The 278,623-nt window shown below is 36.8% G+C and overlaps 14 protein-coding genes and 1 long non-coding RNA gene across 21 annotated transcripts; 11 read left to right on the top strand and 4 right to left on the bottom strand.

Annotated features, from left to right (window-relative positions):
• Window positions 1-817: 817 nt before the first annotated feature.
• On the top strand, window positions 818-8,148 carry LOC108991476 (E3 ubiquitin-protein ligase SIS3). Of its 2 annotated transcripts, none has more exons than XM_018965731.2 (10): window positions 818-1,076; window positions 1,229-1,267; window positions 1,882-1,948; window positions 2,040-2,113; window positions 3,326-3,464; window positions 3,573-3,665; window positions 4,036-4,104; window positions 4,589-4,708; window positions 6,461-6,574; window positions 7,452-8,148. In XM_018965731.2, the coding sequence occupies exons 1-10, from the start codon at window positions 1,048-1,050 to the stop codon at window positions 7,851-7,853; spliced, it is 1,146 nt and encodes a 381-aa protein (XP_018821276.1). In that variant the 5' UTR covers window positions 818-1,047; the 3' UTR covers window positions 7,854-8,148. The 2 variants fall into 2 exon arrangements, with proteins under 2 accessions (XP_018821276.1, XP_018821275.1); XM_018965730.2 differs by having other exon boundaries at window positions 6,422-6,574.
• Window positions 8,149-9,991: 1,843 nt separating this feature from the next.
• On the top strand, window positions 9,992-16,228 carry LOC108991473 (protein EXECUTER 2, chloroplastic). The gene is made up of 11 exons (XM_018965725.2): window positions 9,992-10,380; window positions 11,865-11,981; window positions 12,067-12,132; window positions 12,947-13,053; window positions 13,132-13,213; window positions 13,658-14,356; window positions 14,784-14,910; window positions 15,013-15,182; window positions 15,292-15,366; window positions 15,622-15,714; window positions 15,814-16,228. Exons 1-11 carry the CDS (start codon window positions 10,063-10,065, stop codon window positions 15,913-15,915), a joined length of 1,956 nt encoding a protein of 651 aa, XP_018821270.1. The 5' UTR covers window positions 9,992-10,062; the 3' UTR covers window positions 15,916-16,228.
• Window positions 16,229-17,308: 1,080 nt separating this feature from the next.
• On the top strand, window positions 17,309-20,169 carry LOC108991478 (CASP-like protein 4A3). The gene is made up of 3 exons (XM_018965733.2): window positions 17,309-18,195; window positions 18,990-19,125; window positions 19,783-20,169. The coding sequence occupies exons 1-3, from the start codon at window positions 17,570-17,572 to the stop codon at window positions 19,975-19,977; spliced, it is 957 nt and encodes a 318-aa protein (XP_018821278.2). The 5' UTR covers window positions 17,309-17,569; the 3' UTR covers window positions 19,978-20,169.
• A 12,628-nt stretch (window positions 20,170-32,797) lies between these two features.
• On the top strand, window positions 32,798-37,672 carry LOC108991477 (serine/threonine/tyrosine-protein kinase HT1-like). Its single transcript, XM_018965732.2, has 3 exons — window positions 32,798-33,884; window positions 34,816-35,271; window positions 37,295-37,672. The coding sequence occupies exons 1-3, from the start codon at window positions 33,525-33,527 to the stop codon at window positions 37,541-37,543; spliced, it is 1,065 nt and encodes a 354-aa protein (XP_018821277.1). The 5' UTR covers window positions 32,798-33,524; the 3' UTR covers window positions 37,544-37,672.
• Window positions 37,673-40,984: 3,312 nt separating this feature from the next.
• On the top strand, window positions 40,985-44,778 carry LOC108991469 (protein KINESIN LIGHT CHAIN-RELATED 3). 3 transcript variants are annotated; one of them, XM_035687416.1, is made up of 4 exons: window positions 40,985-41,293; window positions 41,539-41,578; window positions 41,810-43,975; window positions 44,343-44,778. In XM_035687416.1, exons 3-4 carry the CDS (start codon window positions 41,874-41,876, stop codon window positions 44,554-44,556), a joined length of 2,316 nt encoding a protein of 771 aa, XP_035543309.1. In that variant the 5' UTR covers window positions 40,985-41,293; window positions 41,539-41,578; window positions 41,810-41,873; the 3' UTR covers window positions 44,557-44,778. The 3 variants fall into 3 exon arrangements, with proteins under 3 accessions (XP_035543309.1, XP_018821266.1, XP_035543310.1); XM_018965721.2 differs by lacking the exon at window positions 41,539-41,578; XM_035687417.1 differs by lacking the exons at window positions 40,985-41,293; window positions 41,539-41,578 and having other exon boundaries at window positions 41,600-43,975.
• Window positions 44,779-48,494: 3,716 nt separating this feature from the next.
• Window positions 48,495-59,836, top strand: LOC108991484 (putative exosome complex component rrp40). Its single transcript, XM_018965741.2, has 10 exons — window positions 48,495-48,656; window positions 48,807-48,881; window positions 49,146-49,232; window positions 49,983-50,039; window positions 51,049-51,141; window positions 52,375-52,447; window positions 52,598-52,673; window positions 52,913-53,003; window positions 53,198-53,321; window positions 59,409-59,836. The coding sequence occupies exons 1-10, from the start codon at window positions 48,606-48,608 to the stop codon at window positions 59,411-59,413; spliced, it is 732 nt and encodes a 243-aa protein (XP_018821286.1). The 5' UTR covers window positions 48,495-48,605; the 3' UTR covers window positions 59,414-59,836.
• Window positions 59,837-72,611: 12,775 nt separating this feature from the next.
• LOC108991457 (transcription factor WER-like) lies at window positions 72,612-73,650 on the top strand. Of its 2 annotated transcripts, none has more exons than XM_018965703.2 (3): window positions 72,612-72,825; window positions 72,915-73,044; window positions 73,166-73,650. In XM_018965703.2, exons 1-3 carry the CDS (start codon window positions 72,699-72,701, stop codon window positions 73,578-73,580), a joined length of 672 nt encoding a protein of 223 aa, XP_018821248.1. In that variant the 5' UTR covers window positions 72,612-72,698; the 3' UTR covers window positions 73,581-73,650. The 2 variants fall into 2 exon arrangements, with proteins under 2 accessions (XP_018821248.1, XP_018821247.1); XM_018965702.2 differs by having other exon boundaries at window positions 72,909-73,044.
• A 5,952-nt stretch (window positions 73,651-79,602) lies between these two features.
• Window positions 79,603-82,627, bottom strand: LOC108991463 (carbonic anhydrase 2-like). Its single transcript, XM_035687849.1, has 9 exons — window positions 82,469-82,627; window positions 82,017-82,088; window positions 81,408-81,548; window positions 81,169-81,208; window positions 80,959-81,075; window positions 80,762-80,815; window positions 80,575-80,660; window positions 80,321-80,426; window positions 79,603-79,873 (listed from the first exon to the last, which is right to left on the bottom strand). The coding sequence occupies exons 2-9, from the start codon at window positions 82,070-82,072 to the stop codon at window positions 79,709-79,711; spliced, it is 765 nt and encodes a 254-aa protein (XP_035543742.1). The 5' UTR covers window positions 82,073-82,088; window positions 82,469-82,627; the 3' UTR covers window positions 79,603-79,708.
• A 15,842-nt stretch (window positions 82,628-98,469) lies between these two features.
• Window positions 98,470-105,296, top strand: LOC108991475 (peroxisomal membrane protein PEX14). 2 transcript variants are annotated; one of them, XM_018965729.2, is made up of 13 exons: window positions 98,470-98,574; window positions 98,713-98,793; window positions 99,119-99,357; window positions 99,492-99,531; window positions 99,643-99,827; window positions 100,081-100,270; window positions 100,435-100,524; window positions 102,284-102,357; window positions 102,476-102,518; window positions 102,612-102,679; window positions 103,682-103,726; window positions 103,808-103,876; window positions 104,419-105,296. In XM_018965729.2, the coding sequence occupies exons 2-13, from the start codon at window positions 98,736-98,738 to the stop codon at window positions 104,926-104,928; spliced, it is 1,611 nt and encodes a 536-aa protein (XP_018821274.1). In that variant the 5' UTR covers window positions 98,470-98,574; window positions 98,713-98,735; the 3' UTR covers window positions 104,929-105,296. The 2 variants fall into 2 exon arrangements, with proteins under 2 accessions (XP_018821274.1, XP_018821273.1); XM_018965728.2 differs by having other exon boundaries at window positions 98,488-98,612; window positions 104,419-105,107.
• A 9,795-nt stretch (window positions 105,297-115,091) lies between these two features.
• Window positions 115,092-119,869, top strand: LOC108991479 (1-deoxy-D-xylulose 5-phosphate reductoisomerase, chloroplastic). Its single transcript, XM_018965735.2, has 12 exons — window positions 115,092-115,329; window positions 115,636-115,814; window positions 116,307-116,393; window positions 116,572-116,697; window positions 116,784-116,846; window positions 116,949-117,098; window positions 117,296-117,363; window positions 117,791-117,902; window positions 118,022-118,126; window positions 118,325-118,446; window positions 119,003-119,149; window positions 119,350-119,869. The coding sequence occupies exons 1-12, from the start codon at window positions 115,242-115,244 to the stop codon at window positions 119,516-119,518; spliced, it is 1,416 nt and encodes a 471-aa protein (XP_018821280.1). The 5' UTR covers window positions 115,092-115,241; the 3' UTR covers window positions 119,519-119,869.
• Window positions 119,870-127,014: 7,145 nt separating this feature from the next.
• LOC108991490 lies at window positions 127,015-128,323 on the bottom strand. Its single transcript, XM_018965751.2, has one exon. It carries the CDS (start codon window positions 128,125-128,127, stop codon window positions 127,252-127,254), a length of 876 nt encoding a protein of 291 aa, XP_018821296.2. The 5' UTR covers window positions 128,128-128,323; the 3' UTR covers window positions 127,015-127,251.
• A 10,133-nt stretch (window positions 128,324-138,456) lies between these two features.
• LOC108991466 (probable inactive poly [ADP-ribose] polymerase SRO5) lies at window positions 138,457-142,042 on the bottom strand. Of its 2 annotated transcripts, XR_004800881.1 has the most exons (6): window positions 140,869-142,026; window positions 140,535-140,776; window positions 140,309-140,445; window positions 140,098-140,193; window positions 138,877-139,206; window positions 138,457-138,797 (listed from the first exon to the last, which is right to left on the bottom strand). XR_004800881.1 is itself a non-coding variant. In XM_018965715.2 (5 exons), exons 1-5 carry the CDS (start codon window positions 141,465-141,467, stop codon window positions 139,177-139,179), a joined length of 1,104 nt encoding a protein of 367 aa, XP_018821260.1. In that variant the 5' UTR covers window positions 141,468-142,042; the 3' UTR covers window positions 138,860-139,176. The 2 variants fall into 2 exon arrangements, 1 of the variants encoding a protein (XP_018821260.1); XM_018965715.2 differs by lacking the exon at window positions 138,457-138,797 and having other exon boundaries at window positions 138,860-139,206; window positions 140,869-142,042.
• A 652-nt stretch (window positions 142,043-142,694) lies between these two features.
• LOC108991465 (serine/threonine-protein kinase ATM) lies at window positions 142,695-256,264 on the bottom strand. Its single transcript, XM_018965714.2, has 79 exons — window positions 256,017-256,264; window positions 255,232-255,340; window positions 254,990-255,133; window positions 253,690-253,851; window positions 253,398-253,590; window positions 253,092-253,248; window positions 251,692-251,831; window positions 251,510-251,597; window positions 250,986-251,089; window positions 244,632-244,730; window positions 243,760-243,816; window positions 243,310-243,394; window positions 242,929-243,003; window positions 242,588-242,629; window positions 242,326-242,396; window positions 240,141-240,189; window positions 239,269-239,340; window positions 227,128-227,283; window positions 226,944-227,033; window positions 226,647-226,834; window positions 224,542-225,151; window positions 224,368-224,439; window positions 224,075-224,239; window positions 223,563-223,688; window positions 222,050-222,177; window positions 215,971-216,127; window positions 215,323-215,369; window positions 215,174-215,237; window positions 213,192-213,266; window positions 212,175-212,294; window positions 211,733-211,918; window positions 211,068-211,189; window positions 210,911-210,980; window positions 210,642-210,769; window positions 209,854-209,995; window positions 209,610-209,750; window positions 209,410-209,508; window positions 209,259-209,305; window positions 208,793-208,985; window positions 208,481-208,702; window positions 201,922-201,993; window positions 201,276-201,345; window positions 197,120-197,237; window positions 196,887-197,010; window positions 193,907-194,044; window positions 193,016-193,126; window positions 192,791-192,838; window positions 192,584-192,688; window positions 192,269-192,355; window positions 189,426-189,743; window positions 189,169-189,284; window positions 180,828-180,894; window positions 180,631-180,705; window positions 180,076-180,198; window positions 179,364-179,528; window positions 179,195-179,293; window positions 178,070-178,221; window positions 177,771-177,972; window positions 177,632-177,679; window positions 177,434-177,517; window positions 173,249-173,332; window positions 172,900-172,980; window positions 172,715-172,804; window positions 172,572-172,634; window positions 172,177-172,317; window positions 172,018-172,074; window positions 171,812-171,871; window positions 170,884-170,978; window positions 170,650-170,758; window positions 152,646-152,735; window positions 152,071-152,150; window positions 151,834-151,912; window positions 146,496-146,542; window positions 146,264-146,363; window positions 145,500-145,631; window positions 145,263-145,397; window positions 145,115-145,180; window positions 143,658-143,798; window positions 142,695-143,055 (listed from the first exon to the last, which is right to left on the bottom strand). The coding sequence occupies exons 1-79, from the start codon at window positions 256,083-256,085 to the stop codon at window positions 142,978-142,980; spliced, it is 9,114 nt and encodes a 3,037-aa protein (XP_018821259.2). The 5' UTR covers window positions 256,086-256,264; the 3' UTR covers window positions 142,695-142,977.
• Window positions 143,035-144,734, top strand: LOC108991467. The gene is made up of 2 exons (XR_001996149.2): window positions 143,035-143,145; window positions 144,116-144,734. It is a non-coding gene; the product is annotated as an uncharacterized LOC108991467 (long non-coding RNA).
• Window positions 256,265-274,673: 18,409 nt separating the features above from the next.
• LOC108991451 (dof zinc finger protein DOF5.6) lies at window positions 274,674-277,159 on the top strand. Its single transcript, XM_018965693.2, has 2 exons — window positions 274,674-275,057; window positions 275,675-277,159. The coding sequence occupies exons 1-2, from the start codon at window positions 275,007-275,009 to the stop codon at window positions 276,584-276,586; spliced, it is 963 nt and encodes a 320-aa protein (XP_018821238.2). The 5' UTR covers window positions 274,674-275,006; the 3' UTR covers window positions 276,587-277,159.
• The last annotated feature ends 1,464 nt before the right edge of the window (window positions 277,160-278,623 follow it).

Here is a 278,623-nt window from a genome sequence, read left to right as displayed (position 1 = left end):
TCTAGAGGTTGGATCCGTCATAGACCTGGCCCTTGATGACCATGGCCCTTGGCAAATCTCCCTCGCTCTTTCAGCCCCTTGGCCCTCTGTACATGTTCTTCCTTGTTTTCTAAGCCTTATCACTCCAAATTGTAATATTTCCTTGTTTAATTCAAGACATTTCCCTTCTCATATATGTTTTGGACTAAAGCATGAAATGGTAGCATTTATTTATGCCACGTGGGTGGAGATTACCCCACGGTTTCACCAGTTGGTTGCCTTTAGCATTTTTTTCTAAAGGGTATACATGTTGAAATGAGAAATTTTATCCAAATTATATATATAGGGTGGGGATTCGAACCAATTTTCTCATTTTAAAACTCTTGAGACTTGAAGAGTTGATACTTATGATTGGTTTGGATTCATAGATGAGACGATATGATTTTAGATGAAAGATGAAAGCTGAAAAAAAATATTATTAGAATATTACTTTTTAATATTATTATTGTTTAAAAATTTAAAAAAATTGAATTAAAATTTAAAAAAGTTGAATTGTTTATTATATTTTATGTGAAAATTTTAAAAAATTATAAAAATAAAATAAGATAAAATAAGATGATAAAACACTTTCTGAATACAAAACCATCTTAATAACTTCTTTTTATTAGCTTATGATAATTATTGACTACTCCATCTGATAACTGCCACTCGCAACTGTTCTAACCGAAGAGTTTTTTTTTTTTTTCTCAAATAAAAAATAAAACAAAGAGGTCAGTTGACGTCGTGAAGTAACGGCGTTATAAAAACCGTCCCATCCTCGGGAGTTATTCTAATTTCACCTCACTCCCTCAGCTTCCTCTCGCTTGAGACGGAACTTCGTTCTCTCCGTACGCTCCCTTTCTTTGATCTTTCTTAGCTGAGTTTCTGCTTGATGGTTCGAGCTGATTTGAGCAGGTTTATGAGAGATCGGATCTCGATTTCGCTCTCGGATTCAAGCATTTCCATCCTCAAATGACGATAGCTGAATCTTGTGAGTCACTTTAGGGCTTTCGCTTCTGTTCCCACTCCATGGCCATGAGAGGCGTCGATTTCAAGTGGTTAGTTTCGGCCTCGCTCCCAACATAAACATTCATACGTATAATATATATATATATATATATATGTTGAATGTTTGTATGTATACGTGTGTGCACCTATCCGGATCGATTTGATTTTTAACTTATTTTGATGTGAAATTGGGGTTTTGCAGGTATGACGGGTTCTTCTTGTCCATGCTCGCGACTAGTGTGTATCCCTTTATGTTCGTGATTAGGATTTAAGTTCGGTTTGATCGCGTCTGAGTCAGAGCAATTGGTTTTTTATCTTTTAAATACTGAGAAATAGATAGTCTCGTAGATATTAATGTCTTTATGTTCTTTATTTCAGTATATTTAACGTTTTCTGCGAACCAAAAAACGTGAAAAAGTTGGGGTTTACTTATCAAAAAAAAAAAACGTGAAAAAGTTAAAAGGGCTTGTTTGGAAAGAGATCTCATTTCAAAATTCTCACGTCATCACATCTCATCTCATTCCCAGACATAATTCAAATATAAAATTTTCAAACTAATTATTACAAATTTTTCAAATTTTTAAACAAAAAATAAAAAATAATTCAACTTTTTCAAATCTCCAAACAAAAATAATTTTATAAAACTTTATTCTAACAATATTTTAACTTTATAATATTTTTTTTCCAATTTTTTCTCTCCCCTTTTCCAAAACCCGAAAAATACTTAACTCAAAATATCTCACTACTATTTATAAACTGTCTTGCTACTATTCACAAAATTCTAATCTCATCTCTCTCCAAATGAGCCAAGATGCCCTTTTTTCAATAAGTTCTCTTTAACATTATTGCTTATAGAGTAATTGTTGCGATTAATTGGAAGCGGTACCATTCTTGTACATTCCCGTTGCACATATGGATTGTGGTAGGTTTTCTGAATTTTAAGCAATTTGATTCTAATAACATGCTTTTATTCCCTTTTATCTTCTGAGCTATGTGTTTTCTCATTGCTTCAGGTTGATTACACCACAGTGTTTGTTTTTCGTCTGTTGATGTTTGTAGATAATGGATTTGCTGCTGGAATGGGTTTGTAAGTCCTCTCTTTTACTCTTGAGGTTGCTGTTGATGTCATTATGATCTTATGATAATCTATTAAATTTGTGACCTTCTAATTTTAATTTTATCATGATGGGTGGTTGACATGGATATGCAGTGATTGGTGTGTACATTCATATGCGCAATTTTTTATGTGTGCTACTGAGTGCTAGTTGGGATATTATTATTTAGTAATAGGATGAAAGAAAGGTGAAGATAGTTGACATGGGCGGAGGTTGAGCCTGCTATAAGCATAAGGGAAAGACTAAGGCTATGTTTGGGTGTCAAATCCATCTCAAACCAATCATCGATGGGACCTAGTACTTTTTCAACTTCTCGTAAAACGTTAAACATATCTCAACCTACTTCATACATTCGAACATATCTCAATGAGACCCGCAAAACATTACTATTCACAGATCATTTAAGATCACCTCAGCACCCAAATGCAGCCTAAAAAGTACATTGCTGGAGGTTGTGGTAGGAAAGGCATTTTGGCCTGTGCTGCAACAAAAATGTTATCCTGGATGTTTTCAACTTGGAATGAAAGATTGGTGTTGTTGATGTGATATGGTTGAAAGGGGGCTTTGTTAGGTCAGTATCAGTCAAGTGTTTTCCTGTGGCTGCATTTGGGCCTACTGTTGTGTCATTCTGCATTTAAGAAAAATTTTGAGTTTAAATCTGCACTAAAAGGGATTGAATACTCCATGACATGGACTAATCGAATACATATGAATGCAAAATTGCATTGTCTACTCCAGATATTTGCATTCTCTTGAAATCTTTGCACTCACAGTTTTCCATTTGGAAGAATGCGAGGATTAATCTTTGCACTCATGGTTGCATTTTGCTGCCTTGTTGTTGTGTGTCGGTAATCATAAGGGGAGTGCTGCTATGTAGAGCATGCAGTTAGCCGATTTAGGTTTCGGTTATTAGTGGGTTCATAAATTGTAACCATTGACAGAAGTTTTATTAATATTATGTTTAATAATCTAGAAACCTATGGTACTCTATTTTTGCATAAACATATTTCCCTTTCTGAAAGCTCAGATCTCATCACTCCATTGTTTTATGTTGTTCTCAAGTTTTCTTTTAGAGTGCCTCTATGGTGGTTCTTTGTATTTCTTTGTCAGTTTTCTGACAGTGCTTTGTATAGTTAGATCTTAAATAAGACATTTTTTCCCTTGTCAAATTTATGTGCTTTTAGGGACTTTGGGTGGCAACAGAGATATGCTCGTTTCTGTGGAAGAGTAGTGGTGCTTTCAATTCTGTCTCTGCTACTTTATCCATTCCTCTGGGCTTGGACTGTAATCGGTACCCTATGGTTCAGAAGTGCAAAAGATTGTGTAAGCTATTTTATAACCTCATGCTTCATGCCATTGAATTCCGCTGTTATCAAAGGTATCATCCTATAATGGCTTGATCATGGAGCTAATACGTTAAAATGCTTGCAGTTGCCTGAAGAAGGTCAGAAATGGGGTTTCCTTATTTGGTTGCTTTTTAGCTACTGTGGACTTTTTTGCATTGCTTGCATGTCATTGGGGAAGGTTAGTGTTGTTCTTTCAACTTGCGCATTTTTCAGACATAAATATGATTTGGCTCTATATTATTTGTGAGACCTCAGACAAAACATGATTTGGATAGTGAAAGTGTTTCGTTTCGTTTTATATCACCTCATCTCATCATTACAACTTTTCTAAATTTCCACACAAAATATAATAAACAATTCAACTCTTTCAAATCCCAAAACAATAATAATATTAAAAAATAATATTCTAAAAATATTTTATTCAACTTTCAACTTTCATCTCATTTCAACTCACTATCCAATGGGCACCTTAGTCATATAGTCACTGATTTTTCTTACTTTCAGCTTGTGCTGTTCTGATCCTTGTTTATTGAACATCACTATTGCAGTGGTTGACACGAAGACAGGCGCAGCACCTACTACATGCTCAACAGGGGATTCCTCTATCTGAATATGGGGTAAACTCTTGAATTTCTTGGATCTTGAACTCTTAGCATGGAATCCTGATTTCCTTTTACTATTAAAAGTAGTATTAGAATAGAATTTTTTACTGAAGTAATGGAACGACTTAGAAATAATGATTAGTTTGATGTGAAAGGAAAAGAGAAAAAAGATAAAATTTAAACCTTTTATCCGGTAGTAATTTATTTGGGCATGAAGTATAACCATTATCATGTGCCTAAGCCTGGTATTTCCTTAGAAACCTCTATTAAACTCCTTCAAGGAAGTCCAATGCAGTGCAGCCCATTTGGGATGCCTGGTTAATATTTGATATGAACACATACGGTTGATAAGTTCGGTTCAGTCTATTAAACCAATATACCATGCCTGCAGTTGATATAGAGTCTAGTTCGTAGTTCATTTATTTGTATGTTGCTTATGTTTCTTGGACCCTTAAATAAGACTAAGCAAATATAAAGAGGATATCCATCCTTGTCCTAGGTTCTGGTGGACATGATCCGTGTACCAGATTGGGCATTTGAAGCTGCTGGTCAGGAAACAAGAGGCATGGGCCAAGATGCTGCTCCATACCATCCTGGACTTTACTTGACTCCAGCACAGGTAAGCATTCAGTTGCCTCTAACTTTTATCCTTTTAACCGATACCCTTCTATTCCACATTCCCTGGCTAGTATGAGGTTAAAACTTTTCAGGACCCTGACAGCTATTTAGATGAGTTCAAGGCTTAAACTGACATTCAAATTAGGGCTGTTCAGAAAATTAAGGAAGCATTTAGGCAGTGTTTGTGACACATAAAATGAGGAAAATATATTTTTGGTAAAAAAAAAAATTAGATTTTCTTTTTTCAATTGCTTGGTGGAGATTCTACAAAATGTCTTGAAAATCTTTTTGACTGCTGTTTTTATGCAAAGTATTTGCAAACCCAAAACCATCCAAAACGATGGTGTCACCAATTTTTTGGCTTTACAATCTTCACCAAAAGTCAAAATTGGCTCCAATCCTAACTGTAACCATTAAGGCCTTGTTTGGTTTCACAAATGAGATGAGATGAGATGAAAGTCAAATATAATTTTTAAATATTATTTTTATTTTGGGATTTGAAAAAGTTGAATTGTTTATTGTATTTTGTGTGAAAGTTTGGAAAAGTTATAATGATTAAATGGGATGAGATGAGATGTTTATTGTATTTCATCTTATCTCATCTCATCATTACAACTTTTTCAAATTCCCACACAAAATATAATAAACAATTCAAAATTTTCAAAACCAAAAATAATAATAATATTAAAAAATAATATTCTAATAATATTTTATTCAACTTCCAACTTTTATATCAACTTATCTCATCTCAACTCATTATCCAAAAGGCACATAAGGGAAGTTTTGAATAGTAAGTTGAGATGAAAGTTGAATAAAATATTGTTAGAATATTATTTTTTTATTTTTTTGTGATTTGAAAAAGTTGAATTGTTTATTGTATTTTGTGTAGGAATTTGGGAAAGTTGTAATGATTGGATGAGATGAGATGAGTTAAAAGGCTTTTTGTATCCAAACCTCCCCCAAGTCGCAAGCCCTATCTTGACAAAGTCGGAAGTGTTTTCAATGGGTGAGGTGGAACTTGATGGAGCGCATAGAGTTAGAGAAGTGAGAGAGAAAAAAGGAGGACGGGGATGAGTTGCATGATTCCAAAGCAGGGTTGTTGCAATAAGTGAGAGGGATGGCAGGCAGTAGTGAGTTGTGGTGGCTGGTAGGGTGTAGTTTAGGTGGAGTGCTGGGTGGTGGGCAAATGGAGGTGGTTGTTGGGTTGCTGTGCATAGGTCGACAAGCCTAGTTGTGGGATTCAAGCTCCAGGAGAGAGGTCTGGAAAATGGCCTTGCGTTTCTTGAGACGGATAAGCCATTTTCCGTCTCAAAGCTTAAATGTCCTGTTCAACAACGTAAAATTTTCCTTTGACCTTGAATCTCCGCCCCCACCAACACATAAAAGAAAATGTCCTCCCCCCAAAAAATGTTTACTGCCACAACAACACAGCCTCAAGTCCGTTACTGATGCTGTATGTGTTTTGCTTATACATATTCATAATAATGCAGTATGTGCATGTGGTCATAGGTATTTTATGCACAAACAATGCTGGGGATTTGGTGGACTTGTATTCGATTTATTCAAGAATGCATTGGTTACTACTCTCTATTGGTCTCTTTTTAGTCTGTTCTGTTTATAATGCTCTCATAATATTTCTATTTATCTTTTGATGTGAAAGCCATTTGCATCTACCAACTCTATTACTAATATTATCCAGTTCTGAATCCTGAAGTTTGGGCTCTTTTTTTTAATGGGGTGCGGGGTGTCACAGAGAGAAGCAGTGGAAGCACTTATTCAGGAACTTCCAAAGTTCAGGCTAAAGGCTGTTCCAACAGATTGCAGTGAATGTCCCATTTGCTTAGAAGAGTTCCATGTAGGGAATGAGGTAATTTTGTGTTCCTGTCTGCTTTTTATTCATCCTTTCAAACAAATCAGTTGCACTACTGTATTTATCATGGTGAGGCAAAATAGTTCGTCATTTTCTCAAGATTTATTGCACAATCCATTCATGATGTATCATGGACACCCTTTTTGTCACAGTTGTCGAAACTGTACGTGATTCTCAAACTCAATGGTGGAGATGATAAATTGTGAAAGAAACCTTGTGAAAAGAGCATTACTCGTAGGAAAACCTATCTATTCAAATTAATGAATTTGTATTCAAACTATATGGATATGGTTGGTTGGAGTTCCTTTCTCGTCAATTGGCTCTATGTGGGACCATATGAAGGTTACTTGAGATAGGTTTTTTAGTCATTTAGGTTTATTTTTGTGCAATCAGATTTTTTAATGCTGATGATTCCTGAGCTATGTAAACTATCGTTTTTTGGGCATGTTCTGGATTTTTACAATGAAGGTGTCCTAACATTCTTTAATACCTTCTTTTCCTATAAAAAAACATAATTCAATACCTTTTCAGTTCCAAAAAAGCAAAAATTGTTTGACAAAGACAATTTTCACCCTCTAACTATCAGACGTTTTACACTTAACTACCAACATTGACACATTGCACCCTCTATAACTATGAAAAATTAACAAATAGCATCTTTGTTCAGTTATGATCATTTAGATGGATGAAACTAGGTGATGTGACACAATCTTAATGGTCAAATCTTAACCTATGATGCAAATTGCAACTTTTTGGTTGTTTGAGGGTGTTAAATGTCTGGTGGTGCGAAGTGTACTTTTGCAAATATCTGTCTATTGGTGGTCTGATTATAACAAGTGCAGTTGAACACAAGTTTCTACTAAAATTGTTGCAGGTTCGTGGCCTGCCGTGTGCTCACAATTTCCATGTAGAATGTATTGACGAGTGGCTTCGACTGAATGTGAAATGTCCTCGGTGCCGTTGCTCAGTTTTCCCTAATCTTGACCTTAGTGCTTTATCCAATCTTCGTGCTGATACTGAACGGACATCTGCCAGTGTCGTGACAACTAATAGATATGTAAGAGAACCTTCCAGCCAGAGCTATCTGTTGAGATTGCAGGGTCTTCTCCGTCCAGTGCGTACAGGAAATGCAGGGGCAGCTTATGATGATGATACTTCTTTGGAAACTGTAGAGAATGGGGGATTGGCTGTAGCGACTCTGGACCCATCAAGCCCCGAGCCAGCCTCCTCAGTGGAAGGAACGGTTGTTGGTCAGTCCACCCCACCACAGCACTAAGACCGTTCCTTTATTCTTCTATTTTTCCCAAATTTTTACTGAATTTCCTAACCCTGTGCTAAGACAAGCTAAATGATACTTGTCCATATGTGGCCATCACTTAGTAAGGTCTAGTAATGGTTTGTCATTGTAATGAAGAACGTTTTTTGATTGATCCAAGTATATGGACTCAATGGACATGAAAACTGTATACAATACTTTTTTTTTTTTTTTTCTAACTTTTTTTTTTCTCTTAACTTCTTTGTTTACGGATGGAGATTAGAATTGCAGTTGTGGTGCATATTAGTTTCCTTTTAATAAGGTCTCTATTTACTTTCTGACTACAACTGACAGGAAAATGCTATCCAACCATTACACATTTGATTGCACTATGCATTGCAAATTTGCAAGTGATGTTTCAGCCTTTACACTTTGAATTGGTGCTGGCTCTCAGTATAGATAAAAGATATATGCAATTGTGAATTATGTAAATATCTCGTAATCATTTTAAAAAAAATAAATAAAATATAAAATTTACAAGAAAATAATTAATTTTTTATTATTCAAGAATTGGAATATAGCATCCTGTGCCACCAGAATAACGTGTGTATCCTTAAAATCCCCAAGCAATATTTTTTATGGTCCAAATACCAAGTACTTGTTTTTAGCATATCCTAATGGAATTCTTCATGAGTGGTGATAGATGGACCGAAGGTATGTGGGACCAGCCGTCAAATCGAAAGCCAGGTTGCTTAGAAGACTTGCGGGGAGAGGATCTGATCAGAAAGATGATACATAAACTCGCGCTGGCCATCTCATCCAATCCAAAACACACAGTTTATTGTAATTAACTTTCAACCACTCGTTGAGTGAAGCAAAAGAGATCATCATGAGTTTCTTATCATCACTTTGCCTGCGCTTGGAAGTCAAGTTTCTCCACCTTTACATGCCCAAATAGCCACTGATTATAAGGAGCGAGGTCAAATATCATGCAAGTTTGCAACTCTCTGAATGTCAATAATTCCAAACCCCACTTCCAAAGTTTAGTTAAAGCGATTTATATGGGACAAAAACACTAATATATGAGTCTAATGTAAGGTGAATAATTATTTAATGATAAATAATTAATACAAATTCTAAATAAACAAGTTCCGTATAAATCTTTATAAAAAAAATAGACTCTATCTTAAAAAAGTATATAAAAATAATAACTTTTTTAATGGAATAATTTTTTCTTTTTTTTATAGAGAGCCCACACAATACGCCGAACTTATCTATTTTAAATTTGTAACTAATGTTACTCCTATAATCATATTTGTAACAAATAAGAGATTAAAATTAAAAACTCAGACGCCTTATGCAATAAACTCACTAAAACCATTATATTCTTTGTTGAGATATAAAATAAATAATAAAATCTATATTTTCCTTTCAGTTTAAAATTTTTAGACAAGTAGTGATTTCACATATATCAGAGCAAATATCTTGAATTCGAATCTTGACTCTATACTATATTCTATTTAATTCAATATTCTACATATTGGACTATCCATTGAGAGAGAGTCTAGCCCATACGTAAGAGAGAGTGTTAATATATAAAATAAATAATAAAATCTATATCTTCTTCTTAACTTAATACTTAATAGTTAGTTTTGAAATGTGATGCTTAGTTTATTTGGTTCTTGAAAAAAACAAAAACAAAAAGAAAAAAATCAGAAGAAAAAGAAGAAATTTCCTTTATCCCTGGATTATTTCTTATGCTGGTGGCTGTTTCAAAAGATACTAAAAGTTTGAGATGAAGTTGTATAAATTTTTTATTGGACAAAAATCAAAAAGCTGATTAACTTTTGGCATGGATCAATTGATGAGGAAAAATGATAAATTTATAATATTTTATACAACAATATCTTAAAACGAGAGAGATTTTTATAAAATATTTTATAAAATTAACATCATTTTATAAAAATACTCTTATCTTATAACAATGCTTTAAAAATATAAAACAGAGGTGGGCACAGGAGTAAGAAGCTGTAGTAGAGGAACCCAGCCCAATTCTAAATGTCAATCCACCCGAACATATGTGAAGTAGACCCCACAGATCCAACGGATCTGAATATACTATTTGGGCTCTCAACTTATCCCCCGTTCCTATCCGTAAAAGAAATCAACAAAGCCCCTTCACTTCGAAACAGATTTGCAGAGATAGATAGAGAGATAGAGAAAGAGAGAGATGGTGGCGCTGGGTAATGCATTGGGGGTGGGACAAGCAATCCCAATTCCCCAATTGAGACCACCCTTATTCTACTGTTGCTCGGATTTTTTATCCAAGAAATCCAAAGCCAATCTGAATTTTGTTCTGGGTTGGGGCTGTTGCTCTTTCCAGGCCAGGAATGGTGTTTCTTCCAACAAGAGCCGCAAAACCCCCGGCCCCCGTTGCCTTTGCTCGAATAACAGCAACAGAAATTCTTCCTTGGAATGGGATTGGAACCGCTGGAACCGCCATTTCTCTGAGATTGAACAGGCCGAGAGCTTTGCCTCTGTTCTCAAGGTACCACCCCTTTTCTCTTCTTGTGTGACTCTGTTTTAGTGAGACTGTGAGAGACTCGTGGATTACTTTTTTTTTTATTTTTTTCTCCATTTTTGTGAAGCGGGTTCCTGATATGGTGCGCCCATTCAGCCAATTTACGGATAATTCCCTGCTTAAGATTGAATAGCAAGCTCATGTAAGCATGACCTAATAAGATAGGGGATCGGAAAGTTTTTTTGTTTGGTTTTTTTTAGCACGAGAAACTTGGTAACTAATAATTTGAAGACTTTAATGTTGTTCAAGTGTCTTGAAAATTGTGGCCGACATAATTTGTGGAACCTTACAGGGTTGGCTCGTTTTGGCCGACCCTCCAAAAAAATAAAAAAAAAGTGTCTTGAAAATTGTAATATTGCCCAAAAGTTGCTACTTTCCTTCACTTTTGCACAAAACAGGACAAAAATTGCTTGTTTTTCTTCTTTCTTTCCTTTTTCTTCCTGTTTTCAGTAGTCAAAAGTGTAAGGATATGTAGCTGAGTTTTATGCGGTGTGACTTTTTCTGAGGCCCAAAGGGTGCAAACAATTTGTGGACATGGGAACCAATAACCTGGAAATTATTGGACACTAGTCCTGTCCAATCAGTTTTAGAAACATCTTGGCAGCAGGGTCCTCCCCCAGTTCCAAAATTCTGTAACTAGGATTCGTGTTTATAGTTATATTTTTTCTCCATAGACTAACTTGAACCCGTATATAATTTAGTAGAATGTCTTTTTTCCTGGCTTTCTATAGCCTTCAGAACTGTTCTTTAGTTTTTTTTCATAGTTGGTTTTTTGTGAAAAAAAAAGGAATTGAACTTCATTTATGGAATTTAAAGTGATTCTGACATATTGCTTTGCTTGGTTCCCATGGAATAGAAAGAAAAGAGAAAAAGAGGGGACTGGAGAAATTTCCATCCCTCCATTTTGGAAGCTCAAAACTAAGATGGAATAGATGGTTTTGTAATTATGTTTTTCTGTATCAGAAAATTTTTTGAGTCACCACCAACTAGTGGCTGGCATCTTGGAATATTTTGCCACATAATGACCTGAATACCTGTCTCTAATGATGCTGAGATTCATTTTGGAGAACTACAGAGCCTATGGTTCATGTCTACACTGTCAAAAAGGCTCTTAATCCTGATCTTATTTGCCAACTAAATTTTATATGTACTTCTTATATTAAAGATATAATTTAAGTGATAAATCGTATTTTGAAATTGAGCTCAACTCAGATGATGAACCTATATGCGGTATTTTTTTTTAATAATTTTTTTTGAGAAAGAACAGTATTTAGAGCTGACACATCTAGAAACATGAGAGTACATTGCTTGCTGGAACTACTGGCCTAAGGTTGAAATCTTTGCCATAACAATTTTTTTTTTAAAAAAAAAGAAGAAAGTGCTGAGTGTCAGACTGGCACATACAAGTTACTGTCTTTGTATGGTTCTGAAGGGATTTCCATGTTTGGCAGTTTCAACTTGAAGATGCAATTGAGAACGAAGACTTCCAAGAAGCTGCAAAGTTGAAAATGGCTATTGCAGAAGCTACATCAAAGGACTGTGTTGCTGAAATCATGTCTCAGTTAAAGGTCAGAGCAAAATGTGACTTGCTAGATGTGCGGACTGGCACACATTTTAATTTGGCCATTGATCTGATCCGTTGTATGTTTACAGAATGCAATTGAAGAAGAGCGTTACCTGGATGCTTCGAGGTTGTGTAGGTACACAGGAAGTGGACTGGTAATTTTAACACATCTAATACATATTAAATTCAATAGTCACCCTAGTCCACTTCTACCATGCCAGTTTGCACTTTTGTTCAGCTACTGTTATTATCTTCCTTGGCCTCAGTAGGCATCTTCTTTCATCTTTTGTTCTTTCTTTTTTTTTTTTAATTTTAGTTTCAAGTGACAGGTTGAAAATGTAGCAGAATCTGAAACAGAGACTATTATTGGGAAGAAATTTTCTTATTTTGCATGAAATTAATTTTAATGTGGGCTATGGGCATGTTGTGTTAGTTGAATTCTTTGTACTCTACATTTATTAATGTTGATGGCTGACAACGTAGCATTGATGGGACTTTCAACCATTTTAGAACAAGGGGATGGCGTTTTTTAGTGATCAAACTATGTTTGTGATAATTTTGGGCAAAATTATCATGAACTGTTGCTAGATGTGTGAAAAACCTAGTGAACTGTCATAAAATGTATGGCGAACACTTTTATCTTTTTTAGTTAATGTAGAATATGCATTAGTATCCATCTGAGATTTCTGTACTAATGGAGTTGTGTGATTCTCCGACTTTCTGCAATAATTATTTCTTAAAAAAGAGGGGCTCTAACATTGAGCAGTTTGCCGAGCACGTCCTTTAAATAAAGATATTTTAACTTTTTATAATTAAATAATTTTGAATTAATTTAATAGCTGTCTAATATCAAGGTCCTTGTTCTGTTTAATTTATCTTATTAGAATACTAGCAGCAGCCTTACAATGAGACATGTTTCTGTGGATAAAGTGTTTATTTGTCACTAAGCCATCGTCTCTATATATGTAGGTCGGTTGGTGGGTGGGCTACCCAAAAGAATCAGATGATCCCTTTGGCAGATTAGTGCGCATAACTCCTGGTGTGGGCAGGTTCGTAGGTAGGAGTTACAGTCCAAGGTAAGGTTTTTCCTTCTTTTCCTTCTTATTTTCCTTTATTTATTTATTTTTGTAAATGTCGTCTATTGATTGTTGCAGACAGTTGGTAACTTCAGCTCCGGGAACTCCTTTATTTGAAATATTTGTGGTCAAAGACACTGATGAGACATATGTCATGCAGGTTATTTACTGATGCTTCTTTTAGATTATTGTTCGTTGATGTATGACCTGGGTTGATTGGATTTTTGTGTTATAGTTTAATTTGGCTCCAATAGTTTCAAGTTTTGACCTGGACCAGGTAGTTCAATTTGACATTGCATTGTTTAAATACTGTTAATTATGAATTATCATATGTAGCCACAGTATTCCTCCAATATGAGTGTATTATAAAACCTGAGGTACAGTCCTATTAAAAAACAAATGTATTAAATTAAATTAAAAGAAGACAAGTTTTTATGTGGAGGAACTATGCATAGCATCTGTGCAGACTGTTCTTCATCCCACGAACTGTCTGTTAGTCTCTTGATATGGCTTAGGTAGGGGTCTTGTTCCTTGGGATTTGTCAGATTTCCAAGTTTCTATTACAGTTTATATGAAATGATTGTGGTACATTATCTGTTGACAGGTAGTATGCTTGCAACGAACCAAAGGCAATTCAGCAAATTCCAGTTTGCCATCCAAGCTCACAAAAGACCATCACCCTTCGACTTCCGAAGTTGAGGATGAATCTGTAGTGGAAATACAGGAAAATGAAGGAAAGGCAGAGAGACCTGAGGAGATGGGAACTAACATTGAGGGAGTGACTGAGGAGGGGATTAAAAGTGTGATAAATTTTCTTAAAGAAAAAATTCCAGGATTGAAAGTTAAAGTCATGAATGTCAATGTCACCGAAGAAGTTGTAAAGGATAGTGACTCTGTGAAGCAGTTGATGCAAGAAGACAGTGAGAAGATGGGATCTACTGAGAATTCTGAAGAAGGAGTTGGCAATTTGGACGAGATTCAGCCTGATGGGGTCACCCTAGGAGGAGGTAGTGATGCCTCTGAAGATGAAAAGGATTTGGATATGAAGCTTTTTATTGGCGGGATTGTACATAATGAGGATACTCCTATCAAGGACGAGTATGTGCGTCTTCCTGCTGAAATTAGAGATATGGAGAGAGATTCTTTTGTGCTACATATTCCTGGGAGAAGCTTAGATCATGATGCAGGTGAAAGTAAAGCATCCAGAGTCAAAGTGGCAGCTCTAGCAGCTCAAGGTGTATCTGAGCTTATGCCTCCTGATGTTGCCAAGGCTTTTTGGGGTGCAGACAAAGTTTCTTCAAAGGTGAGGTTAAGATTTAGAGTATTGCCACTAAGGTGTGGGCATTATCTGTAGTCGATTACTCTTTTGTTTTACTACTAATAAATATCGGAATGACTTCATTTGCATGCTTTTCTTTTTACTTGGCAAGCATTGTTGTTTTCAACATTAAGAACTTCCCTTCATGTTTATAATTGAGGTTTTGAAATCCAAAGGAAAAACTGAAACTCCATTGATTTAATAGAAATCACATACTTTTCTTTCTAGGGGTTTAACTATTAAAATGTCAGTTTTTAGTATTTAGAGCTGAATATTTATTTTTATTTTTTTGTGTCAATGTTAAAATTTGGATATCATCACCTCCCCCTTGTTTTTTTCTCTCCATTAATTTTGGTTGCAATGGCATGCTATTTTTGATAAATAAGCATGTTTATTCTTAACTTAATCTTAGGTTTCTAGAAATGTCCGTGAAATTGTCAAGCTTGCTGTTCGTCAAGCACAAAAGCGCAGCAGATTATCTGAGTATACAACTTTTAGTCGGATTACCACTTCCAAAGGAGATTTAGATCCTTTTTCAGGTGAGTTTGCCCATCCATCCATTTTCTTTCTTTATTAGCTAGCCCTTAAAATTCAATGTAAGGATGTCTGTTAGATGGTGTAACCTTTTGATTGATGGATAGGCCTGTATGTTGGTGCATTTGGCCCTTATGGCACTGAGGTGGTACAATTGCGGCGTAAATTTGGCCACTGGAATGCTGGGGATGATGAAGACAAGTCTTCAGATGTGGAGTTTTTTGAATATGTAGAGGCAGTGAAGCTGACTGGGGATCTAAACGTTCCTGCTGGCCAGGTTTGTGGCTTTTTTTTACTCCTTGATAGTGCTGGTTTACGTTCTTGTATGCAAATGCACGAATAAACACACTTTTGCAATACTAAGCCATGTAGTTTGGGGCATCCAGGTGACATTTCGTGCTAAAATTGGGAGAGGAAATCACTTGTCCAGCCGTGCAATGTATCCAGATGAATTAGGAGTGGTAATCGTAATTGCAATTATTCCATCATGTATTTAGTTTTCATTGTTTCTGACACTAAGCACATGAGATCCTCAACAATGTATTTCGTGCTTTGGGAACTAGTAGGTTTATGTAAACGTATTTCATATTTCATCACCCATAAAATTGTTACTCTGCTTGAAGAAACTTGTAGTGCATAGCATTGCTTACACTCTCGTTTAAGCTGCCTCAAATTTCAGTCTCCCTGGACTTCTCAAACAGTGCGTATTTAACCAGGTTGCAAGTTACAAAGGTCAAGGGAGAATTGCAGAATTTGGGTTCCGAAATCCAAAATGGGTTGATGGAGAACTTCTCCAACTAAATGGAAGGGTAATGAGACTGTTAACTATTTGTACCAGCATGTCTTCTCAGTACAGCCTGATTACTAATTTTGACTAGAATATTCAGCTGTAATTTTCTTTATTACAGGGCATCGGTCCGTATGTCAAAGGCGCAGATCTTGGTTTCCTCTATGTTGTACCTGAGCAGAGTTTTCTTGTGCTGTTCAACAGATTAAAGCTACCAGACTGACCATTGGATCCAGCATTTGAGGCTGAGATTGATTCCTATCTGTGCCATATTTGAGCAAAGAAGGTAGATTTACCTTCTTCTTTTTTGGGGGGTAATTTTTCCTGTTTAAGCCTTCTTTTTTAGCTTGTATGTCAATTTTGCTGACCGACCAAGTTATGGTAAAACACTCCCCTCGTGTTGTAGATGAAGATTTCTTAAATGATGTCTGAGTTGTGTAAGCATTAGCATAATCCCTATTGTAAGCTATGAAAGGCTTTTGTATTTTCTGAAGGAGTCCTACTAAAATCGTATGACATGCGCTTTTGTTCTTGAACTTGTGTATTAACTATTAAATTAGTCACAAGTTTAAAGATGTCAGTTGTTTATTCCATATGAAAAGGTAGATTATGATATTATCATGGGAGTCCTTAAAAGTAAAAGAGAAGGGTGTGGGGATTTTCTTTCTGTTAGTTAAAACACAAAGGCTGGTGATAAATTGGGAGAGATGCTTTTCCTGTTCCTTTTAGGTATATCCTATTTAAATCTATAGGTAGGGAGGCATTGTTGAAAGTAATGTCTTTGTGGGCAAAGGGCAAGGTCCATTATTTGTGTAGGATGATGCTTCCTATGATTGTTCTTCCATTCACACCAGAGTGGTAGAATCTGTCTACTAGAAGAAAACTCTAACAAGGGAACAAAAAAAAAAAGAAGATTGTGAAGGAATTTGTGCTCTCTAGGGCTTTATGTCACAAAAGAATGCCCCACTCTTAAAGCAACCAATAGAACTTTAGTAACTTTCTTTTTGTATTGGCCATTTCATTTTGTGTCATAGACCACACACATATAAAAAGTCTCTCACTCAAAGCTTCCCCTGTCTAGTTGTGCTTGGATTTTATCTCTGCATTGTCCACTTTGATTCTTCTTCCTTTTCTCCAATTGTACATCTTGGTTTCAGAGAAAATAATTATAAATAAAAATTCTCCAAATTGGATTAGTGGAAATTCCTTCCAAGCAATCTATTAAATTGAGGTTCCTTTTTTTAAATATGAGTTCAAAATTATAAAGTTAATAATCTAATACCATTTATCATATTCATTTTTCTTATAAATATTAAAATTATAACAATCCAAATAAGAGGAAATATTTGTTTAAATTATCCCCTTTTCACAGAGAATTCATCTTAATTATTAATTTTAGACAAGGATTGGTTATTATTATGTAAGGAGAGATGCAAAATTGGTTAAAGAGTAATATTAACTATAGTTTATAGGTATGCAAGTCTTGCGTGCAGTTTTTTTATAAAAATAAAATAAAAAAGTAGATCACATTAGAAAAAATAATTTTTTTTATTTTATAGTATGGTTTACCTTTTAAAAATAACGTGGATGAGACTGATATTTAAGATTTATAAATTAGTTAAATAACAAATTATTTCTTAGTTCCAAATATTTTTGGGAAAGAAAATGAGACCTGCAACAGGTAGACCGTAGAAATACAATTTTACTGGGAAGGTAGGGGGGACACGTGGCGTGGACCCACAGCGGAACATGAAAAGAAATGGTAACCACAGCGGGACATGAAAGTTTTAAAAAGTGACGTAGTTTCTTTTCCGAGTCCCCAAACAGAGAGATCTTTCTACCCCGTTTAAATTCGAGAAAGTGTAAGGAAATTCGAAATGGAAGCTGAAGCCAAAGCCCAAACTCAAACGGAAAACCAGCAGCAGCAGCAGCAACACAAATCGACCATGAAGAAATCATCGTCGAAGAACTCTGACTTGTCGTCCACTCACATGGACTCGCCGCATTCTCCACTCCGCTTCCACACCCCGATGCCATCCGACTCCGGCGACCCGCACGATACTCCACCCTACGAGTCACCGGAAAACTCTCCAGGGAAACCTCCGGACAACTCCATGGCTATGGTTATCTTCGACAAGTTCACGCGGAATTCGCCGCTGACGTCTCCCTCGGACGGCCAGAAACCGCCGGAGAGCGCGAGCAAGAACAGAAACGCACTGGCGGTGGACTCTCCGTCTCCGGGGATTGTTGTGAATCGGGCGATCAGGGAAGAGCCGCCACCGTCGGTGTCGAAGGTGGGACCGGTCGGCAGTGGGGATGGTCGGAGATCGGGAACGGTGGCGTCGATTCTCAAGAGGTCGAAGAGGGAGGTGATGCTTAGGAGGGCTGCGCTAGGGTTTCGGCTGAGCGAGTTTGTGCTCTGCTTAATTTCCTTTGCAGTTATGGCCGCCGATAAAACCCAGGGTTGGAGCGGCGACTCCTTCGACCGCTACAAGGAATACAGGTCTCTCTCTCTCTCTCTCTCTCATACATACATAGATGTCTTATATATAGAGGTTTCTCGTAATCTTATTTTTGCAGTGAAACTTGATACTAATTCACTCTGAATAGGCACTCTTTATGGTTTCCTTAATGGTTTTGGTTTAAATTTGGAGACTTTGATCTTAATGTATGTTATCAACTTCTCAGTATATATGATCGGTTTCATCGGGTCACCTTTTTTCTTCAGTGTTAGTTTGTCTATTAATGGAGGAGTTTCGAAAGCATCCTTAGAAATTGGTTTGTCTGTTCCTCAGCTTAGCAAATGCTAACATTCTCGTGCGCTTGCTGTGAGTCAGCCTGTGACCCACTGATACCCTCTTCATTTGGTTTCTGTCGTAGTAAATTTCTCCTCAAGGGAATTAATTAAACAATGCTTTCGAGCTTAGGTAAAATCAATGACACGTGTCATAATGCTGAACTTTCTGATAAATTGTTCCTCAAAAAATAATGCCAAGAGGCTAAAGGACTGATTGATGATTATAGCAATATAAATGCGCTGTATCCTGATAATTTTCTTGAACATTGCTTGTACACAGGGCTATGCCTATTTCATTCATATCAATAAATTTACTCTTACTTATTAAAAATAAATAAAAAATTATTGAACATTCTCTAATATTTATTCTTTTTTAATCTATATAAAAATAAATAAAAGATTATGATTATTTTTGGTCCTTGTTCTCCCCTTTTGAGTTCTCTCCTTAATTTTATTCTTTTTAGAGATTTGATCTGATGATAAAGTTCATGCATTGGCAGGGATTGTTTATCTATTAATGTCATCGCATTTGTATATTCGAGTTTCCAAGTATACGATTTAACCTACCATCTGGTGACCGGAAATTATGTGATTCGCCACTACCTACGGCGTCATTTTGTTTTCTTTATGGATCAGGCAAGTTCTGCAACTTTCGTATCTTTTAGTCTTCTTACCTTTATTATGCAGATAATTTCCATGTCAATTCTGTCATGTTTTCTACAAAATGGAAACCCCTGGAGTATTGTGCGTTAGTTCACCCTATGGGTTTCAGGTTTTCCAAGTCCATTCTCATTGTTTCAGGATGCCACAATGGGCTATAGGGTATCAAGCTCATTCTAGAAACAGTACTTTCTATGGTAATGATGTAGGCATGAGCCTTGGACGTTATACGGGTCACAGATAATATCCTTGACTTGTTGGGGGATTGTTGCGGTTAGCTTTGCATTTTGTCATATTTTAGTTTGTTTATTACTGGTTCTTTGCAAGTTTTGAGTTGACTAAGGCAGTAGGTGGTGTCACTGGTGTGCAGATTAAGTCAACTGCTGAAACCATTAGGAAGTGTGCTACAGGTGTTCAGACCAGTCAGCCCCAAGCTAAGTGATATTACCTCTGAAATATAACTTAGCTTGGGTCTGTTCTCTATGTTAGTTTCCAAACGTTCTCATCCCTTGGCATGCCAAATTTATGATTAATATTGAGGGTCTTAACCTCTAATTGTCATTTGCTTGAGCACCTTCTGTGTTTACATCCTGAGCCAAATGGTACTTGTTGCTTTGTTAATTTGATTGACAGGTACTAGCATATCTTCTCATATCATCATCCTCCTCAGCAGCCACCCGGGTTGACGATTGGCAATCAAACTGGGGGAAAGACGAGTTCACAGAGATGGCTACTGCATCTGTCAGTATGGCCTTCCTAGCTTTTGCTGCTTTCGCCATTAGTTCCCTTATATCTGGTTACAACCTTTGTACCCGTGAATCCACTTAATCTTGGAACCGGTTTCATGTTCCTTCAATCTCTCTGTGTTGGGGATTTTTGAAGAATATATCACATATAGGCTATGTTGTACAGACAGATTCAATAGATTTTAGTTCCCTTTAAAATTAGACAAAAAAGAAAAACGTTTTGATTTCATTTGAATGTTCAATGGTAATGAAACCATTCTAGTTTTGCCTTAAAGCATTTTACCCAAGAAACCATTTTTGTTCAAAAGTCGTGTTGAAAAACAAATGTCTTGGTCGAACTTCCTAGTTTCTGCAAGAAAAGATTAAAACAAGGGTAACCAATTTTCAAGGTCCAAGTGGGTTTCCAACAGAATGGATGAAGCCCCAAAGCTTACCGAAACTTTTACTGGACTTCATTTTTTAGTTTGTAACCTATGATTGCTTGTTTGTGTGAAGCATGTAAAAATTGTTCGAGTTGTATAAATATTGTAATAAATGGTAGGTAGGTAAGCAGTGTAGGTGGAGCCGCTTTTTAACGTGTTTAGTGTCTAATATATTTATTATTTATTGAAGTTGACATGTCTTTTTAGACTGATATAATATTATAAAAAAAATTCTACTCATCATTCTTATACACTACACTTTTTTTTTCTTATTAAATATGTGGTATATAGATGATAAGTAGAAGAATTTAATTAGTTTAAAAATAATAAAACAAAAAAATAAAAATAAGTGTGGTGCGTGGTGTGTGAGGATGATTAGTAGCAAAACTCAATTTTTAAAGGTCGTATTGAATTTTATGTTTAATTAATAATTAGGTAATTATTAGATGAAAAAATTGAAAATTGAAAAATACTTTATATTTTGAGTGATGTTTATAAAAAAAAAATATGAATTTTTTTTAAAATATCTCATTAATCAAACAAGGCCGTGAACTTTTCTAAAATGGTACGCATACCCCCAAATTATTCCCGATCAAACTTATTTCTATCATAATTCAATAATAAATTTAAGAAATTACAGAATAATTCAGGGGTGGCTAGGGTGAGCTCATGGTTGGCCGAACACCCATGAGCGTGGCGGGAGTCACGCCTGACAGTTTTTTTTATTTATTATTATTATAAATTTATTTTGCTTCTAAAAAAAAAAAGATTGAAATGATTGACAGCTAGGATGTAAATGACTTTGATTTATTTCATGTTCACTACTGCTGATGTGTCATGGTTGGTGATTGTCGATTGATTATCTTTCCGCGTCTGGAATATTGGGCCCTTTGTACACACCACAGACAACCAATAAATTCATTGTAATAATACACAAATGTATTATTGGTCGTAGCATGGTAGACTAATTGATCAAATCAAATTATCAAATTGATGTGGAAAAAAACATTTAATTTTAATTTTTTATTTCGAATGAAAAAAATTAAAAAAAAAAAAAAGGGTTCACGTGATGTCCTTAATCAGTCATCTCATCAACCATATAAAAATATTAAGGAAATGCTCAAAACGTGAACTACAGGACAAACATTCTCAACCAGCTGACTCATCTTTTCTTAAGCCTAACAAACATAAGATTTTAATCCTTCTGCTTTTACTTTCAGACAAAACAGAAAACATTTGTCACTGAATAAATTTTGTCCTTGGGCATACATATATATATATATATATATCAATGTCTTCTTGTTTAAGCTAAAATCAAAGTAAAAAACAGAAAACAAATTGATTTGAAAAAAGCTGAAAAAATATTTTTCACAAAAAAAGAAAATACATCAGAAAAAGAAAGAAGAAGAATCTTATGATTGTTATCAAGTGGGTAACAATCTGGCAAGGCAACCCAGTTATGATTGTTATCCACTTGTTACCATAGGCTGGCTTTGTAGATTTTTATTTTTTTTAACTGGTTGGCAGGTGACAGGTGGGATATAATATATATACTCACTTGGATACCTTGAATATATACTGGTTAATCCTGCTAATCACTTTTTTAATCATTAAATAAAATAAATATTAAAAATATATATATATATATATAAGTGGTCAAATTGAGGAGACAAACTTAAGAGATATAGTATCATTTTCCATATATATTTTCATATCGAGTCTACTATGTTGCCCGATAGAAGTGATCGATAAAGTGACCGATGTTTTATTTCTTTTTTTATATTAAAAAAATAAAAAATAAAGTATCAGTCACGTTTGTCTATCAATGCTATAAGATGAGGTACGTATATTGAGTTAAATTGAGATAATAGTTGAAAGTTGAATAAATAATGTTAAAATATAAATTTTTTTAATATTATTTTTGTTTTGAGATTTGAAAATTTTGAATTTTTTATTATATTTTATTTGAAAATTTGAAAAAGTTATAATGATTAGATGAGATGAGATATGATGGTTTTTGAATCCAAACAAGATTAGTCATACAAGCATTTTCTATATCTAAAATATATGAGTACTGCTACAGGCAGGCATAATGTTGTGCCTGCCTACAGACGCCACTAAGGTGGCATTTTGCCACATCATCAATTGTGTAGTAAAAAAAAAAAAAACTTGATTAAAATTAGAAGCTTGAAGAGAGAGAGAGAGAGAGAGAGCAAAAATCAAAAGCTACACTCCGCCATTTTTGTGCAACCCATTGTTTCACTTTTACATGCCTTTCGTTTAGTTTACCACACTACCATTTTGTGTCGCACACACCAGAGGCGTTTCGTCACACTCACTCTCTCTCTAGTGCTCTCTTGCTCAGTTTCACTCTACTTATTCCGGCATTGAGGCTTAATCTAGGGTTTTAGTTTAAACCCCCTAATTTAAAGGATTGTGGGAGTGGAAATTTGCGGTAAGTATTTGTGTTCTGCCTTACATTTTACCATTTTAGTGTTTGGTTGCTGAGAAAGTGAGGAGACTTAGATGAAAACGAGGGAAAACCGGGGCATTGTGTTGTGGGTTGGTTGTAATTAGTAAACGAAGAAATGAAAGTATAAAAATGTAGTTTTTTTTCCTCTCCTTTGTTTGTTTTGGCGATTGGAAGAATTTGAAATTGCAGGGGCAAAGAGAGCATAGAGTTCTTGGGAGAGAGAGATCGAAGTATCAATGCAAAACGATGTATTTTGTTTCAAGAAGGTAGGCATATCAGTGGACTCAAATCGCATCGTTTTATTTATTCCAAAATGGTGCGTTTTGTTTCCATGTAAGAAGTCGTCCGCGGGGAGACACGAATCATGTTTGCGTTTAGAATTTCTCAAAATATATACAATACTAATTCAAAAACTCTATGTGAAGTTGCGTACTTTTTGAACACTCAACTAATGTAATTGGCAATGTAGTTGGCTACGTCATTTTTTTTAATATAAAATAACTGATTTGGCCAATCACATTCACATCAGTGGAGTACGCAAGCAGTACGCAAATATGACTGTATGTAGTAAAACTCATACCAATTAATCTAGATTCTTCTCCAACTTCTCTCTTCTCCTTCTTCAACCATGCAACCCTCAATCCTCAACCACCATGCAGTGCTTCGCCTCAACCCTCAACCATCGCCTCTTCGAGATCTTTCCTCCATCTCATTTTGTACTTCACGCGCAGTTTAAGCTGTCTTTTTATCTCTCTATTTCTCTCTTCTCTATCTCCCTTTATTTTTTTCTCTCCTCTCTCTCACCATGGTCTCCATCTTTCTTGGTCTCTTCTTTGTGTCTCCTTTGTGATTGTGATGGCTCATTTTCCTCTATTACTATCTTCGTTTCTCTCTCTCCCTCTCTCGCCAAAACCAACGACTCTGTATCTATGCCTCTTAATACTCAATTTCTATTTCATTGTGGATTACAAGATCTCTTAGTACAAATTCTCTTAACTCTCAGTACGATTGCACAAATTTTCAAAGTTAGAGTCAAGTGGTTTAGCTGGAATTGAGTTTGTATGTTGATTTGGAGTTTGAATTGAAGTTTTGTTGATAATGGGATTTGGATTTGTCGTGAAATTGGAATTAGAAAGTAGAAACCATAATTTCAAAAAAAGATTATATTCTCAAGCCAATGTAACGAATATACATAATAAAGTGTTTATATGGTATAATTTAATTTGAAAAATAAATTTAAAATTTGAATTTTATAAATTAGATTTTACCATTTAAGTGATGTGGATAGTATGCTCTACATATCGACTTGAAAATAAAATAAATCTAATTTCAATTTAGACGTTTAGTCCTCGAGAGGTAGGGAAAAGAGCAAACGGCCTCCGAATTCACCCGATCAATCTATAGATATGGTTGAGTAGGTTGAATATAGGTGAGTGGGAGGTTGCTACCAGCTGGTTTAAAAGAAAGACCATTTAGGCCCTGTTTGGAATTTGGATTGAACTGAAATCAACTCAATTCAGTTTAATTTTAAGTTGAGTCTAACATCCAAACATTCAATTATCAAATCACTAAACTCATCTCAACTCAAAACATATTTACACGTGAGACGTTCCACAACCTTTTTCAATTTAACACTTCTTTACATACGTGACCCACAACCTTTTTCAACTTCTCATAAATACATTTAAACGCATATTAACATCCAAACATATCTAAACTCATCTTAGGTGGGTCATACAAAACTCACTCAACTATCTCAACTTACTACTATTCATAAAGAATTCGACTCATCCCAACTCAACTCAACATCCAAATAGGGCGAGAAATTCTATATTGAAATCTTACATCACACACATCCACCTAAGCAACATTTTATTTATCATTTTTGTTATTCTATTTTAATGCTTAAATATATGTGTGTTTAAATATAAATACAAAAATAACAAATCACATATTGGTTAGATGGAAGCGTGTGATATAAGACTTCTTTATAGCATTTGTATTTATATATATATAGATAAATTACTTTATGATCTCGTTTGTTTACACAAACTATATTATCTCATTTAATCTAATCATTATAATTTTTTCAAACTCATACACAAAATATAATAAATAATTCGAAATAAAATAAAATAAAATACAGTTGAGCATCATATATATCCGATTCGTTCACAATGTTCTAACTATATATATACACTCACAAATATACAAAGATTTGGATTTTTTATCATTTTTCTTTTCCTAACTCTTGAATTTCGAGTGTGAGAAATATAAATGTTACATAATTCATTTTATATTTCTATCTGTCTCATACTTTAAGTCTTAGAATTCGATAAAAACTCTAATAAATCTCCATCTTATATATATTCTTTATTGGATTTGTCGTAATCGTATATACTTTTTCACAAAACTACTCGACGATATATAGGTTGGAGTCGGACCCATGACAAGGAGTCATCACCTAAAATACTATGATCGATCATTGGTTCCCGATTAGTTTTTCGAAGCTTGCTTATAATAATAAAAGGAAAAAATGTGTAAGCTTCACCCTTGACCAGATCTGTTTTGTTCTTAATTAATTTCAGCAGCCCTTTTATTTTAGTGAGCCCAACCTACTCAGATGATCACTAAATTGTTATCGGAGTCATCATATCCAGATATATAGAAATTAAGCTATAAAGCTAATATATATATATAACCTTATACTTAAAAGTGTCTATCGCCCCGTGAACAGTGAGATGAAAAGTAACTTATTTTACGTTTTCTTCCTCCCCTCACGTCCCTCTCTACCTCACAGCAAAATCACTATTTCCCCTTCGTCCCTCTCTGCAAATTCACCACAAAATAACCACACAAATCACAAAATTACCAAATAAATTTTCACACAAATCACAATTCACCACAAAATTACCGCACAAATTTTCATTCAAATCACAAAATTAACACACAAATCACAAACCAATAGATCTGTGAGAAGGGAGAAGGCAGTAGCTGGGGTTTCAGCTGGAGGAAAAGAGGAAGATAAGGGGTCGTCGGCGAAGGACGAGGCTGCTGGTGGTGGTGTGGTGGCATAGGGGTGGCCAACGGCGGTGCTACAGGGAGAAACCCGTGCATCGAGATCCATTTCGGGTTGGTCGTGTGCGGCTAAGGGAAGAGCTGCCAAGGGGTTTCGACGGTAGGGTTTCCTTGTTGGCGTGAGGGGAAGCCGGTGAGGTGGTCAGTTACGCCGCAGGGTGGCGCACAGCGGCGTTGGGCTGCTTGAGGGAGGAGATCTGGTGAGAGAGAGAGGGAAGACGCGCAGGGAAGGGAGGAGCTGCCAAGGGACTTCAACGGTGGGTTTTGGTCACCGGCGTGAGGGGAAGCCGGTGATGTGGTCGGTGACACCGCACGGTGGCACAAGGCTGCTTGAGGGAGCAGATCGCGTGAGAGAGAGGGAGGACGCGATGACGCAACTGACCGGAAGGAGAGAGAGGGAGAAATAGAAAGTGAGGAGAAAATGAAGGTTTTTGGATTTAAATCCAGCCATTCATCATAATCTCCAAATTTTATCCAATGGTGAAAATTTAAATACTGATTAAATTAATTTAAAATAATTAATTAATATATAAATATCATATCATAAATAAATTATCAAATTTAATTTATAAAATATTAAAGTTTTTTAGATTTAAATCCAACCCTTCATTATAAATCTCTAAACTTGATCTAATAATAAAAATTTAAATATTGATTTAAATTAATTTAAAATAATTAATTAACATATAAATATCATATCATAAATAAATTATAAAATTTAATTTATAAAATATTAAAGTTTTTAAGATTTAAATCCAACGTCCCTTCATCATAAGTCTCTAAATTTAATTCAATAATGAAAATTTAAATACTGATTTAAATTAATTTAAAATAGATAATTAACATATAAATATCATATTATAAATAAATTATCAAATTTAATTTATAATGCTCATCAACATCAAGCCCATTCGAGCTGTGCACAACCGAGAGAGAGGAAGAGAGAACATGAGAGAGGGAGACCAGTGTGGGGGGACTCGCCGGAGTCAGGTGGTGCCGGTGGAAGGGGCAGCGAGGCTCTCCGGCGCACGACGGCTCCGGGCTGGGTAGAGGAAGAATCGGCTTGGAAAGGGGTAGCGTACTGCGTACGTGTGAGCTGAGGGACGAGAGAGAGAGGGGAGAAGGAAGAGTGTCTGGGTATTTAACTCAGTCCCTTCGTCTTGAAGTCTTCAAAACGATATAACAGTATAAGATTAAAATATTAATTTAAAAATACTTAAACATTAATTTAATTAAAAATGCTAAAAAAAATTAAGGTAAAATATTATTTAAACTAATAATAAGGTCACCATCGACCTTATTATTAACACACATGAAGATTTGGATTTGATATAATATTTTTGGAGTTTTCAAAATAGAAGAGACTTATTTTAATGATGAAAAAATGTGAGAACAATATAGAAATAAAAGACTGTATTTTTTTAGTGCTCCATGGGTCATTGAGTTGTATGTTTGAATTCTACAATTCATATTACTGTAACATTTATTTTTGCAATTTCCGTAGGAATTTTTGTGGCTTTATGTATAGACTGCTACTTTGGAGGAATTGACTCAGAATTTTACGATTGGGTTTTTTTTTATTTCCTAACTATAATGTATTTTTCTCTATTGATACATATTCTTTTGCACTCCAATAAAATTGATTTATAATTTTATATTCTGTGACCAAGACTATGCTTTGGTTTTACTAATTTTAAATTTCATTTTACCACTTCTCATTTTTTTTCTTCGGTTGGATTGTTTCGATTTATGCAGTGAAATATTGTCATCATCATATAGATTCTTCGCATCTCTTTTCATTTGTTAGGTATAGAAATTGAGTTCATAAAAGGTTCTCCATATACCACTTATTTTTCTTATGGTACGTTGTTTTTTTTTTTTTCCTTCTTTTAACACAAAACATGTTTATATTTTGCAAAATAACTTATTTTTCATTCTACCAGACAAATGTGCCTCGCACATTGCCCAACTGCTAGTGTGTATATATATATATATATATACACGTGTGTGTGTTTGTACTGTGTGTATATATATTGAGTTTATAGGTAATTAGGTGGCACTTCAATGATTTTGTGATGACCATCAACAGGAAACTTCTTTTTCTCAAATACCTACTTACATTAAATTATAAAATTATTTTTATTATAAAATAAATCTAAAATATTATAAAAAGTTATGTCATTTTTGTGTAGTTATTTTTATAAAATCTTTTTATTATTGTAACACTTCTAAAAAGATACACGAAAATACAAACGTAAAAAATATGCAAAAATAATAGCACTTAATTGTTGTCCTATATATGAAAAATATATATACTGTCCATACCTTGTTTTATCTCATATTTTTAGTTAAAGTTTTACTATTCATCATCTTCACACATCACATTTTTTTATTATATTTTTTAGATTTATTATGCATCAACTACTATTTACTCTCACATCTCACACCTATAACTTTTTTTATAGGGTGTATGAATATTTTTTATAAAGTATGAGAGTGTTTTTTATAGAGTGTGAAATGTGCATGAGGTGGTAAATTGTAGCTGATAAGAATAATTTTTTATTTATTTTTTATTTTTTCTAAAAAAATAGTAATGATATTTATCATCTCAATTTTTATCATTCCATGTTGTGATAGTAGATAATTGAAGACTATTTATTATATTTTATTTATAAATCTATCATCTAATACTACATCATGAGATGATGAGAAAACTAATGATGGATATATATATATTTTTTTAAAAATCTTGATTTTATTATTTTTAAATTAATTAATTTTTTTTACTCATAATCTATATATCACATATTTAATAAAAAAAAATATAATATTTAGTATATAAAAATAATGAATATAATTTTTTTTTTAAAATTATTTAAAAAAAAATGGACAAAGTATGCCTGCATGTACGGAAGATATTAGGAAATGCCAAAAGGGTGTACCTTCTGTTGGGGTGCACGAGGGACACTCCACCTTTTAATGTTGTTGGCACATCTACCTTTCATTCTATCTATCCAGCTGGCCTTTCTATTAGGTAAATCATTATGGGTTTTAGCGTACCATCATCTCACTCATTTTAATTAGAATAATATTATATATAATTGTAAAATATATAAATATTATATAATTATTTAAAAAAATAAAATTTATTATTAAAAAATTAATTTCTTTTTATGTGGGTCTTATATTTATTTACTTTTTTCAAAATGACTACACGGCACTTACACACTCACGACTGTAAATATCATTTCTCTTTTAATTATTGTGTCCTTAAAATTGCATATATCTTCCCTCAAAATCAAACCTACAACTCATAGTTTTCGTCATTTCTACATGCATATCAAATATGATTATCACCTATATTGCATTAATTGTTGTCAATTCAATCGTCCTATGTATTTATTTGAAATTAAACAGTGTTTATATTTTACTGATATCTAAAAATAAAATTATAAGAAATATTAAGATGAGATGAAATAAGATAATCTCTACTCCCGAACACGTCCTAATTCTTAACTTATAATCATCACTTGATTGGAATCAAAACCATATACAAAATATGATGTCGATTTGATTTGTTTTTAAATGGAAATTACACTTAGACCTTTCAAACCACCATTTTATATTATAGCATGATTTTTAAATTATTAAAATCGTCATTTAATTTTTAAATCAATTCAAAATAATATATTTTTTTAAAATATCAATTCAAAACATAGGTCCCTCTAAAAAAAAATAATCAAAACATAAGTCAGAATTCAAACCACCTAACTCTAGTTTTTATTAGCAAAATATACGTGGACAAATCGAAGAAAATCATCAAATAATTACAAAACATATTACGTACCTTTTCTTATTTATTAATTATATGTCATTATTTCTTATTTTCTAATCATAGATGGTCGGTGGGCAGTGGGCTCATAATAAATATGGTATCCAGAGCCTGTTGGTGAGGCGAGACTACGTAGAAATAAATAAGGCAAAGTAAGATAAAAGTAAAAAACTTTATAAAATGATTGTTAAAAAAAATAAGATTTATAAATTAATATGATTTAAAATGGTGCGTGAGATTTTAGAACATATTTTATTATAAAATAAATTTAACCCATCACCTAAAATTATATTATTTGATAAGTTTACTTTTGAAAATTTTATGCGGGGACGAATTATTTTAAATAATAATAATAATAATAAGAAAATAACTTATTTATAATTCAAATTTATAATATTATTGGCTTCATCAAAATTATTTTTAAAATTTAATAAAAAGTATATATTTTTTCATAAATCTAAAACCATTATAGCCATAACTTCATATTGAATTAATCAAAATAATAATATAATATTATTTTTTAATAATATTTTTACTTTTTTTCATATTTTCAATTACACTAATTATATGTTAATTAATAATAATATTTATTCATTCACATATTTCAAAACTGAACATAAAAATGAAAGTGAAATGTGCGTTCAGGAAAGTGAAAATTATGAGAAATAAAAATTGAAAAACAAAATAGTTAAGATAATTTTTATAATAAATTATTACTTTTAAAGATGAACAATATATTTTTAAATTTAAAAATATACTTAAAATTATTATAATTCAAACTTTTACTTTTTGAAAAAATCAGGTTGAAGTTGACTTCTATAGCTCATAGCTCATAGTTCAAGTTGAAAAAAAAAATTATTTTTTAATATTAAATGTATTTTAAAATTTGAAAATATTAAATTATTTATTATATTTAACTTAAAATTTTAAAAAAATTATAATAATTATATAAGATAAGACAAGTTAAGATGATTTTATTATGAAAAATTTTATTTACTATCTCTACTTGAAGATTATATTTATATCTCTTTTATTAAATAAAAAAAAATATTATTTTAAGAAGAATATTTTTAAAATTTTTAAAATAAAAATTATCTAAATTTATATAATATAGTCTCGGAAATTGTACGGAATATTATTCTTTTACTATATAATCTACGGAATTACATTCTCATGGACGAGAGAGAGAGGGGAATGGAAAAGTGGAATGGAAAAGTGGTGACCGTAATACGGAAGAGGACCATACGGCAAATGTACCGACACATGCAGGTACAGTACCGTCCGTGCTTATGGGCCCCACGTTTGTGTCCTTTTATTTTTTATTTTTTGTTTTTATATATATATATATATATATTTTTTTTTACCACCTACCCTTACAAGACAACACCAACAACAGCAACCGCAACCTCAACCTCAACCAACGCCCTCCTTCCCACCGCATGTTTCTGTTGTAACGTTTCAAAACCAGATACCTCCCTCCCGTTGGACCTTATTACCCTTTTTCTGAGGTCGCCTTAGATTAAGGCTTCGTTTGGTTATCAAATTCCTTTCAATTCATCTCAACTCATTATTATAATTTTTTTAAATTTTAACATAAAATATAATAAACAATTCAATTTTTTCAAATCTCAAAATAATAATAATATTAAAAAATAATATTCTAATAATATTTTATTATCTCAATTCAATTCACTTCAACATCCAAACACAACCTAAAAAGAATTTAAGAGATGAGTTATTCGGTCAAATCGATGGGTTTAATATATTATTCATATATATATATAATTTTTTTTTTTTATAAAGGAGTGGAGAGTTCGAAATCTGATTTTTCATTTGAAAATTCAGATTAAATGTCATCAGACTATTAAATTTTTGATATATTATATATATAGTTAAATGTTAAGATTTGATTTGTAAAATTTAATTTTTAAATTAAATCATATCATGTAAATATTTTATTAAGTGGACTTTGTACACTGGCTTAAAAAATGTTTTAAATATTTTTAAATTTTAGACTTTTTAAAAATATATAGCCAATTATATTAGTAGAGTATGTAAAAATGATTGTATATAAAAAATTTTATTTTATATTAGAGTTTGTGAAATTTAGTTTTCTTATTGAGATTGTAAGATATTTATATTGAAATTGATTTTTTATTTTTAAGTTTGAAGATAAAGAAAGCTAACAAAACATGTCAAATCTTGGAATTATAAAAATATAAAAAATTTACGGACAAGATTTATTTATTTATTTATTTATAGAATTAAATATATTTAATGTTTTTGCCAAATTCTTCCATGAAATTGCCAGCATGGAAGATCTGTTTTTATGTAACTCCACTCCTCCAAAGTGGTTGGAACCATTGAAGACCCATTTTGGATTTGCATTACAAGGACCAAATTTTGAGTAGCAATCCTTATTTATAATATGTGAGTTTTATTATTGTTGGATAATTAATAGGATGCTATTTATGTCTTTAATTTATATTGCTTGCTAAGTAAGGTATACCCATTTAATTAAATCTCCAATTATTTCATACCAAAGAAAACTTTTTATGGGACTCATCAAACATTTTATAGCATTAGAATTATTAAACATTTAAGTTATCATGAAAAATTGCTGACAGAAAAAAAAAAAAAGCTTGTTAAATGGAAAAGAGTTGTATATTTTTATTTAAATTCGAAATGGAGACTGTACCTAATATTGTTCAATAAAAAATGAGTAGTGTTATGAACATATAATTTTACTTATTTTATGCATAAAATTAATTAATTTTTTTAATTTTAATTTTATAGTCTTTAACGTATCAATACGTTAGCACGTATTATTATATAAGTAAAAATTACAAGTATAAATAATATTTGTTAATTAAAAAATATACTTCAAATCATTTTTCGGATTTATAGAATTTCTCTTTTTAATTTTATCTATTCCTTGACGAGTTTGGGAGGATATTTAGGTTAAAGCACTGAAAAAAAGTGGATGACAATTCGGATAATGGCAATGAACAAAAGGGCAAACCGGGAAAGAAAGAGGTAGCGGTCATTATCAAACAAGACCCGGTTTGTCTGCTCAGGAGTGGATCTTCGCACGTTATGAAATGTAGAGTTTTTCAGTTTTAACGCAGAGAGAGAGAGGAGGCGCCAGTTCTTCTGCATATGCTTTCACTGCACACCAGAAACCACACCAACTACACCATCCCAACCCAACCGTCTCTCTCTCTCGCACACATTTGTTTTCATTCTTACCTTCAAGCTCTAAACTTTGGGTGTAACTGCGTTTATGGGTGTGTGCAATCATCATATGTTATAGCTTTGGCTTTGGAAGATCAGAAACCGTGTGTTTCCAGCTATGTTTCGTTCGAAGTGGTGGTTTCTCGGTCCATTGTGCCCCCTTTTAGTTTGCCTCAGACTTATCCTTTCGTTTGCTTTAGAAACAAGTTGTCGTACTTGTAAATGAAAGTTATTGGCCGTAGATTTTTTTCATTCTCTTTCATTTTTCTTCTTATGTTTTTTAAAAATCTGCCGAAAAATTGTTTCTACTTTTATTTTTTGTGGTCATATATCTGAGAAAATCAAGAGTTTTTGAATTTCATGGATGATTTGCTGGCTCGAGTTCTGTTCATCGGTGCTTGAATGCTGGAAACTCCGCAATGTAGTGGGATATGGAACTGTTCGAAGCGCAAGTTCAGTTTTTTCACTTCTGGGTCTTCTTCAACTTAAGCATTTAGAAGGGATTTGCTTCGTTTTGGAATGTACATTTGGTTCAAGACGCTAAGGGGGGACTTGATTTAAGTGGTTTTGATGAGTTTTAGCTCAGACCCATGAAGAACTTATCCTGGTTTAAGCAGATGTCCACCAACGGGAAGTCTGGGAGGAGGCTTTCGCTCGGAGAGTACCAGCGGGCTGTATCGTGGTCCAAGTACTTGGTGTCGTCGGGGGCGGAGATAAAGGGGGAGGGAGAGGAGGAATGGAGTGCAGATATGTCGCAGTTATTCATCGGCAGCAAGTTTGCATCAGGGAGGCATAGTAGGATTTATAGGGGTTTATATAATCAGACGGATGTGGCCATTAAGCTGATAAGCCAACCGGAGGAGGACGAGGACTTGGCTGCCATGCTTGAGAAGCAGTTCATTTCGGAGGTTGCTTTGCTATTTCGGTTGCGACATCCGAATATCATCGCTGTAAGCTCTGTTTTCTTCAATGGGTTTGTACTTACTTACCTGTATTTTGGATTGTTTGGAATCTTTAAGGCTGCGGTCCTGCAATAATGAAATATTTTATATGAACTTTTTCGTTTTTGCTATATATATATTCTCTTTTGTTGCTATTCTGTTTGGCCTTGGAATTGAATATTGCGTTATATATCCATTTCACTTGAAATGGAGAGATCCTTGTCCAATCACTCCCTCCCCCGCTCCCCTTTTAGCTTGAACCAAACGCCATTGGACTTACACTTCATCTAATTATGTCAAGATTTTCATTTTCGCGAAGATTTTGGACACAATCCAGCTTTCAGAGGGGCAGGTCGGGAAATGCAAGCTTAATTCTATACCCCCCAGTTTATCTATTCTTCCTTACGTGCTCTTTCATTTATATTTTGTCAGTTCTTTCCTCAGCAGCAGGGATGTTGAGCTAAAATCACTATTTGCTTGAATCACTTCAAACTTATTCCATTATGGGGAAGGAGGTATTACCAGAGCTCATTACGGCAAGTGGCGGCATCCTTTATATTTTTTGCCATCAGCAACGAGGAAGGCAAATAAGGTGGAATTGTTAGGAGTAGTCTTTGAGTTTTCAATTAAATGGCTATGCGCTTATTGAGGTTGGGGATTTGGAGAAGGGGTGGGGAGCCTATCAAAGTGCAGTGAAATGGATCACAATTACTGCAGTGAGGCTAGAGATTTGAAATGCTGATTCCCTGTGAAAGGAGTTATTCATTATTTAATGAAATATTATAGTGGATTGGGGATATCTTAATGATTTTTGGGTTCAGTTTATTTTAGGAGGTGAAGCTATATATATATATTTTTGACATAGATGATATTGTCAACTAGTATTCGATCTGATCAGTCTTTCTGACCACTCTGTATCTTTTCTACTGTCTTCATGCAGTTTGTTGCAGCTTGTAAGAAACCTCCGGTGTTTTGTATCATCACTGAGTATTTAGCTGGAGGTTCATTGAGGAAGTACCTCCATCACCAGGAGCCACATTCTGTTCCGGTCAACCTAGTTCTGAAATTAGCCCTTGACATTGCACGTGGGATGCAATATCTTCATTCTCAGGGGATACTTCACAGAGATCTGAAATCAGAAAATCTGCTGCTAGATGAAGATATGTGTGTGAAGGTAGCAGATTTTGGTATTTCATGCTTAGAGACGCAGTGTGGCAGTGTAAAGGGTTTCACAGGCACTTACCGTTGGATGGCTCCTGAAATTATCAAAGAAAAACACCACACTAAGAAGGTCGATGTTTACAGTTTTGGCATTGTTCTGTGGGAGCTTTTAACTGCATTGACTCCATTTGATAACATGACTCCAGAACAGGCAGCATTTGCGGTCTCCCATAAGGTATGTAACTGATGACCTGAAATATATCCAATGTAGCTTTTTAAATGTCTCAAATGAAAGGCTTTCAAACATTTGTATCAATGATAAGAAGTTAGAAACCAAGGTCCTGAAAACTGAGGCTGTTTTTTTTTTTTTTTTTTGGGTTTCTCTGAAAGTAAATAATAATTCATGTAGAAGAAGAAATTTAGGAGGGAGAGAGAGAGAGAGAAGTAGATACCAGCAAGAAAATCACCCATCCTCCACTGCAGCTTATGTCCTTTGTCCAGTGAGTAAATCATACACATAAATTTTATACCTTTTGCACTTAAATCATTATTAACATGTCATTTTGTAAAAGAAAATTTCTAAACATAAGCTCAACACCCTACGCAACACTTAAGTAGCTAGCTAGCCTCCCTCTCTAAAAATTCCAATGAGTTATTTAGAGTTCAATTTCTTCAGCAGCTAGCCTCCCTCTCTCTCTCTCTCTCTCTCTCTCTCTCTCTCTCTCTCTCTCACTCTCTCTCTCTGTCTGTATGTGCGTGTGTTGTAAGAATAGATTTTATTTGTTGTGTTTTTATGTTGTGCATATGTTCATTATAGTTCCCTTTTAATATTTGTTTAATTGAAAGTGTCCTCCTAAATAAGTTATTATTCCGATATTTTTCTTTCTTGACTTTTCGGTTGCCCCGCCCCCTTGGGTTTCATTTCTTAGTGGTTTTGGCCGGTAACTGAGCATCAAATTTAATTATATACATGTTACACTGTTTAGCCTACTTAGTGTTGACTGTTGAGGATTTGAACTGTGAAGAAGATGAATAAGAACAAAGGGCTTCTAAAAGCAATTAATGTCGGATGTCCTATGCACCTTTGAGTTATAGTCCGCTTACACAAAAGCATGAAGACAGAGTTATAGACTTTGCTTCTAGTTTACCAACGGTGTCTGCAAAAAGGAACCACATTTTGAAGCTGCAAATTATGGGACAGCAATTATTCAATGGACACTTAGTTAAGATAGTGCCACATTCATTTTAGCTACACATCATTAATACGATACTATTTTCTGTGTGCTTTTTTTTTTTTCCACGGTCATGGCTCATCAACCAGACAATTTTCTGTGTGCTTACAGCTGATTTTTTACCTAAACAAACATGTAAAACCTTGGTTTGGGGAGTATATAAGAAACTCATAAAATACTGAGGAATCATTATGATGGGTTACATCCTTTGCAAGCTTTTGTCTTCAAGATGCATCCCAAAACAATGTCTTCCTCACATGCAAGGTGGGGTGTCACATGCTTTCCCTCGAGTTTTTTTTCCAGTTCTGTGGGACTGGCTGTTTTGGTCATTCTTATCCATCCAGGACATGCCATCTCAAATTACAGTACTAGTATAAAATAAGATATAGCCTTATCCACATTTTTCTAGAAGCACCAATGAGCTTGATCCCTTCACTTTTAATTTTGAAGGTCTGAACACATTTTTACATAGAAATTACCGACTATGACTCCAAAAAGACCAAGAAAGTAGAAAAATCCACATTTGCAGCCATAAAGTCTGGTAATGGTGCTGTGGTTGCAAATACTGTCTATCATAATCCAAAGAGTTTTCTAGGTCCGTAGCCGCTCCTGGTTTTGGACCATTAGCCATGTGGTCCAGTGGTATCTGTGCTGAGTGCTCACATTTATGAGGATATTTAGCCCCATACGCTGGTTATATTTACCTGAGCAGTAATTTTGGGGGGCCATGTAAGGCAAACCTATATTTGCCTGGGAATTTTTATCAATTACAGGGAAAATGTATCTTTCTTACTATCTGAAAAAATCAGGCTCTTTTCTGGCTTCAAAATTAAAAGTTTCATAGTTGAGCTAAAGATAAACACTTTGTTTGAACATCACGAAAACTGTTTGCTAGTTTTAAAATGAAGAATTGCAAAGATAAACTTATCAAGATGAAAAATTGCAGAGATTTAGCTTTTGACCTTTCATTTTAGTATGAAAGCTTCATTAGTTTCTTATGAATTGAATCTGCTTGGCATTGTGCAGAATGCAAGACCACCGTTGCCACCCACATGTCCTACTGCATTTAGTCATCTCGTCAGCAGATGCTGGTCAAGCAATCCAGATAAACGACCACATTTTAATGAGATAGTTTCTACCTTAGAAAGTTACGGGGAATCCCTCGAGCAAGATCCCGAGTTTTTCTCATCCTTCAAACCTTCCTCTGATCACACCCTTTTTCGATGTTTGCCAAGATGCATTGCTCGTGATAGATCTGCTTCTTTAAAAGCTTAAAGCCTCTTCCTTAGCTACCTATGATGCAAGAAGTGTATCATATCATTGTCTGGCTTATCTGTTCAATTATGATTATGAACTTTGTAAAAGATTTTGCTTTTTATATAAATATATAGACTGGAACTTAAAGCATTTCCTTCCAGCGGTATTAGATTGCTTTTCAATATGTGCAATATTCCTTCTCACCTGTCACCAAAGATCATGTTCAATCTTGATGATTAGATCTTAATAGAGAATGCAAAGTTTCAGGTTGTCGTAGTTTGAAGGTACCTAACCTGTCAATTCTTATGGTTTGGAGTGAAAAATGTAACTTCTTTATAGGTATACAAAGACTCTATTATGTCTCGGTTCCGACCCGAGTTTCGGACAAAATTGGTTAGTGCATAAAAGTATGGAAAATTTTTCTTATCAGTCGCTATTCATTACTCCATACTGTATAAAAAAAAAAATCGTAAATATGAAATGTGAAAATAAATAGCAGCCTAGGAGAAATATTTCTAAAAGTATTGGGCACTCAGTTTCGTCTCTTTCCTTTCCATTCGGCTCAACATGAAGTGTCGGACCTTATCCTAAATGATTGAAGCCCATGACTCCTTTGACTTTTGTTTTTTACTTTAATGTCGGGACTGTTTCAATTTAGAATCCAGATTGGAGACTTCACAGGAATGAATTCGTGAAAACCATAATCACGTTTGGTAAAAAGATAGTTTACAATAAATAATTCGAAATATTCCCCAAAATTATGAACATAGAATCGATTTGGACCATTGGTACAATTGTTTTTTCTCCATTGGCTGCCATTAGGGGTGTACAGGAACCGACCAAACCGGCCGCAACCGACTGGAACCGACCGCCGGAGTCAGGAACCGGTGAAGAACCGGCCGGCGTGCGATAGATATTTGCTGAAATCGAAGTTTTCCGGTTCGGTCTCGGTTCGACCCAGGGAAAAATCGATGAACCGGCCGACCGATTCTATTTTTTTTTTTCATTTTATACCTATAAGAAACGATGCCGTTTCACTTAAATGAGTGAAACGACATCGTTTTAATCCACCTAGTTGAAAAAAAAAAACAAAACAAACGGCGTCGTTTGGTCGCCGTTTCATGATTAGGTTAAAATCCCCCTTCCCCTTTCTCGTTCTCATCTCCTTGCGCCGTTCTGCGTCTCAGCTCCCTCTCTCAGATTCTCTCGTCTCTGTCTCAGCTCCCTCTCTCTCCGATGCCGTCCCTCTCTCCCTCCATCCATTTGCGCCGTTTCATCCATTTGTTTTGTTTCAAGCTTTCATCTCCGATTTGTTGAGGTTTGTTGATGGGGACCACGGTTCTTTTATTTTTCTCAGAGAGGGTACCGATAGTGTTGTGATAATATGATATTTGTTGTGAATCATTTGATATTTGTTGTATATCTTGTAATTTTGTGAATCTGTGATGATGGAGTTCGAGTTTACGTGTAACTTTCCTCAAACCGAAGTTTTCCGGTTCGGTTTCTGTGTTTCTCGTTCCTCTCTCTCTCTCTCTTCACGCCGCCGACGACACCGACGAACCGACCGGTAGAAAACCGAGACCGACGTCAACGGTTTTCTTCCCCTTCACCGGCCGGTTTCGATCGAGATTTTTTTTTTTCCAGTGTATCGGTGCGGTCTCGGTTTCGACTCTAAACCGAACCGATAAGTCGGTTTTTCACCCCTAGCTGCCATATCAGTCCAAGCTTGAGAACTCACTCGATTCAATAATATTATTTTATTTTATTTTATAGGTTACTTACTTCAATCCTATATTATATTAGTTGGACGTGATATATGGCTGCCTAATGGCACACCCTAAGGAATACATATGTTTAACTATTTTCTGCTTTTTGTATTTATCTAAGGTTATTTTTTTTTAGTATTTGTGTTTTTTTTATATATATTTTTTTAAAATACATAAAAAAAAAGCTGTAAAAAAGACAAAATACTTTAACACTCTCGATACAAAATCTCGACAGCTTCTCTCAGGCATCCTTTATCTAAAGTATACAAAGAAGTATTGTTCATCATTCTTTTCAAGGAAAATATTCTAATCATAAAAAGATTACATGAAAATAATCTTATAAATTGATGTGTCTTGATGTAGTTCGTTAGATTATAAATTTTTTTTTACTGTAAAATAGATCTAACGGATCAGATGAAGTCACGTCAGTTTGTGAGATTATTTTTTTATAATTCTTTTATAGATGTAGTAGTACTCATTCGTATTAAACTTGCAGATTAAAAAATTATCAATCATAACTAAAAGCATCATTCTTGCTTGAATGAATGAAAAATCAACTCAATCAATATTTAAGAGGAAATAACAATTGCTTTGAGAGGCAGAGAGTGATGTATGAACTACTCTTGAGTATATAGTGTCTATGTTTAGTGCATATATTGCATAAAACAAAACAATTAGTCTTGATTTTAATAAGTACTAACATTGACCCAAAAAATGGTACCATATAAACTATGTTTCCATTTATTTTGACATAATTATATCTATATAAATAACCATGAGATGAAACATAACATTCTAACATTTGAGATATTCTCAAGACACGATAGTATTTGTCGTCTCAAATATATCATTCTCAATTGATCGATGTGTATGAAAAATTTAAATAATAAAAACAAAAACACATTATTTTCTAATAAAAATGAGTCACATTGCGAGATGATTGCAAGATAATACAACAAATGTTATATAGTAGTACTCCTTGAGACATCATTTTTCACAAAAGAATATAAATCCTTAAAAATCCATTAGAAAATTGTTTAACTAGGGAAAATAAATTAAATTCATTAGGAAAAGTATTCTTGCAAGTGAGTTTATGCATCAAATCGCGTATCGATGCTGACATGTAAGATATTTTTTCATTTAATGAAACGTTACAAATTGAAAACAAAAATGATTTTTGTGAAACAGAAGACATTTTTCTTCTCTCAAAATTTTTTCTTTTATTTTTATTTTTAATAAAAAAAGCCATGTCAATGTAGGTATGCTGTTTGGCGCACCAAACTGCTTGTACCTAGCTAGACTCAATTTATTATATTAAATTTTTTATGTGATTAGTTTTGTTGTAAATAAAAAAGAAGTTGAATGCTTTGTCATGTGTTTACTGTTTAAAAACAGGAGAAAGGAAAGAAAAATCTTGATAAAGAAGATTAGCAGAAGGCAAGTTAACTTCATGAGTTGGACCTTTTGTCCACAAAACCTAACATTCCCACCCAAAAAATGAAGAAAAAAAAAAAAAAACCATTTTCTTCCTTTTACAGATATTTTGATACTTATTTTAACAAAGTTAATAATTTATTACTATTATTATTATTCATTAAAATATCTCAGGGGTAGAATTGTACTTTAAATCGACAGCCATATTCTTGCAATGCCAGGTGGGAGGGAAGTTACAGTGAAACACAGAACAAAAGAAAGAAGGTAATAGGCAAATGGACAGATTGCAGGCGCGAACGCAGATAGGATGTGGGCAGAGAAGTGAGAAGTCGCCTTCTGACCTCTCTCTTCCCTCTGACGCTCCATCTCTGTAAAATACCCACTTTTGCCCCTATCCTTTGGTCAAAATCCTTCCTTCCTGACTCCTTCAACATCCTGGCTCATATATATTCAACCACCAAAAGGAGAACTTTCTTTTATTTTCATTATTTGTATTTCTGTTTCTGTTTTTGTATGACACCCAGAGAACAGAATCCCTTTGCTGTGAAATTCGGTTCCGGGTTTTAAGGTATGGCTTTCCATTTCCTATTCAGGTGTTTCTTCATTTATGGTTGAACCCAATTTTTTCTCCTTTCTATTTCTCATGTGATTCTGTTTATGCTTTGTGATATTGTTTATGGGCTTGCGTTATTAACTCATCTTGTTTTTTGGGTTTTTATGATTGTTATGTGTCAATTTGTTATGAGTTAATACTCAGTTAAGTTTCTACTGGTTATATGAAGATCTGATGACAAACTCTATTGGATTCTACAGATGTATGAGGAAAGTCCGAATTTTGTTACACTTGATTGCGGTAAACACAGGCAGTTTGTTCACGAGTTGAAATCTTTTACATTATCTTGCATTTGCGCTTTAATCTTTTCCTAACATAGGTTAAATTAACTACTGATCTGTGCCCTGCATATGTCATTGGAAGTTTTCTTAAGCGGGCTGTGTGTGTGTGTGAAAATGGAAATTTTTATAAATGTAGTGCTTTGTTGGTTGGATCTGATATGACAGTTGTTTGATTGAACGTGTTCTATAGGTGGACCATTTGTTGTAGATTATTTATTCATTATCAACCTTCTTCTCCCTTTGGGTGCATAAAGATGCCTGGCATTGTTATGGAAGAAATTAATGAAGAAAAGGTCGTGAATGAAGTGAATGGAAATTCTACACCTATTAAGGAAAATTTAGTTGAAATGCCTGGCATTGTTATGGAAGAAGTTAATGAAGAAGAGGTCGTGAATGAACCGAATGGAAATTCTACACCTGTCAAGGAAAACTTAGTTGAAAATAAGTTGCTGGAGAGTACTACGAGTCAAAGCCCTCAGAATGCGGTTACCGATCTCCCTGTTGACGGGGTTGTTGAGACCTCGATTGAGCAGCTTTATGAAAATGTATGTGACATGCAAAGTTCTGATCAATCACCCTCCAGGCGAAGCCTTAGATCTGATGGTGAAGAGTCTAGGATTGATTCAGAGTTACGTCATCTAGTAGGAGGGGAGATGAAGGAGGTGGAGATAATCGAAGAAGAGGTAGTTGATAAGCCAGGCAATGATTCTCGGAGCAATTCTTCCCCTAAGAAGGGAAGTTCATCTACTGGTAAGAAGTCAGGGAAGATGGAGGAGATCCAGTCTGCGAGTACGAAGTCTGTTTCTCCAGGGCATTCCAAGAAATCCTCTCGCTTGCAGTTGAAATCTGAAACATCATCAAAATCTAATACTAAGGGAAAAAGTCCCGAGAAACCGCCTACTGAGAAGCGGAACAATAAGAGTTTGAAAAAACAAAACACAGGTGTCACTCCCCTGAAGAAGCAGCAAACCTCGACTTTGGGAGGGTCTAAGTTACAGAATGGACCTCAGGATTCTACTGAATCAGAATTAGCAAATCCAGATCTGGGACCCTTCTTGCTTAAGCAAGCAAGGGAGTTGATTTCTTCAGGGGATAATCCCCAGAAAGCCCTTGAATTAGCACTTCGGGCAGCAAAATCATTTGAAATATGTGGAAACGGGAAACCCAGTTTAGAATTGGTCATGTGTTTGCATGTTACCGCTGCAATATACTGCAGCTTAGGCCAGTACAGTGAGGCAATTCCAGTTCTTGAGCGTTCAATTGAGATTCCAGCAATTGAGGAAGGTCAAGAGCATGCTCTTGCTAAATTTGCGGGTCAGATGCAACTCGGTGATACTTATGCAATGCTTGGCCAGCTGGAGAATTCAATAATGTGTTACACAACGGGATTGGAAGTCCAGAGACAGGTTCTGGGAGAAATTGACCCAAGAGTTGGTGAGACTTGTAGGTATTTGGCTGAGGCTCACGTTCAAGCATTGCACTTTGATGAGGCTGAGAGGCTTTGTCAAATGGCACTAGACATTCATAAAGACAATGGTTCGCCTGTTTCTCTTGAAGAGGCAGCGGACAGGAGGCTCATGGGTCTTATATGTGAAACAAAAGGAGATCATGAGGCTGCACTCGAGCACCTTGTTTTAGCCAGCATGGCTATGGTGGCAAATGGCCAGGAAGCGGAAGTGGCTTCTGTCGATTGCAGCATTGGGGATAGCTACTTATCTTTGTCTCGGTATGATGAAGCTGTTTTTGCTTATCAGAAAGCACTCACAGTTTTCAAGACCACCAAAGGAGAGAATCATCCAGCTGTTGGTTCAGTCTTTGTCCGTCTGGCTGACTTGTATAACAAGACAGGTAAACTAAAGGAATCAAAATCATACTGTGAAAATGCCCTCCGGATTTATGAAAAGCCCATCCTTGAGGTCCCTCCAGAGGAGATTGCAAGTGGACTCACTGATGTTTCTGCTATCTATGAATCAATGGATGAGCTTGAGCAGGCACTCAAATTGCTACAGAAGGCATTGAAGATATATAATGATGCCCCTGGTCAGCAAAGTACAATCGCCAGCATTGAAGCCCAGATGGGGGTCATGTACTACATGTTGGGGAATTATTCTGATTCTTACAACTCCTTCAAGAATGCCATCTCAAAGCTTCGTGCAAGTGGCGAGAAGAAATCTGCCTTATTTGGAATTGCTCTCAACCAAATGGGCCTTGCTTGTGTGCAGCGTTATGCTATAAATGAGGCTGCAGAGTTATTTGAAGAAGCCAGGAGTGTTTTGGAACAAGAGTGCGGACCATATCATCCTGACACGCTTGGGGTTTATAGCAATCTTGCTGGCACGTATGATGCTGTTGGCAGGTATGCACTTTATATCGTCCTTGAGTCTTCCTTTCCACGCACTCATCATGCAAGGCCTAGTCCATCTTTGGTGGTACTAAAACCAAAATCAATGAAATGTCCGATATTTGCTTTAATTTCTTCCTTCTATTGTAACTTATCAAAAAAAAAAAAAAAGAGTCTTCCTTCTATTGTAATGAACAATAGGTGATTGTTAGATTTGAATGGTTAACTCTTCTGATATTATGAGAAAATGGAAATATATTTAGTTATGAACTGCATTAAAACAATAATTATTTATCAGGATCTTGATTTGGTTTGTAGTTTTGAATGCCGAGCGTACATTATCAATTTTTATCAGTAGTGCCTTCCGTTATATCACACGCAGGTTGGATGATGCGATTGAAATTTTGGAGCATGTTGTTGGAACAAGGGAGGAAAAGCTTGGGACAGCAAATCCTGATGTAGATGATGAGAAGAGGAGGTTGGCTGAGTTATTAAAAGAAGCAGGCAGAGCTCGGAACAGAAAGGCCAGATCACTAGAGACCCTTCTTGATTCCAATCCTCCTCATAATATAAACAATGATTGCATCGAGGTATGATGAAGATGTTTATGGCTTCAGGTACGACTATGGTGTATTATATGGCTTACTTATGTTCTAAGAAAAGAAGAAAACGAAGGGTGGGGGTATCAATCAGATTCCTGTTGTGGGTTGAATCTAATAATTTTGGGGGCATGGTTGTATTATTGGTCCATACTCCACAGATTATACTGGTTGAACGTAATATTATTTGTAATACACCGTTGAGGTAATTATGGTAAACCTTCTGTAACAATCATTTCTTCATTGCATAAAATTCTAGATTTGCTTACATCGATATAGCATGAGCATTCTTCTACCATGTCTGTACTATAATTTTCAAGGAAATCTGATGAATAACAATTTCTTTATTGTACCGAACTCAGTTTTTGAGATCTGAATCAAGTTTCAAATTTTTTTATCACTTGTACTAAGTTAACGAGATTATGAGACGAGAGTTAAAGTAGCAGCATACGCTCTTGGTTTCTTTGTTGAGATTCATAATGGAGCAATAAATTTTGGTGGCGCCAGTTGCATAACAATAATACAACAACGATAATGATAGGTTCAGGTCGATGGTTTCCGCCAATACTAATAATTTCTCTGCTCTGCCAAAATCAGATCGATGCCAGACAATAATATGCAGAGATTATGCGATGCGCACGAATTACTGGAATGACAAATACTCTATGTAACTAAGCATGCATGGTTTGAGATATTATATAATTAATAAAACCCCAGAAAGGGATGCTTCTGAGGCAGATTTGCGGGTATCTCCTTATGGCCCTCCTCATGGAATGTCCTTTTCAACCAGGCTCTTCATGATTGAGAATTACCCCCTGTTTCAAATTTTTTCAGCTTGATATATGCCACGGGAAACACCATGGCACAGGGGGATAAGATGCAGTGGGGTTAATGGCAGCAAGAAATGTATGGTCACGGCGTATTACAAAATATTGATATCACAGGCTGATGCACATTTTCCTTGTAAGACTATCTAGAGGTCTCGTGTGCCTTCTAAAGTGGCTTTCTTAGCATGGACAATTGCTCATAGGAAGATATTGACCATGGACAACTTGAGAAAGAGGGGCTGCGTTGTGATGAATTGGTGCTATTTGTGTAAAAAGAATGGAGAATCAGTGAACAACTTATTATTGCATTGTGAGATGACAAGAGTATTGCGGGATGAGATCTTTAAAAGAGTCGACATCGCATGGATCATGCCTTTGAGGGTGGTGGATTTATTGGCTTGTTGGAAGGAGATTCAAGTCTGTCCTCAAGTGGTAACAGTGTGGAAGATGATTCAGTTGTGCATTATGTGGTGTATTTAGTCGGAAAGAAATGAGTATTGTTTTGAAGATAGGGAGCGTAAAATGACAGAGTTATGGAATTTTTTTGTACACACTTTAATGCTTTGGTTTTCAGCCATTGTACTTAATGGAAAACAATGTGCATGACTTCTTGTCTTTAATCTCTTGATCTTAGAATGTATTTAGGTGTTCTTTTGTATACTTTCTATGTATACGGGCTATATCTATTTCATTCGTATAAATAAAATTACTCTTATAAAAAATAAAATAAAATAAAACCCCCAAAAAAATTTATGCTTTGAAAATTATATAGTATAAAGATATAGATTAGGAAAATCTCAACTCACGCCAACTTGTACCTGTAGAATATCCAAATCTAATGCTTATCATTATTCTACTCGCAATCTTGCTGTGAGCCACTTCTTCCAGTTTTTATTAGGTAGCTTTTGGGTGGTTTTAGTTTGGTAGATCACTTGTTGATGTTAAAAAATTCAGAGTCTTTATAATTGTGGGTCTTAGGTATTATGTTCAAATCAATGTCACAATGCAATTCTAATGTCAACTATTTATTAACAGTGTTAGAACTTAGGTGGAAATAGGAACAATGGTTCCCTTTTTTTTCTTTTTCTTTTTTCGGGATCATTTACATACCATTTTTTTTTACAAATAATGCTCATGAACATAATAATTTGAATAATGAGATATTTGAATTGAATAAATACTATTTATCACCATTTTTAACTCTCAGTATATGTGTTGAAGACTGATAGTTACTCTATGGGAGAGGTTGAGGACCAACTGCAACTCAATAGCTCGAGAGAGCAGCCTTGTATTTGAACATTGTGATATTTTTCCCCTTTACCAATCTGGTTTATTCATGAGAGGCATGTGTCACCAAATGCATAGCTTGTATTGTTGGCTCAAAAACCACAACTGGAAGCGAAAAGGAAACAACCTAGTTCTTTAAGAATGCAGCAGGGTCCCAGAGAGTAGCTCAAATGTCTTAAACATGATTTTGCTCTGTCTGCAGCAGCAATGTAGACACTCTTGCTGCCCACCACAGTTGCAGTAACAGTAGTCTGAGTGTCCAAATACTACTAACATGTTTACGAGGGCATATGGCCGGCCGACTGTCAGGATCAGATCAGAGGTCATCATAAAGCCATTCAAAATATTAAAACATAGGCGCATAAAAAATATTACATGCATGTTCATGTGAGAGAGTGCATGTAAATCTTGTGTAATGCCCCCAACATTCTCAGTTGAGAAAACATCATGAACCAACCCACAGTACACAGAGGTGATCTCAGGTGCTTGTAAACACAGCCCTCATTAAACAACAACAAATTTCGACAGACTACTCTCCTCGTTATCCCCCATTTCTGTTTAGACAAGGGTTGGAAGCCCCTTCCACAGTTATTATAATGCATGTTGGAGAAATTGCTGAGACTGTAAAAGAAAGAGAGAAAAGGGTACTTATATCAGACATTAATATAGAAGTCGAAAGGATTACATGTTTCTTATTTGGTTGATCACTGAAAGGTATTAGAGATGAACTAACAAACATATATAGTATGTATAGTATACACAACAATATATTAATCCTTCACATGATCTCTCCCTTGTTTCTATATTTAGTTGGTAGAGGCTGATTCCACAGTTTTTTGTCTACCCATAGCTTCAACAAAACTCAAAAGACATATACATCATCTCATCTCATATCATATAATCATTACAACTTTCTTAAACTCTCACACAAAATATAATAAATAATTCAACTTTTTGCAAATTTCAAAACAAAAATAATATTATAATAATATTTTATTTAATTTTCAACAAAACATCTCATCTCATTTGAACTGTGTAACCAAATGAGGCATAAAAGTCTTGGCTTCGACACATACCTGTGAATTTGTTTAACCTTGTCTAACTTAGAAATCCCAACGTCTGTCTTAATTAAATAGGCAAAGCATCAGCTGGGAAACAACGTTCAATCATTCCAAGACAAAGCTTTATTAGCTAACTGATGAAGTCATGAAACCCTAGTTAAAGGCTGATCATCCAGAGATCCGGATTTGAAAATTGATCTATGAGATGGGTTTTTCTCGAACTGTACCGAAGTGTGTCACACTTTGAGTTCAGTTCTGATCGAGAAGGATTACGTCTTCTGAGAAGGGAATTGGGCCACTGGGCCGGGCTTGTGTCCCGGGTTGTCGAGTTGGGTTATTATATTTAAAATTAAGTCCGTGTTGTTTTCTTTAATTCTTTAGATTGTGAGTCCAATGGGCCGGTCCGTGTGTCAGCCTTATATGAGTTTTTCCCAATCTGGAGCACCTTTTTCCCAAGAAACAAATAGAATTCAATTTGATTGATAGACGAAAAGTTTTTGTCGAGCAAATGCAAAATAGGGCTGAGACCTTTCTTCTCATGTTCAACCCAAATGTTTTGTCTGGGCCGAGGGCCCCGTCTGCAGACCGGGAGGCCCAAGCACGCTTGAGACTGTCCCCAGTCCATGCTGGGGCAGGACAGCCGTTACAAAACTTTCGTTTGGAATTTTATCTAAAGACCGAAATGTCCTCTCTCTCTCTCTCTCTCTCTCTCTAAAGTAGGCATAAAACGGTGTCGTTGATACGGAGTGTTTTCTTTCCCGCGACACTCCCACTTATTTGTTCCTCACTAAACACCCCTCCCTCTCCCCCCCACCCCCCCCCGCGGCCCAATTCTCGACGTTCCAGCGCCGACGGCTTCTCTGAGTAGATAATGGAAAACAATCCGTCCGGTTCTCCAGCGAGCTTCGTCGATCAGTTAGTCGTGAGTACACACACACACACACACACACACACACTACTCTACTTCTTTCTTTTTCTGTCCTTTTCCAGTTCGACATCGTACAGTGGCTACAATTGTTAACGAAAATTAAGATTATATTCTAATGGGTGGTGGTGGTGGTGGGTTGTTTAGGTACCAGGGGATGTGGTTCTCGATCTCAACAGCATGACTAACCAAACCATTAAGCTCGGCGGTGGTCTCCGTCAGGTCCGTCACTAGGGTTTCCTTTCGCTATTCAATTCGTCTTTTTTAATAATTAAAACTAACAATAAGTGGTTTTAATAATCTCCTGTTTTACTTTTACGCCTAATGTTCGTTCAGAATCTATTTTATTTTGCTGCAAATTTTAATCGAGTGGGAAAAAGTTATTCTTTATGGGGGAACAATAGCATATAGCAGACGCTGTGTATTTATTCGTACAATATCTGCGTATTAGAGTTTCATCGGTATTCATCGTGGGTAAATCTCCAGGACTGTGATGCTATTGCCGTTACGAAGGCAGGGAAGCTGAGGTGCTCAAAGCCAAACAAGTACTGGGTCGAAAGCTCCCAGAAAAGGGTTAGTATGGTACTATAATGTAGCCTGGCTGTGGATATCGAAAATATATGAATTTTCGTGAGTTTTATTTGTCTGAAAGTATGTTTACGTTATTATAATTCGTGATGTTTGAGTTCTTAACTATGGTTGTGCATTGCTGAAGCCAGATTCTTTTACTTACTTCCTGCATACCATTTTGGATTTTCTTGCTTAGAGCTTTCTTTTTTAGTACTTTATTCCGTTGGACAAATAATTGGTTTTATTGGTATGACCTTTGATGAATTTCTTGTATCACTAGATCATCATGCATAGGTGATACTCTTGTATGTACCCGTGTACATGGGCTATTGCCTATCATTGTTATCAATAACATTTTGTTACTGATAAAAAAATTGCTATGTATTATGGTCGGCAATGGTATTAAAACAACAGCGGGATTAGCATAATTTAGGCCACATTTCCATCTTGAATACTTTCATACACACACACATGTATATTTGTTACCGAAACCTTTATTTTTCTTGTTTCCCCTTTTTTCAGGGGTCAGGGGGAGTCTATAGAAAATTGATCAGTTTTTGTATTGAAAATGGATGCTTATTTATTTTAGCGAAGCTATACTCCATTGGTGCTTCCATTATTTTACTTAGAGTGGGAGCTATTGATATTTAAATGTTTCATAAGCTTCAGTTCTTTCAAGCGGCTTTCAATAGTTTAACTTGTTCTTATTTTATTATCTTATTTTATTGTCTTAATTTTTCCTCTTTTTTACAGTATGAGCCTCATGCAGGGGATTCTGTTCTTGGAATTGTCGTAGACTCTAAAGCAGATGTAAGAAATTTATTGAATTTGTTCTTATTAATTTTCTAATGCTAATAGTAATCTTCTGTTTATGCATGTATGTTACTCTTTTGAATAGATTGTATTTTTCTTTTTTCCATTATAAACTGTGAGGCCAGTTGCAATGTCTCCTAAACTTTAAGTTTGGGCAATCAGCTCCTTAATTTATGGTGTCAACAGCCGTTAGCATCCCTCTATTTTCTGTTATACTTTATCCTAGAAGTGAAGGGGTTGATTGCTCACATTAAAGTTTATCAGGGAGCAATCACAGACCTTAGGCTTTAGGGTGGTAAAGTGCACTTTACCCTCTTTTTGTTGTTTGTCAGTGAGTGTGCTGCATGTTGAACAGATCAATCTTGATGATGATATTAATTGAAGTCATTTTAGGAAGGGGTTCCATGGTTGTGAGGAAATTTGGCGACAAGGTGATACATTTGGTATGGGTATAGAGGCTCTTGTATTTAACATGTGGGCCATTTGGACCGAAGAAATAGTCCTTCTGATGGAATCGTGGCGTCATCTGGCCAGATATATGTATGCCACTACTTAGTCTGCTTCAAAAGCATTGGATTTTCACCTTCTAGATTCCATAGAAGAAGAGAAAGGTTGGAGCCAAAAAGAATATAAATGCAATTGGTACAGCTGCTTCAAATGGAATGGTTGTCTTTTCAGCGGTAATGAATTATATGTTGGAATAACTTATCAAAAAGAAGAAAACGTGATGTTTAGATCAACTTGTTATATATGTACAGCCAATGCCTCGCAACAATGTTGACCTGAGGATTACAGTGATTGATCTTCTCCCATCAATGTAGTTTTACAAACCTTATGAGAGGTGATGCTTAGGGAGGAGAGGAGAGAAATATCAGGGAGGAGAATGGTTCAATCTGTGCAAATTGACTTCTTTTGTTCTGTCTCTTTGAAGCTTGTAATGTCAAAAATGTTATGTGCTTTTGTGATTTTAAAACTCCTTCCTGTATTTTTTGTCCTTCATTTGCAGAATTTTCTTGTGGACATTAAAGGACCTGCTTTGGCATACTTACCTGTGCTTGCATTTGAAGGAGGAACTAGGAGAAACATACCAAAGTTTGAGGTGTGTACAAGTTAAAGGTCATACGCATGTCAGTTGCAAAGAAAGTTGGCACATTCTTTACCACTTAAGGCACCTTGAATAGTTGGTCATGATTTTGCTGTTGGTGACAAAACTCCTGCTGCGTGATGTCGAGGATCTTCTTGACCTAACTAGAAACATAAATATCAAGTCTGTGCAGGAGATGTTTGTGAAATATTGGTTTATATGTGTGTAATGACCTAATGAAAGTGCTAGCTACATCTACTTTGCAATCTTAAAAAGACTAGTCAATTTGAAGCTTCTCTAGAATCACTTATAAAGCCCAGTTTACTTAGATATTAAAAAAAAAAAAAAAAAAAACCGTATAAAGCCCAGTTTCATCTAGTAAGTAGCCAACGTGGCATGTAGCACCGACTACTATCGGATATGGGACCAGGTGTTATAAACTTCCTCTTCATAAGTTCCTGGCATCCTCTTCAGGGTCATGTAATACAGTGCCCCAATAATACAGGGAACATTACAGGGAAAGCTCTAGCCATGTTTGTGCTATAACCTACAAAATACTAGTCAATTAGAAACTTCCCCTGAATCACTTGTTAGACGCTATTTCATCTAGAAAGTAGTCAACATGGGATTTAATGCACATGACTATCTTTATAACTTATCCTCTCCATGTGAGTTATTCGTTTTCCCAATCTGGGACCGGAGCATTACAATGTCTGCCAACTACTGGACAACTTGGTGTTCAAACTTTTACACAGACAAGCTAGTGAAGCTGTGTAGTAGAAATTACTCATTATGTATCTCTTACTATCTGTCTGCATTTCTTCCAACAACTTGGTTCCTTAAAGAATGAAGTGAATCTCTGAACTGTAGAAATTAAAGCCTTTAGATAACTTGTAGCTGCTAAAGGATTAAGTTGAGAACTTTTTTCGTGGATGATATTTAGCCATGAGGTAGTTGCATGAACCCTTTCTTGTTTGAATCCTCTGAGTGCCAGCTGTGCACCGTGATCAGTTCTTTGTTATAAATTACAATATAGTCTTTGAAACATCTTAATTTCTACGAAATTTTGATCTCATTATTTGAAATCACCTGATGCCACTATTTTTGACCATTGGCTGTTTATTCTTTATTTTCTTGTGCTTTATCCAATCCACAGGTAGAAAGTGATTATTGATTAATATAACTATGCATTTGGTGTGTATTGTGTTTCTGCCAATATTTCATTTTTGTCATCGCATCTTGCTACAGGTAGGTACTTTGCTCTATGTTCGGGTTGTGAAGGCAAACCCTGGCATGAATCCAGAGCTCTCATGCACTGATGGTTGGTTTTCATCTGTTATTTGTTTTTATTGATGTGTACCAGAAATACATTATGGTTCTGACTTATTCTACTAGTTTCTCTAGGTTCCTTGCTGATTTTATTTTTTCATGCACTTGTGACCCTTTGATTTCCTTGTCTTGCATTTTACAGCCAGTGGGAAAGCAGCAGAATTTGGCCAGCTTAAGGATGGTTATATGTTTGAATCTTCTACTGGTCTATCAAGAACGTGAGAATTATGCTCCCTACTCAACTTATTTTTGGTGTTTGATAGATCTTTCAAATGCAAATGGTTTCCATGTCTGAACACATGATCTCTACGCATAACTTTTTCCTTTTTCCTTTTTCCCTTTTCCCTGTGGGTAGGTAAACTTAACTGATGTAGCCCGGTTTATAAGCATGGTGATAAAGCTTGAGATTGTCTTTCTTTTGTAATCTGTAATGATATAACTTTTGTCTTTGATCTAGTCTCCTGAGCTCGCCAACTTGTCCTGTTCTCGATGTTTTAGGGAAGAAGCTTTCCTTTGAGATAGCAGTTGGATTGAACGGCCGTGTTTGGGTATACTTCTTGAGGCACTATCTTATTGTTGTTGGGCTAGACTGTCCCCTAATTCCATTTCTTTTGTTCTATTACCTTCTCTTGACTTGAGGCGCAATGTGGGGCTGGACTTAAAACAAACTGGGTCATGTTTTATGCTACTACCTTGAAGACACTTCCTGATACAAAACTCACAATGTTATACTAATTTGTAGGTTAATGCCACCTCTCCATCTACAGTCATTGTTGTTGCCAATGCAATTATGAACTCAGAATCGTTGAGTGCGGTACAGCAGAGAATTATGGTGGAGAAATTGCTTCAGAATTTGAAGTTATCAAGTTAGTCATAGAAGTTTATGATTCATATTCATTGACTGCTCATGCTCAAGTTATTGCCTTTTACATTAATATTTTCATAGTTAGCATTTTTCTCCATTAGCTTCCTACTAATGGCGTAGGTTGTCGGTGGCTGTGGGTGTTGGTTTGTGTTCTGGTACACTGGTTAGTGTCAGTCATGAAACGTGTTGTGATTGAGGCTAAGCTCTTCGAGATAAGCAGGGATGGGCGTTACGTATTTTTGAGTGAGAAAGGAAGAAAATGGGTGAAAAATATGAGAGTAGGGGTGGGTACTGCTAGGTGGTTTTGTAGAGCTCTGGAGGGTGGTTTGAAGACGTCAGATAGGGGCTTCTACTCTGCCCACAGGGATGGGGATAGAGGCTATCTTGCTCAAAGTTGTTCCAATGCTAGAGGGACTTATATGGTTCTAGCTGAGTATGAAGGTGGTGGGAGAAGGAGTTTCATCTTTATCCCTGAAGGCAGAGGTGGCGTGGGCTGGAGGAACCTCTTGGTGGTGTTGCAGGATGCTGTTAAAGACGGTGGTGCACCTGTGAAACCTTTACATGGAGTCCCTCCGGCATCTTTCAGGGAGGCATTAGTTGGTCGACATGAGGGGCCTTGGGTGGTGAAGGGGACAGAGACATCAGGTGTGCTCAAGGTTGGTGGTGGTACAGCTTTGGAAAGAGGTCAGTGCAGCGACGTCAATGGCAGGGTGGATGTTGGTCCGAATAAGGAAACAATGGCAGAGGCCTTAGCTGTCATCGAATCCCGTTTGGGAGAAATTTATGAAATAGTTGGTTGGTTGAAACGCTGCACTTTGGGACAGGAGGTGGAACCTCTTGGGGGCTTGGGAATGGGCCAGGCCCGTAGCCCATCTGTGGGAACAATAGTTGGGCCTCAGCCCAAGCCCAATCTCGACCCGGTATCTGTCGGGACTCCAGCCAATCTTGACCCGGAATCTGTCGGGAATCTGCTGGGACTCCATGGGCCCATATCAACATCAACGATGATGCTTCAGATGGGCTCGCCGCAGGTGACCGCACCGATGGTCTCATCGCAGGCTGTCGCTTCATCGGTGATGACATCTACGCCATCGAAGGGTATTTTTCCAGTGCGTCTAGGTATGGTTTGTAGCCAAACCAAGGGATCTATGCCTCCATTGGTTGCGGGATCTTCACAGACTTCGCCGATGGTGGTCGACGACTCGGCCTTGACTCATTCAACGCCGGCGAGGGTGGTAGATCAGATTCTACCGTCGCGCGAGGAGGAGAAATCGCAGATTCCGCATTCCTTCAGCAATTTTCAAGAAGTAGACTCCCAGAAAACGCCGTTCCATATTGTAGAATCCTCTTCTATTCAGCTGGGTCTTTGTTCTACCTACGACGAACATTTAGAGGTATTATCAGAGAATGGGGAAACAAGGAGGGGGGTTTTCTTGGATGATAAAGTTGGGGGGTCATCGCAGGGACGTTTGGAGGTTAATATGGAATTCTCGGATTCGCTGGCAGTGGACAAAGTGGGTACCGTAGTGGAATGGAAAGGAAATAATCTGTTCGGGGGGGAGGGAGACGCAGTAGTAAGGGAGCCATTTCCATTATATTGTTCGTTACCGAATGATTTTGTATTCTCTGAGTGGGTATTCCAAACGGTAAAAGACATTCAACAGGTCGTGGGGATGAATTGTGTGGGATATGAAGAACAGTTTATGGCTCTTCTCACGTCCATTGAGGCGAGTCATAATCAGACCACGAAAGCTGAGTCTAAGAAGAAAATGGAGCTTAATAGGCTTAATTGGTCATTGAATGAGGGTAGCTCAAACCGTGTTAGGTCCAAAGGGAAGGGTTTGACTGTGTCTTTATGAAGCCAAAAATAGTGTCTTGGAATGTTCGAGGGTTGAACGAGGCTAATAAACGGCTAAGAATAAGAAACTTACTTCGGGATTGGAAGGCGGATATCGTATGTCTACAAGAAACCAAACTGAAATTGGTTAACAGAAAGCTTGTGAGAAATGTGTGGGGTTGTCCGTACGCGGATTGGGCTTTTCTAGCTTCTGAGGGGGCATCGGGTAGTATTCTGTTGATGTGGGATAAAAGGGTTGTGGTGAAGATGGAGGAGTTTGTAGGGGAATTTATAGTGGCTTGCTCTTTTAAGATGGTAGAGGATAATTTCCTGTGGGCTTTTGCAGGTGTTTATGGACCGAACATTGACAATATTAGAAGCCGTTTGTGGGACGAATTGGCTGCTATCTATAGTGGGTGGGGACTTCCTTGTTGTATTGGAGGAGACGTTAATGTAGTAAGGTTCCCTAGTGAAAGAAGTGGAAGCACCCGATTACTTCCAGCCATGGCTGAATTCTCAGAGTGCATTTTTTATCTAAATTTGGTTGAACTCCCGTTAGTTGGCGGCCTTTTCACATGGTCTAACAGTCAAACTTGGTCCCGGCTGGATAGATTCTTAATATTGCCGGATTGGGAAAGTCATTATCCAAAGGTATGCCAGAAGCGACTGCCGCGTCTATGCTCGGATTATTTCCCAATATTATTAGATGGAGGTGGTATTCAAAGAGATCGTCGTTATTTCAAGTTCGAAAACATGTGGCTTAAAAGCGATGGATTTGTGGAGATGGTAAGGCAGTGGTGGTCTTCCTACTAGTTTTCTAGTACTCCCTCTTATGTTCTTGCAGGCAAACTGAAGCGTTAAAGAAAGATTTAAAGCTATGGAATTTCCACTCATTTGGAAATTATAGGGGAACAAAAGAAAACTTTAATGGAGGAGTTACAGAATCTTGAAAGGATTGTTGAGGATAGAGCTCTTACCCCAGAGGAAGCTTCAAGCATGACAACGATGGCATCAGAGTTGGAAAGGGTTTTAACTTTAGAAGAGATCTCTTGGCGACAGAAGTCAAGAGCTCTTTGGTTAAAGGAAGGGGATCGAAGTACAAAATTTTTCCATAAAGTGGCTAACTCCCATCGGAGATTTAACTCTATCGAGATGCTGAAAATCAACGGTAGTGATTACACAGAGGCCCCTGTGATCCGGGAACATGTAGTGAATTTCTATGAATTTTTGTTCACAGAAAATGAGGGTTGGAGGCCCAAGCTAGATGGACTTGGTTTTGAGTCCATAGAACCACAGACAGCATCTTGGTTGGAAAGACCTTTTGAGGAGGTGGAGGTTTTGGAGGTAGTTCAGAAGATGGTAAAGGATAAAGCACCAGGTCCCGATGGTTTTACGATGGGATTTTTTCAAACATGTTGGGAGGTCGTGAAAGATGACATTATGAGTGTATTTCAGGAGTTCTTCTCGACAGGGAAATTCAAGAAAAGTCTGAACGCGACTTTCATTGCTTTGATCCTGAAGAAATCTGGAGCTGTCGAATTGAAGGACTTTAGGCCCATTAGCCTCATTAATGGGATATACAAAATTATTGCAAAGGTGCTTGCTAACAGGTTAGGGTCGGCAATTGATAAAGTAATCTCAAAGCCACAAAATACTTTTGTAAGGGGTCGTCAGATTTTGGACTCGGTCTTAATTGCAAATGAATGTCTGGATAGTAGATTAAAATCTGGAACTCCAGGCATTATTTGTAAACTAGATATGAAAAAAGCATATGATCATGTTAACTGGGAATTCCTCTTGTACTTACTGAAGAGATGTGGCTTTGGGGAGAGGTGATATAAGTGGATCAGATGGTGCATTTCAACGGCAAGATTTTCAGTCTTGATCAATGGTAACCCAGAGGGTTTTTTCAATAGCTCTCGAGGCTTAAGACAGGGTGATCCCTTGTCTCCTCTGCTTTTTGTTATAGTCATGGAAGCTTTGAGTAGGATGTTATCGGCTGTGGCCAATCATGGTCTTATGGCTGGTTTTTCGGTGGGGGATCCACAAAGGGGCCTTATCTCGGTTTCCCATTTATTATTCGCAGATGACACTTTAATTTTTTGTGATGCAGAGCAAGATCAACTTAGGGCACTGAAGGCACTCCTTTATTGCTTTGAAGCAGCGTCGGGTTTAAGAGTTAACTTCGATAAATCAGAATTAGTGTCTATTGGAAATGTCAACATTTCTCGACAGTTGGCTAACACTCTTGGGTGCAAGGTCGCTTCTCTTCCTATAACTTATTTGGGTTTACCATTGGAGGTTGCTTCACGGGCTTTGTCTATTTGGAACACAGTTATTGAGAAAATAGAACGAAGATTGGCTGGATGGAAGAGACTGTATTTGTCGAAAGGAGGCCGGGTGACTCTTATCAAAAGTACTCTCTCTAACCTACCAACTTACTTCCTATCTTTATTTCCAATTCCAGCTAGTGTGGCGGCGCGAATCGAAAAGCTTTATCTGGATTTCTTATGAAGTGGGATGGGAGATGAATTCAAGTTTCATCTAGTCAGTTGGGATAAGGTATGCAGACCGATTTCTTCTGGTGGATTGGGGATAAAGAATTTGAGATCTTTTAATTGGGCACTGCTTGTGAAATGGCTTTGGAAATACAATGTTGAACCAGATGCTCTATGGAAACTAGTGGTTGATTGCAAACATGGTAAGATAGAAGGGGAGTGGTGTACTAGAGAGGGGAATGGGTCCTATGGGGTGGGCATTTGGAAGCACATACGACGTGGATGGGGGGTGTTTTCTCGTCATACTAAATTGTTGGTGGGGGAGGGCAGTCATATAAAATTTTGGAGAGACATTTGGTGTGGGGAGGAGGCTCTAGCAGATGCATTCCCTTCTGTGTTTCGTGTAGCATGTGATCAAGAGGCTTCTGTGGCTGATCTCATGGTTCGTTCAGGGGATCAACTCCATTGGAATGTCATCTTTAGTAGAGCAATACATGACTGGGAACTTAACAGTGTTGAGGCCTTTTTTAGTCGAGTGTACTCTACAAGGATGTCTGGTTTGAGAGAAGATAAGTTGTGGTGGAACCCGGCAGGTAAGGGTGTTTTTTCGGTTCGCTCCTTCTATAAGTCCCTTACTAAGCTTCCAAACACATTTTCCTTGGAAATGTTTGTGGAGGAATAAGGCACCTCCAAAAGCATTATTTTTTACTTGGACAGCGGCTCTAGGTAAGATTTTGACCACTGATAATCTGCGGAAGCATCGGGTTATTATTCTAGATTGGTGTTGTATGTGCAAGAAAGCTGGCGAGACAGTGGATCATCTTATGCTACATTGCGAGACAGCTAGAGCAATGTGGTGTGATGTGTTCGATCGAATAGGGTTGATTTGGGTCATGTCGGCTACAGTGGTAGAGTTATTGGATTGTTGGGTAATGTCAGGTGGTGCTCCATAAATCAAAGCGGTGTGGAAGATGGTTCCTATTTGTATTATGTGGTGCATATGGCGGGAGCGTAATGAGCGGACATTTGAGGATAAGGAGCGGACAATAGAGGATCTTAGAATTTTATTTTACCGCACCTTACTTTTGTGGTCGAGTGCTGTAGATTTTAATGGCCTAAATGTACATGATTTTCTTCTTTCTTTTTTAGCAACTAGATAGGTCCTATCTCTTGTATTCCTCCTTGTATACCTGAGCTTGGCCTATTCTTATTTATACTATTGTTTACTTATCAAGAAAAAGGAATGTAGAATTCTACAAACTACGCCTTCATCCTATTCCTATGATCCTATCCCATTATTATGGTGATTGGTGAGGTGGAATAGCCCATCAACTTTAATTTTTCTTTTAAAAATAGAGTAATATTATACACCACTCTCATCTTATTTTGATCATACTAAGTAATATGTAGCACATTTATTACTATTAGATGATAAAGAAGCATACAATAAATAATTATTTAATGGTGATAAGAGTAATGCTATATATTATATTCTCATCTTATTTTGATCATATTAAGTAGTATGTGATATATTTATCATCATTAAATGATAAAGAAATATGTGATAAATGTGTCACATCATATTTAATGGGATGATAGTATGATATATAAAATTTTTCAAATATAATGAAAGATTCAAGGGTGTGATAAAAGTGGCATATTCTATATAATGGATGAAAGTAGGATACGAGTAGAGTTTGTAACATTATTCTACAAAAAAATGAAACAAACTTGTTTAACGTTTTCTCTGCAGCGTGAAAATTAAAGAAGTGCATGCTCTGTAGCTGTCAAATCTTACCGAATGTTGAAGAGCATGGTGACGTGGGGTTACGAAGACAACAAAATTTCTACGCAAGCCGATGCACACATAATCTTGAGCATTGGCCCTCTCTGCTCATTCTGTCCCACCGTCATAGAATCCCATATGAAATGAGTTGTCAATACATTACCGTTGTGGGTTTTATTTTTAATGTTGTCCTTAGACCTCAATGTTGTACTCAATTTTGCATTACTTCGAGGCAGATTAATTTATAAGGATGGATCTTATTTTTTTGTCTTTCTGCAGAGCGGTCTCTATTGAATTTGGATGTACTTCCAAATGTTTTGGAATTTGGATTCAGTTCTGCCTAAACTTCTACTTGTCTGCACCAAAGAGCTAATAAAACTCTAGTTGGCACTCTCCTTGCGGCTTTTGTTGTAGTGTTTTCCTGTTCATTTTCTTTTCTTTTTTCATCCGCCGCAGGATAAGAAAAAAGGGAACAAACCGTAAGAGGAAATATAACTTGAAAGCTGAACTTATATACATATAGTTAACTATATAAAATACGTAAGTATTATGAAATTATTTCGAACAAAAATAAAATTTATTATTAAAAAATTAATTTTTTTTTTTATGAATTATATATATATATTTTTAAATGATTACACGTAGCTTAATTATAATTTCATAAATATTATTATATGATCAATTTGTGCGCGTTCAAAGATTATAAATTTATAAAAGGCGCCCTTAATTTCACAAACACCCATCTTTCTAGGTTGCATCTAGACCTCCTCGAATACTTCATATGTCTGAGTCCTTTATGTTATGATTCTGTTCCCTAATGTCCCCCCTTTTTTTACCCTTTCTTGTGCAAAGATCTGTCACGGTTTGGACGACAAAGTTTCATTTCTCAACGGAATGAATATGTATATGTATAAAATAAGGAGAAGAAAGACAAAAGAATCAAATCATGTGTGGAGTCATGTCAATGAATAAAAGGAACTACGAAGCTGTGTCCGCGGCCTTAGCAGTAAGTAAACAGGAGGTCAGGTTGAAGCAAGCCACATGCATGCATTTTATTATGGTCTCGGACGTGAGTAGACATAAAAATTTTCATCTCATTATTATATATTTTTAAAATTTTTATATAAAATATAATAAATTTTTTAAATTTTAATTTAACTTTTTTAAATCAAATCAATAACAGGCTGTGTCTCCCCGGATTTCTCTTACATTAAATGGTATCGAGATTCGAGACCCACAAGTTCATGTTCTTCCCACATGCCACAGGATTAGTGCATTAAATGCTTTATGCGTCTGTTTGCCACTCCAATCCCTCCCCATTTCTCAGGCCTGAATTGGATCAAGTAAAATGTTAGTATCTCGTTTGATTTTGTTTCTTCATTTTGATCTATTTAATTTTTTTAAAATTTTTTTATTTAATAATTAAAGAAATAATTTTTAAGTTATTGATATATTTTTATTTATTTTTAAATATACTAAAAAAATAAAATTAAAATTAAAAAATTTGTACTACGCTCAACTGTTAAAGCTGGAGACACGGTAGCACTGTCCTTGGGTCCAATGTTTAGTAATATATATTTATATTTTTTTAATTTTAAGTTGTTTTCCCATGTGTATGCGAATTAATGGTTTTGATATTATTGTACGGAAAATTATTAAGATGTACGTGACCTGATGATCGTCAGAGCATTTAATTCGAAAACATAAGTCAGAAGAGTAGTGCTACAGTCCCGCTGGGACTTCTGCTGGAGGTGTAGTATTATTTAATATATATTTTTTTAAATAATTTTTATATAAATTTTTTAATATTTTAAAATATTTTAAAAAAATAAAATAAAATAAAAATATTATTAAGAAAATATTTTTTTAATCTAAAAGTAAAAAATATATATTAAAAAATAATTTCTTAATCACGAAGTAAAATAAAATAGAGAGATGGAGAAATGAGGATTTAGAAATGAGGATCTAAAAGTAAAATAATTTCTTGGGATTTAGAAATAATTATAAAAAAATATTTTTTTATAATTTTTTATTTTACTTCATGATTAAGAAAATATTTTTTAATAATATTATGATTTTTTTTTAAAATATTTAAAATAGTCATATTATAGTCTCCGTTGGGGGCTCCCGTTGAGCTTAACATGTACTTTTTTATGTGTAATTTTTTAATTTATTTTTTATATAGATTTTTTTTACACTTATAAATATTTTTAAAAAATAAAATAAATTTAAAATATCATTAAAAAACACTTCCTTAATCAGAAATAAAAAAAAAATCATTAAAAAATACTTCCTTAATCAGAAAGTAAAAAAAAAATTATTAAAAAACACTTCCTTAATCAGAAAGTAAAAAATAAATCATTAAAAAATATTTCCTTAATCAGAAAAAAAAAACACTTCTTTAATCAAAAAGTAAAATATAAATCATTAAATATTAATTTTTATTCTACTTTATAATTAAGAAAATATTTTTAAATAATATTATAATTTTTATTTTATTTTTTAAAATATTTAAAATTATTAAAAATATCTATATAAAAATAAATTTAAAAAATATATATAAAAGAATGCTACAGCCCAGCGGGAGGCCCCAGCGGGGCGTGTAGCATTTTCCAAGTCAGAAAGCCCATGCTAGCTGGCCACTATGTGAATTTGATGTTGCAGTTTCAGTTCTTTTGTTAGGAAAATGCTATTCTTACCGGCAAATGCAAGGTCCTTATTATTATTTTTAATTTAATAATTAAACTAATATTTTTTAATAATATTATAAATTTTTTTAAAAAAATATTTAACAAAATTAAAAAAATGCATGAAGAAAAGAATAAAAAAAAATTATACGTACGCCCGAAAGACTTACCAATTTGTACGTAAGAGACTTAGATTGCATTTAGATGTTGAACTGAGTTGACTTGAGTTGAGATAATAAAATATTATTATAATATTATTTTTTAATATTATTATTATTTTAAAATTTAAAAAAATTAAATTATTTATTATATTTTATATAAAAAATATTTGAGAAGGAGATAAAATGTTTCTTTTATCCAAAACGTAACCTAAAAATTCTCTCTGAAACTTCCAAAACAAACCTAATAATCACATATATAAAATTATTATATAAGCATGATCTGGAGTTGGCAACTTTTGCTCGATCGATCTCAAACATTAATAGGTCTTTCAGAACGCGTCTGAAGTTCTGAACACTTCGGGTGACTTTGAATGTTAAAATGAGTTAAGTTGAGATGATAAAATATTATTTTTTAATATTATTATTATTTTAAGATTTGAAAAAGTTGAATTGTTTATTATATTTTGTATTGAAATTTAAAAAAATTGTAATGATAAATTGAGATGAATTGAGAGTAATTTACTAACTAAACGCAGCCTTCATTGGCCTGACGATGAAGCTGTTGTAATCATCAGGAGGTGCGGATTGATCGATCATGTACTCCGTGCCCCGGACTACGTACCATGCAATTAACCTGCATTAATTAATTAATTAAATTTACCCTATTCAATGTGAATAACTTGTATGCATGCATGGCTATATATATATATATATATATAACTTTCCTGCAGCTTTACAGCCGTCGAAATTGGGAATGTTCTTTTGATTTTTTTCTAATAATAAGCATTAATTTGATCTTCACAAGCTGTAATATTTGTCCAAATTTTTTAAACTAGTATTATAATTGCAACCACTTGAAGAGTATTTAATATTCATTATTATTGAGACTACTAATTATATATAAAAATTATTAATTTTTTAGAAATTCCCTAAAACTATATCTGAGTTACATTTCTAAAAATTTAATGATCCTATGATATGAATTGAATTTTTGAAAAAAAAAAAAAAAGAACTATATCAATATCTCTATAGTACTCTTGTCTCATAGCCCATATTCTCCAATCCAAAATCATGGTATGGTTGTAAGATCAGAATTATAAAACTACAAAATGCACATCATAATATATTATAAAACTGCACAAGATACCTTTCCAACACATATACACATCTAAACTTACAGGGGCCTTAAAGCAACTGATAATATTTACCTTCTCCAAATGATAGTTAGGTCAAATGGACTTATTTATTTATTATTTTAAAATATTTTAAAAAAATATAAAAAAAATATCAATATATTAACAATTTTTTTTATAAAAAAAATTTCATTAAAAGAGATTACATACTTTTATCAAGCCATAGCAATGATTTTCACATTTTTAATTTAAAAAAAAATATCAAAATGAGATGTCAGTAATATTTTCCTTTAACTTAAATTACAAAACAACCAGCTTGTATTGAATTAATAAATTATTACGTAATAATTTGAAGTGGTCACCAGCTCGAAAAGTGAACAAACTTCCAAACGAGAGTAGTCTCTCTGTCTCTCTGTAGTCTGTACGTTTTCTTTTACAGGCTCAGCTTGATCTGCACGAATCAACCGCCACCCATTCCCTGCCGTTTTGAGATCTGTGCATAACAATCATGCACAGAATACCCACTACCCACTCCCAAAAGAAAGGAAAAAAAAAAATTCAAAAAAGAAAGAAGGACTCGTTTTTTCTCTTGTTCTTTCTGCAACGCATCCAGGCGGGCATGCCTTCGTTCCTAGTTTATTATATAAGCATCAGCGAACAAACAAACAAAGCCTTACTTCTGCTTTATTATATGTGTGTGTGTGTGTGTGAGAGATCAGAGAGAGAGAGACATTGATAGATACAGCTTTATTCAATCACCGTACGCACAATGTCTATATACTTGCATAATGGCGAGCAAGCACTGCCATTGATTATTGCTAGCTAGCTGCTCAAGAAGCATCGACAACAACGGGGGACCCTTATCCCCCATACACACACGCATATAGTTTTCTTTTAATGAAAACGTACAATAAAAATAAAAACAAAAACAAAAAAAATGGAGAAAGTTATTCATAACGAATCCATGCAGCGATGAACACGACTAGCTAATACCGAGTTTGATTGTTAATTACTGATAATTAATTTTTGTTGAAATTATTTTTTCTGTACGTACAGGTACAGCTTGGAGTACTTGGAGCTAGCTAGCTAGCTAGCACGTACACGTACGTAAATATTAATCCAACCAGGTGTGAATTTCTTATATAAAGTTCATGGATCATCACCATGCATGCAAGCTAGCTAGCCATAATATAATGACACGCGTACATTACATGATAGGAATCATCAAGAATTCCATGGATTAAGCCATGACATGATCAGTACGTACGTAGTAGTGTTCCATATTCTTCCTATTAATTATTTTCTGCGATCGATCAGAACATTAATACTCCCAACACTTTCTTATTCATTAGATCATGTCATGTATATATGTCGGATGGATATTGCTTAGTTCTCCTAGGATGTATGGGTTTTCTTCATATATAGCCTCGGCCCTCAGAAGGTACTAATATTCCATGCATGTCCGTCAGTTTCTGAGCAAAACCAAAACAAAGCTTCACGTGGCCAGGCCAGTGCATCATGCATGCAAGGGTAGTAGCATCAAGAATCTTATAATAAGAATCCAATGGATATCATCATATCACGTTGCATCTAATTAAAGCGAGTACAATTTTGGATGAGTATCATGAGTTTGAAACAAACCTATTAGTTCTGATTAATAATGATGCAGACATGAATATTGGGACACTGTTTATCGAAGTTGGAATCAATACGTTTTGATCCAACCATTAACTTTTTTTTTTTTTTAATCGGGTGTATATATGAATTAATGAATATAAATTCTCTAATGGAGAGATGAAAATTATGAGTTTCATGAACAGCTAACTAATTAAAATCATAAGTGCGGAATCTAAGTAGAAAGGAAAATACTACTCTACTCGCTCCAGCCTCTCAGTTACTGCTAAAAGTGACCGATCAACCACGTGGTTAAATATTATGAAAAAGAAAAAACAAGAAAGGAAACCAAACACGAATAAAGGGAGAATAAAGTCGAATTCGAAATTAGCGAAATGTTACAAGGAAGTCTTACATCACATACATCTATTTAATTATTACGTGATTTGTTATTTTTGTTATTCTATTTAAAATGCACGATATATATACATGATATTTAAGTATTAAAATAGAAGAATAAAAGTGTTGGTGATATTTAGCACTTTCATTGGATTAGTTAAAAGTTAAATCCAATGAGTATTTAGCTATTAAAGAGTAAAATATGCTCACATCGGATTATTCAAACTCCAAATATTTGGAATTTAGCTACAATGATTTTTAAAATTTTTTTTAAATTTGAAGGTTACTGTACATACATCAAATACATATTTTATTAATTATTTCTCTCTCTTTCTTTGTATCACATATTTTATCACAATTAATATATTAATTTGACTTGGTGATATATTAATTTAATAAGAACATGATTATTAATTAACATATAATAAGTAGAATAGTAAAATATGATAAAATTAAATAAATTAATAATTAAAAAATTTAAATATTTTTGAAATTATTAGTTATTTATTATCATATAATGAATAAATGTATAATCTAATGTGTAGATTTGATGTGAATAACTAAAATTAAATTCATCTTATATTATTTTATTATTATATAATAAAAAAATAGTTATTCCAATATGGAGATTTATGTGAATAGAATAGTTAAAAGTCAAATTTCTCTTATATTCATTAAAATTGTCCTTTAATTTTGACTAATCCAATGAGAGTACTCTTACTGAAATGTACTTTTTAAATTTTTTATATTAAAATTATTTTAATATATAGTAACCAAATAACTTAATTTTACCATTAAAGAATTTTTGAGGCTATTTAAACACTTTTTATGACCTCTAATGCAACACCATTTAGGCCCAAATCTATTTTATGTTAAAAAAAGCTTTACAATTTGATGTCCCACGCCTAATCATGTCAGTTTTTTATAAGATCTCTATATAGACTAAGTATTTCTCAATTAAAATATTATGTTCTCGCCGCTATTTGTTACAATCTTTTCAATGGTCCTCCAATAAAATTCTTATCATTATAATTTAAGCATGTGCTTTCGATTTCTTGTTGTTAAATACCTCTGGTTAACGTCGCTTATGTGTGCGTCATACTTGTTTTTTTAGACTTGTTTGAAAATAGATCTAATCTTAAAATTCTCATCTCATTCTATATCATTTCTAAATATAATTCAAATACAAAATTTTCAAACTAAATATTACAACTTTTCCAAACTAATCATTACAATTTTTTCAAACTTTTTTAAAAAAAATAATTTTTTCAAATTTCTAAACAAAAATAATATTATAAAATTATATTCTAACAATATTTTAACTTCATAATATTTTTTATTCAACTTTTTCTCTCTCCTTTCCCAAAACCTAATAAATACTCAACTCAAACTATTTCATTACTATTCACAAACCATCTTACAATTATTCATAAAATTCTCATCTCATCTCACTCCCCAAACGCCTTAGACTTAGTTTGGATGGATAGAGATGTATTTCTATCTCATCTCAATATTCAAATACTTTTTAATTTCAAATTTTCAGTTTTTTCATTTAGTCATTACCTAATTATTATAACTTTCATCTTATCTCATCTCAATATCCAAACAGTACCACAAACACAAACACTTTTCAATTTCAAGTCTTCAACTTTTTTTTTTTATCTAATCATTATCTAATTATTATAACTTTCGTAAACTTCTAAACAAAATACAAAAATAAATCAATTTTTCTAAATCTCAAAACAAAAATAATATTAAAAAATAATATTATAACAATATTTTAACTATATAATATTTTTATTTAACTTTTTCTCTCTCATTTTTCAAAACTCCATAAAATATTCTAACTTAAACCATTTTTAACTCATTTCATCTCAATTCAGCTCAAATATCTCAGTATTATTTACAAATCATCTCAACTCATTTTATCTTGACTCACTATCCAAATTAGATCTAAATGAATCCAATACGTAAAATAGTGAATAAAATGAGAGGTACAATGCAGAGTCAACATTAGGGATGTAAGGAGTTCGACTCCAGATCGATCGGTTTTGGTTCCATAAAATTATGGATAATTCGGTCCGGTCCAAGATTTCAGTCCAGTCTCGAGGTCTATAAATTTTGGACCGGACTAGATCGGATCGGACCAAACTCCTATATATATTTTTAAAATATTTTTAATAATTTAATATATTATTTTTATATAGTAATTATATAAATTAATGATATAATTTTTATCTAATTTATTATCATTGACCATATAAAATATTTATTTAATGAGTTAGTTACATAAGATACATTAATAATTCACTTAATTTTAATTTAACAATTTAAATAATTTTTTTATTAATTTATTTAAAAAAATAAAAAAGAAAAAAAATAATTAGGCTAGACCGAACGAACTGATAGCTACCGATCCGATCCGAGCTAGGAAAAATAATTTCGGTCCATTACCCCCAGCCCCAGACCTGACCGACCGATTTATAGTCCCCATAGTCAGCGTCCATATTTAAAAGCTCCACCGAAATCACTTGTCAAATTACCATAAAGAGATCAATTTAATTATATCTCACTAATAAACATCCATGACGAGGACTAAAATTGACATCAAACAAAATTAAATTATTTTGACGGTAGTTATCAACAAAAAATTAATGAATTAGGATTAAAAATAAACATTTTTTTTTTAATACAAAGAGTGAGAGGTTTCGAATTTAAATTTTTTATTTAGAGAATCGAGTAATATGCCATCAGACTCTGGATAGAAATAGACACTTAAGATAGAAAGAAAACCTTGAAAATATTGATTATTGATAAAAGTCACATTTGTTAATGAGTTCTAGAAGTCAAGCCTAAATAGCTTTGAAAATCTGAAATTACGAGAATTTTTTCCAAAAGGTAAAATCCTAATTATAATTGTATAAGAATTAAATATGCAACTAAACAAGAATCATGGCACCTACCATTCTTAACGGCAATTTACTCTAAAAAGATGACCTTGAGAGTCTTCAGAGGTAAAATATGCAGTCGAATTGATCTGCCCCAATCCGTAGAGAAATGAATTTCGAGAGCTGGTCCTTGTTCATCTATTCCTCTGCATTAAGGAGTAAAGATTTCTGAGTACGAGATTAGGCGAGAGATGGGCTCGACTGCGTAAAGTGCAATTGCAGGGCTCGTCTTGGCGAGGCAAGCGGGAGATAGGCTCGACTGCGTGTAATGCAAGCCCAAGGCTCTACCATGGCAGGAGATGAACTTGACCGCGTGGGGTGCAAGCGTGTAGCTCGACTATGGTGGGAGATGTACTTGACAGCGTAAGACTGGAGTTCAGACCTTAGAAGTGGCGAGAGATGTACTCAACCACGTAAGATGCGAGGGCAAAGCTCAGTTGTGGCAGGAGGAATACTTGATCGCGTAATGTGCATAGTCCGGTAGTGTATCTGTATGTATGCCTATCGTTTTTGGAAAGTGTATGTTCGGCCGATGCTTTCGTTTTCAATTTTGTTGGTGTTGGAGTTTGTATGATGTTACCCTCACAAAGTGGTAAGAGGGCCCGTCAACCCCCTGGGTCCACTTTAGGCGGTTGTCGAGTTTGTACTCGTTTCTGAAAATAACCCACGTAAGGCGGTTGTGGAGCTCAGAGGCCCGTTAACTCCAAAGGCTCGTTCCCGAAGGTAACCCACTGATAGCGGTTATGGCTCTATGCCCGAGTCTAGGGACTCGTATTAGCACGAAGGTCAGCAAGTCTAGAGACTTGTGTTCTAATAGCTTTCTGGACAAGTATTGGGACTAGTGCCCGGCCTAAACTTCGAGACAAGTCTAGGGACTTGTGCTTGACTGGTTGTGTGGGTGAGCTCTGGGGCTCTAGCCTGACCAATACATCGTGGCGAGTTTAGGGACTCGACTTGATGGCACGAAGGTCGACAAGTCTAGAAACTTGTGTCCGACTAGTCGTGTAGGCGAGTGCAAGGGCTCGAGCCTAACCAATGCATTGTGGGGAGTCAAAGGACTCGACTTTGTTGGAGCGAGGGTCGACAAGTCTAGGGACTTGTGTTCGATCGTTGTGTCCTGGCGAGTCTAGGGACGCTGCTTTACTGACGCGAGGGTCGACAAATTTAGAGACTTGTGTTTTATTGTTGTGTCGCGGCGAGTCTAGAGACTCGGCTTTGCCGGCCCGTGAGTCGACAAATCTGGGGGGTTGTGTTCGACCATTGTGTCGCAGCTAGTTTGGGGACTCAACTTTGCTAACAGAGGTGCTTGTCCGTGCTAGAAAAAGTCAACTCGGTCAGCATAAATGACCCAAATCACAAGGTGCAAACCTGAATTGCTTTGCCAGTGCGCGATGAAGGTTGGAGATATGCCGATGAGGCTTGTGGATTGTCACTTTTTGAAATGACGGTGGTTCGATGTGCCCAAATGCGCATTAGCACCAAACAATTTGTCCTGAAGGAATCATATTGGGCATCTGGGCAGTGCCTGAGCAGGGCCACGTGGCCAATGTTCTGCACCATAGGAAGTAGTTTTGCAAGTAGAAATAAATTCACACAAATTTTGATAGAGACAAACCAGAGAGTTTTAGCTGCGGTAGTCGATTTTTGCTTGACTAAGAATTGTCCGCAGCTAGTTGCAGTTTCTTGGCCTTCTTGCTCTTCTCCCTTCCTTTTTCTTGTCTTTTTTCCTTTTTTGTTTTTAGAACCCGTGCAGCGCCGTATAACTTTCTTGCGCTACAAGCCTTGGCCACATGGGTGACTGTGCAATGTATGGCTCGATGAGTCCCATGCACTCGAGGTACTGCACTTGACCAAATGGGTCCCATGCATTTGAGGAATTGCCCCGAGCAAGTGAGTCCCATGCACCCCGGGTACTATCTCGAGCAGGTGAGAACCCGTGCAACACCATATCTTATCTCGAGCAGGTGAGAACCCGTGCAGATGAGTCCCGAGCAGAGGAGGTGAGTCCGAGCATATGAGTCCCTAGCAAAGGAGGTGAGTCCGAGCAGATGAGTCCTGAGCAAACGAGGTGAGTCCAAGCAGATGAGTCCCGTGCATCTTAGGGGCTGTCAACGTGGCCGAGGAGCTTGTTCTGATCAGGCACTTGAGCTGTCGCTCGGTGGCAGAGGAGTTTGAGCTATGGCTGAGTAGGGTGATGCAGGGAAGGGCATTGGTAGAGCTGCATGCTTGCTCGCACGAGCATGGACGAGCAACTATGACCAAAATGCATCTGTGCATGATGTTTTGTGGCCGAGCAAGGCGTGGCTGGGTAGCAGGTGGCCGAGAAGCTAGTGACCGAGATGGGTGACCGAGTCGTTCCCCACATGGAAGAGGAAGGCGTACCCGCCACTGCATGGTCGAGCAACGTGCTCTCTACTGGGTGGCCGAGGTGCTGGCGATCCTCCAATGGGCGAGGAGATCTCAGCTGTGAGTTGGCCGAGGAGTCCAGTGCACATTTCGTGCACTCGGTGCATGGCTTCAAGTCATTGTTGGCCACCGTGTGTTGGGGCGTGAAGGTGGCGTTCAGGCAGGAACAGAACATGCTAGCGGTCTACATGGTGGTGTTCACCCCAACCGTGCCACGGTGCGATTGAGTGAATGAGATATTGGCCACATGCATTCTCATACAGGTGGCCGTGTAGTGAGGTCCCCGTCGTGGCTAGATTATCATGGACCGTCTTCGAGGAGACAAACGGCGCCGGCAGTTCTTTTGGTGGCACAAGCCCTTGGCTATGCCACGGTGGGGGATATGCGGATCTGGGTGCATGCTGCCGTGCACAGCCCAAACGATGGGTATAGCCCCACGGGTGGGGGCCATAGTACGTCGGAAAGAAATCGCTGGCAGGTCAACAGGCCTCGTGGTGGGCTATCGCGAGGCTCCTGATGTAGGTTGTCGTGTGCCTGTTGTGCACTGTGCGTACCATGCACAGTTCATACGTGCATGCATGGCACTGTGCACTTAAGTGCATAGTATTTACCGTGTACAATGTATTTAACGTGCATAGAGCACTGTGTCAAGGGTTTAGGAGCTGTGCATTTAACTGCACAGTATTTGTCCGCCAGTGCATATGCTATCTGTATGTGTCCCGTGCATAAATTACACTCCCTAGGTCGAGAAGATGAGTGGCCCGGTCACTCAGGTGCAAGTGCCATGTGCAGGCACTTAAGTGTATAGTATTATAAACTACATGGGCGAGGAAGACTTTATTCGCCCGATTTTTGCAATGTCATTGTTAATAAAAGTAAGAGTAGGAAAGCTGGAAGTACTTATCTGGAGGAAGCTTCATTTGATCATTCGAAAATTATTTAGCGCATCGGAAAATTGTCATTCTCCCACCTCCGGTGTAAAAAATTAATCAAATTCCATAGACGGCACCAACCGTTGGTGCATGAAAAATATTTCAACAAGCTGGAATGGGAGAAAGAGTCATTGTCGGCCCGCTATGGCGATTCGGGTCTCGATCAGTGTTATTTGGAGCCCCCGACAATGGTTCAGTGTGGCTGTATGGTGTCGATGCGTACATCCATGACTGTAAATAGAAAATAAAAATAAAGGGACACAAATTTACGTGGTTCGGTATGTTATTTACGTTCACAGGCGTTTAAGGAGGAAAAATCCACTATAATATTTATAATCTCTCATAACCTCTCATTTTTCATTGTAAAATGGGAGCTAAAGATCTACTTGCTGGAGAATATATATTCTCTTTGGAGCTCTCTATCTAGAGGTTGAAGAAGTTGAAGAAGAAGCCACATTCGAGTCGTCTGACTGCTTACTTTTATCCGACTATTTTTCTGCATGCGTTTCGATAGTGGTAAGGGATATCTGTTTTACATGTCTGATTGTCACTCCTTTTACTACTTTCTCCTAACACCCATTGCCTCATAACACCCTCACCTTCTTATTCTTTGTTATCCTCTCTCTTATTTTGTCTTCTAATGATGATCTAGTAGGTTGAGTTGGTATATTTTACCCCCCGCCCCACACATGTATGTATGTATGTATGATACATAATGGATCTTACGTAACGCCAAAACCATTATTGGTAAAGATGAAGTACTGACAGTCTGACCCCATTTTCGTACTCTTGTGCTGGCTGATGATCTAGATGCTCCAGCACATGACCACCTACACTACCATTACAAATTATAAATACAGACCACAAAAGAGGTTAGTGGACTTGCCATAACCCAACTCCAACTGTAGAACAAATTAAAACCCAACCCGGCAGGCCATCTTCTATCTCTCTCTCTCTCTCTCTCAGCTGCAACAAGAATGGAAGGTCGTCATGGGAATCATGAATACAAAAAAGCGTTGTGGACAGTGGAGGAGGATCGAATTCTAATGGAATACGTGAGGGTGCATGGAAAAGGGAAGTGGAATCGCATCGCCAAAATGTCAGGTTTGTAGTAATATTTTTATTTTGCTGGAAAAAGTACTTTCTTTGTGCTTAAATGATCATTTTGCTGGAAACATGGGAGCTAGCTGCAGGTTTGAAGAGGTGTGGGAAAAGTTGCAGACTAAGGTGGGTGAATTACCTAAGTCCTAGTGTAAAGCGGGGTGATTTTTCAGAGGATGAAGAAGACCTCATTATTCGCCTCCATAACCTTCTGGGAAACAGGCCAGTGATGTTCTTCATATATAATTCTGATCTCCATGCATATTTATCTACATTAATTTTCTTACATGTTATTTGATCTATATGCCAAAACGTACTAAAATCTGTGTTTTATGATCATTAGGTGGTCTTTGATTGCTGGGCGGGTCCCTGGCAGAACTGACAATCAAGTTAAGAACCATTGGAACACTCATTTGAGCAAAAAGCTCGGAATCAAAAAGGAGAAAAATAAAGTTGGTGTTAATGCGAGGTTATCTTCAAGAGATCTTGGCGTCGACAATCGTAATATCTTCTCGAAATTCAATTGTAACGAGACTTTCAATGACAACGTCAGGGAAATTGCAACAGAAACAGTAACGAAATGCGATTCTCATGATGATGACGTATTCAAATTTATAATCGACAGACAAGAAGATACAATAGATGACAATTATGCGAGTTCTTTTCAATTGTTTAGTGATGATCTAAGTTCACATATTGCTTATTTAATGGAGCCCCTAGATGCATATTCTCTTGATTTTGTTTGGGATGGTTTGTAGACTTTCATGCCTAATTGTTTGTAGATTCTTCTTATTTAATGAAATTTTCTTTCATGTTGTCTCTTCGAATTTTTTCCACGAACATATAAAATTGTAAATAGATGTAATTACAGTATTCCTCCGTTATAAGTGAAGATTTTTATAAATATTAAAAGTTCTGTCCTCCTTTTAAAAAAGATTAAAAAAATATTTCAAATTGATGAATAGTTCGTGATCATAAAATTATGATTAATTATTAAACATTAATATAATTTGAACTTAGACGTGAAGCTATATTTAAAGAAAAAAATAAGAAAAAATTATATTATTTGAAGAGTAATGTTATATACAATTATAAAACGCACAAACATCACTCAATTATTTTGAAAAAAAATAGACTACAAACTCATTAAAAAAAATAGATTCTTTGTTTACAAACATAAAATATAACTTAATTAATTAGTGAGAAGTCCGAATTCAACTCGGTCGAAATAAAAATTAAACCAACAGGGCTTGATGACACAATAATATGAATAACCTTTGCTCGAAGTCAACTCGCTTGCACGTACCCTTATATATTATCAAATCATCACCTTTGATCGGTTCATGATTGGGATCTCTACATATATATACATATGCATAGAATTAATTTGTACACCCTATATCTTCTTATAACTTAAAAAGAGACTATTTTTATTATTGTTCATTATTGTTCATTAATAAACAGTAAAGATATTGTGTTTTTTTTTCAGCATATCCATATTACTGTTTATCAACAGTAATAAACAGAAAAGAGATTTTTTTTCCACATGTTTATTTGATTTTTCTATTTCTTTTTTGAGTTCATCTGTGTGAATGCCAGTGTGCGACGTAATACCACAATCGTGCGTGAGGAATGAGAGAGAGAGAAAGGAAAAGTAGAAAAAAATATTAATTTTTAAATTTTAAATTACAATCATTCATCTTTAATTTTTAGATTTAATCTAACGGTAGAAGTTTAAATATTGATTTAAACTAACATAAAATAGATAATTAAAATATAAATATTCTATCATACACTTAAAATTAACTTCAACTTATAAAATACTAATTTTTTATCATTAAATAAATGATGAAATTTTACTGTATATTTTTAAGAGAAAAAAACTATCTAATTAATTTAAATTTTTAATATAATTTAAATTTCATAATAAATGATGAACATAAATAAATAATAATTTTAGTCTTATACATTAGACTATTTTAATATTCAAAATTATATTTTATTTTTTTCTTCAATTTGATAGATGTGACAAACTGCAAACTGCTAGTGTGCATATATATATATATATATATGTATGTATGTATACATAGGACTGTTCACGTGATCCGACTGGATCGAGAGTCAAATTTCTGACTCGACCCAGAAAGCTTCAATGTTTATATTTAACCCACATGTAAATCCAGCTTACAGGGGAAGATATTTTATTAAAAAAAAAAAAAAAAAAACAGGGAAAGATATAAAGTTCCATTTTTGTCGTTAAATTTGATCTAAAGTTGAGCTCCTAAAACTATAGAATTAACTGAAAGAGGTATGTTACATGCATAAAAAAAATTAAACAAAAAAAAATTTATAAATTAATATAATTTTACGTAATTCGTTAAATCTATTTTATATTAAAAATAATTTTATAATTTAACGTATTGTATCAAATAACGTGAGTTTATAAATTTAATTTTATATAATTTTTTTATAATTAAACTATTTCTCAAATCTATTGAGTTTTCTGGCCATAAAACCAGCAGGGAATTTTTTTTTTTTTTTTTTTTTGCTTTTTCCTATTTGGTTTAAAGACGATGATGAGATTCTGAGAAAGCTGGAAAGTTTTGGAAATAATTTGCGACATTATTATAACTCGAGAGTTGAACTTTTGTATGGGCATCCTTAAAGCCGCAGCTAGCGAGCATTGTGTCAGGCTAGGTGCCTCGATCATCATGCGCAGTGAAAGTTAATCAGTACCAGCTCTGTTATTCATTCTCGTGAACGCCATAATCTTGATCACATTCTTTTTTCTAGATCTGTATATAGATCGAATATCGTACAAAAGTACGTCCATTATTTTTTTTGAAATTTTCTCAAACGTTTGAGAAGATTTCTTGAAGATAATTTATCAAAAATATGTTTAGTTGAGAAAGTTTTTTAGAGATGTTTTGCTGAATTTTTTAAAAATCATTTTATTCTATTTTTATTACAGAAAATCGGGAGATAAGATATTTAATAGATAACTTCAACCAAAACGTAACGTATTAAAAATTGACGAAAATGCTCAAATACGACGATTTCAGACATTTTTTACGACGGAATTAGATACTGAAAAAAGCTTATTTTCTTGTAGTATATATACTAAAGATAGAAAATAAAGACAATGACAAAAGATATATTTTCCATGACACAAAAATAAATTAAAAATAAAAAACTCGAGGTAAATCTTAGAACCACGTCACTAGATTTCTTGTCTCTGTCTATCATTAGCACTGCCAGCGGTGTGTCTACTACCCAAGTCAATTATTTTACTTTTTCATCGCTTTGATACTGTGTTTATGGGTACTACTCATGAGTTCCTAGGGTTCCCTATATGGTGAGTCCCAACTGATCATTGATTTTTCTTTTTCTTTCTTTTTGTTCTTCAATCCATTCATCATTCTTCGTATCTTTAGTCGTGATTGTTGGGAGAAAAAGAAAAAGAAAAGGTGGGGGCAGAAAAGGTGGGTGTAAAAGATAGGAAATGCAGGAGGGGACTCTGGCATACATGAAATAATTTGGAGGCAGTATGACAGCAAAATGTCTTGAGAGACCCATCAAAGGTTATGATTGAATGGGCAAGGCCTCTGATTTGTGCCCTAAAACGCAAAGGCCATGGAAGTTGACCTTGTCCTTTTGAGTCCTATCCTAGATGCAACTCAGTATTTGGATATTACTCCTTTTTTCTGTGCATTTGGAAATTAGTCCCTTGGATTGGAGTGACTGTTCCCCACAAATAATTGCCTTTTTGAATGCTGCTGTAAAAGGTAACTCATTTCACATGTATCTTCTTGAATTTGATTTCCCTTTCAATAACAAACTCATTTCACTTTGAGAAATCTCCCTTCTCAGTTCTCTATTATTATACTACTCCTAGCCTTTACTTTCAACCTTCTACCAAGTATTTTGTAGAAAAATGATAGGTAAAAATCACAAGATGTGAGCCAAACTAGGAAATCAATTGCCTTCAATCTCTGAGATGATCAACAGTACAGTGCCCTCATTAACATGATATGGATAGCCGTAGAAGGATCCCAATGCATTTAACTCATGATTGGGCAAGAATTTCAGAGGAAGAGTCCCTTCCAAATGAAAGGAGTTGTTGGCAACAGTGTGGTCCATTGCAATAATTTTTTGGATTTCGACCTACCCACCATTAAGATTGAGAAAATAGACTACTCCATGCACACATGATATATTATATGCTTGATATGTCGTTTGATCTTTTGCTTATTGTCTGCATGTGCTTCTCGTGGGAGCCTTTAGCAAGCAAGCATGCATACACGGTAATGGAGTATGGGAAGGACTCTACAAATTAAGGCAACTTTGAGCTCTCATAATCTCGAGTACTGCTCCAACTTCAGCCACTTATAATGAGATTTGGAGCCGTTTTTCTAATCATTTTGCCGTGTAATATTTTTGGTTACTAGTGGAGCACTCATCAAAGAGTTTGTGATGGATACATTAATGCAGAAGAGTTTGTGATGGATGCTCATCAAAGAATTTATGATTAACGTATATATAACCTTCTGCAATGTAATTAAATGCAGTGTGGTCCAATTGCAATCATTCTATGCAGTTAAATGCAGGATTATTCATTGTTAATGCAGGGAATATGTATATATAAATGTATGTATGGCTCAAAGGAGTTCTAGATAACATGAGTGTGGTCCATTGCAATCATTATAGGTAATTAAATGCAGGATTTTTGTTGTTCATGATTTCAACAAACATTATCTTCATATTAAAATAAATAAGAAAGTTGTATCGCTGTTTCAAACTACTTTTATGAGTTTATGAAAGGAGATTTTGCACTCAGTATTTTGGAGGGAAACAAAGAGCAACAAGTAGAGAGGACGAAAAGAGCTGGTCTGCTTTAATTAGTGGAAAATATTATCCATAAAGGCAAACACATTGGTACATATTAGCATATTTGAAGTAAATTAAACACCAAGGAAAATAGCTACAATTAACACTCGTATGGGTATGGATATATCACAAAAATCATTAACTTTAAACCATAAGAAAGCCTTCTTGTTGAGAATGATACGAAGAAAAAGTAGAATAAAAACAAAATCAATCATAAACGCAAGATTTACGTGGTTCGACAACATGCTTACATCTACGGAACTATAGATGATTTTATCCTCTTGAAAGTTGAATATACAGTGAGACAATACAATATATATATATATGTATGTATGTATGTATATGCGTGGCAAAAGCTTAATTAGGATTATTAGCGGGTAAATCCTAATTAAGGGTTATGTCAGACCGATTCAAGAGCTAAAACCGATCAAAAAATTTTCCCGCCCGCAAGGTTTTTCCATGTTTGCTTTGACTTGGACCAATAAAGCCCGTGTTCCATGGCCCAACCTCATTGAAAATCTACTCAAAACCCACAATGAATTATTGTCTGACTGGATCATGAAATCAAGCCACCACAAAACAGAACCAGGCTCCACACAAAAAATCCAAACACTTGTGTATAATTGAAACCAATGCATGTTTCTTCTTTTCTTTTGTTGTTTCTTTCTGTTAATTAATTGCTTCAAGTTTGTTTTTCTTTTTTTTTTAAAAAAAATATGACTATATATATTAGAAAAAAACTAGAGGATAAGCTTACCCATTCACAATCTTCTCACTTTTGCTTAAATGGAAAATAGCCAAAGTTTGCTTTGACCATCCACAGGGTAAGCCTCTTTGTCCTCACTCCAATGACTATGTCCAATATCACACTCCACATCTATGGAGTGATGAATGAAAGTTTAGTGAATGAGATTATACATAAATTATCCATACATTGACAAGTTCTTTTGAAGTTTAAATCCTGATGTGTATTGAGTTTTCATTAGGTCATTAAAATGCTTAGCTTCCTTTAAAACAATGTTCATGATAAAAATACCATACTCACATTTGATTTTGATTTTTGATTTTAGATATTGTATGCATGAACTGATCAACTCATGCCTTGGGAGTTTTAAATTTGCAACTTGATTGCTGCGACACTCAATAAGCAGATCTAACACGTGAAATACTTGACTGAAATATGAATTAAAAGTAAAAGACTACTACTACGATACCAAACAGAATCGACAAAAGTCTAGGGCAGAGGCTCCCAAACAGATCCATTTCTAGGTTTGGTGCTCTCTCTCTTTTGCTTATTAGGGCCCGGGGTGCATGTGCTTGACAGAGTACTGCACTGTAGAGTGTATGTTGGGGCCTAAAATACACGACAAGGGCCTACAAAGTAAGGCATCGGCCTTTAATGACTTCCTTATCATTGAAAGAGCACTTGGGTTCTCATAAATTATAATAGTCACTCCAACTTTAACAAATTTTGAGATTAGGCAAATGATCTAATATCTTGATCATATAGGAAATACAATAAATTATTGTTGTACCTCACTCATTATGTTGCAAGACACAAACAATGAATAACATAAGGGGACGAATCTCAATCGCCCGGAGTCGCTTTTATAAAGGTTCTCCTTAAGTCTTGAGTTCAAACATTTAACGTAACGAAACCAACTAAATCCACTCTCGTGACATGATTGAAGTTCGATCCACCACTTTGAAGAAAGAGATGAGACGATCTACCTGTCTTTACACATACGAGAAATCACTCACTGACGGACAAGAGGTGTCGACAACGGCTATGTGATCGTAATTTGGAGAATTGCAGAATTTGATACATTCATTTTGGAGGGCAAGTAAGAGAAACATGCAAGAGAGAGCATGCCAAGAGCTGCTCTATTTTATTTAGTGGATAAATTGTCTAGAAATGCAAATACAATACATGAGTGCAAATGTGAAATAAAAATGCAAGGGAAATAGTAACTTGAGGAGTTGATACAATTGAGACTCATTACATGGTGACGGGAGTTGTAAAGTGAGTCTCAAAATTCCGGACATGAAAAGATCCTTCAACAAAATTATAGTAGCCACCCATTAACTGCAATTTCATGTTTGCAATCCCAGTTAGGACATATGGATAAGTTAGTAAGTTAATCAGTGACAGCTTCACTGCCTCCTGTATAATATGTATACATGACTATCATTAGTTTCCAACATGCACAGGAAAGCCTTACGCGTAAAAGATATGTTTCTCTTCATCGTAAATATTGTCTATCTTCAAACGTATTTGTTTACGTGACATATTATAAGTAGTTTCATATGTCAACCATTAAAATGGGAGAAAAGATATTTGTAATCGTAAATTGTGCAATCGATGCGTAATCGTTTTCAAAAAAATGAATAAAACATAACACCTATATAAAAAATGTATTTTTTTAATAGTGGACTATAGTCTTTTTCCAAACGATTATGTAGCGTTTATGCACTTCATGGTAGAATTACTCTTTTTCATAATTTGAAACCAGCATTTCGTATTCTCTTTTGGTTTTTATTTTTATTTTTGGTAAAATGGGTGGAGCTTTTGAGTTCTGATTAGGAGATAAAGGAAGGGGATAAAGCCAACCCGTTCACAATGTGCACATTGTTCCTCAATTGGTAAATTGTCAAACGTTGCTTTGACCTTGGCCGCTGCAGGTTTACCGATTTTGACCCACTCGTCGATGAAATCACTGCACATATCATTCGATTTCAATTACAATTTTAGCATAACCCTCTCCCTAATTTTTTTTATTCTTCTTCTTTAGAACAATTTTCCAAAGAAATTACTTCAAATTTGAGATGAAAATAAAAGTAAAAACTCGTGCTTTATAGCCTTACAAAGGTAGAGAACCATCCTCAGGATGAGTCATAAGCCTCTGTATTCCACCGCAGCGACTATGTCCAATGATCAGGATATTTGGTACCTAAAAATTATAAAAAATAAAAAAGGGTAAAAAGAAAAAAGGACAGATTTTGCAGAACCAAAAGAAGAAAATTGGGATAAATTAATGATATTTCATTTCACCTCAAGTACTGAGACAGCATATTCAATGGCTGCACCAACTCCAGAGTATCTTAGCTGTGCAGAAGCAAATGTAATGAAATGTATATATATATGAGAAATAATTAAGTTGAATGGGAAGTAGGATATATGTATGTATGTATGTATACATATATATATATATGTATGTATATATATATATATATATATATATGAGAAACCTGGTCAAATGCAGGAACCATGTTAGCAATGTTGCGGACCATGAAGGCATCTCCTGGTTTGAAGTTGAGGATAATAGAGGGGCTCACTCGAGAGTCTGAGCATGCAAATACCAGAAACTATACACCACCATAAAATTAAGACTAGAAGTACTTAGGCTTTTGCTTATATTTTTGTGCACTTTAATTGTCTAATGGAAGCCTGGACAGTACCTTAGGATGCTGGCTTTCGGCAAGCTCATGGTAAAATTCTCTATGCTTGCCGTAAAAAGAAATCAAACCAATTGAAGAAAATTACAAAGAATAAAAGAGAAAAACAAAGTGGTAGATTTTCTTGTTGGCTCTTTTGAATTAATTCAGCCTCTGTCAGTACCAATACTGGTAATAACTATAATCTAGTTGCAGAGAGAGAGAGAGAGAGAGAGAGAGAGAGAGAGAGTTGCATGTCATACTCAAAGTTGTTGGTCTTGAAGTAATTAAACCCTCGTTTAATCATTTCAGTTGGATCAATGGGAGCAACATCTATCCGTCGTAATTCTGCAGTCAGTTTCTCAATTTTTGCAGCCACCTCCTCATTCGAGTCTTCCTTCTCGCTGCAGCCAATCAAAAAATATATATATTACACACACACACACACACACACACATACATACATAACCATATATCAATGTCTTCAAATTTGTTGTATAGGTTGCAAATTCTCAACCTTGGCCTAATCAACTATATATATATGTATGACAATTGACAAAGATCGTATATATGTTTCTTTTGTCATATCTGTCCATATGATCCAAAAGTTTTAAACTCAATCATATTGTACTAAACTACTAATCATTAACATGAGACATGACACTCACAAATGCTGAATGCACATATGGACAAATGTTTTCTGAGATTCTCTGAACTATCATCAACTTCTCTTGTTTTGTCCTTTGAAGTTTACTGTTTACAATCTTGCCTTTTTTTCACCTAATTACATAATTATTACTGAGTGAAAAATTCTTAAACTTGCAGTCTATGGCAGACTTTAGAGATTGTTGGGATGAAAAATATAGAATTACCTGAGAAACCTCTTCAGTCCTTCAACCGCTGCCTCCAATGTCTGCTTCCTAGCCATAGGTGAAGTTAATCTTCTGCAAATTCACAAAAAAGAGGTAATTCTGTATCTTTGCTTGGTATATTGTAACATCTACGAACTGATCTCTTGATTTATATTTTCAACAGAAAGCTCCATTTTTATGAGTTTCAAGGAACCAGCTAGCATTCGCAAATATATATATATATATATATGTATGATAAAATTCTCTTCCCTAGTTCGTAAAAGGGAGAACTAATATTTGGAGATCAGGCTAATTAACCTTCTAACATGGCAATCGAAGTAAAGAATTCATTGAACATGTAACTTAGGAAAACTAGAAACAAAGTTTACCGATCTTCTTTATAATATACATCGAGAGGGACATGAATTACTGAAGAAATAATATATGGACAGAAAATTTGGAAGGATTCTTACTTCAAATTTGCAGCCTATATTGACTCACAGCTAAATGTAAAAACAACACAACACTTTCGATGCATCTTGAAGTGACTGAATGTCTCTATTTATAAGCGAAGTTTATGCATGCCTCTAACTAACATGCATGCATGCATGGCTTCCTCATAAGCAAGCATTATTCACGTGGAAAACACCATAAGTACAGGTTAAACTTGTCAAGGCGATAGAGAAAAAAACACTCTTTCTTTCATTCTTGCAATTGTTGTCATGCTCACGATGTTGGCTTGTGGAGCCTGGTTTATTTTTGTGACGGTCTGATTTGATGACTCGACCCAATAAGGATTGGTTATGATTTTTTGGTAGATTTTCAATGAGATTTAAAGCGAATATGGATAAACCTCGTGGGGTTTTGGGGCTAAAAATCTTTGACATGATTTGTGACTTGAGAAACATTAGATAGAAAGTTCTTTTGACGTTTGCGATATAAGTCGTTCAAGAGAAGTTTGGCCAGCAGAGATTTCTCTCAAGGCTCACTTGAAACTTCATTTGAGTGAATAACCAAGTAATTGTGATCCAAATTAAGGTTTTCACCGTACATACAACGCTATAAATATGTAATTAATGAATAATATGGTTGTCTGGTATAGTATATTTTACCCTTAAGTGTATTTTGTCATTCATCAAAATAATAAAATCTTTTACAACTCTGTAAACGTAGTTACATTGCGGAACCACATAAATCTTTAAGTCGGGTGATTGATTATTTATTTTTTAGTCTACTTTTTTGTCATAGTTTTTCAAAATAAACTATAAAACAAGTTTCTATTTCTTGTTTATTGAACAGGTCTCTATGCCTTATCCTTTTCCGCTCGTTCCTGTGTGCTACACATGGAACTAATTTAGTACACAATGCTTAAAACATTTACATTCATTTTTGTCCATTTCTCGACCGAACTCCATTGTGCATACACGAGTCTGCCTACTCCTCTGTGCATGAGGGGGCCTAGTACTTCTGTCTACCCTTCCCACCACGGGAGGTGCCAAAAATCAGTCTGCAGTTGCTAACGTTGACGCGAAACTAGAACTGGGCAAAATGCTTGGGATAATTGGGAAGGTACAATTCATTACCGGAAAAACCACACAGCCGGTTGGATGCAAACCCAGTTTTAATACCAGTCAATAGCATTTCTCCACGTAGTAGATGCAACAAATCTCCATCTATACTCTCATGTACTAGATTTTTTCTTTATTTTCCATCTCTTCCTCATCCCGCTGCAAGCCTATGAATTAATAATCGTATTAAATTCATCATCATCTTTCTGCACATATCAAACCAGTCCAAAAGATACCCACAACAACAAAATGTTAATGAAAATCTAGACCTTAGAAAAAAAAAACAAAGCAGCTAACTTTTACTACTTTCACATAGAGTTGGGCAGCCTGTAGAGGAGAGCGAGGAGAGTGTATTTGAGAGAGAGAGAGAGAGAGAGAGAGAGAGAGAGTAAGGACAGTTTAAGAGAGAGAGGGGAGAAGTTGCAGCGGGGTGGGGGAGAAAGAGAGAGAATAGGAGAAGAGATGGAAAATAAGCAAGGAATCTAGTGCATGTGAGTGTAGATGAAGATTTGTTGCATGTCTTACGTGGCAAAATTTTATTGGTTGGTGTTCAAACTGGGTTTTCACCCGACAGGCTGGGAGCAGCCCTCTTTATTACCCTGTATATATAGTGGCTGAGAAATAATATTTGCATTCATAGAATGCGTAAGCGCTGCACGATCTCTTTGAAAAAATTGAGTAAATACGAGGCTACATGAAAAAAACTAATTTTTTAATAAAAACTCTACTCAGCCTCCGATCTATTGATCGCACACCACACACCCACGTGACGAACCCGACATGTGTGTCAATATCTCAAAAAAAGCCGCCCTAAGAGCACTCTCATTGGATTAGCTAAAAGTTAAATAAAAAATCTACACAACTACTATTCACACAACCTCCACACACCACACTTTTTTTAATTTTTATTATTTTTTTCTTTTATCAAATATTTAATATATGAATAATGAATAAAAAAATTGAATTAGTTTAAAAAGAATAAACTCAAAAAAAATTTTAAAAAAAAATTTTAAAATTTTTAAAAAATATGATGTGTGGAGGATGAGAGGTTGTGTAGCATTCCTCAAAGCTAAATCCATTGAGTATTTAGTTATTAGAGAGTAAAATATGCTCACAATGGATTAGATAAATTCTAAATATTTAGAATTTAGCTACAGTGACTTTCAAAAAAATTTTCAAATTTGAAGGTTACTGTACATACATCAAATACATATTTTATTAATTATTTCTCTCTCCATTTCTTTCTATCACATATTTTATCACAATTGGTGTATTAATTTGAGTTAGTGATATATTAATTTAATAAGAATATGATTATTAATTAACATATAATAGGTAGAATAGTAAAATATGATAAAATAAAATAAATTAATAATTAAAAAAATTAAATATTTTTGAAATTATTAGTTATTCATTACTATATAATGAATAAATGTATAATCCAATATGGAGATTTGATATGAATAACTAAAATCAAATTCATCTATATTATTTTATTGTTATATAATAAAAAAATAGCTATTCCAATACGAAAATTTATGTGAATGAAATAGTCAAAAGTCAAATTTCTCTTACATTCATAAAAAATGTCTATTAACTTTGGCTAATCCAATGAGAGTGTTCTAAGACATGGTCCTAGGCATGCATGGGACAACCACGGCCACCAAAGGCCAATGTCGTGGGCCCCCATGTGTTCCACATCACTATCACTTGTTTATTTATTTTATTTATTTTTATTTATCAAATGACCTATTAGGATTTCCACTTTGTATTATGTATAAATATGACCCTTAGGCATTTTGTTTACATTTTCTGAACATTTGGCAAATTCTCTAAGTGGGTAGACTTGTTCTTGATATCATCTTTCGGTGCTTAGCACTTGGGCTACATGGATGCAATTCGTGAATCCCTAGTAGAGGATCATCACCTTACAATTCGTGAATATGTTTGATTCAATTTATCTTGTTTTTGCAACTTGATGCAATTTGTGAATCCAAGTTGTTGTTATCTTTGTTACTTTCAAGTTTATCAATAAAGATAATTATTTCATCTATGTGCAAGTCATAAATCATAATTGAATTAGCTATCTTTTTGTTCACTTTGTTCTTGAGTGTTTATTACTTGTTCATCGTGTTCTTCATTTGTCTTTGATGTTCATATATTTTCTTGCATATTAAAATATCTATATAAACCAAAAAGAGAGTCTTCATATTCCTTTGTTGAGTCCATTCATCCTTTAATCACACTTTTCCACCTTATTCATCCATATTGTTCATCCATATTGTTCATCCACCTTATTCATCCACCTTGTTCATCCATCTTGTTCATGCGTGTTCATCCATATATTTTGGTTACCCCATTCAATCCATCCATACACTATAATTCGATCACTATAGTGTTTGCCTTAGTTGTCCATATCTCATATTTACCCTTCATCCATTATTGTCATTAGCTCTAGCCGAAATCCACTTAGCCTCCATCTTGCCATACACAAATCTTGCCTTATTTAGTAACCCTAGCCTTTCATAAAGATTTCCTAAACTCTAGGAATCCTAACCCTAGCCACCCTTCATCCAATCCATTGACCTAGCCGAAATTCCCTTGCCACCATCTTTCAATATTAGTCACTTACCATACCTAGCTTCCATCATATCCATAAACCCTAGCCAAAACACTTGTCTTCCATAAACCCTAGCCATCCCTCAAGAGTCCCACTTGGCAACTTCCTTAATTTTAGAAAAGTTGACTCATCCCTAAAATCACTCAATCACTCAAACCATCCAATCCTTTGATCCTAGGAAATTTCATTCCATCTCTTATCACTTAAATCTTTCCATCTATCTAATCATTCAATCAATCCCACAAATCACTCATCCCTTATAATTACTCTAGTCAACTAAGACGTTCTTTACTTACCAAAATCGAAACCGAAACCCTATATTTCCTTGATAGATTTCTACCAGTTAGGAATCTTCCATCAATCATCTCTATCTTTCCAAAAATGCTACCAATGCCTAAATCATCTCCTACAAGTTAAGAGCTCATCTTCCATTTTCCAAGTCCTCCAAATTCAAAATACATCAATTACCTTAGCCAATCCCTTAATTCTAGGAACTTCCCTAAAATCACTTCATCCCTAAAATCTCTCTATTCTTCCAATCCATCTAGTCAACCAAAGACTTCCAACCTCTTGCCATATTCAAATCTCATCTTCCTTGTCTTATCCTAGTCAATTCCTTAATTCTAGGAACTTCCCCAGAATCACTCCATTCCTAGAATCACTCAAGTCAATCAAAGACTAACATCATATTGCCATATCTCAATCCTATCTTACCATATTCAAATTCTGTCTCCAAATCCCTAAACCCTAGGAACAACCCTAGACTCATTCAAACACCATCCATTTTCATCCACTTACCTTATCCAAATTCTATCTTCTTCATCTTATTTTTAATCAATCCCTAAAGTCAATGAGCAACTCCAGACTCATTCAAACATCTTCTAACTCTAGCCACCCTAGTCTCATTCTTCCACATCATTCCAAACCCTAGCATCCCATCATAGACTCCAATCCTAATCCATCTCTTCCCAATCTCGAAATCATTATTAGTTACCATACAAAACCCTAGCTACACTTCACTGTACCAACCCTAATTATCATCCAAAAGGCCCCAACATCAAGGGCAACCTTCAAGCCGTTTCACTTAGCATCAAACACCCATATTCATCACTTAATCACCCAAACTCATCATCATTATCATTTCGCCACTAAACATCATACATTCATCAACCTAAGAGCTCATCATGACCATCATATATTGTCATTATTATTCAAAGTCCAAGTAAGAGGGTGAAGGCAATCGATCATCACAAGGAAAACCAAGACGATGACAACTAATGTTTAGGGACTAGACCAAGGTCCCTAACAATTTAACCCACGTCACGGTTCTCTTCTCTCACACCCACACTCTCACGAGCTTCCTTCATCCATCCCTTTTCTCCCTCAGCAACGAAATGAACTTCTCCCTCACCCCCAGCACCTTGTTGTAGCTCCCCAATGCCCACAGACCGAAAAGCATCTCTTCTTCCTCACCCCGATCTTCAGAACTCTTCCCTCACCCATCACCCGGACGCCCCTCACCCTAATCCCTTCACGTCTCTCTCTCACCCCTGAAACCCAAGAAGTTTTCATTTTATCATTTACTCATTCATTTCGTCCTCAACGAATACCCCATCTCCCTCACTCCCTTCAATCCCAATATTTTTTATTGATTCTTCCTTTCAGTGGCCTCTCTCTGTCTGTCTCACTAAGACCTCTTTCTTGTAAGGATCTTGTGCTAACCCCAGCCATCTCTGTCACACTCAAACTCTAGATGGTGGGTTAAGGTGATCTTGTAATATCCAGACGTCGCAGAGAAATCCAGGTTCCTAAATCAACAATGGCGTCATGGTAACTTTAATTTCATGAATTTTTTTTTTTTTTTTGTAGATTTTCTGTAAGCTTTTTCTAGTATACACTAATTGTGTAGTTTTATTGTGTACATTTTGTCTAAATTTTTTATTTGTGCTTAAGTTTTTTTGATAGATTTGTGTAAGTTTTTTGTGCAAGAATATTATTCACTGTTTTTTATAGATTTTGTCTAAGTTTTTTCTAGTATATACTGATTGTGTAGTTTGGTTGTGTAGATTTTGTCTAAATTTTTTGTTTGTGCTTACGTTTTTTTGTACAAGGATGAGGTTGTTGTGTAGTTTGGTGAATGTTATTTTTTGTGAATTCTATGCATTGAGAAATAAAGGCAAAACGACATAGAATCATCGGATTCATGGTGATTTATGATGGAAAAGTATAAAAAATAAATAAATTAAAGCTACCACACTTGAAGATGGGCTTCTTTTTATCTATAGTTATTTCAATGTGAATAGCTTTCAAAGCATTATCATATAGGAGAAAATATGAACTTCTTGGTGTTTGGGTATATGAGCAGTGGAATTAATTGTGAGCAAAAAAGTAGAGGAAATTTATCATTTTCACAAAAAACAAAGTCATGTGAAAGTCATTTGGCAAGATATGGACTTGATGCTTAGGAGAGAGAAAATGGTAGATTATTTTTTAGAATGAATAATAGTAGCTCATTTGGGTTAACTCAGCCGAGAGAATTGATTTAAAGGTCTCTGCACCACATCTACTTTGCAGGGTACCAAGTCATTACTCAATAGACAAGTATGAAGCTCATTTGTTCTAGACAAGTTGTAGTGTACCAATTTTAGTTACAGGGTACCAAGTCAATTGCAGTGTAACAAGTCCCCAGTTTGTTTTAGACAACCTTTAGTATACCAATTTCCATTTGTTCTCGTCACTAATTTACGGAAAAGTTCAAATGATTCATACCCAAATGAGAATTTTGGAAACTAGTATTTACAAATTTTGCAAGCCAGCAAAATTTTATAGTGACTTGCTCCTCACATCCCCCCTTTTTATTTTGGTTTTTGGTTGATATCACGATCTGCAAGTGCACTATTTTTTTTTTTTTTTGCAATAATTACACAATTATTTATGAGGCTAAAACATCAAATTCTCCAAAAATTTTCCCACAATATAGATGATGAGGCTGATTTAAAATCTTGCACTCTCAAGTGATGAGGCTTTGTTGTTGATGTGTTTGAGTGATATATTCATGATGGAAAAATCTAGTCAGCATTCAGTCTGTCAATCATTATGTAGATCACCTATGGCATTGAGTCAATCTTCGTCATGCGTTGTTGATGTGTTTGAAATGGACACCAATTTTTGAAATGGACACAAATTCTGAAAGGAAATTTGTTGCCTGCTCAAACTATGACACGGTAACTAATTCCTCATATATTTTTTTTCCTTGCTTTTGAATGCATGTACAAAGTTTTTATATTTGAAACTTGAAATTCTTGAATTCTATGAAAGGAGAAGCAAGACGTAAATTCTTCATATGGGCAGATATGCTCCAATTGGTAGAGAGAAAAATTCTGACAAGAGAGTATGAAGTTCGAAAAAGGGAGGATGATTTATTGCTGCATGAGTATGAAGTTAAAAAAAAAAGATAAACTAATAGAGAGAGAATGAGCATTACAAGCAAGATGACGAACTTCAAAGGTGGATCGTAGAGAATAGAGGTGCACGTATATTATTATGTTTGTATTGTATCGTATTTCTTATAATAGTTTTTGTTGGATCGGACTATAGAATGTATTGTGATAGTTTTAAATGTAATATAATCTATTTTTGTTGAACTTAATGTAATCTAATTTGAGTAATCATGCTTATCACATGGATGTTATATTTAGCCACTTGTAGACTAACACATCCACTTTATTCATTCATAAGCCATTATTATTATTTTTGAGTTATATATATGTGATATTATTAGTTCATAAGCCATTATTATTATTTTTGAGTTATATTTATGTGATATTATTAGTGGTCTCACTGTTCTTGCTAAGTAACATTGCTTTCTAAGTAACTCTCTCTAGCCCAACTCGCATTAAGAAAAATTCACCATTTTTTTCCAAACAAAAATATCAGAAAGTCTTGCGCCCGACCATGCACCATGATCATATTCTTCTATAACTCATATCCTTTTTTTTTTTAGTCCTTGAATGAGTGATTAGTGTACTGGGAAGTGAATGAAATGGGGATGAATCCATCTCTTGGGAAGGATTAACTGAATTTACTGTATTGGGAAGCTTGTTGAAGATAGCTTGAATTTCTGTCTTCAACGTTACAAGGATATATAGTTATATACCATTTGTGGTGGGTCTCAATTCCCAATCAATAGTTTGGTTTATTGATTGGATGGATTGAAGAGCGCATCTTATCACCTTGTTATATTATTTTTTTCTGTCCTAGTTTTGATGAACATGAATATAGGACACCCTGCAACTTTTGGAGATTAATTCAGTGTACAAGCATCAATTCCTCGACTAAAAAAAATATTTGAAAAGCGACATCCCCATGGAGTAAATCACTAGCAACATAACCATCATCAATTTCTCATAACCATCCAATAAATTATAAATCACTAGCAACATAATAAGCATCAATTCATCAACTAAAAAAAACATTAACTACAACCACAATCATAATCTAATCTTTAGTAGAAAAAAAATTAAAACTCTTCAGGGCTCTTCACAATCATAACCTATAAGATTGATCAACTTGCATAAATGATCAAGATCAACAGTATTTCATTTACATATTACACATTTACAAGTTCACCATAATTTTGTAATGTATAAGACCGACCATCCAACTCTAGTAAGTCACAACAAAAATAATTTTCTTACCCCATTCAACCATTTTACAATCACACATTTACTCAGAGATAAAAACTAAACTCATTTACAAATACACAGTCACACGTGCGCAACCATAGGTAAAAACTAACCTATGTACAATATATATAATTACACATCTACCCATTTGTTACACCAATTCATCTAAACGAATTGTTGCTCAAACTCGGCCACTGATTTGCATTAAGTCTCATGAGGCATGCACGACATTTCCTGGAGATATGCAAAATTAGAAAATTAAAACAAATACATCAAGATTTGAATATTTCAGAAAGATTTATAAAGGTGAAAAATAACCTCACACCTCATTATTGTCCGGTGGCATTGGTTATGTTAGAGTACAACACTAGATTGGGATAACAACCTCGTCAACACTACCACCCTTGTGATTTCGGGAGGTCACCATATTGTCATTCGTCGTCAATTATTTTTCTGCAAATCTAAATTGACAAAAAAAATAATGAACATGTGTTAGAAAGTAATATGCATGCAATACAATATTTACACAAGTACTCAAAGAAAACCTACTACTTGTTTCTTCTTTCTCTTTATTCCAAACTTTTCCACCATCAGAACCTTTTTTCTTATTGGCAATCTCTCTTTCCCCTGAACTGCATGAGGGCTTAATATTTTCTTACTCTTATCGACGACCATGTTCTCTTTCACCTTGGTTGAACCAGACTCAAGCTGTAATCTTGCAAATTTGTGCTCAAAGTCATCCAAATGGTGCAATAATGCATTCACATGGTCATCATTTGGGGATACACGCGTCGCCAATCTCAGACATCTTTTAACCACAATGGCATACCGTCGTCCATCCGCATTGACCCACAAGTCATCATAGCTACTCTTCACTAGTTTGTATCTCCTTTTTTAAGTCTTTTCTCCATCATTCCAATACATATTTCTCTGGCAGCACATGAATGTACTTCATCTGATAGACTTTAAATGCATTCCTACAGATAATCTCTCTCATCTCAAACAGGGCACACATGCATTTAACTTCGCACTCCTCTTCGTTATAGTACTAAGTACTTGATAATTTTTACATGTTCATCGAATGTGGAAATTTCTTCAAAAACATAGAAGGTGAAAATGCAACCTTTGTGTGCTGACATGTGCATGGTTACATAGAATCATCCCCAAACCTCTAGTTGAACCTCTTTAAACTTGACATTCGTGTACAATGATTGAAACTGTCTCTCAATTTTGAATGGGGATACACATGGGATCATTTGGTTGCAATAATGGAAATCAACCATCGTCCACACCTCCAGCTTATTCCTTAGAGTATTGTCAAATTGATCGACAAATTTCTTCAATGTCATATCGGAAAGTAAAAACCTATCGAAAAATGTATTCATGCTTTCAGACCATGGTGTAGTACTCATACCAGCTCAAAATACACCCTTCAAGTTACTACTTACTAACTTAAACTTTACTTTTTAGTATGCATAATTATTAATAATATCATATATTTTATATATGGTTAATGAATATCAAATAATTTCATTGTGTACATAGATTACTTATACTTATTTGCAACCTAGGTATTAAATAATTTTATATATATTTATTCATGTATGATTTATTATTAATTGATATCATATATTATTTTATATTTTATATAATCAATGATAATAAATTAGATAAAAATTACATATTTACAATAAATTAATGTTATGTACATGAGCAGGATGTGGACGCACTTTCCATTACATTTGACGATGTTGGTAGACAGAATGGGGGGATTGATAAGTTTTGAAAGTAAGCAAGTCTACTTGGATGCAATTATTATTTTTGGAGGCACATTGTGAATTGAGTGAAAGTTCGAGGGGCAAAGTGTAATTAACCCTAATATTTACGTTCAGATTAGCATTTTTATTATATACATTTAAAATTAACTCATTGGGCACAAAGTGTCCCAAAAAAGAATATGACAAAGTTTGATCGTTCGGCTGTGACGTACTGTCAACATTCTTTTCACTTTTAACACTAAATGATATAGTTGATGCATGACTTGGGCAGTATGGATATGGCATAGTTGTTCTGCATGGTGGAATTGTCGGATGTTGCAATTACCAACTATCTTAGAAAGACTCCATTGGACACATGTACAAGAAACATTTCAAAAAAATACTACCTAGATAGTATCTTAAACTTTTCTCACAACCTCTGGATTACTTGATAGAGGATAAGGCATAGTTGGTCTATACGGTGGCATCAGTGTATGCTGAAATTACACATTATATTATAAATGCTCGAATGCAAGCAACTAAAAAAAAATTCAATAAAATAAACATATGTCTACCTGGCCACCCCGAGCATACGAATATGGATTTGGATATGTATTTGATAGCAGCATATATGGCAGGTAACATGGATTTGACGGATCATAATATCCTTATAACAAAGTGTAAAAAATGCATTAACTTAATGCTACATATAAAACATTAACAAAATTTTCAACTAACCAATGTGTATCATACCTTATTTGATGAAATCGATGTCGAAAGCATGTGTGGCCTTTCATCTTCCTCTTTGCCCATCATGCTATTTCAACTAATTTTGAGGACGACAATTAATATGAGCAACCAAACCAACTTAATTGTAAAAGAGTACACAAGGCCACATTCAACAATTATTAGTAATAAAACTAACATAACTTAGAATACAATAATTACATGTTGTGAAAACTTTTGGTTGAAAAGATCACAAAAATGTTGAATACGACACCAACTATGATGAGATACCCAATCTTGAAATGACCAATTAGCTAATGAGTTCAACCACTGATTAAAACGATTAATGCTTTCAGCCGTTAGGATAAAAAGTACTTCAACTATTTCTTCCTAATGGAAAAGCTATGCTTACACATAAAGTTTATTGCTTTTTGGCAAAAAACCTGGTGTGTCTTGTACTAAAAAATTGTCATTTATGTTTGCTTCGTGATCTTAGGTTGCACACCTTTTGTAAGCAAATCGATATTTTTTCCATTATCAATCAATACTTAATTCAAAGGCTATGAAAACTAGATGACTAACAGTCTTTGAAGTAAAAAAGTTTATGCTTTCTTATTAAGTATCTTCATGCAAAAGCCACAAATTTTTTTGGCAAAACGATAAAAGACACATCCAAATGAGGCCTTATTCTAGTTCAAGAACTCCCATTCTTTACAGATTATGATAAAATGAAATGGTAAAAACTAGTTAGTGGTTGACCTTCCTTCATATATAGGTTGCAAATTAAAGCTTATTCATAACACATGAATCATGTGTATAAAGCTTAATCAAATGATTCATTCAGCATAACATGGTGACCATGTAATGTCAAAATGTAATTCAAAGATTCATTTTTCATTTTCTAGGTTGTGGTTTCTTTTAGGTGCAAGTCAGTGTGGAAACTGAACTCATTTTAGTGGACCCAACAATGTGCTTTTATAGTTGGTGCTCTCTCTAATATATTTAAATTTCATTCATTCAAGTCAGAGATTTAGATTTTCACTATCTATTGTATTATTATGTCTCTTGACATGCAATTAGCCTCTCCTTATTTTCTGAATATATAAAGAGATATATTGATCAAGTATCAACCTTCAGATTAAGTTAACATTGACATAAGGTGGTTTGTTTGATTCTTGTCTTTCTTTAACCTAAGCAAGCATTTCATTTATCAAAAGCAGCAATATGCATAAAGAAAGGGTTAAGATCCCAGCCAACACCTTATTATAATAGTAAAACACACAAAAAAAGGGTTCTAGAGCTTATAAATTGGTGCTAACCCATCCCTATAATTGTCTAAGAGGCGAGCCAAATGATGATTTCTGATAATACATGATGTGGACAGTTGATGGTATACAAAATTTATGCGTGCTATGGGTAGTTGATGTCATTCTCGGATGAGAAAAAATCCAAAACGCCAGCAACCAAAAACCCCACAAAACATAGATCAAACAAACACAAAATCGCATATCCATTAAACACAAAAAACACACAATATGAGTAATGCTATAAATGGAGAGATGAAACGAAAAAAGAAAATTAAAAACCTTTTTCTTTTATTTCTTATCCATGTCGGCAGAGCCAGACGAAAGACGATGGGTGTTGGTAGCAAGAATGCCAGTCGAGAAATGAAGTTGTGCAGAAACGATGAAGTCGGAGAAGCTTCAAACTTTTGTTAGCCTGACGACGGATCCACACTGTGCCAGAAGCAAACGACGGACAGTGATGATGTCGGCAACAAGAATGCGGGAGGAGGGTGAGGCTGGCGAAAGGACAACGAGCTGGGGGGATTTTGGATCACAGAGCACAAATCAAAACGCACGTTTAAATTTTTTTTTTTTTTTTTTAAATGCCATGTAAGCTGGTGTGTGGAGATTGGGTGAACATTATGAGGTTGCATAACATAACTCATTTTTTAATAGTAGATCACACTTTTTTTTTAAACGATTATGCGGCGCATACTCACTCAATTATTGTATGTATCATTACTCGCTTATGTTATCTGGTCTAAAGGATCTTGGCGAAGAATTAATTTATTTGATCAAAGTTGAAAATATATTAAGTAAAAAGTTTAAAATTTAAGTTTGGGAATTAATTAATTTATTTAATATGCAAACTACATAGACTATTCTAGTAATTAACAATTCTTTTTTAATTTAATTTCTGTTGATTTTGAGTTGGTTTGGTTTTGATTTCATTATTTTTTTTGTTTTTGCTTATATTTTATTCTTAATTTGTAATTGGTTTCAAGTACAGTCAATTATTCTCCAAACCATAAAAAAATATCCAATAAAATCTTGATACGCATCTATCCTAATTAGTTGTACACAGAGAACAACAATACGGAAAGATATCTAACGACAAAATTAGAAGAATAATATTAGTCCCATCGCTTCTGTTGGGAGCTACGGCTGGTATTTTTTTATTTTTTATTTTGTGATTAAAGAAATATTTTTTAATGATGTTATAAATTTTGTTTTTAAAATACTTAAAAGTGTTAAAAAAATACATGTAAAAAAAGCAAAAAAATAAAAAAAGCACCGAAATAACTAGCGGGAGCTACCAGAGGTGGCTGTAGTGACGTTCTAAAAATTAAGGAAAATGATACTCTCACCACTGGTTCTTACAGCTCGGTATTACCGCTGTAATTTTTTATTTTATTTTTTAATTTTTCTTTTTACTTAGTGATTAAAGAATTATTTTTTAATAATATTGTGATTTTTTTATTTTTTTTAAAAAATATTTAAAAGTGTAAAAAAATACATGTAAAAAAAAAATCAATTATGCCTAACAGTAACTCCCAGCAGGAGCTGGGAGCGGTGGACGTAGTACAGTCCAAATTAGAAAGATGTAGGTCCACTTTACCACTTCTTCTTGAGTGAAGAGGTGAGAACTGAGAAGGGAGCGGCATGGTAAACATGACATGAGGCAGATGGACCAAATTTATGATTGAAAATTGTAAATTGTACTTAGGGAAAGATTTATAAAACATTTATTTCTTCGTGGGTTAGTTATTGATATACTAAAAATTATGAAATTTAAATTTTAAATTTTTAAAAAAACACTGACAAAATAAACATTATACACGAAATTATAAGTAAGATTGGTAAAAAAAAGGACAAAGTCAAGGGTGAAAACTGTGCCGAACCTTCTGCGCGTTTTTGGACAAAATAGACGCTGACCGATGTCTGAAGAAATGAAAGAGCAACCGACCGTAACTGGTCTCGATGGGGAGGAGGAAAACTAGCCGGCAGTTCTCGGTCGGTGTTCGATTCCCTTTCTGTGAGCTTCTTCTGAGAGAATAGAGAGAGAGAATTTCAGATGAGGGAAATTCAATTTCAAATGAGGGAAATTCAATCAGGGAATAAGCATGGAGAAGAAGACGACCCTATCTTGAAACGGCGCCGTTCCGCTTAAGTTTAAGCGGAACGGCTTCGTTTCATAGATATTTTTTTTATATATATGTTTTGAATAAAAAGATGATGTTTAGTATCGTTTCCATTATGTTTTGACAGTTTTGTATACTTATAGTTGTAAAACAACATTGTTCCACTTAAAAAAAATAGTTGTATACTTAAGTGGAACGGCAGCAGCGTTTTGATTAGGGTATGTTAAAAAAAATAGTTGTATGTTATTGGTCGGTTTAGCAGTCCAGTCCAACTTCAAACTGAGACTAAATTGATGAACATCAATTCCTTCAAATTTCCACCGAATGCCGGCCAGTTCTCCATTGGTTCCGGCCGATTCTTGACGCGACTGATCGGTTTTCATCGGTGGCGGCCGATTGAGTCGGTTTCTGTTACCCCTAGACCAAGTGTTCTTTTTGTAATAAAAAATGACAAAGGTGGTTGTCTCAATAAACTCATAAAGGGGATGGGCCGGCTAACATTCTAGCCTATATCTCTAAAGAAAATGTTACTCTCACTTACGATTGGGTCCGATTGAGTCCCAAATTTTTTTATTTATTTAATGATTAATAAAATATATTTTAATAATATTATGAATTTTTTTTAAATATTTAAAAATATAATAAAAAATTAATAAAAAAATAAAAAATAAAAAATAAAAAACTTAAAACTTTTTCACTCTCGTGAAGACCCGTCTCGAGCCTGCTCTTCCAAGACTGGACGAGGAGAGCGAGAGACTAAGATATGTAAAATAGGCCTAAAAAGAACAAAATCTGGCCCAAGACAACAAAATAAATGTATTGGATCTGGATTAAAATTGGAATTCGAATTTGACAACGCCGAATAAAACTCACAACATATGAAATGAATTTTAAAATATCTAATTTTTTTAAAACAATTCATGCGAATAATAATAAATATGATAAACTTTATTTTATATATCTATTTTTTTTTACTTAAGACCATATTAAATTTTTTTTTGCTTTTTTAATTTTTATAATATTTATTAAATATTAGATGTTATTTAAAAAAATTTAATACCATTAATAATAAATATTATATTTATATGACTATTGTTTTTATTTTTCCTGAAGGCGGTGGCACTCTCAGATTATGATTTATGGTTAGACTTATTCTATTTAACAGTTTTGTACCACACATTTATTAATGTGAATTTTATTTTTTATTTTTATATTTTAAAAATTTTTACTTAAAAGTCCTACACCAGAAATATGTTAAGGAAAAAAAATAAAAAATAAAAAAAATAAAAACAGATGTGCAAGGATACTGAATAGAAAAATTTTTTTTATTTTCTTTCTTCAACACGTACGTTACGTAAGACCGGTGAGGAGAAATTTTTTCAGGATTATATATTATTATAAATAATACTATATATTATATTTTTATTTTATTTTGATCATGTTAAGTGATAAATAATACATTCATCATTATTAAATGATAAAAATTTATATAATAAATAATTATTTAATTGTGATAAATATGTCAAATCATACTTAATAAGATGAAAGTTAGATGATAATATAATGTATATAATTTTTCTATTATTATTATTATTATTATTATTATTATTGTTATTATTATTATATTATTTTCACGTAAATCTACACCTTTTTTGTCGTGTATATATTGCGCAGCAAATGCAAATGCCCGTAAATCAATTAATAATTTGCGCTCCTACGAGATGAGCAAAGCACACCTCCGACTCTGAGAGCCTCTCTTTCTTGCGTTGCGACTCTCGAGTCTCATCCCCTTTTATGTATGCATCTCTCTGACGTCAATTTCTGATCTTTTCTGGTATTTTTTATAGCCTTATCATTATTATTCAGTTCGAGGCTACAGCACTGTTTCCTCTCACTTGGGTTGCGTTTTCTTTATTTTTTCTTCCATCTTACAGTCAGAGGAGGTCGCTTATCGGCTATGGCGACTCAATCCGGCGCTCCTCCCAATCCAACGGACGGGAATACGCAGAACCCTGGTTTGATTTTGATTTTTCTATTTTTTCCTTTAGTTTCGCATATTTTTGGTCAATTTGGTTTGGTTTGGTTTGGTTTATTCTCTTTTTCTTTTTCTTGCTGTTATTTTGTTTTTGGTTGTTGAAGCTGTAGTGTATCGGACCAGTCATTAGAGCCTCTGTGTGTGTGTGTCAGCCGCGTTGATGTTCTCGATCGATTGGATGAACAGAAGCCTATGATCCTAGAAGTCTATCTAGTTACTTCCACTCTTGAGGCATATACTCAAGATTGGGTGAATACAGAATATGTTTAGTATTGAAAAGTAATTTTTGTAAATTTCGGTTGCAGAACTTGCACAACAAACGAATCAGGATCAGCAAGAGTCCAGGGCAGAGGCTCCCAAACAAAGTATTACACCATCGGTGTTTGTGAACTCCGAGCCAATGCGAGAGGAACAAGTGCAAAATGCAGTGAAATTTCTTTCTCACCCAAAAGTTAGGGGCTCGCCAGTCATCTACAGAAGATCGTTTCTTGAGAAGAAGGGCCTCACAAAGGAGGAGATAGATGAAGCCTTTAGACGCGTGCCTGTAAGTATGTTATTTAATCTTTGTTTTATTTCCCTCCACACTGCTTTTGGATCTTCATCTAGAGCATTCATTGGAATGCAACTTATTCATGTCCGTTCCCTATTTTGTGCCTGACTTTGTTTTGGAAATTACAGGACCCACAGCCAAGTGCACAGGCAGGCAATGTTAATCAAGGTAGTATATATTTAGTATATATTAGTGTTACAGTGGGACTTGGATTTTATTAGAGTTTGACTAGTCCTTTTATGACTATTGTCAGTGTGTAATTTATCATGGTACTAACAGATGGGCAGGTGAAGTCATCATCAAACAATCAGCCACAGGCCCCAGTACAAGCTCTACAGCCTGTAGTAGCTGCTCCTACTGGTGCCATGGGTACTTTAATGCGGTACCAATTTCACTGGTCTCATGCTATTTTTGCTGTTGGATTACTGGCTGTTTCAGGTGCTGGAACAGCTGTACTAGTTAAGGTAGCAAGGTTTAATCCTCCCTCTTCTATCAGGCCATAAGTCAGACATGTGAACATGTTAATAGCTATTCTATCAAATGCTTATTGCATTTGATGGTTCTTAACCAACTTCACTTGTGGCTGACTGCTACTCAGAACCAGTCAGCCACAACTTATCAAAAAAACTTGTGGCTGACTGGTTCTGAGTAGCAGAATTTTGCTAATTGGTATCTCAAGCTTGCTCACATCAATTGATTACATATTCCCTCTTCTAGAAAGCCATTGTTCCTAGGTTGAAGTCTTGGATACGCAAGATTGTGTCGGAAGAAGAAAATGACCTTGCAGAAAAACGGGATTCAAAACCAAGTTTGGCAGAAGAAGCAACCGCTGCTGCAAAAGCAGCTGCAGCTGCAGCTGCTGATGTTGCAAAAGCAAGCCAAGAAATGTTGCAATCAAGAAATGAAGGTGGGATAATGCTCTGGGTGTTCAGCCTATTTTTTCTGAAGAGATCTGTATCATATTTGCATTTGTTCTCTCTCTCTCTCTCTCTCTCTCCTTTTTTCGCTCTGCAATGTTTGATGGTCAGAAAATCTCTTTTGATTGCTTTACCTTGTTCTATGCATGGCCAGAGAGGAGATATTTTGAAGAATTTACGAACCTCTTAGATGTGCAAGTGCAGGAAATGAAGTCCATGACTAATGCCATAAGGAAATTGGAAGGTACTGAGAAGTTTCTTTCCAATTAAATAAGCATATATACGTGCCTAAAAAACATTTTGCATTAATTTTATCTGCAATTCTGAGAAGAGTTTGTTCTTGATTTGCTGCCCTAATCAATTCACGTTACACTTTCTATATGTTAAGGTTGAGTTAGCACATCTCTTTGGCTCTTGGGAATAAAGGAATTTAATCCCCTAGTCTTTCAGCTTCCAACTAAAGGACGGGTCCCAGTTGCTCCCTTGCATCATTACAACTCCCTGTGTGCAAAAGAACTTCTAATGGCTATGTATGTAGGTGTAGACATTAAAGACCCAAGAAATTGGCAAGAAATTGGGTCTTGGATAAGCATAACTTGGGTTTGTGGCCCATATTATTGGTTGATTGTACTATGTATGGTCCACAGTTGCCCAAGAAAAAGGACAGTGAAGGATCCTTGGGGGATGCAGATGGCTTTCTTGTTATTTGAAGGATGCATAATCCACACTTTGCTCAAAAGCTGTTGTGTTCATTATACAAGCTTTTGTTTTTTTTTAAAAGTACTAAAACTTCATTCACAAAAACGCAAAAGTTACATCCAGGTGCACATGGGTGTATAAAGGCAAGCCAATAGCTTCGGTTAGAGCAAAAGTCTGTACCCCTCTCAGAATGGTTACTGGACAAGACTATACAACTAGATTAGGCAAACCTTTAGGAGTTAAGCCTATTTCTTAGGGTGTTTAAATAGCGTGGAATCCGGTGATGGAAAGAGTGCTCAACATGTAGACTTAGTCTACTCTGATCTACGACTACCCTTTCTTTTGTCGAAGAATAAGCAAGTCGCCTATCTTGAAGAAGAAAAAGATTCAAGAAAATCTTTTAAAGTTAGCATATTTTCTATAGAGGCTGCCCAAAGGAAGAGTATTAAAATGTAAAATTTTGAGCTCCATTCACAATCCTCAAAATTTCTGATGTTCCGTTCTTGTCATTTCCCAAGCTTTATGAGATTATAGATGCCATTAGACATTTCCCTCTTCTACTGGCCAAATAATGGAAAAAATATAAAGTAAAAATGATTCCCCTTGGTTTGATTTTTAACTAAAATATTGGCAAAGCTAGACCTTAGGAGAGGGGGAGGGGGAGGGAGAGAGGAGAGAGAGAGAGAGAGAGTATATTTTACTGCTGGAAACTCACGTCTTGTTCACCCGGCCTTGTGAAATAAAAGGACATATGTTTGTTTTGTGACCATCTTGCAACATGTCACATATATTATGAATGCCTGTTAGTGCCACATGGATACCTAGTTTAGTGCCCGAGCAATCTGTCTAGTTATTGTCTAGGTGCCTAGACTGGTTTGGCTATCTATGCTGTTGCATAGAGTTGCGTAGTATTCTGATATGGTGCTGAATTTGGTGGTATCTTGATGGAATTCTCTTGCTCACTGAGATAATATCTATTCTGACATATTCTAAATAACCTGTTTTCCAAGTTTTTTTTTTTTTTTTTATAAGTAAGAGATAAATATTATATATATGAATGAACTAGGTATAACCCATGTACACAGGAAGTATACAGAAGAACACCTAAATACATTCTAAATGCGATAAATTAACGACAAGAAATCATGAACATTGCCCCCATGCAATACAATAGCGGAAAGCCAAGACAATAAAGTGTGGAACAATAAAGTGTTCAAAGACATATCTACAAATTATCTCTCACCAGTTTCTGGTAATATACTAACCTTATAATTGCATATCCTTTCTTTCTGCCTAATCACCAGGACAAACAAGTGCCCAAGGGAGATCCTCCTTTGTTGATCAAGAAGATCATAAAGTCACTATATCAAGTTCACAGGTGAGCAAAACATAGGCATAAGTTGAGAGTGTTTCATGCTCCATCAAAGATTTGGAACATACAGTTCTCTCGTTCACATTTGACTTGTCTAAATCTACTAATTCAAAATGTGATGCAGCAACCATACGTAAATGGCAAGGCAGACTATGACTTGCACACAGGTTGTTTTCTAGGGACCTTGTGCCTGTACTTTTTGTGTAACTTTTTGAATGGTTTAAATTTCAATGTCTTATGATTCGAATTTTTCTTTACAGTGAGATCTTCCTCACCTCCCAAAACTGCAGAACCATCAATTGCTCCTCACCCTAAGTCATATATGGATGTAAGCTATTAACCCAATCTTTCCACTGATGAGAAGCTCTACTGAAGAATTAATTCTTAATGCATGACAGTATTCTGTACTGTTGTCTTTAATGTTAGGCTTACTACCTCCTACCACCCACTTACTACTACTCCCTTTATTCTTTTTAATTTTTTTTTATTATGTTTTTTTACTTAATGATCAAGAAAGTGACTATTAGGGCAGGTTTGGGGGGTAGGATGAGATACAAAATTCTCATCTCATCTCATCATTATACCTTTTTCAAATCTCCATCCAAACTATAATAAAAAATTCACCTTTTTCAAATCCCAAGACAATAATAATACTAAAACACAATATTTTAAACTCTCAAACAAAACACAAAATTCTCATCTCACCCCCTAAACCTGCCCTTAGTGAAGTTGTATATTTTTTTTTGAATTTTTTCTTAATGATCAAGGATGTTAAAAAAATACTTAAAAAGAAAAAAAAAGTTTCAAATACACTATAGAGTAGTAAATCGGTGGTAGGAGGTAGTAAGCATATATATATATATATATATATATATATATAGAGAGAGAGAGAGAGAGAGAGAGAGAGAGAGAGAGAGAGAGAGAGAGAGAGTTGTGTGTATGAATTTGTCTGATGAGAGAGATCCGTGCCTAGTGTTGCATATTATGATGTAAGTCATTTTTTGAGTCCTATTTGCAAGCTGGTGTGGAGGGCACACCTTCCACATTGTTGCCATGGAAATATTTGATTTGTAAGAGAAGTTTATAATAAGATTCTCTTGCTAATCAAATCCTGTCATGTGCATGGTTCTGATGTTCTCCACACCAGCTTGAAAATATAGTTTTTCTTATTGTTCCAACTCACAAGTGCTTAGTGCCAATAAATGGTCCCTTTTTTTTGTGTTTGATTAATTGTAAAGCCAGATACATTTTTAGCTCCGATATCAACTCAAAGTCTTGATTAGGGTTTTAAATGAATTCTGCTCATTGGACTTTTATAATGGTGTTGCAGATTTTGGCCATGATCCAAAGAGGGGAGAGGCCTCCTAATATCAAAGTAAACTCTGTAACTATATATTGGCATCAGCTAGTTTGTGAGGTCATTGCTAATACTTTGTCATTCTAAATTCCTACGCAGGAAATAAATGATCTACCCCCAAACCCCAATCAGCAACCATCAAATCCTCGTTTAGCACCCAGAGCTAAGGTTTGGTTCTAACAATTTTTAGTTTAAACTAGTTCATTTTTCTTTTTTCCCTTCTTTTCAAGAATAGATTTTATGGACTAAGGAAGACTAACTGAATTGTATTAGGAATATAATTTTAAAGTTGGAATCATTTTGTTCTTTGAAGAGTTTGTGACCGCTACTTAGGCTGAGGAACAGTAATTAACATTACCAATTTTGGAATTCCAGCATTACAACAGGTGGCTGGATGAGTTAAAATTGATTGTACCCTTAGCACAGAACATGTTTAATGGCTTGGCTCTTTTTAAATAAAAATTGATTTAATGGCAATTGTAATTTCTCTGGATAATTCTGAAACAGTTTAGACTTTTATAAGCTTTATAATTTGTTTTGACAAGTCAATATCTATAAAATTATAAATAGAATCATTGTTCAATTTGTTACTTTAATCTCTGTTTAAAAAGACTAATCTGAACATGCTTGCAATCACATTGCATAAAACTGATTATTGATTTTCTGTTTATAGAGTTAACTGATAATTACTTTTATGTCCTCCTGAGTAGCCGTGGGAATATAGTCAGGCCCAGAGCATGTCAGGCCAAGCACTTCAGTCACAAGTAAATGGGGAAGGCTTGATTTCCAACGTACAAGACAATGGAATAAACTCTCAGTTAAATGGTGATAATTCAGTTCCTTGGTGGGCACGGAAAAATGTCAAAATCACAGAGATTGAAAACGAAGATGAAGTCAAGGCGGGGTCATACACTTCACAAACCAGTGAGAAACCAGTTAAGCGTACCTGGGTCCCTCCTCAGCCACCCCCAGTTGCAATGCCAGAAGCAGCTGAAGCCATCCGTCGGCCAAAATCATCGGTTCAGAAAGAGCAGTTGGCCGATGATCAGTCAATAGCGCATCCTTCAGATGTGACTGATGATCTGCAGAGGATCACAAAAATATCTGAATCTGGAGGTGCTGTGGAAATTAATGGTGGGAGCTCAGTGTTGAACTCCACTGAGATACAAGAACATGGCAACGGGTTTGAACAGAGTGAAATCGGGATAGAATCTGTTTAATCCATTTGAGTTAAGTACCCCCCCATATTAGATAGATACCTTTTAAGTTTGTTGTAGTATCCCATGGGATATTTTGGATCCACTTGAAACGAATAACATGATCGAACTGCTATTCTGTGTTTGTAAGTGAATTTGCGAGGTATCTCAAAATAATTTAATAAGAGACAGTTACATTGGATAAAGAGGGGGGAGCCACTAATACATTATTTTCATTCATTGTATGCAAGCATTTGTGGCTTTTTTTCTCCTTTCTATGGGTGTGTTATACTTGTAGCCTATTTGCAAAACTTTCATTGTTAATTCCTAAACTTCTCAGACTGAAGAATGTTTTATGGTAGATAAATGTTTAGCAGCTGATTCGAGTTTCACATCTGATTTTACAAGCTAAACAGTTAAGCTGCTGAACAGTTAAATCCGAAGTTTCTTCAGAACCAATCCAATCTGCATAGTATGTCCCAAACCAATTCAGCCTTAGATCAAAGGGCTTGGTTTCTCTTCAATGAGATATTGTATACAATTTCCTATTTGTTATTTTGCTTTTTATAACATCAACTTGCAAACATCCCTTTTTTTTTTTTTTTTTTTTTTTTTTTTTTTTAAGAGGACGGGACCCCAATTTTATTGATTGTCCTCACTTGTGGCGGAGGGAAACCGTGGTTACAAGTATGATACCTGGAAATTACATAAGTGCTAAATTTAGGAAAAAAGAACCCAGACATCAAAATCAGTATAACTATATAGAGTACACAGCTTTAAATAAGATACAAAACTTACATCCGAAAAAGTCAAAGAAGGGCACCTGCAACAAGCCAAGTACACAAGACAAAAAGAGACACAGATAACGTGAGAGTAACGAGAGACAAGTAAATAACGAAAAAACAAACCTGGCACGATGTTTATGATATCCTCAGGTAGGGCATACCCAACTTGTCTATGCGGAGAAGACCCATCACCCGGCTAGGCAGCATGTGAATGTCAGCCCAATCAGAGTTCAGCCCTTTCGCCCCACACTTATCTAGAAAGTCAGCCACAATATTACCTTCACGAAAAATGTGGTTCACTGTATACTCCAGGCTATTAAGTTGTTCTTGTAAATCCTCCCAGAAGTCTTCTAAATACCAAATGGGGCACTTATTCTTTACAATCCAATTAACCACCAGTTGAGAGTCAGTCTCTATTTTGACGCGATAAAATCCAAGCGCGTGACATCTGCGAACATCTTCCAATAAACTTCTGAGTTCAGCAAAATTGTTGGTACCCAAACCCAAGGGAACAGAATAAGCCAGAAGTAATCTACCCTCCTCATCCCGAATAACACCCCCAGCGCCAGAGGTGCCAGAGTTCTTGAAACTACTACCATCGGTATTGAGTTTTACCCAGCCTTGACGGGGCCGGTGCCATTTTACCACCCGGACCCTCTTGGGCTTAGGGAATAAAACTGTGATATCTAGTCTGTTCAAAATATCCATGTCTTGGGCGGAGAGGGAAAACACTTTCATGAGCTGGTCCATGGTGCGCCGGAGCCAAAGTTTAATAACGTGCCAAACCGACTCTTTTGAATGAGCTTTATCTTCATACCGGGCTTTACAGCGCCTCTCCCAAAATTTCCAAGAAATAATAGAGGGTAGAAGGCCAAAGATGATTCTAATCTGAGAAGACTTACCCGCACGACGAAACCAAAAATTAGTTTGATCATTCCAAGTGTAGAAAGGGGCCATATGAACCCCTAGATGAGTGGCCGCTAGACGCCAAATGTGTCTTGCGAAATCCCCCGTGTAGAGCACATGGTTCAAGTCCTCAATATGACCCTTTTGACAACAATTACACTTAGAGGCCATAGAGACACCCACCATTCTGATCTTCTCGTCAACACTGAGGTAATTATTAGTAGCCTTCCACATCATGATGGAGATCTTTTTTGGGAGATTAGTATGCCATATCCACTGAGCCCAGGGTAAGGGGGGGCCCGAACCCTTATACAGTCCCAGGCGCTCTTAGTAGTAAACTTGTCCTCATTATTCTTCAGCCAAACAAGCGCATCTTGACCCTCCTTCCGTCTAGCCAAATGTAATTATGGGTTTTTTGCATAGTGACTATACTAATTCAGTTTTTCAATTTTCTGACATAGTATTGTTATTCATCATCTCATAATGTGATATTAAATAATTGGACAATTATTTATTATGTTCTACTTATCTATGAATCATTTGATATCATGGCAAATAATGATTTTAAGGGCAGTATGCCTAAATTTAATCAACCAGTGAATGCACCGAGTAGTTGACCATGGGACCACATTTCAACTGCTGGGCCTTCTGAATTGGATGCGATTAGAGTTGTTCTTCATGGAGGATGCAAGGCTGTACAAGAGACTCGGGAGGAAAAAGCTGTGAAAAGGGAGGAGGTACTGGGGAGTCTGCAGCAGATCGTGAGCGACTGGGCTAAAAAGGGTTACTGAGGACAAGGGATGGGTTCAATGGGCAATGGTCGATTGTGCCAAAGCAGCCATCTTCACGTTCGGGTCTTATCTCGGTTGGGCGTGAATGGCCCCGGTGCCATTCTTTGCATGTTACTCTGCACCACCATTATTGAAGAAACTAGAGCAAGGTCTGACCACTCGTTTCCCTGTTTCAGAACCTCCTTCATTGCTCTGCAGATGAGTGTTCCGATGAATCTGCTAAAAGTTCATTTCGAAAGCCGCTTGTCAAGTTAAAAGTTTACATCTTTAGTGAAAGCCAACTCTTAACTTGATTGTTTTGTATTATTCTTTCCCTCTCTCCTCGTTGTGTCACTCCTTTTGCTTGTCTTCTTCCATAAAACAAATTTGTCTGGAGTCCACGCACAAGTCCGGCTGTGGAATCTAAAAGCCTGTAGAGATTTGGGTGCTTTGTTGGCTTTTAATTCCCATATTTCTATTTGAGAGTTGATTACTTGTTCAAGTACTCTGTTATTTTATTGGAATGTCCTGTAATCTTGGTATTCCTCCGCCGTGAGGGTTTTAAAGAAAAATGAAAAAATAAAAAAAATCCCATATTTCTACTTGTCCCTGCTTTATTTTTTGAACTCTTGAAAAAATATGAGCAATCTTTCATGCTCCCCAAAAGAAAATTTGGAGCGCACACAGTCTCATCCACATTTGAGTCATCAAAATTTCAAATCTTTAACTAAATTCAAGTGTGCTGCAGCAACCAGTTAAGGCAGTTATTTAGGGGTCAAAATTCAAATGCTTGATCTATATATACTGTTCCAACTTTTCAAAATGGTTTAAATGTCATGAATGTTCTATAATCCAATACCAGAATTAGGATGCAAGATAAGCTGACTGACTTTCATGGCTGAACAAAGTTGCAATAGATAAAATTAAGCAGAGAGTGCCATTACCAAATACCAACCATGTGTGCATGAATACTATTATTTTAATTTTCACTCATTATATTACAAGCATATCTAGGCCCTTTCTCTATAGCAGTACCACTTATTCTATATAATATCTTCCACGTCTTGTCTTCATAATGGATCTGCTTTATAGGTAAGTCAAAAGCTTGGCCAAAAGCATTAGCTAAAAAACTATATATTATACTGTCAATCTGTCTGCACTCTCGGTGCATGTTCCTATAAACAAGCCATTCACATTTCAACACATGGACCAACTTCGATTATTTATGTTTTGGGGGGTGCATTAAGATTAGACAGACACTTTTGCCGACCATTGCTTGACTGAGTCGAATGAGAGGTGTACGCGTGCTGTGCTCTTCCCCAGTAATCTTAACTTAATGACTCGTGCATGATAACATCTAAATGCATTCTCTGGTAATAATGCTTTTTGTTTAGGTATTAATGCTTTCGGTGATCATGGTTAATTATCAGAAAAACTGTTTCTGGCACTCGTGCTAGCTGGAAATGTTGCATAGATTTTATATTTTTTTGGCTGTCACTAGTAGAGGCACAGTAGCATATACATGTATTGCATAGGTATTCTCGCAAGGGCTTGCATTCATATCAGTATTGCATTGTTGCAGTCGGATCATTGTTCTCCTTTGTTAAACTTGCTTTTATATTTTCTTTCTTTTTTTTTCTCTTGTTTTTTATAACTCAGAACAAGAATTTCTTGAAGGGAGTTGGAGTTTGGACTCTTAGAGCATTTGCATTGGGTTTATCATTTTCATCTTTAAAATTTGATGAAAAGTACATATTTTTCATAAATCTAAAACTTCTCTATCTATAACCCCACATTGGATTAGCTATTGAATTCATCAAAATAATAATATAATATTATTTTGTTAATAATAATATTTTAATTTATTTTTTTTATATTTTACAATTACACTAACTATATGTTAATTAATAATTTAATTTGATATTTAAATTATTGTTTCTCAACTTAAATATATTGTGGCTCAAAATTGAGAAACACTAATTTAAATAAATAAAATAATGGTTATAGAGTGTGAATAGTGAGTCTTCAAATTTGAAGATGAAGAGAAATCTACTGTAGCTAAAAGCTTGACATTTGAGCATATGATGAATCCAATGCCAAGAGTTTAAAGCTAAAATCATCAAATTTTAAAGATTAGACTCATTTGATGAGTCCAATGCCAGTGCTCTTAGTACGTACGTACCTTCATGAAGAGTTTCAAGTGGAACTTGGTTTTCACGCAAGGGTATCGAATATCGATTCCTTACATTTTCTTTACTATTATTTTACTAATTAATATTTTTATTTTTCTTTTGTTATTTGAATTTGAATTAAAAATTCTAAAATATGACATTCTTAAATAATTTAGAAGAAAATAAATTCAATAAACTAATGTAATCATGTAAATTAATTTAAAATAAATTCAATTTTATAAAAATTGAAGCAAAAGAAGGTCAAGTTTATAAAATTGAATTTATTTTTAATTAAATTATATGATTACGTTAGTTGATTGAATTTATTTTCTTTTAAATTATGCAAGAATGTCATATTCTAAAATTTTTAATTCAAATTCAAAGAATAAAAGGAAAAAAATAACTGGATAATAAAATAGTAATAAATGAGATGTAAGTATATCATTATCCTTCATAAAATCATATATAGTTCGTTCACAATATTTCCATTATACTTTATACGTCTGTATATTTATATAAAAATCAAATCTTATGATATAAGTGACGTAGATTTATAAATAGTTATTTTATACTTAACTACTTGTAGACTGGCGCAATGTGCGGAAATAATTAATATTATTCTAATTAATCATCTTGAATTTATTACTCTATGGATGAAGATATTAAGGTGATGTGACGAGAAAATGTTATTCATAGGAAGAACATGATAAGTTCATATATATATACTTCACACAGGTGTCCAATATAATTTTTTTATAAATTGTCTGAGCTAAAATTATATTAAATTCCTAGAATTTTTTTTTTTAGTTAAACTTATATATATACTATAAAAAAATTTACTAGATGCGTCATCCTGTTGAAAATTGAATGAACAAGATTGGAAGATTTATGAAAAAATCAAGTTATTTTTTACTTACAACAAACTTGCTATTCATTTTTCAAAGATGTATCGAATAAATTTTTAACAGGATGTAAGTAAGCCAAACTTTTTCCTTTCAATCAAAAAAAGATAATATAATTTAAATGTACAGGGTTGTTATTTATAAAAAAAATATTCCTGGAACCAAACATATCCTAAATGTAGTGTGAGTGTAGACTCCTAGTAATTATATATAATTGAAACTGACTACTAATTAAACACCAAAGAATTTGGTTATGAATCCCCTAATAATAAAAATGTCTTATTCAATACTGCCATTTTTTTAAGGGTTCGTTTGGATAGTGAGATGAAATGAGATGATTTTAGATAAGTTTAATAAAATATTATTAAAATATTATTTTTTAATATTATTATTATTTTGAGATTTGAAAATATTGAATTGTTTATTATATTTTATGTGAAAATTTAAAAAATTTTAATGATGAAATGAGATTATCTCTCTGTCCAAACAAACCCTTAAAGTTGAATAAGACAAAATACAAGCATACGAAACAAGTACTACTTGTTGAAAATAGCCTGCAATGACATTAAAACATGTCTTTTAGAACATGCATGCATGCATGCATCATGGTTTGTCTGATGACTAAGCCCATATACCACACATTAAATTTTTTTTTATTTTTTTAAAATTGTTTTAAAGTTTTTTTTAGTTTTATTATTCTTAAAATAATTGAATTATTCTACTCATAATTCATATACCACATATTTAGTAAGAGAATAAAATTAAAGAAATCATAAAAAGATTGGTGTGTGATATATAAGACTTAGGAATAGAATTTTTTTTAAAAAAAATTTCATTTTCTGTGAACGTTTTTTCACAACTTGAATGATTCATGCTCTGTCCTCCTCACCCACTACATCTTTGTTTCTAGCGAGCGACGACTCGTCTCACGAGTAAAACAAGTTTTGGCCTTTAACATGTTTTAATCGACGGACGGTATACTTAATTTAGCTAATTGGCATCAAGACAAATTAGTACTATTAATATTTATATGAATATTTTTTGTTTTTAGCCATAGGAATATTATTCGTTCGTGATTCCTGAAATTCCATCTCATTCGACTATTAATATGAACTAATTAAAATTGATTTCGTCACACCATTTTAATTATATATAGTTAGATCATATCAATTAATGGTGTAATTAATTGAATTTTTTTTATGGTTTGGGGTACTGCAAGTGGGTGAAATAGATCAATTCCTCCTTTGTTATTATCATTATTATTATTAGTATTTTCGAAAATCACACTTCTTTTTGTAATTATATGAATATATATGTATGACCACCAAACTATCAAAATTGTCGCTTAAAATTACATATTAAATATAAATAAATATGTGCTATCGCACGATTTTATGATTAATTAACTATCAAAGAAAGGAACGAAATAAATAAAAATCGACCATTGGAACACTACATTACCATCTCATTTTTATTTTACTATATATATATATATATATAAGATGTGATATATTTATTATCATTGAATGATTTTTTATTAAATAATTTTTTATTATTTAATAATAATAAATATATTACATCTTATATAATAAGATAAAAATTAGATGATAGTTACGTGATCTATAGCATTGCTTCTATATATAAATATATTTATATATGATGCTTTTGGTCAAACTTGATATAGGATGGGTCCAAGAGTAGCAAACAAACAATTACTAGCAATGGCATGGATGAAAATGAAATTCATTCCGACATTTATAATAATTGTTGCGTTCGGTATAAAACCATATTCGTTATAATTGATCTTAATTATAAATTATAATGTCAACTTGCAATATATACACATAAGTGTTACTTGAAAAGATTCCGCTAAAATATATTTGTCACTCTTGAATTGTAGAGCATTTTACACATTGTATCCTCAATTATTAAAGAGTAGTGTTATGGATCAGCCCCTGTTCACATCCGCAGCACACCTTACGTGTGCAATTTTTTTTTTAATGCAAAATGCATCACTCAATTCATCTACCTCTCTCTCTCATCAGCTCTGTTAGCCCGACGGAAAGCCTCACTCGATTCTCTTTAGCGCCCGGCATCGCCATGGGCCGCCCAGCCTTACCGCCACCATCGGCAACTTCCCCTCACCTGGCAACCAAGCCAGCCTCCATCGATCTCCCTCACGTGCAGCCCTCTCTCTACCTTGGTAACCCAACCGAAATGGGTTTCACCAATTTCTCTCCCCTTGTGTCGCCGTACGCTGCCATCCAGACCACCGCACCTCCACCACCTCACACCGGCAACCACCTGTCGCAGACCTAGCCACCACGAACGTCAATCTCCATCTCCCTCTCCATCGCACACACGCAAGCTGCCCATAAATGGTGGGTTTCGCACGAGCTCGAGGTCACCGATGGTCCTATCGCGGTCGTGCGTCGGTTCTAACCCCACCGGGCACCTCTCCTGACCACAGCAACTCCTTCCCGAGCTCCTCCGAGCCAGTCAAACCCTCCACCTCTCTCTCGCTCTCTCTCTCTCAAATTCGGACAATGAGAGTGAAGGGAGGATGGGCGACGGGGGAGGAGAGAGAATAATTTCAAAAATAAAATATGTGAAATGAGAGGGAAGTAAGTTTTGTTGTGAGGGCATTTTTGTCATTTTACTATAGTGTGTTTTGGATGATTCCAAATATAGGTTGATGCCAATATTATTTCATTATTAAAACCGACACATTACATCGTACTCTTAAGAATATGAGGGAGAAAACCAATAACAACAACTTCAAAATTTAAACACTTGATAAATAACGCATTTGTCCAATTCTAGCTATTAAGATGTATAAAAAAAAAAGTAATCTAAAGATGCGCATTGTAACTCCTTTATAGTTCGAAAATACAATATGCCAATTTTAATAATTAAAAATATATAGTAAAACTTGTCTATCATATTTAGAGTAGACGTGATTAAATTTGGTGCTTCTACGGAGACTGATGGGTCTACTAATAGAATGCATTGATTAGAGCATTCTTAGTTTTTTTTCTTAAATATTAAGAAAAATATTTCATAATATTTAAAAAAAACAATTAAATGCATTTTTTAATGTTTTAAAAAAATAAAATTAAAAATACACCAATCGGTACAAAACTTCGGTAGACCATCGGTCTACCTAACATTTATCGATTAAATTATGCACAAGTGCAATGTCATGTCTAGTCCATAACCCTAGAATAATGTTATGCCAAGTACCCCAACACTAAGATACACATGCTAGCGGTGCAAGACATTTTTCAATAATAATAATAATTATTATTATTATTGAATTGGAAAATATATAATGGTTTAAACTTTAGTGGAATTCAGTGCTAGATTACTACTACTCTAGAGGACCTCAATCTTCATTCTCCCACATTAATTTTCAACGGTTTCTGGTTGGACATCACCATTAATTGCGTTGAATATAAGATCATGTGAGAAACACTATGCCATATGACTCATTAGAGATTGAAAGCACTTTCAAAACCGTATCTGACACGAAAACCCTACCAAGATATTCGATTGCTTCCTATAGTATTATTGTTATTTTTCAACTTTACTTTAAATGGAGAGTATTTATGTAAAATTGAAATTAGTTTTCATGGACCGACATAATTTCATCGGTTGCTTGTAAAATAGTTGTAAAAAGAGTTGTAAGTTTATCATTTTTCTCTACTATATTACCATGACCTTATGATATGTATATCTTGTTCTTGATCTAAATGGATTCGGTCACATTTTTGCAACTTTTTTACTAGGTAACAAAAATATTGAGATTGGAATTTTTTGGTCGAGAGCTTCTTATGGTACTATGATGACCTATATGTGCCTTATCCTCGGACTAAATGGAGTTGGTAAATAAAATGTGTAAAGGAAATAAAATGGTTTGGATTTAATGTTCACATTTTTAAATAATTATCCTTTCATTTTAAATAGGATTGTAAAATAGTTGTAAGTTTATTATTTTCCTTCTTATAAATGGTTTCTTTAAAAAAAAAAAATAAAGATTTCTAAAAAAGTAAAGAAAAATGAAAAATACACAATACTTTTTACAACATATTTCACAATTATATTTTAAAATGAAAGATATTATTATAAAATACCATATAAAAGTAATATTATTTTATAAAAATATCCTTATTTTATATCATATATTGTGAAAATTATTGTAAAGAATATTATGTGTATATCATTACTCAGCGAGTGTGATGTACGTATTGAGCGAACTTTCTGTCTACTATATGTCTTATGGTATTTTATCTAATTTTGAATAAAACAAAACCAATTAATATTTAAGTATTGTCCTTTAAGCATTGAAAAGCATAAAAAAAATATATCTATTTTATAAGATTTATCAGGTGTTTTTCTTGAAGTTAATTACCAGCAAAATGTTAGCTGTAGAATTATTATTTTTTTTTTTCTCCGAAAATTAGTTTGGACTGAATACAAAGGAATCAACGCAAGAGCGATCTACAGCATCCCCACGTCCCCAATCAAAACGACGTCATAGAGTTTGGTTCCCCTGCCGTCCTTATCCTGCTTTCGTCCTTTTATGGTAACGCTATCCCCCCACTTCGAATTCGTTCGGTTACATAATTGTAGCACTTCTGCTTCTGCTTATATTATATATATTTCACGATCAGCTAATGCAGATTCTGTGGCTACAAATTGTCCTAAAAGCATCTTTTTTCAAGTCTCTCCAGTCTTTCTAGCATTTCCGGTTCTTTGCCTCTGAATTCAAACCTTTTTTGAATCAGAAAGCTGAATACTTTGATGGCTCTGAATTTAGTTTCTCCGGCTGAAATCAAGGCCACCCCCTTCTTGGGTTCCGCCAAGTCTACCTATTTCCCCAAGCTTCCAGGTGGGTTCCGTTTCTGCCATAAAAATAACTTGGAAGAGTGATCATAAGAAAAGTTGCTTTACGCTGCTTGCTCTTGGTTTTAGCATAATTCAGCGGAGAGTTCTGTTTCTTTCTACTCCAGTCTCTCTCAAAAAAAAAAAGTGTAAAACGTGGGAAAAGAAAACCGTTTATTGTTAGACTTCGTAGCTTTTTGCGCGTTAGATTTCCATGTTTGAGCATGGAATGAGAAAAAATATCTTCTCTCTTTCGGCAATCTCGAACTCGTGGGGCCTTAATTTTATGATGTTTATTTTTTATGATGTTTAGCTGGGTTTGCTTTAAAGAGGAAGGATTGTAGAGCGGTATATGGGAGAAGAGTTTGTTGTTCTGCACAGCCACCTCCACCAGCATGGCCAGGACGAGCTGTTCCAGAGCTTGGTCGTAAGACTTGGGATGGTCCAAAGCCTATCTCCATTGTAGGATCAACTGGGTCGATCGGAACTCAGGTTAAAAGATATTTAATTCGTGATTGAAGATAAAACTATACTTCAGGAGCCATTTGTGGCTGCATTTCTGTGAAACATGTTTTGTTTTTAGAATTGTGAATTCTTCTAAGAGTCATTGGATAATGTTGTTGATAATAGCTAGATATTGCAAATCATGATTGAAATAAATAAGGCATTTATTTTGCTGAGCAACACATCAATAAGGCATTTACTTAGCCGCTAATTGAACAACTCTGGACTGCATATGGGTTGACAGAATGAATTCTCATTTTCAGTATCAATTCCATATTCTACACATTGTAGTTTGAGATGAAGGTGATTGTGCAATTTGCATTGACATGGCCCTTTATCTCTAGCTCCTTTTTTTTTTATCTTCACTAATTTTTTAGGGCAGATGTTTTTTGTTTCAGGAGTCAAACTAGTGCTTGGCGTTACATGTATGTCTTAACCCTTCATTAGTTGCTCATACTCAGCTTTGGTACTGTTTTACAGACATTGGACATAGTGGCAGAGAATCCAGATAAATTCAGAATTGTGGCACTTGCAGCTGGTTCAAATGTAACTCTTCTTGCAGATCAGGTAGCAGTTTATACAATCTCAGCTAGCACTATAACAAACTGGGGTTTAACCACTAATGTCCTAGCAATCTGGGGTTTAGATGGCATGATCTAAATCTTGTTCTTACTTGTTTTTCCTTAATATCAAACTAGCACTATAACAAACCGTCTTTATATACATATTTGTTCTTACTGGACAGGTGAAAACATTCAAACCCCAATTAGTTGCTGTAAGAAATGAGTCCCTAGTTGATGAACTCAAGGAGGCTTTGGCTGATATTGAACAAAAGCCTGAAATTATTCCTGGGGAGCAAGGAGTCATAGAGGTTGTTACCATCTTCATCCTTGGATCTTTTTTTGACTAATGAAAGACCTTCTTGTTATTCAATAGATACTTTCTATTATTTTTCAGGTCGCCCGCCACCCAGATGCTGTCACTGTAGTTACAGGAATAGTAGGTTGTGCAGGACTAAAGGTAAATCCCTAAAAAACATTCGTAGGGTCAAACTAAACCTGATACCTTTTTATATATAAACATACATTAGCTACCTGAAATGATCTTGTTATTCTTTCTCAGCCAACAGTTGCTGCAATAGAAGCAGGGAAAGACATAGCTTTGGCCAATAAAGAGACTTTGATTGCTGGAGGTCCTTTTGTCCTTCCTCTAGCTCAGAAGCATAACATAAAAATTCTTCCTGCTGATTCAGAACATTCTGCCATATTTCAGGTACGAAAACACGATTATAAATTGCTAAGCTTATCCAACAAATCATGCATATTCAGATACCCCCATTGCATTTATTTTTGTTTTGTTTTTGTAGTTCAATGAAACATTCCTAAAATAACTTCTTGTCTCTAGCACTTGAATGATCATCTTATTATTTTGCCTCAAAGTCCACTTATTAAAAGATCTCCTTTCTTCAGTGTATTCAAGGCTTGTCTGAGGGTGCACTTCGGCGCATTATTTTGACTGCGTCTGGTGGGGCTTTCAGGTATTTAAGATACCACTTAAGCTTGTAACAACAATTGTATATCTCTTTTGCAAAATTGGAGCCAAAATGCAATTAGTACAATTCGACATCATTTGGATCTTTTCCTGTATCTTGTTTTGTAAGTATTTAGAGCTCAATGGTTGTTAACTTGTTCATTTATTTGAAACTCAAAATAGTTTTAGTGAGCTAGAATATAGAGTCTTTTTCAAGAGAAGATAGTAAGCGCAAATAAAATCTTTTATAAGAGTTCAATAATATATGTTATTCAGTTTAATCCAAACATTGAAACCTCCTTTCCTTGCATGTAAAATATCTGACTGGTATAATTCTTTCATGGTCAATTTCAGAGTATCACATCTCCTACCTCTGGTATTTAAAACATTTAAGAAACCTGGATTGAACAATTTGATTCCTTGGTTACCAACAGGGATTGGCCTGTTGATAAACTGAAAGAAGTTAAAGTTGCCGATGCCTTGAAGCATCCTAACTGGAATATGGGGAAAAAGATTACTGTGGACTCTGCTACCCTTTTCAATAAGGTTTGCACCTTTATGTTATCTGTAGTTCTAGTTGGAATACCACGCTGCCATTCCATTATCAGCTAGTTTATTTGTTGCCTGCAACAAGAAATTAAGTTTTTTTTTTTTCCTTTTAACAGGGCCTTGAAGTCATTGAAGCCCATTATCTGTTTGGAGCTGACTATGATGATGTTGAAATTGTGATTCATCCGCAATCTATTATCCATTCAATGGTTGAAACACAGGTTTAATTTCTATGCTCTGCGTAGTGGATGCCTTTCATCATGTATAAGATGTCTTACATGAGTAAATGCTTTTGTATAGAGGCAGTGAAATAGAATTGATGATGTTTTTTAATATATATATATGTGTGTGTGTGTGTGTATATATATATCTTAAAAATCTTCTTTTATCTATCTCTAATTATTTCTTTTTATTTACAGGACTCATCTGTTCTGGCACAATTGGGTTGGCCGGATATGCGCTTGCCCATCCTCTACACAATGTCGTGGCCAGACAGAATCTATTGTTCTGAAGTAACTTGGCCCCGCCTTGATCTTTGCAAGTAAATAGCCTTTCCCCAATCATCTTATGATTTTAAGCTGAATGTAATTTTCTTTCCAGACACCCATGGGGTCTCTTCCATAAATTACCAGGTTTAATTGCCTCCCATGAATTACCATAATTCCCTGGATAAAAGTGAGAGGTTTCAATTCATGCATTTCTCATCCACTTTGTTTATATGTACCGATGAATTATCATATTGGATTCTCGTATAAAGTCAAAAAATTGTGACTGGACTTTAGGGACCCTTTATTTTATTTTTTCTTTTTCTAGAGGGTCGGCTTAGGCAAGCCAACCCTCTAGAAATTATGCCGGCCATATGTATTGATAGCCATAGTCATGGATGAGAGTGGCATAATTAGCCGACCAACCCTTGTTATTTTAGTTCTTCAGGGTCTCGAATAATCGTTCTCACTTAGAAAAGTATTCATCCACTTGCCATGAGTCGATTAGGTGTGATGACTGATAAGTTCCAAGTAATTCAAAAGGGTCAACATGTTTATAACTTCTTGTCTGTGCTCTTATTTTATTATACGCGTTGAAATGGGTTTATGCAGGCTTGGTTCGCTAACATTTAAAGCCCCTGACAATGTAAAATACCCTTCTATGGATCTTGCATATGCTGCTGGACGTGCTGGTGGCACCATGACTGGGGTTCTTAGTGCTGCAAATGAGAAAGCTGTGGAGATGTTTATCGATGAAAAGTATGTATATCTGTTTCTTGGTTTATACAAATATATCCCTTCAAAACATTGGTTTCCTCCTTGGTGGAATTCTTGTTTGTCCAGATAATGTGATTTTATTGTCTAGATCTATTTCTTGATAGATCTACATTGATAATCTGATCTTGTGCATATATAGATCAATTTCTTGATGTCTGAGCTTCACATTTGCCTGCCTACAGAATCGGCTATCTAGATATATTCAAGGTTGTGGAGCGAACATGCGAGAAGCATCGGGAGGAATTGGTGGTTTCACCTTCCCTTGAGGAAATTATACATTACGACTTGTGGGCAAGAAAATATGCTGCGAGTGTGCTTGAGTCTCCCAGTTTAAGACCCGTTCCTGCATGAGTGAACAGCTAGCTCTTGATGGCCTTGACAGAATTGGCTTGATTTGGGGGAGTGGTGAAGGTGTTGAATTCCTGCAAGAAGTAGGCATTTTGCCAAGGGTTTTGGCGGGGAGGGAGTTAACTGTATCATACATTGGATTTGGGTGGGAAGCCAAGCAATTGTATCAAACATAAAAATGAAAATGGGTAAGTGAAGTCTGTGTTCCAAGATAGGTTCGAAATGTCTGAATGGGTTCACCTTGCCATTTGAGTCTCTGCTCAAGCGCTCAAAAAAAGAAAAAGGGTGAGCATTTATGTACTTAAATTCAAAGATATCGAGGGGAATCAAATCTTAACAGGATAATGGAGTAAAGCTCTACGATTACAAGCTCTAGTATGAAAAATTCTATTTTCTACTGCAAATATCAAACAAGCAGAGAGTTTGGAAGCTTAAAAAGTGTTTTTGACAGAAAATATTCATTTTCTACTGTAAATCCCAAACAAACGTTAAATGGATTGAGCTTGAGCTTTGGAAGGCCTTTTTTTAAAATTTTGGACCCAAACTAAGGATGGGTTTTGCCCTCAAGGCATAGCGCAGGTATGGACACTTCACAAACGGCCTGTATTTGTTGAAAACCAGATCGTTCGAGGCACCACCGACTAGTTTAAAATATTAGGACCGAAAACTCATACCAACCCAACCCAAAAACACGTAAATATTTAAAAACTTAAGCATTAAAACCTCAGATCTTCAGCTATTATATTGTTATGCAAAAATCTATTTTCAAACTTTTTTTTTATACATCTAACGCACCATTTACGTGAAAACCTTAATAATGTTCAAACAATTTTGTTTAACTTTATAATATTTTTATTCAATTTTTTCTTTATCATTTCTCAAAATTCAATAAAACATCTTCACTCAAATCATTTCAATACTATTCACAAAATTATGAGATACTTAAGTTTCTAAACATGACCTAAAACTAGGATGAAGTTTTTATTTTCCTTCTCTTTTACTGAAAACTCAATTCTTGTTTGCTGGTCCATGCATTAGCATGGACGTTGTAATGTGTTCCACCTTTAGAAGTGTACCGATTCGCCCAATAATTCTAATGTCGAAATATTGATACTTTTTATTGGGCCTAAATTATATTTAATAGACTATATTGGATCAGCCCATGCGGATAAGTTATTGAAATTAATTAGGAATTTTTATTAGGTTCAATAACTAAATTAAATCTCAATTAGTATTGATTGAACAAGTTACTTCTTTTAGAATTTAAAGACTGGCTATTACAAATTTATTTTAATTTAAAACTATCACTAATTGAAGTCCCCTATGCAATCTCAGTTACTCTCAATCCTACATTGAATGAATTGCTAGATCATGTTTTTAAATTCAAATTCTCTTTTTAGATGATCACGACTGAGTGTTCAGTATATTAGTGTCACTACATGTATTAATCGAGTCCAACTCAAACAGGTCGGCACTCTCTTAAATCTCTGTATAAATATCTCCATTACATGTATTATTTGGAAAAAACCATAAATCTCCATAAGTGTAACGGTCAAACCTAAGATACCCAGTCCAGTACCGTTATCGATTTTGTGTCCAAACTTTTAGGAAGCAACACTACAAGATAAGTAACTTGATCATAAATTAAGATTAATATACATTAGCTAGTTATATATATTATTATTAAAACAAATTCTTTGGAAGTCAGTGTTTACGTACCACGCATATCATGATATTTGCAAGTACGTCATTCATCATATTGTATTCTGCATATTATGATTATATATGTATTATGCATCTCATACATCTCATGTTGCATAAAACACATAAGTTTTCATAAAATCAAGTGTAAGATAAGAATAGTTTGATAAGATGATCATTTAGATGCATGATACCAATGCGATTTATGGGTGGACGTGCAAGTCACAGACCTAAGCATAGTCCACCATAGTATGCTAGAATAGTATTAGCGGCTCCCCTTGCGACCACAAGATGTGGAGCATGTACACAACCTTGCACACATGGTTAAGTGTATAAGCTAGTAAGATAAGTATGATAAGTCATGCATGACATAAGCATACATATGAACAATCATGATTTTAAGTTCTCAAAATGAAAAATATTTAGGAAAACCATATGTTAATTATGTTTACATTATGATGTGTTTCTTACTGAGTCATCGACTCATTTTAGTTATTTTTATGTTTTTAAAATCACTTCAAGTCAAAATATTTATGAAAGTAGACTGCAGGACGAGACCTAGTCTAGGGAGGTGTGATAGAGGTTTAGATCATATATAGAGATTTTAAATTATGATTTTTATGGTACAGATTTTGAAAAATTTTAATAAATACTCTTGCGCACACTCTCTTATAATCTCAATATTTTAATAAAGAACGATTTTATTTATTATATAGAAACTTGGTATTTAGCACAAGTATAAGAAAATATTTTTTTTAGTCAAACTCAATGGTAGCACTCCAGCTCTCCAGATCTTTAAAAGAATAATTTTATTATTAATCGTGAAATGTGGGGTGTTACAAGAAGAAATAATGAAATTCATATATGTTGTAATAAAATAGGATAATGATATACCTATAACTATTTTACTACTATTTTACTATTCACTTCAAATCAACTAATGTAATTGTTTCATTTCATTAAAAAATATTTTCAATTTTACATAATCATCCTTCGTTTTAAATAGAGTAGTAAAATATTTGTAGACTAGTTGAAGTTTATCATTTTCCAATAAAATAAGGAAAGTAGGGTCCTTTTTTCGAGATTTTCCATTGCATCTAGCCGTTGAGAGGTATTTATGCTTTTTATTAAATGTTTTTGGGGATGATTGAGACTGGTCATTAAAACTAGAAGATAATGAGAGATTTGAGAAGAAAGAACATCAAAATGGGGCTCTTTGTGAACATGTCCAGCAATTCTTTAAGGAACCTTACCCACTCTGTTGGACAAGATTAACCAATCATAGAGACAAATACACATGGTACCAACTACCGATATAAACTTTTTTTTTATTATTTTTTTAATTCTTTGAAGATTTTCTTTTGGAAACTATTCAATTAATTAAGTGATGTTTTGCAAGTGGCCTGGTGGAAACATGGCACACTTTCAAAGGAAAGAGGCCAGAAAGTTTGATTGGGACCGCCCTTGAGAAACCTTTTTTGATTGAGAATGACTATGATTGATAAATTTGTAATTGGTTTCTTACAATTAAAAGAAGGGACGAGAAAAATGCTCTCCATTAAATAGTTTCATACTCTAGTCTCCAACTAATGTGACATATTCTATGCAATTCTTTAAATCAATAACTTAAATAAAAAAAACATTTAGATACAGTTTTGATAGTGAGTTGAGATGACAGTTGAAAGTTAAATAAAATATTGTTAGACTATTATTTTTTAATATTATATTATTTTGAGATTTGAAAAAATTGAATTGTTTATTATATTTTATATGAAAATTTGAAAACGTTGTAATAATAAGATGAAATGAGATGAAACACTTCTTGTATCCAAACGGGACATTAAAGTGTGACTAACATGACAAAATTTAGTTCAAATATATCCTTTTTTCAAGGTAAATCAAATACCCAAAGAGAATTTCTTTTTCTTTCTTCCATTTCTTATTTCCATAGGTTGAATTGAACCAGCTTGTAATTGATAATTATTTTGGACTGTGAAATAAAACTTGTACTAACTATAACACCACCTGCTCTCGAACTTATCATGTTCTAATAAAATGCTTTCCTAGTAATAATATCACTAGCTATGACATAAAGCCTAAGTACGCCATAAGCATGCTTGCTAGCTCCAGGAAGTCGATTTCAAAGGAAAAACAGCATACAATGGCAAATATAAAAACAAAACTTTGGAAGAATATTAAAGTTGATGCCGATGGGTTATTGGTTGGATTTAGATTGAACCACAAAAGAAAAAGGCAAAGCTAGCATTGATTGGAAAGTAGAAAAAAGTGTTTCTGGAAAGTGGGATTGATGAGTCATGGAGGTTCTGTATCCTGTGCAAAGTATCCCAGATATTTTGGGTAATCGTGACAGTTTTACAGGCTTTGGCATTTGCATTTATGCACCAAATTAAAGATGTATAGGAAAAGATGTAGACCTGGATTCCTTCTTGCATGCAACATCTCAGTCCCTTCTTTCTTTTCTTCTTCTTCTTCTTTATAGAGAGGAATGTGTAGACGAAGCTTGAATAAAGTAATTCATTCCACTCATTTACAGATAATCTTTGTTTACTTTATTCCTCTTCTTTCTGTACTGATTTATTCTCGTTTTCCTTTTTTTTTTTTTTTTTAATATCCTTTTATCAAACACTTTTAACACTCCTAAACTGGGATTATTGCACTAAGCTCAGTTTTGATTCTGTTTTGGAATCAACAAGGCGGTTCTCTCTTTCATTTCAAATTATCAACTATCGGTCAAGTCTGGAGGGTATATGGTGGCTGCTCTAAGTTCTAACTTCCGGTACTTGGGATTAGAAGAGTGGAAAAAATTAACAAAAAGACACAGAACAAGACCAAGACCCTATGGGACCAAACTTAATGTCTTTTTTTATTATTATTAGCTAGTATATAGTGTAGGGATGATGAGTAAAAAAATTCAATTAGTTTAGTAGAAATAAAATTTTAAAAATTAAATTAAATTAAAACATGTGTGATGTGTAGTATAGGAGGCTATGTAGCAAAACCCCGTTAGTTAAAGTATTGATTTTTTGTCTAAATATATTTTCTCCATGAAAAATGATATTCTTCCTTCTTAATCTTATCATTCTTAATTATACTCTTAATTACACTAGTTAATGTAAAATATTTAATTAGTAATTTTCTATTTAAGTGGATGACATAGAAAATCATTTATACCATGTGCTTTACCTAATGTATCTAGAAAAAAAAAAAATCTTCCCATCAACTACTATTCACCACTCTATATCTCACACCCTATGAAAAAACTCACATACCCTACAAAAAATACTCTCATTTGGGACTACACTGATCTATGAAAAAGTTACAAGTGTGGGGTATGAAAGTGAATAGTGACTAATGCATAGTATTTTTCGTTTAAAAATGACAAATTTAAGATGGAGAGTGGTATTGCTATATTAATTATATTGGTTTGGTTTGGTTTGTTTTTATTTTATTTTTATATTTTCTACATATTTGTATAGATGATAAGATATTATATCGTCTCAAAAAGATTTTTTGTTTATATTTTTTTAATAAAAACCCATCATTTCTAATAAGAAATAGAGAAAGTGCATGTAGAGAAAATGACCGTATCTTGTCTTTTAAGTACTTACGAAGATACTTTCATTTGGTCTCATAAAGGACGTTTTAGTTTTGTTTAAAGGCCAGATTGCTAGAAATATCTATATATACCTCCTGACCTTAGGGAGTCTCCAATGGTGTATGTAAAAGACCAAACTCATTAAAATTTATTGAAAATTAATGTAGAGTTGTTCGGTTTTAGACTCTCTTAATTAAAAATGGTTATTTACGTTTGCAAAAAGCTCCATTTTTTTAGCTGAAAAAAATTCTATAAATTAATGTGATAGTATCGTTAATATTATTATTATTTTAAAATTTAAAAAAATTGAATTATTTATTATATTTTATGTAAAAATTTATAAAATTTATAATAATAAGATGAGATAAATTGAGAGTAGTGTCTCTGAATCTAAACGGGACATTACTAAGAAAATATGACCATTAAAAATGCGTGCATATGATTGTTAGAAAAGATCATAGTTGAGAAAGATAAATGTTTCAAAACATGATTGTTGAAAAATAATAAAAAATAATATTTAAGAAAAATATAGAAAAGAATATAGAATCTAACAGAATTGACGTATTAAAAAAATAAGTTAGCAAAATAGAGAATGTTGCTTGTAATTGGATGAATAAATTGAAGAATATTGCCGGAGAAGATGATCATGATCTTTAAGGATTTGCACTTTTTGAGAAACAGATAAAGCCCTTAATTAACTAATGAAAAGTAGATGCTAATAATAAATTGAAAAGTATATTCTTCAACCTCAATTATTTATATTATATATCCATCCTATTATTGTATACAATATAATTATATTTAAATAACCTATTTTATAATATTTTTGTACAAATACTAATCATGAATGCGATAATACCTATCCTTAATAACGTAGTATATTTTTTATAATATTAGATACAGTCTTAAAGTATACAAATCTCGCACATTTAAATTCATGTGCAAATGATGAAAGCTATGTTTATAATATCATATATATATAATTATTTTTTGATTAAACATGTCATATTAATTATATTTAATTTGATAACATGATATATAATGCTGAAAAAAATAATTAAATCCGCGTGCTAATGATAAAAGCTATGTTTCTAATACCAATTAATGATATTCTAACCTTTTTAAGAGGGAAAAAAGAAGAAGAAAAAAAATCAACCAATCAGAGAGTGTAACCCATAAAATGACACAAAACAAATATATAAAAATGTTTCTGTGAGTGATGTATGATCATATATAACTAATTAATTAAGCGACCAAAACCAAGTAGTAGTACTCGGCCTTATCCATTTTGAACTACTTGTCAAATAATCCAAACTTTAATTAATTAAATATCATCATGACTTGGACGCAACTCTCTCTCTTTGATTTTCTTCTAATTAATTTAATTTAATTTAAACTAAGGTTGGCTGAATCATGAAAATGGACCTAAACTCCAATTAATAAGTTATCTGTTAATGATGTGAAATTGTTCTCGCGCTGCGTTTTATGCCTTCGCTTGCGCCGTTTTGAGATCCACACGATTTCTGATCTCCTTCTCATCAGTAAGGAAACTAGAAAGGAAAGCTGCATTTTCACACGCATTCATGATCTCCCCCGCCGCTTTCACTCACGGTTCCCACCCTCCTCACGCGGTGCTAATTTAATTTGAAATTTAAATGAAAGGTGCATGTCGTCATGGATAACGTCCATCATCATACTTTATAAAATTAAAAAAAAAAAATTAAATTATTATTTTCATACTACATCTCATCATCTCGAACGTACATTTGTAGATTGAATGCATTAATAAACGGATTTATAAGTTTTATTTTTTGTTAATCCAATTATAAAGACATATTTTTCAAAGAGGCAAGAGTATTATTACTATAATTAGAAGATTGGAACCACTTTATGGGTTTGTTTAATCAGCTTAATTTGTAATTGGGTGAGAAATGTATACAATTTATAACCATGAATATTGTCTATAAATAATTATTTTTATCAGACATTATTTATCTTTACACCTTGCATCTTAAGAAGAAAAAAGAAACTGTCAAGTATAAGATATAAGATAAATAGTGACTGATGTATAATAAATCTTTATTACTTATTCTAATTGATCAAGCGTGATAAAAGAGAAAATTACTTGCAAAACTACCATCCTTTTAACACAATTTAAAAAACGAGTTCTTTTTGGTCAAGATGAGGGGATACATGAAATTCATAAAACATAAGAACACCATTAAAATTAAGCATTATACAAACACTCAAATTCAACATAAATATTTACACACAAACTAAACCAAAAATTACAATTAAAAAAAAACATCTAAAATCATATATAGTATATATGTTTTGTGTTTTCTAGGATGGATTTTGATTCACAAAACCGACCCACCCACCTCTCATTTTTTTCACACTCAAAATTATTTTCAATCTTTTAGAAAGGCTGCAAACTCTTACTCAGTCCATTGACGTTAGCGAAGAATCCTACCAAGTCCTTCCTGTACGGCAAGGACCTCTTATCCCCTTCCTTCACTGCATTCCCTTTCTTCCCACTTTCCGGCGACGCCTCGTCCATCGTCTTTACTGCCGTCCTCTTGCTCTGCGTTAAGAAGACGAACGTGTCTTTCCCCTCACTGTTACTCCGGTAAAGAAGGTCCCGGAACTTCCATCTCTTGGAAGAGCCGGTCGAATTGCTCTTCTTGCAGCTACCGCGCGAAGAAGGTGCAACTTCGGCTGGTGGTTTTGTTGGGGCCCACACGCAGTAGGTTCCGGTTGGGATTCCGTCGAGCTCGTCGGCTTCGGAGGATGAGCAAGACGCTGGCTCGCGGGCTTCTTCTCGTTCTCGCTCCTCTGTCATGAGCCTTCTCAGAGGAAGACGACGAACCTTCGAGGAGGTGCTTGAAGAATCAGTGCTTGTACGGGAATCGTTAACGAGTAGGCTCTGGTCGAAGATCGGGTAGATGGGTCTGATCTGGCCGTTGCAGAAAATCTCGTCGGCTGAGATAGGAGACGAGTCTGGCTCTCTGCAAACAAAGGCGAACTCAAAATCGTCGTCTTCGTCCTCGTATCCATCCTCGTCCTCGCCTTTGTTATTGGAATTGTCTTCTTCTTGTTGTCGTTGATAAGGTGCAGCGTTTGAGATAACTCGAGATGAAATACTTGGGTTTTCTGTAGCCCAGGGAAAGATATTAGTGTCGAAGTCGGCTTCCTGGCGAAGTTCCTCCACGACTCTGGCAGCGATCTCAGCTAGTTTTCCGGGGGAGTAACTGTTGAAGCTGGGAGAGAGCGAGACCACTGAACCCCCCTGCATTTGGAGCTCGATAGCTAACTATTTCCGCTTCTTGCAACTCTGTTTTGCAGACGCTCCGGCACTTGAGATTGATTGAGAGAGAGAGAGAGAGAGAGAGAGAGAGAGAGAGAGAGAGAGAGAGGGAGTTTGGTTGAAATGGCGGAAAGTGTGGAGGGTTGGGGCCAGGGTTATATAGGTGGGAGAGGAAGTGGTTGGGAAATGTGAGCAAAAAGATGACCTACAATCACTCCAATATCGGCTCAAATTATCACGACAAAATTAATTAATTATAGAAAAAATATGTATTAAATAATAAATTTATAAATAAAATATAATAAATAATTTTTAATTATTTAATACTACATCATAAAATAATAAAAAAATAATAAAAATTAAAATGATGAATAAATTATTCTTAGTTATAAATCAATTTAGCTATTCATGGTGTCAATGACTCAATGATATATAACACTAAATCATATTTAGCTATTAAATAATATAATTTACATTTTTTATTTTTGGTAAAATTTGTATTGTTTGAATATTATTTATAAGAATTAAAAAATTATTTGTTAAAATAATATATATTTTTTTTAACGGTAGATAACATGTGTGTGCTTGTGGTGGGGACATGTGGAAGAGTGATGACTTCTGAGAGAATTCACACATGTTGGAAGGATATTGCAATCTAGAATGCTGGTGGGGTCCGTGTGAAGGGTGAGGATGGGACCCGACCACAGACCTGAGACCACTACTATGTTTCCCTTTCCTTCTTAGCGTCCTTTGCCATCCATTATCTTGAATCTCACTTTAATAAATGTAACCCTGTATACTTTGTTTGGTACAAATAATTCTCGGATTCTCCAACTTTTTTTTGTTTTTGTTTTTGTTTTATTTCTTACTATTCATTCGACCTAAGGTCCTAAACTGTTTTGTTTTTCGACATTACTTTTCAATGTTAAAATTTTTTATTTATAATATATTTTGAATAAAATAAAACCCAAAAAAAGCTTCCTATATATTCTTTTTTCGAATTTAATTATAATAATGGAGTTTTTGTTGAGTACGTACAGGCATATGAATAATGAATATGAATCTTGTTTTTTCAATTCCAAGACTTATCATGGAGACTCAGAGCACATGTTCTGATCTCATATACTAAAGTTTGTAAATTATACTGATTTACTAAATTAACCAATTCTTACATAATATTGGTCATCAATATCACCGTTACGACTATAAGTAAACGAGTAATACTAGATATAATTTTAGTCTCTAAAATGTGCAAATCCAGTATTTTTAAGATGTGCAAGTCTCGTAAACTCTTTTTATAAAATGAGATTTATCATTAAAAAATAAATTTTTTTCATGTACATCTCATTTTTACTCATTTTCTTCATAAAAGTTATACGAAACTTGCATAGACTATATAAATTATTTTCCTAAGTAAATAAGATAGCTAGATAAGCCTCTTAAAATTATCAAGTACTTTCAACTTTATTTGTTTACTATATGATTTGTTTGCTAACATAAAGTAGTGCTATTTGAAAACCTTTATATCACATACTATCTATATGGTATAATTTGATTTGTAAGACTTAAATTTTAAAATTTATCTTTTAAATTAAATTATTTCACATATATAGATAGTGTGTAATATAAAAATTTTTAAATAGTACTACTCTTACTGTATAACTTGTATAACTTGTAGTATATACAAAGTGAGCGAGAGTACTACTGATCTTGATATAGATTTTCAAATGTAAATACAACCTATAGAACGTTTATTTATATTTTGTTAAGTCTATTATATATTAAAATGATAAGATATGACATAATTAATCTAATTTATAATAATAATAATAAGTATTAAGTAAGAACCCATTAAAATAAACTTATAAAAATATAAAAGATTTCATTAATGTAATTCATTTTTTCTAAAAGAGATTATAAGTTAAAAGACGGTGGTGGAGCTAGCTTAATTGGTAGAGATTGTAACCAACAATCGTGCAAAAAAATAATACTGATCATGTACGTATATCAACTTTATAGGTAGGAACTAAGGATGGTATGGGCGTGAAGGACGGCGCGCGGGCACTGACTTGTACACATCATATTCTGCGTACTAAGTCGTGACACGTGTCAACTAGCGGATTTTCTCTACTAGGAGATGTTTAGATTCAAAATTCACGTCAATTTATCTTATTATTATAATTTTTTTAAATTCTCACATAAAATATAATAAACAATTTAATTTTTTCAAATTTCAAAATAATTTTTCCAAATTTCTAACCCAAAATAATAAATAATTTAATTTTTATTCTACTATTTACAAATTATCTCAACTCATTTCTGAATCGAAACCTCTTCAACCATTACAAGATTGTTCCTTTCTGACAGTATACATAATCTGCATAGGCCACTCTTTTAACCAAATTCTTTCATTTGTTTGCATAAAATCGCCAATTTTGCTAGTAGATGAACGACTTCATTTGTTTCTCTATAGTTGAATATCACCTTCCATTTAGGCCATTCTTTCAGCATTGATCGGGTATCATACACCAAAGATCTATACTCTGTGTTAAAATCTTCGTTACCGTTAGTCGTCTTTACAATAACTTGAGAGTCTCCTTCAAATTCTACTTTAACAAAACCCAAATCTGCACATATCTCCATTGCCTTCCTTAAAGCCATACCTTCAGCTATAAGGTTTCATGTTATTGCTAAAGTTGCTGCTTCACCGATTTCTTGAAGCTTCACATTTCTTTTTTCCTTGTACCTTTTGGTTACAAAGGACACAAATTAGTTTACCTAACTTTATATATCTAAATTTATATCTAGTTTTTTTTTTAAATTTAATTTAATTTATATATATATATATATATAAATTTTGTAATTCTTATTCTTAAAAATTGATATGCCGTATATTATTTCGACCAATGTAGCTAAAAAAAATCTATTATTAAGTCAATATGTAGAGTATTTTTAATAAAAAAAAATGATAGTATGCCCCCTAGTTTGATTGTTCATGTATTTGTTTTTTTAAATTTTTTTTACTTAATGGTTAATGAATTGACTGTTAGTGTATTGTCATTTTTTTTTATTTTTTTAAAAATATTTAAAGATATTTAAAAAATATGAAAAAAGAAAAAAAATAAAAAAATGGGATTTAGCTTAGGGGGCACACCCAACGGTTACTGCTGGGCGGCACCCTAACAGTACCCATTTAATAAAGCGTTTATATAGCATAAATTGATTTAGGAAATAGATCTTAAAATTTGAATTTTAAAAAATCAAATCTTACTATTTAAGTCATGTGGATAATAAAATAATTATACAAAGTAGTTTATAATATTACTTATATAGTCTCATTACTCAAATTAATTCAATCTCTTTGAATTTTGAATCGAGATACTACAAGAAAAATGAGCTTTTGTGACCGTTTAATTGCGGCGAAAATGTTATTTGTGACCAAAACAGACTCATTTTGGCTGTAAATAGTCATTTCACTGGAATTAAATGGCCACAAATAAGTAGTTTTCTTGTAGATTAATTTAAGATGATATTCGAAAATAAATATACATGACAATATATATATATATATACACATATAAATAATTTACATAACCCTATATATATATATTAATAAAATAAATATCTAAAACTGGATGATAAATATGTGGGTATTATATATTAGAGAGTCACATCTATTTGTCGGCAGTTGATCTAGAAGAGATTTTGAGGAATTTGATCAATTGCTAGCTGGCTGGAGTCCGTAAGCTGTATGATGTTGATAGGAAACCTACCCAGGTTTGGGCTATCTCCAACCCCAGATCATAGGAGTGAGACAGCATCCTAATTTTAATTTATTATTAATTACCATGCAACCTATATAGCTAGCTAATCACACCAATTGCAACATAATAATTAGAACAAGAAGTTATAAATTGGGTGATGGCCATATCATTTCTTGTTAATTATATGCTTATGATTGAATATAACATATATATATATATATATATATATATATTATAAAAAGTACTTACGTGGTGAAGAAGATCAAAAAATAAAAAGAGATGAGATATATATATATATGTTCTAATTAATACGTTGAACAAGCTGTGTAGTACTACTACTAGTAACATTATTTTTGAGTTTATATGAATGATGATTAGAAAGATCAGTTTTAGTTAACTAAAACTTGATTGTTTGTCTAAATTATAATTGATTAGGGTATATTAATCATCACGCCCCCGACGTGGCACCGATATCGGTCGTGACCTAATGCGATTATTGTTTTGTCAAGCTAGCTAGGCATATATAAGATTAACTTATGCTAATCAAAATATATAAAACTTGTGGACAATGATCATATATCTAATCAAATCAAAAGAGTCATGTGGTGGAAGGCATGGGTAGTTACTATATATATATATATATATATATATATATATACATGTTGTAAGTTTAGAGAAACGACAGACTACTGAATTGGTGTAAGTCAAGGAATTAGCTAGCTAGGTTTGTCATTTTGTTGATAAATTATGACAACCTGCGGCATGATTAGCGGCAACTTAATTATGTGAATGAATGTAATGATTTTGATGCAATATTCCTCGATCGTCACTTGGATTTCACTTTTATCATTGATTGTTAATGTTCTTTTTGTTCCAGCTAGCCAGCTTGTGGTTTACACGATGAATTGCCAATTAGCTAGCATGCATGGTTAAAGAGAGAGACAACGTCGTACATAGTACTGCTACTACGTACATTTTCTTTTCTTTTTCTCTTTAAGGCCGGTTCTTTGATGCAGCTAGGGTGCATTAATTCTTTGGTGCAAATCTATCTTCGGTCCCCTTAGAATTTCCCTTTTGCTAATTAATCATTTGTACTTCACTTGTTAACATCATCGCATTCCTCCCCCATCATAGTCCATGCGTCCACCACCCTTTGCTCGAGTTTTATCAGTTTTAAAAGACATGCAAAATGATATACACAACTATTTTTATAACTCTTTATAATAATTTTTATAACTCTGTTTTAAATTATGAGATACATTTTTATAAAATAATTTATAAAAATAACATCATGACTTTACATAAATACCATTTATTTTTTGCTATTTGTAATGAGAAATTGATTGAATTTATTTTCTACTAGATTATGCAAGAAGACCCATGTTTTGAAATTTTTAATTCAGATTCAAAGAGTAAATGGGAAAAAAAAAGTGGATAGTAAAAAACAGTAATAAATGAGATATAAGGGTATCATTATCCTTTAAAATATGGTTATATGAATAATCATAAAAAAAAATGTGCGTGTATAATTAATATTAGTATACTCTTTTAAAAGTTAGTAGAAAATTATTCGAATGACATACGTACGTCACATTTGACGTCGTATTTATGACATTTGATAAGTTTATTAATAACCAATAATGTACTGATTATTAAAAACGAAAATATAAAAAACAACTATTTTATAATTTCACGCATGAGTTATATAATAAAATATAAACATACCATATTTTTACTTATAGCTGACCATATTCTAAATTATAAAGGGTATATAGTTCTTATAAAACAAATCATAAATAATTAATTATAAAAGTCTAGTCAATTTATAAAAATATCTCTATTTAAAATGTGATTGTAAAAAACAAATCTATATACATGTACATGTACGTATCATTTGAATCCTCTACAAAATGCATGCCCGTTAGAATTATAATTAAAATAGGCAAAAATAAAATAAAATAAAATAAAGAAGAGCATAGATTCAAATAAAATTATGATATATAATCTATTTCAGATCACCAACTTAGACATGATCGAAGCTTTTTCTACTAGCCATTAGAAGACTTTGGAAACATTTTTCCTGTATGATGTGGGATTCTGCATTAATTAATTAATGAGCTAATTAGGGTACTACATAACAAACTGATCATGCATACGCACCACTAATATCTATAATTATATTTTTTCCTTTTTTAAGTGGGAGCTTATTACACTAAAAATAAATATTTGTGATGAATTATTTACAATGAAAATAACTATTTACGATGAGAATTGACTAATTTTAATAAAAAATAATTAATCATTTTCGTAATAAATAACTAACTACAAATAAGAGTTTTTCTTATAGGTCTGATTGAGTGTATTTACATTAATTCAACTCCCGCGCGTGCGCTCGCCCGCATATATATATATATATATATATATATAAAAGTTAAACTTTACAAACCCTAATTGACGGCTGCAAGAATAATGGACAATTTCAAAAAGAAGAATCTAATTTCATAGAGTGGAATACGGTACCCAAAGAGACAGATAGAAAACTAAGGCACCCAATTTTCTAGAAGAAATCATATTATTGGATTTCGGTGAGTTTTGGTGGGACAAAGGAATTATTTGCTTGCTATATGTATATATATATATTTGTAGGACAGTCTGAAAGCTCTTGTTCTTAGAGGGAAAAGCTTCCTGACTATTATAATGTATGTACAGAATAATAATAATAATAATAACGACAAAATTTTTTGATTCAACAATTTGAATTTTCTTGGGTATATTTATGCTTGCTTGCTAAACCCGCATTCATTATATATATATATATATAGGTCTGTACGTTGGAAAAGTATTAGAAAATAATTCATTTGACTTTTTTTTTTTAATGTGAAAATACAAGGACAACGGGTTGACCTTTGCAGATAAATGAGTAGATATCCCAATTAATTAATTTAGAAAAATAAAAAATAAAAAACTTTGTTCTTTTTCTCTTGTCTGGTACTACATGATTCTATTTTATAAGAATTTCTTTTGTTTTCACAACTTTTACATAAAATGAAATAAATAATTTATTTTTTTAAATATCAAAATAAAAATAATATTTTATTCAATTTTTAACTTTTATCTCAACTCATTTAATCTCATCTCATTTGTGAAAATAAACGATGCCAAATCATTCACTTTGAAAGGTCATCCTCTTCATCATAAATGGTCTCTTTGTCTCGAAATAATATAACTAAATAGAAAAATCTCAATTCATTGAGCCTATGATACAATCAATTACGAGTAAGACATCTCTTTTTCATTTATTCATCCTCTCTTTTCTTTGCATTCAAGAGAACAAAAAAATCTGCCCCAATTAAAATTTAAAATAGATTGGGCTACCCAAATCCCAATGGCATGCTAAAATTTGTGTTTACACACAACTATATTATGGGCTAGGCTTAGATACAAATGTCGTACACCCAATATAAATTATAATAGAGGTGATGGACTAAAGCTTGTTCACATGCAGAAGGAATTTTCTCTAGGCCCACTGAAAAAGAATAGCCATGGCGCATCTCCCTCTGTCTATGGCTGTTATCTCTACCTTGGACTCTAAAGGACAGACCTTTAAAGGTGGAGGACTTGATTTGTCCTGTAAATTAATTTGATTTCTACCTCGGATTCTTGGTACATTGCAAACGCAGATTTCTTAATTTCGAGATACCATCAATCGACATAGCTAGCAGTACCAAAAGGCACTAAGCAAGCTTGTGTATTGCATGCAGGAACTAAGCTTGTTTTACCCCAGAAGTTCAAGATTTTCAGTGTTACTGCAATAACTGAGTGTGTTTGTATGATTCTGTTGTTGTGGAATCCGGCCATCTTAGGATTGAGTTTCTGTTCTAATAAAGTTTCTTGCCGGCTGGACTTGCAGTCCCATTATTAATTGAGTAATGATACACACACAACAAAAACCTCACATTTATTGCAGAACAAAATCTGTGGTGACAATCAACCATCTTGGGATTTAAAGGAAAATTCCAAAACCAAGGTGTGCAAAGTTTTTTAAGTATCAAAGACCAACACAAAAGCTATCTTGAGACCCATCACTCAATCTTGGGTCCTCATCAACAAAATAAAATCCCATTTAAGGGAGTTACCAATTTGCCATCAACAGCACCAAAAGGCAGGCTTTATTGCAATATGCATTCTATTACTGAGAGCTAGGACCAGAAGGTTGTTAGAAAGAATATGATCAAAACACCATAATAATAGTGTGAGGGGAGTAATCCCCAGGATCAGGATTGGGCCCGGCTCATAAGGCCCTAGCAGTTCTAGGGCCTGAGGACAAGGGGTGGGTCGGGCCAGGAGGCCTAGGAGGAGAAGCAATCAAGCAACATGCGTTGGCTAGGGGCTGGAAGGCAAAATTGTCTAATGCCACTACTGGCCGCAACGCGCGAGGGCAAAGACAGTTTCTGTCCTTGAACCCCAACGTATGGACAGGCTTAAGGAGTGGACGCATCTGACCGAGGCCACACCACATTTAATGAAGGGTGGAAACGGACATGCCATGACAAGGAGCCACGTCGCGTTTAATGAAGTTTGAGGATAGGCACGCCACGACGTGCCTCTTAGGTTGTCAGTGGTCACCAAGATCAAGTCTAGCAAGTCTGTTGTACAGCAGGGAGCTGGCAAGGACACACAACCCGAGTACGGGGTGACACATCCATAATCCCCTTCCCAAGGATTGCCCCTGATAGGTATATATACCCCCTCCCTTAGCAAGGGGAGGGGTTCAAACACTTTGATACTTAAGATTTCATAATCCTCATAAGGAAATCGTATACTGACTTTGGCATTAGAGGTGTCCCCCACCACCCCGAAGCTCTCATTTCTTCATAGCTGCAAGTGGACGAATTGGGCTCTTGTGGTGTTGCTCGGGCCGCGAAATACGATATTAACAAATAGTTATCCGCATATGGTATTGAGATTAGAAAGAAGTACAAGCAGTGTGGATCACACCCAGAACAATGTTGGATCATGTTGCACCATGTGCCATGTTTTGAAAAGCAATTCTAGACAAATTGCTATTTTGAAAAAACAAAAAGAGTACAATCAGTGTGGATCACACCCAGTTGGAAACACGAGAATGCTTTGGGAATGGACGGATAGAAACGAGAAGGAGGCCACAGACATTTTGACTCAAGATCCATCAGTGAAATTATGTGCTATATAGCTTGAATTTGGGGGAGGAGCATTTGAATGTGATTTGATCGATGATGTTAGGAATGTTGAAATCGACTACTTGAGTGGGGAAAGTCTGAGTAGCATCCATCAAAACCTTGAAGTCACCTTTGGAAATGATGTTACATAGTCTAAAATGATGTCATTTAAGACTTGGATTTAAGCGCATCTGAGATGATGGGTAAGAACATTGTTTTGGATTCAACAGTACTGGGATTTAGCATTAACCAGGGGCAAGTGTGTATGATGCAGGTACCTTCAAGAGAGTTATTGTTATCATTTTGGATTTTGTCATTAGACGATGGGGCGTATATTAAGTAACTTTATATTATGTGATATAAGAAACCACGTCAATTATTATGACTAGTTCGTAATGAAATATAATATTGCTCTTATCCTGATAGTATATGAATTAATTAAAATATTTTCTGTTGGAGATATTACCCACAAATGGACCTTGTACCGGTAGAACACACGAGATCATATAATATCAAATGTTTCCCGTAGGCTTTAGTGCCGAATCACATAAATTATTTATTTATTTATTTTTTCAGTGTTATTATTGAGCGGTTCCCACTTCTCAACCATCTTTGACCCATCGAACAACCATCGATCGCCACGAGTGGGTAGCAAGGAGGGCAATCCGATTCGTGTACATAGTCTAGTCAAAAGACTCGGCAACAACAAAAGAAAAAAAAAGGGTATAGTGACTCGGTAGTATGGGAATTCTAATTACGGATCATGACAACAACAGTGACTCATAGTATGTTAATTATCTTTCTTTGAAATGAAATTCTATCAGGACATAGCTTGGAGATACCGGCGGGTGGTGGTGGAGTCCACTTGGGAAAGTACTGTTTGGGGTTGATGGTTGAGGACCAGACTATTCGGATCCACATCTGTAATCATACTATTAAGAAAAGTTTTGGATTCATAAAAAAATAAAATAAAAAAAAATATTTCTTAAAAGTAAATTCATAAAATAGAATAACTAAATTTGATACGTTTAATATTTTTTATCTGATATACTACAATAAGTCACATCAATCTGTGAGTTTATTTTTATAAGATCTATTTATTGACCAAACATGTTAGATAATTTTTTATGGGATATATTACAAAAAAATATATTCATGTTAATTTGTGAGTTTAATTTTATAAAATTTATTTGTTGACCAGACATTTCTATACTGTTGATGTACTATTTTTGGGCTTCCCACAGAATCTTATAAAACTATTGAAGTAGAGAGTCAAACAGTACATTATGCCAACTCCTGTTGAAGAAGCATCTATCAGCTTGTTAAGAAGAGTAGTCAATTCTGCCCTACTAATTTCAAAGCCGAATGCATTGTTTCTTTGATCTCAAAGTTGATATGTCAAGTTGTATCATTCACATGTAATTTTCTTGTACGACAATTTAATTTCCTGGCTTTAAAGCTCATATCCTTCAAATATGCAACAAAGATGATGGATGACCTTTGCATAATTATGGATCAGCACAACATCAACATGTGTTCATAAAAGAGGCAGAGCATATGACAACGTGGTCACAGGGTTACAAGGTAGGTGCGTTTAAGAAGGTGACCAGAATTTCAGAATCTGGGCCAAAGAGATCGCAACCTCAGCCTCAGGTCCCCACCTCCTGTGTTTTGCTCAAAATTGCATCCTGAAATGCTATTATGAATTTGGCAAAGATAAGCACAAACGCACAGCGTAAAAGAATTGTAACTCAAGTCTGAACCAGAAAACTCACTTTCTTTATCAACCACAGTTGATAATACACCATGCGATTACAACTGAAAGGACACCATATGTAGAACTCAAAACATCTAAAGTATGAAATCCCACTTAGCCGCTCAAATATCTACTGCATCCCTCATCATCTGCTTCCCTTAGAAGTAGCTGATCAAAAGTATCTGCTTTTGTTTCGTTCATGTTCTTGACAGCAACTGACAACTGCACTTCTTATCCTCCAAACAAAAGCAATCCATTTGTAATTCCTGCACTTATATTACAGAACCCATTCGAACCCTCACTTCATCAGAGCCACCTTTTATGCAAGGCTGGTTGGTGTCTTGAGTTGCTGGAGAAACAAAAATATCAGAGATCTCACTCGAATAAAATTCTCTTACTTTAGGCAAAACGTGGAATCTAAAATTCAAACTGAAGGACTGGAAAAGATATCAGCAAGTATAATTTTTTTTTTTTTTTAAATCTGAATCAAATAAACCTTTACTCTATACACTACATAATTACTTTAATCTCACAAATTAACTGGAAGCAAAAAGAATAACCATGAACTAGCAATATGAGTACATTTTGATGACAGAAGCAGGCATAAGCTGGAAGACCTGCACTAGAACAAGGGCATAAGGGAACATAGCCCACCAAGAATAAAGGAGACGATATAAGCATAAAGTGGAGATAACAGTTATGCTCCACCTTAATTATTCCCCACTCAGACACAGCTTTCATTCTGCTAGCACATCCTCACCCCATATTATCTAATGGTAGAGAATTTTCTTACAGCAATGCTTGAAGAAAAACCATTCTCAAAAAGTAGGATCTATACGCCCCAAAGACTAAAGCTACCGCAAACAATCTCAAATGCAAGGTAAACCCCTTTTGCTTCAAGCTGATTCTTCTAGATAGACAGATATTGTAATCCAAAGAACCTTTTTTCTGGCCGACTTTAGCTCCTTGTACGACTTACACGCATATATTAAACAAGTAGCTACTTATTGTAGCCACATATGAGGTTTCCCAGATGGACGGACCTTATAAACAAAATAGATTTTTATTCAAGTTCCACCTCCCAAGATCGATGCATCAGCAAATTGTTCAACAATAGAGGAATTTCTAAATTCAAAGAGGCCTTGTGTCAATTTGTACAACCTACAAGTGAAAATCAACTACATAACCAACGTTTTTGACATGGCCAAGTAAATTTCCAATTTAATGACAGAAGTGGTACCTTGGATTTGAATGACTTGATAATAGCAATCAACAACTTATCTCCTGCTATTTGTCTGAGTTTTAGTACCAGTTGATTTCGTGATATCTTCTTTTCCTAGAGATAGACCAAAAGTTCAAGACATCAAACCATATAATATTAAAGGATATCTGAAAGAAAAGGAAATTAATTATTTGTGGCCTGTGATAAAAGTGCAATCCGGAGTACTTACTTTGTGAGCTTCATGATATTTGCTGATCACCGAGACGGTGTGAGGTGGTAAGAACTTCGAAAGCACAGAAATTAGAACTGGAAATGGAACCCAAGGTGAAGTGGGAACACTCGATGGTTTTGGAATCCTTGCAAACTCTACAAAATTATACGTACAGATAAATCCCTAATTTCCCATTCAAGGACACCCATAAACACACATACACAAACAAAGGCCAATTGCTAACCTGCCAAGCAAGATGGAGCTCTGAAACTTATTACAAACTCAGGCAAAATATGAGTATTCATGTGGGTACTCCACACAATATATTTCCTGGGAGCTGAAAGATTATCCACGGCTGAATCGAATTCTTCGGAACTTGGGTGACACTGCTCGGAACCGATCTGCACAAGCTCTGCCTTCCCCAATATAACACGACTCAGGAGAAGATGTCGCAGACCGTCCTTGTCGACTACCGAGTTGCACGCACTGTACATAACGATGTTAGTATTGGCATAAACCAATTACAATGGAGAAAGAGATGCACTGAAAGAAACTGTGATGAACAAAAGCTTGATTACCTTTCCAAAGGTGAATAATCCGGTGAAAGATAAACGCCGCCGCCAAACAATCCATTGTTCTGAGATATCCCACAATGACCAAAACCATGTGAAGCAATCTTAACTATGTCATCCTTGGAAGCACCATACCAAGCATACCTGATATTGGCATTGCCACCGCATTTCTTCTCCATTGCCTGGCCATAAATCCGGAACGTATTCAACCTCGCTTGTCCCATCAGACCGCCAAAATCATTTCTATGAATACCGACTACCTTTGCTTGCACACCAAGCGAAGCGAAACCCAACACGAATCTCCGTTTGACGAGGTCGTATACTCTATCTCCTTCAGCCAGCCTAACCAAGTCGTCGAACACCGGGAAATGCTCAGTAGGGGAACCGGAGACACTGCTTTCGCAATCAGAAACCGATGCTTCTTGATCAGTAATGGTGTCAGACTCCGAATCTTCCACACTCGTTTGCCCAAACTGCTCGTCGGATTCTTGTTCAGACAAAGAGTTAGAGGTCGAAGTCTGAAACCCATGTGGAGAAGAATTCATGTTTCCAATTGGAGAGAGCGCTAGCCGACATTGGTCTTGATCTCCGTTGATATTCTCCATATCAGCGAAAGAGCGTGAAATCGCAACCGCACAGTAAGAGAAATGCAAGAGCAATTTGTACAATATAACCGCCAAGACAAAACAGACTAAATACACAGGTTTAGGAATATTTCGAAAGAAATTCCATAAAATTCTAGAAAAAGAAAACGAGAGAAATAAAAAAGAAAAATTGGAACAAAAACCACCCACCCAGAAATCCAAATGGGAAGAAAACAGAAGCTGAAATAGACCGAGCGGAAAGGACTAATTGACGAATTCAGAGAACGCAACGTAAAAGCATAAGAATGGATACTAAAGAAGAAAAAAACAGAGTATCAAATCCAAAAGAGAATGGCAATTTGAAGATATGGAGATTTATATAGGAATGAAAAGACAGGGTCGCATCAATTTATTATATGGAGGAAGGATCAATTAAACGAAATGAACAAAAGAAGAAGATGTGAGAAAGGAATAACTTGGTGAAGAAGAATCAATGCATGTAATTAAAAGACGTGCGAGTGTGGTGACGGTGAGATAGAGTAACTGAATGGAGAAAATATTGTTACTTCCGAGTTTGGGAAGAGGAAAACAGCCTTTTCGTGTTATATATACCAGAGAAAATAAAAAAATATATATGAAGTAAAGGAACCGCCCAAAGAATTGGTAATATTACCAAGGCGGTGGACGCGGCGCAAACTGTTTTTGCGTGAGAGAGAAAGCCAGTCGTTTTATTTATGTTTTCCCTCTCGAGTCGAGGCGAGGCGGTTACCTCTCCCCCTGATTTGATGTCGAAACCCCATAATGCCCCTTCATACTCTTTTTCTGCCCGTGTATGGATAATGATTATTTTTTCTTTTTTCTTATTTAATCTAGATAAGGATTCATTTTATTTAATAAATAAAATATATTATAATATAAAAAAAATTATAAAATGGATTATAATTAATAAATAATTTATGATAATAATAATAATTTATAGGAACACAAAACTCTGATCTGTGAATTACTTGGGAGACAAGCCAATATCCTTCTGTTTTGGTGTCCCAGAATAGGAAAAAATAAAAATAATAAATAATAAAAGGGCAGCCGTACACAAGTGATAAGACTCCAGCTCAGACAGACTATGGGCTTTGGTCTTTCTCGTTTCAGATGATATTTTAAGAATAAAAAATTCTTCTTGATTCCTATTTATTATTTCACATTTTTCTATAAAAATACTCCCACAACTTATAAAAAATATTTCCAACCTATAAAAAAAATTATTTATAGAAAGTGTAAAAATGCATAATAATTGTACTTTAATAGATACAATAACATTGAAGTCATTGGATGCTGCTGGAGACGTGCTTGTTGAAGAAGCGAGGCCCAGCTTCTTCGCAGAGGAATGGGTAAAAGGCTAAAGAGGAAAGAATGGGTAAAAAAAGCAAAGCCACCCCTTTGTACGGCTTTAGTCGTTCTATTCATGTCATTTACAATTTATGTAGTTATATGTATACACAACATGTATGTGTGGCTGCTGCGTCCCGTTTCATCACATCCAAGAAGCCCATCCAGGAAACATATGACACAAACGCTCCGGATCAATAGCATCCTGTATCAGTTGTTGCACCTGCAAACGAGAATTCTCTTTAATTTTACATCAGATAATATATACCCAAAGTGGACGGAGGAGGGTTCGAAAGCCAGTCCGTTGCATATGGTTCGGCCTTCAACGAGAATTCTCTTTAATTTTATTTTATTTTTTTTTCAAAAAATTATCCTCAAATATATATTTTTATAGGGGAAATTACATTTTGTACCTTTGAACTACCATCCATTTTTAAATTTACACCCTATGCTTTTTTTTTTTTTTTTTTTTTGGCACCGGGCGTCCAAGAATTTAGTCACTCACTAATCCTCGATTACACCCTAAACTACCCTGCTATGAACTAGAACTTGAAAATGGTGATTTGGCTAAGAGGCTATATGATCCATTGAGCAAGAACACTGCTTTCAAAAGCTCATATTAGACAGAGCAATGTTTTAGAGATGGGATACACCCATCTACAAAGAAACCAATGGGAAGAAAACTTATTTCTAATCTTGATGTATCATCATGCTCACTAACCGGCCAGTTGATCTTACAAGCACAAACTTAAACACCATATGGGGAAAAATGAACAGATTTATTCGGCTGTGATTATGTGCATTAGAAGCAACATTCAAAATTACCTGCCCATGTACACTTCGCATTTCACCATCTTCATATCCATCTAGTTTTTGTTTGACACGCATCAGTGCACGTGCAGCATCCTTGTTACCTTCATACTCATCATGTGAGCCTTCAAAGATTTCCAGATCGTCATCCATTTCCTATCACGGGAAACAAAAATGTGAATGGAATCAAGCCTCTATGCATACAGTTTGGCCCAGCACCCGCACTCTTTCCACTCTTCTTCCCTATTTTCCATGGACCTTCCTTGCACTTCCATTGCCTAGAGCATTTTTATTTATTAAATCTTATCAGTTCAGGTTCTGTTCAGCATTTTCTAGTTTTAAAGAGTGGTAGCAAAACTTTATGCAATTTTCTGACAATAGACCACAATGGAACATTCATTTTTATCATATAAGCACATAATCGGCTGGTTGAGGAATCTCTTCATTATTTCATCTGAGTATATTCTGTACAGGTGAGAGGAAGCGGGGAGGATAAAATTTGTTGAATTTGTTCCAAAAAGGGACTTCTACAATGCACTCAACCTTCAAGTTCGAGGTTCATTCCTGTTGAAGAGCATAAAGTATTGAAGCTACTTTGAGGGTAGCATTCTTTGGTTGGACAGAAGTACTTCAAAAGATTCTCACGGCGGATGATTAGAGAAAGAGATGGGTGATAATAATGGATTGAGTAAAAGCATTGATTACCTTCTTCACTGCGAGGTGGTTAGGGAGTTGTGGGCATTGATTTTTCATATTTCTGGGTTTGAGTCAGTCGTGCCCCAACAGGGGTGGTGGAGATATTAATGTTTGTAGGATGGTTCCTCTGTGCTTAATGTGGTGCATTTGGCAGGAGTGCAATGCTAGAGCCATTGAAGATGGCAAGAGGACAGTGTAAGAGTTAAAAGCCATATTCTTAAAACCCTCCATAGATAGATGGCTGCCACCATTGAAGGTGGGTCTGTGTGCATGTGAATGCAGCATCGAACAGATTGGAAACAAAGGTTTTCATATTTTGCAGTATTTCATCCCTTTTTAAGGTCATTTTCTTTGTATTATGCCATTAGAAATGCTCATTTTGGACTTGTTTATCCATTATTAACTTTCATATGATAGAATATATTTAAAGAATTCTTTTCTTTTCCTGGTAGATCCCATATCTGTTTGAATTTAAGTTGCTAAACCATTATCACTACACCTTGGACTGCGTTATCCTCCCTCCAGCTTTTTTTTCATATGCAGAAGATAGTATGCATCCATATGGCTAGAGAAAGAGAAGTGCTACAGCCACAAAAAGATTTCACAAAAGTAAACTCATAAACTGACGTGGCTTCTTGTGATCCGTTAGATTTACTTTACAATAAAAGTAACTTTACAATTTGACGTGCCACATAAGGATACATCAGTTTGTAAGTTTACTTTTGTGAAATTCTTTCATGGCTAAAGCATTTATCTTAGAGAAATTTCCAAAATACCTTTTGACGCTGCAAGGCCTTCAGAGGAGATAATGCCCACTTGTATAGGGGATCATGTATAAAAACCTGCAGAGAATTCACATCTGTTATCAGGAAACTTTGAAATTGCAATTGTTCATTACTGAAAGAATCTGGTTAAAGTCAATACTTCAACAATTGTCAGTAATGCTTCTTTATTTGTCCGCATAACAGAAAGAGTTTCCTCACAACATCTTCTGAAAACCCCTTCCACTCCAGTTACACCCATGCCATCAATGATGTCTCTTGTAAGCCTGAATGGAACCTGCCCAAGTTGACATAATATTACATTAAAGCAGAGAGCAGTGACTGACCAAAGCAAGCAAAGTGAAAACAGAAAAGAAATCTTTGATTAGGGTAAACGAACCCTCTCTGGTGTCTTAAGCATCAACCCTTGCTCAAAGGCAACGCCAAGATCTATATGAACAACTTCAGCACTGGCTTGATCAATTAAAATATTCATGGCATGTCGATCTCCAAGGCCAACAATGTAACCAACCTGAATACGAAGAAAGTCAGTATTTCATCAAGGTTCAAACACTCCACATGTGATACTTAGCCAACTTTACACAAGGAAGAGATCTTTTCACAGATAGTTACAGATGTGGTTGGGATTTGAGCTTAAAATGGTATTCGGACAAATTGGATGAAGTTCTCATGCTTAGTTAGTTAAGCATCTTGGGGGTAGAGAATCAGAGTGTAATGGGAAGAACAATATCCACACTGATTCAATTACATGAGCAGAACTGTCCGTAATAAAGTGTTCTGGCAACACCACAATGGTAAAATTAGCAGGCAATGTGATACAAAGAAACATGAAGACAGCATGGAGGTAAATTCTTCCATCTCTTCTACCAGCTTGTGCCAAAAGCACATAATGTGTATTTAATACAAAAACCCAACATCAAAAAGTAAAAATAAAAATGCAAAACTGCTAGAACAGACTTCCAAGTAGTGTATAATGATACTCAACTAAATATCCCCTAAAAAACGATATTCCACTAAATATTAGAGGAAAAGTAAATCCTCAAAGATGAAAATCATTCTTGTATTCCACAATATAAAGAATGGTCATTCTCACATAATTATAGGACCCAAGTCAACAACACCATGAGGGTAGAACACACCAACCATGGAACTAGCAGCCACACTCCGTGTATAAGCAAGTCTCTTCTCAAACCAGTCAGCTGGTTGTAAAAATCTCTCCAAAAAAAAGTAATGCATGACAGGCCTGCATAAGGTGTCCAAGAAAAAGGTGGCTAAGTCCTAAATGTGAAAAAATAAATATAAAAGGTAGTTTCTACCCAGTATAAGGATTTAAATTCGAAAAAAAACAAGTAGTTTCTACCCAGTAAGGATTAACCTGAATTTCTCATAAACTTCTTGAAATGCCTTGCGCTTGTCTTTCTCCTATATAAAAGATCAATATCAATTTATTTACTTGAAGGTGAATGACAAATACCAATAACAGTAAATGATAGAATGAGTCAGCGTGTAAATGATAGCAGCACGACTTTGGCACAACAATTTCATGGCACTGCCATATGATGAAATTATAATTCTTTTAGTATTGGAAGCATTTAATTATTTGGCAGTGCCATGTACGCGGGATGTGTAAAGTTGTGTATAAGATGTATATCATTACTCTTTCCCAATTCACTTCCGCCACTATCAAATGAGTAATGCTAGGTACAAGCCTCAAATAGACAAGCCACATACAAGTCCTTTGTAAAAAAGTGGGTCCCATTAATAAAGAATAGTTTTTTTTACACTTTTTTAAGGTGGGGTCCATTTTTTTACAAGGGCTTGTATGGGATTTGTCTATTTGGGACTTGTACAAATAATTTCTCCCTATCAAATTGCCATGCTTTGTCTGAGGTTTGGAATTGTCCACTATGGGAACAGAATATTTCATTAAAAGTAACCGATATGGGAGAGTTCTCATATATGCTTTAGCTAAAGCTTTCCTTGATAACATTTATGACACGGTTTCGAAAGGCATTCATAAACTGGACATCAAGAACAAGCATTGCACTGTGGTTTAGCCTTTAGCATTAGATTATGTATGTGAATTAAAAAAGAAAAGCAAATGTTTAGACATGAAGCTACAAAATTTTAAAGATAATGACTGAACTTTTACATGGTCCAGCCTCATTTTCCCATCCCTTAAAAGCAATATATCTTTTAGCCAGTTAAACCCCTAGAGACCATGCAAAATCAATATACCTTTTACCCGGTTAAACCCCGAACTTGTGTAACAAGCCCACATCACACAGATCAAGTAAATCATCAGCTTTTCCCAGTGCAACAGCCTAAGGAAGGCCCAAGCCACATCTTAAAGCCATACTCCGAAGGACTAGTCAATGTTACAACCTTAGCTCCTTGAAATCATTATAAAAGGCAAGCTTCTTTCCGAGTAATGTGGGATTCCATTCAGTTATAACAAGCTCCATTCCTTAAATCTCTGACGTCCTTGTTGGGCAAAGTCCATCATAGATGGCACGGCTTAAGTCCCATACTTCTGGTTTTGAGATTGACTTTGATAGCATTTATAATAACCTATGGAAGGCCCAAGGCCCCCTCGGAGTCATTATGAAAGGCAAGAATTTCTCCCTCCCAAGCAATGTGAGATTCCATTTACCACCGTCCTATACTTGATCCGGGGTATTACACATAGATGGATTGTGGCCCCTAGAAATTGTTTTCACCAAAGGGTTTGAACCTTACATCTAGGGAAATGTACACACAAGACTAAGACCCTTAACACTTGAGCCAATGCCTAGGGTTTAAAGAAGATTTTCAGAAAGAAGAAATGGTAAAAAAATGCAATACCATATCGATATTAAATTGTGGGTTAGAGGGACAGAGCTTGGAAATAATATAAGAGCACCCTCTTGACAGCCTTATTTTTTGTACAAATGATGAATCAAACATTTATATAAGAAAATATATTTAAAGATAATTATTGTTATTATTACTGTTGTTATTGTTGTTATTATTAATCGTTTACTAAAAGTGTTCATTAATTTCCCTTTGCTTAAAATTCCCCCTGCCCACTATTCTTCAAAGTAAAATTCTTATGATCATCAAAGATAATTTCTTCTACAATAACGTTGAATTTTATGACCCAAAAGTTCATCTTTGGGGGGACCAAACGATATTTTAGTAATTCAATATTTTTTTAAATAATATCTATTTTGTTATATAAATAATAAAGAAAATACCAAAAACATATTTCAAAAATACAATGTTTTTATCAACTTTGGGATAAAAATGGATATTATTTAATGTCAAAGTTTTGAATCAAAAGGCCAAAGTTTTATTAAAGAAGAAACATCTAAGTTTGTCCACCAAGTGTTCCTTGTCTTCAAAACACTGGTCATTTCTCTCGAAACAAATACATCACACCAGACATAAAGGGATCATATTCCAAATTGTGGCAATTTCAGAGTTACCCCTTAAACCTCTCCAACAAGCAGAAAGATCCACAGCCCTCCTAGGCATCATCCACACCACTCCAATCCTATTAAACACCTCATACCATAACTCCGTTGCCACATCACAATGAAGTAACAAATAATTCACCGATTCTCCACATTTTTCAGATATGTAATACCAATTGATAACAATTAATCCACGCTTCTTGAGATTATCTAAGGTCAGAATTTTCCCTAGAGAAGCTGTCCAACCAAAGAACATGACCTTTGAAGACACCTTACTTCTCCAAATACACTTCCAAGGAAAAGAGTGTACCCCATTCAAACTAGTCAACATCTTGTACATGGAGCAAACTATAAACTTCTTATTTCCAGTATGAATCCAAACCATCTTATCCATCTCAACGGGGCCAAAATTTGTATCATACAACAAACCAAACAGAAAGAGATTGCATCCATTTCCCAATCATTCACTGCTCTAGAAAAATGTACATTCTATTGAGGTGAACCACTAGAGCAGTCCAAAACATCAGCCACTGAAGCATCCTGATTCTGAGTGATTCGAAAAAGACCTAGAAATACAACATTAAGGGCCCTACCACCACACCAAGGATCGTGCCAAAAGCTAATCCTGGAACCATCACCAACTGTGAAACTAACATGTTTGGCAAAATCATCCCAACCACTCCTAATATTTTTCCACAGTCCCACACCATGTGTACCTCTAACCTCACTAGAGCACCAAACCCCCCCTAGCACTCCCATATTTGGAATCAATCATAGCCATCCACAAAGACTCACTTTCTTGATGATACCTTCATAACCACTTCCCAAGAAGGGCTTTATTGAAGGTCCTCAACTTCCAAACCCCCAACCCTCAACACGACATTGGACTACGAGTCTTATCCCAACTAACCAAATGAAGCTTGGTCTCCGCCCCAATACCTCCTTAGATTAAGTCTCGAAAAAATCTTTTCAATCCGGTCAGCCATGCCAATTGGTAGGGGAATAATGAGAGAAAGTAGGGAGATTAGAAAGATTGCTTTTGATTAAGGTGATTCTTCCCCCTTTTGACAAGTATAACCTCTTCCATCCCGTCAACCTTCTCTCTACGTTCTCAATCACCCCATCCCAAGCTGCTCTTGCCTTAAAAGCAGCCCCCAAAGGGAGCCCAAGGTATCTTATCAGTAGTGATGAAACCTCGAAACCCAGAATGTTTGCCAAACTTCTCATATTTCGCACTGGGCCCACCGGAATCATCTCAGATTTACCAAGATTCACCTTAAGGCCATACACAGCCTCAAAACAAAGCAAGAGCACTCTCAAAGTTTGCACATGACCTGGATTCACATCACAAAAAAGTAATGTATTATCTACAAACAAAAGATGAGAAACATTAATCAATCCATTATAAGACCTTCCCACCGAGAAACCTACCAAAAAACCACCATCAACTGCAACCCCCAACATTCGATTGAGTGCATCCATAACAATGAAAAAAAGAAAGGGAGACAATGGATTACCTTGTCTCAATCCATGTGAACTATTAAAGAAACCCATAGGGGAGCCATTCACCAACTTGAGAATCGTGCAGTCGAAACACAATGCTTGATCCAATTACATCACCTCCCCCTAAAGCCACATCTCCCTAGTAGATAAAGAAGAAAGTCTCAATTAACGTGATCATAAGCATTCTCCATGTCAAGCATACATAAAATACTTGACTCACCCGATTTAATTCTACTTTCCAAACATTCATTAGTTATTAAAATAGAATCCAGAATTTGTCTCCCTTTAACAAACGCCTTCTGAGATTTCGATACAATCTTCTACATAACTGTGCTTAGGCAATTGGCAAGAACTTTGGAAATGATTTTATAAACCCCATTGACAAGATTAATGGGACGAAAACCCTTAACATCAGAAGCCCAGCCTCTTAGGAATAAGTGCAATGAAAGTTGCATTTAGACTCTATTCAAACTTCCCAAAAGAATGCAATTCATGAAACACCTTCATGACATCCTCCCAAACAATGTCTTAACTAGCCCGAAAGAAGGCCAGGGTAAAACCATCCGGACCAAGCGCTTTATACTTAGCCATCCCTCTCTTACAAATTGTAAAACTTCGTTCTCCTCAAAAGGTTGTTCAAGCCATTGAGCATTAAAGGGGCCAATCTTGTAAAATGCTAAAACCATCAAGATTTGGCCTCCAAACAAACTGCACCGTGAGGATCTTGTCATAAAAGAGACAAATGTGCTCCTTGATCTCAGACTGATAAAAAAAACAACACCATCTACCTCAATCAACTCAATAGCATTGTTCCTCTGATGGGAATTGGCTACCCTGTGAAAAAACTTTGTACATTTATCCTTCCTTTAACCAAAGAGCCTCGATTTTTGCCTCCACGAAATCTCCTCCATCAAGATAACCCTCTCAAGTTCTGGTCGAATGATACTTTTCCTCGAGGTCTCCTCATCTGAAAGAGTTCTACCCTCCGCCCTACTCTCCAAACCCTACAGCTCCACAAGAAGAGATTCCTTACATCTATCCTGTAACGCCCCAATGTAAGGCCCAAACCACATGGCCTGTACTCCAAAAAGACTAGTCAATGATACAATTGGAACCCCACTGGAACCTTATAAAGAGCAAGAACTTCTCATTCTCAAACAATGTGAGATCCCATACACCACCTACCCTTATCCATATCATATGGGGTATCACTATCTACCTCCCTTAAATTCCCGACGTCCTCGTCGGGCCTGTCTATTGTAGGTGGCATGGCTCAAGTCTCACATTTCTGGTTGGGATAGTCTCTGATACCATTTGTAACGCCCCAATGTAAGGCCCAAACCACATGGCCTATACTTCAAAAGGACTAGTCAATGATACAATTGGAGCTCCATTGGAACCTTATAAAGAGCAAGAACTTCTCCTTCCCAAGCAATGTGGGATCCCATACACCACATACCCTTATCCATATCATATGGGGTATCACATATCCACATTCCAAAAGACTTGCTCATTCCAATTCTTCAAGTCCTCTTTCAAAGCCTTTAGTTTTCCTGCCAATATAATACTTAGGGTACCTCTCAACTGGTAGGATGACCACCGTTGTTTCACTAGGCTTTTATGATCAGTTGTTTTACAGCACGTACCTAGAATAGCTAAACATTTAAAATGATCCAGTAGACATTTGAGATCGGCATCATAACGTAAATAAACTACATTTATCACACGAAAAGCATTGAAGCATCTGGTACTTACATTTGTCATGTGCTCTCGGCACTTGGAAGATCGCCAGTCACCTATTCCATACCGACCATGAGCACCTCCATTTCTTGTACTACAAATTGAAGAAAATTTTATAAGTAAATGAACATTTTTTAATTAATAAGAGCTAATGATAATACCATATAAAGATCTCATTTATTTTTTAAGTATATAAAGATCTCATATGCCAAAGTTAACACTAAAAGCTTGCACCTGTTGGAATTTACTGACCTCCCAATAAGATATTCCCCAAGAGGAAGGGTGCCATCAACCCATTCTAGAACACCAGCACTTGGAGTAAAAGGAACAACCTATTCCATAAAATATGAGATTTTCCAAACTTAATGAACACCACAATTGTTTGTAATTAACGTTAAAATGTTTCTGCACATATCTATATAACATTTTAGATAACCAATAAGCATAATTGCAATCTTTTGTTACACAAGACTCCGTATACCCCAGAATTAGTTTACAGAAGAGGACTACTAGAGTGAATTTCATTTCGGATAAGTTTAAACTTTTAAGATAATTGGTGATACATGATATCATAACAATAGTGCTAAGTTAAACCCTTGACTTTACACTTCACCCTCCATTCTATATAAATATTACATATGTTGTTCGTCACTAATTTAGGAGTCTGGTGAAACACATGGACTTTTTCTCAATGGAAATCCATAGCAGTTTTATTTCATGCAAAAGTTTGAAGGAAACTAACGTGTCCTTCACCAAAACATCCATCCATATAGTTCTGCAAAAAGGTGTTAACTATCTAAGTTATTATATTTGAAAGGAGAAAATACCTTGTATGTGCGTACTCCTAATCTTCTTTTCCAGGTATCGCGATGGTTCTGCAAAAAGGTGTTAACTAAACCAAAAAATTGCTCCATAACCTACAATTGAATCAAAAGAGATATACCATCAGTATAAATGTGGTGTAAAATAAGAATACTTTCATCCAAGTAATATACGTTCCAGCATTTGAGAACGAAAACATGAGGAAATGCCCAACAAAACCAAGGTTAAGACAGTACTGTTAAAGAGTCTCTTACATCTGCCATTGTAAAGAAAACAGTTTGCACAAGAATGGAGAATGACTAAAGGAGAGGATAATGATGATTCTTTCTCTATCAACATTCTATCATATAGGGATCAAACGTCACTTAGGACTCGTTTGGACGCTTGAAGTATCTCAGAATTTGTGAATAGTAGTGAAATGGTTTGAATTGAGATGTTTTATTGGGTTTTGGGAAAGGAGAGAGAAATCGGTCTTTGGAAATGTCAGCAGACAAGGGAGAGAGAATTCTTTCATTTTGCAACACCATTTTTGTGCGGTGGGTAAATACAAGATTTCTAATGAACATTGCCTTTATCAGACAAATCGGTAGAAAAGGGAAGAAAATCAGTCTTTGGAAATGTCAGCACACAAGCAAATTTCTCACCAAAATTGGGTTTTAATTTCTTTATGAAAAAGTTGAAAGATACTGAATGCAAAAAGTTAAAAATAACCTTATCATTTGAGAATGATAATCCACAAATGTAACGAAATAAAAGAATCTATTTGAACTAACATCATACATTGTAATGGACTAACTCAAAAGGCCTAGACACGCAATAGGTACGAACTAACAAATTTCTTTCTTTGACTGAATACCTCCTCCTATTTCTTCTCATTCATTAAGAAGTCAAAAATAGATTACACCAAATCAGCCATTCGAAATCTAACTTCCTATCCTAAAGGGATTCAAATCTTGGATAAGATATGTTTCCCATACTTATCTACTTAATCTAAATATTCAACTTACAAATCATATAAATCCTATACAGCTGTACAAATATATCTATATCCGAAATACATAGATATCATAGGAATTAATTCAAATAAATATAATCCACTAATATCCCCCCCTCAAATTGATGCCGGTGTATATGCTAGCATCAATTTGTAACTAGGAATTGATGCCGCTGTCTTGTCATCGCTCTTGTGAATATATCAGCTACTTGAAGATCCGTAGAAATATGAGGAAGAATAATAGACATAGCCTCATAGGCTTGACGAATATAGTGACAATCTACTTCAATATGTTTGGTATGCTCGTGAAATACTGGATTGGCAGCAATTTGAATGGCACTAGTGTTGTCACCATAAAGAGGAGTTGGCTTGTCTTGCGAAAAACCAATCTCTTGAAGAATGCCCCGCAACCACATCACCTCAGAGCACGCTACTAACATAGCTCTATATTCAGCTTCAATAAAGGATTTAGAAACACACTCTTGCTTCTTGCATTTCTAGGAGATGAGTGAATCTCCAAGAAAGATGCACCACCCAGTTGTAGAACGCCTAGAATCTGGGCAACCAGCCCAATCGGCATCACTATAAGCCATAAGTTGTAGAGAAGTGCCAGCAGGAAAAAATAACCCACGGTTAGGAGTCCCAATCAAGTACCTGATAATACGACGAACAACCACTAAATGCAAGTGTCTAAGAGTGTCCATAAATTTATTGACAATATGGACAACATATGAGATATCTGGACGTGTGATAGTGAGGTAGATTAGATTCCCAACAAGCTTCCTATATAATGTAGGATCATAAATTAAATCACCCTCATCCTTCGGTTACTTCACATTGACTTCCATAGGAGTATCAACTGAAGTAGTCTCCCCCAACCCAGCCAACTGAACAAGGTCCTGGGTGTATTTATGTTGATTAATAAATAACCCATGTGGCTGATTGTGGACTTCCAGCCCCAAGAAATAAGTCAATAGTCCCAAATCTTTCATATGAAAGACCCTATGAAGATGCATCTGAACCCTTTGAATAAATTCAATATCGGATCCAGTAATAATGATATCGTCCACGTAGACCAACAGAAAAACAAAACCAGAATCACTCTTATGAAGGAACAAAGAAGCATCATACGCACTTTAAGTGAATTGAAACTCAAGAAAGGTATTGCGGAACTTGTCAAACCAAGCTCTGGGAGCTTGTTTTAGACCATGCAATGACCTTTTCAGCTTACAAACATCATTAGCTGAGGAAATGGGCATACCAGAAGGAAGTTTCATGTAAATATCCTCTTTTAAATTATCATGAAGGAAAGCATTCTTCACATCCATCTGATGCAATTGCCAAGATTGAGAAGCGGCAATGGCAAGAAGGAGACGAACAGTCATCATCTTAGCAACAGAAGCAAACGTCTCGTCATAATCAATCCCATATTCTTGTCTATTTCCCAAAGCTACCAAACGAGCTTTATATCGCTCAAGGGACCCATCTGATCTAAGCTTCATGGAATACACCCACTTACTACCAATAGGTGTCACAGAAGAAGGACAAGACACAATATCCCAAGTGTCATTGATCGCTTGTGCATCCATTTCTACTTGCATGGCATGCCTCCAACACTCATGTTTCATAGCCTGCTTATAAGAGGAGGGAATAGCAATAGAAGAAAGTGTAGTAGACATAGAAGAATGAGATGAAAAACTGTACCGATCCGAGGGTTTGGAGACTCTAGAAGTATGCCAACAAGGTGGTGGATCATAAGATGTGTCAAGGGATTGATTAGGAGGCAAGGGCGGATGCTCAGTTGGGGCAGAAAGAGCGGTCAGATCTTCTGGATGAGATGGTTTATGCCTGGTGTAAACACAACCAGGTTTAAACCGAGAGGAAGCTGGTGTAGAAGTTGTATCTTCATCTGAAAAATTTGGCAAAACACAGAAACTAGGAGGAATAGGGTCTAGATGAGTATGAAAAAAATTGTTGTTTGTCAAAGAACACCACATTGCGAGAAACTCGAATGCGCTTAGCCTGAGGATCATAACAAACAAAACCCTTCTGAAAAGAATTATATCCTAAAAAGGCACATTTGACTGATTGAGCAGAAAGTTTGTGTCTTTCTTGAGATGGAAGATGCACAAAACAAACACAACCAAATGAGTGCAATTGAGAATAGTTTGGAAAGTGCCCAAATAGCAAAGAATAAGGAGAAACATTGTCTAATAATGGAGTAGGTAATCTATTAATTAAATACGCAGCAGTAGACAAAGTTTCACACCAAAAACGAGAGGGCACACTCGAATCAATTAGGAGAGCCCGGACCATATCAAGAAGATGACGATTCTCTCTTTCAGCTACTCCATTTTGTTGTGGAGTATATGGACAAGAACGTTAAGAAATAATTCCTTAATAGAGGTAGAGAATTGATTAGTGAGATAAGCCAAGAAACGCTTGAATACCGAAAAAACTTCATTCTTAGTGCAAAGAGAGTAAATCTACGTAAAACGAGTATAATCATCAATAAACGTCACAAAATATTTATAACGATCATGAGATTCTATCGGGTCAATACCCCACACATCACTATGAATAACATCAAAGGCACGAGTGGCATGAGATCCTTTTGAAGGAAAAGGCAAAACTTTACTTTTAGCTAACTTGCATGTATCACAATCAAAATTTAGTTGATCAAGAGAATAGAAATCTTTATTGCCTATTAAACCAGAAGATGACAACTTATGAAGTATGTGAGAATTGGGATGGCCCAACCGCCTATGCCAATCCTTCACACTCAAAGTACCAAGATTACAAGAAAACGAAGGTAAAGACTTTGACTCAACAAATTTTGAATCTAAACATAAAGGAAACAGCGGACCCTCTTTAGGACCCATCGTGATCATCTTCCCGGTCACCTGATCATGTACAAGACAACTAGAAGAAGTGAATGACACTCTATAATTGTTGTCAACTAATTGTCCAATAGAAATCAGATTGGTATTTAATGAAGGGGACACCAAAACATTATTTAAGGAAGGAGAAATGTCACCTACGGTAGTGATAGGTAGGGAACTACCATCTGCCGTGTGAATTTTAAGTGGACCAGCATACTGTGAGACATTAACAAGAGAGTGAGAGGTACTTGTCATATGATTGGTGGCACCGGAATCAAAATACCAAGGTTTTAGAGGCATATTTGGTTTTACTTGAAATACCAAAAGCTGAAAGAGCTGAGATGATCATTTGTTGGACCATTTCTGGTGTAATAGGAGTGGAATTTTGAGAAGTGGAAGCTGGAACATGAGAGGAAGTGGCCAAGGTAGAACTGGCAGCACTAGTAGCATCAGCAACAGTTGAATAGGTAGTTGCTTGGCGACGTGGAGGACGTATTGGGCAATCCTTGATAATATGTCCTTGCTTCTTGCAATAGTTGCAAGTTTTCTTAGAACATTGTGGAAGGAAAGAGTAAGATTCCACTATATTGAAAATAAGGTTACAGGCCCCTCTTTATATAGATGATAATGCTCATCTATTTTAGGGATATTTATAGCTAATCTAGAAAGGAAATCAGAACTACCTAAAACTGAAAGCTATAAAACAGGAAACTTATATCTACAGATTTGGTAACAGACTACCAAATCTCCTAAAATCATGGGATAAGAAAAACTGATCTGTTAGCTGTAGATCTCCTAGATATTAGCCCCTAATATTGCTAACAGATCCTTAAACATAAATCTCTCTATAATTCTACACTCCCCCTCAAGCTGAGCGGTAAATATTAATTAACCCCAGCTTGGAACTCAGATCATCAAACACCTTTCTCGATAGAGCCTTGGTAAGGATGTCTGCTGTCTGAAGACATGTAGGCACGTACAACATCTTGATTTTTCCTTCCTCTATCTTCTCCTTTATAAAATGTCGATCAATTTCCACATGTTTTGTTCTATCATGATGAACTGGATTTTTGGCAATGCTGATTGCTGATTGATTATCACAGAACATTTTCATAGGTTCTTCATCTGAAATTTTTAATTCCTTTAGCACCCTTTTTAACCAAATTCCCTCACAAATACTGTGTGCCATTGCCCGGAATTCAGCTTCTGCACTGCTTCTTGACACCACTGACTGCTTCTTACTTCTCCAAGTGACCAAATTTCCCCACACAAAGGTGCAATATCCTGAAGTTGATCTTCGGTCTTGTACTGATCCTGCCCAATCTGCATCGCTGAACACTTCAATATCTCTTCTTTGGTTCTTCTCAAAAAATAATCCTCTACCTGGTGTTAGTTTCATGTATCTCAGGATTCTATACACAGTTTCCATGTGTTCTTCATTTGGATTGTTCATGAACTGACTTACCATGCTAACAGCAAATCCAATGTCTGGTCGTGTGTGAGATAGGTATATTAGTTTACCTACTAATCTTTGGTATCTTCCTTTGTCCACGGGTGCACAATTTTCCTTAGCTCCTAGTTTGATAGTTGGATCCATAGGAGTATCTACCGGCTTACACCCGAGCATTCCAGTCTCTTTTAAGAGATCTAGGACATATTTTCTCTGAGAGACAGAGATTCCCTTTCTTGACCTTGCAATCTCCATACCTAGGAAATATTTAAGATTCCCAAGGTCCTTGATTTCAAATTCTGCAGCTAGTAAACTTTTGATGGTGCAGATTTCCTCTTCATAGTCTCCTGTTAGGATTATGTCATCCACATACACTATGAGGACAGCAAGTTTTCCTGCAGAAGAGTGTTTAACAAATAGTGTATGGTCCGTCTGACATTGAGAGTAGCCATGCTTCTTCACTACCTTTGTGAATCTTTCAAACCAAGCTCTTGGAGATTGCTTGAGCCCAGATAGAGATCTCCTAAGTTTACAAACCTTGTTGCATGTAGTTTGTGTCTCAAATCCGAGGGGAATTTCCATGTACACTTCTTCAGTTAGGTCCCCATTTAGAAAGGCATTCTTGACATCTAGTTGGTGGAGAGGCCAGTCAAGGTTTGCAGCCAAAGATAATAAAACCCGAACTGTGTTTAACGTGGCTACAGGAGCAAATGTCTCCTCATAATCGATTCCATATGATTGGGTGAATCCCTTTGCAACCAGCCGTGCCTTGAACCGATTAACACTCCCATCTTCATTATATTTTACTGTGAAGATCCATTTGCAGCCTACTGGGCGTTTCCCGGTTGGTAAGTCAGAGATTTCCCAAGTTCCATTTTTCTCTAGTGCATGAATTTCTTCATACACTGCTGATTTCCATTCCGGTGAGCCGAGAGCTTCTTGTATATTATTAGGAACTTGGATGTTGTCGAGGTTGGCAACAAAAGCTTTGAACTTCGGTGACAATCCTTCATATGACACAAATGTGTATATCGGATGTTTTGTACATGATCTTACCCCTTTTCTCATAGCAATAGGAAGGCCACTGTCATCATTAGTTTCAAGATTAGTGTTACCTAGTGGATCTTCACTTGGTCTAGGACTTGAGTCAGACTCTTGGGTTTGCTCAATAGATGCTTGTTGTTCCATCTCCTTTTGGTTCTTTCTCCTCCTTGAGTAGGTAATCAATTCATCACTCTTTGTTGATTGAATAGTGTCCAGATTTTGAGGTGTGTCCAGATTTTGAGGTGGATTGTTGGCTTGATCTTGAGTAGGAGGTTCTAGGAAGTAAGAAGACTCAAGGGAGAGATTTTGAAGAGGAAGTGATTCATGATTTAGTGATGGGCAAGTTTGGTCAGAATTATGAGAGACATGAGGTGATTCTTCAATATCCCAAAGCTGATATTCTATGATAAAATTAGTCTCCCCCTGAATATCAGATTTGGGGAAATAAGGTTGTTGCTCAAAGAAGGTGACATCCATGGAGTGATAGAATTGTTTAGTGACCGGTGAGTAGCATTTATATCCTTTTTGAGTTGGAGAGTACCCAAGGAAAATACATTTATGAGCTCTAGGATCAAGTTTGTCCCGGTGTTGTTGATGGACATGGACAAAAGCTGAACACCCGAAAACTTTGAATGGGATGGTGGAGATGAGACGAGTAGTGGGAAAGGATTGAAGGAGAATTTGACAGGGAGTCTGGAAGTTAAGAATCCGAGATGGCATCCTATTTATGAGGTATGCAGCAGTAAGGATGGCTTCACCCCAGAAATATTTTGGTACATGGGTAGAGAACATAAGAGACCGAGCCACATCAAGAAGATGCCGGCTTTTTCTTTCGGCAATACCATTTTGCTGAGGAGTGTTAACACAGGAACTTTGGTGAACAATACCATGACTCATGAGATAATCATTAAGGCTGGAATTGAAATACTCTTTGGCATTGTCAGTTTTCAGAATTTGAATTTTTGCTTGGAATTGTGTTTGGATCATGGTATTGAAGGTTTTGAAGATCTGGTTTGCCTCAGATTTTTCTTTCATGAGGAATACCCATGTGAGTCTAGTGTGATCATCAATAAATGAAATGAACCAGCGAGAACCAGTAACATTTTTTATCCTAGAAGGGCCCCATATATCACTATGAATCATGGAAAAAGGTTGAGATGCTTTGTAGGATCTGTTAGGATAAGAATTTCGAATATGTTTAGAGAATTGACAGATCTCACATTGAAATTCATTTGGATTTTTACTATGGAATAATGAAGGAAACAACTTCTCAAGATACAAGAAATTTGGATGACCTAACCTATAGTGCCATAACATAATTGCACTATCATTATTAGACTGACTCATAGACAAAGAAACAAGACTACTGGACACTGAACAATCTGATTGATGAATTGCTCCTTGAGGAGGATCATTAACCTCTAGAAGATAGAGCCCCGAACACATCTTAGCACTGCCAATCGTCTTCCCCGAGTCCAAGACCTGAAATACACACAGATTTGAGCCAAATTTAGTAACATAGTTGAGATCCCGAGTGAGTTTACTAATGGACAGTAAATTGCAATTTAATTTTGGTACAAGTAGAACGAAATCAAGAGTGATGTTCTCTGAAATTTGAACCGAGCCTGTACCAGCCACCTTTGAGAGTGAACCATCAGCTATTCGCACAGTTAAATTTTTATAGCATGGGGTGTAAGTTGAAAACAGCTTCTCATCCAGTCATATGATCAGAAGCTCTTGAGTCTATAATCCATGGACTGAGCCTCTCCTTGTTAGCATTTAGAGCACTTAAAAAATTACCTTTTTGTGCCAGGGATCCGGTACCAACTACAGTGGGAGCTGGTGCAGGCAAGGATTGGCTGAACATTTTCTGCAAGATCTCTATCTGTTCCTTGCTGAAGGGAGTTGGTTCGGGTGGAGGTTGTTAATCCATGGAAGCAAGGTTGCCTCGTCCTTCTTTGTCATTGGCAAACCGGGAAGGCCTCCAATCTGCTGGTTTGCCATGAATCTTCCAGCAGTTGTCCTTGGTGTGACCAGGACGTCGACAATGATCACACCATGGTCGCCCTTTCTTTGGTCTGTGATCGTTGTTGTTGTTGGATGGATTCCCTCTCACCACAAGTGCTGAACTCTCAGGATTTGTCACAGAATCTTGAGATCCCATCATGATCTTCTTTCGACTTTCCTCTCTCCGAACTTCTGAAAAAGCTTCTCGGATATTTGGTAGTGGTTTGGATCCTAAAATTTTTCCTCGTACTTCATCAAGGTTCTTATTTAATCCAATCAAAAATTTGTATATTCTTTTCCGTTCAATTATTTGTCTATACCTGATTCCATCATTCGGACAGCTCCAATTGTGCTCCTCGAATAAGTCTAGCTGCTGCCAATACCGATTGAGAGTGTTGAAGTATTGAGTCACTGTTAATTCTCCTTGGCGGAAGTCATGAAGAACACTTTCCACCTCGAATAATTCCGATGTATTCTCATTGTTAGAATATATTTCCTTGGCAGCATCCCAAATCTCCTTTGCTGTTCCATAGAGAAGAAAGTTTTCTCCAATGTCATTTGTCATGGAATTAATGAGCCATGACATGACCATATTATTCTCGGCATTCCAGACTTTGAACTTTTCATCCGTCTTGTTTGGTTTGGCAGCATCTCCGGTGAGATAATCATCTTTGCCCTTTCCGCATATGAACATCATTACGGAATGGGACCATTGGAGATAGTTGTTCCCATTCAGTTTGTGTCCTGTAATGGGCATGAGGTTACTATCATTGTTGGAAGCCATGGCTTCCTGATTGGAGGTGATTTGGGAAACGGTAGCTCTTGAATCACATTTCCCGTATTTGGTCATATGAGGGAATTAGGGTTCAGAGATTGCTCTGATACCATCTTGTTTGTGGAAGGAAAGAGTAAGATTCCACTATATTGAAAATAAGGTTACGGGCCCCTCTTTATATAGATGATAATGCTCATCTATTTAGGGATATTTACAGCTAATCTAGAAAGGAAATCAGAACTACCTAAAACTGAAAGCTATAAAACAGGAAACTTATATCTACAGATTTGGTAACAGACTACCAAATCTCCTAAAATCATGGGATAAGAAAAACTGATCTGTTAGCTGTAGATCTCCTAGATATTAGCCCCTAATATTGCTAACAGATCCTTAAACATAAATCTCTCTATAATTCTACAAATTTGCAGCAAGATGCCCATAACCTTTGCAACTATAGCATTGAGTAGTGCTCAAATCCCTCCCTTTGGTTTTTCCTTGAGCTGCATATGCCACAGGAGCTGGAGTAGCTTGTTCCACGGCTATTTGAGTCATCAGTCTTTGCTCCTCTCGAAATATCTCTCCCAAACACATATCAAGTGGAGGCACAGGATCTCAGTTCATCATATTAGCACGAATAAATTCAAATTCCGGCCTTAGTTTCATAAGAAACTGTGCCCGCATACTTGCTTCATGAACAACTTGAATATCGGCCAAACTTCTTGTTGGAATTGAAGTGTATACAATATCTGTATACTCAGCCCACAAGTTACAAAAACCAGAATAAAACTCCTCCACAGAGAGCTCCTTGAGAGATATTCAACATCTCTAGTTCGAGTTGAAATCTCCTAGCTGCATTATTCTGAGTATACAACCACTTGAGATGATTCCACATATCACGAGTATTCTTGAATGAGCGTAAATTCAAGATAATATGGGGATCAACAGATCCAAGAATCCAAGACATGACTTGGGCATCCTTACTTTCCCAAGAAGCCCGCTGATCTTTGTCTTATGGTGCCACACTACTCCCATCAATATGACCCCAAAGTTCCTTTCCTTTCACCAAAAGTTGTGTTACAGAGATACTTTTATGCTTTCTATATCTAGATGGTATAGCAGATAAATAGATAACGTCTACAGTAAATAGACTCTTCGTGTACAGTAAATAGACTTAATGTGTAAATAGCAGCTGACATGTAGAGTAAAACCAGCAGTAATTAAGCGCTAGAATCAATGCTCGGTTGTAACCCTTTTTCTATATAAATTAAGGAAAACAATAGAAAGAGGTATTCAGACCAATCTTGACAAGGTATCAGAGCCTCTAGTCTAATATTCATCTCTATGATCTTAATCCTTGAGTGTTGGCTTGTTGCGACGGGAGGACTTTTTTTTCTCGCTGTTTCCGAAAGTTTCTCTTGCTTTTTTTGGTATTCTCGGTTGGGAGTCGGAGCTATCTATGGTTGGTTTGTTGGTGCTTGTCGGCAGTTTCTGGGTAGTTTCTGGTGGCTGAAGACGTGCGGGTGCCACCTTTGGTGAGTATCGGCAATTTCTGTGGAGGTTTTTTTATGGCAGTCCGAAAGTTTCTGGGTGGTTGTGTTGCAATCGGATCTCTCTGCTAGTTTTCGTAATTTTTTGGGCAGGTGTCGAAGTATTTCTCCTTCGTCCGTAAGGTATTTCTCTAAAAAACAAACTGATTTTGGGCCCTCGTTTTGTGAAGTGCCTTTTATTCTTGTGACTTTGGGCCCTTTATTTTTAGTCTGGGCATTTTGTTTTGGGGGTGGACTTATTTAGGACCTTGGGCCCCCCCTTGTTACCGTGACTTTGGGTTTGGCTTATTTTGATCCTAATCTTGCCACTTATTTGATTGACTACTTGAGCATATTTCTCTAAGTGCTTTTCATCATGTCTATTGAAAATACTATTGTTCGCTTCACTGGAAAGAATTTTTCTACGTGGAAATTTCAGTTTAAGATTTTTTAAAAGGAAAAGAATTATCAAATCATATTGATAATTCTACTAAAGTTCCCACTGATGAAAAAGAATTTGCTCAATGGGAGGTCAAGGATGCCAAGGTAATCTCTTGGCTATTGGGCACGATTGAGTCCCATCTTGTGACCAATCTTCGCTGTTTTACTACGGCTCAGGCTATGTGGGATTATCTTCACCGTATTTACCACCAAGATCATAGTGCTCGGAAGTTCCAATTAGAATTGGAAATTAGTACTTATAGTCAAGGCAATTTACCTATCGCACAATTTTATTCTGGTTTTATTAACCTTTGGTGCGAGTATTCTGGCATTGTTCATGTTAAGGTTCCCACTACGGCACTCGCGGCTCTTCAAGCAGTTCATGCTGAGAGTCAACGCGATCAATTTTTAATGAAACTTCGACCCGAATTTGAGCCCGTTTGAGCTGGTTTGTTGAACCATAATCCGGTTCCTTCTTTGGATATTTGTTTGGGAGATTTGTTGCGTGAAGAACAACGATTATCCACTCAGATGGGTATGACTTCTGAGAAGGTCTTTTCTGAGACTATGAATGTAGCCTATGCAGCACAAAGGAGAGGGAAGAACAAGTTGCAATGTTTCAGTTGCAAGGAATTTGGTCATATCGCTCGCAACTGTCCTAAGAAAGTTTGCAACTACTGCAAGAAAGAGGGTCATCTCATCAAAGATTGTCGAGTACGGCCTCAGTCTTCTTCTTCATCTTCTGCGCCACCTATTGTAAGCTCTGATTCATCTGTTCTCACACCAGCAATGGTCCAACAGATGATTGTGTCTGCTTTTACGGCCTTAGGCCTGCAAGGTACGGGTACTAACTCAACTTCTTGGATTGTTGATTTGGGTGCTTCTAATCATATGACTGGTAATACGACGGGTCTCCATGGTGTTCGTAAGTATAAAGGCACGCAAAATATTTAGATCGTTGATGGTAGTACTCTTCCTATTACTGTTGTTGGTAATTTGGGTTCTTCATTTTGTGATGTTTTAGTCTCTCCTGGATTGTCTACCAATTTGATTTCTGCTGGACAATTGGTAGATAATAATTGTGATGTTCACTTTTCTCGTGGTTGTCTTGTGCAGGATCAGGTGTCGGGGACGGTGATCGCGAAAGGGCCTAAAATAGGATGTTTATTTCCCTTACAGCTTTCTATTCCTAATGTTGTTTCTCTTGCTTGTACGGCTACTGCCAATACTAATGAAGTCTGGCATAAGAAATTAGGTCATCCTAATTCTGTGGTCTTGACTCATCTTATGAAACATGGCTTATTGGGCAATAAAGATTCATTTTCTTCTTCTCTTGTATCTTTTGATTGTGCTACTTGTCGTCTTGGTAAAAGTAAAACTTTACCTTTTCCTGCATATGGTAGTCGTGCTTCTAACTGTTTTGAGATCGTGCATACTGACGTTTGGGGTGTGAGTCATATTATTTCTCATGGTCAGTATCGTTATTTTGTGATGTTTATTGATAATTATAGTCGATTCACCTGGATATATTTTCTCCGTTCTAAAGTTGAGGTGTTTTCTGTCTTTCAAAAATTTGTTGCGCTTGTTGAGACACAGTTCAGTACTTGTATCAAAACTTTACGCTCCGACTCAGGGGGGAGTACATGTCTCATTCTTTTCAAAATTTTTTTCAGCAAAATGGAATCATTTCCCAGCATTCTTGTCTATATACTCCTCAACAAAATGGAGTCGCTGACCGTAAAAATCGTCATCTCTTAGATGTCGTTCGTACTTTGTTGATTGATTCTTCTGTACCTTCTAAGTTTTGGGTTGAAGCTTTATCTACTGCTATCTATTTGATCAAATCGTTTGCCTACTACTACTTTAGATTATGATTCTCCATATTTTTGATTATTTGGCATATCTCCTGAGTATCAATCCTTTCATATCTTTGGGTGTGTTTGTTTTATTCATCTGCCACCTGTTGAGCATCACAAGCTTGCTGCATAGTCTGTCACGTGTGCCTTTATGGGCTATAGTCCTACTCAGAAAGGATTTATTTGTTATGATGCTCATGCAAATAAATCCCGAATCTCACGGAATGTGATTTTCTTCAAAAATCAATATTTCTTTCAGTCTCAGGTTATTTCTGATCCTCCTATTACTCTTCTTCCCGCTTTTGATGATGTGTCTTCTTCTATTAAGCAATTTCAACCAGGTATGATGTATCATCGACGTCTTACCCCTTCTTCAATGCCCCTTCCAGACACTAATTCGTCACCTGATTCTACGATTCCTATACCTCAGCAATCCACTCGGGTTACACATCCACCAGATAGGTATAGTTTTCCTCACCTCGCTTACTACCACTCTAGACACTATTTATGTTCCTCACTCTTACACTCAGGCATCCACCCAAGCGTGTTGGCAGCAGGCCATGCAAGAGGAAATCCAAGCTCAAGACAATCACACTTGGGACCTTATAATTTGTCTCTCTGATGTCAAACCTATTGGTTGTAAATGGGTATACTCAGTCAAGTTTTGAGCTGATGGCTCATTGGACAAATATAAGGCCCGTCTCGTGGTTCTTGGGAACCGACAGGAGAATGGTATTGATTATGAAGAAACATTTGCACCTGTTGCCAAAATGACTACTGTGCGGACTATCTTGGCACTTGCTGCCTCACAAGGGTGGTCTCTCCGTCAGATGTATTGCTTCTTGTATATGTTGATGACATTGTGATCACTGGCTCCGATACTGAGTTAATTAAGCAATTACAACAACATCTCAAGGCCTCTTTTCACATGAAAGATCTTGGTCCCCTACAGTATTTTCTTGGCCTTGAGGTACAACTTACTCCAACTGGTATGTTGTTACACTAGCACAAATACACGCAGGATGTTATTTCATTGGGTGGTCTCCAATTGGGTAACTCTGTTTTTACTCCCTTGGAGTTAATCTTAAGCTTCTTCAGGAAGAAGGGGAGCTTCTATCAGATCCATCCTTGTATCGGCAGCTTGTTGGGAGTTTGAACTAATTGACGATTACTCGTCCTGACATTACTTTTGCTGTACAACAAGTTAGTCAATTTATGCAGGCTCCCCGACATCTTCATTTAGCTGTTGTCCGTTGCATTATCCGATATCTGAAAGGCACCTCTACACGCAGGTTGTTCTTTCCTAAAGAATCTTCCTTACAGTTGGTGGGATATAATAATGCTGATTGGGCCGGATGTGCATATACTCGTCGCTCTGTTACTGGTTGGTGCATGTTCTTAGGCAATGCACTCATTTCTTGGAAGAGTAAGAAGCAAGACAGAGTTTCCAAGTCCTCTACTAAGTCTGAGTATCGTGCTATATCTTCCGCATGCTCTGAGATCGCATGGCTTTGTGGGTTATTGGGTGAACTTGGTTTTCCTCAGCTACATCCCACTCCTCTTCATGCTGATAATACCAGTGCCATTCAGATCGCTGCTAATCCTGTTTTCCATGAGCGTACGAAACATATCGAAGTCGATTCCCATTCTATATGTGAATCCTTTGACAAACATGTGATTACACTCCCTCACATTTCCACTGAACGTCAAACTGCAGACATATTCACTAAAGCTCTTTCTCAGAATCGGCATCAGTTCTTGGTTGACAAATTAATGCTTCTTGATCCACCAGCATCAATTTGAGGGGGGATGTTACAGAGATACTTTTATGCTTTCTATATCTAGATAGTATAGCAGATAAATAGATAACGTGTATAGTAAATAGACTCTTCGTGTACAGTAAATAGACTTAACGTGTAAATAGCAGCTAACGTGTATAGTAAAACCAGCAGCAATTAAGCGCTGGAATCAATGCTCAGTTGTAACCCTTTTTCTATATAAATGAAGGAAAACAATAGAAAGAGGTATTCAAATCAATCTTGACAAGTTGAAACTGAAAAGACCACGCATCATAATTCTTTCCATTGAATCGAACCATAAGAGAATCTCTAATTTCAGAAGACATGATAGACAAGAAACCCTAGCCACAACAAACCTTGCCGAGAAGCACCAAACTGCTCCAGATAACGCCGATAGTCTGAGAAATTATCACCCACACGCAATACAACGTATCGCAGCCCAAAAATCACTCATAGAATGTGCCGACAACCTCAGAAATCGACAATACACTCTCTGAAACAGAGTGCCAATAATCACCTCTACAGACGAATTTTTTTTTCGAAATAGACGCCAAAAATTGATGCAGACAGCGTCGATAATGCACAAGAAACACTCAAGAGGTTGCCGAAAGTCACAAGGAACCCCAGTCTTCAACTCAGACAATGCCGATAGTCACACGAGAGGCCAAGAACAAACAATGAAGGCACTGAGAAGCACACAGAAGGCCAAACACGAACTCAGCCAGCGCCGAGAATGAAGAACCCACAAAGAAGCCCCCAAGAAAGGAAAAAAAAAATCGTAGAAACAGAAAAAAATTATGAACCTGCTCTTGATACCATAACAAATTTCTTTCTTTGACTAAATACCTCCTCCTATTCCTTCTCATTCATTAAGTAGTCAAAAATAGATTACACCAAATCAGCCATTTGAAATCTGACTTCCCATCCTACAGGGATTCAAATCTTGGATAAGATATGTTTCCCATACTTATCTACTTCATCTAAATATTCAACTTACAAATCATATAAATCCTATACAGCTGTACAAATACATCCATACCCGAAATACATAGATAACATAGGAATTAATTCAAATAAATATAATCCACTAATACGAACGACACATAACAATGCCTTTTCGGTTGGCACACCTCACAATCTAAAGATGACACGTATGACAAAGACTCATAACTTAAGGTTCAATACAGAAAGAGAAGGATGACAAAATGACAATATCATTGGAAAGGTGATAGCAAAGACTTGAGTGCCCAAGGAGGAGCTACCATGTACAGATAGGACAGACCACTGATTTCATACCCCATACTAACCATCCTCATTGCTTTAAGATCTTGAACTATATACAAAGACAGGTAAAACCTTAAAGAGCACTGAAAGTTTGTGAAACTGTGCTGGTAGACAATGCATGAAAGATAAAACAGAATTTTGAAGGGCATAGAATAGGTCTATATCAAGACTAAGTTGTGTGATTCCTGGCCTGCAACTTTTTCTAGGACCATAAACAAGAGTAACAATTTGGGGTGCTCATATTGATTGACCCCACCCTGGTCTTAACTCAATGAAGGCCTCCTATCGATCAATGTAGCCCGTTCAAGTCTGGAATTACTTCAAATAAGTGATAGAAGTTCAAAGCTGCCAACAATCTATGCACAAATGTGCTCATATTTCATCCAGCAAGCCAACTAGAAAGCGAATAACTTCAAAATCTAGTCATTTGGCATAGATGAAACATTAAGGAGTGGCAAATAGATATTCCACTTTTCACACACCCAAAACTTTTGAATTATATTCTTTGAGAGTGAGGGTCTATTTGGCAACATAATTGTTTTCAAGTATAGATATTTCCTTTCCAAATATAACTCAAACATAAAACACTTTCAATTTCAAATCTTCAATTTTTTCATATAATCATTACAACTTTCCCAAACTCCCAAAAAATACAAAAAGAAAAATACTACATTTTCAAATTTCGAAACAAAAATAATATTCGAAAATTAAATTCAAACAATTTTCTAACTTTATAATATTTTCATTCAATTTTTTTTCTCTTCTTTCACAAAACCCAATAAAATATCTTAACTCAAACTATTTCACTACTATTCACAGATATACTGAGATATTCTAAGTCTATAAACGGGCCCTAAGGCCTCGTTTTAATAATGAGGTATTCTCAAAACTTCTCATAATTTCCTTCCCAAACATCACTCAAATACAAAACACTTTTCAATTTCAAATATTCAACTTTTTCTTTTAATCATTACCTAATTATTATCCAAACACAACCCAATACAACTTTCCTAGGCGAAGAACATGTAGCACTGAACATGCCTGAGGCAAACAATTTCTTAGGCGAAGAAGAATCAACACAGTATTCATGAACAAGTTCTGTTGCCCACCACATCAAAAAAGCACACCAGCAATGATTTCCCAACAATCATTATGTCATCACCTTCGTTTACAAGCATAGGTTTTAAGCTTAGTCCTGCCACCTGAGCCTAGTTGCACAACCAGAACAAAGGAGCAAAAAGAAAAGGAGGCTAAAAAATTGAGGGTTTTGGAAAAGAGAAAAATATATATCCTAATAGCTTGCTCTGATACCATGTAAAAAACGGTTTGCACAAGAATGATGAAGCATGAAGGAGAGGAAAAAGATGATTAATCCTCCTCGTCAACATTCTATTATATAGAGATCAAAGTTGAAAAATTTATTGGCAAGTTGATATTCTCCCTAGACTTTCTTCACTACAAAAACTACATAACAAACTTTCCAAAACAGGAATAATCATACACAATTGGTTCCCAAAATTCAAAATATTTAGCAAGGAAGAAGAACATGGTAAGTGCTTGACACAAATGAGCAACCCCCCATGATTCCGATTTATTTACATGGTTCCATGCAGATGGTCACTCCATAATTCTATAAACACTCTTGGAACTGCAAATATGGAACCACATGCTGCCAAGCATGGTCGCTTGGAACCTTATGCTTTCCGATTAGACTGATTTTGAACTTTTGCATCTTTTCTCAAAATTTAATGCTTAGATGCTAAGATAGAAAAGACAGTGCTGTGTGCATGTGCATACATGTGTCCGCATGAACATACACGTGTACGTACATGCACACAAATACATATGCAGACATCCACGTGTGAGTGTGTGTAGACACGCATACATATACATACATCCATGTGTGTGTGTCTAAAGAGAGAGAGAGAGAGAGAGAGATTTTGATTCATACAGCATCTTGTCGTAGATCATCATTTCCAGATTTTGCCAGCTGTCGATATTTGTGACCATCAGAACCAAGGCATTCAACCACTTTTGGAGCATTAATGCCATTCATTACCCTGCATGTCTCACCAATATCAATTAGATATTAGCATCACAACAGGTACCATTATTGTAGTAAGAAAAGAAAAAAGAAAACAATAGTTAACTGATATTAAATTGACTTATATGGTCTAATACATACATAACAGAATCTGCTAAACCTTTGAAGTATGGAAAAGAGCCTTCACGATACTGACAGCTACGGTCAACTGGGAAGGTAGCCGTCACTACGGGTACCTGAAGAGTCAACATAAATGCATAACGCTAAAATTTTAGTACCATAATGGCGAGATAAAGGGAAAAAAAAAAAGAGTAAGGCAATGTCAACGAAAACATATATTATGTCATCAAACATTAGTCATGAGAGATGCAAAAATCGACATACAAACTAGGGCATATTAGCATAATTTCATAGGGCGCCTAATATTAACATTTTCTATTTTGAGTAATATAACATGAATCACCCGCAAATGGTGAAAGATTCAAAAATGGAAAGAATCCTTTTATATCTTTTTTTTTATCTTTTTTGGGGGGCAGCGCGGACTGATTACTGAAAAAGTAGGGGTTCAGCTGAGTCAAGCTCTGCGTGAAGTTCTTTGTTGTTTAACAGAAGTGTCGCAACATATAAAAACTGGTCTTGCATTTCATAGCAGTCATCTGGCAATCATGTAATGATGCTATTGCTAAGAAACATAATATGCATGGGGATTTATGATGAATTCAAAAAGTAGTCCAAGGGATGTATGTGTCATCCTCAGAGTAAGCTTGCCTGCATGAACTTGTGGCCGGGGGAATAGGTGGATTAAGGGTTTGCATAATGTCTTCTATGCACTTGTATCGCGTTTACTTGATGAGGAAAAAAGGGCATAGATATCGGACAAAAAGATATTAAGATTGTAAACATAGCACTGTTAGAGAGAAACAAAACCTAGTCCCAAATACAGAGGACGTCAAAGTACTTGCAAGTTCCACTCTCTCTTATCATTTATATGGTGTCATGTTAGTAACCCATCATCATATCTATACAAAACCTAAAATTCACAAAATACAGATTGCATCTATGTACTTACAAGTTCCAGCGGTTGAAGACCACGTATTTCTCTTGGTAGTGCCATCCTTTTATTGGTGTCCTGTTGACATGAGCTAGTTAGGTAGGTGTCAACAAATTAGAGATTCAGCTTTTATGCTAGGAACCACAATATTGAGTTTTTAACGACCATAACTAAGAATAAAAATTTGGAAAACAAATTAAGAACATTGAATAGATTTGACTAACCTCTCTCCTCGTTTCTAGTTCTGCAAGTTTAATATAGATCTCCACCATTTGTTTCATCTATACATACAGAGAAAAACCTCAATTGTTTAATATGAGACTTTACTTAAGAATGGAACCTTTTCGAGATGCATTTATAGAAGTCAGAATGATGGAAATTACTTGTCGTATAATAGTTCCATGATATGCTAATAACTCTTGTAATAGTTTCTCTGCTGCATTTTTTTTATCCAAATCAACAACAAATGAGTTCCGGCTATGCTGTTTGTCCTTGATACGGTCACCATTGGCAAGAGCTAGAAGCTAGTGTCAACAAAAAATGATTGTAAGACAACTAAAAGAAAAAAGGAGGGTGGAAAAGGCCACATTAGCAATACATCCAGTCAAACATGCATGGTTGCATATGATAAAATATGATCCGTGAGATGAAGGTTCTGGCTACTCATTTAACCTATCAGTTGCCACACAGAATTAATCAAAAGACAAATAACACTGGAAAGAAAACTGTATCCCATGCCGTATGCTTCAGAGCAGTAAAAGAAGTAGAACTTGTATACCTGAAAGATTGCATGGTATGGATGGTCAATTGCCATTTTCTTCACCAGAGAAACCAAAGCAAACTGCATAGCCCGACAATCCATGGAAAATAATGAACCCCAATTTCAAAAATAAAAATAAAAACATCACCTCAGTGTCAAACCTGAAAATTACAAGGCCCTGAATGGTCCTTTGAGCTACCCATTCTTGATGCAATTTGATACACTAGAGGTATAAATTTGTAAGATTGAACCTACAAATATATTTAAATAATGCATCAAACAACCCAGAAGAGAAATTATCTGAAGAACAAAACCCTTTTTAATTAAAGCTGCCTTTACAGTGTACCTCATCAATTGTTCTAAGCATGCTATTTACAACATTCTGTCTAGAAGAAAGACTGAACCACAAGGAAACTAGTCGAAATACCTGAAACCACATATGTTAGGTCCTCAAAGGAAGTTAAATTCACTTGAAAGAAACAATATACCCATTAAATTAATTAAATAGGAAACAATTTCTCACTGGCATTCTCAATAGGTTCAATTCAATTCAAATGTAAAGTAATTGAGATCTAGTGTTATAATATTTTCATGTATCAGACTACCAAGCTTCTTAACCTCAATTCTCCACCTATATAGTGCAGAACATATTTCAATTTAATTCAAATAGAAGACCTGAATAAATAGGTTCATACCACTCTCACATCATATTTGTCCCCTATAACCAAGCATCGCTCATATCCCTCCAATGACAGGCTGAGAAAATTGTCTCTGTCATCCTGTAAGGTTAACGGGAACCAACAAAGTGGGGTCATATTTTTTTTTTATCAATAAATAAGAATTTCATTAAAATAGGCATAGGCAAGTACATGGGACATATACAGGGCAATACCCATGCATGAGTGTCTAAAGATACAAGGAAATCACGTACTTTCATGCCATTAAAGTCTATTACAATCAACCAATGGAATAAAATATTAAGAAAAATGTTGTAATCTCATCCATTGTCCGTTCAAGATCCTCAAAACTCCAACCATTCCACTCCATCCATATGTACTACCATAATCAGATCGGAATCATCTTCCACATGGCTGCCATTTGAGAGTTACCTCAAGTGCCTTGCCAGCAGGCCAGAAAATTAACGATCCTTCGTGGCATCACCCAATTGAGCCCCACTCTAGCAAAGATATCATTCCACAAGCTTATGGCTACATCACAATGCAATAATAGATGATCCATAGACTCCCCAATTTTCTTAAATATATAACACCAATCCAATACAATGATTTGGTGTTTCCTTAGATTATCTAAGGTGAGAATATTCTCTAATGAAGTCGTCCACACAAAAAAAAGAAGCTTTTAAGGGGGCCTGAGGCCTGATTTGGATAGTGAGATGAGATGAGATGAGATGTGAATAGTAGTAAAATAGTTTGAGTTAAGATTTTTATGGGATTTTGGGAAAGGAGAGAAAAAGTTGAATAAAAAAATTATAAAGTTAAAATATTGTTATAATATAATTTTTTAATATAATTTTTGTTTTGAGATTTGGAAAAGTTGAAATTTTTTCGTATTTTGTACGGAAGTTTGGGGAAGTTGTAATGATTAGATGAAAAAGTTGAAAACTTGGAATTGAAAAGTGTTTATGTTTGTAGTGTTTGGATATTGAGATGATATGGGATGAGATGAGAGTATCTTGATATCCAAATCAGGCCTTAGTCTTCCATATGTTCTTCCATGGGAATGGAATTGTAGAAGGGTGTCGGAAGGGAATTATAATGACTGTACAGTAAATCTCCCCTTCTTGGACAGTGACCACAAAATCTAATCAGCTTCTCCATTCACTCTACAATTATACACAAGATTGAAGAAATCTGTAAATGTGTCAATTTTCCAGTATTGGGCATCTCTAAGGAAAATAATATTCCATTGAAGAGAGCCACTAGATAGATCCATGAGCTCTGCTACTGAAGCCTCCTGCCTTCGTGCAATGCCGCATATTGATGGGTAAGCTTCCTTTATGATTCAATCTCTACACCATAAATTATTCCAAAATTTAATTATGGAACCATCCCCAACAGCAAAGTGTGTGCATCGATGGAAGTTTGTCCAACCTCTTCTTATGTATTTCCAAAGCCTAGCCCAATGTGATCCACTCACCTTATTCGAGCACCATCCTCCCCATAATCCACCATATTTTAGGTCTATGACTTCTTGGTATCTCTACAACCACTTGCCCAATAAGGCCTAATTGAAAACCAAAAAGTTCAGAATACCTAACTCGCCTTCGTGTATTGGAGTACAAACAACATAGCCCAATTCACCAAGTGAAACAAATAGAGTACTTTTTATAAGTGTAACTTTTGGACAAATATATCCTCTTCCAAATAGCTAGTTTATGCTCCATTTTTCTAACACCCCATCCCAAATAGACTTCAACTTAGAGGAAGCACCCATAGGAAGACTGAGATACTTCATTGGCAAGGTGGAGACTTTGCACCCCTAAATACTGGCCAAGCTCAAAACACCTGGAACATTTCCAACTAGAACTAATTTTGACTTGGCGAGATTCACTTTCAAGCCTGATGCTGCTTCAAAGCAAAGTAATGATTATGGCTAGCACCATAGAAGACAAGAGCATCATCCACAAAGAGTGCCCGTTCTTTCTTCCCCTACTACAAATCCAGGTAAAAATCCACCTTCCACGAGACATGCAATTATTTTACTAAAAGCTTCCATTATGAAAACAAAAAGTAATGAAGATAGGGGATTACATTGCCTCAAACCCCTCGAACTTCCAAAGAAGCCCGTTGGAGTACCATTCACTAATATGGAGAACGATGGAGATACAAAATTTAATCCAAGAGCACCATCTCGCTTCAACGCCACACCTCTCGAGCATGTGTAACAAAAAAGTTCCAGTTAACTCAATCATATGCCTTCTCCTTGTTGAGTTTGCATAGTAACTTTGGTTCACCCGACTTGATTCAACTATCCAAACAGTCATTGACAATGAGAATCGAGTCAAGAATTTGTTGCCCACGTACGAAGGCATTTTGGGGCTTGGAAATAATCTTATCCAATACCGTACTCAATCTATTAGCCAATACCTTCATAAGGATTTTGTACATCCCGCTTGCCAAGCTGATAGGATGAAAATCCTTAATTTTCACCACCCCTGACTTCGTTGGAATGAGAGCAATGAAAGTATATCATCAAGGCCTTTTTCAAATTACCTCTTTCATGAAACTCATGGAAGAAGCTCATGATGTCATCTTTAACTACTTCCCAGCATGCCTGAAAGAAAGCCATAGTAAACCCATCCGGATCCAGAGCTTTATTGCCTGCCATACTTCACCACCTTGCAAATCTCCACCTCCTCGAATGGCCTCTCTAGCCAACTTGCTTCTTGATGGTCAAGAAACTCAAAAACAAGGCCATCCAAACTCGGTCTCCAAGAAAACTGCTCCAGTAGTAGTGCATAGATGTTGGTGATGTGATCCATTATCTCAGACGGATTCAATGTAATCCTCCAATCTACTAATAATGACTCAATTACATTGTGCCTTATATGTGAATCAACAATGCGATGGAAGAAGAACTTGGTGCATTTTTCCCCTTCTTTTAACCATAAAGCCCTCAATTTTTGTCTCAAGGAAATCTCTTCCATTAAAGCCAGCCTTTCAATATCCAAGGTCACAAGCTTTTTGTGAGCCTTTTCTTCTTCTGAAAGACCCCTCTCCTTCTCCACATCCTCCAAACCCTGTAATTCGTCAAAGATGGATTTTTTTCGGTGTTCCACATTCCCAAAAATCTGCTCATTCCACTTCTTTAGGTCCAAGCCTTTAGCTTACAAGCCAGCACGTAACTAGGATTTCCTTGTATGAGATGGGTTGACCACCATTGTCTAACTCTCTCAATGACACCTTCTGATTTCAGCCACATGTTCTCAAACTTAAAATATCTTTTACCTCCCTGGATGCCTCCACAATCATTGAGAATGGGATGTGATCCGAGCACAACCTTGGAAGCCATTTCTAGATTAGATCTAGAAAATGTGCTTCCCAATCGGAGGAAATGAGGAATCTATCAATTCTGGACCAAGCTGAATGCTCTCTCTATTACTGGACCACGTAAAAGTGCCACTAACTAGAGGAATGTCAAGAAGATCATAAATAAATTCAGAAAAATCCGCAATTGCTGAACTAGAGCTAGGACCTCCTATCGCTCACTTGGGAAGTGGGTGACATTAAGATCACCCCCAATACACCAAGGAAGGCTCCATAAGTTACAAAAACCAGCCAATTCATCTCACAAGCCTCTTCTCGTGATATTAGAATTAGGACCATAGACACCGGCAAAGGACCATTGATAACTTTCTTCCACATTCTTGAAAGAAATGGCCACCAAATATTTCCCCACACACTCATCTGTCTTTTCCACCACCCTTTTATCCCACATTACCAAGATGCCTCCCGAAGCCCCTTTAGAAGGCAAATACAACCACCCCACTTGACAACAATTCAACAAACTCTGTATGATGCTAAGGGAGATGAGTTCCAATTTTGTCTCTTGTAAACATACAACATCAACTTTCCAGACACGGAGTTGATTTCTTACTTTGGTGCGCTTCTCTAGAGATTATAGGCTTATTATACTCATGTCAATTTGAACAGGTATACATGTAGTAAAAAATAAATATGAATTTTCAAGAATGATTTGCAGATTTCAAAAATAAATACATGTAGTAATACAGAAACAAGTTGGCAGATTCATATGCAAAATTCTGACTTTTCAGGTCACCAAAGGCCTGTGCAGGAAATATGCGACAAAGATGCATTCTTGTACAACACTTTGAGGGAATGAAGGAATAAAATTAATACCTGCAATTTTTCAGCCTCTTCCTTGTCCATTGTAAGTTGCTTTTGCAGATCTTGTATTTTATATGAGTAATCAATCTTCTCCCCCTAAAATATTGCATGTCAAAATACATTACGAAGATAAAGCAACTTAATAGGCAATAAACACCACTATAGCACCAACTGCACAGGAATAAACATCTATTGGGAGTTAGAATTTACCCTTGATGAACTGTTTAAACGTCTAATAAGTGCTTCCAACTCTATTGTCTGCATAATCAACTTACCCATGAGAACACAAAAAAAGGATAACAGACTTCAATTTCTGCATATAAAGCTGATCACTCTCTCAGTTTTGTACCTTGTGTTTTCTTAAACGCATTGCCGCTTGCCACTCGTTAGAGTTAAGCCTTTCCTCATAAGTCCTAAATAGAGCATCTGCATAATGTGCGAGGTGAAAATGAGCTAGGCTTCGTCTTTCCATGGACTTTTTATTTGTAGTCTTCTGATCTTCAGCAAGTGACACAGCAGGTTTCAAATACTTCTCTAAAATAGTTCTTGAGCTGCATTTTCACCGAAGTCATTATAAAAAAAATCAAGAAAACCAATTAATTAGTGTTTCAGAAACATAGAGATGGTATCCGAAACAAAACTCCTAACTTGCTAGATCGAGTTTCTGCCAGCCACTTTCCAACCAAGCGATATACATCTGCAGCTTCTTCAGCTGACTGGTAGTTCTGTATGATATATTTTGCAAGGCTGATGGCCATCTCATCCTGACCTTGGGCACGCAAAAGCTTTGCTTCTTCAAGCTGCCATTATATAAATAATTAGAGGAATGCAGGTGCCTACTATTTCTGAGAAATGTCTCAGTAGTAGACAGCAAAACAAATGCTCACAATTTGAGGTGCGAAATCCATGTATTTAAATTGATAAATGAGGTTCTATAAAAAAATATTTTAGGAGTTATTTAACTCCCTATTCCAATTTAGGATAATTCATAGGTAAATCATTTTGTTTCCACTAAGGCAAAAAGGGACCAGTCAAAAGATTCTTTGCACAAAGGTTAGCGAGAGTTTAAAGGGAGAAAATTATGATGTTCACAGTTGCAATGGCATTTTAAAAAATTTACAGAATATGACCAGCAGGAAAGATAAGATATTGATTTTCAATTGTGTCAGAAGCATACTATACAAGCTGCTGTATACGAATTGGAAGATGAAGCATTAGGCAAGTGAGGTTCGTTATAGAAGCACAAAAAAGGCTTAATTATGAGTACGTCTCCAACATCCAGAGATCCAGAGCTGATTCATCTTCGTATAAAAGATCAAGATAAATCATCCCTTGAGAAGATGAAGTGGGAACACACTAGCCATCACTTGTAGACCTGGACCTACCATATACGTGTCTAAGACTATGATCAACTGATCTTAGAACTTTTTTTTTAATTACATGGAACCTCACCAAGATAAGGCCCTTCAGACACACCCTTGGGGAAGTAACCCCTCAATACACAACCCCACCTGCCAAAACCCTAATAAACTGACCTAAAAACTGCTCAACTGGATTTGAACTTCATCAAAACTAATGTTTTAATTAAACATTGGCAAAATAAAAATGAAATATAAAAGACCTGTTGGAAAGTCTAGATTAAAGCTTAATAACAACCATCCAGCAATGATCATGCACTGTCAATAACAAATATAACAGTAGCTCTTGACAGTATACAATTCACACAAAGTTGCAAAGTTTCTCAAATAAGGAAAGGTTTAACAAGCTGTCTACCCTTCCAATCCAATACAAAGTTGAGTATTGCTCTCCAGTTTCAACACAGAGGAACTTAAACTCATGCAAAGCCGCAGCTGCCTGAGAAAACCTACAGCCCTATAAAACAAACAAGCTATCAGAAAATGGATCACTTCATGGTTTGCATATATTAAAATGCTGATGATACCTTACGAAGAGTGGATGCAGACTGCAAAAGATGCTTCATCGTACTGTCTTTACAGCTTAAGATTTGAAGCAGAACTCGCCTGAATGCTATAAATGGTTCCAACAGATTCATATGTAGCTGTGTTCTTTCTAAAATGGAGTCCCAATTCGTATTCAACCACGACAACTAGTTAACATTCAAAAACTTCCATCAGAAGATCAGAATATTTTTTCCCCACTTGATCTTTCTTATACAAATAATTTGAGTGCTTACAGAAAATGTGAAAAGATTTTATCACAACAGGCCTTGATAATCACAGCTTCTTATCTCCATGACAAGCAGGTTAAAAAGAAATAAAGATGACAGTTCTTCACAGAATATGGTGACAAAAGTTTTTCATAAGGACCTAGGAGTGCCCCTCTTGTTGGCATTATTTGAACAGACAAGGCTCAAATCTTGTTCATAAGAAAACAGACCCAACTGACATATTACCACTCACCAAGAATGGACTGAGAAAGTATATTTCAAAACAATTAATATCAGATTTAAGTGGAGTTGAAAAAACAATTCTAGTCAGTGCATTTTAGGGTAAGAAATAAGAGATCTATAAAAAGGAATTGCCGAATGAAATATATCTAGAAACAAAAAAAAGATTCAAGTGTTCTATAGAATCCAAAGAAATGAATATGTTTGATTATTATGATCCATAAAAGAGAGATTAATAAGAAAATACCAGCTCTGAGGTTGGAATTACAGGTTCAGAAAATACTTTCTTCTTCTCTGCGTAGTATTTTATTCTCTCATATGGAGATGTTGTCCAACGTAAATCCCAAGCTATGCCAAGATGATAAAAAATCTGCACAGGGGGATATTGACAGATAAGAACATTCAAACAGGCACCATATAAAAGGGAAAAAAGATTCTGCTCATCATGAGTGGCTGACAAGATTAAGATTTTTTATTTATTTTTAATTAATAAGAGATTTTATTACCAAGAACAGGTATAGCCCTAGTACACAGGAAGTATACAAAGAGGAACAAGATTAAGAATCAAACACCTATCCAAGTGATTTAGGCTTTTGAATTTCAAACATGAATGCTAGGCTTTCTGAACGAGTTATATACCAACGTTGACTTAAATAAATTCCAATTATCTCAAGAGAAGAATAGCAATGTTGTGAAAAACCAGAAATGCTTTGGACTAAAATCAACTACCGATAAAAAAAATGTATGCTTCATAATTAAAACAAGACTGGCCATTGGCCTAGATGTTAAAGCATTGTAATACCTGGAGCTTGACTATTGTTGAGTAGATATATTCGGTGCTCTCTTCACTCGCACGGGAAACAGACAGCACAAGCTCCTAAAGTAAATGAAGCACAAGCATTTTAGATAAAGTCCAGCAGCCAGTTTACGAACTCAGCACAAGTATTTTAGATAAGGTCCAGCAGCCAGTTTACGAACTCAAAAGCTGATAAACATTACCTGCTTTGCATCTTTCAGTTTTGTATGGAATTCATCAAAATCTCCCTCCTGCAATGCCCTCAAGCAACTAATTTTCCAAAAGTACAAACAAAAAGATTGCATAAGCTGCAATTTGCAGGAAATATGCTGCTTTCTTGCTAACCCATTACATGCATTGAATAACTATCAGCATATGCATGCATCTATATGGCATCCCATATCTAAGGACGCTGACCACATGTGATCTCAGCATGAGCGACTTAATATTTTTATGCTATGCTTAAAATCTAAAAACAATGTAGTATACAGTATGCCTTGTTGCAGCATTGTTCAATTCAATTGTCAACGTTTGAAATATATTAAAAGAAAAACTTGGTTTCTCCACTAACCACAAGGATATAGGGACTGTTAACATATACAATTTAGGAATAAATATACAATTTAGGAATGTAGCTCTCCGTTAATATTAGCTGTACAGAATATATTTACCATGTATAGATGCTGAATATTAGGAATAATTTAGATTTTCCCGTGTATAGCATATTATCTACTTTCCTTGTATAGATTGGTGATTACGTTGATAATGAGAGGTGGCTGAACACATTTTACTTGAATTATCTGTTCTTCCTCGTTTTTGGTGTGAATCGCTTTCTGCTTCGGTTCATTTGATCAATCGCTTACCCTCTCCTACATTACATCATGTTTCTCCTTTCTTTAAGTTGTTTAGCCATTCTCCTTCATATTCTGATCTTCGGACATTTGATTGTGTTTATTTTGTGCATCTCCCTTCTCATGAACGACATAAACTTACTGCTCAATCTGTTAAGTGTGTTTTTCTTGGTTATGCTATACCTCAAAAAGGTTATGTTTGTTATGATCCCCATGCCCGCCGTATAAGGGTTTCTAGGAATGTGGTTTTCTTTGAAAATCAATATTTCTTTCCATCTCATGTTGAGTTGCCATCTTCATCTTTATCTCTTATACCAAGCTTCTTTGATTCTCCAATGATTGTGGAAAGGTTTAAACCTGGTTTTGTGTATGAACGACGTTGTTGTCATTGTTATAGAGATACTTTTATGCTTTCTATAGAGATACTTTTATGCTTTCTATATCTAGATAGTATATCAGATAAATAGATAACGTGTACAGTAAATAGACTCTTTGTGTACCGTAAATAGTCTTAACGTGTAAATAGCAGCTAACGTGTATAGTAAAACCAGCCGCAATTAAGCGCAGGCTTCAATGCTCGGTTGTAACCCTTTTCTATATAAATGAAGGAAAACAGTAGAAAGAGGTATTCAGACCAATATTGACATGGTATCAGAGCCACTTTGATTTCCGTAGCGTTGGTCTTAATCACAGGGTGCGATTTTCTTTCGCTATTCTTCGGAGAATGTTTTATTCTCTGATTCAGCAAGTTCTTTCTTGCTCTTAGTGGGTCTCGGCGACTTCTGTGGAGTCAAACCTTGTGGTTTGAGTTTTTGGTGGCTGTTGGACTCTGTCCTTCGTGGTGGCTGTGCCTCTTTGTGGCTGTCGACGTTCGCTGGGAGTTACGAGTGCTGCTTCTGTGCCAGTCGGCACTTTCTGTGGTGGTTGACAGCATCTGTGGGTGGCTGTGAGGTGGTCGGAGTGCTGCTTCTGCGCCAGTCGGCACTTTCTGTGGTGGTTGACAGCATCTGTGGGTGGCTTTGAGACTGTCGGCAGGTTCTGTGTGGCGGTCCGAAATTTTCTGGGTGACTGTGTTGCAGTCGGCTCTCTCTGGGAGTTGGGTAATTTTCTGGTCGGGTCTCTCTCTGCTGGTTTCCGAAAATTTCTGGGCAGGTGTTGAAGTATTTCTCCTTCGTCCGTAAGGTATTTCTCTCCAACAACTGATTTTGGGCCCTTGTTTCGTGCAGTGCCTATTATTCTTGTGCCTCTGGGTCCTTTATTTTTAGTCTGGGCATTTTAGTTTGGGCTCCTCCTTGTTACCGTGACTTCGAGTTTGGTTTATTGTGATTCTAATCTTACCACTTATTTGATTGACTACTTAAGCATATTTCTCTGAGTGCTTTTCATCATGTCTATTGAAAATACTATTGTTCGCTTTACTGGAAAGAATTTTCCTACGTGGGAATTTCAGTTTAAGATGTTTTTAAAAGGAAAAGAATTATCAAATCATATTGATAATTCTACTGAAGTTCTCACTAATGAAAAAGAATTTGCTCAATGGGAGGTCAAGGATGCCAAGGTAATTTCTTGGTTATTAGGGACGATTGAGTCTCACCTTGTGACCAATCTTCGTTGTTTTACTACGGCTCAAGCTATGTGGGATTATCTTCACCGTATTTACCATCAAGATCATAGTGCTCGGAAGTTCCAATTAGAATTGGAAATTAGTACTTATAGTCAAGGCAATTTACCTATCGCACAATTTTATTCTGGTTTTATTAACCTTTGGTGCGAGTATTCTGCCATTGTTCATGCTAAGGTTCCCACTACGGCACTCGCGGCTCTTCAAGCAGTTCATGCTGAGAGTCAACGCGATCAGTTTTTAATGAAGCTTCGACCCGAATTTGAGACCGTTCGAGCTGGTTTGTTGAACCGTAATCCGGTTCCTTCTTTGGATATTTGTTTGGGAGATTTGTTGCGGGAAGAACAACGATTATCCACTCAGATGGGTATGACTTCTGAGAAGGTCTTTTCTGAGACTATGAATGTAGCTTATGCAGCACAAGGAAGAGGAAAGAACAAGTTGCAATGTTTCAGTTGCAAGGAATTTGGTCATATCGCTCGCAACTGTCCTAAGAAAGTTTGCAACTACTGCAAGAAAGAGGGTCATCTCATCAAAGATTGTCGAGTACGGCCTCAGAATCGCCAATCTCAAGCTTTTCAGGCGGCTGTACAGTCTTCTTCTTCATCTTCTGCGCCACCTACTGTAAGCTCTGATTCATCTGTTCTCACACCAGCAATGGTCCAACAGATGATTGTGTCTGCTTTTACGGCCTTAGGCCTGCAAGGTACGGGTACTAACTCAACTTCTTGGATTGTTGATTCGGGTGCTTCTAATCATATGACTGGTAATATGACGGGTCTCCATGGTGTTCGCAAGTATAGAGGCATGCAAAATATTCAAATTGCTGATGGCAGTACTCTTCCTATTACTGTTGTTGGTAATTTGGGCTCTTCATTTCGCGATGTTTTTGTCTCTCCTGGATTGTCTACCAATTTGATTTCTGTTGGACAATTGGTAGATAATAATTGTGATGTTCACTTTTCTCGTGGTGGTTGTCTTGTGCAGGATCAGGTGTCGGGGACGGTGATCGCGAAGGGGCCTAAAGTAGGACGTTTATTTCCCTTACAGTTTTCTATTCCTAATGTTGTTTCTCTTGCTTGTACGACTACTGCCAATACTAATGAAGTTTGGCATAAGAAATTAGGACATCCTAATTCTGTTGTCTTGACTCATCTTATGAAACATGGTTTTTTGGGCAATAAAGATTCATTTTCTTCTTCTCTTGTATCTTTGGATTGTGCTACTTGTCGTCTTGGTAAAAGTAAAACTTTACCTTTTCCTGCACATGGTAGTCGTGCGTCTAACTGTTTTGAGATTGTGCATACTGACGTTTGGGGTGTGAGTCCTATTATTTCTCATGGTCAGTATCGTTATTTTGTGACGTTTATAGATGATTATAGTCGATTCACCTGGATATATTTTCTCCGTTCTAAAGCTGACGTGTTTTCTGTCTTTCAAAAATTTGTTGCGCTTGTTGAGACACAGTTCAGTACTTGTATCAAAACTTTACGCTCCGACTCAGGGGGGGAGTACATGTCTCATTCTTTTCAAAATTTTCTTTAGCAAAAGGGGATCATTTCTCAGCGTTCTTGTCCATATACTCCTCAACATAATGGAGTCGCTGAGCGTAAAAATCGTCATCTCTTAGATGTCGTCCTTACTTTATTGATTGATTCTTCTGTACCTTCTAAGTTTTGGGTAGAAGCTTTATCTACTGCTGTCTATTTGATCAATCGTTTGCCTACTCCTACTTTAGATTATGATTCTCCATATTTTCGATTATTTGGCATATCTCCTGAGTATCAATCCTTTCATACCTTTGGGTGTGTTTGTTTTGTTCATCTGCCACCTATTGAGCGTCACAAGCTTGCTGCACAATCTGTCATGTGTGCCTTTATGGGATATAGTCCCACTCAGAAAGGATTTATTTGTTATGATGCTCATGCAAATAAATCCCGAATCTCACGGAATGTGATTTTCTTCGAAAATCAATATTTCTTTCAGTCTCAGGTTATTTCTAATCCTCCTATTACTCTTCTTCCCGCTTTTGATGATGTGTCTCCTTGTATTAAGCGATTTCAACCAGGTATGGTGTATCATCGACGTCTTACCCCTTCTTCAACGCCCCTTCCAGACACTGATCCGTCACCTGATTCTACAATTCCTATACCTCGACAGTCCACTCGGGTTACACATCCACCAGATAGGTATGGTTTTCCTCACACCTCGCTTACTGCCACTCTAGACACTATTTCTGTTCCTCACTCTTATACTCAGGCATCCACCCAAGCGTGTTGGCAGCAGGCCATGCAAGAGGAAATCCAAGCTCTTCAAGACAATCACACTTGGGACCTTATAATTTGTCCTTCTGATGTCAAACCTATTGGTTGTAAATGGGTATACTCAGTCAAGTTTCGAGCTGATGGCTCACTGGACAGATATAAGGCCCGTCTCGTGGTTCTTGGGAACCGACAGGAGTATGGTATTGATTATGAAGAAACATTTGCACCTGTTGCAAAAATGACTACTGTGCGGACTATCTTGGCACTTGCTGCCTCGCAAGGGTGGTTTCTTCGTCAGATGGATGTAAAGAATGCTTTTCTACATGGAGATTTGAAGGAATAAATCTATATGTCTCCACCTCCCGGCATGTTTGCCACACCTTCCTCAGAAGTTTGTCGGCTACGCCGATCCTTGTATGGACTGAAACAGGCTCCGCGTACATGGTTTGACAAATTTCGCTCTAACCTGCTTGCTTTTCACTTTACTCAGAGTCAGTTTGATTCCTCTCTTTTTCTTCGCAAGACTTCTGCAAGAATCGTATTGCTTCTCGTATATGTTGATGACATTGTGATCACTGGCTCCGATACTGAGTTAATTAAGCAATTACAACAGCATCTCAAGGCCTCTTTTCACATGAAAGATCTTGGTCCCCTACAATATTTTCTTGGCCTTGAGGTACAACTTACTCCAACTGGTATGTTGTTACACCAGCACAAATACACGCAGGATGTTATTTCATTGGGTGGTCTCCAATCGGGTAACTCTGTTTTTACTCCCTTGGAGGTAAATCTTAAGCTTCGTCAAGAAGAATGGGAGCTTCTATCAGATCCATCCTTGTATCGGCAGCTTGTTGGGAGTTTGAACTACTTGACGATTACTCGTCCTGACATTTCTTTTGCTGTACAGCAAGTTAGTCAATTTATGCAGGCTCCCCGACATCTTCATTTAGCCGCTGTTCGTCGCATTCTCCGATATCTGAAGGGCACCTCTACACGCAGATTGTTCTTTCCTAAAGAATCTTCCTTACAGTTGGTGGGATATAGTGATGCTGATTGGGCCGGATGTGCAGATACTCGTCGCTCTGTCACTGGTTGGACATGTTCTTAGGCAATGCACTCATTTCTTGGAAGAGTAAGAAGCAAGACAGAGTTTCCAAGTCCTCTACTGAGTCTGAGTATCGTGCTATGTCTTCCGCATGCTCTGAGATCACATGGCTTCGTGGGTTATTGGGTGAACTTGGTTTTCCTCAGCTACATCCCACTCCTCTTCATGCTGATAATACCAGTGCTATTCAGATCGCCGCTAATCCTGTCTTCCATGAGCGTACGAAACATATCGAAGTCGATTGCCATTCTATACGTGAATCCTTTGACAAACATGTGATTACACTTCCTCACATTTCCACTGAACGTCAAATTGCAGACATATTCACTAAAGCTCTTTCTCGGCATCGGCATCAGTTCTTGGTTGACAAATTGATGCTTCTTGATCCACTAGCATCAATTTGAGGGGGGATGTTATAGAGATACTTTTATGCTTTCTATAGAGATACTTTTATGCTTTCTATATCTAGATAGTATATCAGATAAATAGATAACGTGTACAGTAAATAGACTCTTTGTGTACCGTAAATAGTCTTAACGTGTAAATAGCAGCTAACGTGTATAGTAAAACCAGCCGCAATTAAGCGCTGGCTTCAATGCTCGGTTGTAACCCTTTTCTATATAAATGAAGGAAAATAGTAGAAAGAGGTATTCAGACCAATATTGACAGTCATGAGTCTGGTTCCACTTCATCTGTGCTCCCTCAAGATCTCGACCCGATGCCTGATCCTGCTCCTGTTTCCACCACTCTTCGCTGGTCTACTCGTCCTTCTCGACCCCTTGATCGGTATGGTTTCTCATCCCCTGTCTCTCTCGTAACTACTTTATCCTCTATTTTCATTCCTTCCTACAAACAAGCTATAGAACATGAGTGTTGGCAAACTACAATGCAAGCGGAACTTCACGCACTTGAGGAGAATCATACTTGGAATATTGTTTCTTGTCCTCCTACAGTCAAACCTATTAGGAGTAAATGGGTTTTCTCTGTAAAGCTTCATTCTGATGGGTCTTTGGACCGATACAAAACTCGCCTTGTAGCTCTGGGTAACAAACAAGAATATGGGGTTGACTATGAGGAGACATTTGCTCCTGTTGCCAAAATGACCACAGTTCGAACCATCTTAGTTATTGCCGCTTCACAATTGTGGCAACTACATCAAATGGATGTGAAGAACGCATTTCTTCATGGTGATCTCCAAGAAGAGATCTACATGAAGCTTCCCTCTGGTATGACTACTTCTCCTCATGATGTCTGTAAGCTAAGGCGTTCTCTGTACGGGCTCAAGCAGGCTCCCCGGGCTTGGTTTGAGAAGTTTCGTAGTACACTTCTTACATTCAGTTTTACACAAAATCAGTATGATTCCTCTCTTTTTTTCCACAAGTCTAATGCAGGTATAGTTTTTCTCTTGGTTTATGTGGATGATATTATCATTACTGGCACTGACTGTGGTTTGATTACTAAGCTTCAGAAGCTGTTACATACAACTTTCCATATGAAAGATCTTGGCCAGCTCACATACTTCTTGGGACTGGAGGTTCATCATCAGGCCAATGATATTTTCTTGAACCAGCATAAGTGTATTCAAGATCTTATCACCTTGGCTGGTTTGGAGGACACTTCTTCTATTGATATATCTATGGAGGTAAATGTCAAAAATAGGAAAGATGAAGGGGATCTTCTAGATGATCCTACTCTCTATCGACACTTAGTTGGGAGTCTTATCTACTTGACCACTACTCGACCAGATATCTCCTATGCCGTTCATCAAGTCAGCTACTCTGTCTTCTCGTCGGCACCTTCATCTTGCTACAGATCGCCACATTATCTGCTATCTTCGAGGGTCGCCTACTCGTGGGTTATTCTTTCCTACAGACTCATCTCTTCAATTTGTTGCCTACAGTGATGCTAATTGGGCTGGGTATCCGGATACGCGTCGATCTACTAGGGGTTGGTGTATGTTTTTTGGTGATGCCTTAATTTCTTGGAGATGTAAGAAACAAGATTGTGTTTCTAAATCATCTACTAAGGCTAAGTATCGTGCCATGTCTACTGCTTATTCTGAAATTATATGGTTCCGTGGTCTTTTGGAGGAACTTGGGTTTCCTCAGACTAATTATGCTGCTCTTCATGCTGATAAGACTAGTGCTATTCAGATTGCAACCAATCTCGTCTTCCATGAACGTACCAAGCACATTGAAGTTGATTGTCATTCTATCCGAGATACCTTGGAGAGTCGGGTGATATCTCTTCCTTACATTTCTTCTGATCTCCAAGTGGCCGATGTCTTCACCAAAGCAATGACTCGATAGCAGCATCAATTTCTTGTTGGCAAATTGGTGCTAGTTGACTTACCAACATCAATTTGAGAGAGGATGTTAACGTATACAATTTAGGAATGTAGCTCTTTGTTAATATTAGCTGTACAAAATATATTTACCATGTATAGATGCAGAATATTAGGAATAATTTAGATTTTCCCGTGTATAGCATATTATCTACTTTCCTTGTATAGATTGGTGATTACGTTGATAATGAGAGGTGGCTGAACTGTGATAGCCAGTTTTTTCCCAAAAAGCTCTCTTAATACTCATGGTTTCTGAGCATTTTGACAGGGACATCAGGTGTATCTGTTTTTAGTCAACATATTTACTCTTGAAATGTTTTCAATAGACAACTATTAAGAACAAGACCAAACCCAATTACCTGTGCAAGTTTTCGTTGAAATGGTCACTTTTGATTTGCTGACTTGAAGATGGAGAATTAGTTCCCACATAAAGTAAGGAGAAATCCCAGTTTCCTGCACGCCAAGCAGCCTCATACTACAAACAGCTCAGAAACAAATGTGAGGAAATTAAAAAGTCAGCATCAAACTATCCCATTAACTTGCTACAACCAGAAATACAAAATTGTTACTCTCCCCTGCTCAAATAAGACTGAAAAATTAATAAAAGAAGGCAAACCTGCAGTTCAGTGAATTCCTGATCATGCTGAAACTGACTGTTCCGAGAAGTCAAGCCTTGGCAATACAGATCCAGCACATGCATACACCCAACTTGCTGCAAAGATCTAATCAACCCTATGTAAGGGTTCCTATTTGTAATCTCGTCTTCCAATCTGAACCCTGAGAGATGATCTGCGGGTTGAATCTGTTCCAGTGACAAATATCTGGCACCACCATCCATTTTCACTGAGGCATCTGATCGTACTTGCAAGTCATAATATTCAAGAGCCTTGCTCCAGTTCCCCTTGTGCTCAAAGGTAATGATTTGAGACAGCAACTTTTGATGCCATCACCAAAAAACAAAGACAAAAGAGTGCAAGACTGTGAGAACATACTCATGTTCTGAATGTATATAAATACTAAAAACCAACATATAAAGTCAATTTGTCATGCACAGATAAAAAGTTACAAACTCAGACTTTCATTCATCTAACCTAAATTATAGAAGGGTGTCTTGGTCCCGGTCAGCTATGCATCAAACCAGAAGAATTGATGAAAAACATCAGCATTATCTTCATCATTCTAATTATTTATAAGAAATGTACTTCTTAAAAAAGATAGGAAGCATTCAAGAAAACCTCAGAAGAAAAAGAAAAACAGCAATTTGAACAATCTGAAAAGCTAGAAAAAAGAAAAGTATCATGAGTTGCTATCCATGTATAAAGGGCGATGGGGAAGATCTTTGTCAGCTCTACAATGAAAGCTTGCTTATCTTTAAAGGTCCATGCATTTCGCTCTCTCAGAATACACCACATTAAGCATCAAGGAGCCAAGCTCCACACTATGAAAACATTATCATGCCTCTGCTGTCCTCCCCAGAGTTACACCAATTCACCACAGTAATGTTCCGCTTCCTTATGTTGTCCAACATCCAAATCTTCCCCAATGTTGTTGTCCACACACAAAAAAAAACAACAAAAACCCACCCTCAAAGGACCTTCACTCCCCAAAAGTTCTCCCAACAAAAGAGAACCTGTAGGTAATGTTAAATCCTTATAATATGACCGCACTTCAAACTTGTGTTTCCAGGATGGGATTCAATATATACCACTCACACCACCTTGTCTTACCCTCAAATTTGAAAGGTTGAAACCCACACCACACTTCACGCCAAAAACCAACCTTACAACCATCACTCATCTGAAATCTAATAAATTTTGACAAATAATCTCTCCCCCTTTTGACATGTTTCCACAAACCTACACCAAAAGGCCACGTTACCTTGATCAAACACCAACCAACCCTCAAACTGCAATAATTTGTATCTATCATCTATCTCCATAAAGCCTCCCCCTCCATTGCATAATGCCTTAACTATTTACCTAATAATGCTCGATTGCATTGAATCAATTTTCTGACCCCCAAACCACCTGATTTTATTGAAGTACAATGTACAATTACTCAATCAAGTTACTAAATCAAATTTAAGCTCATCACCAATTCCTTGAGTGAGTCTCTATAAAGCTTTTCAAGCCTATTAGAAACTCCTACTAAAATGGGGAACAAAGACATAATATGTTCGCAAATTTGAAAAAGCACTTTTTATTAAAGTCGATCGACCATCCTTAGACGACTACAGCCTTTTCCAAGTATGCTATTCTAAATAGATATAGCTTTATAAGAAGCACCCAAAGGCAAACCCTAATATTTCATTAGTAAAGAAGAAATTTTACAGCTAAGAATACTGGCCAAACTTCCATATCACCAGCAGGAACAATCTCAGATTTCACCTAATTAATAGTCAACCCCGAAATTGCTTCAAAACAAAAGAAAATAAAACACAAGAATCAGAAATTAAAGTATCGCCAAATTCATCTTGGTCATTACAATAGCTACTACGTTTGCCCATCTTTTAATGCAATTACATTACCTAACTAAATCACAATGTAACCGAAACAAAAAAATGATAAATGGATCAAAGGATCGACTAGGAGGACATTTGTTTTAGAGATTAATGTAGTCATAATCATATAGACCATTCAGTAAATATCCAGATAGCCAATCAAACTCCGAAAAGTTTGGTATAGAGTTTAACATAGAGAGGAAATTTGTCATCAAACAGTTCTCCGAAGAAAAAAGCTCCTAATGAGTCTCATGAATCAAATGAATATGTAGTGGATAAGAAAATTATTGATCATGCAAAGGGCCTTGTTTCTTTTGCATCTCATGGGCAGCAAGGCTTGAACCGTCTGTCCTTTTTTTTCCATTTTTCCCCTTGTACTTTTGGAAAATGATTTGTACAGTTCTACGGTGTGCATGCACCGTGCAGTCCCTTTAAAAAAAAGTGGTGCACACTTGGGACCCACATGAAAACAAAAACTCACTTTTCTTCAAAAGGGACTGCTCGGGACTTGCACACTCTACGACTGTATCTATTATTACTCTTTGCGTTTTAGCTCTAATTGTCATTTCTTTCCTGGTGGGGACTAGGGGGCATGTGGTAGGGAAAGCAAGGAAACAGTGAAATGCAAAAGTCTCATCTCAAAGTGGCACATAATGTGTTTTCTTCGTAAGTTCAACTTTATTAATTATCAATACCGTTTAATCTGGTACACAGAGTGCATACATGAGAAACACCAAACTAAAAATGAGAAAGAAGTCAAAGTCCTAAAAACTTGAAATAGAGCCACTAAAATGAGCACACTTGCAATTCCCATCGCAAGAAACCCACGCAACTGTGATAATTTCTGAAAGCACAACACTACTACTAGTACTATGCAAATGATAAGAACTAGGGCACAAAAAGAAACTGATAATGGGAGAGAAAGGACTTTCAGAAAGGTAACTGATAAATTGAACCACCTTGTGCGACTGGACGATCCCGTATAAGCTGTCAGGTTCATTGATTTGAGTGACAGCAGAGAGAAGTATTCCAATGTGAAGTGGTAACTGGTAATAAAGAAGATACAAACAGAAAAATGGAATTAAGAGAACTGTAAAGAATGTAGAGAAGACCATGATAAAAAGAAAACAGTTCTAACATACTTAAGAATCACACAGATTGTTTGCGACTTTCTATTGCTCTAGAAAAATCTACTATTGGCATGCCCATGAATACCAGTTATAAAAGCTCATATCCTGAAACAGTATCGAGAACAGCATCACCATAGAAATTACCACTTCAATATGGGAGAAATCTGGGTTCCCAAGTGTGAGGTTGCCGAAATGCTCTTCACACCAATGCTCAACATACATCATAGATGTAAAATATGAACCACATAGCTGTGAAGGTAAAACACATCATGTCACAGAAACTGTCAGATAAAATAAAAAAAAAAAGTAAAAATATAGTAAATAAGAATCAAGGGAAAGTTCAGCACTCACGACTGCTGATTTAGCAACAACAAGGTAATCAATGCAAAGCCAATAAACCTGGGAATGAAAATAACTAGTCAGGAAAAAATCTACGCTCAAGAAAAGTTGGCACCTTTCATGAACTCAGTTAAACAAAGACTTAATCCCAACTGAATCCAATTTTTTATTTGTTACATTCCAACTCCGGAAAGAAAATAAAAACATATCCATTTGAGTGCATGTAGCACAGAAGACCTTGTCCCATAAAGCAGTTGGCGTCGTCTCAGCACTTGACATAGAAACTGAATCTCTAGCCTTCATGGATGTGGAACAGGATTTTGAGCTATAACTTGAAGCCTTTGCACACTGCAGACCAAAGCATAATTACCGTCTCTTTTTGGCCCAACACATTTATTCAAAAAAAAAAAGCAAACTGATGTAATTAGCACTCATGGTTAGATTGTCATCGTTAAACCAAACTGTAGAAGCACAAATGCCATTCAATTAGATTAATCCTTTCAAGTATAGCACCATTTAAGACACAAAAAACATAATTCGTATGATTAGCTTCACCAAGGTAGAAAGTTCTTAGTTAGCACTACTTTCAAGTGCAGTCAAGCATAAATATGTACTTCACTCTTGAGAGCAATGACATCGTGCAAGAAACTAAAAAAAAAAACAGAGGACCAGCTCACCCATCTCAAGACCAACTTGGCTGAACATGAACTCAGTAATGCTTTACAAACTTTGGCAACTTACAAAAGATGGACCTCATCCCATCAAGAGAAAATACCAAAACTTCCTTTTTTATATTGGAAAGGACCAAAACGAGAAAACTTTTCCCCCAAAAATTTCCTGCATTTATTTTCCTCAAAACTCTTTCTCAATAAGCATTACTTACCCCCACCCCCAAAAAAATCTCCAACAACCAAACATCTCTCCTCCATATATTTCTGACAAATCAAAGAAAATTTAATAAAGCAAAGTTATATACAAAAACTAAGGCATAATATAATATGGATAGATGTTTCTGCGAGGAAGATATTAAATTTACCAACCATTACCGAGCTTAAAACTTAACAATCTGAGAAAATTATAGTAAATAAGCATCAAATACAAACTATAACTATGGTTCAACAAACTCACCTTAGAGCTTTCTCTCTTCGTTTGTAGAGAAGAAGACTTTTCCATAACGTGACATAAACGTAGTTCATTAAAGACATTTAAGAAGACTTGAATTGATTTGATCAACTTGTTAGACCCTGTGAATATATGTTCCTGCAACTGTATGTGAAACCAAGTTAACACAGAAACTATGTTTGAAGAACTCAAAAGATAAAGCAGACTAGGACTTCAGACATGCATGACTTGAGTCATTTTATAATGTAGCAAAATCATTATTGTTTACTGATATGCAATATGTGAAAAGTCTATTTATTTCAGATCATTATTAAACAAAAATATAAATATAAATTTTTTTAAAGTAACAGAAAACAAAAATATAAATAACAGAAGACAATCTTAATTCAAGGCAAACAAAGAAGAATGCAGTAAACTTGAAAAACATTTTACGAGCTCAGAAGAAAGAAGAAAGAAATGTTATTAGTTTAATCTTTACAATAATGATGCCATGGGTCGGTGGACCATTGTACATCTCATGTTTTGGTCACCCTTCCACTTGTCTGTAAAAAGTTTATTTTCCTGAATGATGCCTAGGTATCTAGTTCAGTATACGTACTCCTAATTTGTTTTGGCCTAAATTACATCTTGTTCTCAAATGGGGCCACTTTCTTAGCTTATCACATGTCAAATAAACTTCCTCCTTTCACTATGTGCAACGCCCCAATAGAAGGCCCAAATCACATGGCCTAACTCCAAAAGGACTACTCAATGATACAATTGGATTCCCATTGGAACCTTATAAAGAGCAAGAACTTTTCCTTCCCAAGCAATATGGGATCCCATTCACCACCAACCCTCATCCATATCATATGGAGTATCACAATATACCCCCCTTAAATTCTCGACGTCCTCGTCGGGCCTGTCCATTGTAGGTGGCACGGCTCAAGTCCCACATTTCTGGTTGGGATAGTCTCTGATACCATTTGTAACACCCCAATAGAAAGCCCAAACCACATGGCCTATACTCCAAAATGACTAGTCAATGATACAATTGGAGTCCCATTGGAATCTTATAAAGAGCAAGAATTTTTCCTTCCCAAGTAATGTGGGATCCCATACACCACCAACTCTTATCCATATCATATGGGGTATCACACTATGTCTCATACAATAGCAATGCAAAACATTTGAAATTTAGAGTATGGCTGACCTTATAACTATTAGTGGATTATATTTATTTGAATTAATTCCTCAGTTTATCTATGTATTTCGGGGTATAGACAGATCTGTACAAGTCCGTGGAGAGGAAGAAAGCCCATTAGAATGATCCTTGCCATCTATCTGCTCAAATCCCGCACTTGTACGAACAGAGATAAGAAGGAAAAATCAATACCGAAGATAGCAATGAGGACTCCACGTTCGTCGTATTCTGGGTGAGCCTTGATGAAGTGGTCGGTGGAAATCTCTTTCTTGGGCATGAGGGAGGCCAGGAAAGTGGACTCAGTCAACTTGAAACTATACAGACAGCCATTGTCATCACTGCCAATCCAACTCTACTCTACCTTGGTCTTCTTCTACCTCTGCTGACTCTCCTAACAATGACAGACAGAAATGGTGGGGAAGGAGAGCGAACGAGGTGAAGGCTTGACTTGGTCCATTCACAGACCCAATGTCACATTCGGGTGATCAGTTTTGACTGATGTTGGGTGTATTAAACCCGTGAACTGATGAACCCGATTTTAGTCGGGTGGGCTCATGTCGGGTCTTTTGGATTGATCGGGTCTTGGCTTTTTATGCACAGCCCTAGCTACTCCTATGGAAGTCAACGTGAAGTATCAGAAGAATGAGGGTGATTTAATTTCTTATCCTACATTATATAGGAAGCTTGTTGGGAGTCTAATCTACCTCACTATCACACATCTGGATATCTCAGCAAATTTATGGACACTCCTCGACACTTGCATTTAGGGGTTGTTCGTCATATTATCAGACATTTGATTGGGACTCCTAATCATGGGTTATTTTTTCCTGCTGGCACTTCTCTACAACTTATAGTGATGCCGACTAGGCTGGTTGCCAAGATTCTAGGCGTTATGCAACTGGTTGGTGCATCTTTCTTGGAGATTCACTCATCTCCTGGAAATGCAAGAAGCAAGAGTGTGTTTCTAAATCCTTTACTGAAGCTGAATATAGAGCTTGGTTTGAATCTGTTATGTTAGCAGCTTGCTCTGAGGTGATGTGGTTGTGGGGCATTCTTCAAGAGCTTGGTTTTTCGCAAGACAAGCCAACTCCTCTTCATGGTGACGACACTACAGCCATTCAAATTGCTGTCAATCCAGTGTTTCACCAAACATATTGAAATGTATTGTCACTATATTCGTCAAGCCTATGAGGCTATGTCTATTATTCTTCCTCATATCTCTACGGATCTTCAAGTAGCTGATATATTCACAAAAGTGATGACTAGACAGCGGCATCAATTCCTAGTTAACAAATTGATGCTAGTAGATACACCAACATCAATTTGAGGGGGGGTATTAGTGGATTATATTTATTTGAATTAATTCCTAAGTTTTATCTATGTATTTCGGTTATACACAGATTTGTACAGCTGTATAGGATTTATAATTTGAATATTTAGATTGGGTAGATAAGTATGGGAAACATACCTTATCCAAGATTTGAATCCCTTTAGGATAGGAAGTCAGATTTCAAATTTTTGATCTATGTAATCTATTTGTTGCTATTTAATGAATGAGAAGGAACAAGAGGAGATATTCAGACAAAGAAAATTGTTAACAGCTATTGTCCATTCTTACATGTTCACAATGAGCACACCAAAAGGCGTACTCTACAACAAGAAACAAGTAAACCAGTTCTTTCAGCTGAGAGTCTCCTTTTGAAGATTTTAAACCAAAAAAAAAAAATTCTAAATATTTTGGTTTTAAAATTGAAATGTCAGAAGAATAAAATTGGAAAGTGACAAATTACTCAAGAATACAACCTGCGACGAGATAATTTTGTGAAGATCAACATCCATATCTTTCCTGCCAGCCAGATTGACAACAATACTTGGCAACAGAAGCTCAGCAACTTCAGATTTCAGCAACACAATTTCTTGACATAATCTGCAAACCAAAGGTCAACCTAACTAATTGTGCAAGGCAACCATAATGAAACACCAGTAAACACAACTTGATTTAGGAATTCACAGGAAACTAATCATAAATCCAATACCTTAGAATCACATCATTGCAATAGCCAATAAGTGAGTATACAAGCTGACAAATCCACACCTCAAAAGTTTTACCATGCGTTACCCATAATGTGGATTTCTCCAAAGAAATTGCTTCAGCTGATAACAAATGCAATCAGGGGCAAGGAAACAAGAGCAGGACATGAATTATTAGAAAGCAAAATTCAAGGTATAACTTAGCCATGTTCCCAGCTTTCTTGTGGACAACAGACAAGAGCATTGATGTCACATACAGTAATGGTAGATAGCATAAGTGCAGAAGAAGAGCCAGCAAAGCTGGGTTCCTATGGATTACATGATCCATCCATATCTAAATGGAAAATTCTACAAACAAACTCCCCCCACTTTCATCCCACTATGATGAAGTGGCATTGCCAATCAACCTTTAAGTTTTTCCTTAAACAAATATAGGATGATCCAAGAGTGATAAAAGTACCCCTTTCACATAGTGAGATGAAAGTAGGATGAAAGTGTGGTCAGTAGCATTACTCTATCTGCATCATCTTTACCTACAATATAAAGGACAACATAATATACATTCCAACTAGCAATCATGAACATCACTTGTCAATGAATAGATTTCAACTTCCTTGTATCATTTTCACTTTGTTATCACCAGATGAACCCCCATGCATATTCAAAAACTTATAATGTGTACTTTAAGGTTAGTTATATCATAGTATATAACTAAATAAATTTATATAGACAGATACAACTTGTGCATATTTAAGAAAAATTCAAGGCAATGATAAAGTAGAAAGAAAATACCAGTTTCGGTTGTCCCAACAAATAGATCACGGTAGAGAATTAAAATAGAAATAAAGGATATGAACAAGCGAAAGGCTAGAAAGAGAAGCTGACTTCGTGGAGGTATCCAAGGAGGGTGCCGGTACTTTAAGTTTGAAAATATGTAGCTGAAAGCTGAAGGCTTCATGGATAGGGTTAGGCAATGGCGGTCCACATATTAGATACGAGGTGCCCCTAGCTTCATCTTTGTAGGCAAACTCAAAGCTCTTAAAAAATACTTAAAGCTTTGAAATACTCAATCTTTCGGTGACATAAGGGAACACAAGAAAATCAAGATGGAGGAGATTCAGAAGTTAGAGAGGATACAAGAGGAGCGGGTTCTCTCCCTGGAAGAGCTATCCCGGAAGACAGAGTTGGTCTCAGATTTAGAGAGGGTTATCTTATTAGAGGAGATTTCTTGGCTTAAAAAATCAAGAGCATTGTGGTTGAAAAAAGGGGATCGAAGCACAAAGTTCTTCCATAGAATTGCTAACTCCCATAGGAGAACCAATACCATTGAGATGCAGAAAATTGATGTGGTGGATTGTAAGGAGGGTCAAGTGATTCGTGAGCATGTTGTTGATTTCTAGAACATTTTCTTTCAGAACAAGATGAGTGGAGGCCAATGCTTGATGGCCTTGGTTTTGAGTCTATTGAGCCGCATGATGTCTCTTGGTTGGAGAGGCCTTTTGAGGAAACAGAGGTTCATGACGTGGTGAGGAGAATGGTCAAAGACAAGGCACCAGGTCCTAACGGCTTTTCTATGGGCTTTTTTTCAAACATGTTGGGAAGTAGTGAAGCAGGATTTAATGAAGGTGTTCTAGGAACTGTTCTCAGCTGGAAGATTTGAGAAAAGCCTTAACGCTACTTTTATTCCATTGATACCTAAGAAAGTTGGGGCATCGGAGGTAAAGGAGTTTCGGCCCATTAGCCTTGTGAATGGGGTATACAAGATAATCTCCAAGGTGCTTGCAAATCACCTAGGGGTGGTATCGAGGAAGATTGTTGCAAAACCTCAAAATGCATTTGTACGGGGTAGACAAATATTAAATGCAGTTCTCATCACCAATGAATGTCTGGACAGTAGGTTAAAAGCTGGCACTATAGGGATCCTTTGCAAGTTAGATATAGAGAAGGTCTATGACCACGTTAACTGGGATTTCTTACTTTACCTACTTGTGAGGTGTGATTTTGGGGAGATATGGCAGTTGTGGATCAGATGGTGTATTTCAACGGCAGAATTTGCAGTTTTGATAAACGGCAATCTAGTTGCCTTTTTCAACTGCACTCGAGGCTTAAGACAAGGGGACCCGTTATCTCCACTTCTCTTTGTCATTGTAATGGAGGCGTATGGTAGAATGATCTTGACACTGGTTAATAATGGTTTCATGGTTGGTTTCTCGATTGGTTGAACCCAATAGGGGTACTATTAATATTTTTCATTTGTTGTTCGCAGATGATACATTAATCTTTTGTGAGGAAGACCATAACCAGGTTCGAGATCTAAAGGCTCTTCTACTATGTTTTGAAGCAGCGTCCAGTTTGAATGTGAATTTTGACAAATCAGAAATGGTGCCAGTTGGAAGTGTTAACAACATAAGGCAGATGGCTAGCAAGCTGGGATGTAAGGTTGCCTCTCTTCCCATGAACTACCTAGGCCTTCCGTTGGGGGCTGCATCAAGAGCTATTCCAATATGGGACACAGTGATCGAGAAGATAGAAAGAAGATTAGCAGGCTGGAAGAGACTGTATCTGTGGAAAGGTGGTAGGATCACCTTAATTAAGAGTACGCTATCTAATTTACCAACTTTCTTCTTGTCTCTATTCCCTATTCCAGCAAGTGTGGCATACCGGATTGAGAAACTTCAGTGTGATTTCTTGTAGAGTGGAGTGGGAGAGGAATTCAAATTCCATCTAGTTAGTTGGTAGCAAGGTATGCTCCCCAATCTTCTTTGGTGGGTTGGGTATTAGAAATATGAGAATTTTTAATCGAACATTACTTGGAAAATGGTTGTGGAGATATAATATGGAACTAGAAGCCCTATGGAAGTTGGTGATTGAGTGCAAATATGGAGGTTTTTTTTTTTTTTTTTTTTGGGGGGGGGGGTTTACTCGACATACAAGTTTTGTTCTGGGTGAGGGCTCTAGGATTAAATTCTGGAGCGAGATATGGTGTGGAAACAATGCCCTAAAGGATTTATTCCATTCTGTTTTCTGGGTTGCATGTCAAAAAGAAGCTTCAATGGCTGATCTCATGGTGATATTGGGGGAGAAAGTCCAATGGAATATCAATTTCAGTAGGGCGGCCCAAGATTGGGAAGTGGGCAGCTTTGAGGACTTTTTTAGCCTATTGTATTCCACAAAACCGAGCAACCAGCGAGCTGATATGTTGCGGTGGATACCCACAGGCAAAGATACATTCTCAGTTCGCTCTTTCTATAAGTCTCTCACACACTTGCCGAATAATCAATTTCCATGGAAAATGATTTGGCATCATAAGGCACCCTTCAAAGCGGCATGTTTCACGTGGACAGCTTCCTTGGGTAAGATCCTGACAATAGATAACTTGAGAAAACGCAGGATGATCATAGTGGATTGGTGCTGCATCTGTAAGATCCGGTGAGACTGTGGATCAGCTCTTACTATACTGCGAGACTGCTAGAATGTTATGGAATGAAGTGTTCAGCAGACTAGATTTAGCTTGGGTTATGCCCGCTACAATGGATGCACTTTTGGCCAGCTGGATAAGTTTAAGCGGCATTCAACAAATCAAAGTTCTGTGGAATATGGTCCCTATCTATATTTTGTGGTGTTTGTGGCAAGAATGCAATGAACGGACGTTCGAAGACAAGGAGAGCTCAATAGAGGAATTAAGAGCTTTTTTTATTAGAACTTTATGTACATGGGCCATTGCAATAGACTTTAATGGCCTCGATTAGCACGAATTTCTTGTATCTATTGCTTCTACATAGATAGTGTGTACTTTTGTATATCTTCTTGTGTACTTGGGTTATGCCTATCATTTTAATAAAATCGTTTACTTATAAAAAAAAATTAAAAAAATAAGTTGACTTCTAATAAGTTTCTCTGGGGTTGGGGGTGTACTAGAGGTTCAGAAGAAAATATAAACATGTGGCTAAAAGGCTGTTGAAAGAAACAACTATGAAGCACCTAAGAAAATAATGATACATCTTCCTTTTATAAAGGAATTAAAAATGTTGATTATAGTAGGTCATTCATGGCTGATAACAAGCAAACCAAATATTTACATGTCAACAAAAACTTAATTCCCACAATTACACTAACTTCTAAAACACCGAATCATCAATACAACAAAGCTTCAAAAAGCACCTTTGAACTTCCTTTCCAGATCTGAAATGAACTTTTCCACTAGCTTGATATTAGTGCCCTTGGAGTGAACCTGCAAGAAATAACAATACAAGAGTTTTTAGTGCACAAACTACTCCCCTAATGATAAAGAAGATAATATCAAAATCAAGAATATAACACGTTGACTGTATTTAGTAAGTTACAAGACCTGAATTACAATTATAAAATTGCATGCAAAAATAGCATGAAAAGCATGCTAAACCTATTTTCCCAAGCAATTAACCCACAATGCTGAAGTAAAACATAATGTGAGTGCAATATCTTCCAACATGGTCAAACCATCATCATTTGGTTTCCCTTCCCATTCAAACTACCTTTTCACTTCCAAATATCTCATACAAATGGGATTCTGAACCTCAATGTTGCGTCCAATTCCTAACCAGTGAAAATAACTCCTAAAAACTTCGACTCATCCTTAAGGTGAAGAATTCAATATGACATCACTTCCAGCAATAAATGTGGCAAGATACCCAACCAAAGTAAGATTTTAAGCCTCTAGGCCAAAACAAGAACCACAGCCCCATATGGCCAAAAAGATTTACAGCATTTGATGAGTTGAGAAAAAGAAATTTTAAAAAATATATATTATAAAGAGAAGAAGACTTACCTCAATAAGAGACTTCTCATAAGAATCAAATGACATCAAAGCCCTTTGACCACTTTCAGTTGAAAGTATTCCCTGATTGGGGAGCAAAAACAAATGATGAAAACAAACAATAAGCTAGAGAACCAGAAGATAATTTGACAGGATCTAAGCGAATCTTTCCAAGTAAGCATCTTTAGATGAAGTTTAATGAGTAACTAAAGATTGTTTACAAGAAAGGTACAGATGCACAATTTTGCTTTTTTTATGTCGAGGAATCCTAGAAACCATGCAAACAAAGCATGTCTTTAACACAGTTAAACCCAGATCTGTGTAACGGGTCCCTATCACACAAATCAGAGTAAATCATTGGCTTTTCACCGACGGGATGTGGCTCTTAGAAATTTTCTGCAACCAAGAATTCTAACCTCAGACCTAGAGGGAGCATATACCACCAAGACCAAGGCAAAGACCACTTGAGCCAACCCCTAGGGGTTAGCTTTTACATTCTCAAACATGGATTTGAACGTGCAGATCCTCAAAATAGATTTCTGACATATACAATTAACTGTCATGAGCATGAACAAGGTCTAGAAAACAATAAAAATAGCATGCCAGTTACCACAGACTCAATGAAACAAGTCATTGCAATAACACCACATTTTTTTTTATAGGTAAACGATTAAATTGTTATTAATAAGAATATGCATAGACCAAGTACACAAGGGGGCATACAAGAGATAACACCTATTTAGGAGGAAGAAAGAGAAACAAGAAACTCATGAATATCAAGGCCATTAAAATCTACAGCTTTGGCCCAAAGAAAAAGAGTTCTAACAAATAATAATATTATCTCCTCCATAGAACGCTCCTTGTCTTCAAATGTCCTGTCATTTTGTTCCTTCCAAATGCACCATAGAAGACATATAGGAATCATTTTCCACAATGCTGAAATTTGTGGGATACCGCTGAGATTTACCCAACATGCCAAAAGCTCGGCCACTGTAGCAAGCATAAGCCAGGCTAGTTCTACCCTGCTGGATACATCGACCCAAAGTGCTCTAGCAATCTCGCAATGTAGTAGGAGATGGTCCACTGTCTCCCCACTTTGTTTACACATACAACAACATTCTACAACGATCATCCCAAGTTTCTGTAGGTTATCCCCAAAGCCGCTGTCTAGGCAAAAAAATCCGCCCTCAGGTGGGCCTTGTTTCTCCAAATTCGTCTCCACAGAAAGTGATTAATTTGCAAGTGTGTGAGGGCCTTATAGAAAGAGCAAACTGAAAATGTACTTTTCCTGGTAGGTGTCCAGCACAAAGTATCAGCTCCTCGAGTGCTTGGTCTCAAGGAGTATAAAAGCTGGAAGAAATTCTCAAAGTTGCTGACTTCCCAATCTTGGGCCGCCCTAGTGAAGCTCACATTCCACTAGAATAAATCCCAAACCCTTTCCATGAGTTCGGCCACTAAAGCTTCTTTCTCACGTGCAATCATGAACGCTTCAGGCAATAAGTCCTTGAGAGCTCTGTCGCCACACCATATGTCATGCCAGAATTTAATTCTTGAGCCATCTCTCATCACAATTCTATTATGACGAGCAAAGGCCCCCCACCCTCGCCTGATATGCTTCCATAAACCCACACCATAAGTCTCACTCACCTCTTTAGAACACGCAGACCTCCATATGTAGAATCAATCATCAACTTCCATAGAGCTTCAGGTTCGGTATTATGGCGCCAGAGCCATTTCCCAAGTAAAGCCCGGTTGAACAATCTCAGGTTTAACCTCCCAAGCCACCAGAAGGGATTGGAGAGCATATCGTGCCTCACTTAACCAAATAAATGGGATATGTGGATAGTACCTCGATGTGTATCACCAACCAAGAAACCAATCAAGAAGCCACTGTTAACCATCACTGACATCATTTTGCTAAGTGTCTCCATGACTATGACAAAGAGAAGTGGGGACAAGGGATCCCCTTGCCTTAAGCTTCAGGAACTGTTAAAAAATCCAATAGGACGGCCATTCACCAAAAATGAGAACCTTGCTGTTAATATGCACCATCTAATCCATGTAAACCACCTCTCCCCAAAACCACATTTCCCCAACAAGTACAACAAAAAGTCCTAGTTGACATGATCGTAGGCCTTCACCATGTCTAACTTACACGAGACCCAGATTACCCACTTTTATTCGACTATCAAGGCATTCGTTAGCTATAAGAACTGAATTCAAGATCTGTCTTCTCGTACGAATGCATTTTGCGGTTTCGTAATGATCCACCCTAAAACTCTACTAAGTTGGTTTGCAAGCACCTTGGATATAATCTTATATACCCCATTCACAAGGCTAATGGGCCTGTAATCCCTAACCTCTGATGCCCCATTCTTCTTGGGAATAAGTTTAATAAAAGTGGCGTTGAGGCTTTTTTCAAATTTCCCAACCGAAAAAAATTCATGAAATTCCTTCATTAAGTCCTCATTCACCACCTCCTAGCAGGTTTGGAAGAAGCCTATAGAAAATCCATCCGGCTCAAGTGCTTTATCTTTTACCATGTTTTTTACCACTTCATGAACCTCGGCCTCCTCAAATGGCCTCTCCAACTAGGTGACATGCTGCTGTTCAATAGACTCAAAAGCTAGCCCATCGATCTTCAGCCTCCACCCCTCAAGTTCGGTATTTAACTGCTCAAAATAACCAGCCACATGATCCTGGATCACTGGGATCTCCATACGAACAGCTCCATCAATATTCACCATCTCAATGGCATTAGTTCGCCTATGAGACTTTGCCACTCTATGAAAGAACTTTGTGCTACGATCACTTTCTTTCAACCGCAAAGCCCGTGATTTCTACCCCCAAGAAATCTCCTCCAATAGGGTGACCCTTTCTAGTTATGAGACCAATTCTGTCTTCCAAACAAGTTCCTCCAATGAAGTTGATTCTCTCCTAAGCCCTTTCAAGTTCATGAAGCTCCTCCAGTAGTGACTTCTTGCGGTTGCCTACATCACCAAAAACCTGTACATTCCAAAGCTTTAAATCTTTTTTCAGAGCTTTCAACTTACTTGCAAGAATGAAACTAGGAGTGCCTTGGATATGGTAGGAGGACCACCATTATCTAACCCGTTCCACAAAACCTTTCGTCTTTAACCACATATTCTCAAATTTAAAGTATCTTCTTCCTCCTTGAATTCCCCCAAAATCTAACAAAATAGGGAAATGATCAGAACAAAGGCGAGGCAATCGTTTTTGACATACCTCCAAGTAATGAATTTCCCATTCCGGGGACACTAAAAATCTGTCCAATCTCGATCACGACTTATTATTGGACCATGTGAAGGTACCACCCATAAGAGGAAGATCCACCAAGCCAGCTCAAAAATACAGTTCAAAAAATTCACCATGGCTCGCAACTTGCTATCTCCTGATCTTTCACTTGGGAATCGCACAACATTAAAATCCCCACCAATGCACCAAGGCAAGCCCCACCAGCTGTATAACCCAGCCAACTCCTCCCAGATAAGGGTTCTATTGCTGTCCACTGCCGGCCCATATATTCCAGCGAAAGCCCATCTAAAGTTATCCTCCACGTTTTGAAATGAAACACCCATTGTGTACTCCCAAATATACTCCTCTATTTTTGTCACCACCCTTCCATCCCACATGACTAGTACTCCATCTGATACTCTAGTTGAAGCCAGAGAGACCCAATCTACATATGGACAACTCCACAAGCTTTTGACCATGCTTCGTGGAATATATTCCATCTTGGTTTCCTGCAAACACACAATATCCGCCTTCCACTTTCGGAGCAAGTTTTTTATCCGCAGGTGCTTATTTAATTGTTAAGCCCTCGGACATTCCATGATATAATCTTAGGCTTCATGGAGACCCCCTCCCTCTTGGTCTTTCTCGACTTGAGCTACCCTCATAATTGATAGACCACGTCAATCTCTTGAGCTCCCGCTTTTTTTTTGCGCCGGATTTCCGTGTTTGGTTGTTTCCAACTTCTATGGTAGTTAACAAAGTCATAAATTGTTTTTCAAAACCTTTACACTCGATGCCCACACAATGCTTCTTCAAAACCTTTACACTCGATGCCCACACAATGCTGTATTTTCTGCACCTTATCCATAACTCAGTCTGAAACAGTGTTCTACCAAGGAGGTATAGACTTCAACGGTATTGGCTCCCCATCCATCTCGGTCCCTTCCTCTAGTGCCCACTTCGATGCCACCAACAAACCTACCTCCTCCTCAGTAGAAGGAGACCTACAGTCCAGTTCATTAATTTTGCACAGAGGATTTGTCGACTGTAATGTTTCCACATTGACTTCCCCCACACCATCAACCATCATTATTTCCACTTCCCCACCCTTTGTGCCTTCCATCGGCTAATTCTATCCACCTCTGCAGGATCGCAATTAGCCAACACGACAGAAATTGAGATATCCGCAGGTAGAATCGTCAACTCCACCATAGGCTGACCCGCCAGCGGACATTCCCCCATGAGGATCAACCCCTATTCCTCTATGCTCCCCGTCAGTATCTTCTGTCCACTCCTTGCCAGGAAAGAGTCGGCCGTCGTAATGGGTTCGTGAAAAACCGTGTTTACTGCCAAGGCGACCCTCTCCAAAGACGTATCGACCATCACCTCCACTGTCGATGGATCCACTGTCTGCAAGGAGACCATTGGCACCCTCCCTGGCACCGATGAAGGGTGCCCACTTGTCAATGGGTCTGCAGTTGGTGGATCACATCTCCCCTAGACTAAGCCCACCAGCTACTAATGGTTTGAGTGACTCAAAGGGATCCGCCCAAGTCCTGGGCCCAAGCCCATTTTCACTTTCCCTTTATCTCCTGATGGGCCCCCTTTGTAACGGCCCACTTGAAGCAGCCCTCTTGCGTTGCCCACGTTTTTACCTCCTGTATCAAAGCCTATCTCTCGAATGAGGCCAAATTCATTCACACTAGGGCCCACTTCAATACCCCTTTTCTCCAAGCCCACCCCCCATAGCTCTTTTCTCCTTTTCACATCGTATTCACGTCCAAAAGCATACAGAGTACGTTCCCCTCTGTCAGGCCGACAGCTGGCCTGCCACTCCCACCCTTCCTCTGCACAGTGCCTGTCCATATTGTACGAGGATCGCTATACCCCTGTTCATTACCCAGACTTGCAGAGGCTCCTCACGGAACTTCCTTGGCACTGCTACCTCCACCGTTGTCACTGGGTTGCACAGGCTTCGATGATGCCACCAAAGCCTCTCTATAGGAGCAATGTTGTTGTTGAGGCTTACGGTTCAGCCCTCTTCCTTCTTTAACGAAATCCCACAGCACCTCCATCATCCTCCTCCATCCCTTCCCTTCCACCTCCTCTGGTACAAAGATGAAACTGTGCCTGCTACCACCACCATATTCCACGATTGCCATGTACCAACCGCAAGTGTTAGAGCACCTCAGTGCGATGAAACTGCGGTTCCCTTCACGTACAGTGGTATAAAAATCCTTTGTTGCACCAGTCCTCTATTGCTTTAGCAAGCCACTACACCGTGAACAATCCCAATCTCATCTTATTCATGACCTTCCAACTTCTCTCAATGATGAGGAGTGAACTTCCTTCCATAGAAAATGAAAACACCTTCGATTCAACCAATAAATGTTTTGGAAACCCCATTTTGGTCACCCCTAAAACTCCAAGCTCACCGAAATCTCACCATCACCGAAAAGAAACCATCATCTTGGTTGTACAAAACACCTTGATGCGATTGGTTGTACAGAACTCCTTGATGCGATTGGGTGTACGGAGAGAATATAGAGAGTTAGACCCTTAGCACAAAAAATATTTAACACCACATTTACAAACTACAGAGCAGTAAATCCCTTTGCCAATATCTTAAATCTGTAGATAAAAGCATCAAGGTAATCATTTCAACTAAAAGCTCCCAAGCAATTATAATACATAACCACCCCGAATTTCCTTTCTTTGCAGGTATTTCTAGAGATCCCATCTTCATGTAGGATTGGGTGCCTAGTAAGGATCATTTTACACCCAGTAGAACACTTGGTTATTACATTTCATAAACATCTCCCTATACAAAAGGGAAATTGCTTGGGGCACATACCCAAGCACAAAATAGAACACGGGATGGGCAAAACAGATTTACTGTTCATGCACAATTCAAACTCATGTTTTGTCTCTCCCGTGTTGTATTTTGTGTTCGAGTCCGTGCGTGTGGCATGACTCATACAAAAGACATGGCACAAAACCCTCCATTTGCCTTTCTTGCTCCAGATATCAAGATGACTGAGAAGGAGCTGTCTCATCTTATAGATTTCAAAACTACAGTTTTATTAAGATCAAAATGAATCTAACAATATGACTGTGTAGATTGAATAAACTGAGGTATAGTTTATTACCTACCAGACACTTGATTTTGATCTTCTACAACTTTACATTTCTAAACAGATCAGAGGCCAGGTATCAAGTGCATTGAATTAAAAGCAACCAAGGGAAGCAAAACTATACTGTCCAATGCCATACGTTTCCACAAAGGGTAGAGCTATATGGACATTTGTTCACTTACCCGAAGAGCTTGTGAAGTCATATCAACTATCTTAACAGAATCATCCATCAGGTACTTTTTCAGAAGTCTCAAAACTGCAATCAATAGTTCTTCAGATACGCCAGTAACCATGTGAAAATTGAGTTCTGTAGCAGAGTCATGATTAATAGGTCCGCAAACATGCATGTGACTAGACTCTCCAGGAAAATGGAAAACAACACAATGTGGGTCCCCAATACCAACCTGCAGTCACAATCAACACAGAATGTTGCAGGTACAGTTATATGAAGCCTATAATACTAATTACAAATTGAAACGATTTAATAGTGATACCCTAGAAATGAAATCAGACACCAATGCTCTAACACTATCAGCGTCATCCGAACCACATAAACGGACAAGTGTCCAGACTGCAGGCACAATCTCATGGTCATCATCCCAATATCCATTTGTCACAAGATCTTCTGCATTCATTCCTATCCGAAAAGTTTCGTCCATGAGTAACTTCTTGTGCAGTGCCTGGAGACTGGAAGAGCATACCAAGTGTATACAGCATATCAGTTGCAAGCCATTTTAGATCAATAGAATTTAATTGACAAAAAATATACCTATATACATTATATAAATTGCAAACAGAACAAATAATAAGATAAGCAGTTTAATAGCATACCAAATTCCCAGTATTTTATCAAAATATGAAGTTCTTTATTCTTTTTTTATCATTTGAGGCAAAATCAGACCACAACTCAGTTTCAATGAACTTTGCAAGTACAGACAAGAATGGAAGATAGGAAATCACCTCCACAAAAGTAACCTTGGTGGAAGGTAGAAAGATCTCTTCACAAACTAAAAAGGCCAAGTAAAGGGGGAAAAAAGTTAAAACAAGATGTGAAGTAAATCTAAATCTCTTAAACAGCAATTTAATCCATTAATAGTTGAAAATATTCTACCTTCAATAAGTGGTCTCTAGGAGAGTAGGCTTGGCACAATTCCTGATGGAACTTTCTTATTCCCTCAAATATATCAATCTCAGGAAAGGGTTCCAATTCCTGCCATAACAAAATTGCCAATTCATAGACTGTTTCCACCAGGTTGAGTATAAGCCTTAATTACACATGAATGGAATCTACTTCCAAGGACTCGAACGTACTCTGATATAATCGTAAAGAGCCGGATCAGAGTCCACAGTTAGATGGAGAAGCAACGACAAAACTTGAGATGATCTACTGCCTGAATGTTCTCCATTAGCTTCAGATGGAATGCAACATGCCACCAACTTTGACACCAGAAACTGTAATGACACAAAATCAGAAGGGGGACAGAGCATGTTTAGGAAGATTTAGAAAGAAAAGAGAAAAATAATTGTGATTTAAAGATCAACAATCAACAAATACCTGAAGTTGTTCACCGAGCACACTGACAATTTCTTTGGATGGATTACTTCTAAAAGTACTTAGCAATGTGGAGATGATACAACAACATTGGTCTTGTAAAGCATGGCAACCAATGAATTGTCCAACCAAGTTGAAAAGATAACTGGCATCAGAAAGCAAAAATGTTAATATAGACCAAATATAGAAACGCAAGGAAGCACCCCCAGACCAAGAAAACCCTTACTTGAAAAGAGGTTAAAGCAGATCAGAAACAACCACCACAAAATACATCAAGAACCCCAGCAAACAATATACTCTTGAACTTTCCTAACCGATCAATAGAAACCAAGCCAGAAGGCTTTTTCCCACCCATAAATAAATACCTCACTATGAAAACTGCAGCTTTCCATTTCATCCAACACCCCAAAAGATTGCAGGCACAAAAGATGAGAAACAAACATGACACTTGCGAGAAAACAAAATTTTCCTGTAATGTTTCATGAAGAGAGAAAGTTCTTCGGAAAGATAAAGCAGTTAGTACCAAAAAAAAAAAAAAAAGTATAATGAAAGAGGGTGCTACATGAATTGCTTTTGATGACAAAGCAATTATAACATATTTCAAAGCCCAAAGTTAGTTAAAGCTAAAGAACCCACAACATCTAAAAAGAGCTTTTGACGGAAATTTAAATGTAAGGGGCCTCAAACAATACCTCCACCACCTCTTAAAACCAAAAATACATACCGATTGGATAAATTCTCAGTACTAAACACTAATAACTAAAGCATAAGGTCTCTCAATCTGAACTCACGTGGAAGAGCTTGAAACAGCAGCTCTGTGCCCAAGAATATTTATAAGCACCTCAATTCCAGCCAACCGATGGCATTTATGCCTATGATGAACTGCTGCTGCTATTTTATAATGCATTTCCACTATAAACTGCATGATGAAAATAGTAATTCATTTCACAAAATGAAAAGGAAATGCTGAGAGCTGATGAAGAGATCTGGAATTTAAAATTGAAACTGAAAATATCCAGAAAAGAAATATCATTATGAAGTTGTGAAGTTGTAGCATCACCATGAAAACTCTATCTGGCCTAAAAATGTTAATCTTGTCAACAACACTAGCAGTTATAGGATTGTCCTCCCTGCATAAGTCCATTGAGGAAAAAAATGTGAACATAGAAACTAAAGAAAGGAAGACAGACAAATGAAAGAGTGGTGAGGCAATGCACATTTCCAAAAAACCATCAACAACTGTTTGAATCGCATGTGCTATTGTATCCCTGGAAAAGAAAGGGACTGGAGGATCTGATGCACAAGAGGCAAGAGACAGAATGTAGCTGACAATCGATACCTACAAATTCAAAGCAGCATGATGACATATTATGAGCAGACTCTTCAAAGTTCCCTAATTCCAGAAAGGAAAAAAAAAATGAATTAGATCTAAATCTCAATCAACCAAACAAACCAGGCATTGGATAATTAAATACAGCAAGATGCAAATGGAAAATAGTATAATTCTAAAATGACTTGATTCTCACATAGCATTAATTTAGTAGTCCCAACAAGATGTCCAAATAAGAACATAGGATTACTAATTCTTTGCCTCGAAAAAAAATTATATGAAAGGAAGCCATTGTTTCTTGAATTTCACATAATTTCTTGGACTAAAAACATGCTTCCTTCTACCATATAGTAAATTATACTAATCAAAAAATATATATAGTAACTTATACCATCCAGATGATTATTTGAAGAGCCATGAGATGATGTGATGTGTTTTAAATTAGGTTAACACTTTTCATGCATGCCTTAGAGCCTAAACTCACATAATCATCAACCAATAAAACTAAAAAAACAAAAAAAACAGAGAGAGACAAGAAAATCATGGACAAACCATATGTTTCTTTATGAGTTTGTCACGTTCATTCTCAGATATCTCAGCAAGATGCAAAATCAAACTCTGAAGAACAACTGCTCCCTTTTCCCAACCAGATCTCTTACTGCAATGCAATGCCATACAAACAGCGAAGATTGGCACAAACTGGCTTTTAACCAGAACTGCCAATGGTTGAGAAGCAACCTGGTATAAATTCACTGTCAGATGAATGACAAATTATGCAGCAAAATACTTGAGACAGAAAAGAACCAGAGACAAGAACAATCAACACCAAAGTTTCATGCCCAGAAGGGAAATTTGCACAATATATTTCCTGTTATCATTTAACAATGACATTTAGAAACATGTGTTCAACCCAAGAAATATATATTACAAGCTGAAATTAGAGGTTCCATCCCCTCATAAAGAAAATGAAATGGATATTAGAAGTTGCCAATACCTTTGCAACCCAGCATAGGTTAGACCTATCTCCGTGCAGAACCAGAGCTGGAAGAAGCCAATGGCAAAAATACTGGATGAAATAACTAGGTTCGGCATCTGAAACAAAAAGTCGACGTACCTACAAAGAACAGTTGCAACATGGTCAGACGGAATGAAAAAAGATGCAATATCGCAAAAATAAAATAAATATTAAGAAAATATAAAACTTCAATAATGCAATAGACCATATAAGACAAGTAAAATTCATTTTAAAAGTAGGACAGGTAACAATTTCAATCAGTTGAGCAACCACTATTGCATGCACATATATGGAACTAAAAATAAAAATGTAATTAGATGCAATTTTTTTTTACTCATCAAAAAATTTTATTTCCAACCACCAATTTTGATCTCCACCTCCCTCATTCTGTCCCCCATCTTTTTCAAAAGAAAAACCCTACTTAGAGAATGTTATGCAAAAATAATGCAAGACAGTTTTGCTCACAGATTATAAGAAAAAAATGGGCAATATTCTAACATTTCATTATTGGTGGAGGAGAATCTATTGTAGTCAGATTCCTCAATAAATATGTTAAATTGTGGACACATCGTCCCCCAATAATTTTTGAGCAAATTGTCAATGGCTGCTACTTTTCTACCATGTTGTATGTAACAAATGTATTTTGACGGCAAGTGTCAGTTCAAAATGTTCTTCTCTTGTCTGGGTTTAAAGGTACAAAGGTGTCCTAATGTAAAAGATAAATACATAAATAATTTTAAAAAAAAATTGCAGAACTGAATCAATTAACCTGATCGAAATCCACCGTTAATTTTTGCTAAAAATTGCAAGACTGAATATTTTGACTCAGTATCTTTATAAACTTTGTGCTGAACTAACATTAGGTGCAACATGTGTTAAATATGATAGCAAGATCCCTACCTAGGTTTAACAAAATAAATTCAACAGTCGTTGGGGGTTGCTCAAACACACTAAGACAAATTAAAATGGTTCCTAGGGGAAAACGTAGTATATTACCTCGACAAGTGCAGCTAAACTTACACCACAAGCAACCCAGCAAAAGATTATCGATCCCATGAGTTCTTCCATGTACTGCAAAAGGGAAATTCAATATTACCAGAGAGAGGTAAACTTTCAAGTAATCTTGATCATTCACATAAATGTTCTCAAGAATCTTTAGGGTAATAAACCGTCCAACCAGATTCATGAAATTTTAGTTACTGCCAGAAGAAACGGCTAATTCACAGGCCAAGATTTTAAAAATATCAATAAAAGAACTCATAGGATTGTAAGAAAAAACCAGATTCAGGCGTTAAAGGCACTTCTACTTTGCTTTAAAGCTGTATCCGGTTTGAAAGTGAACTTATCCAAGTCAGAGTTGGTTCCAGTTGGTAACGATCGCAACATCCGGTTGCTGGCTAACACTCTTGGATGTAAAGTCTCCACTTCTCCTATGAAATACCTTGGCCTTCCTTTGGAAGAGATTGTCTTTGTCGAAAGACTGTAGGATCACCCTAATCAAGAGCACTCTGTCCAATTTGCCAACTTATTTCTTATCTTTGTTCCCAATTCTAGCGAGTATGATCCCCAATCTCTTATGGTGGGCTGGGAATTAAAAATCTAAGGGTATTCAATCGGGCTCTTCTTAGGAAATGGTTGTGGCGATATAATATGGAACGGGAAGCTTTATGGAAGTTGGTGATTGACTTCAAGTATGGATGTTTGTTGGGGGCGTGGAGCACTATGCAGGTACATGGGGTTTATGGAGTAGGAGTATGAAAGCACATTAGACGGAAGGGGGGGAGGGGGGTAGGGGTTTGCTCGCCACACTAGAATTGTGTTGGGAGACTGATCTAGAACAAAATTCTAGTATGACTTATGGTGTGGAGACAGCACCCTTAAGGACTTATTCCCTACAGTTTTCAGGATTGTATATGAGAAAGAAGCATCAGTGGCTAACCCCATGGTGTCTAGTGACTTAGTCCAATGGAATGTGAGTTTCATTAGGGCGGCCCATGATTGGGAAGTTGGCAGCTTTTCGGATTTTTTCAGACTCTTGTAATCCATGAGACCGAATACTCAAAGAGCTGACACTGTGGTGGGTACCTGCTAGAAAAGGTACAGTTTTTGTTCGTTCCTTCTATAAGTCCTTCACACATCCACAAAACAATCACTTTCCATGGAGAAGGATTTCAAGAAACAAGGTGCATCCCAAGGTGGCATTTTTTGCTTGGACAACTCCTTTGGGTAAGATTTTGACGATGAATAATTTACGGATACACAGGGTGATTATAGTGGACAGGTGTTGTATGTGCAAAAAAAAAAAAAAAAGTGATGAGACTGTGGATGATCTTTTACTGAATTGTGAGATTTCTAGAGCGTTATGGGATAATGTCTTCAGAAGGTTAGAGCTAGCCTGGGTTATTCTTGATACTGTGGTCGAGCTTCTGGCAAGTTGGACGAACCTGGGCAGTATTCCACGAATCACAGCTATGTGGAAGATGGTTCCTATTAATATTCTATGGTGCCTATGGCAGGAACGAAACGATCCGACTTTTGAAGACAAGGAGCGCTCATTGGAAGAGATTAGATTACTCATTGTTACAACTTTATTCCTATGGGCTAAAGCTGTATATTTCAATGGCCTTGACTTTCATGATTTTCTTGTTTCCATTTGTTCTTAAATAGGTGTTACCTCTTGTATACCTCCTTGTGTACTTGGGCTATGCTTATATTTATTAATACAATCATTTACTTATAAAAAGATAAAAAAGGATTGTAAGAAGATGGTGGCTACCTCAAAGATTTTACGTCAATTTCAATTGGACTATTGCACATTATTGATCTTATTTCCAGCTCTTAGGACTTTATGCTCTTTTTCTCTTTTTTGCTAGGTGCACCACTTGTATAGCCCCCTCTGTACTTGGGTATCACCATAAATTTTAACTTATTTATCAAAAATTAAAAAAATAAAATAAAATGAGGCTTATATTCATCACCTTTAATATAGATGTATACTTGAGCTGCCGAGATAGATTATGAAGTACTGCATAGACCAATTCCCTGAAGAAAAAAGACTACTGATTTAAAGAAACTAACCATAACCAATTGATAATGAAAACACAAAATATAGAACAGGGTTTTGCACCTCTGACAAGGATCAATAGCAGCAACCACGCAGATCATAAATACAGCCTGCATGAGCAATAAAAATCACAGAATAAATACACACAGAGGTATCTTCAAAAAACTGCAGGAAGTTATAAGTTAACAGGTTTACATCGCTTAGTTACTACTCTGCTGAACACTGATTGAAACAAGTTTTTAAACATTCTAGGAAATTAACCATAACAGGAAAATGAAATGCATCAATGACAAATAGATTACTTACAAAAGAATTTATATATGAATTTGCATAGGAAAATTGCCTGTCACTAGAAGTCATACTCATCTATCATGTACAATCATCAGACATCCCTCCACCTTGACTCTGCTGAGTGCAAGGTATAGATCATAGCCATTATAATTGACACTTTGGGAAACCAAGAAGCTAGGCCTTTCACGATTGAACATCTTCACCATCTTTGCATATTCATTTGTCATTTTGTGGAAGTAAACATATTAATTTGGAGCCTTGTTTCACATTCTAATACAGTGCCTTTATTTTTCTTTTATTGGACTGGTTGCCCTTTTCCCCACATACCAGATATGTTCAAAAGAAAAAGAGGAATGCAGAAAACAAAAATCATGCTCCGAATTAATATATATTGAAAAGGCAAGACAAGGCAATATTTACCTCCAACTCCACTTTCTCACTATACAAAGCAAGATGCATAAGAGTAATAATAACAGTCTCCATTAAGGGACGAGGCTGAGGACCAGCAGCTAGGACTTCCTGTGCAGTAACAAGTTTTTCTTTTGAGGAAAGCACCAATGCAACCCCAAAATTGGAACTAGAAAGAATATTAATAATTGTTAGTATTAATAATCACCATGCGGTAATCTAAATAACAATATATGTTACTAAAATCTCACATATCTATGAAAGAATCTTAAAAAAAGTAATGATAAGGTTTCAATCAAATGCTATATGGATAATCCATCACAGGAATATGGACTTTCAGAGAATGGGATTTTGTGCCTTCCCTTACAGATGGTTTAAACAAACTCACCAGAGAATGGGACAAAACACCCATAATATCATAGCCAAATGTTTGGTAATATCTATGCAGCAATTTGAGACATGAGAACATGCATTAAAGGCATTGAATCAAGCAAATAATCTGGGGAGCAACAGTGCTGCTGTGTTTTCATGAGAAACCAAGATCACAGTTTGATGATTGGAGAACAATATAATAGCTAATATATTCTTGTGATAATCATTGTCAATGGACAGCTTTGTTGTCCATATTCGTTTCCATATTTCTTTCCTTAATTTACTCTTCTGTAAAATTAGCATAATATTTGACAGATTGTATAGGGATAGAATTAGCATATACTTATTTCTTTCCATGTATAGAATTCTTTGTACATTTTTTATAATAATAAAAAATCTCAAGGCCAGACAATTCGACCATTTCATACAATTTGACATGGTATCAGAGCCGATTGCTAAGCTCTTTGTTTCCTTCGATTTTTTCCTTCTTCTCAGGTTCGGAGACTTTCGACACGTCTATTCTTTTCAGGTCTGGGTGTTCTGCTGTCACAGCAGCATCTTGTGGGATTTTTTGGCTTCATTTGGGTGTTCTATTGTCGCAGCATAATCTCGTGGGTTTTTCAGCTTGGTCTGGGTTGTTTTTGGTGAGTCCAAAAGTTTTGGTGAGTCCGACGTGAATTTCTCACCTTCTCGGAATTGCGCTTCTTGGTCTGGGTGTTTTCGGCACTTCTATGCCTTCCTGACTATCGCAACATCCTTCTAGTGGGTATTTCGGCACTTCTGCATCTTTGTGACTCTCACAACTTGTTTCTGGTGGGCATCTCGTCACTTATGTGCCTTCGTGATTATCGCAGCTTGCTTCTGGTGGGAATTTCGGCATTTTTTTTCTTTGTCTTGGTGGTTATCGCAGCAACTTCCTCGGCTTCTCTATGTGTAGCTCTCAGTTTCTCTTGTTGAACAGTGACTCGTGCCCCTGCTTCCTCTCACAAACAACTAAAAGGTCCTTATCTCATTTTATTTTGGACTCCTTTGAATTTTTTTTTGTTGTTTTGCTTTGTCTCGGAATTTATTTATTTACGATGGACTCCACACCTGTGTGTCAAGTTTACGGGCGCAAATTACTCTACTTGGGCATTTCAGTTTGAACTTTTCCTCAAGGGAAAAGATCTTTGGGGTCATATTGATGGCACGGATGTCGCACAAACATCCAACACTGACAAATCCAAGGATTTCGGGGCTTCTCCATCATGGGTTGTACTTGATGCTCGGATCATGTCTTGCCTTCTTGGTTCGGCGGTGCCACATATTGTCACCAACTTGCGGGTTCATCGCTCCGCTCAATCCATGTGGAATTACTGAAGAAGGTTTATCATCAAGATAATGATGCTCGTCGCTTTCAGTTAGAACATGCGATTGTCATGTTTCAACATGGTAGTCTTTCCATCCAAGACTACTACTCAGCATTTATGACTCTTTGGCATGAATATACTGATTTGGTTACAGCGAATGTACATGTTGCCGCTCTTTCGACTATTCAGAATCTTCACAAGACTAGCCAGCGTGATCAGTTTCTTATGAAACTACGCCCGGAATATGAATCTATTTGCTCCTCTCTACTAAACAGATCTCCTATTCTCTCTCTTGATATTTGTTTTGGCGAGTTACTTCGCAAAAAACGTCTCAGTACTCAAGTTATTCTGGAGCACTCTCATGGCAGTTCAGGGACAACAATTGTGGCTTATGCTGCCCAAGGAAGAGGACCACCTATGAATTCTAAAAACTTGCAGTGTTTCTGTTGCAAGGAATATGGGCATATTGCTGCCAATTGTCCTAAGAAATACTGTTTATTGCAAGAAAAATAGTCACATTATCAAAAAATGTCATATCCTCCCCCAGAATCGTCAAGCCCAAGCATTTCAGACTTATGTTATTACCCCTCCAACAGCAACTTCTGCAGCCCATGGCTTTTCTTCAGGTGCTTCCTCTATTCCTGCACCTCCTGTAGCAAATTACTACACACCAGAAATGATGCAACAGATGCTAATTTCAGCATTATCAGAAATGGGGTTCCAAGGTAACAATTCTACTAAACTCTGGTACATGGACTCAGGGGCCTCTAATCACATGACGAATAATCTCACTGCTCTGTGTCATGGTTGGACTTACGCTGGTCAATCTGCTATTCAGACTGCCAATGGCAGTTCTTTGCCAATAGCTACTGTCAGAGATGCCTCTTCTAAATTCACTGATGTGTTTCTTGCTCCTCATTTCTGTTGGTCAATTAGTTGATAACAATTGTGATGTTAATTTTTCTAGTGATGGTTGTGTTGTGCAGGACCAGGTAACCGGGGAGCCAATCACGAAGGGACCTAAAGTGGGGTGCTTGTTTCCATTACTTTTGCCTATTCCAGCACTTTCTCCAGTTTCTTCTATTAAGTCTTTTGCTTGTAATAATGTTTCAGATCATAGTATGGTGTGGCATCGTTGTTTAGGCCATACTCAAATCTTATCTCATGTATTGCACTCTGGTTTTTTTAGTAAAAAAGAGCGCTCTTCTTTATCTCTTAGAGTGTGATTCTTGCAAACTTGGTAAAAGCAAAACTCTTCCCTTTCCTTTGCATGCTAGTAGAGCTTCTCACTACTTTGATCTTATCCATAGTAATGTTTGGGGACCTTCCCTAGTTAATTCATATGAAAAATTTAAATATTATGTGACTTTCATTGATGATCATAGCAGATTTACTTGGAGTCTATTTTCTTTGCTCTAAATCTGAGGTTTTTCGTACTTTCATAGAGTTTTTAGCGTATATTGACAATCAATTTTCTGCTTCTATTAAGACATTACGCACAGATTTTGGTGGAGAATATTTGTCTACTAAGTTTCAGGCATTCTTGGCTTCTAAAGGTATTATTCATCAACGTTCATGTCCCGCTACTCCACAACAAAATGGAATAGCCAAATGCAAAAATCAACATCTCCTACATGTGGTACGTACTCTCTTGTTAGAATCCTCTGTTCTATCCATGTTCTAGGTCGAGGTTCTGAAAACTGCTACTCACTTGATTAATCATTTACCTTCCCAAGTCTTACAAATAGAGTCTCCCTATTTCTGCTTGTTTGCTAAGCAACCTAGTTCCGATAATCTCCGTACCTTTGGTTGTGTATGTTTTGTTCATTTACCTCCTCATGAGCGACACAAATTATCTACTCAATTTGTTAGATGTGCATTCTTGGGATATAATGTGTCATAAAGGATTTGTTTGCTATGATCCTATATTCCATCGTACACTCATTTCTAGGAATGTTATTTTCTTTGAAAATCAACATTTCTTTTATGTGTCTTCTGTGCACTCCTCTTCTACTGTGGTCCTCCCCTCTTTTGAGCAGCAGTTCTCGGATCTTCATAAAGTCAGCTCTCGCTTTAAACCAGGTATTGTGTATACGAGACGCTGCCACCCACAGTCTCTTCCGGTGGCTCACCCGATATCTAATCCTACCACGCTCCAGAATCAGTCAGTTGCGGCACCTCCAGAGCCTTTGGTACGTTGCTCTCCTCGAGTGTCTATACCTCCGGATGGATATGGGTTTCCTTCTTCCAGTTCTGGCCATTCTATTTCAGCTCTTACTGCTGCATTGTCCAATTTTGATATTCCCACATGCTATTCACACGCTGTCAAGCATGACTATTGGTGACAAGCTATGTAGGAAGAAATTGCAGCTCTAGAGGCCAATCACACCAGGGACATTGAGCCTTGTCCTCACACCATTGTTCCTCTGGGTTGCAAATGGGTTTACTCAGTCAAGATTCAATCTTATGGAAGTTTGGATCATTACAAAGTTCGGCTTGTTGCACTTGGGAATAATCAGGAATATGGTGTCAATTATGAAGAGACCTTTGCTCATGTGGCTAAGATGACTATTGTTTGTACGATTCTAGCTCTTGCTGCTTCCAATGATTGGCCACTACATCAGATGGATGTCAATATTGATTTTCTTCACGGGAATGTTAAAGAGTGTATTTATATGAAGCCACCCCTGGGATTGTTTCCCTCTCCGACTTCACGTGTGTAAACTTCGTCGCTCTCTTTATGGTCTCAACAAGCTCCAAGGGCCTGGTTTGATAAATTTCGAACCACTTTATTACAATTTCCATTCAAGCAAAGCAAGTATGACACTTCATTGTTTCTTCAGAAATTAGACATGGGTATTGTTGTCCTTTTGGTTTATGTTCATGATATTGTGATCACTGGTTCCGATTCTGCTTTACTTGTCCAGCTCAAGACTCATCTCTCAGAGTCCTTTCATATGAAAGATCTTAGGTCTCTCACATATTTTCTTGGTCTTGAGGTGCATCGTAGTCCCTCTGGTATTTCACTCAATCAACATAAGTATACTAGTGACTTGGTGGCTACAGCTGGACTACAGGAGGCTACCTTTGTCGAGACTTTCATGGAATTAAATATCAAGCTTCGCAAAAAGGAGGGTGACTTACTTGTTGATCCCAGTTTATACCGGAAGTTGGTGGGTAGCCTTGTCTATCTCACCATTACTAGACTGGACATTTCTTTTGTTGTACAGCAAGTCAACCAGTTTCTTCAGACTCCTCATCATCTTCATTTGGCTACTGTCCGGAAGATCATATGCTATGTTAAGGGCACTTCTGCCCGTGGCTTATTCTTTCTTGCAAGCAATTCTCCTCACCTTGCTGCTTATCGATGTTGATTGGGCTGGTTGTGCTGATACACGTCACTTCATCACTAGTTGGTGCGTGTTCTTAGGTGATGTGTTGATCTACTGGAAGAGTAAGAAGCAAGGAAGTTTCTAAGCCATCTATAGAATCTAAGTACCAAGCGATGTCTCTTGGTTGTTCCGAAATTATTTAGTTTCGAGGTTTGCTTGCTGAGTTAGACTTCTCTGAGACCAATCATACACCTTTACACACCGATAATACAAGTGTTATTAAGATCACGGCCAATCCTGTCTAAATGAGCGCACAAAGCATATTGAAGTCGACTGTCACTCTATCCGTGAAGCCTTTGAAGCTCGTATTATCACTCTTCCACACATTTCCACTGAACTACAAATTGCTGATATCTTCACAAAGGCTCTCACTCGCCATCGACATTGCTTCCTAAGTAGCAAATTGATACTTCTTGATCAACCCACATCAATTTGAGGGGGGCTGTCTTTGCTGTCCATTTCGTTTCCATATTTCTTTCCTTGATTTACTCTTCTGTACAATTAGCATAATATTTGATAGATTGTATAGGGATAGAATTAGCATATACTTATTTCTTTCCATGTATAGAATTCTTTGTACAGTTTTTATAATAAACAGAAATCTCAAGGCCAGACAATTCGGCCATTTCATACAATAAAATGGTGTTACGCTGCTGCTGTGTTTTCCAGAGAAACACTTTGACTAATGGAAAACAATAATGAAAGTTCATGTATTCTTGTGATGATCATAATCTGGAGTTTCAGGTACACCAAAAACGTCATCAGCAACGTTCTTGCATTGTAGCATTCTCCTTGATAAGTAATGCAAAATTGTATCAAAAGAGCATAGGGGCACAACCCATGTTCAACAACTATTTTTACCAAGAGGAAAGGTGAAATGAGTCAACTTGTGCTAATACAAATCCCCCGCCCAGGGGAAACCAGAGTGTAGGGCAGCAGGGATCAACCAGATATAGTAGATTTGTTAGTATAACATACCAAATATCCTGGAATAGCTCTTCATGACCATCCCATGTTTGAAAAAGAACACCCAACCGCCTAGCGAGGAAGAATCTAACTCGATAATCGGGATCTCGGAGCAACACAAGCAACCCTTCAATCATCGTCTATAGATATGCCACAGCAACCATAAAATGAAAGAATGGAGAAGAAAATAACAGAAATAAGTACATGCAGTCAGTTATGATGACCAAAAAAAAAAAAAAGAATCATAATGGTCTCACTAATCCTAAACATCAAACTTACAACCAAAATATAATGATAAAATAAAACTATTAAAAAACTCCAAAGCAACAGGTCAGCAAGGTGTCAAAGGTTCACAAATCCAAACTATTAAAGCAACTAGTAGCATAAATGTTATATAATTGCTCTGATACTCAATAGTTACATGTTCAAGCAAACTCCATAATTAAAGTGAACACCTCACAACACGTCACCTGGCCAGTAAACTAGAGAAACATAGTGGATGTGTAAATACCCCTGACTGTGTCTTTGCAACTTAAGTGATTCAAAAATACATAATCCTACTCATGAAGCATTGTTGGACCTAAAATCCTTAGCATGGATGGTATAACCAGTTTCAACCGAGCTGATGCGATTAAAATTTAAAATATTTCAAGGAGAAAAGGGAAGGTACCAGGAGCAGTTATATGGGAGTTCCAGTTTCGGATTAAAATTGTCTGTTATAGCATGTTGGAGTGCAGTTAGGTTGGGGCACCAAAATGAGCTTATTTCCTTTGGTTTTATTTCCTCCTAATGCACTTAGATATTAATGAAAAGGTTCCAAGGAAATTTGATTTTAACATTAGGTTGTTGGTATCTTGGAGACCAAGTTTTTTAGAGTTTAGTCATCTATTTGTGTCTATGCACACATACATACACACGTGTGTACGTATATATGTTGTGACTACGATGTTGGGGGACATTTTAGTTCAACCAAATGTTTCTTGTTTATTTTCTTTGCTTTCCATCTCTTTAGGGTTTTACTTTTGAAAAAATATATTCATCATCCCAACTTCCATCATCCCATGATGTGGCATTAAATGATAGGTTTACAAGTGAAATGTAATAAATAATTTCCAATCACCTAATGTCACATCATAGAATGATGGAAGGATGATAGAAGTTGGGATGATGAGTAGCATTACTCTTTACGTTTTATCCCCATAGCTGGTTCTTGAGTCTTCTTTGTTGAAATCATAGAAAACTGGAAATATATCAAATCAGCATCTTTTCAGACATAAACCCAACACTCTCATTCGGTCCTCTGCAACCTCAATTTATGATACCTTCTGATGACAGGTGAATATTTTATCTGCCCAACCCCTTCCTTCAACACACCTAAACAAGCATAAATGTTTAATGCCATTGCATGTACATGTGCATGTGTGCATCACGACATGCTGTGTCTCATACCCCTGTTTGTACTTCATATTTTCCATATAAAATATGTGTGTACATGTGCATGTGTGCATCACGACAATATAATCACCTGGCCAATCTGAGGATGAAGTAAAACAAAGTCACAGATGCAATCAATCAGCCTAACACGACCAAACCAGTCAAGAAGATCTAAGACAGAGACTTTGTTCACCAGATCTCCGAGATGTGCCAGTCTCTACAAAACAGATCAATCTATTACTCAATTTAAGTATAAGATGAACCCTACATTACAGGAACTAAACAAAGACAACCCAAGAACAATTTATCATGAGAAGTTTAAAATAATCATAATAAATCAAACAGAAAAAATTGAAGGGTTTCATCTGATACATTTTCTTCGCTCTCACCATGTCATTAATTATCCACTACACAATTAATCAACTCACCTCGACAAAGCCTTAATGCCATCTCATTGGGTTCAACTAAATACTTATTTCTTTTTGGATCAGTAAATAATAATTTTATTGATGATAGAATAAATGAATATTTTCTACTAAACAATTATAAGTATCAAAATCAATAATCACGGAATATGAATTTAACGAGAAAGATCTGCAAAACCTGTTCAGAATCCACCTCCTTCAGAGATAGACGAGCAAATTTATCCTTTCTGACAGTGTCCAAGGATAATAAAGAAGATAGCAACCCATGAATTGAAGCAAGTATATTAACACAGTCGACCTTAAGACTCACTTGCATCTTAATCATGTCATTAATTAAATTCACCTGCAAAATAAGTCAAGTGTAGAACTGTGAAAAAATAATACATATATCTCAAGCTAAAAAGCAACACGTCCTTCTTTATATCTCTAACAGATTCTTAGATGGGATTTTGTGTCCAGCTATTTAATTACCAAATCTGTAACCTTTGCAGAAGAAGGCCAGTAGAGGTGTTGACAGAGATTGTATAGAATTTTTTCGCACACCTGAATTAAAATATAAATAAATACATAAGACAAATATATATATATATATATTCAATACACCTATCCAGAAAATTATACACAGATTATAAGTTTGGACTAGACCTTCCGATCAGATTCTTTGCCCATGAGTTCAAATAGGACATCCCACGTAACAACTTGTAAAACTGGGAAAAAACTTGAAATAAGTGATATCATGCCCAACTTCCACTTCTCTGAAGAAAAGGACATGCCGGTGGCAATTTTCCCACCAACAGTTAAAATTTCCACATCGCTGGAATTCTCATTCACATCCAACTCCATGTCCATAATCCTACTTTTGTTGCTATCAGATGCGAGAAAATCCCGTACAAAATTATCAGATGCAGATAAGTCTTGCAAGCTAACATCAGATTGGAAGTTTCTTGCAATAGAATGCTCTTCATAAACTTTCGCCAGAGCTTTTAACAGCCTTTCCATGGATTGGACTAATGAACCATAAAGGAAAACATCCAGATTGTTTTCTTCTCTCCTTTTCGTGAAAATTGGACAGCAAATGAAACATTGTAATGATGCAGCAAGAGAGTTTGTTCCGCCAAAAATGGAGTCAGACCCTAAGGAACCGAGAGATTGAAAATCATTGTGATTTTCTTGAATGAAGCTAAGAGCACAATCCAGTAGCTCTAACAAGTACTTGCCCATTTTGGACATAAATTGTGAAACTTCTTCGCTTTTCCTGACAAATAAAACATAGCCCATAAGCACACTTCACAGCGAAGAAGAATTATAAGGGCCTACATCAGATGTCAACAGTTGCAAAATACATCACTCATTTTCCATGAATGGCCTCATTAATATGGAAGTGCTTGGGGGGTTGGTTTTTTAATGAGGTGAAGGGCGTATGGTGTGGGTTTATGGAAATTCATTTGGAAGGGTTGGGAGAGTTTTGCCAGTCAATTATGTTTTGCGGTTAGAGAGTGTTCTAGGATCATATTTTGGCATGACATTTGGTGTGGCGATCATGCACTCAATAGGGTGTTCCCTGCCCTCTATCACCTTGCTTCTGATCGAGACGCCTCAGTGTCGGATCTTTTGGACCGTTCTAATGGTTCTCATCAGTGAGATGTTCATTTTACTAGAGCTGTTCATGATTAGGACATTTAAGATGTACCTACATTTTTCAGTCTCTTACATTCTATGAGATTTGGTAGCAAAGAAGGGGATAGGATGCTTTGGAGGTCCAATGGGAGCAAAATGTTTACAATTCGATCTTATTACAAGGTTCACATGGTCATATTTCTTTCCCTTGGAAGTGTATTTGGAGGTGTAGAGTGCCTTCCAAAGTAGCTTTCTTCATTTGGACTGCCTCTCTTGGGAAAATCTTGACTATGGACAATTTGAGGAAGCGTGGTCTCATTGTCATGAACTGGTGTTACGTGTAAGAAGAATGGTGAATTTGTGGATCATTTACTTTTGCAATGTGAGTTAGCAAGAGCATTATTGGATGAGATTTTTAGTAGATCCGGCATTGCTTGGGTGATGCCTTCGAGGGTGGCGGATCTCTTAGCTAGCTGGAATGGTCTTCATGGTTGTTCTCAGGTGGCTATGGTTTGGAGGATGATTCCTTTGTGCCTTATGTAGTGTATCTAGATGAAAATGAATGGTCAGTGCTTTGAAGATAGGAAGCGCACTTTGGATGAACTTCCGACATCTTTGTGTATGCCTTATTGCTTTGGTTTTCTGCCATTGTGCTCAATGGAAGTAGTGTTCACGATTTTCTTATTTGATATTTCATTTTCAGGCTCCTAGAACTTATTGAGGCGTTTTCTTTTGTATACTCTCTGTGTACGTGGGCAACACCTATTTCATTTGTATTAATAAAAAAATTATATGCATGGCCTTCAACTGCACAGCTGTACAACATGGCATGGCATAAACTTGAAAAAGCATAAGAAATTCTTAGATCAGTCTTTCCAAACATAATGTAGGTTGCACATGGAAAATAATCACAGTTTAAATCCAACGCATTGACAACAGTTCATGTGAGCACAAGTCCAAAGCTGACTGATACCATAGAAGAAGCACAGATGCAAAACAAAGACAACCATGAAGGACGACTACTGAGATTGTCACATACTAACAAAACATAAATTTTACCAACAAAACAGGGAAGATAATAACTAACTTTCTGGTACAATAAAACCCAAAAGAGTTGATAAGATGAAACAAACCTTGTCAGATATGATCCATAAATCAAGTTTGAGAATAGTGAACATCTAAGTAAGATATCTGACATCGTCCTATTTTCGATTTCCTTGTCTACAAAAGATTCAAGAATACAAGTCTCCATTTCCTGCAGCAGCTGATCCCTCAACTGTCGTGGAAGACGTACCCTTTGAATGCTTTGAGATGGGTAAACCTGAAAATGATAAAAATTTTCAAAAACTTACCTCATAATATCCAAATAGATTACGTACAGCAAAAAAATCCAAATAGACAAAATGATTCTCTACATAATATTTCAGCACCTCAACACCAGAGTCATCATCAATTCTCGCAAGAACTTCAATAGAGCACTCAAACAGTTCATGCTGACTACGATGCTCAATGTCTTCTGTCTACACACACCATCAAGTTGTAGTTTCTAAGTAAAATCAAAATGTGTATAGGAAATCCAAAGTTAGATGGTAATCGGAACAGATCAACACATGCCTTCACCAGATCTACCATGGCTTCAGTGTCATCCACAAAAGAGTAAGATGGTGAAAGCCCTTTGTAGCATTGTGTAAAAGGAGAAGAACCGGCACAAAGAGCATAGACTGCTGCTGGCAAGAATAATACTATCCGCTCATTTAATACAGAAGACTCCTATACAAAAAGTGAGCAGTTATGAGACAATACCATTGTATCCCAAAACAGATCAAACCTAAGATTTGTAATATCATAATTTATGAACATGTCCAGTGTGCAAGCTTAAAAAGTGAAGAATATACACAAAATAAAAAGGAAATATAAACAAGAAGAACTAATAGGATAAATGAAAAAACTATGGTCCACATGCAAATCCAAAACGTAAATCCATGATACAAGCTTGCAACATGAACATGTTCATAATCCCTGACCACTGAAAGGATAGATGAAGTTTATGCTTCATTATCTTTGGTTAAAATCAATAAATCGCAAACCTATAATTTTTTTTGTTGCAAAAGAAAAACCATCGATTTAATTTGTAGGTGTCATAATGGGCATACTTCTTATCATGCCCACACTAGGACCTGCAGTGGTGTTCAAGGTAAGCGCAGGCTGGCAATGTATGTCCACCTACGTATAAACTTTACAAACAATACCAGACCCCCCCTAATTTTAGGAACAAGAGGCGCAAAAAAAATACTGTAAAAGCGAGAGAGAGTCGCAACAAAAAAAGCGAGAGAGAACCCTAAACACCCAGTCCCGCCGCCACCCCTCCCCCACCCTAGCCGGCGTGAGGCATCTCACCACCGCAACAGACTTGGTCGACGGGCCCCGACGGTGCAGCTGAGGGCCAGCCGGTGTCAGTCCTCCTTCTGACGACCGGATTTTGTAGCTTTTGTCTCAATTTCCGTCTTCTGTGTAGTCATTTTGTGCCGTTTGTTCTCATCGTCTGTCCCTGTCTCTCCATCATTTGCCTCTATCACCGAAACCAAATCTGTCTCTATCTCCCTACATAAACGCAGCCACCCTCTCCACTCTAGAATGGTGTGTGACCCCTCACCGCTTGCACAGATAAGGTCGACGGGCCCCGGCAACTCCGCCGAGGCCGTCCGGCATTAACCCCATCTCCAGCAATCGGGATTTTTAGCAAAAACCGACCTGGATGAAGCTCTGTTCTTTTACTTTAAGAAGATGAAGTTGGAGCAGTAGGGAGCAGTGGACACAGAGGGATTTAACAATGACAACGCGCGATGTGGACTCATCTCAGTTGGAAGGTGAGAAGTGGTTGAAAGTGGAATCAAAAAATTTTGCTTTTACAAAAGAGGGAAGAAATAATTTTCGTATTTATGAACGTAGCAAAAGGATAGCTAAGTTCATATGTCTAAAGGGGGATGACAGCTTCGTGGGTGGCTAAGGGGATTGAGGATTGTTTAGAACTTATTTGTCATGAAGGATTTTTCAAAGAGTTAAGGATGGGTAATGGAGTTTTTATCATTCAACATCATGCTAACGCAAGGGGCAGCTTTCTACATCTCTAAGAATTCTAGAATGGAAGGAGGAAATAATTGTTGGTGATTCCAGAGGGCGCTAATGGCATTGGATGGAAAGGCTTTCTGCAGTCCATTCGAAGTGTTACTGGGGAGTTTGGAAAAACAGTGGTAAGGCCGTCCTCAATCAAAGGTGCTTCGTACGCTGCGGTGTTGAGGTCATTGGCGGGTAGTTCGGTCGAGAACAGCTCAGCGGCAAAAGAAAAGAGTAAGGCACTTGTAGGAGACAAAGGTCGTCAGGTGACATTGGGAGAGGTGGAGGGGGTCTTGTGGGATGTCAAAACTCAATTGAAGGGAGTTATGGAGTATGTGAAAGATCTAATGATTAAAGTGGATAAGGGGCTGGACTTAGTCGTGGGTTTTGGCGGTGAGCCGAGCATGGATGAGGGAGGGCAGGTGGTAGATCCTTCGGGTTTGAAGGCCACAAGTGTGCCGGCAAAGGGCGTTTCAACGCCGTCACAGATTGGCTCGTTGGACGCTGGTATCTTTGTCCATGCCAGTGTCACTATGCCTCCTGAGGGAGCTGTAGGACCTTAATTACCATATGCAAATGGGGTTGGTACTTCTGTCCAGGGTTCATCTTTAATTGAAGACGGGGGACCCTCCAAGGTCTCGAATATTTTGGAAGAAACAGTCAAACCTCTTTTGGAAGATGCAAACGGGATTACAAAAGGTAGTACTTCCCCTTCCTGTGTTATGGAGGGAACAGTAGGGCCAAACAAAGCGACACGACAAGGATTGTTGGGTGGTGGTGCCAAGTCAAGCAATGTTGGTGGAGGGGAGGAACCTGTAATGGTGGCAGAAACAATGGATGCTAGCGGTTTGTCGTTGGTGCCTCATGTGGGGGAAGGTTTGGAATCGGGAGTACAACTGGGTATTGTGGTTGGAGATAATGTCGTTCCCTTGGTTTCTATCCCTCCATTAAACAATATAGCGGGTTCACCATCAGATTGGGTTCTGAATAAAGTTAACAGACTTCAGCAAATCATGGGGTTTTCATATGGAGAACAGGGAGAATATGAAGATCAATTTAAAGCTCTACTCTCTGCGATTGAGGCGAGTCAAGCGCTTGAAACCAAATCACATTTTAAGAAAAGCAGGGAGTTAAAGCGTCTTCTATGTTCAATCAACTACGACGCTAAGGAAGGTAGCTCAAGTCGAAAGAATAATAAAGGGAGGGCATTGTGAAGACGATCTCGTTGTGGGATGTTCGGGTAGAGGATTAGTTTTATGGAAACAAGGGGTTGGGGTTGGGGAGGTGTGTCCAATTCGGGCATGGTGTATTTTGGGCAGGTTTCATGGGATTTTTGGGTCATTAGGGGCTCTCTTGTATGGGCTAGGTTTTTTCGTGTATACGTCCAGTGTACTTAGTTACTCCTATTGATTTATATATATAATATTTTTACTAATCAAAATAAAAATTTGGAACAAGAAAACTGATTAAACAGCTGAATGACACCTTCATTCATCACCAGACCAAGGCAAGTTGTAGTGAATCATCTCTAGTACAAACAAAGTTTCCGAGACACAAACAAACAGGACTATCAACTACGATTGATGAAAGTATGTGACATCCAGACCCCAAAAGTGCAATTTTTTTTTTTTATTGTTATTTTTATTGTTATTATTTTATTAGATATGTTTTGAGGTAGTAATTTGTTTTGAATAGGATTTCTCTATTGTTAAACTATACGCCTCTTTTATTTTTCTGTTTGGTCTCCCAGATTGGGTAGCTTCCTGATTTGAAACTAACTTTCAACTCAAAACTCTTATACCCTCTCAGTGTTCCTTTCCTTGCGGGAGTAGTTTTCCGAAGTTTAGTCGAATTCAAACCTCTCTCCAAATCACTCACGATATCTCCCTACCTCTCATCTATAAAACCCACGAGACCCTTAGCAAAAACCATGAAACTTTCACACTAGCCACCATAGCAGCCTCGGCAGACAGAGCAAAACCCCCAAATTGAGATACCTACCTCACCAAAAACCATCACTGAGCACGCCAACGGTGAGCCTTCCTTCCTCCACTACGTGCATGACCCATAAGTCCTCTGGGTCTTTGTTTTCTCCCCACCGAGAATAAAAACAGCCCCTACATTCGTTCCCAGCCACCGTCAACCAACAGCCACCTCGTCGGACCACCTCCCACACCACCACAGAAATTGTCGACCAGCCCAACCCCGTCGAACCCACTCCCTTCCAATAAGCCCATCGCCGTCGGCCACCATTTTCCTCTCTAGTGCTTATCGGTTGGACAGAACCTCTCTCTAACTCTCTCACCCTTTTCTCTCTCTTATGTCGCACCACTGCCCAGAGACATCAGCTGCCTCACCGGTCACTCCCAGCCACCCAAAGCTGCCGTTGCACTCAACCCCTCTCACAGTGAGTTATCGCACAACCTTCTCTACCGTAAGCAAGTCTCCTTCCTTTTATTCTTTTGTTTCAGCCTCCCTAAAATACCCATGCATTACTATAAGTTTTACACAAATACCCCTCAACCTAGTCTTACCGTAAGATGTGTCTCCTTTTATGTGTTTTGTTTTCAGCCTTTCCCAAAAAGCCCCTCCACTAATTCTGTAATTACCTGGATGCCCTTTTGACCCTTGTTGTGTAACCTCCTGAGCCTCTATTTTCCTTGGGCCTTAAGCCCAATGGGCTAGTGTTTCTTTAAGAGGTCACCAGTTAAGACGTGAGATAGTGGAAGCAACGCTAAGAGGTAATGAGTATGATCATATAATTGCATGTGTACTATAAACGTTCTAATTGTATATGAAAATGTGATGTTTTTCTACGCTACGCTACGATCTAAGTCAAGGTTAGATCCCTTTCATGATATTCAATGAATTATAATGATATGCATGTAATTGAGCTTATGTATGTTATGCTATTATGGATTGCGATTTGATGGATGATATGTCATGAAAATCACATGTATGCCATGCAATGTAATGTAATGAAGTATTTAGATCATATAAGTCATGTAATGTTCAAGTAGTTCTCAAACCATGTATGCCATGAAATGTTTATGTTCATATCACATTATGCCATGTCATGTTATGCTATGTACAAGTATATGCCATGCTAGAAAAGTTCATGAAGTCCAACAAACTTCTCATGCATTAAGAAAGATCAGATGTTAAGGGTGACACGGATCTAAGCGTGTTCACCAAAGTTTATGATAAGGGTGACGGACCTAAGCGTGGTTCACCATATGTTAACTGAAGCACGGATTTAAGCGTGTTTCACTCCAAGTTATGTTAAGGATGACACGGACCTAAGTGTGTTCATCACAAGTTATGTTAAGGATGACACGGACCAAAGCGTATTCATCACAAGTTATGATAAGGGTGATACGGACCTAAGTGTGTTCATCACAAGTTATGTTAAGGGTGACACGGACCTAAGCATGATTCACCATATGTTAAGAGAAATACAAGATAAACAAGTCATGTATGATTGTAGAAAATGCATGAAGTCAGTCATTTATGCATTCACGTTACATGTTTGTCATGATTATATATGATTCTGCTTACGTTAATGATGAATAGATATGCTATGTGAATCTGTGACGATATATATATGTATGTAACGTTTTTCAGAAATTAAGCCTATGTTAAATTAAGTGATGTGTACGGTATGATTGTGAATCTGTGATATATGAAGAGTCTTTCAAAAATTAAGTTTATGCTAGGCTAAGATGTATTTTACAGTATGATGTGCTATTTACTAAGTATTCAACTCATTTTTGTTTGTTTCTCTATTTTCTTCTATGTTTAACTATCACAAATGATGAGTATGAGGACGCAGAGCTGGAGGGCCAAGAATAGATCTAGTGTAAAGACTTAGAAAGGAATAAGTGTTATTTACACAAGAATTAGTTTAGTTTATGTTTTTACTTCCTTTACTAAATTTTCAACTTAACTTTTTCTCTCCGTAAACTTTAGACTTTTCATGTTGTCAATGGTGGTTGAAGGCTCTTGACGGGAGGTTTTCAAGAATCGAAGCATGGCTATGAGTTCTCTTAGTTGTTTAGTTATTGAGTCAAAGGTTTTTGAGGTGAGAAGAGAAGGGAGTAGGGTGTGCATTACTGAGAAGGGATGGAAAGGAGTGAGCTGTGTATGGTTGGGTTTAGAGACTATCCATTGGGTGGCTCACTCTTTGGAGGCTTGTTTGAAGACTGGGAGCAAAGATTTTTACTCTGCTCGAAGGGAAGGTGATAGAGGCTTCACTGCCCAACGATGCTCTAACTCGCGTGGCTCATACATGGCGTTAGCAGCGTATGGAGGGGGAGGTCGCCGGAGCTACATACTAATACCTCAAGACAAGGCCGGTATGGGGTGGAGGAAGATGATGGTAGTGCTAAAGGACATGGGCAAAGTAGGGGTGCAGGGGAGGAACCCACCGCAAGTGAAGGCTGTAGCTCAGCCGTCGGGATCGTACAAGGAGGCTCTGGAGGTCCCTTGAGCCACGCAGCTCACTGTGATGGTTGACATGCAAAAGGCCTTACCTCCCTTTTCCGTAGTTGATCAGTACGGAGGAGGAGATGACAGAGGTTTGGTTCGGTTGAAAGAGGAAAAATTTTTGAATGAGTTACATGAAATGCAGATTGCATTGGGGGAGTTAACTAATAACGTGGCTTCACTAGTACGGTGCGTTGAGGGCTGTGTGATGGAGGGCATGGGCACGGGCTGCTTGTTGGGCTCACGGGACTGGGATGGTGGGGTGGGCTGCATGGGAAGGTTCAGGGTACCAGTTGGGCTCATGGTTTTCAGCCCAAGTCAGGTACACAGAACGAAGGCCCGTTCTGGAGAAAGAAACTGCAGGCAGTTGGCAGCCCATCGACACGTGGGCCTGAGCCACCGTCGACGGCGAAGCTTCAGTCGACCCCGCCGAAGGTCGTAGCGGCTCCGATGGAGGCACCGATGCCGAAGGTCTCAATAGCTACGCAAGGAGGAGGGATTTCCGTTGTTTCCAAAGCTCACGAAGCCCCGATAGCGACTCAGACAACATCGATGGAGGTCAGCGGCACACAGAAAATTTCGCCGAGGCATGTGGAGTCTGCTGCGAGCAGTGGAAAGGGTGTGAGCAGTCCATTAGAGGAAGGAAGAATTTTTTAGGCTGCCGTGGATACTGTTGTAGATTCTTTGCCCTCTAATCTGTTACAGATAGTTCCGATGTATGTTGAGGAAGTTATGGGAGGGTCAAACAAGGGGATTTGCGAGCCAAGAGTGGAGGCAATGGACACAGTCAAGGCGGGAGGGGTTTCTGTTGTGGGTAAGGAGATAAGCCCAGTAGGGGAGGGTACCAGTTTGTCCATCACCTTTACAGATGATCCCACTTCATATTGCACCCCGAGCATCAGATTGGGTTTTAAAAAAAGTAGAGGAGCTTCATGGTTGGGTGGGAATTTCTTGTGAGGGCTATGAAGAGCAATTCATGGCTCTCCTAGTAGCTATGAAAGCCGGTCGGTCTACGGTAATGAAGTCAGCTGTTAGAAAGGAGAGAGAGTTGAAACGTTTGCAATGCTCCATTAACTACGATAATAAGGAAGGACCTTCGGGCAGAGATAGAGCAAAAGGGAGGGATGTTTCTTTCGTTAATGACGCCTAAAATACTGTCGTGGAATGTGAGAGGGATTAATGACGTGAATAAATGCCTACGTATTAGATCCCTTCTCTGAAATTGGAGAGTTAACATTGTTTGTCTTCAAGAAACCAAATTGGTAGTCATTTCTCTTCGCATCATTAGGAGCTTGTGGGGTTGTCCTCATGTGGGATGGCATTATTTACCGTCTAATGAAGCATCCGGGGGCATTCTAGTAATGTGGGATAAAAAAGTGGTGGAAAATATGGAAGATTTCTAGGGGGATTATGTGGTGGCATGTTCGTTCAAGAATGTCACGGATGGATATCAATGGGCTTTTGTAAGTGTTTATGGGCCTAATCTTGACCGGTCACGAAGTTTCTTATGGGATGAGTTGGCAGGCATTTGTAGCATATGGGACCTACCTTGGTGTATTGGTGGCGATTTCAACATCACTCGTTTCTCGAGTGAGAGATCAGGTAGTTCGGGTTTCAACTCACCCACGGTAGATTTCTCTAACTTTATCTCTGAACAGAATTTACAGGATATTCCTCTTGCAGGTGGTTCCTTTACATGGTCTAGCAATCGAGATCTCCCATCTTGGTCAAGGATAGACAGATTTTTAATCTCATCGGAATGGGAGGCACACTATCCGGATCTCATTCAGAAGCGACTACCCAGGTTGTGTTCAGATCACTTTCCCATTCTTTTGAATTGCGGGGGCATTAGAAGAGGTCCAAGGTATTTCAAATTTGAGAACATGTGGTTGAAGTCAGAGGGTTTTCTGGACAGAATAAGACAATGGTGGTCCTCTTACCAATTCCATGGCAATGCTAATTATACGCTAGCTTGCAAATTTAAGTCTTTGAAAAATGACTTGAAGGAGTGGAATACTCAAGAGTTTGGTAATGTCGAAAGTCAAAAAACTGTTCTATTGGAGGAGCTTAAGGGCCTGGAGGGCGTGGAAGAGGAGAGATCTCTTTCTGAAATTGAGCGGGCCCGCAAATCCCAAGTGATTGCGGACATTGAAAGGATGTCTCTCTTGAAAGAAATATCATGGCGACAGAAATCACGAGCTTTATGGTTAAAGGAAGGGGATAGATGTACCAAGTTTTTTCACCGAATGGCCAACTCACATAGGCGGAACAATGCTATAGATACCATGTTGATAGAGGGGGCGGTCTCATCCAACCATAACCAGATTTCAGATCACATTGTTAATTATTTTGATAAGCTGTTTTCGGAACAATTTGAATGGAGGCCAAGACTTGACGGGCTGATTTTTTATGTTATTGACTCGCAGGCTGTGGGACGTCTCGAAAGGCCTTTTGAGGAGGGAGAGGTCAGGGCTGTGATCAAGAGTATGGCGGGCGATAAAGCTTCGGGTCCCGATGGCTTCTCTATGGCCTTTTTTCAGACTTGTTGGGATGTGCTTAAAGATGATATCATGGAGGTTTTCCATGAATTTCATGGAAGTGGGCGGTTCGAGAAAAGTCTTAACGCAACTTTCTTAGCACTCATTCCCAAGAAGCTTGGTGCCATAGAAGTGAAAGATTTTCGTCCCATTAGTTTGGTGGGTGGTTTTTACAAAATTTTATTCAAAGTATTGGCGAACAGATTGAGTAAGGTGATGGAAAGCTTGATTTCGAAATCTCAAAATGCATTTATTCAAGGTAGGAAAATCCTTGATTCGGTACTTATAGCCAATGAATGTCTAGAGAGTCTTATTAAATCGGGAGAGCCGGGACTCCTATGTAAGTTAGACATGGAGAAAGCATATGATCACGTCAATTGGAGTTTTTTAATTTATATGCTTGAGAGATGCGGCTTTGGCTCTAAATGGTGTTCCTGGATCCATCATTGTATCTCTACGGCCTGTTATTCCGTATTGGTGAACGGCACGTCAAAAGGTTTTTTCAAAAGTTCTCGAGGTTTACGTCAAGGAGACCCTCTTTCTCCTCTTCTCTTTGTTTTTGTGATGGAAGCTTTCAGCAAGATGATATTAGGGGCAGTAGAGGGAGGCTTCATATCAGGATTCTCAGTGGGAGAGGCAAGTTCAGGTTCGCTTAATATATCTCACTTATTGTTTGCTGATGATACACTAATCTTTTGTGAGGCCAGACAAGAGCAAATTCGAGCTTTGAGGACTCTATTACTATGTTTTGAAACAGTGTCAGGGTTGAAGGTGAATCTGGCTAAATCAGAGGTAGTGCCTGTGGGTTTTGTACCATACATGGTGAGTCTGGCGTCCGTCTTGGAGTGTAAGATATCTCAGTTGCCCATGAAATACCTTGGTCTTCCTTTGGGTGCAGCGTTCAAATCGAAATCTATATGGGATGATGTGTTAAAAAAAATAGAGAGGAAATTAACTAGTTGGAAGCGGATGTACTTATCCAAAGGGGGACGGGTAACTCTCATAAAAAGCACTCTCTCCAACTTACCAACATATTTCCTCTCATTATTTCCGCTCCCCACTAGTGTGGCTCATCGCATGGAGAAACTTCAACGTGATTTCTTGTAGGGAGGGATCAAGGACGAGTTTAAATTTCACTGGGTAAAATGGGCTACAATTTGCTCCCCTATTAAAGAAGGAGGCTTGGGTATACGGAATTTGAAATCTTTCAACCAAGCCTTGCTTGGCAAATGGTTATGGAGATATCACCAAGAACAGGAGGCCTTGTGGCGAACCGTCATTGCTTTGAAGCATGGGGAATCTTGGGGAGAGTGGTGTTCTAATGAGATGAGCGGACCTCACGGAGTTGGGCTTTGGAAACATATTAGAAGAGGGTGGGACATTTATGCAGCACATACTAGCTTCAAAGTTGGAAACGGAATGAAGGTAAAATTTTGGCATGATTTATAGTGCGGCGATCGGGCACTCAAGGATGTCTTTCCACAAGTTTATAGCTTAGCAAGAAGGAAGGAAGCATCAATAGCAGACTTAGTCATCTTTTCCAATGGCATTTCCCAATGGAACCTCACTTTCCATAGAGAAGCCCAAGATTGGGAGATGGATGTTTTTTCAGCCTTTTTTGACCTTGTGTACTCCATTCGGGTGTCGGGGGAAGGTGAAAATAAGATATATTGGCGACCCTCTAAGAAGGGCGTTTTTACGTCCCGCACTTACTATCATTCCTTGAACGTGCACAACTCAGCCCCGTTCCCATGGAAGAGCATTTGGAAGACAAAGGCACCTATAAATGCAGCTTTTTTTGTATGGACAGCCACTTTGGAAAAAATTCTTACTATAGGCAACCTAAGGAAACGAGGCATTATAGTTATGAATTGGTGTTACATGTGTAAAAAGAGTGGTGAGTCAGCTGACCATCTATTATTACATTGTGAGATTGCTATGTCCTTGTAGACCGATGTCCTTGCACGAGTGGGCTTAACGTGGGTGATGCCGGAAAGGGTATGTGATTTTCTGGCCTCGTGGAGAGGTATTAGGGGAAACTCTCAAATTGCATCCACATGGAAGATGATACCTATATGCCTATGGTGGTGCATTTGAAGGGAACGGAATGCAAGATACTTTGAAGATCAAGAGAGATCAATGGAAGAGCTTAGAATTTTGTTTTTCAATACTTTACTCCATTGGTCGATTGTAATTGATTTTCATGGCAGGTCTTTTCATGATTTCCTTGTATCTCTAAACTACACATAAACTCGCTCATGTATATGTTCCGTATACTTGGGCTTTTTTGTCTCTCTTTTGATCAATAAAAATTTATTTACCGATCAAAAAAAAAAAACTTTATGTTTTTAGTTTCAGATTTCAAAAATAGTTATGTTCAGTTTAGTTTACGTTTTTTGAGTAAATGAGGTATTTTTCATGAGTTCAAATCTCTTCACCGGGCATTATGTTATGAATGTTACTAACATCTCTATCCTACGGAAATGGGGAGTTACAAAGTAATTTTACTACCAGTTTTGCTAGGGAGAAGCCATATTTTTAACACACAGGCCACACCACCCAGCGTGTAGGTGACGTGGAGATGTCCAACTAAAACAAAACAATTAATCCCAAGCACTTGAAAAAGATCATACTCTGCCAACTCTGAAGCTGACCCAAGCACCTCCTGGCTCTGAACAATTATTTCAAGATCAGATTTTGATTTTCTGTGTTGTCTTTGTGTGGATTTTCCGTTTAGCTTCCTTGAAAGGGTGTTTGGAAAGAAGGAAGAAAGGAGGAGAAAGAAAGCTGCCCAAAAAAAGAAAGAAAAATAGAAGTTTTTGATTTGGGAACCGACAACTTGAAAGAATGACCACACTCTTACTTTTGAGACTATTGTTGCCTCTGACCACCACCACCACTTCTTTCTCTCCTCCCTCCCCCATTTCTTCTTTACCAGATTGTCCTTACAACTCCCTGAAAACTCTGTGTTTTGGAAGCCCCAATCTGAGTCTCTCTTCTCCCTATTCCCTTCATCTTCATCATTCACTCATTCTCACCATAGATGTATTTGACAACACTGTGTGTGTGTGGGCGCGCGCACGCACAGGTGAATTTAAGAGTTGGGTTTTGTAGATTGAGATGTTTTAGATGTTTTGTAGATTGAGATGTTTTAGATGCAAAAGTTAGTAATTTTTTTACCTTTGGAGAGTTTCTTATCCTTAGCTTCTGTTCAAATGCATAGGCTATAATGGGTCACGAGAAGGGGGGGAAACACTACATGCAAGTGAGAAGGAGTGCTGAAATGTTGGGTGCCGAAGGCAGGCAACAGAGAGCCCATGGGAATAGGGAAGGAAGGGAAGGACTAAGGAGAGTTGCCTTTCAGAGCTTTTCATTTATTGAGTGGGGGGATTGTGGTCTTTTTACTGTGCCAGGGTGGCAGGTGTGGATGGTGTATTAAAACTAAGGCCGAAGAATAGATTTTTCCTTTTACTACAATTGACGAAAGTAATTTTACTACCATTTTCAATTACTTACAAAAAATTTCTCTAGGAAAATTAGAAAAAATAAAGAGCAAAAGAGAACAAATAAAAAAACATGATAAGTTTGCAGATTCATAGAAATATAGATGCCAACTGACCTTCCAATTAATATGACCCAAAACGGCTCTCAAAAGACTTTTCCTGAGGTGTGAAATGTCACGAATGTCACCCTGCTCAATGATAAGATAGTATATGACCACAAACATTTGTATATTATATAATTGAAACTCATGGCATTGAAACCCCCCAACATTGAGTTTTACGTTGCATTGTGTACTCAAATTCTTGAAGGACCATATGAGGAAGTAAACCAGTCCCCAATGTGTACAGCCAAGAAACGTCCTGACTCATTCAAAACATAATCATCCAAACCTGCATGAAATTTAACATTCCACCACTCCAGCCCAAGCTTCACAAAGCCAACAAGTACGTCATGTTTAGTTCAGCTTAGGCTAGCAAGACCTGTGAATGATACTTTTGCATATAATTTTGTCTTTCTCCAACAAAAATTTGGGGAGTATTAAGAGGGATGGTAGAGGAAAGGATAAGGAGCCCCTATTCCCTATTATTCAGCTGTGTAGAAGAGAAAGAGGTTTTACCTCCCTTCTACATGAACAAGGAGAGAAATAGTGAAACACAACTATGCAATTCACGCTTTTGTTTATTTAATATTGGATGAATGGGTAGGCTCTCCTTCCAATATACCTCCCTTTTAACCCACACATTTGCATTATCAATTTTGGATGGATGGGAAAGGGAGACAAAATGAGCACGATCTCCTTCCAAATACCTCCCTTCCTCCCCCCACCCCCCACATTTTTCCCCTTCTTTCTAGCAGAAACCACCTCATAAACACAATGGTGGGGATACTACTCTAATTCATAAAACAAAATCATCTGTATCAATAAACACAATTCGAGCAAAAAAAAAAGACAAGAAAATTCCAAAGATAAAAGCTTAAGACACTTACTTGAGAACCTTTCCTTGAGAAGTAACAAGAAATGAAATACAAAAGAGACCTGAATAAAATTCCACACAATTAGATAAATCCATGCAATAATAGAAGTGCCAACATTTGACTTGAAATTCCATAGTAAAACATATAAAAGCAATTAAAAAGAGAAAAAATAAAAGGCAAGAGTATCGTGTGTCAAATTGGACACTTTCAACTTTGGCCTTCCTCTAAACAAGATACATATGTTTTTTTTTTTCTTTTTTGATAGGTAAATAAGATCCATGTGTCTAAAACATCATTGCAAACCCCTAGGGATTGGCTTAAGTGGTAAAGGTCTTAGTCTTGGAGTATGCTCCCTCCAAGGTCTAAGGTTCAAATCCTCTTAGGTGCAAACAATCTCTAGGGGTCATCAAACTAGGGGATTTTTCCCTTAAATTACCCGAGGTGCACTTGCTGGAAACTCCTTGCCGAGGGCGTGTGCACCCTCCGGATTAGTCGAGACGTTGTTCTCAGACACCCGGTGCCGTTCACAAAAAAAAAAGACATCCTTGCATTCTAGATGAAAAACTGACTTTAGTTTGCTGCTCAAGGGGAGTCCAGTCGAGCCTGCAGATTGACTGCTATATAAGGCTTCCTTGGTTAGGCAAGTTTGGCAAAGCAAGGTTAGAGTTTGGTCTTCAACGATGTCAACAGAGTAAGATTCTTGAAGAAGGATCCTGGAAAATAATTATTATGCAAAGTTCATGGGCACCAATGGTTGGTTTATTGAAGCAAACTGGGATTGTTCTATGTAGAAGGTCGTCTACAAGAAGGTATTTTCCATTACCTGAGGGAAACATTGTTACTCAGGAAAATTCGAAGAAAAGTGTTATGGCTCTAAGATACTTGGCACGCAGAATACAGAGCAAAGGCTCATATTACATTTGAGTCGACATGGTTGAGGAATCTACTGCAACAAATTGGATTTCCAGTCACTTTCCCTGTGTAATTATGTTGTGATAATCAGAGTGCTCTTCATATTGCTTTAAATCCAGTTCTTTCATGAAAGAACCAAACATATTGAGGTCACTTGTCGCTTTTTTCAAGAACAGATCCTCTCTAAAGGTATCATTAGATCCTTTTCAACACTCAAGATAGATATTTCCACTATCTTGCTAAAAGGTATCCGTACTGTATCTTCCATACTGGGACTATTGCAAGCATGAGGGGGACAATCAAGATATATATGATGTGTTATGTACTACTATAATTCATTTAAGCGTATTTATGTCTTTTCTTTACATATATGCATAAATGAAGAAACATGAAAGGTAGAGAGAGATTTTTAATGCCCTTTTATCTCCTTCCTTTCTTTTCTTTACCTAAAACTTTAAATCATAGTTCTTCAAATCTAACATAAACACTGAAAAAAAAATTAAGAGGACAATAATATAGGAATGCAGGGATCTGTTGCTCAAACCGAATCACACCAACGTTATGGAAGTTCCTGGATTGTGTGAAATAAGAGTAGTACCAAAGGCACCCTATGATTTAATGATCAAAACTGGAAAATTGGCTATGGAGATTCTGCGCAGTAAAAAATTCATACAGACACAAAGGGGTTCGACAAGAAAGGTTGACAATGTGGTGGTATTTAATTGGTTAAGACGTCATGAGCAGCTCAAATGTTGACTTTTATATTTCTAGGTCTTGACACAAGAGAGTTATTAAGACATGCTTTGAAACTTGGGTTTCAGCAATGATGGATGATTAAATGCAAACTTGGAAAATTAACGATCTAGGAGTAAATATCAAACTATTTTTGTCATCTGACTTTCCAAGTAACAGAAATGTTCTCTCCTTAGTTCCTCTATTTAAAAAAACAACAAAGAAGCAAGGAAATGATATCACCAACGAAATGAATGTGCTCTATTGTGGAGGATGACCCTTCTTGCATATTGTGGAGTGTTTAAAGAAAAAGAAATGAGTGCAGGTTTAAAGATTGTGAAATGTCCGTGCCAGAACTCAAATCATTTTCTGAATACCCTCTTTCATTCGGCAGTGATCCACAACAATGTAGCTTACTTTGTTTCTTCTTGCCAAGATTTTCTATCACCTTTTCCTTTTCTTAGGTACATCAATCTCTTATATACTTTTTGAGCATTGCAAAACACTTATCTTGGGCAAGAAAAAATATGTAGTCTGAATAAAATGCACTTACACGGACGGCATTCGTTTGAATAAACTAAGATCCCATACATCTTGAGGTACAACATATGTATTTATTAGATCCTGAAAGAAGAATATTTGACATAAAAACACTTTTAGAAAAATAATAGGCATGCTGGTGTAAAATGGATTGTTATAAAAGGCATCTCCTAATTGCTTAGGGAAAAAAAGAGCAATACGCAAAAGTGCAAGAACACAATCTAATAGGATATATTTCTCCCATGATTGACAGAGGATATATTTCTCACACTCACATATGAGATTATGTTACCAAGAAGCACCAAAGTAGCATCAACCTGCATGGAAATATCATATGAATTAGCTTTCCCCCCATTTCTCCCTCTCACGGGGATTATTAAACAAGAAGAAACTTGTAGGTTATATTAGCAAAATTTCCCCACAATTAGAGGTCATAAGCTGGGTTTATTTATCATCCTGACTATAATTCAGAAAGGCATACAAAAAAAAAAACCAGTCAAGCTTAAGTGTTATGGAAAGTACAGCAAGAAAAATCAGTTAAAGAAATTTACAAGAACTAGAACCCTCAATAACTCATATCGACGATACCAAAGATGATTATACAAATGAAACTTACAACTGCAGTTACATTACTGAAAATTGGCAACCCATGCATTAGACAGCTCCATATTACTTGCCAACTAGAGTCAAACTGCAACAAAAAAAAAAAGTCTGTATAGTGTGTCATATGTTAATCAGGGCAATAAAGCAGACATAGACTCCAGTACACCGGACATGCGCAGAAGAATCCCATAGAAAACTTACAGAGTTTTACAATGCTATACAAGTATAAAAGATAGGCCTGGCCCAAAGGAATTATCAATCAAATATAGTCAAGTACTCCAAATATAAGACAGATTTTGGAGTTCAGGGGGTTATGCCTTTAAAGTTAATGATGGAACTTCAGAAGCTGTCTCTGTTAAAAATACATTCAATAAAAAGGCTGGAAAATATATACCTCATTCAAAGTAGAAGATGACCTTGATGAAGTCTCCCCATTCGAATCTGGAACCAGCAATAGAGAAGAGAGTTCCTGCAAACTCCTTTTGATGCAAGTAAATATATCTATGAGCTCAGGACCAAGAAGTGAGGGGCAGAGAAGAATCTAACCATGCTATGTGGCAATCATAGAAGGAGGTGATTGGATCTGGCCTAGATGCCTAAGTGGTGGATGATTAACTCATTGCATGGATTAACTAGAAATTATCGCAGGAAATATTTGGATAAGATGGATTCCTAAAACAACCAATAGCCACTGATGCAGTCATATGGACATCACAATAGGGGTGAACTACTAACACTGCCTAATGTTGAAACTGACAAGCAGACAGTACCTCATATTTATCATAGATGTGCTTAAAGACACATTTTAGATAAAAAGTAATGTATGGTGATTCAGAGTTTATACCGCAGAGTCCACAGCAAACCATCATAAGCATGACCCATGTTTGCATCATTCAAAATTCTGCAAAACATTCTCACTTGTCAGTCCATAAGAAACCTAATCCTCTTTTTCATGACAACATGCATGGCTATGGGACAAGGCCCGATCAAAGGGGCAAAAGTGTGGGTTAGGAGATTCAGATAAAAGAAAAGGAGGGGCATGCATAAACATATAAGGATTTGTAACTGTATTACCATGAATCCAATAAGAGAACAAGAAAATCTTAAAATCCATTTATTGTCCAGTATCCATTGTCTAAACAAGCATGCATAGATGCACAATTTCATGCTGACTTAAAAAGTCCTATCAGAATTATGCATGGGTACGTGCAACTTGATAAGTTGATTGATAAAATAATACAATAGATATGAAACCTTCCTTCCAAAGGCAACAATCGATGATCTAAGTGTGAATCCAACGAGATAGGTTTTAATAATTCATAAAAAAGATTATCATATCCCATCAAATTAGATTAGATTTTCATCTATTAATGATCATGAAGTTCATGGATTTGTGTGTGACTCCATAAATGTCCAAGTACATGTAGAAAGAAAACTGAAAATTCCAAATACAATATTAAGATTTTAGTAATGATTCAAAGCATTACAATGTGTGATTCCAGAGTATCATGGGTAATAATAATCCACAAGAAGAAGGAAATGGAAGTGGTGACAATTAGAAACGAGGAAAGCTTTTGAAAACCCCATGCAAGGTATCTTTTTCAAAGGGGAAAAACATTAAACCTGTTGCAGAGATAGGAACATAGCAATAGACAATAAATCTAATAAAACTGAAGCAAATCACAATCACCCTATCGATAATATGCAAAAAATTACCTTTCAAAGCTTGAACATAAGCCCTCAAACCAGTAGACAAAAACATCTTTACAAATGCTGGTGTGGTAGTTGCGAATGAGACAACAGAATGCAGCATTCCTGTGGTGCAGGGCCTTCAAATTAATATAATGCAATAGATTATAATTATATGAAGAGAAATGTCAATGATCATATCCAGCCATGCGTAAACAAATAAACGCATGCACAAATAATTATATAAGAAAGATAAGTCCAACAGAACTTTGTCAATCACCCACAACCACCTCAATTAAAAGACGCTAGATACGACATAGATCAATACAATGTAATTCTTGAGAATCTGTGTTCTTAATAACTAGTGTTCATGACTTTCTGTTTTTAATTTCTGATTCCTAGAATGTATTTAGCTGTTCTTTTGTATACTTCCTGTGTATACGGGCTTCGCCTACTTCATTCGTATTAATAAAATTTTTATTTTGCTTATCAAAAAAATAAGTAGGGTATTTTACACTTACAAAGGATTTCGCTGTGGTTCACTTAAAATACATATGATGAAGTGCAAGACAAAGGTTGCTTGACAATCTGACTAAGACATCTTAGTTAATTCACAAAGAAAATGAACAGTCAACCCTTAACTTAAGTAGACCGTAAGCACCCAGTCCTGAACATTAACCTACTCCCAGACCAATAGAGTATTTTAATATTCCTGTTTATGAAGTCAAACTTTCCTTCACCAACACAAACACAGGCCCAAACAATAAGTCAATAGAAACAAAATGACCCAAACGAAAGCTAAGACACAGAGGATCTCCCTAAAAAGATGTCCACTTTCTAGAAGTGTACACAATTATATAACTTGTCAAATACCTTCAAATGTTGTCTTTCAAAATTTTTAAAACTGTTAGAGGACATGGTTGTAATTAGTATAGTTCATGAGTATACAATGCTCATTTGTATGTAGTATTTATAGGATGTTGAATGTAAATGAAAATACGAATTCATTCTCTCTCTCTATGTTCTACTAATGTTCGACTACATGGTATCAGAGCAAAGTGTAGTCAGTTAGTGGTGGTTGTGCGACAGAGCTAGTGGTGCTTGTGGTTGTGCGACGGAGTTAGTGGTGGTTGTGCGACGGCGTAGTGGTATCACCGTCGTTGTCTGTGGTGGTTATCGCCGGCGACGTCGTTGTCGTTGGTGGCCGGTATCTGTTTCAAGATTTTCCGGTGACCTCAGGTGCCGTCTCCGGTACTGGACACCAGAACCAAGATCACCGGCGTTTTCTGTGCACACCGGTGTGTCTCCCGTCGTCATCGGCTGCCGGAATCCCTGTTTATCGCCGGCGACGTCGACGTCTCGGAGGGGTTGGTGGCAGGTCTCTACTATCCTGTCCTCGACTACGTATGCCCCTAATCCGGAGTAAGGTCTTATTTCTATCCAGTATAACGTATGTTTGGTAACATGTATACGGTAAACTTATTCCTGTTTAGGATAAGTTATCCTCATTCGGGATAAGCTATTCCAGTTTAGGGTTAGTTTTTGAAGCCGGTTCCGGAGATATCCGAAACGCACCCGATACAGGCCGATACAACCCGGTATATACCGGTTTAGACCTGAAACAGAGAGGTTTAGACCCGATACAGGCCGGTTCAGACCCGATACAGGCCAGTTCAAACCCGATACAAGCCGATTCTGAACCGATACTTGCTTGTTTCGGCCGGTACAGGCTTGTTTTGACCAATACAAATCCGAAATTTGGGTTTTTAATCCCAATTTTTCATCCATATTTCATATTTTGTGTATTCTTGACTCCAAGTTGAATTGTTGTGATACTTTTCTCCATGACAACTAAATTTGAGTCAATGTCTCTTGCACCAAACATTAGTATGCCTATGACTTCGGTGAAGTTAAATGGAAAAAACTATATGTTGTGGTCAAAATCTGTTGAAGTGTTTTTGAAAGGCAAGGGTCTTTGTCGTACTCACTTAATTGATCCAATGCCTAACTCAGCTAGTTCTACATTTGCTCAATGGGAGCAAGAAGATGCTCAAATACTGTCCCTAATATTGACCAGTATTGAGCCTAATATTTGCACCAGCTTAATACATTTTGACACCGCTCAAGAGGTGTGGAAGCATCTCAAACAGATGTATTCGGGTGCTGGGAACATAACCCGTATTTATGAGTTGTGTCAGCAATTCTTTGGGTTGGAATAGGGTGCTTTGGGCCTAGAAGAATATTATTCTCAAGTGATAAGCATATGTGAAGAACTCAGAATGTATCAACCTATCACTTCTGATGTTTCAAGTATGCTAAAACAACGGGAAGATTTTAATGTTGTTCGGTTCCTTGATGGCTTAAAACCTGAGTATGAGTCAGTGCGTTCTCAAATTCTGGCAAGTCCACAACTTCCTCCATTTCCTGATGTGTTCTCCCGACTTTAGCGAGCCACATTATCTGGACAAGGATCTCAGTTTTCTTCAGATCAGAGTAATGAGAGATCCGCTTTAGCTGCCTCCTATGTTGCTCCCGATGGGCGTGGAGGCCGGAGTGGTAGAGGTGCACGTGGGGGGCGTGATGCCAGAGGTAATCGCACTCGAGGTCGTGAATCTCGTAAGTGCACTCATTGTGGTCGCACTAACCACTCGGTAGACTATTGTTGGGATCTCCATGGTAGACCATCTGGATCCGTTAATCAAGCTATTTGCCAAAATGCTACATCACCGTCAACGAGTTCCGACCCGACTCCAGAGATAATTAGCATATCGAAGGATGAGTATGATCAGTTTTTGGCTCGCACACGAGCGACTTCATCTTCCATAGCTACTCATGCCCATTCAGGTACAGCGTCCGCCTGTCTTGTCTCATCTACTCAAGATCCATGGATCATCGATTCAGGAGCTAATGAACATTTGACCGGTTTGTCTTATTCCTTATCTAAGTTAGATACTTTGACATCTCCAAAGAGTGTTACTCTTGCTAATGGTTCTCTTGCTAAAGTTACAGGCATTGGATCCACTAAGCTCACCGATTCTATATCCTTGTCATCTGTTCTATATGCTCCTAGTTTTCCCTTTAGTTTGTTGTCCATTAGTCAAATTACTCAAACTCTTCAATGTTCTGTGACATTTTATCCCTCTGTATGTATCTTTCAGGATCTCAAGATGGGGAAGAAGATTGGTACGGGGCATGAAGCTGGTGGTCTGTATTACCTTGATGTCAAACAGTCACCCACTCGAGCCCTCACATCCTCATCATCTGCTTTTGAATGGCATTGTAGCCTTGGACACCCATCTCTTACTCTTTTGAAACGTCAAGTTAGGAATCTTGAAAATGCATCTTCCTTTCCTTGTGAAGCATGTCAGCTTAGCAAACACCATCGTGTGTCTTTTGTACCTCGAGTTGATAATCGAGCATCTAGTTCTTTTGAATTGGTTCACTCTGATATATGGGGACCAATCAACATTGTATCAAACAAGTTTCAGTATTTTGTTACATTTGTTGATGACTATTCTCGTATGACATGGTTGTTTCTAATGAAGGCACGATCTGAACTTCTTTCCATATTCAAAGTCTTTCGGAAAGAAATTAAAACTCAATTTAGACAAAAAGTTCAAGTTTTGCGTTCTGACAATGCTAAAGAATACAAATCTAGTGCCTTTGATACTTACTTAAGTAATAAAGAAATTGTTCATCAAACTTCATGCTCTTATACACCCCAACAGAATGGGGTGGCTGAACGCAAAAATCGGCATTTGTTAGATGTAACCAGAGCACTTTATTGCACATGCATGTTCCTAAACGTTTTTGGAGTGATGGTGTTCTTACTGCGTGTCACCTTATTAACCGTATGCCTTCGTCAGTCCTCGATGGTTCCTCCCCATTCTCCATCTTGTTCCCTTTGTCTCCACCATTTTCTCTCCCTCCCAAAATCTTTGGGTGTGTTTGCTATGTTCATAACCTTGGCCTAGGCTTTGATAAACTTGATCCACGTGCTACCAAGTGTTTCTTTGTTGGTTATTCTCGGACTCAAAAAGGATATCGCTGCTATAGTCCTACTCTTAGACGTTACTTTACTAGTGCTGATGTCACCTTTTTTGAGTCCATACCCTATTTCTCAACAACATCTTCAGTTGTTGAGTGTGATCCTCTACCATTACCTACTCTTACCCTTTCTCCTGCACACTCACCCACTTTTACCCAATCCTCCTCTATTCCTTCCCTTGTTCCTTTACAGGTGTACTCGCGTCGTGTGCGGCCCCCGGCTCCCATGCCTCCACCAATCTTGTCTCTATCTTCAGATCCTGAGTTACCTAGTGCTTCAGACTCTCCACCTATTGCTCTCCGAAAAGGTACTCGTTCTTGTGTTACTCAACATCCAATTGCCCAATATGTCTCTTGTCATGCCTTATCTCCATCTTTTTCATGCTTTACTTCTCAACTTTCAAAACTTTCTGTTCCTAAGACAGTTCATGATGCTTTATCTGATTCGGAATGGAGGACAGCTATGAAAAATGAAATGGATGCTCTTCACCATAATGGGACATGGGATCTTGTTCCTCTACCACCTGGTAAACACCTTGTTGGTTGTAGATGGGTATATACAATCAAATTTCATTCTGATGGGTCTGTTGAACGTCTGAAAGCCCGCTTGGTTGCTAAGGGTTACACTCAAACTTATGGCATTGATTATGATGAGACTTTTTCCCCAGTTGCCAAAATTTCTTCTATTCGGGTATTGATCTCTCTTGCTGCTAACTTGGATTGGCCCTTATTTCAGTTGGATGTTAAAAATGCATTCCTCCATGGCGACTTAAATGAGGAAGTGTATATGGAGCAACCACCTGGGTTTGTTGCTCAGGGGGAGTATCGAGGTACTGCGTGCAAATTAAAAAAGGCATTATATGGTTTGAAACAATCTCCTCGAGCATGGTTTGGGAAGTTCTCTGATGCTGTATTAGCATTTGGTCTTCATAGATGCCAAACAGACCACTCGGTCTTTCACCTACACAGTGATGCAGGTCATATCTTGTTGGTTGTATATGTTGATGATATTGTAATTACTGGGAGTGACTCAGCTGGAATTGCTAGGCTGAAACAATTTTTACATGATCAGTTTCAAACAAAAGACTTGGGCAAACTTAGGTACTTTCTTGGAATTGAAGTCGGTAGATCTAAAAAAGGTATTAACCTATCTCAGAGAAAATATGTACTTGATCTTCTGGAAGAAACTGGCATGTTAGGTGCACGACCTATTGACACTCCTATAGACCTAAATCGTAAACTCTTGAAAGATGAAGGTGAGTTGTTTGGAGACCTGGGTCGGTATCAAAAACTTGTTGGAAAATTGAATTATCTTACTATCACTAGACCTGATATCTCTTATGCAGTGAGTGTAGTGAGCCAATTTCTACAAACGCCCAAGGTCTCACATTGGGATGTTGTAATCCATATTCTTCGTTATCTTAAGCGAGCTCCTGGCCTTGGACTATTGTATAGACCAAATGGACACCTTAGAATTGAAGCCTTTTCAGATGCTGATTGGGCTGGATCTCCTTCAGATAGAAGATCGACTACTGGATATTGTACCTTTGTAGGAGGTAACTTGGTTACATGGAAGAGTAAGAAGCAAACAGTAGTAGCTCGGTCTAGTGCAGAAGCCGAATACAGAGCAATGGCTCACACTACTAGTGAGCTGACATGGTTGCAACACTTTCTTCAAGAGATTGGGTTTCCAGCTCCTGTCCCTCTTCAGTTATTTTGTGATAACCAAGCTGCAGTGCATATTGCATCTAATCCTGTATTCCATGAGAGGACTAAACACATTGAGATTAATTATCACTTCATTCGGGATAAGATACTAAGTGGTGACATTTCTACACCCTTTGTGAAGTCTGCTGATCAACTTGCAGATATGTTTACCAAACCATTGTGTTGTAGTCGGTTAAAGTTTATTTGTTCCAAGCTAGGTTTATATGATATATATGCCCCAGCTTGAGGGCGAGTGTTAGAGGACATGGTTGTAATTAGTATAGTTCATGAGTATACAATGGTCATTTGTATGTAGTATGTATAGGATGTTGAATGTAAATGAAAATACGAATTCATTCTCTCTCTCTATGTTCTACTAATGTTCGACTACAAAAACCCTTAAAGGTAATTTAAGAATCTATCTTTTGTTTAAGAGATAAAACAATAACTGCTTTGCCCCCAAAAAGTTAAGTTGAAAAATATACAGAACCGGCATGAGATGGAGGGAGTAACATATTGGTCGCATTGGAACATGATAAGAACTTTATTCAATATCCATCCATAAAGAATAGGTCCAATGGCAAGATTAAACATCAATATAAAACTTCAAACCTATTTGAAACTTACCATAGCCATTTCCCTTTCACAAGAGCTTCTCTTAGATGGACAGAAACATGCTCCCTCTTGATCCGTTTTTCAGTCGATGGTCCTTTGCTTGTGTCAACACATGCCTAAGGAGTGAAATCATATTAACCAGCAACCAGGGCTTCTTTTCCACCAGAAGAAAAAAAGAACAAATAAAATAAATCACAACTCTTCTGAAGACTACTGCCTCCGGAGTATCTAAATGAAAAATATTAGAAGCCAAGAACCATATATAAATTGACATCATTGGGAAATTTTCAAAAGGTGAACATTGAACTAATGAAATTTATCAAAAATTCGGAAAGACCAAGGCGGCCAATTTTTCAAGTAAACAAAAAAACATGCATTGTTAACGAAATTTATAATCCACAAAAAGGGAACAAAAGCCCTTCAAGTTAGTTTATGTAACCTTCAGGTCACCAAGAAGCACCACGATAAAGAAAAACCACAACAGCGATCGCACAGCATCAATAGCTAAACTAAAAGCAGGTCAAAAAAATAACTACCCGATAAAATACAACAGCTGCAAGTTCCACTAAACGACACTGTGAACTACTTAGAGTCCCAAGCTTATCATCTTTAGTTGAATCACTCCTGAAAGCAAAAATTTTATACACAAACATCAATCAGAGCCATACCAACCCCTCTTCACCCAAAAAAAAAAAAATAAATAAATAAAAATACTCGCCAAGGCACGCCAGTGCTGGATATATTGCTTTCATCTAGATCCTTCCAAACTACATCCAAAAGTTGTTGTACCAAAGAATTCCCATCAGCACCACCTCTAGTTAAATTTAGTTGTAACCTTGCGTAGAGAATAAGTGCATCCTGCAAAGAAAAATATTTGTAGTGTTTATATATGGCTAGATTACTATTCTTCAATCAAGTTGGATTAGCTTGAATCATGCCTAGAAGATTTGTAGAGCTTTTTTATTCTTGTAGAAGTCTAGGTGATAACCCAAAAATTGCTACAGTGTGAAATATGGTCCCTATTTGCATCATCTGGTGTAGTTGGAAAGAAAGAAATGATACAACCTTCAAGGACCGCGGTCAGGCAATGGAGGAGTCAAAGAATTTCTCTATCAACACTCTTTTCCTTTGGACTGCATCGATAGACTTTAATGGACTTAGCATGCATGAATTATTAGTTGTGTTTCTCTGTTCTTTTATAGTAATAAAATTTAATTGAAAGGTTCAAAATGCATACTCCAAGTACACCAGTTGTATACAAGAGATATACCTATCTAGAAAAAGGAAACAAAAACAATACAAGAACATCATGTAAATTCAGCCCATTAAAGTCTATAGTGGTCCAAAGGAGTAAGTACTGAAAAAGGTCTTGAACTCCTCATATTCCATTCCTTGTCCTCAGAAGTTCTTGCATTTCTTTCCCTCCAAACACGCCATAAGAGTTCCTCCATGGGTCTTGAGCTCCTCCAGGATGTTTCTCCAATATACACCTTATGTACTTGGGTTACGCCTTTTGTGCTTATTAATAAAGACTTATTACTTCAGAAAAAAGATATATATGTCTAGACATATTCCTTCAGAATCTAAGGTAAGTTTCAATTTCACTTCGTAAATATAAAATTCTTTATTTCATTCCTAATTATGTCTACTCTGAGCAACATAGTCCATCAATCTATCAACCAAATAACACTAGCACAATGATTAATGACATGGTTTGTCCGCAATTTTTGTGATGGCATTGACAAATATCTAGATGAAAGGTACATTGTTCAAAATTTATGATACCCCATATGATATGGATAAGGGTAGGTGGTGTATGGGATCCCACATTGCTTGGAAATGAGAAGTTCTTACTCTTTATAAGGTTCCAATAGGGCTCCAATTGTATCATTGACTAGTCCTTTTAGAGTATAGGCCATGTGATTTGGGTCTTCTATTGGAGCGTTACAAATTTTGTATTTTTTTTTTTTTTTTAAACAAACAAATAAACAAATTGGAACCTCCTAAAAATTTTAATGACCAAAAAGTATACTTTAGCCACTTAACAAAAAATAAAAGCATACTTTAGCCAGAAAGAATGAGATGACAAAATCTCTAGAAAATGCATCATAAGGAAACCTTAAGCATTCGATCATGGGTTGTTAACCAACAACGGATTACAAATTGCTGAACGGCATTATGAATTTCCAAGGACTGGCAGCCCAAGTTTGGGCCATCCTTTAACAAGAAAGTATTTATACATTCAATAAGCTTGCGTGAAATCTTTCCCTCATCCCTGTACAAGTACCAACAAGAAAAGACAGAATTGTACACAGCCATTATCAGCAAAAATAAATCCCAATAGATCAAAACCAGAGAGAGAGAGAGAGAGAGAGAGAGAGGGGGGGGGAGGGAGGGAGGGGGTGAATCGAATTCATGCCTTACCTTATGAAAGAGAAAATCCCAACAAACCCCTTAACAATATCTTCCCTAAAATTATCAGGGAAATCACCAGGAGGATTTTCCAGAAGTGAATGGAGAGTAAGGACGCATCGAAACACCTCCTCTTTGGGATTATATTCATTGTCTTTCCCACTAAAGCTTGCTTTCAACTTCTCCATGTAAAGAAGCACCAAGCCTGGACGAAATAGAATAAGCCAAGATTGATCAATGACAGTGTTGTTTAATAGTTAGAAAGAGATGAGTGCATCAGAACTAATTTGAGAGAAAAACTCACTGCAATATATGCGCCTTCTCATGTGAAAACGATAATCTCTAATTGCCAAAAGATCCCGGAGAATTATTGAATACTCCGACTGAAAGCTTGGAGCATTGCTTAAAACATCCCATATGTGATTGAAAAGCAATTTGATAGCAGATAACAAAGTCAACATTTTTCCTGGAATGATGATGAGACAAAACAATGAATTTGCTCTTATCATTGATAGCATGAAAAGCTATTTCTATTAATGCAACACCTAAGTAGATAACATGCATGCCAGATGATAGAGCATAGAATTCTTTAAATGACCCCCCCCCCCACATGTCCTTCTATGAAGGCTATGAACTTTTGTTGATTTGCAGTAAACAAAAAATCTGTAGCTCTCTACTTGTAACGACCCAATCCAATATTATCAGGGATGAAACATGGATAATTTATTATGCCTATAATAGATTAATGGGCTATATTGGATAAACCCACGAATTATTATTTAGGCCCCGTTTGGATATCGAAATGAGTTGAGTTCTTTATGAATAGTAGTGAGTTAAGATGGTGGAGTGAGTTTTATGGAACCCACCTAAGATGAGTTTAGATATGTTTGGATGTTAAAATGAGTTTAGATGTATTTATGGAAAGTTGAAAAAGGTTGTGAGTCCCACGTGTAAAGTATTGAATTGAAAAAAGTTGTGAGTCACACGTGTAAAGAGGTTTTGAGTTGAGTAATGTTTAGTGATTTGGGAGTTGTGTGTTTGGATGTCAGGATAAGTCTAAAACAAAACCCAACTGAGATGAGCTGAGCTCATTCAAGAATCCAAACGAAGTCTTAGTGAGGTTGGTCAGGAATTTTTATTGGCTCATAGACCCAAGAATTTATTTTAAGGTCCGTTAAGATTGAGTGGGAATTAATGGACTGATATTTTAGAACCTCAATTGTAATTATTGAATTTTTGGCCCATAAAACAAACCCAAACTCGTTAGGCCCAATGTCGGTTCTCTACAACTCTAAGCCATACACGTCTCCACTTTCCACAAGGATTCACTCCCAATGGAATTCTCTCCCACAAGGATTACAATTTTACAAATCATTTTCGCATTAAAACTCTTAAACTGACTCCTTATATATATATACTTAGTCGCATGCACTTTTCGTGCATCTCATCCCTCTTCAAGCCCTAGTGTAGTTTTCTATTTACCCTCAACACACCGCAACCTCCAAGGGATCTCAGCCCATGGCAATACTCTCTCTCTCTCTCTCTCTCTCTAGCTTACTTGACAAGGATATTCAACAATAATACAAAGCATATGAACAACCTACCCGAAAATTTAGCATCTTCAGCTCGTTGCACAACAATTCGAAGAGTCTTGGCATATATCAATTTTGGCAACCGTCGCTTGCTTGAGGATATTTCCGAGGATGCACATTGAATCAGCAAAGTAACGAGAAAAGGCCATGTTTCAGCTGCAGAAAAAGTACAAAACCATTCCACTTCTGCTTTCAACAATTCTTGATGAAATGTCATAAAAATACATTTACTTCTCACGAAATTTTGATCTTACAATGAGGAATTTCATCAGGTCTTAGCCTTGCAGAGTTCTGACCAAGAAATTTACAAAAGGCAACCGATCCTTCTCCATCCAACCACGTATTCAACAACCTTATCCCTTCCTATACATGCACATGTATAGCAAAATAGCAATTAAACAAACAAAAAAAACAGAAACATAAAGTAGCATTCATTTGGTGGCTCATAATTTTAAGAAAAACATAAGAGACTGAAATTTACAATTATTCGCCCAAGAAAACAAAATCATTCACAAAACCGAGCAATCTGGCTCAATTGATTTGAGTACTGTACTCATCCTTCCAAATATAATTATGGGAATAACGTATACAGAAATTCTTGTGTATGGTTTTCTGGATGAAATGAAGCAGAAACAAACACACATTAGTTCACTCTGTTCCTTGCCGGGAAAGTGTAGGCAATTAAGTAGACTGAGATTATTAATTTAGTGTATGGCCCCGAAAAAACAACAATCGAAAACAAACGCACGCGAAGTTGTCTAGCTGCCGAGAAATTTAGGGAAACTTTAAGATAATCATAGTTAATGAACTTGAAATTTCATTATGACAAACTAGCGAAACACGAATATCCACTCAAACAAATCCTTTCATACTCGTATTCACTCAGTTGAGTCGACATTTTTTGTGTTTTTTCTTTTCTTTTCTTTTCTTTTCTTTTTTTATTCCGGCAACAATGATTCGTTATATTTCCTCTTCGGCACTTTCTTAGCAACCAATCAGAGAGCGGCTAAAGAAAATCCACAAAGGAAACGGAAGTTACTTCGCGAGCTTTTGCTTTATCGGATGAGAGCTTCGAGACAATTTCTTGCACATCCCTCGAAGTGACCATCGCTGATTTTGGGACCGGAGCCCCAATCCCGACACTCCGACAGCGACGAGTGATGGAGTCACCGAGCGAAAGAAGAGAAGCTAGCTCTTTCTGCTACGTTCTGAGAGTGCTCTGGGTGTTTGGGGAGCGAGAAATGGCGGGAAAATGAAGTGTGGGCCTCTGCGTGACTATCTGGGCTAAGGGTGGGAGACAGAACGTGAACGTTTTTGTGGACTATAAATACGTCCAAGACTCCAAAGTCCAAAGTGTGTTGCGAGGAAAATTGGGAGAGACGAGACGACGATGAGGAAATTACGATCGTCCCCCCATATGTTTCTTTTAATTCCAAATGCAAACCGTCGTCGTTTGCCTTCCCATATTTAATAAAGCCGACCCCATTTTCTGTGGCGACATAAAGGTGGCCAAGTCGCCTCGCGAAAGTTTGATCATGCAACGAAAGAGAAAAACCAAAAATGCCGCCTCAATAAGTCTGATAAGGCATGGAAATTTGTACGAGGCAATGAACAGTAATGATGCACACACAAGCTTTTTCTAAAATTCTTTCTGTTTTAAATAGAATGTGATGGTGCAAAATACAATATTTAAATAAAATTGAAAATTTCAAGATTTTAAAAAATATTAGCATTTTTTATATGAATTTATGCTAATGTTTTTATGTGAATTGCTAATTTATGCCGCCTCATCACTTGCACTTTGATTTTGGTTTTAATTCCTTTTAGTTCCTTTTCTTGCCTACATTTTTTCTATTGGCCATGGCTATATTTTGCATGGAACATCCATGTTAATTCTTATTGTTCAAAATTATATTACTTAAATATAATTTCAATTGTTCGAAAAAGAAGAAAAAGATATATAATTTCAATTAATTGGTAATATTTAATTTGTAATATTTAAATATATCTTTAAAATTAAATTATGTCATGTAAATATTTTACTAGATGTGTTCTATATATGGTCTTAAGAATAAAGTTTTTCGAAATAATATACTAATCTTGTTTAGGTAACTAAGAAATACTCAAAAAGGTTTAACCTTATTTAATATTTTGCATATTTTCAGGATGACATATTTTAACGTTAACAAATAAAACAACATTAAAAATGTTGGGAATAAAAACAACATTAAAAATTAAGAAAAAAAATACATAAGATAAAAATAAAAAATAAAATAGCAACCCCGGCCTAAACGTACGGTCAACTTTTTTTTAATAATATTTCTCAAACATCACAATGTGCATATACGTTGGAGCAGTGGCTCGAACAGATAAGTATTGCGTGCTCAATCTAAATGTAGAATAAATATAGATAGAAATTAATATTAGAAGTATTTATTTTGTACATATAATGTAGCATCACGTAGACTATACATCTCTCTAAGTAAATATTGAGAACAATTAACTAGAAGTAGTCATGCAGTAAGTGTAAAGTATACACTGTTATAGTGGCTTATCTCTAACATTACTCATTTCTCAAACATCAAATGCTCAAGCATTGCGCATGTACTTTATAAAAAGGCAAATTCCATTGTGAAAAAAAATTCTTTTGGATTCAAATTTTTATTTTAATAAGACTTGTGTATTTAAGATTTGTACCTAACATTAATCTTGACATTAGTTTCCGTATATCTTTTGCTAAAATTTAACTAAAAAATGTATATAAGCTATTTTAATTTATCTAATTTCTATACATCCCACGCTAGATTGTCTATGATAAGCATTAACGTCTTGTTTCGCATATATTTGGGTCAAACTCTAACAGCTCAGGTCTTTTAAAACGGGCACTGCACAAGGTAGAAAATATTGCAGCTTCGAGAGGACGATCTTGGGACCGAGTAACCTCTTATGTCAAAGTTAATAAATATTCTTGGAGTGTAGTAAATAAGTAAGAAAGTCTATGAATCAAAGAGATATTCTCGTGCTTGGGATCTGTTATTTATACTACAGGCCTGAGGAGCAGACCATGCCTTCTTTCATGAAGTCTGCATTCTCTGTACTGTTCTTTTTGTCAGAATATTTAAATGTGACGTGGCTCTGCGACGGCGTTATTAATGTGACGTTATCCAGGGTGGCAAAACCATTAATGCGGCGTGGTTCTCTAACCTTTTCCTCTTAATTCGTTTTCCTTCCGGTCCATTCATGCATTTTCTATTAGTAGATCAACAATTCTCTGTAAATCACGTATGCCGTGTGAGCGGACACTTGAGGACTGGACACTACTTGAGGGGTCCTCAGATCGAAGAGTCACATCCTCTACAGTAATATCCATTCTGCAAGTTATATACAAAGGAGCCTCCTAATGGGTCGAGTTTGTGGCTTTTTGCTCTAGGCAAGCTTGATAGGGCCTTTTGGCTCTTTTGGGGAAAATTCTCTTACAATTACCCTGCTAGTTCTCACCAGATAAGTACGGTGGGAATTTATCACAATTCGGTCCCACCTTCTTACCAAGGCCAGGAACTTTATTTAGGCTTCTTGAGGTCCAGAGGCTTATGCTTATTGACATTTTTGACGGCATTCCTATCTTCTATGATGGACTCACATTTTCATTACATCTTTTCAACCTCACTAATTAAGGGGTATCAGGCGGCTTTTCACGTTGACGTCACTTCGTAAACCACATTCCCCAAAACCGAAACGGCAAGTATCCTTGTCACTATGATTCATGAGAGTCTAACCGTCACCTTCTTTTTATAAAACATGGGAGTGGGACCAGATTTCCGTCCATTACACTGTGATTGTCCCTCCATTCTAGTTCTCTTGATTTTTCTTCTCTTCAATCAGTCTTCTTTACTACTTCGTGCTCTGGCAGTGATGGTTTCTGAAAAATCTATTCAACCTAACATGCCCGATAGGGCTCTGTTGACACTGGGTCATTGTTTTTGGGTAGCAAATGGCGCTCAACTACCAACAAATCAATGCCGGCCTCCTTAACCCTCACCTTCCAAGTACCAAAGTCCATTTCCTTCGAAGTTCCTGGAGGGCGCCATCTATGCAGAAGGTCATTCCAATTCCCTCGTCCTATTTGTGACCTTCTGGACCGCATTAGCTTGGCCCATTCCCAACTGCATCCAAACGCCTGGAGATTATTGATTTGCTGCAGCATGATCTGGCAGCAGGCTTTGTTGGAATCCTTTCTGGACAACACAAACTTTACTAGCTACGAGTTTCTTCTTGCCCATAGGGTGTTACGCTTAAAGGGGAATGCATGCAGCTTCAAGGCATCACATGCTCTAGTCACCTTGGAGCCAAGATACCGTAAGGTGAAAGATTGGTCACCCAAGTTCTTCTTTGTATCTAGTTGCGGATGGGAGTTTCTGGTGGCCCAAGTGAATTGCCGAGAGTTTCTCATGCGAAGAGATTAGGGAAGAAGTCTGTAAGATAAGGCAGTGCGTTCAACAACCACTCCCTATGAAGCGAAGCGTCTTGCAATCGTGCGGGAATGGTTGCAAAACCATCCCAACAGTGTTTTTTTTTAGGTTCTCATTTTTTAGGAGAGTTTGAGGAGTTCTCCGCCTCCCCTGGGACACCTTCCTTCTAATGATAGGTCGATTGCTACGCAGCCCTAAGTTGCTCCACTTCGGAAGCATTCTCCAGACTTTCCTTTGTCGGATAAGGGGAAGAAAGCTCATCGGAAAAGTGTTCGGGCCGAAGATAGGCCTCTTCCTGGGGTATAGGACCCCTTAATGCGAGGATCGGCTAGGACCCCTCTAAAGGTGAGCGAGCAGGTGAGTAATTTTCTCGTAGCGTCTCTTCCAGAGGTGACTGTTGAGGTGTTCAGGGGTGAGGTTCAGATGGACGCCCTCCTTTAGAGTATTTTTGTGGTTACTACTCCAGATGAAGGACAACATTCTTCTTCTTGGGGGTCTCTCCCCCTTTTTCGTTTCATTTAGTTATCGGGAGTCATTCTCTTGAGGCGGCTAATGAAGAGGTGGAGGCTTCTTCCAGCAATCATGCGGAGGCAGAAGATTATACCGAAGGTAAGCCTCTTCCAAATTTTGCAGTCCCCGAGGGCCTGAAGAGTCTTGCGGCAGATTCCTCTATCCAGGCCGCATTCCCAGAGAAGGGGAGATCCTTTGTGCATATTTCAGCTGATGATGATCTAAGGAATCCAATCATCGACTCACTAGTCCAGGTTCCAGATGATGCGATCGGCCCCCTTCTAGTGGGTTTGAGAGGGGACCCACCTACTTCTGCTGAAGTCTCTATGGGATTACCTGAGTTTGTAGGTCTTGCAGAGGCCATTTCTTCTATGTCCTAGATGGCCATGGAAGTAAGACATTAGTCGGGCAGTTGAGTGCTTGTCGGGTTTTTTTCATGAGGTTTGATCGTTTCTTTCTCGCCTTTACTCTTTTCTTTTCTTTTCTCCCTTTTTCTTAGTCTTTCCTTTACGTCGCTAGGGTATTTCTCAACTTTCAGCTTTTATCATGGAAGATCAAGAGACAACCGTTCATGAGAGCTTGGAGGAGAGGGAACAGTTGAAGCGCGAACTCAAGAGGACGAGACTCAACCTATCAGGTGAGCGCAAGAGAGTGAAGAAGCCAGAGCCTTGACAGAGGAAGCACAAGTAAAAGTGCGAAGATGAGAGAACCCGGCTGGAGCTGCTTAATCAAACTTTCTAAGGTAACTAATCTCAGGCGCGGGAGGAGAGGCACTGGTTGGAGTAGCTGAACAAAAGTCTCCAAGGTGACTTATCCCAAGCGCGGGAGTAGAGGGAATGGTTGGAGCAGCTGAACCGAAGTCTTCAAGGTGCCTTCCTTTCTTTACAAGGGCAGCTAAGTAGTTCCCGAAGTTTCGCAATAACGCATGGGGACACATGGTCGTTGAAGGTCACAGATCAATGCAGGCATTCATTCTGAAGAGTCCGAAGTTGCATTCGAGATCTTTCACCAAGTACCTTTAACGGCTTGCTCTTGCCAAAATTCCCACCGATGAGCCATCCTTTGAAACCAACCACGAACTGACAAAGAAAGAGATGTCGAATGCTTTCCTTGGTCCCGCCGTACTTGTGCTGGCATTAGTGGAGCCGGCTAACCTTGTTCCTGCTACTGCTGAGCCGGTCAACATTGCTCCTGTTGTCGTTGAGACCAATGCTCCTGGCACTGAGACTTAAATATTTTATTTGTTTCGTTATACTTTTTTTTTTTTTACATATGTATCTGCATTTTGTTACTTAGTGGTTTGTATATATATAAACACTTACTAATATACATATCTTGTTTGTCATATCTCGTATATGCCTTTTTTTCCTTTCTTCTTTTGTTTTTGTGCGGCTGGCCTGGAGACCGTGGTAAAGGGGTCAGCAGAGCTCCTACCTACCTCGTTGGCCAGTCATGCTACGGTTGCTTATCCTCTATGGATAGTCGTTCTCAGAGTATGGGCATCGTTTTAATCGTTATTCGGGCGGCCGTGTCCAGTTGTGCCTTTGAAGTTTCCCGGTCTACCCCGCTGGCATCCGGTTTAACCTTTCCAGCTCCGCTAGTTGCTTAACCATTGAAGTTTCTCGCCCACCCCGCTCGCATCCGATTTAACCTTTTCGACCCCACTAGTTGCTTAGCCTTTGAAGTTTCTCGGCCCACCCCGTTGGCTTTTTTTGCTTTTTTCTTCTCTCTTTTCTTTTCGTTTGCTTTTTTCTGCATAGTCAAACTATTAGTTTCTGTTGGTGAAGATTCCTTCGATGGAGATTTCATTGTTGAAGATTCTGTTGATGGAGATTTTGTTAATGGAGACATTGTTGGTGGAGATTCTATTGATGAATATTATGTTTTCGGGTGGCCAAGGGCCGACCCGCACTCCTCTGCGACTAATTTTTTGCCCATTGTTGTTTATTTTTTCATTATTTCCTTGCTAATCATTTTTATTTTCGCTTCCTTTTTTTTTTTGTGCTTTGTGCAAATTTCTGGGTTCTGAAAGCAGCCAAAGATTTTTAGGCTGACATGCCTTGTTGACTATTCAGCACCCTCGGGTCGGGTAATGGTTAGAAACCCAGCGAGTTCTGAGTAATGGAAATAAATCCCAATATAGTTACCTCGCTAATTCTTTTTGGATGAGTCCGAGAAGAATTCATCTTATCTCCTCCCTCATTTATGTCCCGTCAAGTTCCCGGCCTGCCTGGTCGCGTGTTGAGTGACCATTTGTATTTTACATATGTGCCAACACAATGCTAGTTACGTTTCCACATTAAATGGATGTCTCTTCGATTTCCTCTTCATGGCTTCGTTCTTTACTAGCATTAACTTTGCACATTGTATCAGTAGGTATGCTCTGCAACGGTTTCAATAATCAAGGGATTATGGTTCTCTTTGGGGGGGGACACGTGGCGACTTATGGTGATTCATGGAGTTATGACGCCTTTGCAGGCCAAGCGTCAACCCCACCTATATAAGGACCCTTCTCCAAGTTAGAAAATCCATTATACTCATTTATGCCTTTCTCTTTTATTTTGTGACTCTTCCTTTATCGCTCGAGTTCCTAGTTCCTTTGTTTTTTCCTTTACTTTTCTTCTATCTTTCATGGTTCTAATGAAACCTTTACACCCTAGTGTGATAGGTCCTCTGGTGGTGTTCAAGCCGCTGCTGGTTGTGGCGGTCTGAGCATCGGAAGGCAAAACTGCCAATCCTTCGTTGTTGGGGTCCCGGACCCCTTGTTCTCGTTCTTACACTTTTGCTTATTGTGTCTCACTCGTTCTAGCCGTTTTGCTTACAAGGCTCGACTTCAAAACTCTTTTCTCAACTCCCTGCATGCACCAAACTCATTGCTTGCTTGTTTACATAGGAGAATGGCTTTTGTTGTTATGGTGCAACGGTGGTCGTCACTGTCTAAAACACAGTTGCAGACCCGAAACTCATTTCTTACACCAAGAAACGTGGACAACGATTTTTAGGCCTTTTGGTTTCCGTGGGTCCAAGAACAGTGGGGTCTTCAAGATCTTTTAGATTATCCCTGGCGATTTCACGGTCTAGGGTCAAGCACTAGAACTTGTTTTGTTGGATATATACCTTGTAGTCTTGTCGCTTTATGCGTCCCAATGATGTAACTTATCCCTTGTAGCTTTGTGACTTCATGATGTAATTTGTTCTTTGTAGTTCTGCATAATTAATAAAATAATTTTGTGTATCCGGTTGTACTGTTTCCTCATTTTCCTTACTGTATTGTTTCTGCATTTTCCTTATTGTATTTCTTCTTGCACTTTTTCTCTCCTTTTTTTTTGGCATCGTTTCACGCTTATTACCTTCTGTTGTGTGCTATTGTTGCTCTTGCTTGCATCTTTGGTCTTGGTATTTGGATAGTTTATAACCTTTATATGTTTCGTGCTTGTTGATGCTTGTGCAGCCTTTTTGTGGTACTTTGCTTCCTTTTTCTATATCCTTCTTATTTTAGGCAATCATGAGACTAAAACCCCCACTCCATTAGGGAGACGTCAGGCTACCTCAAAGTAGCCAGCCCCTTTTGGTTTTCCAAGGAGGTAACTTCTTCGGACTGCCATTGGGACAGTCGGTTCTTTCGCAGTGATAGGAGTCAAGGTAAATTTTTCAGGCTAACTCGAAGGTAGGACCCGCTCTCCTCTACGGGAGGAATAAGGCTGCCTTTAGGCCTGTCTTTCCCTGTTGGGTCCCGCAAGAAGGTAAGTTGTTCAGACAATCTGCTACTAGATCCACTCCCGCTCGTTGACATCACAAGGAAATGTAACATTTTGGGACAGACTCATGGTAGACCCACTCTTCACTCATATTGGAGGTTGGGATAAGTTTTCGAGTTGCCGCAATGGGCAACCCGCTCTCTTCTGCGAGGGGGACAAGGTAACCTTTTATACTTATCTTTCCCCTTGTATCCCGCGAGGAGATAAGTGATTCGGGCATTTTGTCCCTATACCCGCCCCTGTCTGTTGACACTTACGAGTAAGGTATATTCTCTGATTTCGGGTAGTTGAAGACTAACTCGTACTCCGTCGCGGGAAGGACAAGGCAACCTTAAGGCCTACATTTCCCTATAATATCCTGCGGGGAGATAAGTTCAAACAATAATTTGCATGACCGCTCTTCGTTGTGATAGGAGTCAGGGTAGGGGTGGGCAGCGTGGCCCCGCACCCCGCTGCGACGCAGAGGGCCCAACTCCGCCCCTTCCCCGCTTACATTTATATATATATTATATATCTATAGTTTTGATAAATATATTATATAAACATAAATATATATATACATATTTATATTTTACAAATTATGTATATATAAATATATATTACAATTTGTTAGATTTGTTTACAAAATATGCACTAACAAATTTAAAAACTACATAGTTTAAAAATTAATACACTACAACTTACACAAAATATGCACTAGTAAATTTAAAAATTACATAATTTTTAAATTATAGTCATATTTACAAATGTTAAATTTACAATTTAGGTCTAAAAATGTATTTTTAATCACTTTTCGACTTAAGAATAATTTTTAAACATAGTGAAAATGAAGTATATTTTTTAAGAGGAAGGAGGCGGGGTGGAATGGGTATCCGCCCCGCACCCCGCCCCACTTCTTGGGGCCAGGGGTGAAAACCCCACCCCCCACCCCATGCGGGGCGGGGGTTTGGGCAAAGGGGTGGCCCCGCCTCGTAAGGGGTGGGTAGCACCCCTAAGTCAGGATAAGTTCTTTGGGCCGCCTAAAAGGCAGGATCCGCTCTCCTATGCTGGAGGGGTAAGGTCATCTTTAAGTTGGCATTTCCCTGTTGGGTCCCACAAGGAGATAAGTTGTTCAGGCAGTCTGTTACTAGACCCACTCCCGCTCATTGATATCACATGAAAGGTAAGTATTGGGTCAGGCTGGTGCTAATCCTACTCTTTATTGTAATAGAGGTCGGGGTAATTTATTCGGAAGAGCCGTGGGGCCGATCCTGCTCTCCTCTATGGGAGGGATAAGGTCACCCTCTGCCTGACCTTTCCCTATAGTGCCCTGCGGAGTGGTAACTTTGGGTAGTTTATGATTAGACCCGCACCCGCCTGTTAACATACGTAAGGAAGGTAAATTTTCATCTTCGGGCCACCAAAGGCTGACTCGCACTCCGTTGCAAGAGGGATAAGACAACCCTTAGGCCTACATTTTCCTTCGGTATCTCGCGGGTAGGTAGTCGGTTGATAATTTTGTTGCCGTAGATTTCATTACCCGTGCTTTTTATTGTTGGCGCCTTACTGATAATATGAGAGCGTGGAGCATATGTTTCACATTATTCTGAAAAGTCGCATTTTATTAAATAAAAATGAATGTACAAGCTAGATGAAGAGGTGTTACAAAATTGAGGGACACGAAATCCCGGTTTGGGGAGGTCGTCGTCCATCCCTCTCTCCAAAGTCGTGCACTCCTTCCCCCCTCAAAACTGATAGGGCGAGGTGTAAACGGAGGCCTGCCACAGTTTCCTTGGTGGTGCTCGACCTACCTTGTCTTGTTGGTGTCATTCGAGGCTGGCCTTTCATCTTTTTATTTCATCTCATGTACGTAGCATTCTCTCGTCGATACCTGCTCTCCTCGGACTTTCCCCATTCCTTGGTGAGTTGGGAACTTTATTTTGAGGTGATAAGTCGACATTTCAGCCCTTAAGTTGTTGAGGGTGGGCCTCATGATGATGGCGTTGTATGCTGACGGAGTTTTTACCACCAGGAAGTCGACCATAACAGTGGCCGTGCAGGGGTTACTCCCCACCAGGACGGATAGCATGATGGTTTCCACTGGTTGGACAATGCTTTGAGAGAAACATTTGAAGGGCATGGGGGCGGGCAGTAGCCGAGAGGCCACAATACCCATATTGACGAAGGCTTCCCAGAACAGGATGTTCACGGAGCTCCCATTGTCGATGAGGATTCTACTGGTGGTGAAGTTTGCGATGAGCATTGTGATCACTAGGGCGTCGTCATGGGGCTACATAACCCCTTCTTCGTTGGCCTTTGTGAATGAGATTATCGGAGTAGAGTCACCCATTCTTTGTTTCGCGGGATGATACTTAGTTGAGTATACCTCGTAGTATCAGGCTTGCCTGGCATGTGTTTTCTTACTCGATGAGGTGATGCCCCTGCCCGCAAACCCTTTAGCTATGGTTCAAATTTCCCTAAGGGGCTTCTGCCTTGGAGGCGAATGAGGGTGACCTGGTGGTGGACCCCTTATCCTCAGTCGTTGAGGGCGATTTGCCCGTATGTGCTGGTCACCTTAGTTTCGACTCCTTTCCCTTGATCTTCCCATTCTATGTTGCTCTTGTCTTCTGGCCGGTGAACGGCGGTGCCTCTGCTGTTCCTCATATTCCTTCCTTCCTTCCTAGGGAGAAGCAGTTTTCGGTATTGTGTGAGGTGGATCGATGGTACGTCCAATAGTGGCGTATTGTTTCCCGGTCGTCCTCTTTTTGAATGGTGAACTTAGGCCGGTCATACCATGGTCTGGGTCCTTTTGCTAAGACTTCCTCCAGCCACTTCTCTTGGGAGCCATTCTCCCCTTTCTCTTGGGGCTTGACCATGGTTGGGGCCTTCTCTTTCCTCTCCACGCGCTCTATTTCCTTCCTTCGCGGCTCTGTCAAAGCCTAGAGAGTGACTTCTGCATTGATGAAGTTATTGGCCTGGTCCATGAATTCCCGTAACGTCGAGGGAGTCCATCTGGCTAGCTCTGCCATAAACTGGGGGCGCGGCTAGATCCCTCCCAAGAGCGCTGTCAAGGTTGTCTTCTCGTCTTGGTCATCGGTGGTCATGCACTCTTTGTTGAGTCTGGCCAAGTAGGACTTCAAGCTTTCGTACTCCGTTTGTTTGATAGTGAGGTGGTAAGCAGTCGAATGCCGTCTCTTCCAATTGGACATGAACTAGGTTAGGAACTGCCTGGCTAACTCGCCGAAGGTGTCCACCAATTTGGGTGCTAGTGACCCAAACCATACACGTGCTGACCCCTTCAAGGTCAGCGGAAACTCACTGCAAGCTATTTCGCTAGGGAAGTCATGCAGCGTCATGTGAGCCCTGAAAGTTTCCAGAAGCTCGAGGGGGTCTCTTCTTCCGTCATACATCTCCATGGTGGGGATTCTAAACTTTGGTGGCAAATGAATCGTCATTACTTCTTCAGTATAGGGTAGACCCGTGCTTGTTAGCAACTGGTCTACTGTTGACAATGTGCCCACTTTCCTTACTATTTCCTCGTACTTCCTTTTAAGGTTGGAGAGCTCGTCTTGCATGTTTTTCTGCTCCTCTCCCTTGTTAGGTCCCGCTTGTGTGTTTCGAGATCCCATGTGCTCAGTGTCGCTGGATCCCACCTCACCATTTGGCTCCCATTGGGGTTTTTTGAGTTTCGTGTTCTCTTTGCGGAGTGTCTCCACTTCGCCAGTTAGTTTCGTCACCCACTCCTCCATGGTTTTCAACCTTGCTTCCATGGCATCTCTCATATTTCTTATGAATTGTTCGAAATGGGTTGTCGCAAGCATGAGAGGGACACGCAAGATCTATTACGATCATACAGATGATGCTATTGTTAACGTTGTATTTCGCATACCTTTGGGCCAAGCTCTAACAACTCAGCTATTTGAAAACGGGCCTTACAACGTAGAAAATACTGCGGCTTTGAGTGTGTGGCCTTGGGGCTAGAGAACCTTCGATGCCAAAGTTTGTAAATATTTTTAGAGTGTAATAAATAAGTAAGAGAGTTTAGGGATCAGAGAGATATTCTCGTACCTGAGATCTGTTATTTATACTACAGGCCTGAGGAGCAGACTATGCCTTCTTTCATGAAGTCTACATTCCTCATACTGTTCCTTTTGTTAGAATCTTTAAATGCGACTGGGCTCAGCGACGGCGTCATTAATGTGACGTGTTGTCCGGGTGGCAGAACCATTAATGCGGCATGGTTATCCAACCTTCTCCTCTTAATCTATTTTCCTTTCAGTCCATTCATGCCATTTCTGTTAGTAGATCAACGATTCTCTGTAAATCACGCCTACCGTGTGGGCGGACGCTCAAGGACTGAATACTACTCGAGGGGTCCTCAGATTGACGAGTCTCATCCTCTGCAACATTATCCCTCCTGCAGGTTATGTACAGAGGAGCCTTCTAGTGAGCCGAGTTCATGGCTTTCTACTCTGGGGCAAGCTTGATATGGCCTTTTAGGCCTTGTGAAAAAAATCTCCTTATAATAAGTATAGTTAAACTATTAAAATAATATTTTTTAATATTGTTTGTTATTTTTTATTTATATATTCAATCGTCTTATTTTCTAAATCTAACTATCATATTTATTACTTTATCTATTTATTTTTTATGCAACCTTCATTTTTTCTGACAGTAATTTTGAAGTAATTCTTTTTTTTATATATAAGTGACGGTCTTCATAAAATTTATCAAGATGAATGTGAAGTTAACTAGAATGACAGCGACCTCCAAGGTGGTAGTCCAGTTGGTACGAGTTAGTATTTCATGGCTTTGAGGTTAGGAGTTCGAGTCAGGATATAAGTTGAAACCACTTGTGGTAGTAAAACCTGACATTTGGGCTATGAGATGGGCTTTGGATCAACTGAATATTTTGGGGGTGATGTGGTGACGGGCTTGTCTTTGGGACAGTAGTTATAAATAAAATAAGACATTTCGCTGGTTGCCCTTATCTCCCCTTTCTATTGAGGAAAAATAAACTAAAAGGATAGCGATCAAAATGCAGTCGGTAATTAATGACTATGAAACTTTAGTGATGATCAATAAAAAAAAATTTTGAGTAAGGCTTAAGGGCATCTTTGGAAAGTGAGATTATTTCATCTGGTCTAAAAAAATTTTATAATTTCATTCTAAAATATTATTCAAATACAAACACTTTTCAATTTTAAATATTCAACTTTTTTTATCTAATCATTACAACTTTTATAACTAGACTTCTAAACAAAATTAAGAAACAATTCTAGTTTTTCAAATTTTAAAATAAAAATTATATTATAATAATATTTTAACATTATAATTATATTTGAATAATATTTTAACAACGTTAAAGGCTAAGGGCTCGTTTGTATAGTAAGATGAGATGAGATAATTTTATATGAGTTGAATAAAATATTATTAAAAATTTATTTTTTAATATTATTATTATTTTGATATTTGAAAATGTTGAATTTTTATTATAGTTTGTATGAGAATTTAAAAAAATTGTAATGATAATATGAGATAAAATAGATCAAGAATATTTCTGTATCTAAACGAAACCTAAATCCTCATACTATACAGTACACCCTACTGAAGCGTGAAGGATCCTAAAGGGCCTAAACCAACTTGGATTCAATATTATTGGATTTCGACAAAAAGATGGAGTTCGTGGCAATAGATGAAAGTGCCCACAGAGAACATAACATATATTTTGTTGGGTTGATAATCTACATTACCAGACAAATTGAAAGAATCCAGTACTGCCAATGCTCTTAGCTAGCTTGTCGTATTTGCCAAGATGCATTGCATGGTGTGTCGCCTACGATTATTTGCTTGATATCCTCGACCATATATAGTTAGTACTGCAATTAATTTTCAACTAAAACCATAGAAGAATTTTCAAATCCTAGCCATGCATTAATAATCGTGATTGGCATGCATCCAGTACTCACGCATGCATTTTGTCCAAATATATTCAATTCAAGAGAAACAATTACGTACGTTACGGCCAGTCCCGTTTACACGCAGCACATAATCCAAACACGTACATATATAATTAGCAAGGTTTAGCTTATTTATCATGATGTTTTAATGTGTATGATATCACATGTACGTAATTCATAGGCTCCACAATTTATATAACTTCATTTGTTTTAGTGGGAGGTACTAATTAACTGCGATCAAACACCGGCCATTTGGAGCGAAACTAATAATTACAAATGGACATATATATTAGATAAGGCTCGTGTAATCAATCCTTTTGTTATAAGAAAGTTGATTCCATTTGTAAACATATCATCTAATGTTATATCATGATCGATGATGAGAGGATAATGAGAAAATAGATAATAAATAAATATGTTTTATTTGATAGCAATTTCTCTACTAGATATTGGATATAGTAGTAGTGTGTCGTATATATGGATAATCTTCTTCAAAGTCTGCCTGCCACCACTAATCATGATTACAGTAAATTATCTTATAGAGAAGCTACAAGTATTGATCAAAAGAAAGACAAGGAGACAATTACGTGCAAATCTTCCCTTAGATCCGATTCTATCGTTAGTTGGTACGTATGATCTTATTCGTCATGTCTGTAATTTGTGTTTAAATATTTTAGGGACAAATATAAATATATATATATATATATATTAATATATATGAGCCGTTTTATAAAGTCAACTCATGAGAGATTTTGGAGTAGATTTTTGAAACAGAGCTAAGGTAGCTAGGTACCTAACCTAGCTATATATGCAGCCAAAATATGTATTAGATTCTTTTTATTTCAAGTATATTGCAATTTGTTAAGTTAATCCTTGCTTTACCCGTCCAACCATATGGATAATGTTCTAGCTAGGTCCTACCTTTTTTTTTTACTATCAATGATCACCATATAAATATATATATATATATATATGTATGTATGTAAACGAGCTCATGAAAGCTAATTGTCACACGATCCTTACAACCATTTTAAGTTGAGAATCAAATGTTGATTTTGTAGAGTTTGATTTATTTTTGTAACGGTCCGATTTGATAACACAATAGTTTTCAATAAGACTTAGGCCATTGAGGGAGGCGAAATTTTTTTTGAACTAGTTTGTGACTCGAGAATCTCTAGATAAAAAGTTCATTCGATATTTAAATGATACATCGCTCAAGCAAAGCTCATGTAAAGAGTTCGCTCGAAGGAACTTTAGACAAAGAGTTTATTCGACGTTAACTCAACACTTCGCTCGAGCGAATAACTCATAAACCGTAAAAATTAAGATTTTCGCAATACAATCTTATATATATTTATTATGAATTGTATATATAGCCATTTTGAATATTGTAGTTTCGCTCCTCAGTATACTTTAATATACATCGAGAAATTAAAATTTTTTGCAGTTTATGTGGACAATAGACACGTTGTCAATAAATAAATTTTACATCGTGTGATCGATTGTTTCTTAGTTTTCACGGCAGCAAATTCTCACGATCAATCCAAATTAAACTTCTGCCACTGAACTTGGAATCAAGGAGATGGTGCCAGCCAGAGGACAGGACCAATGGTCGGCTCCAAGAGGCTAAAACGGGACCCAAAAATATGATCAGTTGGATATAATTTAGAAAAAGCAGGACAAGTTGTCCACCAATCATTCTGGGTGCATGCGACTATGCGAGCTAGAAGTGAACAAAGAGATAAAAAGCAACAAAATAACAACAAAACTGAAAGTATGTGTGGGTATGATATTTTATAAGATCATCCTGTCCACCGGCCCCAACAGGAATATAAATTGTCTTGGACTTCTGGTCAGAGGGAATAATATCTGTAGGGACGTGACTTATTCGATAAATAAAACATGCGCCGCAGTCACCGTCGGAAGTGTCGCGCATGCGTATGAGTTGTGACTAATTAGTACTGCGAGTAGAACAATATACGCATGTGAATGTCGTATTACGTACAGCTAGCCCTGGACGTGGACTCGGTACTTCTCGTGTAGTGGTTCTAAACAAACGGCATTTACGCACTCGAAACGAAGTGCCAACAAACAAGCTGAACTTATATTCCTTTCAAGTTGTCAACACATGAATGATCTTATAATATTTCACATGCACGAACATATACTTATAGGTTAGACATGATGAACTTGAACAATCTACGTTGCATGTCCATGATCCTCAGTTCACACTAAACTCACTGTTTTGCCAAACGGCAAAGGAGTCGTTAGATCAAGAGAGAGTTAATCCATTGTTAATGTTGTATTTCACGCAACTTCAGACTGGGTTCTAGAAATTCGGATATTCAGATTGTCACTGCACACCTTAAGCAAATATGGAGAATGGAGGTCTTATTAGCGGCCAAAATTAATATATTTTCTTAATAATTTGTGAGTAAACTAATTAGAAAAATTTCTTCGTAACTTATACTAAATTGTTTGTGAGAACAGTTCATCCCTAACATTGGGGGGCCGTCCTTTCCATTGTTCAGAGTCATTTAATGCATCATGTAGTTTGAAAAGTTACACTATTAATGCAGCGTGGCACCTTGATTTACATTAATGCAGGCACCTTGACTTACTTTATTTAAAATCTTTTTCAATTAAGTCTCTCCATGCTCACTATCAGGAGATCACTAGTTCTTCCTATTTTTCGGCCGTTTACCTGCACATGTTCTTAAGGGTAAGGTTTTAGCAGAGTGTTGTCAGGACAGCGAGTTTTATCAACATCTACTCCTATCGTCTGCTTTCTCTATGTAGAGGTATTTTTTAAGATGGGTTTTGCTTGTGGGCTAGTGCTAGACCCTCTGACTCTTCTTAGTGGAGGGTCATTGGACTTGGACTCTCTAACTTGCTTTACCGTGGCCTCGTGATTGTGCCGACAGGGAAAAAACCCTTACATCCATCATGCCGACCTTTTTTGAGCAATAATATTGGTCCCAAAAGTGAGCCAGAACCAAGTTTTTCGTTTCTCTATTGAAAGTAACATTGCCCTACATGTGGTGTGGATAGCCTAAAGCTTAGGGATCAAACAGGCCTTATGGTGGGTCTCTAGCCTTCCTATTGTTATCAACTTGACTGCACTAACTACGAGGGATAGTAATTTGACCATCATCACGATGACAAAGAGCACTACAGAATCTAATGATCAAAGGGGTCGAGCCAGCAGCTAGATGCTCTCACTTTGAAACCGTTTGATTCTGTGTCTAAAGGGACAATCCCAAATGCATGATCACAACTTGAAATTCAAACCGACGTTTTATTTTAAGACTCTAATTAATATTTGGTTATTCAATGATCCTCACCTTTTATTTCTTTGAGAGTCCAAAGATACTGTCGGCTTAATATTGCAATGGTCCTCAACAAGGCAGCACTGTAACTGCATTGCTCTTTTTTCCTTGCTTCTGTACGTCTTGTATATATGTAATTTAATTCCTTAATGAAAAGATGCATAAAGGATTTTTGAGTTAAAGAAAACAAAAAAAGAAAAAATAACTTTTGAATTGATGTGTTAATCGGCCTTTCCGAAACTTTTATTTTGGTAATGGAAACCAATAAAGAAAAAAAAAGTGAAAGTAAAATGTAGATAAAGATAGATTATAGGATGCTTGAAGTTGCTTGAGACTTACGACTTCCCTTATTTGTTATTAACTTAATCAAGAGCAAATATTACTTTGAAAGTGAATGTGTTTAAGATCATGAGGATCGATCTGATCGTTGAATATACAAAGCACCATGTTGCAGGCAGGCAAGCATGTGCTAGATATGCTTAGGAAAATGCAATAGGCGTTTGAGTTTTTGTAGTCCCACAGTATATATAGGTAGTCCTTTTAAGCACCACTAAATTTACACCTAAGGATGACAATATGGCATTCTTATGATTGACATGTTAATATTTGTAAAGAAAGAAAGAGAGAATGATGAACTGAATAATTGGCAATATTGCCAACAATGCGTAATCCACTCCATACAAAAAAAAGGAACCCGGAGTCAGGTGTACGGTGGAACGTGGGCACAGGTTCACTTTATTCACCTGACAGTGTGTGTACTTTGGGCCCTGTTGACTGGAGTGTGTTGCTCACGCCATCTCCCTTACATATTGTTCTTCTCAGCGGTAAAGCGTCCTCGCTCTCTAGCTAGCTTCTGCATGTATATATCACGTCATCTTCATGATGAGGGCTTCGAATCTTCTTCATTTTAAGATATCAGCACCAACCCGCCCAACTCCAATACAACTTTCATTTGAACTTGGAATCCAATAAGTTTGGATCAAAAGTGCCCTGTCGTCAAAACTTCAGCTAAGAAACTGAAAAATTAATCCTTCCTTTATCACTTTTTAAGTGTATCAAGTTCAGCATTATTAAATGAGCAAATTATGGTCTTGAATAATACAAAAGTAGAAGCCTTTTCTACCTCATTTCAATATCCAAATTGCCAGAAATTATGTACCAGATTTGGACAAAACTAATAGGTGGAACAGCAGAATAATGTTTTCAGCAATGGCTGAACGCTACTAGTGCTGTGTAAGGTTGCAAGTGAAGTGGCACTGAGGAGTGAGGAGGGCGGTAAAGAGGAAGGACGGACGCATGAGGCACGTGGCATTGGGGGCTGGGTCGTGACTCGTGATGACGTGTGGGTGGGGGGGGGAGAAGAAATGAGAATCTCGTTTGCTTGCAGGAGGAGAGAACGAGTTGGGGTCCACTCGTTGAGGGTAACTCGTTTTGGGCCCCGCAAGTTGGAGTGCCCTTTCGGTATGCTCTCTTTATCGAGGTCCCAAATATTCACTCATCGGCTTCTGTCAATTCAGACACCGCTAAATGTGACGACCAAGCCGCGATATCTGACGTCTAAACCCCCTAATGGTCACCATCGCACGGCCATCCTCGTCCCCTGCATGCCCCCACCAACACAAAGGTCCGGGGATGACATAATGGCCGTTCGATTTGTCAGTGGAGATTTACTCAAGCTGATGTAATGTGTGGGGTTAGTGTCGGGACGTGAGGCAGTGGTGGGACCTACCTGTTTCGCCACCGACGGTGTATAGATGTAGCTGCAGAGTAGAGCTGCTCTCCTAGACTTGCTTTTTTCTTCTTCTTATTTACAGCCCCTTCGGCCCCTTCCCAAGTCGCTCAAACATACAGACAAGACTCTTCGGTTTCTTTCTCATTCTCCTTCTTCTTAATCCTCTGTTTCTCCGAGAGACAGACACCTACCCACTTTATAGTAATAGAAGTGAAATAGTGATAGAGATGGAGTGCTTCTGAGTACTTGGGTAGAAAGGAACTGCGTTTTTAGCTGTTGGGGTGTCAGTTTAATGGGTCTTGCTTCATTGCAAGTTTGCATGGATTCGTCTGACTGGTTACAGGTATGCTATGCCTTGCATTAATTTGAAAGTTCAATTGAATAGCTGATCATAATCATTTATAACATCATTTAGTTAATATCCTGTCTTCAAAATGCCGTTCAAAACAAACAATTCAGTTCAATTTTGATCCTGAAAACGCGCTTTGTACTTGTACAAAACTAGATGGCACACAAAGTCGAGGAAGATAGCAAAACCGCGTTGATGTATGAAGTAGGACGCTTGAAGAAAAAAAATGGAGTTGTTTTCTTTAATAGTGATCGTAATGGCATTATGTTTTACATGATTAGAAAGTAAGGCATCTGTATCACTTGCAAATGAAGGGAACTAAGTTGAAGTTTAACTCCAGACTTTGATTAGAGAATATTTTTCTAGTCCCAGGTTTTTCAAAAGCTGGCTTCACAGATAAAGAAGCTAATAACTAATGGAAATATGCCATAATACTCTCGGTTTAAGCGTAGCTCCTGCAATATCTATTAATTCAGTCAGACATTCTGATTGACATCCGAAGGGACAAGGAATATTGTGTTAACATCCTCATTATTCGGCCGCAGAAAGGACGTAGAATGTCTAGGCATTTTCTGACATATTTCCTTTATTCTTGTCCTTTTTTATTCCAGGGCACGATTCACGATGACTCTGGGATGAATTCCTCCTCGCCGTCCGAGGACATGCTCACATGCTCGAGGCCCTTGATGGAGAGGCGGCTGAGGCCACAGCACGACCAAGCTCTCAAGTGCCCAAGGTGTGACTCAACCCACACCAAATTCTGCTACTACAACAACTACAGCCTCTCTCAGCCAAGGTACTTCTGCAAGACCTGCAGGAGGTATTGGACCAAAGGAGGTACCCTCAGGAACATTCCTGTGGGTGGTGGCTGCAGAAAGAACAAGAAGGTTTCTGCTAAAAAACCCAATGATCAACCCATGAACCAAAATCACCCAGGATCTTCATCCTCCCACAACCCTACCGATCTTCAACTTTCTTTCCCTGAGGTGCAACTTTCTCATCTTACTCATATCCTAGGCACGCATGGGACGCTCGGGAACCCAAATTTTATGGACACCAAGTATCATGGGATGCTCGAGAACCCTAGGCCTATTGACTTTATGGAGAGTACTAAGATGGAAAATGTTGCTGGGAATTCTAGGAACTACGATTTTATGGGGAATGGTGACTTGGGTATGGTTGGTGGGCTGGGAGATTTGAGCAGTGCCCATGGTTTGGCACCAAATTTTCATGGTCTTTGCTCTCCATATGGAATGTCCATTGATGGAAACAGTACTACTGGAACTTTCATGGAGACATGCCAGAGGTTAATGCTGCCATATGATGCAAATGATCATCATCATCATCATCAGGACCATACTGCAATAGATGTGAAGCCAAACACCAAGCTCTTGTCCCTTGATTGGCAAGACCAAGGTTGTTCTGATGCTGGAAAGGACTCGTTTGGGTATCTCAATGGTCTAGGTTTGTGGACCGGCATGATGAATGGTTACGGAACATCTTCATCCAATCCATTAGTCTAAAGTAATCTCAGCATGCACTACTTCGATCTCCACATGAGTCAAAGATGATCTACCAACCATGCATGCATGATGAATGGTTACGGAACTTCTTGATCATCCAGTCCTTTGTCTAAACTAATCTCAGCATGCATTACTTGGATCTCCACAGTCAAAGATCTACCAACCATGCATGCATCATGGGTACTTGGTGTGATTAGTAACGTAATTATCCCCATTCAATCTCTTAAGTTTATCCAACTATTTGTATGTATGCCTGTGATGGAAAGATTGTGTTTTTTTTTTTTTTTCGTGTTTCTTAATTTCTACGAACGTGGTCTTCCATCTCTATGGACATGAGACACGAGTGTGAATGAGAAAACATTATGGTCCAAAAACGACAGCCTGATTAATTAGTGTCTCAATTATTATGGGTTTATGTAATATTATATATATATTTCTTATAATCACCTTGTCAGAACTTGCTGTCTTGTGTGTACGACATTCAAATCTCTAGGATTTTGTTGTAAGACCGAGGAAGATATGATAGTACTTCTGCATTTTAAAATTGAAAAAAGTGCTTGATCTTGCATAGTCTAATATTTCATGCTGCTGTCTTTTTATTTCGTGATAAGGGATTAAGCTATTTTATATGCAAAAGCGTTCGAAGTGCCTTTGTTTTTTACATGAAAATTTTTACTTTATTTTCTACACCACAAATTAACGAATTTATCTTTTTTTTTACTATTTTATTTCTTCCTAATACTTAAAAGCGTGTATAAGATGAACAGTAGTGAATAGTGACAATAGCAGCCTTTTCTTTTTCTCACTGCATTTCGTTGCTTTTTCTCATTGCATTCTGCAATTTAGTTCCGATTTTAATCTCCTTCTTCGTTCAGTTAGCATGATTTACACAGTTAAAATATCTAATGCTTACATACAGATCCTTCTAAAATATCTGATCTTTACATATAACTCTCAAACTGATCTTTACATATAACTCTCAAACTCAAATTTACATACAGAACAATTCAAATTTACAGACCAATTCTCAAACTCAACTCAAGGAAGAAAAAAATTTGCCGTACTCTTCAGATTTCTTCCCACCATTGGTATGCATTTCTCTTCTAATCTCACCTCTAACTTCTCCATTTTGTTTTGTTTTGTTTTGTTTTGTTTTTATTTTTTTTTTGTTTTTTTTTTTTTTTTCGCATCTTTTTTTCTTGTTTCTCCGTGTGTGTTTCCGTGGGGGAAACGGAGGGCTGCGCGTGGGGGAGTCCGAAGGTGGGTGCGATGGTCGCCGCCTTGAAGGGGACTCGTCGGTGGTGGTCGTGAGCTTCGGTGGCCACGTACGGCGGCGTAACGTGAAACAAATGGGTTTCACCCATTTCCGTTCGGTTTCCGTGGGGGAGACGGAGATCTGCGCGTGGCCGACTTCGAAGGTGGCTGGGATGGTCGCCGCCTTGAGGAGGACTCCTCGGTGGTGGTCGTGACCTTCGGCGGCCGCGTACGGCGGCGGAATCTCACAAAAATGGGAGAAACCCATTTCGGTTCTCCTTCCACGGAGGACATCGATGGCTGCGCGTGGGGAAGAGTGGTAGTGCCAGGGATGCTCGTCGGCGTGAGGGGAACACGCCGGTGTTGGCGGTGACCATGGCCGGGGCTCGGCGGCGCCGGGCAGCGCTGGAGGAGAACCAGCCGTGCCCCGAATCGCCTAGGAGAGAGAGAGAGTTTAGGAAAAAATATTTTGCCTACAAACTCTGTTAAATAACTATTTATATCTCCTATTATTCTATAATTTCTCATCTGAAAATGTTAAATAATAATTTTTTTTTCTTTTCTTTACAACTTTACTTTTATTCTTACATTAAATAATATTTTTTGTTCTTACAACTTTACATTAAATAATAATATTACATTGTTGAATTTTTTACATAGATTGAACTCCGTGAAGTTGAAAGTGGAAACAAGATATCCCAACAACTAGCTACTTATAAAAGTATCAAAAATATGAATTCTTTAACTTTTTAATTTCATACTGTAAATTAATAACTGAAATAA

Source organism: Juglans regia, chromosome 2 (assembly GCF_001411555.2).
Source record: "Juglans regia cultivar Chandler chromosome 2, Walnut 2.0, whole genome shotgun sequence".
Classification (NCBI taxonomy): domain Eukaryota; kingdom Viridiplantae; phylum Streptophyta; class Magnoliopsida; order Fagales; family Juglandaceae; genus Juglans; species Juglans regia.
The sequence above is the reverse complement of the archived record's forward strand: the minus strand, read 5'-3'. Positions and strand labels throughout refer to the sequence as shown.

What these genes read in the sequence shown, in the direction of transcription:
- LOC108991451 (XM_018965693.2), top strand. Translation starts at nt 275,007, where the DNA reads ATGGGTCTTGCTTCATTGCAAGTTTGCATGGATTCGTCTGACTGGTTA. An exon ending in ATTCGTCTGACTGGTTACAG is followed by an intron (nt 275,058 to 275,674) that starts GTATGCTATGCC and finishes TTTTTATTCCAG; the next exon opens with GGCACGATTCACGATGACTC.
- LOC108991477 (XM_018965732.2), top strand. Translation starts at nt 33,525, where the DNA reads ATGAAGAACTTATCCTGGTTTAAGCAGATGTCCACCAACGGGAAGTCT. An exon ending in GACATCCGAATATCATCGCT is followed by an intron (nt 33,885 to 34,815) that starts GTAAGCTCTGTT and finishes GTCTTCATGCAG; the next exon opens with TTTGTTGCAGCTTGTAAGAA. An exon ending in CATTTGCGGTCTCCCATAAG is followed by an intron (nt 35,272 to 37,294) that starts GTATGTAACTGA and finishes GGCATTGTGCAG; the next exon opens with AATGCAAGACCACCGTTGCC.
- LOC108991466 (XM_018965715.2), bottom strand. Translation starts at nt 141,467, where the DNA reads ATGGAGAATATCAACGGAGATCAAGACCAATGTCGGCTAGCGCTCTCT. An exon ending in GATTATTCACCTTTGGAAAG is followed by an intron (nt 140,777 to 140,868) that starts GTAATCAAGCTT and finishes CGTTATGTACAG; the next exon opens with TGCGTGCAACTCGGTAGTCG. An exon ending in AATATCATGAAGCTCACAAA is followed by an intron (nt 140,194 to 140,308) that starts GTAAGTACTCCG and finishes GTCTATCTCTAG; the next exon opens with GAAAAGAAGATATCACGAAA.
- LOC108991465 (XM_018965714.2), bottom strand. Translation starts at nt 256,085, where the DNA reads ATGGTCACTTCGAGGGATGTGCAAGAAATTGTCTCGAAGCTCTCATCC. An exon ending in TCAGTAATGTAACTGCAGTT is followed by an intron (nt 242,630 to 242,928) that starts GTAAGTTTCATT and finishes ATTTCCATGCAG; the next exon opens with GTTGATGCTACTTTGGTGCT. An exon ending in GGATCGTCCAGTCGCACAAG is followed by an intron (nt 189,744 to 192,268) that starts GTGGTTCAATTT and finishes TGGCATCAAAAG; the next exon opens with TTGCTGTCTCAAATCATTAC.
- LOC108991457 (XM_018965702.2), top strand. Translation starts at nt 72,699, where the DNA reads ATGGAAGGTCGTCATGGGAATCATGAATACAAAAAAGCGTTGTGGACA. An exon ending in TCGCATCGCCAAAATGTCAG is followed by an intron (nt 72,826 to 72,908) that starts GTTTGTAGTAAT and finishes CATGGGAGCTAG; the next exon opens with CTGCAGGTTTGAAGAGGTGT. An exon ending in CATAACCTTCTGGGAAACAG is followed by an intron (nt 73,045 to 73,165) that starts GCCAGTGATGTT and finishes TATGATCATTAG; the next exon opens with GTGGTCTTTGATTGCTGGGC.
- LOC108991463 (XM_035687849.1), bottom strand. Translation starts at nt 82,072, where the DNA reads ATGGCTAGGAAGCAGACATTGGAGGCAGCGGTTGAAGGACTGAAGAGG. An exon ending in TTCAAGACCAACAACTTTGA is followed by an intron (nt 81,209 to 81,407) that starts GTATGACATGCA and finishes CGGCAAGCATAG; the next exon opens with AGAATTTTACCATGAGCTTG. An exon ending in GAGGATGGTTCTCTACCTTT is followed by an intron (nt 80,427 to 80,574) that starts GTAAGGCTATAA and finishes TGATATGTGCAG; the next exon opens with TGATTTCATCGACGAGTGGG.
- LOC108991490 (XM_018965751.2), bottom strand. Translation starts at nt 128,127, where the DNA reads ATGCAGGGGGGTTCAGTGGTCTCGCTCTCTCCCAGCTTCAACAGTTAC.
- LOC108991478 (XM_018965733.2), top strand. Translation starts at nt 17,570, where the DNA reads ATGGAAGCTGAAGCCAAAGCCCAAACTCAAACGGAAAACCAGCAGCAG. An exon ending in GACCGCTACAAGGAATACAG is followed by an intron (nt 18,196 to 18,989) that starts GTCTCTCTCTCT and finishes ATGCATTGGCAG; the next exon opens with GGATTGTTTATCTATTAATG. An exon ending in TTGTTTTCTTTATGGATCAG is followed by an intron (nt 19,126 to 19,782) that starts GCAAGTTCTGCA and finishes TTTGATTGACAG; the next exon opens with GTACTAGCATATCTTCTCAT.
- LOC108991484 (XM_018965741.2), top strand. Translation starts at nt 48,606, where the DNA reads ATGGAAAACAATCCGTCCGGTTCTCCAGCGAGCTTCGTCGATCAGTTA. An exon ending in TCGTAGACTCTAAAGCAGAT is followed by an intron (nt 50,040 to 51,048) that starts GTAAGAAATTTA and finishes CTTCATTTGCAG; the next exon opens with AATTTTCTTGTGGACATTAA. An exon ending in GATTGAACGGCCGTGTTTGG is followed by an intron (nt 53,004 to 53,197) that starts GTATACTTCTTG and finishes ACTAATTTGTAG; the next exon opens with GTTAATGCCACCTCTCCATC.
- LOC108991476 (XM_018965730.2), top strand. Translation starts at nt 1,048, where the DNA reads ATGGCCATGAGAGGCGTCGATTTCAAGTG. An exon ending in AGAGGCGTCGATTTCAAGTG is followed by an intron (nt 1,077 to 1,228) that starts GTTAGTTTCGGC and finishes GGGGTTTTGCAG; the next exon opens with GTATGACGGGTTCTTCTTGT. An exon ending in TTTACTTGACTCCAGCACAG is followed by an intron (nt 4,709 to 6,421) that starts GTAAGCATTCAG and finishes TGAATCCTGAAG; the next exon opens with TTTGGGCTCTTTTTTTTAAT.
- LOC108991475 (XM_018965729.2), top strand. Translation starts at nt 98,736, where the DNA reads ATGGCGACTCAATCCGGCGCTCCTCCCAATCCAACGGACGGGAATACG. An exon ending in TCACTATATCAAGTTCACAG is followed by an intron (nt 102,358 to 102,475) that starts GTGAGCAAAACA and finishes AATGTGATGCAG; the next exon opens with CAACCATACGTAAATGGCAA. An exon ending in AGAGGCCTCCTAATATCAAA is followed by an intron (nt 103,727 to 103,807) that starts GTAAACTCTGTA and finishes ATTCCTACGCAG; the next exon opens with GAAATAAATGATCTACCCCC.
- LOC108991479 (XM_018965735.2), top strand. Translation starts at nt 115,242, where the DNA reads ATGGCTCTGAATTTAGTTTCTCCGGCTGAAATCAAGGCCACCCCCTTC. An exon ending in CTATTTCCCCAAGCTTCCAG is followed by an intron (nt 115,330 to 115,635) that starts GTGGGTTCCGTT and finishes TATGATGTTTAG; the next exon opens with CTGGGTTTGCTTTAAAGAGG. An exon ending in CTGGGTCGATCGGAACTCAG is followed by an intron (nt 115,815 to 116,306) that starts GTTAAAAGATAT and finishes ACTGTTTTACAG; the next exon opens with ACATTGGACATAGTGGCAGA.
- LOC108991469 (XM_018965721.2), top strand. Translation starts at nt 41,874, where the DNA reads ATGCCTGGCATTGTTATGGAAGAAATTAATGAAGAAAAGGTCGTGAAT. An exon ending in ACGTATGATGCTGTTGGCAG is followed by an intron (nt 43,976 to 44,342) that starts GTATGCACTTTA and finishes TATCACACGCAG; the next exon opens with GTTGGATGATGCGATTGAAA.
- LOC108991473 (XM_018965725.2), top strand. Translation starts at nt 10,063, where the DNA reads ATGGTGGCGCTGGGTAATGCATTGGGGGTGGGACAAGCAATCCCAATT. An exon ending in CAGACAAAGTTTCTTCAAAG is followed by an intron (nt 14,357 to 14,783) that starts GTGAGGTTAAGA and finishes ACTTAATCTTAG; the next exon opens with GTTTCTAGAAATGTCCGTGA. An exon ending in TTCTCCAACTAAATGGAAGG is followed by an intron (nt 15,715 to 15,813) that starts GTAATGAGACTG and finishes TCTTTATTACAG; the next exon opens with GGCATCGGTCCGTATGTCAA.